At 46.4% G+C, this 288,358-nt stretch overlaps 1 protein-coding gene across 1 annotated transcript; it reads right to left on the bottom strand.

Annotated features, from left to right (window-relative positions):
• Positions 1 to 270: 270 nt before the first annotated feature.
• On the bottom strand, positions 271 to 121,414 carry TRAPPC14 (trafficking protein particle complex subunit 14). The gene is made up of 11 exons (XM_069646409.1): positions 120,999 to 121,414; positions 60,554 to 60,649; positions 50,734 to 50,863; positions 48,611 to 48,697; positions 45,825 to 45,945; positions 25,772 to 25,919; positions 25,482 to 25,564; positions 20,812 to 20,975; positions 19,547 to 19,701; positions 19,261 to 19,454; positions 271 to 6,696 (listed from the first exon to the last, which is right to left on the bottom strand). The coding sequence occupies exons 1-11, from the start codon at positions 121,341 to 121,343 to the stop codon at positions 6,543 to 6,545; spliced, it is 1,677 nt and encodes a 558-aa protein (XP_069502510.1). The 5' UTR covers positions 121,344 to 121,414; the 3' UTR covers positions 271 to 6,542.
• Positions 121,415 to 288,358: the final 166,944 nt, after the last annotated feature.

Here is a 288,358-nt window from a genome sequence, read left to right on the forward strand (position 1 = left end):
CATCTACATTAGAGGAAACCAATTGATCATGTGTCAATCCTGTGAGTACGTACAGCCTAAATAGTGATAGTCTCTGGAAAGCATTGATTTAGGCAGGATTGGCTCTGTGGCAAGGATCAGTGTTATCAGATGTCCCCTTCAAGCCCATTCATTATGTACTTAGAGGACATTGAGATGTACAGATCCATGGGATCCAAGAAGGCTCCAGGTGTGGGTGAATTTGGCAGAGTTTTGGATACAGAAATGCAAAAAAATGGACGCCAGACCAAGAACTCTTAAAGACTGTTTAATCACAAGACATGCTCGCTTTCAGCCAGAAATCCCCTTTCCAGCCTGTAGAAACAAGTTATAAATAAATTAACGATAAAACTTAAAGTGCATTAACTCAACTTCAAGGTCTAAAACAAAACACTAAAACACAGTACGCATGTCCCAAACGCCTGGCACAATGGTCCGTGGCGCTTCATACAGTGGATGCCTCCAGTGTAGGGCAAAACACACATTTCCAGTGGTTGACAGATCCTGCTGTCCACCACAGACCGGTTCTTCAGTATAAATTAGCGGTATGTATTTGTGAAGAAGGCTACTCCTACCCACAGAGAGATGAGCCGATCAGAGTAAAAACCAGATCCAAGGAGATTGGAGGCAGGGCTAACTTCTCCATCTCCCTGAATTGAATGAAACATGCAAGACTTTTTGCAGTACCAGAGGGTGGAAATGAACATAGCAAAGGTCTCCTCGATCATTCAGGAATGTATTAAGACATTTATCCAGACCAGGCGCCTTGCCTGGCAATACACAGGCATCATGGGCCAGGTTTCTCATGTAGGCCACAGCTTATTTGACTTCCAGGGCACCAGATGATGTAGAAAATACATGAACGATTGCAGCACATGGGGGAGTTGCTTATGTGGATGCACACCTGGAAATCACAGACATTTTAATGTGCAATTGCATATACATCATTACTCAAATGAGTTGCCCAACAGCATGGAGAGAATTTTGCATCTGGTTGAAAGAAAGACATGTATCCACTCAGGGCGCAGAACCATGAAGCTCACCTTCAACAAGTCCCATTTTTGTCTCTGGCCAGACTGATGATCTGCCACTACTTTTTCAATATGGACCCAATTCCCTGCAGGTGAACAGATACTTGGTTGTTCTTTTGGACCCTCCAGTCTGTCCCAACCCACTCACTGCAAGGAAGTGGAGGTCTTGGGGCAGTGGCACAAATCGGATGGAAAGAACACCTCTTGCTAAACAGGAAGTTTTGCAGATCCCTTTCTATGTCGCTCGTTACAGTTTCAGCAGAAACACAATGAATATTCCCTTTGTTAAGATGAGAGAAAATGGAGCAAGGGTTTGGGGGGCCTGAATGGCATCTTCAATCAGGTTAGGCATAAACGCAACTGCTTAAAAAACCTCTACCGTACCCTCAGTGCCGGGTGTTTTTATCAGTATTCCTGCTGCCCTCAAACTACCCGACCATTGGGTCTATGAAAGAGGTCATTTGTAAGGAATCAGATAATTTGTTAAGACTGTTGGCCACTTCTTGGCCAGAGCACACTCAATCGAAGACCGTGTGTCTTTCGGGAAACATTTTAACGTAACCATTTACTTGATAATTGGGAGGGTGGAGTTGGTCGCCCCAGAACACCACTCTCAGAGGAACTCTTGGTTAAAAAAAAAATATATATTTATTCAAAAACATACGTGCTGCCATCAAAGTGTTATCTCTAACTTAGTCCTCAATTCATCAACTATGCCACCTATTGTATGTTATAAGCCTTAATAGTCTTGCGCTCTGTACTGGAAAAGGCAAAGGAGAAGGATTTGCCGGAGTTGCATTGCCTTGCAACTAGTACCCGACCCATAGTTTTGCGAACAAAGAGCAAACACTACTAGTATTGGGATCTGCATTCCCGGGAAGAATACACTTTAGAGATTGCAAACCAAAGACCCATCCATGATGACAGTCTTTCCCAAATTCACTTTTTTTCTGGTGCTATTCTATCCAGACAAGCGGATAAGAGTGGCCAAATACTTTAAGGGAGAAGAGCGCATGAAATCAATCCTCAAGTCCTCCTTATCCAGGTCATCTGCTCAGTTGATCAGAGACACTCAAAAGCTAGAGGTGACAGCCTTCCCCAGTTGTTATCCAGCCCTCCTGCTCTCAAAAGCATCACCCCTTGTGCAGGAGATGTCTAGGTTTTTTCTCTGTCCACATGGCAGCTAGGTGAATCCGACACTTTGTAGGCTATCAAGGAAAGCGTCAACACATTGCCAAAAGTCCCACCTGCCCTTCTGTGTGGCGCAATATCGACTCACTGGCTAAATTATTCAATGAAGAAGTTGTCTCTTCAGTCTAATCCGTCTAATTCTAGAAGACAAAGCAATTGTAATTTTGATCCAAAAGTCCTCTGGAGATTCACTGTTGGGGATTGATCTTAAACGGATCAATCAGGTATCACTACATATTATCCCTGCCAAAATGATCACCGTATATATGGTCGTCTGGAACGCCTATAGGCGATATTTTGGGGTGGATAATTCTGGGGGTTTTTGGGAGTGGGAGTTGCAGGGGTGTCCGCCGTTCATTTAAAAATAATGCATGGGTTGCAGGGGTGTCCCCCACAGGTTCCATGCCTCGATATCGCCGCAAAAATATGGCGATATTTATTGTATGGTGATATTTCTGCTGGGATATTAACACATGGAACCATCAATCACCTCGTTAGTAAAGTGCACTCGTACAGAGACCCTTCAAGCCATTTTACCCATGGGTCTCCATGGTACTTTGGGTGCTTCACGGATCTTCTGGACACCTGCATTTGGGGTTCCATTTTAACCAGCACAAGTTTTAAAGGTTAGCAGTGGGTGACTGATTTCCACTTCATAGTACTCTTATTCTGGATCAAATCAGCACTTAGGGTTTCCACTAAGATTATAACAAATCTCAGAGCAAAGCTATATGAGAAGGTTTCTTAAACCCGCCCCCCTCACCCCAATCCCTAAATGACAAGTTAATTCATGCATCTTCTTTCTCACATATAACATAGCCTGCGAGAGTCAACAGTTTGATTTCTTGCTGAACCGAGGCTGTCTGCTAACCCAACATCAACATACATTGAGTTTTCTCCCCAAAGAAAGGACAGCAACGTCCTCTGTTCACCCATCATCTCTCCTACAGTTTGCACCTTTGTGAGAGTGCAGAGGGAAATAGCGACAAGAGTCTTAATCATCCCCTGAGCAAGACCACATCTACTTCTACTGGTAGCCCACATTCTTGTCTTGTGGTCATCGGTCTCGCTCAACCTTTGAGACAGTCCTTCCTCTCCTCGTTCATGAAATTCAGGCTCCTGCTCTATCTCACCTATAGCGAGGACATTTCTCTCTACCCTTCCTATCTTGGTTCTCACCACCAATGCCAACCAAGTAGAGTGGGGCAGGTTTCTGGGCTCTCCATCCCTTCAAGAAAAATAATCAATGCAGGCAGTGAACCACTTCTCTAATTTGAGAAAACTCAGACATTCGATTAGACCTTCAGGCCTTGGTCTTTGCCTTGAAGGAAAAGGGCATGTGACCAGTTGGCGCATGTTACAAACAACTCCCCACTCTCACCCTGCAGATAGGGATCTGGTTCTCCAGTCCAGATCAGAATACATGTTTGCAAACATTCATTCTTCTCTACAGTCAAGAAAATTACCATGATGCGTGCATTATACCTCAAGATGTCTTTTGTCCTCCACATGAAAATAATGGTCAGCTTCGTACATCCACATTCATGTAATGACTGCAGAGAAAGAATACAATGCCCCAATTAATCTGCATTACTCCCTTATCTTGCCCAAGTCCCCATTCCTGCTCCTACAAACTTGCACATTTTGATGTGAGGGTTCTTCTGCTTTGGGAAATTACAGGAGTTGTTGAAGCTGAGCCCTGGGGTTACACATCCTGAGCCAGGAGAAGGTTTCTAAGGTGTAAGGTCTTAAGCCTGTCTCCAGGTGCTCAGGAACCTCATTCGTGTTTAGGAATAATGACTTTTTTAGAACGTAACCAAAGCATCACTCATTTGCATTAAAACGTAAGACGCCATAGCTGTCCCTAAATTGTGATTGTGTGCTGCTGAAAGGTCAGGCTTCCCGAATTCCAAGGGGAAGGACATAGGACACGGTACCCATCTTATGCTTTCATAAACAAGACCAATTTTCAGATCACAATATACAAAAGGTCTCCCAAGACAAAAACTGTGAATACCTGCGATGGACCTTATTTAAATGCCACAGGTAGCAACCAATTTTGTAAACCTCAGAAATGCACACATAAATAAGAACTCTTAAAGGATAAGCAGTCATCGAGAGTGCAAGAAAGATTCCTTGTGGTCCACTGCTGAGAACAAAAATAAAAAGGCAACAGAACATAAAAGAATTCAAGAAATATGGCCTACATCTCTATATTAAAAACAAAAAAAAAATACTTAACTCTGTTAAGTTTGTAAACATGGGAACGTACTGAAGAGTGTGGACAATATTGTTCGCAAAGGATGTGCCTGTTTGCCTCAGAGTGGAATCCCCTATTGGATGTCACAATGTTCCATAGCTCACTGGCTCTGCCAGATGCTACAGATGTGCTTTCCCAGCATCTGTAGCCAAACCCGTATGCAGCCCAGTCTATTGTGGTTTCTGAGTTGACTGGGTGGCAGGCAAAAGCTCTCGTTTTAGCTAGTCCTCAGACCAGCAGTTTTCAGGCAACAGACAGGAGTTGGAAGAGAGGGCCCATGGTCAGATCACGCACACGATGCCCTCGGGCGACCGTGCGCTTTATAAGACTCACTAACATAACATAACATAGATGAAAGTGAAATGCCTCATGGCTAGAGTCTCCTCTTTGCCCCAGGGTCCCTTACACATAGCACACTTTCTCGGACACATGGTTCCCCCAAGAGATGAACAAGGCTAACCTCTCCAGCATGGCGACTCTAAGGCAGGACCACAGTGTAGGTAGAGGAGTGTCCATGCAGTGACGCGAGGTCGCAGTGGGCAGACTTACTGCCTTCTGCATTCTCGCACCACAGTGATGGGCGGGCAGGGGTGGGAGGGCGTTTCAAGTGCAGATATTTAAAATGTTCTCACATGGCTCACTCCAGGTCCTGAGTGTCTTGCTGTAGTGGGCTGGTCTGAGCCAGTGTTACTAACCCACTCGGACTAAGTGCAAAGCTAAAATCTGCTGCGATAGGCTCCCCATGCCAGATCTCTGGGCATCACCTGCGGCAGACCAGCCATGAGTGGGCAACACTTCTGTATTATTGGAATGACCACATTTTGGATACTCTGACTACTTTCAGGAAATTAGTGCAAAAATAAACAAGTAAAATGAAGTACAATTTTGGAATACGTTGGCCCACAGAACCTGGAGGGAACTGTATTTGCTTAAAGAAGGGAGGAAGGGTGCAGCTTACCAGACACTATCCTAGAGGAATTCCAATAGACCACCATGCCCTGGCAGCTCAAAGGGGATTAGGGTGCCTCATTCCACACTGACTAAATGTGTCTCTACTGCCACCAGGCGGGCATCAGAAGCCCTTATTACACCAGGCATTCAGTACCCCTATAACACACCACCTCAGTAGATCTCCATACTAAACAATCACACCATGGAATGCATTGGGGAGTCCAGATACCTTCCTTCTGCAACAGGTGCTCTGCATTCAGCATGCCATGTGGGAGGGTGCCACCCCCCATCACAGTAGCTCTGCATCCGAACTACCCACATTGTATATGGGGGCACAACAATTAGGTTCTTTTCTCAAATTTCTGAACTCAGAATGCCCATGTGGAGCATCCCATTTCATCGTGCCTTTATGATGCATTTTCTCCAGACTGCCTTGGGGGGGGGGGGGGGGGTCAAACCTGTCCCAACCACCCTATCCTAAAAGCTCGGTCTACAGAGTATTGCCTTGGTATAGGGCATCATGGAGCATTAGCCTGTCCAATTGACCAGTTAAGGATTACTCCAAACCCCCAACCAATGAAACTTCCACATGTCTCAATTTATGTTTGACATTCCCCTACGAAATGAAAAACAACCAGTGTTCCATAATGCAGTACCATTCGACTGGTCCGTATTGTTGACTATATGTCCTTGGTCCATATTCAGAATCCACATCTTAGATGCTCTTGGTCCTTTTGTAAATACTTGGCCAAGATCCCAGCTCCTCCAACACTGGCTCAAACGTCTGCAGCATGTCAACATACTGAAGGCATGGTCATGGGGCCTTCGTACTTGCATTGGTGGCAGTGGAAATTGCTTTAAAAAAATAAAAGCAAAATATTCAACAGAATACGAACGATAACTTGTCCCATCAGGTCTCTGCTTGTACCATTGGGCATTACACCTGTTCCTAACACGAGTTTGTACAGCTGCTGGCAGCATGTGCAGTCCAGCCTTGTGATTAGTACCACATGACAGGATAGTAGTCATTGCAGACATGGGCCACATACAGACCAAGTCAGAGTTGGGGAAAGCTTCCAGGACAACGGGTGTTACTTCACTGGATCCACCACAAGCACCTTACATTCCCGCTTGGCAATCTTATCCAGGGATAGCACGGCCCTCTCTGGTGGTAGATACAATGGTCGTCCCACAGGGGATCCTACAGGAGGGGTGATCGCTCGCCGTTCCATCACACTGCCAGTCCTATAGAAAAGGGGGAAAGAAAGCATAGAGTTGGAACACTAGAGAATGTACTTGCTTAATTGGTATACATTTACAATGCACTGTCCAATTTGTTCTCATCTCCCCATTAGCCAGTAATCAACATAATATATACTCAGCAGCACTTTTCCATCCCTCAAGACCATATAGACCTCTGCGTCTATCCCATCAATCACCCCCCCCCCCTATAGGGATTAATTATGTGAATATAGAGTGCTTTCATGCTAGATTCCTCCTTCTTTAAGTGTTCTATTAAGAGGTGATTATTACTTGTTTTAATGGTGATCCATTTATTGATCTTGGAAGGATGAAGGCCTAAATTGTCACAGTTGGAATTCAAACCTATTGCACACAGCTCATTAAGCATTTGCATTAGATATCTAGCTTATATCCATAATTCATTCCCTTCACCCGTCCACCTGGAGAAGTGTCAAGCACGGTACCAATGTGTCATTCACCAAGTTGGAAGCGGTTTTCCAAAATGGATGCTAGTCTGCCTTCTAATTGGGAGCGAGCCAATAGCCATATTGGCATCCGGGACAGGGTAAACCAACCAATCAGACTGCAGGCTGGATCCCACGTTCCAAGCAACCTTATGCCTGGTTCCACCACCCTGCCATTTACCCGCCCCAACCTCCCTCCGCCCTTGTTTTACGTCCCTCCCATCCCTGCTTACCTGATGCCTTCAGCAGTAGTAGCGCACCCACTGCTGCCGCTCAGTCTCCCTGCTGGTCACCATGGAAATGGAAGAGAAGCGCCGCTTGGAGCCAGTCTTCCAGCTCCATGGTGGCCATCTCGTGTAGGTATTTTGTATGAAAGAAAGGGACACTGCGATGCTTCCCGTACTTTCATACAAATAAATTACTATCAGCACACTGGGTTTCTGGACTGCAAACCCGCTAATAGCCATAAGCACCTTTTCCACAGGCTGCAACGGGTGGTATCAGCCTTGGGCCCATGTTAATAGAGTTGAGAGCTATGGCTTAATTGAAATCAAATCTTCCTTCAAAAAATTCAAAAAGGGGGTGTGGTAGATACACCTTTCGATTCACAGACAGACTAACCATCATAAACATTGGGAAAAAATATCCTCCTCCAAATTAGAATCTATTCTGACCACAATTTGGAAGGAACAAGTTACTTTCCTGTAATTCTTGTTCTCCAGCGTGGGTCTTGCATGGATTCACATGGCATGAATATTCCCCATCGTCAGGCTGGTAATCCATAAAACAGTTTAGCTTGAAGCTAAAAACGGCATTGTCACTTCTACAGCCTATTGCGGTCACTTTCGGTCATACTGCCCCAACCAATGATATTTTTCCTCCTTAGCCCCTCCCCTGGTGGCCATCTTCAGATTTGGTCGTGCCCGTAAAGTGGCATTAGGAACCAATAAGAGCCATAGAGGGGAAGGAGGAAGGGTTTGCATGTTAAGACACACGCTGGAGAACAAGAGTTACAGGTAAGTAACTTGTTCCATCTCCAGCTTCGGGTCATACATGGATTCACATGCTATGAATACAATTATACAGCAGTACATTTAACCCCGTGAGGTTGTTGCAAGGCTCAAAGGAAACAATACAGTTATCCCTGGAACAGACTCGACTCATGCAAACAGGTTGCAAAGCACCATCTGACACAAGACCCCTCCCTGGATTTCCTGTCAACACAGTAGAATCTTGTGAAGGTGTGAGTAGATCTCCACGTAGCAGCCATGCAACTATCCAGCAAGGGAACACCAGAGTGGAATGCTGTTGTAGATGCAATTACTCTGGTTTAATGGGCCCTAGGTCTGCCTGACAACAGCCTGTTGCACAGCTGATGGCAATGCCGATGCAGCCGGAGAGCCATTTTTGAGATGGACACCTTGGATAGGGAGCCTTTCCATGTCCCACATGTTCAAAGTTTTACGAAAAGCAGAGAAGTCTTTTCAAAGCCCTTTGTGCGTGCAACAGATTTTCAAGGGATGTACTACATCCAGCGAACGCAAAGATCTTTCCACAGCAGACGAAAGGTTTGCAAAGAAAACTGGCAGCACCAAAGGCTTGTTTAAATGAAAGTCTGACGGAACCTTCAGCATAAGGATAGGATAGTCCTTTATTTCACCAACCCTCCTGGCAGAGGTGATGGTTTTCCAAGAAAGAAACTTCGAAGGAGCCCGATGCATAGGTTCAAACGGCAGCCCCAGCGTATCACATTAAGCTCCCACGCCGGAGCAAGTGCCTTCACTGGTGGAAAAGTCTTTGACGAGTCTATGCGACCAAAGGGAGTGTTTGCCTGGAGTTCAGATGTACTTCAAGATTGCAGCCAGGTGTACCTGGATTGATGCATGGGCAAGGCCATCCCTGGCAAGCAAGAGAAAATATGTAGGAAGCTGTGGTGCCCTAACACACCATGGAGAAATCTTTTTGACTGGCACCACACTGTACAACACATCAACTTGTTTTTGTAAAAGGTCAGTGTAGATGGAGCCCTGGCCTTAGCCAGAATTTTTTTGCATTCCAAGGGCAACGAGTAGTGTCTAAACTCTAGGACTGCAGGTGCCAGGCAGCTAGGTTCAGAGACACTGGATTATTGGGTAGGATTGACACTCCTTCCCTGGAGACTAGGTCTGGGGGAGGGGGCAGACTGAAGGCTGGAGCAATTGAAAGTTAAAGGAGAGTTGGGTACTAAATCTGCCTGGGCCACGCCGGTGCAATGAGGATCATCTTGCAGCGGGATAGTTGGGAGTGTGTGGATTGCATGTAGCAGCAATGGTATTGGTGGGAATGTGTACAGGAATCAGCCTTCCCAAGGGATCGAGACAGCATCCCCCACACTCCTTGCTTGAGGGAACCTGCTGGCACTTGGTGTTGGTCGCTGTTGCAAACAGGTCGATCTGAGGCTGGCCCCATTTGCTGAAGATCCAAGATACCCGAGCTTGCCACTGGTGGCAGCACCCAAGAGGAACGTGACTAGAAATATCTGTTGAGCAATGGCCCAGCACCATAGTTTTTGCGTTCAGGGAGAGGATGGGAGATCTCGTTCCACCCGGCGTCTTTAATACATGGTGGCCATGTTGTCTGTAAAGATCCGGACCACCTTTCCCAAAAGTGGAGGCTTCAGATCCCAGAGAACCGCCTCGAGCTCCAGGATATTGATATGTAACATCTTCTCTTGCGAGAGCCATAGCCCCCTGGCTTATGGTTAGCCTGTGTGGGCACCTCAACCCTCCAGAGAGGCATCAGTAGTGACCATTTTCCTGATGTGCCGGGGTCCTGAACGGAGCCCGCTGCAAGATGTGAAGGCGACCACCACCCCAGGGCTTTCCTCAACACTTGATTGAGGACTATCTTGTCGTACCGAACCAGAGATCTGCTTCCACCTGGCATCCAGGAACTCCTGAAGAGGGGTCATGTGAAACCCGCAATAAAGGGAGCAAGTGAATGCAGGCAAACATCATCCCCAACAGGGATTTGATGGACCGCACTAATGCCACTTTGGCAGAGGATAGCCTTTAGTATCCTGGGATGGTACTTATCCTTTCTTCTGATGGGACCAGCAGGCACGAGAATGTGTTGAGTCGGGCTCCCAGGAACAGTGCATCTTGGGATGGCACCATGCAGGATTTGGGAACGTTTATGGAGAATCCCAGAGGTTAGAGTCTGGACCATCTCTGCTGTACGTTGCACTGCCTGGGCATGAGAACGAGACCAGAGCAGCCAATCGTCCAGGTAAGGGTAGACATACACTCCCTTCCGATGAAGGAATGCTGCAGCTGGGACTAGGCTACCCTGTTGCCCATTTGCCGGTAACCGGAGTTGGCAATGCCCAGGGCCATCATGATTGCATGGTCAGATGCTGCCTCCCCCTCATGAAAGATGGCCATGGCCTCTGCTTTTTTGTTGTCCTCTGGCAGGAAATCGAGAATGGGTCCCAACTTGTACCACAGTTCTCGGTCATAGCATGCAAGGATGGCTGGGGAGTTGGCAGCCTTGACTGTAGACATTGCAGTGGTAGTTATGCGCTCTCCAGCTACATCCAGCTACATCCAGCTACACTCCCTCCTGGTGGGACTGAGCAAGAGGATGATGGGTTAGATCACTTTCTCACAGCAGCCAAGACTACAGAGGCATTGGATGGACTCCGAGGCATTTAGGAGCTGTATCCGGGACCCTATACTTAGTCTCCTGCCTCTCCTCCCTAGTTGGTGCGGGAAAGGGTTTCTGCATCACCACCAGCCCGTCCTCAGAGATATCCTCCAGAAGCGGGACAGAGACCACAGTCTTTCTGTAGGATTCACAATGCTGGAAAAAGAAATCCGTCCTTTTCTACCGGGACTAGGTTGAAAAGCTTGGCTGCCTGGGAAATCATTGCCTGGAAAGATCCCAATTCATCCGGGGTGTGGGGGGAGGGGAAGGAGTCTCTCTAGATGGTAGCTATAGGTCTGGTGGCTCACCGTTTTCAGGAATGTAGTCTTAAATACCCTGTGTATCACCTGTATCCGGGTTGGTGTCTTTATTAGTGACTTTTCCTGTCAGGCCTAACTCCTCTACAAGAGGGGACCTTGAAAAAGGTGGTGGCTGTGGGATCGCAGGCACTGGAGGAGGTGGTGCCAGGCGTGGCCGAGACGGTCTTGGTGGACTGGCCACAGGAGGCCTGGAACAGCAGGACCACCAGAGGGCCACAGGTGGTAGGTGCTGCTGAATCGCCATGATCAGTGTGTGGAGGGTTGACAAAATGTCCAAAGAGACCTCTCTTGGAGCCTGAGGCGTCAAGATGATGCATGAGGCCAGTGGCTCGTAGGGCAAGTAGGCTGTAGAGCCTGCACGGGCCGATAAGCTGGCTGTGGCAGTAGGCCAATACCACGCTCCATAGGGTATGGGCTGACGTCTTCCAAAACGACTAATTCCCCTTCAACTGGAGGATGGAAGTGACAGTGACAGGGGCTTGAGACACTACTCTGGGAGGCCTCACAGGGGATGAGCCAGGCGGCTGGGGGGCCCTTGTGGGCTTTGCCAGAATAAGAGCACTGGTGGTACCTCCTCCTCTCTGCTGGAACTTCTCTGGAAGGAGCCTAACAGGCGCATCTGGAAAAGGTAGTGCAGACGGCAACGGGACGGACGGAGGTCTTGAAGGCAACGCTACCCTTTAGATGCCTGTCTTCGCTGTAGAGATTGTGACTGCAGTAGTTGACAAGCCTGTAGACGTGACAAAAACCTGTACCGCTGGCCTGGTGGACAAGGTCATCAACGGAGTCTTAATTGATGAGGACAATGAACGATGCTTCGCCGAATGGGTGGTGTGGTTGACGGTGAAGGAGTGGATGATCTCTGGCCCTCTGAAGCTGGGGTCCCCCATGCGGCCATCGCCGATCCAGTTGACAGAGGCTGCAGCGTTCATCGACGAGGAAGTCGGAGAGTGCGACAACTTCGCCTTTTTAGGTACCTTGCTCTTGGAAGCGTCCTCAAAGGATCTGGACCTCTGGCCAGAGGGAGTACGCTCTTTAAGCCTTCAAGCCCTGGCAGAGGCCTGACCTTCGTCCAACCATGGCACCAAACTCTAATGGCGATCTTTTCTCGTCTTAGTGGAGAAAGACTGGCAGATGAGGTATGCCTCCACATCGTGGTCCGGGTGCAGGCAAAAAATACACTTGTGGTGTTGGTTTTCAATCAAGACATTCTTCTGAACGTATCTGGAGCAGACCTGAAGAGGCTCTTCTCTCCGTCTCCGACATGTCATGTTCACTAGGCCCAAAACTCAGTTACCAGCCTCACACAATGTAGCGATCCAACATAAGGTGGGATCGAGACCAGCAACGAATTCCTGCTGCCGACAAGTCAAAACTGTGACGGAGTTAAGAAAAGAATTCTAACAAATATCAAAAATAGGCAAAAATACTTGAAAGCCGAGGAGCGAAACTCAAGAACTCCCAACACAATAACAGCAGGGCAACACAGGGATCGCAAATACTCTTAAATCGTGACCCAGAGGAGCTAGGACTACGAGATTTGGTAGGAGAGGGAGCAGGACCACAAGCTGGCGATTAAGTCTCGAGTGTCAAATCGGGATGGTGGCGCACCTATGCGATACCCCAGGTTCACTGGATGGCTCAGGAACACTTTCAATGAGGCTCTTTGGGAGGGTGATCTGGAGCAGATGAGAGATGTAGCCACTACGCCAAAGGGTCAAAGCGCCTTGCAGGCCTACAGTTATCAATGCAAAAATAGGGGTCCAACGGGACAACAGCAGGCTCAGGGTGCAAAACCTTCCAGCAAGTCCCCGGCAGTTCCACGGGTCTGCTTTAGCATTTCAAGATACTTGACTCCTGTAGTTTGGAGTGAACTTCAGGTGATCGACCTGGAATGGATGTAGAGCCCCTCCTGTTCTCGAAGAATCGCATTGCGCTCAAATCTGGGATAACCAATCGAAGATCAACTCGCATGCATGCAAGCCAGACTTGGACCAATCACGGTCCACAGTGGTGCCAGTCATTCAAACATACTGGCACCAGAAGTATTTGTTTATTTATAAAGCGCAGCCAGGCCCAGGGGCGTATGGGTGCGTCAGTTTAAAATCAGGTTGCAGAACGTTACAGTTACATACAGATAAGGAGATACATTATTTATTTATATATTTATAACGCGCCAGAGCTCGCGAGCATCAGGGCACGACAAAAACACGATGGCTTAAGAAATCACGGGACTACATAAAACAGAGAAGAGATGGACTCAATAGGAGTCCGGAGCTGAATATGTAACAGATTACCGAAAGAGTAATGTTTTCAGCTGCTTTCTGGAGGAAAGGAATTTACTTTCCAGCCTAAGATTGCCGGGAAGCTCATTCCAGAGAGCAATGGCTTTGGTGGGAAAAGCCCTCCCAGGTCCAGTGGTTTTTACTCTGGCACGGCCGTATTTGAGTAGCCCTTGTTTAGCTGATAACATCGGCTTGGTTCATACCATTTGAATTCCTTTTTAAGATATGATGGAGCCGTGCCATATAGGCAGCAGTGGACCAACGTCAAGGATTTGAATTTAATGCGCTCCTCTATGGCGAGCCAATGAAGGCCAATTCTGTCTTGGCTTATATGGTCGCGCTTGGGTTTCCCGGTGATGGATCTAACTGCATTATTTTGGATTATTTGGCATTGTTTAATGCAGTTGTTGCTAGACCCTAGCATCAATGCATTCCCATAATCGAGTCGAGACAGGATGGTGGCGCTATTTTTGGCGTTAAGGAATGGCATAATGCGGCGTAGTAATCTCTGATAGTACTGGCAATTTCTTTTTAGGTACGAAACCTGTGCCTCTGCTCCTAGGGAAGATTGCAGGTATATGCCGAGTGTTTTAACTTTATTTGAGACTGTGATGTTGGAGTCTTATGTTGAATGTGGAATAGGCTGGGCCTAGATTTGGTAAGGCTTTTGTGGAACCAAATGTCTAAGATCAGGGAAGTGTGGATTGGGACCAAATAATCCCAATCCTCTTCTGTTAGGGAGAATTTTCAGTTTAGTGATAAATTCCACCCACCTTAGAGACCCCCCAGCTCTTTTGCTGAACAATGGGACTTTGTATTTTTAATTCTATATGTTTTCTATGTTTCTTTTAACTTTGGAATCTGACAAACTCCCTAGGCATCATCTTTTACATTGTGACACAATGAACCTTCAGTGGCACCGGGAAGTCTTAGATTTCCCAATATTTCCCAAAGGTTTAAATACCTTCTCTTGGATAAACTACTGTTTCCAAGAGCAGTGAAGTGAAGTTGACTTTACTTAAAATTGTAACTTTCTAGACCCAGCACACACCATTTTACCATAGGGTGCTGGAGGGGTTACTTGGCATCCCCTTTGTCTAGTTTCTCATGTAACATTTCTAGATTATCCCTTCTACAATTCATAGCTGGTGGCAGTGGTTTACGTTTTACTACCGTTGTGTGTTTTTATGACGGGCTGTGCTGGCCGCTGCAGTAAAGCACCCATGGGTGCCCATTTCATCAAAATGGCCCGGTCTTCTTTTTTTGCCATTTCTTGTTGGAAAGGTCCTTCTTGAGATTTACTCTGCATGCCAAACTAGGATTGGTCCCTTTGTTCGTTTTGTCTTTGGCAGGATTCACAGGTGAAGCCCACCTCTGGCTCCAGTAGGTCTGGCAGGGGCAGAAAATGAAGCAGAAGAGGAGGCAGGTGCCCGAAACTCCCTGTGCTTAATCCCCTTGGGAATGCACCCCAAAGGTGATTGGCCGGCAAGAACGGCCACCCTGCAGTGTGATTGACAGCTAGGCTGGAATAAATGGGAGAAACCTGCATTTAAAAAAAAAAAAAAAAATTAAAATTAAAAAAAAGGAGGCTTTTTACCTTGGAAAGCAGCGTCGACCACTGGACGAAGGAATCTGAAGAAGAACTTGGAAGAGATGCCTGCTGCAACTCCTGGACTGTTGGTTTGCCCGTTGAAGCCCTGCTGCTGTGAATTTGCCTCAAGGCAACTTCTCCCTTTGAGTTGGTGGGAACAACCAACTCCAATGTAAGCCCGTCTGGACATCCTCTCAAAGCTGGCTGTACTTCCACTGCTGCTGGAACCAAAGTGCCAGGGAACGGAACACCAGATTGATTGCATTGCCTTTAAGTCAGACCGGAGCCCCAGGAAGAACCTCTGGTCTTCCCTGAAGCAGGACTGACCAAGCCTGAGCCACCTCAGAGTGCTGGACCCTGGCTGCGAGGAAAGTCCAGAATGGTATCCGAGAACCGTGGTGTTGCTATTTGCTGTCAGATGCGAGGAGCAGAAACACTGAAGAACCACTGAATTGAAGTTTGCCCATTGCTGCCGCTGACTTTCCCATTGCAGAGCAGGAGTCTCCAGACATCTTCTCTCCTGTCCCCACGACTGAGGCTCAGGAACAACAGGGTCTGCAGAGCTGTACAGGAACAGTAGCCAGCTGGAAACATTTCTTCTAACCAGAGGTACTGCAAAGTCTAAGAACTCATCTCTTGTTGTGTAGCCTTGCATGCTCTCAGTTGAGACCTGTCTTGGTTGCCTTGCAGAGTTGCTAACGCTTTGCCTCTTCACAACCCTCCCAGCTTGTGGCCCTTCACGTGTTATATTTTCTACAAACATTTCTAAAAACATTGTGCAAGAGATATTCAGCTCCCCTGGACATTGTGCAATTAACATTGGCTGTCCTGTCTCCCCGAGTGACTCCGCTTTACCTCTGACTTTGTGCTTTGGCCTTTCCCCCAGGAAAGGGTTAATTCTACTCTGCATTGGATGGTTTTAAAAAGTACTTACCGGTTTGTGAATTATTTGTTAAACCGTTGTTTTATTCCTCTCTTCTATCTTCTATCTTTTATCCAATTTAGTATTGCTCTAAATGTACCAGCGATAAATCAATGTCCACAGTGTCCTAGCTATTTAAGTCACTGGTGGGTGTAGGAAGTGTCTGTGCGCCATCCCCAATGGGCATCTGATTTAGGGAAACAGAGTGTGTTATGAAGTCCATTATAAGGGTTACATATATTGCTCCCTTCTGAAGAAGGCTTATACAACTGACTGTGAAATAAATTAATAATTGTTTTATCAAGAAACCTTGAGTATGTTTATTTGAATAACTGCTACTGTGAAACTATGTCACAAAGAAAGCTTTGACACTAAAATAGTGCAAGCCAAACCAGGAACTAAGGAGCTCTTTACAATCCTAAAGGAACTGGAGAACCCTATCCCGGTACCTGATAACTATGTCAAAAACAAGGTATGGTGTTCTGACATACAGAAAGCCCTGGGCGACACAATTGCCACCCTCCAAGCTAAAATTGATAAGAAAAAAACTAAACCTACCTCGCACAACTACCCAAACTAACATACGTTGTACTACGGCCAAACCTGAATTAAGATAAGATTCAACTTCACCAAACTGTCCATAGTGGAGGTTGAAAAAATAATCTGATCACTTAAACCATCAAACTGTCGAGGCGATAACTGCCCGGCGCAAACAATAAAAGATGCTGCTAGAGACCCATCACCATTTATCTCAAAACTCATCAACTCCTCATTCTCATCAGCTATTATACCATGCAATCTTAAGGAATCTTGGGTCCTCCCCTTCTCAAGAAGCAATCACTAGACCCGGCCATACCCACAAACTATAGGCCCATCACCACAGTGCCATTCTTACTAAAGATTTTAGAGTGGCCTACTTACAGATCCAGAAATTCTTGGAACTGCACTAGCTCCTAGGTTCGCGGCAATCAGTTTTCCGACCACAGCACGGAACCGAAACTGCACTTATTGATCTTAAGACACAGGTTGACAAGCTGAGAGACCAAGGAAAAACTGCCCTGCTTCTCCTTCTGGATCTCTCTGCAGCTTTCAACCTGGTGGATCATAAAGTGCCTGCAACCACCTAGAGTCTGCAGCACATTTCTCACCTCAGGCTATAGCATGGATCAAATCTTTAAGTGAAAGGACCATGAGGGTCTTCTCCACCTCAGCTGCTGCAGACCCTGCTCCTATTACGTGTGGTGTACCCCAGGGATCATGTGTCTCCCCTACCACATTTTTACTAAGCCCCCGTTTGATGATTTGGACCTTCTAGGTGTCACCTACACTAACTATGCAGATGACACCCAGGTTCTCATCCCACTTCCTGGGGATTACAAACAGGATTTGGCCTTGGTGAATAAGATATACCTCATCATCCAGGCATGGATGGCACGGCATGGTCTATGCCTGAAAGACGACAAAACGGAACTCATCATTATGGGGACTACACAACTTTTGTCATAGACGGCCATAAAGTTTCCAAGGAGGTAAAAACACTTGGTTTTTACCTCAACTCCCGTCTCACCTTGGCCTTGCAAGTAAACGCCATTGCATCCTCCACAGCCTATACTTGTAAATTGATCAGATCAGCTAGACCTTACCTCTCTACAAATAATTGCACCACGTTGGCAAGAGCACTCGTGCTGTCCAAACTGAATTATTGAAACGCCCTCTATTTCGGGTCTAATAAATACATCACGCAAAAAATCCAAATACTGCAAAACAATGCCCTTAGAGCGGCACTAGGAATCTCCAAGAGAGCTCAGATATCGATGACTAGAAGACAATCTAACTTGCTCTCCACAGTCGACAAAATTAAACTCAAAACTGCTTCTCTAACATTCAAGTGTCTCAACAACCTAGCAGCAAGCTACCATACAGAGAGATTTGAAAGAAGAGTTTCATCTAAACCCACGAGAGCTGCCTATACGAACTGCCCATCAGTTCCCCCGTTCAAAATGACCACAACTGGTGGAAATAGTTTCCCCATCAAAGCCACCCAATTGTGGAACTCCCTCCCACCCACATTAAGGACGGACCAATCATACCCACATTTTAGAACAAATGTGATTAAGTGGCTTAAAGAAAATGACCTATAGTCCAGCCACACGACCTGTTGACCTAACAAACAAATTGGGCTTTTGAACTTTTGCGCGACCCGCACTTGCACTGCATTTTGGACTACCTACTTTATTGAATCCTCATTTGTAATGCCTATGTATTACCTGTTGTATTCATATCCATCTGCATTTTGTCTATATAACCTGTAACTTATAAGCAACTTGTAAGCCTAAAACATTCTTGTTCCCATGCCCTGATACCTTCGGGTCTGGTGCGCGCTACAAATAAATAAACAAACAACATTACTGCTCACATTGACCCCTCTTGAGATGAGCCTGGCTGCTCAGCGACACTACCAACCTGTGTAGTTTCAGACTTATACCAAAGGTTGGGTCCCTATTGCCAGGAGGCCAGGGTTATTGTAGTGCATTCAAAATGGTACTGCATACAATATTGCCCAACATCTTCCTGGGTACATGCAGGAGCCTGCAAAGGTTGCGGTTTTTGGAGAGGCTGCATGCCCAAATATGGAATTCCCCGAGTCTGCTCGACCCAGAGGAAGGCAAAGGGACAAAATGGCCAAAGGGCAGACCAAAGAACTTCCTCGGCACATCCAGTTTCGAAACTGGTAACAGTCTTGCGGTAAACGGGATATGATTTATTAAAAAGAAGTACAAATACTAGAACAGTAACAGTCTGAAGGGCATGTCGGTTTCCCCATAACAGATGAGCGCAGCTGAAGGCTGTGCTCCACTGGAAAAAGTCAAGTTAGGTTTAGCTGAACAAAAGCAAAATGTCTGGGGGGCCCATAAATGGAGGAAAAAATGCACTTAAAATCTTTCCTAGCACTGGAGCATCAAATAAACTCCTTTGTTTATTCAACGCATTGAACTCAAATGGATTTATCTTTCTTGGTGGTCTATCTAAGTGTTACCTCTGCGCCCTATGTTACAATATGGCTACAAGAATTATTATTCTACATCTTGAGAACAGGCATGCTATCTACTTCATCTGAGGACTAGTGGATTCAAGAAAAGGTCTGGCCTTACCTTCTAAGGTCAATGCAAGTTGAAAAACAGGCATGCTCACAATCTCACAAGGTGCCTGAGAGTATGCAGTCTGTCATGCTCGCTGCATTAGGTGACTAGATGGGGCATCAGTAATCATGGCAGGTAATGAAGACAGTAGTGCTCCCTACCTCATTAGGTGACTGCGTGATGGCTGCTGGTGGGAGAAGGACTGGGAGCGCCCCAAGTTGGCTTGGTTTCTTTCCACTAGATCGCGCATGGCTGGACTGCTGGGGCTACTCTTGCGGGACAACGGCCTGGCATCTGGTGGTGGATTGGAGACACTGGCAGTAAACTGGAGCTTAAGCTTCATGTGCTGACTCAGCTGGAGAACCAGGTAGAAAAATGGAGATTGTGGAAATTAAAGAAAATGGGAGAACTGCAATTGGTGAATCCCTCAGACCTCACACCTCCTACCTCAAAGAGCCCAGCTCGCAGGATCTGGAAGCCCACATCGAAGGTTCGTGAGCTCCCTTTGCGGCAGAAGCCTAGGTTGTTAAGTGGAGTGTGGCACACAACTGAGTCCAGGGCCGCCTGCATGGCCCGCTTCTCTTCTTCCGAGAGTTTCTTACCTGCAAACAGATGGAATAGGATGAGTGTTATTGCTATAAAAATGGAACAGGGTCAGGGAATAAACAGAAATCCAAATCAGAAAAACTTTCCCGGCAAAGATCCTCCATCCCGGAACCTCAGCATTTAACCACTTATTTAGATGCAAGAGATTCCCCTACCTCCCCTACCTGGGACTCAACCCGCTCTCCCCCTTTTCCACCTAAATGCCTTATAGTAGGGGTGCTGTGCATCACTTCTTAGCCTTGCTTTAGTACGTTTTATAAAGATCTTTCTGCAAGCACTTGTGTCCCTTCAGCGAAAGGGCCACTTCACCCCTGCCACAAATTCTCCACTGTTGGTCATCAGGTGCCGACAGATAAAGACCTGTCTCCCTTTAGACCGCAGCACCCTCTGCACCTCATGACATAAGTGCACCAAAAAGCCTTAACCCTTGCAAATAATAAGATGTCCATGTTAACTTTCTTTCTCAAAAGAAGATCTTCTATGGTAGTGTCTACGGAACAGCCTTCCCTCTTTGACCTAGGGATCAAATAGAAGCTATCCTGGCACCCAGCGTACAAAAAGAACTTGCATCACTCATACCTTTACTACCAATGACAGATGGCAGGAATTCCTGCAGCAATGGGGGTCCTCCTTTATTGAGAGTGAGCCCAGCCACAATTCTGATGCATAGGACACATGTTAATTTACTATACAGAAGTAAAATAAGATGGGACTTGGAAGAAAGGTTACAAAAATAGGGTGTGGGTGGGGAATCGCATGTTCCAGAGCTATGATGCCTGGTTCATAGCACAATGATGGAATGGACACACACATTGGAGGAGAAAAAGGCACATCACCCACATATTTTCTACTGTGCCTTCAGTGGCCCACCTAACGAATACACACCCACACCTATACAAACCCTTCAGAGGGAGCTTGCATTAAAGCCTAGGATTCCAGCCTGTGTTCTCCAACCTCGGGACCTACTCACAGATCTCCTTGCCACCCAAGCACCACTGGCATGTTGACTCTGCTGCATTTTCTAGAGTCCTTCTGGTACCCCTCCGCTCTCCTATCCAACAACACCACTTTCCCCTCTAAAGCCACTGTGGTTTCTTCACACCCACCTGCCCCAGCATTCTCCGGGGTCCACACTAGCCGCACGGCCAAGAAGTCCTGCAGGTCATTCAGAAGAGTGTATGTCACGTTAAAGCGCTTGTGCACTTGAACGGGTGACTCGCACGAGGCAGTCATGACGAAGCGAGGCCGGTCCAGTCGAATGTTTGGCAATCTGTATCAGGTAAGGGAAATATAGCATTAGTGTCAATGGCACAAATGTTTGATGCAGGTAGCAGCGCAAGTATATAATCTCTCTTCCCTCCTCCCCCTTTCCTAGAAGTGGTTCCCTGGTGGTCTAACTCTGCCTATGGCCCCAGAGTCTGCTTGGAACTGTGGACCCACACGGCACAGAACCCAGAACATGTGCACTGTCAGTTGGAGTCCCACACACAGGCCCCAGAGGATGTTCACTGCTGGCCCAACGGATCTAGGCTTTTTGCCCCACCCTAAATTAACTTGAGCCATAATTTCGATACCAACCTAGATGAAGACATTCAATAATTCACAGCAAAAATATGAATTTTCACCTTTAAATAAAACACAAACTGATACTTATTAATTTGAAAAGGGAATAACAAAACCAACATACTCAAAAACGCATATTACTAGCTTCGGGAAGCAACAGAGCACTTCACAATTATAGGGGAAAGAACACAGTCAGGGGAGTAGAGAAAAAGGCAACAGGGATCAACAGGCAACCAGGGGAGGAAAAAGGGAGAAGATCACCGAATGTTAGGTAGGGTGGGGATTGCAGGGTGTGTGGATCTAGTTAGGGTTATATTGTATTTTAATATTAGCTGCAGATTTTTTTTAATTTGTTCAAGAGCATTAAAATGTGTGTAGGTTATAACAAAAGTTAGGAATGTCAACTTTAAACTCACTTTATTAATATGAATTGTAACAGCTAAAGAACACACATTTAAAATAATTTAGATTTATAGAGAAACGTGTACTACAATTTTAATAATTTAGATTCAACAGCACACAATGAAATATTCCTACTATTCTGGACTCATTGGTATGATAAGTCATGTATAATGTGCCTTTACACAAGTGTTTCTAGGCGCTACAAGACAAGGGAGGAAAGACAGAGAGACAAGACAAACGATCTTACTAGGCCTTGTATTATTCAGATCGTGCAAGTGTGAGAAGCGCAAGGGGAAAGGGAGGAGGGTTAAAGGGGTAGGGGAAAACAGGGCAGCAATGCTCCGAGTAAGTGCAGCGCGGCACTGGGTAGTGCAAGGAATTGTAGGGTTACAGTTTCATCCCCCAAGTGTGTGGTAGGCCTGGAGGCAGTATGAGGGTGACTGATCAGGAAATAGCCTGGCACCCAGTGAGACTCTGAGGTTAGCCAAGTGTTAGGGGAGTTTTCCTAAAGTACTACTGGCAGCAAAACTTTAGTAAGCTATCCCAGTAGTTTTTAAGATTCCCTACTCTTAGTATCAGTCTGTACTAACTCAGGACCTTGGTAGAATGGCAGAGCAGTCAGGCTTATCTTAGGAAGATGTGAGCTGTGTGTAAGTACACAATCTAGTTAGACAGGCACAGCAAAGACGTACTTACGAGTTATATGAAAAGTATATATTTATTATATTTACACCAGAATCACTTTAAATACTTCAGATGTTTGTACTAGAACACTTAGGAATACTCGATTATACACTTCAAAGGACACTTTCACTGTTGTGTTTGTTCGCGGTTACATTTGTAGCAACGTTAGAGGGAAAATACAAGGTTATCGTATTATCGGCTATTGGCTATTACTCGTTGCGGTTTTCAACAGTTTATACAATAATGCTTTTACTCTGCAAATACATTTAGTAAAGTCACTTAAAGGGCGGAACATGCTTAGTGTGACATGAGCTTGGTTCAAAGTTCTAGAGAGGTTTTCTTCGCATATTAAGTCCTTTAAGTCCCAAAACACAACCCTAGCTAAAGGCAGTTCGGAGAGGGCTTGTAGTCTTGACAAGCAGCTAATTATGAAGAGTTCCTGTGGATTTCTTCCAGTGTCTAGTGTTATTGAAGCAGCAAATTAACAACAAACAAGGGAGACCTTAAAAACGGACTTGTGGAAGAGACACAAGCCGTGGCTTGGGTCTGAGGTACGGGTTGCCCTGGACACCTCTATGTGCATTCCACACTCTGGAGCGACTTTTTGGAATCCGGTAAGCGATACCTTTTCCAAACAGTACCTTAGGTTAGAGTTAGTTAGGTTAGAGAAAATGTTTGTGCTGGATGCTCCGCAATGTTGCTACTCTGGACTCGACCTCTGGATTCCTTGGTCCGATGACTGAAGCCAGCACAATGGATGGGATCTCTTACCACTCTCGAGGGAGGACCTGTAGCACGACTTCCAGCAACTTCTTGGCTCGCACTGCGGTTTTGGTGCCTTTTCTGCAGAACCAACAAAGGACACGGATTGCCCGGCAATCTTCTTTGCTTCCTGCAGTCGCCCCGCCCCTCTTTTGCTCCCCCTCACAGAATGGTAGATGAAGGGCTAACAAAGAATAACCACGCTAGTAATGGCGAAAAAATGAGAGTCTCAAGTTGTTAGTTGGGTGCTCTTATTGCGCACCACTGAGGTTATAGACATAGCCTGCGGTACCAGAAAATACACAATGGTTGGTAGCACACACCCACTGCAACCAGCCATAACTAGGTGATTGTCTATGGGAGCAGAGAAAAGGTGGTACTAGGTATCCATTTGGCACTCTACTGAAGGTGGTGTGAGACAATCTCTCAGACTATTGAGTTTTTGGGGGGATACTAAGTATCTCACTATCACCGAGAACTGTATTTACTTGGGGATATTAGAAAATAATCTTAAAGGGAGATCCTGAGGGTCCCCAGCAACACTGCCCATACGGAGAGCTGTGTGCTGCAGTAGTAAAAAACAGATGCCTTTAGGAGCTATGGAGCATACCGACTCCTTAGAATAGGTAGAATACAAAGAATGGAGTTCTAAAAGACAGAGCTTTAAGAATGAATGAGTGGAAAAAGGTTCCACTCATTGAGCATTAAAAGAAAAAGGTCCAGAAGTCCCGAAAAAAGTGCCAGGGTTCTCCCTAGGAGAGGTGATGAAGCATAATAATGCTACATCTCCCAAACACCAAGCAACCAGAAAATACAGCAGCCAGGCAGGTCAGTAGGGGAGGGAGAGAGAGAAAGCAGAGGAGAAGAGGAAAGTTGAGCGGCTTCTGGAACATCAGGTAGGCTGGCTCAAGTTTGAGAGAGCAAGCCGGCCATTCCAGAGGGAGGCCCCTGCAGAGGGAGATATCTACCCCCAACTCTCTGCCTGGAGAAGCATCTAAACCTTCAAGAGTTGGACATAGCTAAGCAAAGGGCTCGAGAAGGAAGGTATTTTGGAAGAGAATGTTGGATGAAGTGTGGGCACCGGCCCCAGAAAGCCTTGTGGATAATGCAAAGCGTCTTGCATCGATGGATTCAATTGTACGTCTATCCTATTTATTTCAATATTTTGGTATGGTGGATCGATGTGGAATTCGGGGAAAAATAGGTATAGGAAAACCGCTGAGTCAAACTGAATTCTAGTTCAACCTTCTCATACAGGACCTTGTATGTAATTCTCTTCCTTGAGAACTCTGCAGATTCTCATTTTTAATCCATATTTACACATTACAAAAATAAATAAATTATGTTATCCAAGCTCATTGTACTGAAACTAAAGGTTGTACAGCAAGGGACCCACTGCTGATCCCGACCGCAGAAGCTGGTCTTGTCTTCGATAGTTCAAAACCCTCACAAACAACCAAATAACAGCATAAAGATGTTTGGAACTGCAGACACCCCCTCACCAACCCACTTGTGCAGCAGCTGCTAAATAATAAAACACCAGATAGGCCCGGAAACTAGATACTAATGGTCCATGTACGGCAACAAAGGAGGGTTGGTGATGTTCCAGCCACTTTTGCAGACCCTGGAGAAAGAAAATGCTTAGTGATGGTCCAACAACTTGGGTATACCTCAGAAGCTGCTCAAGGATGGTCTACCCTATTGTGCAGATTCAATGAGCTATACTGTAATGGGTTGACCATATATTCAGACTCCAGAACCTGTGGAGGATCCAACCAGGTGCATAACACCTCTGAAGGTGCTTAATCATATGCACAAGCTAGGGAAGGGCAAACTCACCAGAGTCAAAGCAAAATTGAGAAACTTGACTCTCGTTTGACTTCTGACATAAAAATTCTATGCGCCATTAAGCTTAGCGAAGCAGAAGGAACAGCAAGCGCTTCGTGCGCCCGTGCATATATTTTGCGGAGTGGACTGAAAAAACAAAGGCTGATTTCCCGCCATCCACATTTTTTTTGTTGCGATTTCGCCCAGTCTTAGTCCAGACAAACAGCATTTTGATTGTGTTTTTATTTGTACTGACTCAGACTGTTGATCATAAAGTCTAAGCCAGAGAGAGCAAGATCAACGACCAGTGTAGCCCCCCAGAAGCATTTCAGAGATAGTCAACACACGAAGAGATTTTACAATTAGTTCAATGAGGGCCCTCTCCCTGAAGCACTCTTCAGTGGGGTGGAATCCCCTCACAGACCTGGAAAACTGTACGGCTATTGCTCAACTCTAGGCACAGAGCATGTACCCAGTTAGTGATGCTGTGACTCAATAGGAACATCCTGAAGCTGCCAGGCTCAGGGAACGGCCTCACCTGTAATGAGTGTAAATGCTGGAAGTGAACGGTAGCTTCGGCGTTGACCACTGGACTATGGCAACTAATGGCACCTCCAGACCCTGTAAAAGGAATGAAAGACGCTGAGCAGAAGAAATGTATAAGCATCATCTTTAATAGCTGGCCGGCCGTTTGCATATAGTTTGAAAGGGTGTTCATTGTCCTCCAGAGTAAAGGCTTCTTGACAGTGAGCTCTGTCAGCGACATGAGGTATGCTGCCTATGGGCCAAACAGGGCTTTCCCATTCCTGGATTATGGCTGCCTCTCACCTCTTTGGTGTCCTCCTGGGGTCGTTCAACCACCTGCAGCTGGAACAGGTAGTTCTGTTCTTCTAGGGCACTGAGCATGCTGGGGAGGCAGGATGATACACTGTCCACACGGTAGAAGGACGCCATGGATACATCGCCGGACTGGTGGCTGCGAGATGAAAACAAAGACTTATGAGATGGGACTAGTAGAGAAATCAGTCCCAGAACCTTGCCACAGAGCCAGCATTATGCAGTATGTCTGGTTACACCCAGATACCTGCAGGTTTTCCACCCTTACCAAGGTTGCCACTGGTGTGCCTGGTTGGGTCACAGCAGAGAGCATTGGATCAGGAACTTAGCAATGTTTACCTGGGCTCAGGTACTTTCTGTCGTACATTGATGGAGACAGAGTGTAAGCATTCACTAAGGGTTCTTGGTGGCTGATGCCTCTCCCCTTCCTCCCTCTGCCTGTCTCCCCCCCCCCATGTCGCCCATCTTTCCCTCCCGCTCCAGTGCGACTTTGTAGGTTTGCATATGACATCATTGGCCATGGTTTGCGATTTTTCTCTCTTATGCAGCTGGCTATTGGCAGAGGCATCACTTCCTGTTCTTTAAGTTAACCTGCTCGTCAGATTCTGAGTGAGGAGAAACTGAGGAAAAACAACTTCACCCTCCCCCTTCTGTAAGATAATTAAGAGGCATTTTAGTGAAAATTGGTTCGTGCAATGAGGAGGACATGGGCATTCAACAAGAAACACATACATATGTACATAGAGGAGCTAGGGCAATCCGCGAGCGGGGGGCCTTGTAATCATGTTTTGCTATGGAAACAGACCGGGTGATAATAGGCGAGGTAGAACATGAACCAGGCACAATACAAATAGACATAGGCCATGCAAGTGATATTTACAGAGGGATGGTCAGGGTATGCATAATGGTGACAGGGAAGAAGGGACAATATTCTGGCATAGCCTGAGGAACGGTCTGTGTGAAGGAATGGGGGCTGGAGGGATTTCTTGACTACGTGATTGTTGGTGGCGTTTTGGATCTCTGGGATTAGGGAGTTGCAGTGGTGGGTGGATGAGGCAGGATGAGGCACGGGGGAACTGAGAAATATGCTGGAAAGGAGGATGCCAGGTAGTGGGTGATAGTAGCACCCAGGCCAGGGGTGCTAGACCATGAACGGAACTTTAAGACCAGTACGAGAAATGCGTAGGGCTTCTGGATGTGCATTGCCAGCAGCATGGCGACAGTAGAGAGTTGGATGAAGTACGTGTGAGGATGTAGGGAAGAGGAGTAAGAATGTTGAACATTTTATCAGTGGGTTCAAAAGAAGCAGGTCACATTAGGCGAGTAACAGCTCAGAGAGTGTTACATTGACTCATGTTTCATACTCTCTGCATTGCACACTCTTTCTTGTATGGCAAGAGTACGTCCTACCTGGCAGCACGGTTGAAATAGCTCCCGGACAGGCGCAGCCGGAGATCTAACAACACTGGTCTACTTTTACAGCAAAGGCTAAATTGGTGTTGGTACAAAATTGATGTTTTCCAGTCTCGATCCCTCATCTGTAGAATAAGCTTCCGCTTGACCTGAGGCTGTGCTCCAATCTTCCTAGCTTCAAACGTAACCTGAAAACCTTTCTTTGTGAATAAAAATTCTCCTCGGCCTTGTTCCGTTTTTCTCAGTCTCCCCCTGCCCCACGTTCTTCTCTGCTGTACATGCTTTGTGTGTCTGTGTCAGCGCTCTTATGCCTTCGAGCCCCTGTTCAAGCACTTTAGAAATAAAAATAAATAAAATAAAAAGGGCAAATCTCCCCGATATTCAGCAGGTTAATGAGAGCAGCAATAGAGGTGATGAATTGTTGGAGCTTCGGATCACGGTGAAAGAGGATCTCAAGATTGCAGGCCATGGGGTGAGGTGGGGCCTTCTGGGCACTGGCAGAGGGTCTTTGAGGAATTAAGTATATGATAGTGATCTTCCATCCAGTGGTAGAACCCGTCCCGCATGGCAATGAATTTTGAAAAACGCTTTAATCTGGGAAGATTTACAGCTTTTTGATTGGTTCATTGCAGTAGCCCGATTTTCGCTGCGCTCTCTGAGCCCCTTATGTTTGATGCTAGTAGCATTAGTTTAAGACCTTTAGAGCGAGCCCAGGCTGGACTAAGATTGGTATCATCTGGCCTGCCTTGCATGAGAGCAAAGACATTGACACCAGGGATATTATTGGTGCCTGGCAAGTTGAAGAAAATCCTTGAAAAGCCTACACGCTCTTTTGACTTTTCAATGGTGAATCCCAGTAGATTGAGAACGGGGCCATCTGGTGCAAAGTAAATTGGATTCAATTATCTGACACTGTGTTTTATGGGTGCCCTTCGCTTTGGGAGTTCTGGAGTAGGGATTGTATGTTAGCTGGCCTCAATCCATTTAGAATTGAAGTCTGCGAGTACAAGCCTGGACCATTGATAGGGTGACAGTTATTTGGGCTATGAAGTAAATCCCGACCTTTTCCCCCAGAAGATGCTTGCCCGCATTTGTGCTTCTCAACAGGGTTGTTGATTTGGAGAGATGTTTCAGCCCTTCCTTGTACATGGCACATGGGGTGAGGCACTGGCCACTTCCCCAAGTCATCATGGGCTACCAGTAATCCTCAGAGTGGTAACACTTGTTAAGAATGAACCCCTCTTCCCCACAGTGACAGTAATGCGTCGTATGCACCAATTTCACATTTAGAGAACTTCTCACCTTGCACGAGTAGTTCCCCCTTCAGTCGAAAGTTCATTTTAAATTTTCCAGTATGGCTACCGATTCGGGTCGGGAGAGATTTTAGAAAGCCAGCATGTCCTGGTATAGAACCAGAAGTTAGTGAGCACGAGGTCCGTGTTGGGCCCTGAGCGACTGCGATACAGGAGTGGGCATCTTGTATGCCATCCTGCATGGAGGCCAAGGCACATTTGAGCTCGTTTCGCTGCAAGGTCGGGTCACTCAGGAGTGGCACTCTTGACAGTCAATTCGCCCATTTTTTCATCCAGACCAGGGTGTATGTGGATCTTGAAAAAGAACTCCTATAGCATTGCAGCTATTCCCGCTAATCTTACTTCTGGGGGCAGCTCGGAAACTAGACTGTGGATCGGGGGGCTTGGGGTAATTGCTGAACAAACTTCCTACTCTATATGCAAGTAATGCTCAGTGGCTCATGCACACGCCAGCAGTTTGTACTCAATCACAGAGTAGTTCTTCTCAGGGTCTGTAGGTGAGCAAGAGGCAAATGCAACAATGTGTTTTTCCACCCTGTCCTTCTGCACCCTCACAGCAACGAGCCCATAGGCATTGTCACCGACTGCTATGATGGTGGAGGCATCCGGTTGGAAAGGACACGGCACAGGGAATTGAGAACGTCCAATTTTATGTCCAGAAAACCCACTTGTGCGGCTGCAGACTATTTGAACACAGTTCTTAGGAGTGTGAACCTTCAGTTTTCGTGGTGAAACGCTCAAACATCTTTAGCAAAGTACTCATTTTACCCCCAAATATGAGTGAAGCGGATCCTTCTTTTGGGGAATAAGATATTCTTGATGGCCTGGACTAGTGCCACCTTGGCCAACACTCCTTTGGAGGACAGTTCGTAGCCATGGTATTCAACTTCTTCCTGCAGGAATTAGCACTTTACACCCCAAGCGTCAGACTGCTGGATTGGAGTATTTGGAGGACCAAGTCAAGAGAGGCATGGTGCCTCTCCTCCGAGTGACTGTATGAAAGGGTATTACTTTGTACCCCTGCTAGCAGATGAGTGATGAAGCTCTGAAAAACGGAAGTAGCCGATGGTCGACCAAATTTGGGAAGCAGAAAACGGTCAGGGACAACATTGTTTTTTAGGCTGTGGAGGTCAATGCAAAGGAGTGGCGAACCCAAGCCTCCAGATAAGTGATGTACCAGGACTTCTTATGCATTACAATCTTGTAAATATGACTGCATTTATTTTTCCATTCATATCATTTATGCACGATTTGGGTGCAGAAGGCAGTGCAAACAGCAGGTTACTTGACGGAAACCAGAGCACTTCTTTTGATTTTCAGCATCATGGATGAAAGTGCAGGCACCGGAGAAGCCTCTGAAAACAGACATGTTTTCCTCTGGGCTGTGTGCCCAGAGGCTTTCAGAAAGAGAAACCAACATCACAGGGAGATAAAGAAAGGTTTCTTTCAGTTCAAAATCTGTTGTGTTCTGTGTTTGTAGATGCTCATGGAGCAAACAGAAGCATTATGCATATTTATTTTCCTAGAATTTCAGGATCTTAACATGAATAAGATGGAAAACTGAGCTACAATTGGGAGTAGCGTTTGTAAGATTTTTTTTTTTTTCTGTGAAAGTAATCCTGTTTTGCACAAAGGTTCATGTGTTGTGCCTTTATCATCAAGTTGCATCTACATTGCTTGAAGCCATACATCGTTGCTACACAAATCTGTTTGGTTTGTATTGAGTCCTATTCATTTTCAAATACGGTCATGTTTTGGTTGCCCGTCGCATACCTTTCACACGCTTTTGGAGGCAAACTATTATTACTCTTAGAATTAAATTTACACTCAAATTATAAAAACGGTGGATAAAATATTCCCACGTCAAAACCTTATCTGGGGCACGGATGAGTATGCTATGTCCTTTTTACACATCCATTCAGCCTCAACTTGCAGTCAAATTGGTAACTGGTATTATAAATGGCCAGTGGCAGCAGAGCCCTTGCTCAAGGGTGCCATTCCGCCACTCAGAGGGGCCACCCCTCTTCTCTAATCTCCAAGACTGCAATGAAAACTAGTGCAAGTGCTGTTCCTGAGGTAATTAACTTCCTCTTCTATGTGGGTGGTGCACTGCTAGGCCTGTTGGACTGCCAAGGCCTTGGATGTTCCAGTTCTATGCGAGTGTGGCTTGCGTTGCTGAGGCCCATTGTTGACCTCTTCAGTGGGGGGGGGCATGCTTGCATTGCTGCATCCCATGCAGTTCCTGCTCTATGCAAATGCAGCGTATACTGCAGTGACCCACAACGTATCTGTTCTATATGTGGTAATCTTGCATCGCTGAGCCCCTCAGCATTCCTGTTCTCCGCAAGGAGCGCATGATATGACGTCCGTGGTATACCTTTTCTAGATTAGGAGGGCAGTGTGCACTCCTGAATCAGTTCTCAGTGTGGGAATCTAACTGTGCACCTGTTCTGCTTGTTTGAGGGAAGCCTGAATGGCCACTACGCAAGCTGACTTGTTCTGTGTGAGCAAAGCATTTAACATCTTATGCTGCTCTTGTACCTATTCTTTGCATGCAGGGGGGCGCTCACAATGTTAGTGCTCCTCTATCCCATTGGGGGTGGGGCGCTGGTCCACACTGTGCTTTATCTGGTAATTGTAAGGTAAGCCTGCTTTTCTGTCTCAATGCCGCCATCTGCTGCAGGATAACGATTTCCATACAGTTTAACTTTTTGCATGTGTTTGTTGGATGTCACTGTTACAGAGGCATAGCCAGGATAGTCTACTAGTGGGGCCAGCAACTAATCTAGTTGGGCCCACCGCTGCGATTTTAACATCTGTAAATGCCCACACAGCGCTGCCAAGTGGGCATTTACAGTTTTTGGGTGGGCCTTGCTTGCTCAGGCCCTACCCTGTCTACACCTTTTACTCTCGCGAAGGAGGAAAGCAATTTGTACTCCCTTGAAATCTCATTTGTCAGGCGAACCACCAGACTGAGCCTCTCTCTGGTCTTGGGAGGATAGCTCAGGGGCAGCGTGCTCGCCTTGGAAGCAAGACGACATTGAGCAACACGTGTTCAATCCCCGGGTCTGTGCTTAGAAACCTCTAGGTATTAAGCGTTATAAATAACCCATCATATCTCTGTAGCTTTCACCAACTTGATGCTTAAATACTTCTATTGCTTTCAGCAGGCCTGTAAAATCCTCTGCATAGTCACGTGCACCAGGTAGTATATTCCCTTTGTGGATTGCTCCCGGCCCCAGCACTTCAGTGCACACTTTCTTTCTTTAATGGAGTACATGGCTGCTCACAAATCATTGATACATACGTCTGGAGCAGGTCCTTACAAGAGAACAACTCGCAGTAAGACCTGGCTTGGGAGCACACGAACGAACTTTCCGCAGCCGTTTCTCATCCCAGCACAAGATACACCGTTTTCTTTTTAATACATAGATCTTGCCAGTGGCCTTTCTGTCCTTGAAAATGTCGGCTTCAAGTACGTTTTTTGTGCCCTTCGTGCCAGGATAAACTTCAGGTGAGGGTAGTTCCTCGCCTTCGTGAGGGCTCAGTTCTCGAATCACGTCTTCTGGTAGGATTGTGTAGTCTGACCCAAAGTGAGCCAGCTTTTTTGCCTCGTTGGCTAAAACCATACAAATTGGCTTTCCCCTTTTGTAGCTCTATGCCCGGTTCTTACGTTAAACACCGATTAGCTCATCACATCTCCTAGTTTTTTATCAAAATAGTTCCAAGCGCTGGATTGTCCAACTGTAGGCCTCGAGGGCCGGAATCCTGACGGGTTTTAAGATATCTCTCGGTAATTAATTTTGAGCAAAAATGTGCATACATTAATCATTGTATGCAAATTTATCTCAAGAATATTAATGAGCGGTAGCCTGAAACCACGCCATGGATCCGGCCCTCAAGGTCTGGCGAGGGACAATCTAGCGCATCTACTGCCCTGGAGTGTATGGCATAGCGCTCTTCAAGCAAGTGCCCTATCATTTCGCCATAGGATATGCGAACCTCCACCAACATGGTTTCTTTTTTTCTTGGTCACCTGCATGTGTTGCCTTGAACACCAGAGTAGGTTTCTGGCGGCCTTTCTCCACTCCCGTGCCATTTGGTAGAGTGACGTTTCTTTACTGTGCATACCCCTTCCTTGGCTTCTAAACTGCCAGTCGCCTTCAGGCTTCATGCATCGCAGTGAATGGTTTATCGTTCAAGCCACCGTAACGGTCCCCTCCATGGTAATGGTCTTTGTGCATCCAAAGCGCGTACTGAACTCTGGGGTCATGACTTTGCAAAATAAGCTATTCTCTGATGAGTTCATGATCGATTGCCCTGAAGGCGAGTGTTTGTGGCTGGAGAGTTTGTGAGGGCGATTGACAACAGCAGCCTAGTGTGGCACTTCCTGTTCGCTAAAGAAATTCTGATTCGTTTTGCAATGGTGGTGGTCCAATCAGGCCAGGCTTTGTTGAATGCGTCATCAGAAGTGGAGCCATTAGCTTGCTTGGGTGACTCTCTGCGCCCCAAGGTATGTGGCAAAAAACGATTTCCACTGCTGCCAGGAACAGGTTGAGTACCCAGACACTGACTGTGGGTGGAGTTAACCCCTTCACGCCGTGGCACGTGCAGGGTGGATCGAGTGCGCCTGACGCTGAACAGGCTCTGTGGTGAATCGTTGCCAGTAAGAACAAGGTTCTTGGGTTTGAGCTAGTTGCCTCTTTGATGCGAGCTGTCTCCAATGGCTGGAGCTGAGGTGCCGCAGCAGTGTGCGGTCAGGTGGGCGGCGAAGAGCCCGATGCTGCGCAAGGCAATTCCATCACGACTTGCGCACGTGAGAGGGGAGGGGTTCTGTGTGGACTGTTCTCTACACTGCATTCTGCATTTTGAGATTCTAAGACTTTTACAATTCCCTCCCACCCCCATGCTGTGTTTTAGTAGTGGGATGGCTAATTTTTGTCCAGCAAGTTGGCTGAACTTTCCGGTTTCCCATTAATCTGGATCAGCATTGCATATTTTTGTATTGATTAGCTTTCGTCTTTCTCGCACTTTCTTTGTTGTCTATAGTTCATCATTTTCTTAAATTGTACCAACTCATGAAGTAAATGTTACAGAAATAAAGTTGCGGGGGAAAGAGGAGGGGGCAGTGCAATACATAAGATAACAGTAAAATAAATAAAGACAATAAATAAAAAGAAAATAAATAATAAATAAAGGTGGGCCAGCTGGTGGCAAGTCCACGGGTAAGTGCAGACATCATGTGTCAAGTGCTAGTAGGGGCTGTAGGGATACAGAACAGTCCCCGAGGGCAAGGGTTGCCAGGGGGGCAGTGTAGGTGTGCAACTGGTGGGGAATGGACCTGGGTCAGAGATCAGAGGGTAGCCAGGTAACCAGTGTAGTGCAGTTCAGATTCAGCAAGGAGATCAGCAGGGGAGAGGAGGAGAGAAAGCAGAAGCAAAGAGGAAGGTCTTGAGGTGCTTCCGGAACCAGAGAGGGTTCTCCTCAAGTTTCAGAGAGGCAGGGAGGCTGTTCTAGAGGGAGGCCCCAGCAGAAGAAAGATCTACCACCAAGTTGCTGCTTGGAAAAGCGACTGACCCCGAAGGAGTTGGTGACGGATGATTGAAGAGCTTGGGAAGGAAGATATTTAGGAGGAGAGAGTTGAAGGTATTGAGGCCCCAGAATGCCTTGTGGACAATGTAGAGGGTTTTAAACATAATCCTTGCCGTCAGTGGGAGCCAGTGCAGAGATTTCAGTCCTGGAGTAATACGATTCCTGGGCTTAAGGCCAAGGACAAGTATCGCAGTCCTGTTTTGGATGAGTGGCAGAGAGTAGAGGTAGGTAGCTTAAGAAAGAGGCTATTGCAGTAGTCCAGCCTAGAGAGAACTAGAGCTCTGGAGACAGTGAACTTCTGGGGAAAAGAGAGGAAAGGAAGAATACCTCTGAGAAGGTGCAGCTGGTAGTGCGACTTCTTAGAGACGCCACAGATGTGAAGAGAGAAGGAAAGTATGGAATCGAAGATGACCCCAAGCTTTTTAGCCTCACAGGTGGGAGAAGGAAGAGGGCCAAAATAGAGACAGGAAAGGAGGGAGCAGGTGTGCCGATGAGGAAAATCTCAGTCTTACTGGCATTAAGGCAGAGATCATTGGTGGCACACCACTCATGGATGGCAGACAGACAATCAGAAGGAGAAGAGGTGGCAGAAGGGAGCCTGAAAATGAGTTTAGTGTCATCCGCATAGCACTGAAAGTTGGGACAGAGAGTGGCAATGCGGTGGGCAAGGAGTGCCTGGTATTGGTTGAACAGCCAGGGAGAGAGGTTAGACCCCTGGGGAACATCACAGGTAAAGATAGAGGAGAGGAAGGACACATGTTGGACATGGGAGGGTCGATTGGAGAGGAAGGAGGTCAGCCAAGCCAGGGCCTGACCAGTGATACCCAGGTTATCACGGAGACAGTTGAGCAGGATGGCATGGTTGACCGTATCAAAGGCAGAAGAGAGATCAAATAAGATGAGGACACAGGCAGTGTTGGAATCAAGGTTGGAGAGCAGGTCTTCATGGATGTTCAGGAGAGAAGTTTCCGTGCTTCTGGTGGCTCTGAAGCCAGACTGATGATCATGGAGACAACCAACAGATTCAGTGTGAAGATTGAGCTGGGAGATGGCCAGCATTTCCAGGTGTTTGCCCAGGAAAGGAGTGATGGAGATTGGACGATAGTTAGCCGGGCAGCAATGGTCGGCAGAGGGTTTCTTAAGAAGAGGGTGCACAAGGGAGTGCTTCAGGGGGGGGAGGGGAAGACTCCAGTAGCAAATGAGTGGTTGCAGAAATCAGCAGGAGCCAGGATGTCAATGTGGTCCTTGATGGTTTTGGAAGAACAGGGATGAACCAGTTTTGACAAGACTTTCATAGATCAGACTTGTCTAGAAACATCGTCTGAGGAGAACAGGAGAAAGGCAGAGAAGGAGGGAGGAGAGGTGGCTGAAGAAGGACCAGAAGAAGAGCAGGGAGCAGAGGGAGGAGGGGGAGACAAAGAGAGAGGGGACATGGCATCCTGAGTTTTGGAGATGAAATGAGAAGCCAGGGCCATGCAGAGGGCCTAGGAGGGGACAGGAGAGGTAGAGACTGCAGCAGGATTGCAGATTTTAAAGAGTTCGGCTGAATTGTTAGATGCCGCAGAGACGCAGGCTTGGATGTGTCCTTTCTTCTTGGTGCGGAAGGAGAGCCGGTATTACCTTTGGAGCAGGCGGCAGGCTAGTTTGTCAGAGGATGTACCGGAAGCCCGCCATTTCCTCAGCCAACCTGCACTTGCGTTTAAGGATGAGGAGGTCAGAGTTGTACCAGGAGTTGCACTTGGCTTTGGGCTTCAAGCGGATCCTCATGACAGGGGCAAGAACATCGAGAGTATCAGATATAGCAGAATGGAGCATGGAAAGGGCTGTGTCAGGGTGTGAGTCGGTCAAGAGAGTCGGTCAAGAGTGGACGGGGGGGGCGAGAATGTGGTGGTTAAAGCCTCAACTGATGCACGCTTCATGGGTTGGATAACCTAGAAGGTAGGTGGTAGTGCTGGAGTTGGCTTAGGCTGAGGGGTAGAGAGGATGAGATGGGAGGAAAGGAGAAAATGATCACTCCAGGAGAGAGGAGTGGTGAGAGGGATCGAAAGGGGAAGGTCTGAAGAGATCAGAACACCCAGAGTGTGCCCTGCAGAGTTGAGTCGGGCCAGAGGGCAGAATAGAGAGAGAGTCTCAGAGGTCATGAAAGAGTCCAGTGGAATGACAGGAAGCATCCAAGTGGATGTTGCAGTCTCCAAGAAGGAGGAGTTCAGTGGTTGAGACCAGGAGGGAAGAGGAGAGGTCTGCCCACTCAGTGAGGAAGTGGGAGATCTGACCAGGTGGCCGATAGATGGGAGCCACAGTAGGGAATGGCCAGGAGAGAGAGAGCCTGTAGACGAGGCATTTGAAAGAGGAGTAGGCCTGCATAGTAATGACTGAGCCAGGAATCCTCTCAGGGAAGATCAAGGCTACACCCCCACTGGAACCATTGTATCTGGGTGCAGAGAGGATCTTGTACCCATCAGGGAGGAGAGTGTCAAAGCTTGTGACAGAGCTGGCCGTGAACCATGTCTCGGTGAGACCGAGGACATCGAGGTCAAGTTGCTCCAGGAGGCGGCAGATGTCAGAGGAGTGCGACAGCTGAGCGAGACTTTAGAGTGGCAATATGGAGAAGGTTGCCGTCCTTGAAAGACTTCCGGGGAAGGCTACAAATAAGAGGTATGCCCTGCAAAGGTGTAGAATTAGCCCAAAGGGGGGCAGAAGAGCAAGGAGGAGAGGGCAAGGTAGCCAAGGAGGAGACAGCACCGGTAGTCGAGGAAGCTGTGCAGGGGAGAGCAGGAGAAGAAAGGAAATTGATGTCGCATGGGAAGCATCAAAGAGGAGAAGGTTGGCTTTAGGGCCTTGGACCAAGACGGTACCATTCAAGTAAACATTAATGATGACCTTAGTGGAGTGGAAGGAGGCCAAGAGAGCCTCCCATCGGGTGCCACCATTTATGGGAGAGGAAGAGAAGGGAGAGAGCACAGAGACCATTTGTAGAGTTCATAGGTCTGGCGAGGGAATGACAAAGGATGACGGTAGGTTTGCCTGGCGAAGGCACTGGTATAGGTGTCAGTGATAGGGAGGAAGCAGGATAGTCTATAGAGAAGGAGTTGGAAAAGATAGGAGAGACAGAGCACCATAGAGTAGGTAGGGAGAGAAGAGGAATGGAGTGGGAATGGGAGAACACTAGGGAGGGACACAGGGCAGGGAGCAAGCAGACGAGACAGAGATGTGACAAGTTGACAAGACGACAGGCGCTTAGATAGTGGTAGAAAGGTTTGCTAGATGAGTGCTTTGCTAGGAGGCAAGCCACAGAGCAGCACTACTTTCATAATGCAACAGCAGAGTCTGCTATACTGACAGGTTTGCCGGGTAAAGGGAGGTTATATACCTAACCCAGGCCACTCCTACCTTACTTAGGCGATGCTGGTTGACGGCTGGCAACTGGCTTCCCCTGTGGACACCTGCAGACACAAGCTGGAGCCGCCCTTTGCCTAGGAGCCCTTTGCCACAGGGGCTGCTAGGAAGAGGGCTGCCCTGGGAGGGTCAGTGATGACCAGTAGAACCACCAATCAGGGAAGGAGTGCTGAGAGGCAGGAGGGAACAGAACCAGGAAATGGATCTCAGGGAGGGAAGGAGAGAGGACAACGGCGCTGAAAACGCTGCAGGGCAGACTGCTGAAAACAAAAGGGAGGCCCTGCAGGGTCTCAGGCTCACATGCTCACCTGGTGGGAAATATGTCACTTCTTTCGCCGCCTTGTCTGCAGCATTATTTCCGCGAGCTATTGAATTAGTGTTGTTGGTGTGGGCAGCGCACTTCACTAGACTCATCTCTGCTGGCAAGGTCAACACTTCAATCATCCGGGATAGCAGTGCAGTATTCTGGACAGGGGACCCCGCCAGACCTCCTAAAGCCTCTTCCCCCGCCAAACCTCCTAAAGCCTCTTCCCCCGCCATCTCGATAACCCAGAGTGGACGGTGGAGGTGACGTACACAGTCAGAATAAACAGTGACTGCCTTCCGCTTGCATAGTTCCAGTGCCACCAGTTCCCCTACTTTTGCACAGTACTGAGAAGGAAACCATTTCTTCAATCTGACCCTGTGGTCCCCATCCACAAGACTCAACAGCCGCACCTGTATGCCTCTCTCCCTTATTTTGGACTAACGATGTTTTGCTGGTTCAGGAACGCTTGTATCACCTTACTGGTTGAATGGCAAAATAGAAAGAATGGCTTCTTGTAAATTGGGGTTGCCAGGACTGGAGCATAGATGATAGTAGACTTGAGTTCCCAAATGCAAGTCCCCATTCTCTTGGACCACTCCATACTTTTCGCCTTCTGTGCTTCCTTTAGACCCTGCAATAAGGGACTTGCATAACTAGAGTAATAAAAAATCCATGATATATAATAGTTACAGAGCCCCAAAAACTACTGCATTTGTTTCACTGAAACTGGTTGAGGCGTATTTTGAACTGCGGTGGCTCTCTGGCATTAGCTTCCTTCCTGCGGTCGACATTACATGCCCCAAATAAAATACCTCTGTTTGACAGTATTACAATGTGTCTTTATCCACTTTATACCCTTTCCCCGCAAGCAGGGTGAGGAGCGTTATGGAGCCTGGACACTGCTCTCTCAAGTGCTGCAGACTAATACATCATCCACATACTGAATTACGGTACTGGACTTGTAAATTCCCCAAATCCATCTGAACCAGCCTGTTAAAAATACTCTGAGGTTTGCAGTACACCTGGGGCAATCTTGTGTGTTCGAATCTCTGACCACGATACATAAACTGTGTGAGGTACTAAGGATCGGGGTGTAAAGGAACAGATAATAATGCTTTTTAAAAAAAAAAAAAAATCATTCACCGTGAAGTATGTCGTGCCAGTAGGAAAGAGAATGGCAGTAGTATTCGGTACCACCAGGAATTCCGCCTCAACATTATTATGGAGGGGGCTCAAATCCTGGACCATCCTCCAACTGGATCTCTTTGCCTTCCTCACAGGCTAGATAGCCGTATTGTAGGGGGGGACACAGGGTTGCATTATGCCTTGCTTTAACACCACCATAATGGTCTCATAAATCCCGTCTGCCTTCCTAGACATGGGGTACTACTTAACCCGTGGTAATATTGCACTGGGTATCAATTTTATCATCACTGCTCTAACACTTTTTAGCAGCCCCACATGAGGATTGCTGGTCTACAAATGACCCAGCACTTTTCCCAAATCCTCCTTTCAAAATGATGAAGTATTCTTAACGATGAGCACGGTCTGTGATACTTCCCTTTGCTCCATCACTATCTGGTAAGGCACACCAATTTCAAAGACCACCTCTCCGGTGTCTTCAGTGTCTGAACAATTGCTCATCAGGTGCATCCCTTAGCAATAAGGTTGGATCGATGCACAGAACTTTCTGTCACTCGCCTCCATCATCTGTGCCCGAGAACCACCCTGTTCTTCCTAATTACTACAACCTCCAAGAGAATTGTAACAATGGTGCCTGGCATTACATCTGCGGCACATCAGGTTCGAAATAAAATGGTACTTGCCAGGCCCGATTTCTGACCCCCGGGACCAAACTCAACAAAACCATCACCTCAGAGAAACAATGCTGTATGCATGGGAACCCCCCTGATCGCACCGTCGCTACAATAAGTCTGAAAACATGCTGCTTCTCTTACCGGATACAACCCTGCGGTGGAGCATACAATACCTTCCTCTGTAAAAGCAATCGTCATCAACGACTAACTCTGGATGTCCCTTCCAAAAAGATTTACTGGGGTATCCATACAATAATGGGGCTGATAAATTTTGATTGCCCACCCTGATATGAAGATCTTCAGTATATGGAACAGACAGGACAGGCCCAGAGAATCCCTGTGGGCCCATCATTTCACCTGACAAAGGGAACTCACCTTTCTTAATACAACACTTGGTAGCTCCTGTATCAACCATAATGAAAACATTTGGTCACATACCTGCACACCTCTTCCAGATCAGTGATAATGGACAGGACTGGACACATCAGAGATCCCTGTGGGCTGTCCTACCCCTGGTACATATCACCTGGGAGAGAAAAAGGATTTCCCCCGAAAACACTTGCTCCAGTGTAATCTGAAACTGTCTCTTGTGGTAAAGGATTCTTATCCTATGTCTGCACTGATGTTTGTGCTGGCATGGTCCATGAGTTCCCAAAGGTCTGTGCAGCCCCAGTTGCTGGGTTATGTTCAACCTGTGCCTGCTGCAGTTGTACAGAACCTGGGACATATGGCAAGGTCAGGCCTGCATCTGTTGACCTCCCATGTTAAAGTATTGTGGCCGTTCACAACAATCCTGCGATACGTGACCCAACTTTCCACAAGACAACACTGAATCCTATAAAAATCTCCATAATTATTTCCTGTTCGCACATAAAACCGGGGAGCCATTGCACCGAAGCCTGACAAGAACCCACTTTCCCGTGGAAATCCTTCTCTGCCCCATCAGAAATCCTTTCATTGGCCTTAGACCGCAAACATACCCCATCCATCCAACACCGAGTCATACCAGGTTCACCGTTTCCCAGTTGCCCCGGTTGCCCCTGCTGTCCCACCATAGAATTTGTAATTTCTGCCACTTCTAAACAAATCTTTGCCAATTTCTTTGGAACAAGCTTAGCCTCTGCTTTTTCTGCCTGCTGTACATTTTCCCTCTCTTCTTTCGCAATAATGCACAATGGGTTCCTGAATTTCTGGCCAACTCTTGGTCTCCATCCCTACTACTTTATCTAACTCATGCTGGACTTCTCAAAGAAGTCCCTTCTTCAGCATGTGGAAAAGAAATCGCCAGATTCTTTTTCGTGCTTCTCCCATTAATGTCCTCCACATCTCATGAATTTATTGGATGTGCACGGCAGGATCATCATCCAATTTCATAGTTTTAGCTAAAATCGAATGGATATCATGTGCATCAGGATACATAATCTGCAAGACCCCCCCATACCTGTGCCCCAAGATTATTAAAAACTGCTCCATCATGGGTATTTGTATCCAACTAAACTACTGGATACCCAGATCTTTTCCAAAGTTAGTCTGACCGCTCCCCCATTAGGGCGTGATTTAAGCTATTTGTGTCCCCTATGGCCAACATGACACCAGCAGTATGCTCCTCCAATGCATAAATCCACTTCCCCGCCCCTGCAGTGGGCAAAGGGGGTGTCTTCAAGTTATTCTGGTACATGTGTGACAACAGGACATTATATGCCCCTTCCTAGACCCTTCTGGTGCAACAGAAGATATACCTGTTTTTTCTGGGGCTTCCCCATCTCTGCCCAACCCCTTACTACAGCCATGCAAATACCCTGGTGTGTCCTATAGTTCCATGGTGTGTTTTCTATTGCTACTACTGGAGTGGAAGGTGTCAACACCCTGCTCTCTTTGTGCGACATCCCATTCATCTTCTTTGTCGTCTACTCCGACTGCTACACCCCCTACCCCTTCTACAGGCATGAAAGCATCCTCCCAGCTTAGCCTCCGTACCCCTGGAAGCATCCCTGCTCTCCATGTCCACCTCAACCATTCTGATAACCAAGTTGTCCAATCTAACAAGAACCTACCCAGATCTTTACCTTTCTCCTTCTACATCCCTTACCAGTCTTCTCACTTCATCTCTCTGCTGCCGTAACAGCATTACCACTTCCTCCGCTAGCCATAGCTCTGCATTCATCTTTTCCCATTCTTGTGCATCTACCATTCTTTGCAATCTGTCCTCGCAGGAGGCCTAACCTTTCTCTTTCATTTCCAATCCTTCCTCTGCGCTTCCATCAGTCTTACTCTTTCTTGCTCTTCCACCCTTAATCTAATCACTGATCTAGAAGTTGGGGGAGTTATCCCTTCCTCACTCTCTATTTTCAACCTCTCTGCAGCCCCAACCATTGAAGGAGTTACCCTTCCACTTTCCTCAGAATCCCAGTTCTTAGAAATCGTAGCTGATGGAGGCATTACCTGTGTTCGTCTTGCAACCACTGGAACAGCTGCTGGGGAAAATGGTGGTACAAACTCGAGGTCTGTGTACCCCTTTACCGGCGATAAAGGATAGCAGCCATACTGGGGGTGGGGAGTGTGCAAAAGAAATACCTACACCCTCCTTTTTCAGCCCTTCCCCCACAATGTCAACATTATGGCCCTTCCTTCTTTTTTCATACATCCTCCATAATTCCAAGAAGTTTAACAATTTTTCTAACTTTGCGTCCTTGTGCTTTGTAGTTAAAAAGGTATGCATGTTCTCCAATATCCCTGTATCATAGGATCCCTCAGTAGGCCAAGAATGTATAATTTTCACCTTACTCTCCCGCAACCCTTCCCTATGATATTTAAACATGTTCGACTTATAGCCAGGCTGAGTCACCTTACTCCAATCCAATGCATTAAAAAAAAAAAAAATATTCAAAAGATCTGGTACTTAGCCGAACCTGCGGCATGAAAAAATGTTCACTCAAGCACTCCCTTCACACTCATTCACTGTACTAGCCTATACCACAATTACTGCACTTCACCATTTGCTTAAATTCTACTTCTCACTCATCCACAGAAGACGGCAGCTTATCAAAAACACTTGCCGGACAATATTTCCGAGATATCCCCATCACTCAAGCATAAGAGAGGCGCAATGCTTTCCACTACAGAAATTCTGCTCTCATTCTCTCTTTTTTTACTAGTGCGGCCTTCTCTACTACAAGAGAGTCTTTTCCTGACTACAGGAAGTTTCCCTTCACTACTTCGACTAACCAAGAAAAATCAAGGTGAGGGGCTCTGTCCAAACGGCAAATACAAAAGAATGTCTCGGGCTTCTTCAGAAATGTATTTACGATTGGGCTTGCCCTAGGATACCACCCCACATTAAAGGGAGGGCTCCACCTAACCAGATAAGCAAATTGTAGCGGTAGACCTTTAATCACCTTAACCCAAGACAGACCAACCACTTAAGAAGAGAGTACATGGTTGTACATAAGGCAAAAGCTACGGAGAGCTGTTAGGAGGTGTTGCAGGACCAAACTTACCCACGTCTCAAAAATACAGCATCAGTTGGTAGTTTATATACTTTTTGCAACAATTTAAAACACTCTAAGATACATGTATTACCCTCCACCCCCCAAAAAGATTGGACAAAACCTCTTCAAAGAAATCCCATCTTCCCCCAATTCATTCATTTTCAATGGTAAAGCTTATATTCATTATTATCTTCAGATCATATTCAAAGCACACCTCTTCTTAGGATTCATTATAGTAGGTCCCAACGTCGAAACATTGCTAGGAATAACTGACCTAAAACTTTTAACTATGATTGCGCCTGGTTCTACTGACGTATTTTGCCAAATAGAGAGCAGTCTGCTTAAACAGGATTTGTCTTTGAACCACAGATAGCCATCGCCATTCCACAGACTCCTGGCGCTTTAATGTAATGTATACTGCCACATGCACCCGCTGATGACCTGGAAAAATAGCCATCGGACCATGGCCTCGGGCCTTAGATTTAGTGCCTTCGACCAAATGACTAATCCCCCTCTGAAGATTTTAATACAAAAGGGCTACATAACATCGGTTCCCTTGTATGGACTGTGACCCTGCCCTGTTCGTACGACCTTATTACTAAGTAACTAATTCTCTTTCCTGTCACAAATGTCCCTGCCACTTTAGAATGCCTGTATAAAAAAGCACCCCCCTGTAGGAGTTTGTGTTGCATTTGCAGTTTTAATATTGCATCTTCCTACGAGATTCATATGGATTTGGGACACACTCCCAGTTTTGCAGTCATCCCCCCCTCCTGCCATCAGTATGGTGTGCTGGACCCTCCGTGACCACCCCGACATGTGCGTAATTTGGGGTGTGGAGGACTGTGGAAGGGGAACTAAGAGCAGGGGATGCCATCAAAGGACACTTTGTCTGAGGAATCAAAAATCCTTGCACCAGCCCAGAGTTCTGCTGCTATTTTAAATAGTGCTGTGGTGGTTTTACTTTGTTTCTGTCCCGGCCCCAGGTCTGCTGGTGCCCTGTGCGAAAGAATCGGTGCAACCCCCACCCCATTTAGGTATGAAGCAGCAGGAGGCTCAGTTCTTTTGTTCGCGTATACCTGTTCTTGATACTAACAGCTGAACAACAGAACTGAGACCCCTGCTGTTGTTGTAATGTTTAAGGGCGGAGCGTGATTCTTTAATAGGCTCTGGGCCAGACTGATGAAGTTTATATGACACTGAGCTGCAGCCGTCAACTCAGTGTTATGTAAACTGGAGGCAAGGCGCCCTTTATTTGCTGCGCCAGGGAGGCGCCCTTGCGCGGCCGCACCCCGAGTGCGCCTTGAGCCGGCGCTGCTCCGTTTCTACTAACTGCTACCCAGTAGCTTCTTTGCGTAACCATTGTAAAATGTGCCACATGGCAGAGCTGTTAAGCGAGAGGATCTCGCACCAACCAGGCACAATAAGGTTAACTGAAAAATAAAAAATAAAACAGGACACACACACACACCAGGCAGCACTGATTTCTTTCAGCAATAGATCCCCCGCCACAGAGGCTGCAAAGATCATTATTGACCGGTTATTTTTGGGCCTAAGTGTGTTATTGGAAAGGCTTCAAGGGCACTGGTAGAAAGCGTTCTCTCCCTGTACTGAATAGCAGATGGCGTTCAAGGGTACGTTTGAGGTGCACTGACAGAGCAGGGGGGGTGGTGCGGATCAAGGCTCAGTAGCAAGGTTAATGTTGGCCGCAGTACTGGAAATGCTGCAGGACAGGATTGAGGTGCACCGACAGAGCCGTCTGCATAGGTGGGTCAAAATCCTTAAATCTCAGGTAAGTCATCAAGCAGGATCCAAGCACGCGGGCAGAGCTGTGTGCATGCCACACTACTGGAACAGTATGGGGTGCTGTAGGAGGGTAGCTACACAACAAGAGTGAGGTGCACGCACATAAAGGTTGTGCTTACAAGCAGGGCTTTAAGTGGGCCAGGGCGGAGCCGTCCCCTGCTAACCCCAGCCCACTAGAAGCCAATACCCCCTGCATCGCACACCTTTCATTAGAAATACAGGGATCATTATCCTCACGTGCTAGGGTGATCAATGCAAAGTTGTGCCTGCTGGGTGTCTGGGGAGGGGGTCTGTGCTGCAATTAGGCGGCAACACTTACCTGATTTGAATGCCTCCTGTTAGGCCGGGCTTTGGCATTCAGCTGAGGCAAGTGTTGCCTCTAATCGTCGCCGTCCCCTTCCAGGCCACGCCCCTGAAGTGCTAGAATGGTAGGGTGTGGCAAAATGCAGGGATTTGGTATACTGGCGGGATTGTATGTGGGTCCCAGTCCTGGAGCAGAAGTGGGCGACGCTGCAGGTCAGAATATTTTGCTGGTAGACTGTGCAGGAACCAGTATGGTAAGGCTGGCCATCCTAGCTCGCCCACAAAGACGTACAAATTGGAAGGCAACAACATTGAGGCAATTCAAAGGCCACGGTTTACAATTTTAAAAGCGATTTTAGAACAAAAACACGAGAAACACAGAAAATACACCAATTCACAATTTCAATGGGGATTTCCACGTGTTTGATGAAAATAACAGAATCTCCTTTTTTAAATCCCATTTTCCTCTGCATGCAAAAGGGAGTTTGAACCGAAATAAGCAAAACATTAGGTAGAACCTTCAATCAAGCTGCGATTTAGAATTGTGTCCCGCTTGGAGTCCACCCCTATGTATTTTCATATTCCCCCCCGCCCCCTTAGGTCACTCACCAGACATTATCGACCAGCAGCACAGAGCCATCGGGCATCATGGGGAGGTAACTGGCGTTGAAGTTTGGCAGAATGCGAATGTCCCAGATGGAAATCTCCTCCTGGGACGAACTGTTTAACACTGCAAGGAAAAGAGGCAAAGTATTCAGAGTGGAGCCTGAGACCGGGCACACAGGACACCCCAGAATCCTGCAGAGCTGGCCCTGGGCATAGCTGGACCCCAGTGTCTATAGACCATTGCAGAGCTCCTACTGCTTTAACAAAGCACTAATAACACACAGTGCCAGCCCTCCCCAATCAGCCTGTGCCCCCTTCACAGACTTCACCCCTGCTGCCAGCCCAACTTCCTCTCAAAACCACCAGCAACAAACAACATCAATGTGCCTAGCCCTTGAAATCGGCGAGTATGGGACGTAAAAAGCCCAAACTTGGCTAAGAAGCAACTTGATGATGTACATAAGTGACAGGAACATTTGGTTACGGATAGGGTGCGGTGGTAGCAGGGATAAGCGGGGGATGAGGGATCCAGACAGTGAGAAGTAGGGATCAGCAATTGGAGAGATATTCCGCCACCATACACGATTGGGCATGGCAGCCAGCGGCCAAAAGGACCTGCCTCACCATGTGTCCCCCTCCGGTTCGACCACCACCACCCTACCAGAAATCTCATCTCTAGCAGATTAACTACGATTGTGGAGGGATTGAGGCCACCAGCTCAGGTTTCGCATGGCCAACTCTAGAAAAAGAAAAGAAAAAAGAAAACACAAACACCCCCACCCCACATTGTTCAGGTAGACAATAAATACACTACAATTTGGTTTAGGACTAAATGGCCGCCACCAGCCTATTGCTGGCAGACAAATTAGGGCCAACCTTATGGGGAAATACCCCTATGAGGAAAAGGCCCGATTTTACCCCGCAGCAAGATGGTGCTATACCTCGAGGGACGCCAATAGGGGCAACACCAACCCAACTACTGCTCAGGACATGCCTATGGTACATTTCATTAGTGTGTTCAGGGTTTGTTCTATGGGCAAATCCCTCGTAAACGACCAAACTAGAGCTTACCCAACTCCAGGAAGTTGTTCCACCAGGTGCCTAGAATGATGCTGCCTGTACCCGTATCCATTTATGTTGAGGTGAAAACGGCCGCCAGGTGGCGACATTTCCCTAAACCTCCCACCCCCCCAAACTGTATCTCATTGAAAGGAAAGTGGGTGGCTACCACACTTGCCACCGAAATGCCGGATGGCGTGCAGTGGCAACATCATGACACCCTCTCTCGGTGCAGCTCCCCATTAGGTGCGCTGTGTGGGATGCAGCCAGTTGGGCGCAGGGGCCCATCAGCGCCTGAATATACGTTTTCCTTAAATATACGGTCACGCGAAGCACTAATACAAGCAGTGCCTTTGGGCAGCAGTTATTTATGGTGAGCACTTCACAAGCAGTACATGGAGCGGTCCATGTACACATGGGTTGCTTGTTCTCACATACATGACATGCGGGACAAAGCAAGTACCTCCTGCACTGGTTACCCAGATGCTCACGCGCCACTATTCCTTCCTCTCACTTTAGTTGTTGGGAACAACAAATGTTTTTGAAGATATGAAATGTTATTTTTTGTTTGCCTTGAATCCACACTAGCATCTTCTGCCATCTCCATCTAGTCTGAATTAGGGCCTCGCTACTTCTTCCCCACAAAAGCCACACTTGGACCCTCGTCCTGTCCAGTGCTCATCTTTCCTCCCCACTTGATTGTCAGGACCTGGATAGAAGCTCCTAGGCATAGCTGGGAAAATCCTCCTGCTCTCCCTTCATTCCCTTCTGGGTGTCCTCTCTCCCCTTCTTCAGTCAGGACCATTAATCCAGCCCCTAGCCTTAGCTGTGAAATCCTCCTGCTCTTCCTTCATTCCCTTCTGGGTGTCTTCTCTTCCCCTTCATCAGTCAGGACCATGAATGCAGCCTCTAGGCTTAGCTGTGAAATCCGCCTGCTCTCCCTCTAGTCCCTTCTGGGTGTCCTTCTCTCTCCCTTCCTTCAGTCAGGACCATAAATGCAGCCTCTAGCCTTAGCTGTGAAATCCTCCTGCTCTCCCTTTAGTCCCTTCTGGGTGTCCTCTCTCCCCTTCTTCAGTCAGGACCATGAATGCAGCCTCTAGGCTTAGCTGTAAAATCCTCCTGCTCTCCCTTCATTCCCTTCTGGGTGTCCTCTCTCCCCTTCAGTCAGGACCATGAATCCAGCCTCTAGGCTTAGCTGTGAAATCCTCCTGCTCTCCCTGTAGTCCCTTCTGGGTGTCCTCTCTCCCCTTCTTCAGTCAGGACCATGAATGCAGCCTCTAGCCTTAGCTGTGAAATCCTCCTGCTCTCCCTTCATCCCTTCTGGGTGTCGTTACCCCCCCCCCCCCTCTTCAGTCAGGACCAGGAATGCACCTAGGCTTAGCTGTGAAATCCTCCTGCTATCCCTTCATTCCCTTCTGGGTGTCCTCTCTCCCCTTCTTCAGTCAGGATCATGAATCCAGCCCCTAGGCTTAGCTGTGAAATCCTCCTGCTCTCCCCTTAGTCCCTTCCGGGTTTCTATCTTCCTTCCGCCAGAACCTGGAATGCAGCTTCAAGGCTTAGCTGTGAAATCCTCATTTTGATTCTTGGTGTACCCCCCAAAACCATAATCACAACTGCAATGTAGTGAATTATAAAACACCCAAAACACAGACATGGAGACGCTTGCATCATATAACCTGGGGCACAAAGCGAACCACCAGTGCTGGGTTTAGAGGTCACCGCACACTTACCTTTTAAGGCTGTGAGGTACTTTCCAGAGACATTAATCTGGCGGCATTTCAGGGCGGGTGGAGGAAGAACGGTTAGCAGGGTGCTCACTGAGGAGAGAGAAAGCAGGTACAAGTTAGACCACCAGAGTGAGGTGCCACCAGGACACCCTGGGCACCGCTGGGTGTTTCACAGCACGGGTATCACCAGGATACTATTTTCACAGCTCACCCCCTCACAGAACAGGCATCACCACTTCACAATGGGGAAATAAATAATCAGGTTTTCACGTTTATTTAATGTCTGTATTGGATTTTATTCTCTCCAAAAACATACCTCTTGCTGTTACGCTGCCCCCCCCACCCCATTACTCCTTAGATTGCCATCTCCCATTCCTTCACTAGGTCACTTGCGCCCCTCTGCCCTTCCTGCTCTTTTTAGGGACTTACAAAATGCTTTTTGCGTCATTCAGGGAGCTTGTGCTCAACATACCCCCACATGGGGACCGGTCAATCTGTCAGGCGCCAGTTCAGTTGCAGAGAGTGTAGAATCACCCGAGTATCATATGCTGGCGTCGCACACTAGCAGCCGGGCACATGCCCGCTTCGTCAGACACAGGGTGGGTATCAACATACCAGTGCTCCCGCCTTCTCGTCTCTAGACTCGCTCATCCAAACACCACAATGCACACCCAATCCCTACCAAGCACATCATCTTGGGAGGATAGCTCAGGAGCAACGTGCTCGCCTTGGAAGAAAGACGACACGGAGCACCACAGGTTCGATCCCCGGCCTGTGCTTAGAAACCTCTGGGTATTAAACGCGTTATAAATATCATATCATTATTCTTTACACTAACATGAATAGAGACATTTGCCACTCGAAGTGGATGCCCCACTACTGCTTTACCCATGGCAGTTAGCACTCTACACACCCAGCACAGCAGGCACCCACCCCTCTGCACCAGCGTATGAAGCGGCATAGGGAACAGATGTTGGGGGGCAAAGCAGGATGATCTACTCTGGAGACCATTTCCCAGTTTGGAGAGGACTTGATTCGCAAGACGTTGCCACATCCCCAAGGCCCATGTCGATAACCAGTCTAAAACTGGGATCCACTCCATATCCACCACCCCAGGGGACAGGAGATCCCAATGCGATTTGATCCACCGCGCAGGAATTCCATTAAAGGGAAGATCTAACTCAAGCTCTTATAAAAGGGGTTTATTTCACAGCTTTCTCTGTAAATCTTCCTGGGATCAAGAGCAAAATATCTCTTGAAATTCAGAGTATGCTTTACAAAGTGGGGGTCGGGAGACACGGCACTCTGTTTTAACGCATTGAAGGCTAAACAGCAACCTCCGAGTTCTAATGCTCAACTCTTTAGACCAGGTGAGACTCACTCGACGACTCCTGCGATGGCGGTCCCCGTCAACCCAATGACTTTAGCATCGGATGGGAGCTGGTCACCGCATCCTCACACCCCCATGTCGTGCCATAGCCCTACACTCACAACTAAAAACAAATAATAGCTATCGAAAACAAGCAGGAATCGAAAAGGTACGAAACATCAGCACCATCGCCCGAAGATCCAGGATTGCGTTACCAGGATTGCAACAGAGTCATTGCACACTGTTTCCAATGGTATCGAGGCAATGACGAGAAACATGAAAAGAATGCATTTTATTCTGCTGTATTCATAAGGAAATGGAGGTTTCGTTGTAAGAGCATTTGGCGGTCTGACCTGCATTCAGAGCAGTCCTGATGTCGACACTGAAAATACACGCAGAGGGGTCAACTATGGTGCAAATTCTGAAACTGATTTGATTCTAGGTCGAGTGTAAAGATGTGGTCTGAGATGCTATTCCTGGAACGACCGCATAGGCCATGGGTTGTTAGCTCAGCTTTTTTGAGCAACATTGGGGACATATCTATATGCAGCATTTGTGCCATTGGACCGTAGAGTGAAGCTTCATGTGTCAGACACAAGTGAGTAATCATGGTGACAGAGTAAACACATAGTTGCAGACCAAGAAGGTTCGGGTCTATGGTGGGACTGGCGTCACTAGCCAAGGCCATTTTTGATGTACATGCCTAGATGCTTTGCTTTCCCCATTGCCCTCTTGTTCCTCCCACTGCCACACTTACCCTGGGCTTTGAAGGAGCTCTGCTCCTCCCGGAAAATCTGTGAAGGGGAGCGGTTCTGGAGGATTGCAAGGTAGCCGCACTCGCGTACTTCCGCCTTCTCGCAATCTCGCTTCCAGACAGTGACTATGATCTGCAGAGAGAAATAGGATCCACGTCAGCGGAAGGGAGAAGGCTGGCAGCGGAATAGGAGGTGTCAGCTCTGGGTGGTGGTCCCTGTTCAGATGCGTTTCCTTTGGGAGGCCAAACTATTATGATGAACCAGCAACACACTGAAGTCCAGCCAAACCCAATCAGGGTAAGGTAGCAGAGCAGCGAGGATTAGGCTCAGGAGGGCTGTGAGAAAGGCCAATGGCTACATCGAGTCCACACAGAACACCACCAATGATTCCAGTTAGACAGGCATGTACAAAATATACACAATTATTTATTAGGCCTTTAAAAATGCACACTATGCAAATGAAACAATGTAAATATGATCACACATTTAACTATAAAACATTGACCAGTGCAGAACAGCTAATTAGTCAGATGCATAGTAGCACTTAGTTTCCTAACCCTTAGCAAATCCAGCCCAATGATTGTTTGCTGGCTTGTGCCCTAAAGTTATCACTTCCAAAGTTAAACCTTTCAGGAATGTTTACCATGTGATTGTATCATAACCACTGGCATTGTCCAAAGTTCAAAAAGGTAGATAAAGTTCATGTAAGTAAACAAACTCAATCCCATGAACAGGTAAATTAACTTTAAACCCCTGCCCGCCCTTCAAGCTGGGAGAGCCAGGGATCTCTTGGCTAAGGGCTCTGGCCTGGCTCTCAGGGCCAAACGCGAGCTGACCCAGGGGAAATGGGAATGCAGAACTGGGGGACGGGGGTAGAGGAATGGCCTGTTGCAGGGGCTGGGAGGTGTAGAAAAGAGGCTTGGGTGTAGAAAAGGGGCCGATTGGGGGCAGGAAAACGGGTGAGAGAGCAGAGTAAAGGGGTTGAGGGGAGTTGGGGGGCTGGGAAAAGGGATAGGAGGGGGGCTGGGAAAAGAGATGGGGTGTGGGGTGAGAATAGGGGTGCGAGGTGGGGGTTGAGAAAAGGGGTGGGAGAGGCTAGGAGCAAAAAAGAGATGTGAAGGGGCTGGGGTCCAAGTAATGGGGTTGGAGTTGAGAAAAGGGGTGCGAGGGGGCTAGCAGGTGAAGAAAAGGGAGTGTGAGGAAGTTAAGGGGTGAGAAAAGAGTTGTAAGACCTGGTGGTGAGAAAAGGGGTGTGGGGGCTAGGGGGTCAAGAAAAAGGGTACGAGGGGGCTGGGATAAGAGGTATATGGAGGTTGGGTGAGAAAATAGGAGTGAGGGGGCTAGGGGAAAGAAGAGGCGGCTGGTATGAGAAAAGGATTTGAGGGGGTGAGAAAATGGGTGTGAGGAAGAGAGGGGGGATAGGGGCGAGAAAAGACGCGAGGGGTGTCATGGGTCAGAAATGTGAGGCAGACAACGCTGTGAAGTTTTTTTTTTAAACAAATGCAATTTCTTTTATATTCAAAAAGGTTGGATGACCACCTCAGCATCCCCACACGGATGAGGATTTCCCTGCCTAATATAAAGGAAACACTCTAGCAAAGGATATCTGTCCCTCACACTTCTACATATAACAAATAAATAAGGAAATGCATGGCAGTTCAAGACAACACTAATTTAATTCACAATGTAATCACAGTCTCCCTTCACAACCTGGCCGTATTTCCATTTCACAGATTTAAACTTGATCCTGTGCCTCAGTTCAACAAAAAGACAGGGAAATCCTAGTTCTCAACAAGTGTGCCAACACTGTATTATGCCACTTCAACTTGTCAGCAAAAAGTTCCAAGAGAGAAAGTATAAGGCTTCTCTTCCTCCTTGAACACGTTCTCAGTTCATCAATAGCAACAATAATTGTCTTGGTCAGGATGATTTGCCGCAACAAATAAGTTCCAAATAAATATAGTTCCTTTGCAATAGCTTTACTCTGCTTTACTTTTAGCACCACAAAAAACATAAATTGTCTCTGTCAGAACCACTTTGTAGCACTTCAACTTCTAACTAGTTTACTCCCATGCCAGGCCTAGCTCTCCAAAGGCTTGTCATCCGGGTATACTCCCCTGCCTGAACAACGTTTCACATCAACAGTGCTTTTGTGGTTGAGAACAATTGACAAGAGGTTCACAACAACTGGAAAGTATTCAACATATTTCAGCTTCAGCACTTACAACTCTTCAGGGAAAACAAGAATCACATTGGTGCACTTTAATATTCTTCTACAAATTATGCTCCTCGCCTTCTGGGTAGCCTTTCCCCAGAAGGGCAGCCTTTTGCCACTCTTGTTTCCCCACTACACCAGTAACCAATGACTGCCTATGATGGGGTTTCCTTCTGCCTCTCCCATGGCAATGTAGGTTTATACCAGCTTTCACCATATGTTGGACAAAGTATGGGCAATATATCTCTCCCAACTTGTGTATCTATCATTACCCCCCCCCCTTCTGCTGTTGGCAATATTGACTAAATTGTGCTTGCCTAGGTTTTATTCTCTTTTGGCTTGGACAATGTTTGTAGGTATTAGCTTTTACCAATATCACCCCCCCCCCCTTGGTTTGCAGGGCTTTCCGTAGACTCTCACTTAACAGTAATTAGCCTCGGTTACAATTTGTTGCTTTTCGAAGTCACATCACTTTCCCCTTGCCGCTCGCAGGACTTCTTCTGTGGCTCCTCGCTTCCCAGAAAACTGCTTCCTTTAGTCCGCCTTTGCCGCACCACCTGTATTTGGAGCGCCCCTTGCTCCGGAGGTCTTCTGATGCACGCCAGCCACCAGAAACCTCCTCGAGGCCAACAGGTGCACACAAGCCACATGAGACGGCCTCTGGGGAAGGAAAACGTCCCTTGCCTTCCCTTCCCGCTGCGCAGCCTCTGCAAAACTGGTCTTGAACAGGCAAGCTTCTCTCCTGCGCGCCTCCCGCTGCACGACTTCTGCCCTTCAGACCCTGGGAGGCACAGACCCTCTCAGAACCAGCAGCAGCAATCTGCCACACAAGTGTCCCGGCATCGTCTTCTTTCCTCCAGCTTCAGTCTGGGCTGCCTACACGAGTCATCCTTTTGCTGATGCTTCTTACTGCGACTGTCCTTTTCCTGCTCTCCCTTGGCCTGAACCTGAGGGGGCTTTTTAAGCCTCTCCCTCAGGTGTGGGTCATTTGCATTAATGATTTACACATGGGGCAAGAGTGTGAGATGGGGTGTGTGAGGAGGCTAGAGGTGTGAAGAGGGGGTGGGGTGAAAAAAGGGATACGAGGGGGGCTAGGGGAGAGACAAATGGTCTGAGGGGGCTAGGGGTGACAAAAGGGAGGGGGCTGAGTAAAGGGGTTGAGGGGAGCTGGGGGGGAGGGATAGAAGGGGAGCTGGGACGAGTGATATGAGGGCAACTTGTGGCCAGGAAAAGGAATAGGAGAGTGGATTGGGGGGGAGAAAAGGGGTGCGAGGGAGCTAGGGGTATGAGCTGGCTAGGGGGTGAGAAAAGGGGCGTGGGTGCTAGGGTGTGAGGCAGCTAGGGGTCGGAAAAGGGATGTGATGGGGCTAGGAGGCAAGAAGGGGGCTAGGAGGCAAGAGGGGGGCTAGGTGAGGGGAAAATGGGTGTGAGGGGGTGAGAGGGATAGGAGCAGAAAAGAAGAGTGAGGGGTAGGGCGAGAAAAGGGTTGTGAGGAGTCTAGGGGTGCAAAAAGGGTGCGAGGAGGGTAGGGGCGAGAAAAGGGGTGCAAGTAGGCCAGAGGGCAGGAAAAGGGGTGCCAGGGGACTAGAGGGCAGGAAAAGGAGTCCAAGGTGGCTAGAGGGGTGCAAGGGGGCATGATAAAGGGTGTGAAGGAGCAAGGGGGTGTGAAAAGGAGTGCAAGCAGGTTAGGGGTGAGAAAAGGGGTGCAAGTGGGCTAGGGTATGAGAAAGAAAATGGGTGCAAGTGGGTTAGGGAGTGAGAAAAGGGGTGTAAGGAGATTAGGGGTGTAAGGCGGCCAGGGGTAGGGTCGAGAAGAGGTGAGAGGGCTTTGGGGGGAGTAACGGGGCAGAGTGCGGCTGGGGCCAGGAAAAGAGGTAAGAGGCTAGGGGGTGAGAAAAGGAGGGTTGGGGCTGGGAAAACGGTATGAGTGGGGTTGGGGACGAGAAACGTGGTGTGAGGGGCTAAGGGTGAGAAAAGGGGTTTGAGGGGGCAGGAAAAACAGTGTGGGGATATGGGTGGGAAAAGGGGTTTGAGGGGGCTAGGGAGTGAGAAGTGCGGGTATGAGGAGAAAAAAGATATGAAGGGGGGCTTGGGGCCGAGTAAAGGGGTTGAGGGGTTCTGGGGGAAGGCAAATGCATAGGATGGCTTGTGGGGTTGTAACCGGGGTGTGAGGAGGCTAGGGGGTGAGACAATGGGTTTGTGAGGGGGCTAAGGGTGAGAAGGGGCTGGGGCCCAGAAAAAAGGGTATGAGGGGAATGGGGGAAAGAGCTATATGGGGGTGGGGCGAGAAAAGGGGTGCGAGGTGGCCATGGAGTGAGACAAGGGGTGTGAAGTGATTAGGGGTGGGAAGGGGGGCACGATAAGAGGTGTGAGAAAAGAGGTGAGGAGGTTGGGAGTGGAGTAAAGGGGTTGAGGGGGTCTGGGGACCAGGAAAAGGTATACGAGGGCAGGTGAGGGTGACAAAAGTAGTGCGAGGGGTTTAGGGGGGTTGAGGGGGGATGTGGAGAATATGGGTGCGTGGGGGCTAGAGGGTTAAGAAAGGGGTGCGAGGGAGTTATGGGGTGAGAAAAGGGGTGTGAGGGGGGTGGGGCAATACAAGGGGTGTGAGGAGGCTAGGGCCGAGAAGAGGGAGAGGGGTGAGAAAAGAGGTGTGAGGGGGCCAAGTAACAGGGTTGAGGTGGGCAGTGAAAAGGGTATGAGGGGGCTAGGAAAAAGGGTATATTGGGGTTGGGGGTGAGAAAAGGGGTGTGCAGTGCTAGGAGTGAGAGAAGGTTTGGGAGGAGCCTAGGGGTGTGAAAAGGCAATAGGTGCGAAAAAAGTAAGGGGCCGAGTAAAGGGGCTGAAGGGGTATGGGGGCTAGGGCTGATTAAAAGGGTGCGAGGAAGTGAAAAAAGGATTGTGAGGGAGCTAGAGGCCAATAAAAACAGTGTGGCTGGGCAGAGAAAAGGCAAGATACGAGGCTCAGGGGGTGGACTGGGTGTTGGTGCAGGTAAAAGGGCTGGGGCAGGGAAAGGAGCATGATAGAAGGTGGAGTGGGACTTACCTTTACATTTCCCACTGGAAAAGAAGAGTATGCTTACCCGACTTCCTCTCCCAGCCGCCTGACTTCCTGTCCTGTCCCATGGCAGGACAGGACGTCAGGCAGCCCGGGATAGAAGGTCAGGCAAGCACGCTCCTGTTTTGCTGTTGGCACATCAGGTGCATGATTTTTATTTTATTTTTTACTGACCATGAAGCTGGAGGGGCTTGTGGCCAGCCCCTGCTATTGGCAGGCACTGACCCGAGATGTGGGTCATACCAGAGTCCGAGTTTTGAACCAGGCCAGCCCGGGGACACGCCTGGCCTCTGGTTACTCACGACCACTGGTGAGGTCCCAGATTCCGTTGAGGACACAATGTTCTGTGCCGGTCGAGGTATGCCCAGGGGTTGTGGGTGTAGAGGTCACTTTCAGACATGCTGACAGTGCTTGGGGCGCAGTTCCAGGCACCTTCTAGCTGATCCCCCTGCAGAGCACGCGGACACCTCCAGGGTGTGAAGAAGATAGATTCAAATGGGAGTCACCATGATCAGACAGACGGGTGATCTTCAAAGGACAAACAAAGGAGCAGCCACTGTCTGGCTTCTGTTAATGCATGAAGGCTGAAAACGCAGGAGCAGGTGACTTGTAGTACAAGCTGACGATCCTGCAAGTTCCAAGGATGCGCCAAGTACGGCGACTGCTACAGCGCGGTAGCTTGTCAGTCCACCTGTTGATCCAGGGACACTTCCAAAAGCTTAGAAGACACGGATCCTCGAGCAGGGATCAAAACTGGTTGTTCTCACTGGTTCTGGGGTAGAAGCATCAAGGCTGGTCTTCTTGCGATCAGGCAGAGAAAGAGCTTCACCAGGACTTTACTGAAGATGGTGCTGGTCAGTTGCAGGAGTCTTCCACAGGTCGGGCTGAACTGGAATTGCACAACTACCAGCCATCTTCAAAGGGTCTTGCCCCGACGATCTGTAGAATAGCTGCTGCAGGAGTACTCCTTTTATCCAAGATTCAGACTGAAAGCTCTACCTACCAGTGGTAAGGATCTACACCATTCAAATTTGGCAGTGGCTATCCAATCACTCCAAAACATCTTCCCCAGCCACAGACATTCAGGCACCAGGATGTGTACTGGGACTAGACAGTCTCAGCCTCCACATCCGGGTCCATACACAAACCGCCTCTTTCCCCAAAAAAACAGCAGCTTTTCCCTGTAAACGTTTTCCCATATATGGCAGTTCCGGATCAGAGAGGGCAGAAAGAAGGTCAAGGAACAATATGGTCAAAGGTTAGCCAAACGCCTCATTGCAGGGCCGGCTAAGATCTCTAGCTACACTTCGCATCCATTTGCAAAGGTGCATTAGTAAAAAGCACAGGAGAAAAATATCGTCTGCCACCAGCTCATTCTAGGCACATTGTAAAAGTAGTCAAAACGACATTGTAGAAAGAATTAGTAGGACACAGCGTATCCTAACCCCCACGTCACTTTAAGGTGATGTGTACAATTGTAACAATACAAAGAATTCACAGAGACAGTATCTCTAAACTGATAGTCTTATGGACTAATGAGTTTCCCCATAGAAATTAGCAAAAAGACAAGGGAAGTAAAGCAGAAGGCTTTGCTTTCCATAAAGTCAGGAGAGGTGTCTAAACAAAGCAAAAAGAAATAGACTCCCGTAGACGTCTATCGGAGCAAAGCAGCAAAATGAAAATATTTCCCCAATACTTCCTAAATGGATAGAATTGCAAATACAGGCAGCTATGCAAGCATTCAAAGCAGCACTCCTTTTATTGAAAAGGACACACTTTTGAATGTGTGCTTCCAGTCCTCTACCTGTCCATGGTTAGGGACTGACAGGCCTTCCTCCAGTGGCTAGGTGTAGTAGTCTTGCTCTGGAGGTGCAAGTGCTACGCATGGAGAATGTAGTGAGGTGCATTGGAATGTGGTGAGGACATGGTGGAATGTTGTGTGTGGGTGACTGCTGGGGATTCTATGTGTGGCCGTTACATCTTGGAGCTGGAAGGTGTGGATGTGCCAGTGTCTTATATCCAGGAACCTACTTATGGGACTTGCCTGATATGTCCCTGTGAAGAAGGCGGCTACCAAGAACAGCTAGGAATCATTCTGATTCGGTTGAAATGAGTATGCAATTGCCGCTGAAACGTAAACTCTCTGCAAGGGGGGGAATACCAAGTTCAAAATTAAGGATTATAGACTGACATTTCTAATGTGATCTATATTTACCTGTTGGTCGTACTAGAATCCTACCCCCTGCAACGTTGGTATGTGTTCATCAGAATTTTCACTGAAAAAGATATTTGGCATCTGTCTATGGCATACGCATTTTAGAAGTTTCTATGCACAAGACACTTGGCATCTGTTTTCCTAAATGTTGGCATCTGTTTATTAGAATCTTTACTGCCACAGATATGTCATCTGTCTATCAGAATGTTGGTATATGTTTCATAGAATTTCCACTGCAATAGAAACTTGGCATCTGTTTATTAGAATTTTCATGGCAATAGACACATTGGGTGCGATTTATGTGGCACAACTTTCTCAAAATATAGGTTTTTAATTTACCAGGAATATATAGGTATATCCAATGTTCTTGTGTTCTGCCCCTTTTTGGTTTCCATTTGGTTACACTAGAGAACTATATCAGTTTAGGGACCAGTGTATTTTCTATGTTTCTCCGTTTATGACAACAATACATTCTCCTGTTTCAAGCAAAACATTGTTATATGTGCAAGTGTATGTAAAAGAACCCTTCTTTCCTTTTATTCATTACAATTAATTATATTCCCTATGCAGCCCCTCTACGTGTGTGTCTTTCTGGACAGTACTATGGGCTATATACTTTGGGATGTGTACCACTAGTAATTAAAAAGGGTTTCCCAAATTAAAAAATACTCCCACAGAACATTATGTGTATGGGAAGAACCCCTGTGTAGCAGTACTCCCTCTCTTTGGTTTATACCTATGATTGCCCAAGTCTGCTACTAGTCACTATGGGGAAACCAAACTTTTGTTGTTGACCAATAAACTTACCTTAAAAAGCCTGGACTTCAGTGACTTCATAGCCAACAAACCCAGAACATTTTGGCGACAATGTGGTCTTTAAAAATGAGCAGGAGTCAGGTACCACAGCTCTGGCGGAGCGAGCAGCAAGGGGACAGCTACTGCCCGCCACAATGTCAGCAGTTGGTTCGGGGTAACGGTTGCAGTGCGGTGCTGTGCCGTTAACCGGTTTTTGCAGCAAGGTGCTGCAGGGGTTGATCAATCGTGTTGTTGCCGCTTATGTGATTTTAGGGGTTTTCTGCAGTTGCATTTCGCCCCGTTTGCTGCGCTGTAGGGTTTGGTCCACTTTATGTTGTATGTTCTATGCTGTACAGTTATTTTTTATTTTGTTGCCCCGTGGGTTTAGCAGGGCTCCTCCTGGTCGCAGTTGTGGGTCCACCCCTCTTGTTCTTTTACCTATTGTTGGTTCTTTCATTGGGTGTGCGCGGTGGCCACAGGTCTTTCGTTGTTTATGCTCTTACAGTTTTGGTTGTGTAACGGAAAGAGGTGTGTAGTAGTCTTGCGCTGGAGGTGCAAGTACTATGCATGCTGAATCTAGTGCGGTTGTGTGTGTGTGACTGCTAGGGATTGTGGGTGGCCGTTACATCTTGGAGCTGGAAGGTGTGGATGTGCCAGTGTCTGATGTCCAGGAACCTACTTATGTGACTTAACCGATGTTTACCTGTGGACCAACAAACATATCTTAAAGGGCCTGGGCTTCAGTGACTTCATATCCAACGAACCCACAGCAAAGTGCCAGGAGGACACCACAAATTTTTTTGTTAAATTGCTTTTTGTCATGCGCCCAAGTGGAGGCTCAACCTTACATTGCCGTCTACACCTCCCCACACTGTTTTCAGGAATGATGTCCAGGTAGGTTGTGACGTCAGCTTGCCCTTGGCTACTGGCACAATGAGCCTCTTTCTTTAGGCATGCCAGGTGGATGAGGCACGAGAGCCAAATTAAGGCATTTTATCTGGGCGGCATACTGCCGCTGAGCAGTGCGGCAAGCCGACTCATACATCTTCATGCTCAAAGTGCAACGTTGCAAGGTTTTGCAGCCATATAATTATCTTATACTGCAAAACACTAATCACATGGCTGGAGACGAGACCTTTAGAGCGACACACGTATTAAACAAGAACCAATTTTAAAAAGAGGAGTCAGCATCTGCATGGAGATCACAGAGGAAACTGAGACAATTACAGAAAAATGCTGGAGGCACAAACACCGTGAGGCCCCACAGATATTCTAGATTTACCGGTCTGGATCCCTTATGATGAACGCAGTTCCATTCCCCTGCAAGGAAAGGAATGTCCCTTTCAATGCCAAGTTTTAGATCTGTGGTGTGCCTGCTCTTCAAAGCAGGTTCAGTGCTCACAAGACTGGAAAAGCTACCAGCCATCTTCAGACCCTGGGAAGATCACTGAGGAAGGGCCGACAGGATGCGAAACATAGCTTAGCACAAGAGCGTAACATTGCCTGGGTTCCCCAGTTTACCCTCCACCCCCCAATGCTCACCTTCGCTTTGAGGGTTCCCGGGGGTAGCCTGTCCAGGGAGATGGTTAACGGGAAAATGACCTCGTCGCTTGAGACAATCGGATCCTCGTCAGAAGTCTGTGGGAGAGAAAGCGAGAGTAATTATAGCCAAGGATGGGTTTAGCTTTTCCAGATGATTACTGAAACATGTAAGAAGCCCACCAAATATGTACTAGGTTATATACAAGAAGTTGCTAGAGGGGATTTTTTTGGAACAATGTAAATGAAATTGTCAATGGTCTCAGGGGGATAGCTCAAGGGCAACGTGCTCGCATTGGAAGCAAGACGGCACGGAGCAACACCGGTTGGACCGCGCTTAGAAACCTCTGGTTATTAAGCACGTTATAAATAACCTATGACATCATAATAGACTAAAACATACATAAAAACGTGTAATTTAAATTAATATGTAAAATGTAAATGTTGAATGGTCTACTTCACCAAAATTCTAAAGCGAAAAACGTTTAAATCTGGCTGTTTTAGGTTCAAATTGTATAAGAAGTATATATCATCAAACAAATGGAATAAGGCCAGTAATTGAGATTTCGAACATATACAAAAAGTGCCATTGAAGGTCAGGCTGGCGACCCATTTCATCGCTTTCATGGCTTCCGTTGTGCAATGGTGGAGATCTTCTGGACTGTACGAGTTCGCCACTGCGATGGTCTCTCAGCGCCGAGGCTTGTCTGTGTGTTGGCATACTGTGTGCCCAACCTGGGAATCCAGTCTGTGGTCTTCAGAGGAAAGGAGTAGAGTTGGAGGAGTGGGTACAGGTTGGGGGAATAGCTGGATCTGACCAAAAGTTGGAGAAGGGTAGAGCGATGGGTATATGGCTTCTGTGGTAGTTTTAATGCACGTTGATCAAAGTGAGCTAGACCACAGAGCTGGGGTGCAGATTTTTGGAAGATAACATCATATTGCGTATAGCTTCTAAGCCTTGTAAGATTTTAAGTTGAAAGTGGCTTTGAGCCTTAGGGGGTTGGGGGGGCAGCACCTGCCCCCATGTTGCCAGACAGCAGGCTTGTAACACAGCAATATATTACTTTCGTTCTGGGGCTTTACATGGGTATTTTGCAGGGATACCCTTTAAAAGAAGTTTTCTGGAGCCCCATTACCCACCTCACTGTTTTCTTTTGACCGACAGATTTTCGGACCTTAAGGCAAGGGGGGCTAACGAACATCTTGTAGAAATATGCCCCCACCAGCCCATACAAGTCTTCAGCCGTCCTGCCATGTGTACCACGCAGGCATGGTTGAGCCCGGTTCTTGGAAGGGGGGGTGGGGAGGGTCCCACAAGCATTCCGTTGAAATGGGCTCCCGCTCACCTTCAGCTGGCCCTGGCCTGAATGGCTACCACCCTCTTTCAGCCAGATGTTTCACTACTCTCCTCCCCGGTGCTTTAAGTGGAGTGGTAAACTGAGGGGGCATGTCCCCCAACATATGCCCCTCCCCCCAGGTCGTGCATTCCAGGAGCTGAGGTTCAAGAATTGCCTGCGGGGGTCGTTGACCCTCCCAGAAAACCCTTTAACCACACAGCTCCTTGAATGCAAATGGGCTGCCTGCTGCTGGCCAGCCTCTCCTTTTGTTTCCGAGTAAAGAGCTAACACGCAGTGGAATCCCTTCAACCAAGCATGGTTAATGGGCTTCCTGCTGCTTGTTAGCTCTTTACTCAGAAACAAAAGAAGAGGCTGGCCAACCCATCCCTCCTCCTGTTTCAGAATTAAGAGACATCACGCAGCAGGTTTAGCCGAAGCGTTGCTCGGTTATACGGCTGTCTCCAGGTGCCAGCATTTTGGATTAGAACAAAGAAAAGGCAAAGCGTTTTCTTTTTTTATATCCAAAATGGTGACACCTGCAGACAGCCGTGTAAACGTCCAGCGCTCGGCTAAACAGCTGCCTGAGAGGCGGCATGGCTGGGGCTAGGCTGCTTTGCTGTTGTGTTTAGAAACAGACTTTACACTGGTATAGTCCTGACCAAAAGAGGGGTGGCGGGAGGATACAAAATATGATGTTTGATCTGATGAATGTACCAGCCCGCTAGCCTTCTAGATCATAGCGCCGCAACTGCTTTATGGGCATAGCACCACAGAGTCAGCATGTTCCCCACTGTGGAGGCAAGACACAGACAACAGATTCAAAGTTCAAAACAAAATAAGGTATTAACTCAAACGTCAGGATTGTTGAAGGACAAACTTGCCCTATTCTAAGGTGAGATTTCCCTAAACTGAACGAAACTAAGCAAATTCCAAGTCAAAGAGTTCAACTTAAAAGTCTGTGTGTCCAAAACCTATACTTGCCCTCACAGCTAAAGCTAAACAATGTGTAGGGTTACCAATAATAAAAGAGAAGGTGTTCAAAGTATTGAGATGCTTTCAGCCACCCTTCCCCAATTTCAAGAAAGTTCCCCGAAAAGGTCTATGGATTACCTTCTCAAGTGCAAACCAGTTCCACAGATCTTCGGGGTTCCGTCCTCAAGACAGCATTGAAGTTCATCAAATCTCAGGGTTCCCTTCCCCAAGACTTCAATGTAGCAACTTATACTTTGTTTCAGCCTTTCAAAGTTCAACATAACTCCAGGTCAACTTCACACTCCTTCTGGATTGTATTAACAGTTCACTGCTCCTTCTTGATTTGTTTCACAATGTCTTTGGCATTCACAATTGAGGGTTCCCTGGTCTAGGCGTAGTTGTTGGACCACCCGGTCCACCCATCACAGGTCGCGCAGTTAGGAACACTAGGCTCTTCAGCCCACACAGATTCTTCTGTATTTACCCCTGGGTAATGATTCGCATTCACTTCTCCTGGCTTTTATGCAAGTTCACACTCACTTGTCTTTGCCATAATGGGTTACATATCTTCTGCCAGTCGTTGACCTTGCCGCACTAGATTCATGCAAAGAATTCACTGTGTGGTGGTTTTACTTCCTCCCCATCTTTCTTTCATGTTCTCTCGCAAACTTTCCCATTTATCTTTTATGAGACCATAGCTTTGCCCAGAAGGTTTTTTATTATGTTCGATATTCAATATTCACCTAAAATTTATGCTCGGTATTCTTTACTTACTTGGCTTTAAATTGTATTCATAAAAGGTGGTTGTCGGGATTCGTTCAGTAATGAAAAGTATTCAAAGCATTATTCAGGACTATGTCCAATTACTGCCAGTTCACTCAGCATTTACAGATTACTTGCTTCAGTTCCTTTGGCCTTCTTAGAAATGTGGCAGTATTAGCAGGACGCCTCAGGTAGAGTGTTCCCTTAATTGCACTCACCGGCTGTGCGCAACCGCTCTGTAATGCTTTGCGGGTTCTCAGTTTGATCCCCTGGATCCAGGAGCTTTGCCTCTCTTGCGGCTGCCACCAAGCGGTTCTCTCACTCTCCAGCTTGCTACGGCGGCTGTGGGCTTTGGGCGGAGTACAGCTTCCCGCTGTAGTTTCGACAACCAGAGCTCAGCTGGACCATTAGACACCCCCCACCGCCTCTTGGCCCGCCTGGGTGTCTCTCTCCTTCTCCGGACTCGCACAGCTACCTCTGGTTTCTACAAAATGCTTCTCTCCCGTTCTGTTCCCTGCTGCTCGCCCCTTTTCCTGTGTGTAGGACTGCCTCTTATACTACCCTACGAGTATTAATGGTCCACATGTGTCGGTGCGTATGTTCAATAGCCTGACATCTAGGCAGTTTATTTGTGGGGCATGCCCGACTTCCCCAATGGTACTCTTCTTTAGTCTTCTTTGTCTCAGTACTAGAGTGGTGAAATACCTACCGGTGTGCTCTACTCCTAGTCGCCTCTTCCTTGTCCCAGTACTGTAGTGGGTAGAATGGCGAAAATTCAGGGGAGCTAGTTTACAGTAGCCCATAAAGGTCAGGGGAGGCTAAGGCTGGTTCTCAGAAGGAAAAGAGGGATACCATGTCTCACCTCTCCTTTCCTTATACCTTCTTTTTTTTAACCCTCTTTCTAGATGGGTAGTATTTTCTGGCATTTTTTTCGTCAATGGGATATGGGTAGCAAGACCCCATATCTGCATCCGGGATAGAGGGTTCCTCCTGAACTGGAAATGCTGGAAGCTGTCTCCCCTAAGGACACCTCATCTCCAATCCCCATGGACCCTCCACCCAGGTGATCCTCACTCGCTTCTCCTCCTGCAGGGTCAGGATCCAAAAGCAAGGGCCTTTCCCTGGCCACCTGAGAAGAGGACCTAAGGGGAGTAGATGTGAGGACACCCTCAGGTGTTTCACACCACCCATCACGTCCAGGGAAGTTAAAGTTGGGAGGTTTGCAGGCCTTTCACCAGGTTTGTACTTCTTCCAACAAGCCTAAGTAACGGTGTAACTTCCTTGTTCAGTATTGCCCCAAGTACCTGGCTTAGTACATGCTGAAATGCCTACAATGTTTTTCCCCCACTAAACAGTGTTCCCCTCGGAAGGAGTGGGGGGGGGGGGGGGAATAGCGAGGGGTAACCCTGCAATATTGCTTTTATGCCAACTGCGAAGAAGCTGTAATTCCAAAGTCCACTATATTCCCCCTAATACTTGCCTCCGCCACCAAAGATTTTATGTGCCTTGTCTGATCTGTACATGTATTTTTCCAGTGTGCTTTTCGTACTGTACACATTCAACTTGGTTGACTTCTCAGCAACCAGATTTAAATCAAAATTGGTGCACTCGCCCTTTCCGAATAGGAAACGGTGTGCTGTGCGAAAGCGGAGAACAAGTTAATTTCCACGCATGGCTAGTGGCTTGCAACCTGGCGTTTTTACTTCGGCTTGGTTAGCTACGTATATCCATGGCGAGTACTTGACTTGCTGGGCCATCTAAGGAGGAAGGGCAGCTCAGGGGCAACGAGTTTGTCTTGGAAGCAAGACATCGCAGCACAGGTTTGAATCCTGATCCTGCGCTTAGAAACCGCTCGCCAGGGTTATAAATTAACAATAATAAAAAAAAAATTTTAAAAATAGAAAAAATTTAATGCAGCAGAGCAGTGCCTTTATCCCGGTTAAAAGGGTGGAATGGGGCCAGGAGGGGGCAAATAGAAACTAAAGTTAAATCTGCACAATACCCTCCAAAAAAAAGGGGCTCAGATGATGAGACATTGAACCAGATTTAATTTCTGCGGCGAGTTTGGCCTCCGTCACCGTTGAGCAATTTGGGGTCGTGGTGAGCATAGAACCTGCTTGTAGTCAGACACAGGGAGCTGTCTAAGCCTGCATGGAAGATCGTTCAAGAAGCTCTTAGATTTATTTAAAAAACGCCTACAAAAGTGAACACAACCATCAACCATATTTGATGAGCAGTGGCAAAGCCGACAGTTTTGGCAATTTTTTTTAATTTTATTGACAAATGTTTTGTCTGCATATACGGTCTACCGGGTCCCTGAAAGAGAAAACAAGGAGGCTGCCAACTTTCCCGAAAGATGTTACCGCTTTATCAAAGATTGCCGTCAAATGCCAGGAGCTTGGTTAATTGCTAAGGATGGCCATTAGATGGTTAGAAACCTGCCACATTGCCGAAAAGTGCTAACACCTGCAGTTATTTGCCCTGTTTTCATGAATCACCATCAAAAGCCCAATTACCAAATATAACCACTGCCAAGGAGTAATGTCAAGTGCCCAGGTATTTATCCAATACCATGAAAGGCCCAATGCTCGTCCAATTGTCAAGAATTGCAATGAAATGCCAAGGTTTTAGCCTTTGCCAATGATGGCAATAAACTGTCCAGGACAATACCCTGTGATATGATAGGACATTTATAATGCGCATGTACACAAGTGTTTCTAGGCGCGACAAGCCAAGGAAAGGAAAAAAAGGGAAGATAAAAACAATGATCTTGATAGGCCTTGAGTGACACAGATCGCGCAAGTGCGGGGAAGGGGGAGAGGAGAAGTGGAGGTAACTCAATAAGTGCAGCCAGCGGGTGGCTCATAAGCGCAGTGAGAAGGGAATGTAGGGTTGCAGGTACAGACCCTTAAGTGCACGGGGAGCCCGGAGGCAGTGCGAGGGCAATTGGACATGCAGGAGCCTCGGCCCAAGTTCAGAGGCTAGCCAGGTGACCAGTGTGCAGAGCAGTCAGGGACATCAGTAGAGGAGAGGAAGATAAAAGGTGAAAAGGACAGTCTTAAGTTGCTTCCGGAAACTGAGGTGGTTCTGCTCAAGTTTGAGAGAGACAGGGAGGCTGTTCCAGGAGGATGCCCGAGCAGAGGAGCGAGATATGCCCCCCACTCTCTGCTTGTGAAAGCGCCTGATGTGGATGAGTGGAGAGCTCGAGAAGGAAGATGTTTAGCAAGAGAAAGTTGGAGGTAGTGCGGTCACAGGCCCCAGAAAACCTTGTTGACAATGCAAAGGGCCTTGAACTTGATCCTTGCAGCCACAGGGTGCCAGTGGAGAGAAACGATCCCTGGGCTTGAGGCCAAGGGCAAGTCTCATAGTCCTGTTCTGGATAAGTTGTAAAGGTCGAAGAGTAGAGGCAGGCAGATTTAGAAAGAGGCTGTTGCAGTAGTCCAGCCTAGAGAGGACCAAAGAGAGAGAGAGAGAGAAAAGGAGGCAGCAGGTGTATCGATGAAGAGGATGTCAGTCCTATTGGCACTAAGGCAGAGACCATTGGCAGCACACCATTCCTGAATTGCAGCCAGACAGTCTGGTATGAGAGAAGGAGCCGAGGTGGCTGAGGGGAGCCTGAAAGAGAGCTGGGTGTCATCTGCATAACACTGAAAATTGGAGCAGAAAGTAGCGATGCGTTGGGCAATAGGGGTGCCAAGTAGTGGTTGAAAAGCCAAGGAGAAAGTTTAGACCCCTGGGGAACACCACACGTAGAGAAAGAGATAGAAGAGAGGAAAGACCCCAGTTGGACCTGAGAGGGTCGGTCTGTGAGAAAGGTCAACCAAGCCAGAGCCTGATCAGCGATAGCCAGGTTATCACGGTGGTGATTGAGCATGATGGCATAGCCGTATCAAAAGCAGAGGATAGATCGAGGCGAATGAGGACAGAAGGAAGATTAGAGAGCACGTCTTCACTGGTCTTAGTGAGAGCAGTTTCCGTGCTTTTGGTAGCTCTCAAACCAGACTGGTGGTCTTGGAGACAACCAACAGATTTAGTATGCAGATTAAGCTGGGAGATGGCCAGCTTTACAAGTAGTTTGCCCATGAAAGGAGTAATGGAGATCGGGGGATAGCTAGTCGGAGAGGAAGGATCAGCAGAGGGCTTCTTAAGAAGGGGGTGCGTGAGAGGGTGTGCTTGAGGGGGAGACAGGGGGGAGTTCCAGTGTCAAAGGAGTGATTGCAGAAATCGGCCAAAGCTGGAGCAAGGGTGTCGATGTGCTCCTTGATGGTTCTGGATCAGCAGGGGAGAACCTGCTTTGACCAGACTTTCATAGATCGGCCATGTCTAGAAACATTGTCAGGGGTGAACAAGGGAAAGGAGGAGAAAGGAGGAGAGAAAGCCAAAGACGGGCCAGGAGTGGAGGAGGACAAAGAGGAGGTAGAGCGAGAGAGGGTGGACAGGATGTCCTAAGTTTTGTAGTTAAAGGAGAGGCCAAGGCCGTGCAGAGGGCCTGGGAGGGAACAGGAGAGGTAGAGACAGCAGCAGATTGGCAGTTCCTTGCAGATTTTGAGAAGTTGAGCCGAGTTGTTAGATGCTGCTTAGATGCAGGCTTGGATGTAGGCTCTCTTCTTAGGGAGGAGAGAGAGTCTGTATTGCCTTTGGAGCAGGCGACAGACCAGTTTGTCAGGGGGTGTGCCTGATGCCCTCCACTTTCTCTCAGCCAGTCTACACTTGCGTTTAAGGGTGGCAGGTCGGAGTCATACCAAGAGTTGCACTTGGATTTGGGCTTCAAGCGGATCCTCATGACAGGCATCCAGAGTGTTATTGAGAGATGAGGGTTAGAGAGGGCTGTGTCAGCCAAAGGTGCAGGAGGAGGAGAGAAAGTGGTGGCAAAAGCCTCAACTTGCACACGCTTCATGGGTCGGAGGACCGAGAAGGTAGGTGGCAGTGCTGGAGTCAGCTTAACCCGAGGGGTAGAGAGAGGTGGGAGGAAAGGAAAAGGTGGTCACTCCAAGAGAGGAGTGGTGAGAGGGTTAGAGAGGGGGAGGTCTGAGGAGATCAGAACATCGAGGGTGTGCCCTGCAGAGATGGAGAGAGTCACAGAGGTTGCGAAAGAGTTCCAAAGTAGGTCTAGTAGCATCCAGGAGGATGTTCAGGTCTCCAAGGAGGACAAGTTAAGAGCTAGAGGCAAGGAGGGAGGAGGAGAGGTCAGCCCATTCAGAGAGGTTTGCCAATAAGTAACTACCTCACAGTCAAGGATTACAATCAGAAATATTCAGTCTGTGTTTATCAGGGTTTTCCAGATTGTCCCGTTCAAAAGTCACAGATAACGGTTTTCATTGCGTGCACGAGTAGGGTATCTCGCAGATATGCCCTCCTCCTGACCCAAGGACCTGCGCCTCACAAGCCAAATTCAAACATGGATTAAAGGCAGTTTTATTCATCTTATTCCCATCTGGTTTGTACCTGTGCACTTGCCTTGTTAGGTTTATGTTGTCTATGTATATCCGTTAGTGCTACTATGGCTGCGGGCCTGTTTTCAGCACTATACAAATTAATAAAGTAAAAGTCAGAGCAAGATGTTGATAAATGCATGTGTACGAGCGCGATTCAAATAAAATATCAATATGAATATCAACACTTTCTGGAGAGTAAAGAAGAATGTGTTCATCCTGTAATGGCAAACATTTCTACAAGTCAAAATTATTGTAGTAAATCATGCACTACTTTTTCAGGGACTCTTTGCCCATCCTTGCCCTTTCTTTTCTGCCCATAAAGACTTTGATTTGTGAAAACGACCTCTCCACATTGGCACTGACAAGGCCAAAACATGCAACACCCAAACTGATAAATCTCGCCACTGTTGATGCTGTTCTTTGAAGAGCGAGGGTGGGGAGTGAGAACAGACCACACTTTGTGGCAGTTATATTCTCATATCATCTTTGGAGTCTGACCTTGGGAACATTGGGCCTCATTACGGGACGGGCGGTCCGGAATTAACAGTGGCGGTAAACCCGCCGCCACTGTTAATTCCTGACCGCCCGATCCCGAGTCCTGCAGGCGGCAGGTGATCTTCCCACCAGGTCAGACCTGGCAGGTTGAACACCTCCCGCCTGCAGGCGGACGTGGAAACACCAGCACCATCACGAGATGGTGCCAGTGTTTCCACTTCCCCATTGAGTCCTACGTGACTCAATGGAGATTAACACCATTCCGCCTCCGTGACTCCCGGGACACCAGGGCTGTAATGTCCAGGAGTCACGGAGGCGGAATGGTAATACAAGTCCAGCAGTAACCCGGCAGTTTTTCTGCCGTGGTTACCGCCGGACTCGTAATGAGGCCCATTGCTTTGCTGAAACACCTCAGTGTTTCCAACCCAAATTTCAGTTTAACGGTTTTTGTTAAGTCATTGCCTTGCAATTTGATTCCGTTAGCCTAATGCAACCATCGCTCAAAGACATTCATCAATCACATACTGATTTTAACCTGTTTTGACACTGGTATTATTATGTATAAAGATGGCAGGCATTGAGAACTCAGATTTATTTTAGGAAACGAGCAGCAAGATTACTTTATTTGCCTAGGATCACACTCTTTGGTTAAGCAGCTTGCTACAGGCCTCTTGTTTTATGGCTGGTCCCTTGATGACTGTTGTAATACATCATAGGACCCAAAGTAACCACATTTAAGAGAACAGAAAAGGGAAAGAAAATGACTGGCTGCAAAAGCAGCTGAGAAGTTGTGACTGTAGATGTGTTAGTCACGTGGTTGTTTATTTTCTGTACGGGTGAGTAAATTATAAATAAATTCCTAGTGAGCAGTAGCTGATTAGCTCAAAGTCACAAGGTCGGTTTTAGAGGAAAACCAGAGCCTTTCAGGCAGGGAGAGGTATGGGAGGCTGCAAGCAAAGTATTTAGATGTGCCGCATGTTCTAAATTAGGTGCTGGGAGTTTTTAGTTGCACCAGTACTGTAGGCCTATAAGTATCAGCATTCAATGTCTCGACAGAGGGATATATCTGCACCCCTGCACAAAGTCAAAATGACCCCCGAAAACTCTTTGGTGCCCCTTCTACGACCGTACCTCACCACATGCATGCACTTCTCACTTGTCATGTGTGTTCAGGATACCCAAGAAATTACTATATACAATAAGCAATTTCAAGGTGAATTAGTGTTCACAGGCAAAGCCGGCCTTCACGTTTTTGGTCCCATCCCATGCCGGCACTTGTGAACTTACCATGAACGTGCACATTTACCCACTAGGCTACCCTCTGCACAAATATGATAAAGGCTTCCGAAGAATACTGCAAGTCATACTGCACAGTTGGCTATTCCAACACTCACACTCCCTGCAACTTGGGACGCAGACACATGACAAGAGCTTTTCTTCAATAAGATTTTATTTCATGGGTTGCCTACTTGGCAGGGCAGGCGCTGCCCGTCACTGAGCATTTCCTGCAGGGAGTAATGCTGCCTTGCGGGTAAGTAACGCTCACTAGTCACACTATACATATTGCCCCTTTGTACTATCCAGTGCCCGTTGCGCTCACTTTACCAGATACAACTACCAGCATGACATGTACTGCCTGAACTCGCTGTAAATGCAGCACAGTTATTAACACATTGTAAGCTGTTTTACAGAGGGAACACTTTGTGATTTTCCACATATTCAGTACTGTATGCAACCACCCACACACACTGCTGCAGGCATGCCTGGGATTGGATAGGCACCAGTGTATAGAGTACATGTGATATTACCCCGTGATGAAGCCCTCCTGTGCCTGGAGTGGCCGTGCTGGCGCCACCTGAGGGAGCGGGTGTTGGCAAATGCATAGGTTAAGCACAAAAGGTAAAACCAGTGTTTTCCAGATTCCTCCGAGGAAGGAAAGAACAATCTCGGGGGACTTTTTCCAGTTTATTTCAGATTTTACAGAAAACTGGAAACCCTATGTAAGTACTAGTAGAGGCGTGGATGCGCGAGGACAGTTTGCTGCACCTAGGTATTGAAGAGGAGTCAGTCGCAGAAGTAAAATGAAGTGTCGCTGGGCACTTCTACCACACACCAGCATTGAAGAAGAGCTAGCCTTGAGACAGAGTGCAGCCTTGCTGCACTGATCTGGTATCACGCACCCACCTTCCTATTCCTACTGCCATTGGCAGCAAGTTCAGAAACTAGCGAGCCCAGTGATTAAAAGGCAACAAGGTGATACCGCGAGGAACGTGACGGCCAAAGGCTGCAATGTGTGAGCCCTGCAAGTTTAATGTCCGGAATTAAATTAATACGTTCCTAGAGTCTCTGCCTCTTTAACAAGCACAGGTTTCATTTTTTTGCTGACGTGTTCAGTTTATTGATCAAAAGCATATTTGGACATCTCAAGTTACACCCCATGGCATTTGTGTAATGCACATCCATGCCTGGCATCGCACCCTCCTTGGTTTCTGCACTTGGTATTAGTAAGAAAATTGTTGCCAACAGCCCAGTCTGTCCTTTTCAGCCAGTAGTACATTGTATTTATGGTTTTGTGGCGCACACCTTTTAGAAAAGCAAAACTACAAGTCCGAGAATGCAAACAGATGTTGACTGAAAAGCCAGGGCTGAATGGAGTGGGCACAGGGCCACTAAGCGACACCAAAAGCCTGGTTGGAATTTAGCACAAGCTCTGCAGATCTTTCACTGTATCACCAGTACTGGGCCCCAGGCCCACATCACTTTGCAAACCAGCTACTTGTAGTCTGGCATCTGCAGTGAGAACATTACACTCAATATTCTGAAAACACCAACACTGGCAGAACATCTCCGATATTACACAGGACAAAACATGCGCCATGTTTCCAGATAGTTGTGATTCATGAGTTTTACTGAAGGAATTATGTTAGATACCAAGTGTGGCTGCAGCTTGTTAACATTATGGACCTTAAAATATGTTCTTATTTCACATGCAGATTGCATGCACCACTGGCTAAGATACGCCCCCCCATAGTAGCTTTTGACCCTCTAGACCTTTCAGTGTTCTCCCATGAACTGATGGTGTTTGATCTAGTGGGTGGTAGTTTAAGCAAAGTGCCTTTTGCAGGCATACCGTACCAGAATGTGTTTCCATTATAAGCCGGTGGCAGGTTTGTCACTGTTTCATGAATATACATTATTATTAGACAAAAAGCTAATCATTTCATTTTCCTCAAATGATAAAGCATCATGCCAGCCATCATACAATGAGAGCACATCTCCTTCCAGCAGGCGTTCAGCACACTGAGCTATGTAATGATTGTCTTGCAACATTCTTGACCAGGTTCAGGGGGGTCTTTAGAAAGCAGCACTGCGACTGGCTAAATCTCTTTCAGACAAGAACTTGGCTCGACCTCCCTTTCATCAAGATTCCATTGGCGGCTATTAATCAACTTAGCCAAAATGTTATATCTATCATCAAACTCCCTATGTGAAGACTTGGGGCGAATGATTTTAGAGAGAAACCCAAATTTAGTGGTAAAGTATTTTAATTCCATGTTAGATCTGTTAAATGAAACTGGGCTTACCACAGGTGATCTTGAATTTCGATTACCTTATGTAAAAAAAAAAATATGTGCCTATGTGAGAACGACTGGTGTAAAAGTTTAAATTCAATCGCGTTATTTAAATTATACAATGAAGCTGCAAGGTTTTTGACAAATCGTATGCCCCGTATGATGTACATTGTACAATTTCCCTGTAACAAACTGCGGGACGTATATTTACGTTTTAAGTTAAATCAGATGTATACATTGGAACGCACTATGAACTGTGGCACAGAATCTGGAGTCAATGCTAATATGGGGTTACGATTGTGTAATAAGGTAAATGAGAAAGAGACGCTGAAACATCTTGTAGTTTTATTGTGATTTATTTGCGCAGAGGCGTACAACCACCTTGGGGCTTGACAAATTAGGCATGACATTGTTAGCCAGAGAATGGTTTTGGAAGGCATGCTTGTGGGGAACTTCAATAAAGCTATTACTGTCCTTATCAAATTTCTTGTAATGATTAATGAAGAATTGGAAAAGAAATGTCACAAATGTGAAGCGTAGGATGCATTTTATGTAAATGCTGGAAGAGCTATTTAATGTCGCACTTTGATGCAACAGACTAATTATTAGCTCTCATTAATGGGAGTTGGATGAAATGTGTATATTTGTTAGAGGTAGTGGTATGTATATGCTGGGCATACACCACCGATGTATGATTTAAAAAGTACATGTGGCTGAGTAACTGCAATAAGTATGAATATGTATAGGAATGAAGATTTGGAATGGGTTTATAAAAAGGGACTTTTTTTCCTTCGACCTTTGTTACCACAGAAAAATACTCTTCCTATTTTATCATGCAATATTGTGACAAGAACTTTTAATGTTGCTTATTTAATCAAGTGTCGGTTTTTGTAATGTTAAAGTGGTAAAAGTTTGTTGAACAAACTAATAAAACTTTTTTTTTTTTAAATTGCCCTGCATGTTGGGGTTTATGCTCACATATGCGCAACGACTCACAATCATATTTGGAAGCATTTATTTTTTATTTTACCAAGTACGTCACTTTCTCAATGAGTTGCTTGTGGTTAAACAAGTGGAGTTCACACATACATACACATTTTGGAAAACTTCACACACTGTTGTTTTAAAGTCTCATACTGCAGAGTATCCTGGTAATAGTCAGACTGAAGGATACTGGTTTTGCCTAATGTGCTCCTTGAAACAATCGCTATATATTATCAGGTTGATTTACCATGTGGTCTGGCGCTGTTCAAGCTTCTTTTTCTTTTTTTTTTATTTTAATGATTTTTATTGTTAAAATATTGATCATGATACAGATAAACAGGTTACAGACTTTGAATAAAACATGAACCACAAAGAAATGACATAGTAAATGATTTTGGTCTCTTGTAATAGTATTTCTATAAGGCTGAGTCATTTGTTAAAATCACTTACGAATATAATATGAACTATAGTAGATATAAACCGCATTAATATAACAAGTAGTATAAAATTAATAATAGCACAAGTCTGCAAAGAGTGATTTATATGTAGTGAAAATAGAGATTAGGGGGGAGACGTACAGGGAGACAGACTAGAGACATATAAGGATAAGGAGGGTAGAGGATAGGGGGGGAGAATGGGTATATTGGATTATTTCATCAAAAAAAAGCATCTTTTTCTAAGCACAGATTACTGGTTTCGTTTTTGAAAGAATTGCGCATACCGTTTTGTACAGCAAGAGACATCACTGACCCTGCGGGCATCATCCCGAGTGGGATGGGTACGAGCACATGTCTATGGACCCATATTACACCGCACGGACCAGGTCCAATAGGGGCAAAACCTATCTGGAGCTGTGCAGACGACACGTGACCTAGCATTTCGGACTGGGCTCCCCTTTTTTAGGGTGAGGCCCAGTTGACATGTAGTCTTTCCTCTTCTGTAAAGGCATGGGAAGCTGAAGCGCAGTGAGCAGGAGGGTTGCCAATAGCATTGTCAGAGGTTAGTATTAATTCAAAGCCTTTTTGGCAATCGCTTTTGTGTTGCCTTGTGACTACGAGTTTCTTCAACTGCTTCCCAAGGGTCTCACAAATATTTAAATTATATGGTGCCCCATCTTGCTGCCTACAACTGGAACACAATGTATTATTTATTTGTTTTAGACGCAGGTGGGCAGCAGCACTGGAAATAGAAAAATATTGTTTCCCATTTCTAGCACGGTCGGGCACTTGAAATCGGAAAAGTGTTTCCACTTCAGTGCAAGTTTCCCTCTTTTTTTCAACTTTTCTAAGTCGAGTATAAAGCACAATCTGTGAAAGAACACACTTCGTATTCTCTTGCCAGCACAGAAAAGCCTGCTCGAACTACAGAAAAAGACACATGGATAGGTTAGGTTTATAGCCCTTCCACCAAAGTGCTGAACATTTACATACAATCGTCGCCCGATCAAAATTGGCGCTCATTTAGCAACCTTGGCAGTATGAGTATACACTGTGCTGGCCTTACCGGGATGGCGACCTGCAGATCACCGCGGCCGGCACTCACCCCACCGAGCTATCTTAAACTAGGGGTCAACTTCTCAAGTGAACAGATAATGGAGCTTGAAGGGGAACATAAACAAGGCCGTGCAGCTGCAGGGAACAGCAGCAAGCCCTCCTATTCCCCTTTCTTGCCATTTTTGGCCACATATTACTAAAAAAATGTAAAAAAATTGGGAAATTCTGAATCCTCGAACTGGCTAGAAATGTGGGTGAATCACATTTATGAGCAGTGATGCCACCTGCTAAAGTAGGGCGATACAATGGAAGACGTCGATTCTTCGAAGAACATGCGAGTGGGCCGATTATTTAGGACTCCCCATTTATTGGAGTGCTCCCATCTCAATCGCAATCTTTCCCAAAATACTTCGAATTAAATTACTCTCATGGGAAAATCATGGATAGGAGCAGGAATATGCGATTATAGAGTTAGCAGCGGGCGGTCAATGGAGGATCGGCGGGGGACGCCCCTTTTACTAGGGAGGGGAACAATATTTGTAAGAACAGAAGTGGAATACTCATAAACCAGGGACAACGTCGACATTGGGAAACCTATCGAGCCGGCAAAACCACGCACACCACTCAAAACATGACATATGTTTAGGAAGTTACTCAGCGATTCGTTTTTTGGGTTACACATCTGGCCAGCTTTCATCAAGTGCAGGTTTTTATGGGCAACCACCAGGGCACAGACTACTGATTAGGTCCTCTGCCACATAACACAATGCCACGTTTCTCTATTACCCAGGGACGTCATTTCACCGAACTGCCTGGGGCGGCGGAAGTGACATCACACGCCCCTAGGACCTCTGATGACATCACAGGAAGTCTTGTCGTTTGACCCCGAACCCGAAGTGACATCACGGAAAGCATGGAAAACTACCATTCACTCCATGATAAAACAGGAAATTGCACCAAACAGCATCGTTCCCAATTACACTACCAAAAATATAGGGTTTAGATATCAGTGTAATGTGATATTCTTTTCATACAAGAATGGATCACCATATGTATCATTAATATCAGTGCGTAAAGGGCCATATTACCAAATTACCGTGAATGCAAGCAGACGCCCAAGGGCAAATGATGAGGAGTTATTATATAGCACTTACTCACTTTATATAGAACAAATAAACATACAATATCACCCAATGTCTTCATTTATTAACCTCAGAAGGATGAAAGGCTGAGATGACCTTGACAGGATTCGAACCTGCAACCTGCCAAAGACACACTGCATCACTTCAGCAAGCGCTCATCCCACTGAGCTATCTCACCAGCTATAGCCATCTTACCGGCTATGGTAACATTAGCAATTACATGTCTGAATGTTCTAAAAGTCAGAAAACAAATTACACTCTGTAGTGGATACCATTAAACTGATAATAGTTAATCTGCAGATCTGGTGCAAATTTGGCCAACATGTCAAGCCTGTGTGGATCTACTTTCAAGCTTCGGAGGTTGGCCTCATACTCTGGGCACTAGTTACCTCATACATGCAAACAAGCATCCTGCACAGCATGCCATGCAGATAGGGGGAAACAAGGAATTCATTGTGGACAATGAAATCAAGGGCCACTTTATGGTCTGTGGTCAAAAATGTCTACACTGTACACAAGCTTTTAGGCACAAGGATGTTGTCAAGTGACCAAGAACACGAGATGGAATATCTTGTGATGATCAGAACAGAGACAACAGGAAAAAACATGCTATAACTGCAACTTGCAAAAACCAATATAAATAGTGTGAAATGGATGCCAATTCTACTCTAAATGCTTTTCAAAGTTTTTGTCTGCGTTGTGAATTTGAGATGTTCAAAAGAACAGACTAAATCAGTGACTCATTTCTCCCTCACCTTCCCCACACCCCCGATTTTTCCCTGAAATAAACCTTTATAGAGTCTAGTAATAGTAGAAAATTCCAGAAAGACAAATTATTTGTTATTCCTATTCTTTCTGATTTAGGGTAACCGCTCAAAATGCTACACTTATGGAGATCCCCGATTTTTGAAGAGCCCTGACCCCTGATTTTTGAAGAGGCCTGAACAAGAAAGCCAACCACTCCAGAAGCAAAGAGCCACATGGTGCTGGCCCCAGCCCAGGAGCTTCCATTTATAAAAATAAAACCACCTTTTAGGGGGAGCAAGGAGAACTCCCTGTATGTGGTACACCACTTTTTGGCGACGCTGATTGAGCGCTGGCCGGTTTGGCGCGACTGCTTGGCACGGCAGCCAGTTCGGCGCGTCCATTTTGGCGCAGAAGCCTTTCTGCCTCCGCCGATTTGGCGCGAGGGACTTTAAGACGTGGCCGACATTGCAGCCACGTTTAAACGCCCTCCTGCCAAATGGAGGTTAATGCGCCTGCCTGAGGTGGAAATCTACTTCGCAGGTTAGAATCCTAGCACATTCGTTCGGCTCATTAGCACTGACTGGCCTTTATTGAAACCTGGAGATTGCGTGACCAAGCCAAGGCATTGGAAACGCTGGCAGGGTTGGGGCAGTGTCAGCTACTGATGCTGCCCACTCATTCCATTTGGTTTCCGAGCTAGCTCTAGGACCCCTAATAGGTCAGTTCCCCTCTTGAGCTTTTCATGCGCAATAAAATGGGTAACATCACATCGAGTATTGCTGAATTTTCTTTAAAGCTCTGCAAACCAGCGACATTGGTTTCAAGCGCTATAGGACACAGGCTATTATTAGCATGCGAGTGTACACTGCAGCCTTCTTGCAGGGTGCTCTTTAGTTCACCTGTAAAACCTTTGACCTCTGACCCCAGCCGCCTCCTGCAAAATATTTTGGATGGGCATTTTGGTCTCTCGTGAAACAAACGCCAGAATGTCACTTGGAAAGGGAGGCTGACCCGCATATAGCGCTGAAGCAACTTCATACATTAGCCCATAAGCATTAGCATCAACCAAAGTAAAACACTGCTCTTTTGCGGCTTTCCTTTTGCTTCTTTTCCGTTTCTTTTCTGGAGGATGGTTTTCGCTGTTTGGGATATTTTATTGCACCTCGACTGATGCATTGCAGGCGTGATGGCTCTGCGATTCAAGGTGCTGTCTGTGTCCCCCGAAAGTCGCCTGTTCGATATTGTGCAGGTTTGGCGTAGATTAAAAAAAAAAATAATAATAATGCAGCATTCTTTGCGCCAAAAGTTCCCTGCGGCGAAACGTCCCAGCGCCGAACTGGGCGTGCCAAAATGGGTACGCCCAAATGTCTTCTGCGCCGAAGAAGTCGTGGCGAATCGGCCCGCGCCGACCTGGCCTCGCCAAATCTGCCTGCTGCGCCTTTATTAGACCCATGCGAGCGCCATTTTGTAACCTCTTGTCAGTCTCCTGCATTAGCTCCAAGCAGGGGTTGCAGCTGAGTTTCTTGGGGCCGGCTGTGCACCCCAGCTCAGGCAAGGCTCGGGCAGACAGGCACTGGATGCAGTTCTGCCGTCATGCTGGTCTTGGCTCTCCTGTAGATTATAAACTTCTAGGAGTTGGCTGTACAGAAATCAGTAATTCTACCGGATAAAGTCAGAGAGTTGTAGAGAAACAGAGGGTGGGTGAGGCACGCACTCCAATTACCAGTGTTGAATACCTGTTGCATTTCAGGTTGCTGTTCTCCTCCATGCGTTTTCATGTCTCTAACAATCTCATCCATCCTTTTTCTAAACTCTGCACTACAACGCCGGCACCACCGCTCACGATTTTGTCAATGCTTCCTCCAACTCCATCACAACCTGCCATAAAACAGCCACGGTCCCCACCCTCATCAAGAAACCATCCTTTTACCCGACAATTCCCAGCAAGTACCGACCCATTACCACAGTTCCCTTCCACCTCAAATTCCTTGATAGGGTCGCATATTCCCAAATACAAAACCACCTCGAGCAAAATCAACTACTTGGTGCCAGTCAGGATTGACACCAAAACATAGCACAGAGACGGCTCTCTGGGATCTTAAAATCCAACTCGACCACACACGTGACTCAGGCAGCGGCATTTGACCTTGTTGACCATGACATCCTCTGCGAGCACATCCTTTCCAACTTCAATTTCTCCCACCAGGCAGTCAAATCCTTCTTTAGTGAGCATCCAAGTTCTTCATAAGGGACCACTCTGCCTACGTTATCGCCATCCCCTTTGGAGTCCCACAACGCTCATGTATCTCATCTGCGCTCTATAACACCTACAGCAAACCTTGGTTTGACCACCTTGATGCCCTGGGGATTCCCCACACCAACTTTGCAGACGACACTCAAGTCCTCCTCCCCATCTCAGGTGACTAGGCCAAGGTGATCAACCAGACAGTGTCATACAGAACTGGATAGCAGCTCACAACCTCTGTCTTAATGACGAAAAGACAGAGCTACTATTGTGGGCTTCCCACACCACCTTAACTCCCTGGGCCCCTCCTATTCCTCATCGATGGACAACTATCCGGGTCTCCAAATCTCTGAAAACGCTAGGCATCTATCGTGACGCCAAAATGAACATGGCCCGCCAAATCAACGCGCTCGCTTCTTCCACAGGCAAACTCATCGCGGAGCAGAAAATTCCTCTCACCGTACAAATGTCTCCCCCGAGCTCGGGCCATATTGGCAGCAAATTTGACTGTTGCAATGTCCTCTACTCCGGAAATTCGACCAAAAACCTGGACTGACTAAACTGCAGCTCCTACAAAACAAAGCACTAAGGGCAACCCTGGGCCTGAATCGCACTGACCAGATCACTGCAGCCAGAAGTGATGTGCATTGGCTTCCCATAAGAGCCTGAATTGACTTCAAAATACTAGTCCCGGCCCACCGCTGCCTCCACTTCAACACCCCCCCTCCTACCTCATCCCCACTTTGCTGCTAAATCTCAGATTCAATTCCTTCGCTAGTCAACCAGCCATGCACTACTCATACCCAGATACCAGCACAAGAGAGGAGGTGCCCGTTTCTGCGTGACCGCACCTACCCTGTGGCACACTCTCCCTGAGCACATCAAACATACTATCCCTCAGTTTTTCCAAAAATCTCTGAAAACATTTAAGACAAATATGTATAACCATCTGCTTCGACACACTATTACTGTTCTTCATGCAATAACCATGTATAAGCGCTGTGATACCACCGGGACTGGGTGCTATACAAATAAATAAATACCACTACGGCTGTGCCTGGCAGATGCCATTCCCATGCCAACACAAAAACCAAACTGTTGCCATTGCCAATGCTGGTTTTATTATCAATCTATTGCACTAAAGCGGTTTAGGTTGCTACTGTTATCAACTCAGATCCCGGCTGAAAATTTAGCTTGCGCTACTAAATTGAGGCAACAGTGGTATACCTTTTTGGATGAGCCGGTTTCACCTTTATGGTATGGTATTGTTTATTTACATAGCGCCTATACACAGGCAAGTGTTTCAAAGCGCTCAAGCGCCCTTATGACTGGGTTTAGTGTAGCGTGTGGCTGGATAGGCGGCTTAACCAGTATTCACTCCTGTCCTCCAGCAGAGGAGGAGTCACTGAATTACATACAGGCTAAAAAGAATAGCTGCATCAGAAGTGCATCAATATTAAAGCAGGGATGGGGAGCCAAGAAAGAATTCATCAAGGGAAGTAATGTCATCTGTGTCATGCATGCCTGTAACCCTCTGTATTCTCTCATTCTCCCTACCCTTCTAGGAATAGAATAGCACCCATGTTTGTAGAATATCCCTGCGTCACGTGGGGGTTCAGCCCCGTCCACTCAGTTTGCGCTACAGAACAACCACCACATACAATACTCCCGACCAAACCAAAACACAGGAGCCTTTGCCAGGGGGATATTTTCCAACCCCCTGAATTGGCCAGCAATACACAACAGCAGTCTTTTTTGCTACACTGAGTCATCTGAGTGCCCTCGTCAGCTGATCTATGTTGGCATCTCAAGGAGTACATTTTGGGAACACAGGTTCCGAGCATTAAATTGTATTGCTAGAAATGAGATCAGTGAGCTTCTTAAACACAACTGCACTGAGAACCATTTATGTATTGGGGAAGGGCAATTATCACAAGTGATAATGACCGCTCCCGAGGCCGGTCTAGAAATAAGCAAGGCGTCAGCCACTTTCACTGCCCAAAACAGGCAGACCCTCCCAGCAGAAATACATAGGGAGGTAAACGACTCCAAACGAAAACAAGAAACCCCCCCGCCCTCCCTCTGGCCCCCACCAACCCCCTATATATCCTTCCACAGAGCTGCACAGATCAGTGGTTCCGTAGGTCAGTGCCCCAGAGAGATGCTTCACCCATCATGGTCATATTTGGCGAGAAATTTTAAAGGTCAAAATGCATCTTCATTTCCTTGCATTTCTGGTTACAGCTAAGAATGGACTACAAAACGTTATCGGTTTCAAGGTTAAGATCTAATTTCACTTGCCTATAAAATCCCCCTCTTGGGAATAGGAACTAGCTTTCTACTCAATAAAAGAATAATTGTTCTAACTGCGAAAAATATAGAGTGAAATACTTCCACTTCAATATCTTATCTGGGGCCCTGTCTACGGGATGCGCGTGGCTGCCCAAATGACCCGTCGCCATCCATTTCACACACAGTTACAAAAGATCACCACTCTCACAGATTTTAATCATCACCTACTTACAATCGCCACTCTCACAGATTCTAATCACCTCCTTACAAACAGATTGTAATCATCACCTACTTTACAATGGTTGCCTTACTGACCAGAACCATTTCCGGCTACAAATAAAGCAGACAGCATCGAGAAGGCCGGCAAACCACTGAGAGATCCAGCGAACTACCGCCCCATCAGCCTGCTCTCTGGATTATCGAAGCTCCTGGAGAAGGTCCTCCTCGCCCGACTCAGCGACTTCACCTCCGAAAGAAATCTACTAGCAAAGGAACAGTTTGGATTTCGAAAGGAGCATGCAACGACTCATCAGCTACTGAGAGTGGTGGACACCATCAGCCACGGATTCAACATCAAGAAGTCCACAGGAATCGTCTTCCTGGATGTCGCCAAAGCATTCGACCGAGTCTGGCACAAGGGACTTCTGCACAAGATGATTGGCCTGGGATTTCCAAACTACCTGGTGAAGATGATTGCCAGCTACCTGGGTGGCGCACCTTCCATGTCGCCATGCGGTCTGAGATGTCCTCATCACATCCCATCCAAGCAGGCGTGCCACAGGGATCGAACCTAGGACCCTTCCTGTTCAACCTCTTCACCAACGACATCCCGACAGATCTCCACAAGACCGACCTGGCGCTGTTTGCAGACGATGTTGCAGTCATCTCCCAGTCATTCAGCGAAAAACAAGTGGCGAAGAACCTGCAAGCTTCATTGGATACCATTGCGAAGAGGTACAGCGACTAGAGGATAGAACTCAACGCCAGCAAGACAACCGCAGCGCTGTTCACCAGAAAGAAGATCAAGGAGCACCCACACATCAGCCTCAATGGGGAGACCATCAAATGGGAGAGCAGCAGCCGCTACCTCGGTGTGACCCTGGACAGCAAACTCAACTGGGAAAGCCACATCGAGAATACTCAGGAGAAGGCAACAGGAAAGATGGCAGCGCTGTACCCACTCCTGAAGAGCAAGTCCATGCCTCTCTGGACAAAGATCAACGTCTACAAGGCGATCATCAGACCAACCCTGACGTATGCCTCCCCAGCATGGATGACCTGCCATGAGTGACACCGGAAGAATCTTCAGATAGTCCAGAACAAGGCCTTGCAGATATCGTCTGGAGCACCAATCTTCACAAGGATAGCAGACCTTCACAGAGACCTGGATATCGAGATGTTAGATGAACATCTAGCGAAGCTGAGTAAGAACTTCTGCCAAGGACTGGATCAGAACCCGAACCCTCTGATCAGAAGACTCACTATCAACACTGCAAACCCCTTCGACCGCTACCCGCGGCCCATCACTGCGAAGAACCTGTGAAACCAGCCCTACTGTGACAAGACCACAGACCAAGAAGAATACAAACCCACGACTACATACTCAACCCGAGAAGATGGAAAATGACTCACCCTACTCAGACGCACACCCATGATCATAATCGCCAATTCAACTTCCATAGAGTTTCTACCAAAGAGGTAGAAAAGGTAATTCTCTCTCTCAACCCATCGAACTGCCATGGGGACATATGTCCTGCACAATTGATTAAGGATGCAGCTCGTGATCTATCACCATTTATTACCAAATAAATGCGTCATTCATATCATCACCGTACCCAACAATCTGAAACAATCATGGGTCCTCCCCTTGCTCAAAAAACCGAATCTTGACCCTTCCACTCCTACTAATTACCGCCCCATCACCACAGTACCGTTCCTTCTTAAAATCATAGACAAAGTAGCATACCAACAAATCCAACACCACCTCGAGCACTTCCAGCTCTTAGCAGTCAGACATTGGGGCTTCAGGCCTCAACATGGCACCGAAACTGCACTCATAGACCTTAAGGCACAGATAGATGAACTGAGACCTATCAGCTGCCTTCGACCTGGTCGACCACAAGATCTTATGTGATCACCTTCAAAAAGCAGCCCATTTCTCTCAAGAGGCTACTGACTGGATCCAATCCTTTCTAAACAACCGCACAATGAGAGTCTTCTCACCTCTAGCAGCAGCCGCCCCTACACCCATCACCTGTGGCGTGCCCCAGGGTTCATGCGTTTCCCCGACACTGTACAACATATTCATGACACCCCTTTTTGATGATCTAGATGGCCTGGGTATCACCTATACCAATTATGCCAATGATACCCAGATCCTCATCCCGCTGACAGGGGATTATGATAAGGATTTGGCCTTCGTCAATGGAGTGTACCTCATCATTCAGACATGGATGGCCTCACACGGTCTATGCCTGAATGATGACAAAACAGAACTCATTCTGGGATCGCCACATAACCTTAGCAAATTGGACCAAAATTACTCCTCCTTTGCAATTGACAATAACAAGATCACGGTAGCTAAGGAGGTCAAAACCTTCGGCTTCTACCTAGATTCTACTCTCACCCTCAAAAAACAAGTTAATGCCATGGCCTCCGCCACAGCGTATACTTGCAAACTCTTCAGAGCAGTCAAACCTTTTCTCTCCCCTTCCAACTGCATCACACTAGCCAGGGTGTTGATCCTGTCCAAGCTGGACTATTGCAACGCACTTTATGTAGGCTGCAACAAATATATCACCAACAAAATACAGATCCTTCAAAATAATGCCCTAAGAGCAGCCCTCAGCATCCCAAAGAAAGCCCATATTTCTGACTCTAGAAGATCCGTCAATTGGCTATCCACTAAAGACAAAATATTCCTCAAATCAGTGTCCCTGACTCATAAATGCCTCCATCAAGCAGCCCCTCAATACCTTATCACCAGATTCACCAGACCTACTTCCTATCGCCCCTCCAGGAGGGAGTGGGTGTGCCGATTCTACTCATCGGCACACCCACTCCCTCCTTCCCTGCAGCGCTCTGGCCAGCCTCTCTTGGCCCGCTTCCTGCTCCTACTTGCAAGGCAAAAAACCTCGGGGTCATCTTCGACTCCACACTCTACTTCTCTCCTCATATCTGACGTCTCTAAGAAGTCACACTACCAGCTGCACCTCCTCAGAGGTTTTCTTCCCTTCCTCTCCTTCCCCCAGAAGCTCACGGTCTCCAGAGCCCTGGTTCTCTCGAAGCTGGACTAACAGCCTCTATCTTAATCTGCCTGCCTCCACTCTCCGCCCTCTACAACTCATCCAGAACAGGACTGCGAGACTTGTCCTTGGCCTCAAGCCCAGGGACCATATCTCTTCAGGACTGAAATTTCTACACTGGCTCCCTGTGGCTGCGAGGATTAAGTTCAAAACCCTCTGCATTGTCCACAAGGCCTTCTGGGGCCTGGGGCCTAAATACCTTCAACTCTCTCTTCCTAAATATCTTCCTTCCCGAGCCCTTCGCTCATCTGTCTCCAACTCCCTCAGGGTCAGCCGCTTCTCGAAGCAACAAGCTGGGGGAAGATCTCTCTCTGCAGCAGGGCCCTCCCTCTGGAACAGCCTTCCTGCCTCCCTGAAACTTGCGGAGAACCATCTTCGGTTCCGGAAGCACCTCAAAACCTTCCTCTTTGCTTCTGCTTTCTCTCTCCCTCTCCCCAGCTAAATTCTTCATTGAAACTGCACTGAACCTGAACCTGGGCCACTCTTACCGACCTCGGTCCTTGGCCCAGCCACTCTCCACTTGCACTGCCTCCCTGGCAACCCCTGCACTGCGGGACTGTCTCTGCATCCCTACAGCCCCCCCTCCCAGCACTTGTCTACACTTACCTTGCACTTGCCACCAGCTGGCCCTATTTATTTATTTATTTTTTATTCTACTTACCCTGTTCAGCACTTCCCCCTCTCCCCTTCCCCTTGCACTTTTTCCCCTTCCCACTACCCCTGCACTTGCGCGTTCTGAATGACACCTGGCCTAGTAGGATCGTTGTCTGTCTTTCACCCCTGCTCCCCCCTCCATGCCTCGTCGCGCCTTGAAACACTTGTGTATAGGCGCGTTACAAATGCCATATCATATCAGGACGGCCAACTCTAATCTCCTTCTGGTGCCTAGGTTTAAACGTACTATGTCAGGAGGAAATAGCTTTCCGGTAAAAGCAGCACAATTATGGAACTCCCTCCCTCCCACCTGTAGGGAGGAGCTTCCCTACCGCCAATTTAGATCCAAAACCATCCATTCGCTCAAGACTCACAACATAAACGACCACCTGCTCTCTTGCTGCCCTGATGCTCCAGACTACTATGTTTGTAAATATGTACAATTAGGTTGCCACCTGCTTTGACGTAGACATCGGTCATGTGACAACCTGCTCCTTATATATAATATTGCCTATATTGTTTTTCTTTGTAAGTTATGCGTCCTCGGCATGCATTGTTTCCATTTTTACACGTCCAGCACTGTAACCACAGCCGGACCGCGTACCTTGTATGTAACCAAGCCTTGCAAACCTCTTGTTCCTTCTGCGCCTTGCTACCTCCCGGTTAGGTGCGCAATATAAATAAATAAAATACAAATAATAAGGCTCAAGCCTTGGTATCCAAAAATCACCACTGATGGATAAAAATCTATCAGCAAGAAGAAGAACAAGATGAAGAGGGAGAAGCGAGTGGTTGGGAGACTGCTAGGGGGGACGAATTGGTAGTTTATTAGAAGTCGGTGCTATAGAGACATACACTGACAGCAAGAGAAGAGGCCTACACTGAGCACAGGGAGACATACACTGATAGCAGTAAAGGCGGCCTTCCCACTGCCGACCACAGAGAGACATGTACACGGACAGCAAAAAGGGGTGTGGAATTCGTCTTACAAATCTACTTATCAAAAGGGACAACAGGTTCAAGAAATCTTCTTGCCCCATAAACAAATCTACGTGTCACATCTTGCAAAACCGAAACAGGCATGATTTGGCCGCCTGCCGCCCAACCTCCTTTCCTGTGAAAAACGTATAAATGCAGAAATTACTAGTGGGAACTAGAGATGGAGTCTCCATTAAGCAAGAATTAGTCGAGAGCTTAAACGCAAAAAGATTTTGAATGACCCGGAAGGGAAAATGCAGAGCATGCCAATGCCACTTGGCATTGTACATGGCATAGACCAACCTGGCAATCTTGAGTCACACAATCAGAAATAGCATCTTGGAATCTTAAAGTTTCCACATGAAAAGAAAAAATGAGCAGTAGAGCAGCCAATATGAGGTTGCTGTGTAATTGCTAGTTGAGTGCCAACGCGAGCTCTACCCTCAAGTGAGTTTACTGAAACATGGGTCTGAGAACCAAAGTAACTCCCATTGGAGCAGTTGGGATCATATTTATTCCCATTTCATTATAAGGGGGGCAGCACCCAGGCAGTCATCTAAACATGTGAGATAGTAGACTGCAATCACAGGGGGTCAACTGGTAGTGGAGGAAGTTACAGACCATACTTGTGGACATCCAACCCTATATCTTTGCATTTATTCTAATTTACTTACAAATGCCCAAAGTGAGTGTGGCCAAGAAGAAATCTGGAGAAAAAAAAAAAGGTTACTTCTAAATTTTCCTAAAAAAAAAAATAGAGTGAAATTCTCCCACTTATCAGGAGCCCTACCTTCATAATTATTGGTCTGCAATTAAATTCGACTGAAGGAAAAATAGTAAAAGGCCTGTATAATATCCCAAAGGGTCCCTTTTGTTTCACCGAGTAAACATAGAATCCCCTTTATGGCAGCCACACTGCGTTGAAGGCGCTTTTATGAAGGGCGTTAAACCTTCTCCATGAGAATGCGTTGCTCTGGTAGTGGGCTAAGAAATATTACAAGTATGCTGCCTAAACAAACCCATGTGGGGTCTCATGAGCGCGTTTGCTGTGCGGGCCACAAAAAAAAGCAGTACACGAATTTCCACCGCAAAAAGAGCGCACAAACGGAAGGAGCGACAAGAGAGGAACAGGCAAGCGGGTCAGGCAGGGACTGTAGGGAGAAGAGCCAGAAGAAAAAAAATTAATATGAATGCTATGGTCAGGTAGGAGACAGGGGCATCGGGTAGAGGTGGATCCGTCGGGCAGGCATGGTGTGGCAGGACTGCGGCAAGGAGTATGGGGAGTGAAGGTGGTGGAATCTCCCAGTGAGGATAGGGTGCGGCAGGACTGCGGCAAGGAGTATGGGGAGTGAAGGTGGTGGAACCTCCCAGTGAGGATAGGGTGCGGCAGGACTGCGGCAAGGAGTATGGGGAGTGAAGGTGGTGGAACCTCCCAGTGAGGATAGGGTGCGGCAGGACTGCGGCAAGGAGTATGGGGAGTGAAGGTGGTGGAATCTCCCAGTGAGGATACGGTGCGGCAGGACTGCGGCAAGGAATATGGGGAGTGAAGGTGGTGGAACCTCCTGATGAGGATAGGGTGTTGATTGGTTCAGTGTAAGAGGCCACTTCGAAAGAAGAACAGCATAAAAAAAGCGCTTTTATTTCTGAGCAATGCTTAGCGGACAACCAACAGACCTAGACCAAGCAAACCTTCAGACGGGCTCCACCATCTGCATGCGCATATGTTAAATGCACACTTCCTACAAGAAATATACAGCCTCACATCATGTTACAGGGGGCTACATCAGGCAGCATATGAGTCAAATGGGTACAATTACGACTGGCAAAGCCACGCCTTAAGGAATGAGGGACACCGTCAATCAAGCAGCCACACAGTAAGGGCTCCGTGGGTAAGGAAGTACCAAGTAGTGAGCATGGTGGGAAGGTATCACCCACATGAAGGGAACTCAAAGGTACTCTAAAGCACACAAACGAAAATGGCTGCACAGGTGTGAAAGTACCATAATTTGAATTTTTAAACAAGGCATTCTGAAGCACAACAACGAAAATGGCCGCCCCAGTGTGAAGGCACCTAGATGTGATCTTTTAACAAAGGCACTTAAGGCATGCATAAAATGGTGGTGATGTTGTTGCTGGTTGACGGGAAGCTATAGAGGGGCAGAGGCGAAAAAGGCATGCAGCTCTAAAAACAGGGTTAGTGTCAGAGAATGGAGGATGGAACATTGTGCCTCAAGGCTGCTTACCAAGGTGAGTGGAAGTTATATGGATCCATCCATTTTGATAGTCTGGGGAAACGTTGTATGGGGCAATGTTCCCTCTAAGCTGGGCGCATGTGCACTTGCCCAGCTTCCTTCTGGGTGCCGCTCAGGTTTTTAGCAGCACACACAAACAATTCTCACCTATTCAAAAAGATTTAATAAGGCACATGCCACAGCAATTACTTGACATTTTCTCTCTCTTAAAATAAGCAACTAGTCTTGATAGTCTGCTAATTTGCATTACACTACTGCACCTAAAATCCCTAACAGAAAAATTTAACACAAGAGGTTAAAAACTAATATGTAAAACAGGGTCTATGAACAGAAGAAACTAACCAAGATATGCCTGCACACATTAACCAAAAATGTAAAATGTTCCCTCCCCACATACAACTCCTAAACCTCACTACCACACTTTTGCTGTATGACTAACTTCTGCCCCCGAGTACATGAAGATACTAACGGACATCCTTGACTCTTACTCTCTTGGCTCTACGAAAGGTTAGCAGACGTGTACCTACATCCACTTATTTTAGGTTTGTTGTAGCATGAATAACGTATACACGCCAGAATTTCTGTTACTCATTGTGCCTTACCAAAAGCGGCGCCCACACTATATATACAAAAAAACCAGCTCAAATATCGAATACTGACTGTAACTAAGCAGGCTACTTGGATGTGTAACCAAATCCTATACTTCCTCTTCTTTGTACATATGTCATGCAAGTGCTTTGAAGTGCCCCTCTTGTAAGTTAACGCGCTGTAAAACTCAAATAGTAATTCGCCCTCTAAAGATTTTGAAAAGACAAATGTGATGCTCAGCGTCTCCTACTTTAGCATTACTAACATTACCCTAGAAGTAGAGAGCAACATTTCAATATAATTTACTTAGCCTACAAGAGATAATGGGTATGAACTATGCCTGGGATTACTCGTCCATAGCATCAGGGCACTGGATATTCAGGCAGGAAAATGCTTTTCACATAATCTGCATCTTTTCCAAGTGTTCAGAGATCCTTTTGGCATATACCTTCACACATTATATGGTAACTTGCTTCTATACAAAAACAGTTTCACTGAGCACGTGTGTAATCCTACACAATGATATATGGGTGGGATATGTTGCAAACAATTTTGTAAGCAGTGCAAAAGAATTGTTTACATGCAGAGTCATGACTTTCTTAAAATGCACATCATATGTTAAGGCATTTAAATATGCCTTGCTTGCAAAGTATTGTGGGTCTGCAAATATCCCAGTGAGTGTCGACTGCTACAATCCCTCACTTTTTACAGTGCACTATGAACTAGTATTGGAGGCAAGCACAGGGGCCGGGGTAGGGTATGGGTGGTAGCATCACTCCTTGCAGTGATGAACAAAGCAGCACATTTCAAAGACCAAGGCCAACGTTTCGGCAGTACACTGAAGAAAATTCCTTTTGAGATCGGGCAGTAATATTATTAGAGTTCCTTCCTTCCTATGCCACTGCTCTACTGGTCAAAAATATCAGCGGCTCATTGTGGGTAACAATGAGCAATGATATGTTCATTTTTCATTGTTTTTGTTAGGCACATAATCCTTTTTTAGAGAGTAAACATGCATGGTGCATATGTCTCTAAGGCTGGCGTTATCACTACCCACAGGAGAACATAATGTGGATAGTAAGCAGAGGCACAGGAATTTTGGATCATCATATTTTAAGGTACAGATATTCTAATGGAATTATCATCCTTATGCAAATGATTAGAAGCATGTTCTCCTGGCCCTTGAATTACTTCATTAAAGTGGCCCCTGAACTCCTTTCAGCATGTTTTTGACACATTGCTTTTAATTGCAATTAATATTAATTCATCTGCAAATGTATTCTGTCTGAGTTTCTTGACAGCCACATCAGTTATGACAAGAGATATTTGTGTTTTGTAATACAAATGAGTGATTTTCCAGTGGCATAAAACATACAGGGCCTCATTAAGACTTGGGACGGTATCCGGGTGTAAATCTGCCAGAATACTGCCAAAAACAAATTACTGTTACCGCCACTTGGCCCAGAGAAATTTCCGCCAGATTACAACTGGTGGTGGCGGTGTAATTCCCCCTTCATATTGAGTCCATATTGAGTCCATTGGACTAAATGTGGATTTTTTGGTGGAATTAGTGCAGCAGAAATTCCGATGATTTCGGAGTGGAGTTGGAGGATTTACCTTCAGGATTTTTGTTGAGGCAAATCCACGACTCCAGGCCCAAAATCACAAATTGGTGTAAAGATAAAGTTGGCGGTAATGGAGTTACCGCCAATGTTACCACTTACCGCCAAACTCGTAATGAGGCCGCCATTTTTCTTTGTGCAGAAGTATGTTTGCAAAGTACTGTGGCAGAAATGTTTAGCCTATGTGTTTTGAAAAAGTGTTGCATAATATTTAAAGAATTGTAGTGGCTGGGAAGAGGAGATTCCTCTCCAAACTCTTTTACGACGGTAGCTCACAAAGTGGCTTACCTCATTAGTCTGTTGCGCACATGGAAAATAATGTGCACACAACAGCCAAATGGTTCTGCACATAGAGAAAAATAATTAGAGGGAACATTGATGGAGTGGTGCTCCGACAGGCTCAGACAGGGGCCTTGTTGCTGGGGGCTGGCTTCCTCGGCTAGAATTTCCTTTGTGATCGTAGTAGGTAGGCATATCTGCCCCCACATGTGTGTGCACCTACGCAGACCTTTGACACAGTCCCATATATAGGGTTGCAACAGGCAGCACTGCTAAACTGTGACCGCAGGAACATGTGTCACATTAGTAATGTTAAATAAAGCAAATGTAATGTTAAACAGAACGTGAACCACAGTGTAAACAATTGATCCCTACTCTCTTTCTGAAAAAACACTACCACTTGATGGACACCTGAACAAATAAAATGTACTGACACGATAGCCTAGTTTTCCAGTGGACAAAATGGCCTGAAAATCATGTCCGACAATAAACGTCTTGTCCCAGGTGTTGGGTGGTATGATTTCCACACCCCTTCAGCAAAAGAGGGTACAGACAACAGAGAGATAACAATGAGAGCAAGAGAGGAGCGCTGCATGAACCAGAAAGATACAGTTACAGCAGGAAAGGTGTCTCCCACTGATCAGATGGACAAACTCATAGTAGCAAAGGCACCCCCACTCACTCCCCTCCCAACCATAGGGATGTATACACCGACATCAAAAAAGGCATCTCCGGATCATAGAAACACAACACCAACCAAGAAGCGAGTCACTTGAGATGGAGACACATTGGTACGTCAGTGACCAGAGAGGCATATGCACTGACTGCAAGAGAGGTACTTCTGACCTATTAGAGGTGGACCCACCAACAGTGAGAGAGATGCTTCTAGCCTGCAGTTTCTCTACAGAACTTAACGAGTTGATTCACTGCTCAAATGATGCCATTTTCTGGGAGTGGAGGGGGCTGAGGGGTGCACAGCGTCTAGTGATCAGCTCAGGATCACTTAATGTGGGAATGTTTTGGATCCCAGTTTCCTGGTTCCAGAAGTTATAATTTGAACAGAACAGTAGACGGTCCCAGCTTCAGTTTTGAGACCAAAACACCTAGCTATATATTTGTCTCTTACTCACAGAGGGCTATCTTTAACAAATCTGACTTATGCAGCAAATCACGTGAACAATTAAGCTGATCGTATATAATCGTGATAGAAACAGGTTTGCTAAAAAACGAGCACAATTCCCTTTCTTTGGAATAAAAAAATATATATATACATACTGAGTGAGCCCCACGAGGATTAAAACTGCTGCAGCACTACACAGGTTACTTCCAATCTCATCAACAGTCACACAACTCGCTGAGCTACCTAATATTCAAACACAAGAGGAACTCTCACTAAAAAGGGCAGATGGCCGCACAGCAATAGCTTTATTGTCGGGTATCCATAGAAATAACCAAATGCAAAATAGAGGAAGGAGAAATGACCAAAGGTTTTATACTTTTTAATTAAAAAATAAGTAGGGAAAGGGTATAAATTATGGGCAGGGGGGCGTGGCCTGGAGCTCATGGTGATAGGAGGCTAAGACGCCGAGCTCCGGCCGAGACGCCGCGTTACGATCCTCGTCGGACCGCTTGCAGCTCGCCTCCGAACCACAAACTCGGACAAAACACAGCGGAAACCGCCGCCGAGCGGCGACAACAATCCCGAAAAGAATCGGAGCCGGGGAACCTCAATTCTGCCCTCCACAAACCCTCCCCCCCGCCTGCACTCAAGATGGCGGCTCCCGCGCTGTCCTAACGCTGCCGAGGAGCGCCGTCGTTGAGAAATCCAGCACACGGAGGTGCAGTTCATCGGCGGACAAGACCCTGGGGAACATACTCCCACACAGCCCCGAACCCACGCGCTGAACACCCGTGGCCCCTCCGACACGCGGGGCGCTGTGAGCCGCGCGTGAACCGCGGCCATTAACTACTGGACCAGCTCCTGCAGACCGGGCGACAGCATCGTCCCCCAGGAACATCCTGGCCGCCGTCGGAAGCAGCGTTGACGCGCCGGCAGTGGTGACCACCACCCAGGAGGTGAGGAGATAAGGGGGGCCCCGCTTGACGTTCGACTCCACAGCGGCTCCAGCGTCCGCCGCTCTGAGCCCAGAGCCCAACATCGCCCACCCCCCCCTCATCCTCACACAGAACCATTAACTCCATTAACCCACCCCACGCTGCCTGGTGGATCGAAACACCCCCGCAATACTCGAGGGAGGGCACCCAGCCCACAGGCACGCCATGTCTGCTAGAGGCAGATCAAAACCTCCTACGATGGACAGTTATGTCTCCACAGCCCTGATCCCCCAAAACCGAAAAATGCAGAACCCACCGAGAGCCAAACACAAGTGCTGGAGGCCATAGCATCCCTGCGCACTTTCATTGATACCAAAATCGACGAATTTAGATCAGACATTCAGCTAGTGAGACAGGATGCCAGGAATTTAACGGAAAGGGTCTCCGCCTCCGAGGCGACCATCAAAGAGACCATGGAAAACACTATGGAGCTGAGGGCTAAGGTGACGGACCTCGAAAAGAAGGTGGCTTTCCTCGAGGCGAGGGCTGAGGATGCCGAGGGACGTGCCAGAAGGGGCAACATCAGGATACTCGGAATCCCCGAGGGTGACGAGGGCCCGAACCCGACTGCATACATAGAGGCTCTACTACAACAAGAGGTGGGCGCAGGCAAACTCACGCAAGCCTTCGCTGTCGAGAGGGCACACAGGTCCCTCCAAAGGAAACCCCCTCCGGGCTCGCACCCTCGCCCAATAATAGCTAAAATACTTAACTTCCAGGACAGAGAAGTCATCCTCAGACACTCCAGGGAGACTGGCCCACTTGTACGCGGCAACACAAAAATATCCGTCTACCCAGATTACACCCCAAAAGTACAAAGAGAGAGAAATTCATTTGTTCCAATCAAAGCAAGGCTGCGACTCCTAAACTTAAAGTATATGCTGCTTTATCCTTCCAGACTAAAAGTTATCTACAAGGGCCGCTCGATCTTCCTGGAGACCCCAGAGGCAGCCAACATGTGGATGGAGGACAACAACTTAGCCCAAGGCGCAGACACCCACCCCAGAGACTAAGGATTGAAACTAAGCACCTGGTCGCATGCCCAATCGCCGACGCAAGATCCCGCGGTAAACACATGCACTCTGCAGTGCGGAAGCAATCAACACTACAGTTCGCTAAACTAACGCGGCTCTCACTTGGCCCCACACCGGACCCAGGACTTCGCCCCCGCGAACAGACCAGGACAGGCCAGTTGCCTGACCGACCCCACTCGAGCCTGACGCCCGGATGGGTCCCGACGGTGCGAGAGCGCCTGAGTGCAGCAAAATGAATGCAGCCGCTAGGCGCACCAGTTACAGTTATGTTACCTGTTACGTTATAAGCACAGTCTCCACATCTACACACTTGGCCGGACAACAGAAGACGCTGATACAGCACTTAAACTCAGGCAGGAACGAGGGCCGACTGCTGAACCGCATTATCACGAACCCAAACCTTCTGGGCAGACCCTCTGAAGAGGGGATAAAAAAGAGCACCCACACATCCAGATGACATTACAACTAAAGATACTGACGTGGAATGTGTGCGGGATGAACACCTACCTAAGAAGAAATCGTATTCATTCCTACCTCCGCAGACAGGTCTCCATAGCTATGCTCCAGGAAACCCACCTGACGGCGGAATCCTCCTCCAAACTAGCAGAGAGATGGGGTGGCACTGGAAAAGGAGCAGCATACTCCAAATACGCACAGGGAGTCTTCACTTGGGTGAACCCAAGCGTTCCGTTTCGCCTACAGGGGTCGGAAGCTGACAAAGAGGGCAGATATCTGATACTTTGGGGGACCATTGAAAATACCGCAATTTGCCTGGTCAACTCCTACTTCCCGCAACACGGGATACCATCGCACATCGCAATGCTATGCCCCAAAATAGCCCACCACAGGGAGGGCACCTTCATTTGGGGAGGCGACTTCAATTGCACCAGTAATGGCGAGATGGACAGGTCGGTGCCCCTACAACAACCACGAAACGCCGCCGCCATGGCCCTCAATAACGCTCTGGAACACTTAGAACTGGTGGACATATGGAGAGCGCAACACCTAGATGAAAGGAGCTACTCCTACTACTCTGCCCCCCACAAGGTCCACACGAGGATCGACTATCTCTTCATCGACAGGGAACAGGCTGCCATGGTAGTCGATGCCACATACCTAGGCAGATCGATATCTGACCATTCGCCGCTGGTCATGCAGTGGAGATTGAATGGCCCCAGGCCCCCGATCCCGACATGGAGACTGTCCCCCATGGCACTCACTGATCAAGAGTTTAAGGAAGACCGTGGCACTAAACTCGAAGACTACATAGACAATAACAAAGGCTCAGTATCGAGTTGGAGCACGCTATGGGAGGCGATGAAAGTGGTAACACGGGGCGAAGCCATTTCTGGAGCGGGAGGTATTCGCAGACGCCTGAAGGAAACACTAGAAGAACACGAAGCGGAAATAACACGCCTCGAATCCCAATTGTACACCAACACTGAAGGGGAAGAGACCCTGCGGGGACTCCGAAACGACTGCCGAATGGCATGGGACAGACTGGCGAAATTCGACTTTGCAACTAACACCACCAAGACACACAAAGAGGCCGACAAACCAGGCAGACTACTAGCATGGCTGTGCAAACGAGAACACCCGAGGCATTACATCACCGAGATCCAGGATGAACGTGGAATCACGCACAAATCACAACTTGACATCAACACCGCTTTTGCAGAATTCTTCTCTGAGCTTTACTCCCACGAAACGCAAGTACCCACAGAAGACATCAAAGCCACCCTAGAAGAGATCGAACTCCCTAAACTAACCGAAGAGCAGCGCGCAGCACTGGACACTGAGATCACCGCCGACGACATCAAGGACGCGATCAGATCTCTAGCTACCAGCAAATCCCCAGGGAGCGATGGACTCCCCCCAGAGTTCTACAAAACCTATGAAGACATCATTACTCAAATACTATTGGGAGTCTACACGGAAGCATACGAAGAAGGAATTCTCCCCAGCACCATGAAGGAAACCATTATAATCCCCATGCTCAAACCAAACAAGCCGCCCGAACGTTGCGATTCCTATCGCCCGTTAGCGATGCTGAATTACGACGCCAAGATCTTAACCACCATTCTGGCTAAGAGGCTCGCAAGGGTGATTGGGACCATTGTACATGAGGACCAAAATGGGTTCATCCCGGGACGCAATACCACAGCCAACCTGAGGAGGCTACAACATGTTATAGCCGAAACCCATGAAAGCGCTGAGGATCTGGCGGTGCTATCACTAGACGCCGTTAAGGCCTTCGACTCCATCTTTTGGGAGTGGCTAATTGAGGTGCTGAACGAGTTTGGGTTTGGAGAAGGCTTTGTGAAATGGGTCAGGGTCCTCTATAACTCACCCAGGGCCAGAGTGAAGACCGGACGAATAATATCAGAAGCCTGGGCGATACAAAGAGGCACCAGGCAGGGCTGTCCGCTGTCACCCATGTTGTACGTCTTAGGACTGGAGCCGATCGCCATCTACTGCAGGAGACAGTTCTTTGATGCAGGTATAAAACTGGGCAACAGACACTTCATAATTTCCCTATATGCGGACGACGTACTCTTATACGTAAAGGACCCACAAGTGAATGCGCAAGTTCTACTCGATGTCCTGGACAACTATGCCTGCTATTCCGGAATCAAATTTAGCAGATCTAAATCCTGTGCATTCCCACTAGCCAAACTCAACAAGATAAGCATGGAACAACTACCAGAGGTGGGGATAGAGTGGCAATCAGGAATGTTCCGCTACCTAGGAATCAACATAACACATACCCCAGAACTCACCCACGAACACAACACTGAAAAAGCAACAAAAGCACTTCGCAACTCCATGAAGTTCTGGTCTAAGCTGCCACTTGCCATGATGGGTAGAGCAGCAATTGTGAAAATGATTATCCTACCGAGATTCCTCTACTACTTCACGAATGTCTGCCACTATATCCCTATATCCTTCTTTAAGAAACTGGATTCGCTAATCAGAGACTTCCTGTGGGGCCCAGCCAGACATAAGCTACCCCTGAAGATCCTCACGCTGCGACATAAACAGGGGGGGATACAACTCCCGGACCTACACACGTATTACTTGGCAGCCCAACTCAGCCACGTCACAAAGTGGCTCCAAGACGACCCAAATGCTGAATCAGGACTACTAAGGCTAACATCTTCCAATCTGTTTCCCAAAGAATCACTCTGGAACCCACTTAAACAAACACTAGAAGTCCCTATGATTGTACAGCTGGGTAGACAAATTTGGACTAGAACCTGCTCTATCCAGCAAATCACTCACCCGTACTCTCCTGACACCCCCATCCTTGTGGACGCATGCCAATCCATAACAGACCTCAAAGTGGCAAGAAAATGGGAGAGCGCTGGGATTTACACTTGGGGCGACATGTACGAAGACGCCAAATTCAGAGAATTCGAAACGATCCTGGAATCAGTGGAACTAAACAGAGGCCAATTCCTGTGGTACCATCGTCTCAGACAGATTGCAAAGTCAAAATGGCCTGAATGGCCAGAAGAACCCAACCCTAACCCCCTCCTTAACGAGATGCATGAACTCTCAGACGGCTGGAAACCAATAACCCGCCTCTACGGCCGACTAATAGACAGGCCCAACCCTAAAAGTGCAGCACTAAAAGAAAGATGGGAACTCGACCTCCAGGTCACGCTCACGGACACTGAATGGGAGAGAGTGCTACTTTACTCCAAGGAGGTCTCCAGGAACACCAGATTCCGACAAATCCAACTCAATGTTCTCTACAGAACATACATGACCCCGAAGAGGGTCGCCAGTTTTAACAAAAAGACAACATCAAACTGCCCCTGGTGCGACACCACCCCAGCAGACCTACTGCACATGTTCTGGTCTTGTAACAGGGTGTCACAATTCTGGTCTAAAATAAAGCAAACTTGCACGGAAGCTGGCATTACCAGATACAACTGGGTCCCCCAGGAATGCCTCCTCGGAGCATACCCCAGACTGAACAAGATCAAACACGTAGTCAAGCTGATGGACATTTCCTGCATCCTAGCCAAAAGAACCATAGCTATGGCCTGGAAATCTAAACCAGGCCCGAGATACCAACACTGGCTCAGAGAATTAGAGCGTTGGACCGCAGCTGAGACCAGGGCCTGGCAGGATGGAGCTACCACTGGAACAGCCGACGTGAACAACACCCTTGAGGCGTGGAAAGCCCTCCTTCGCGACATACCCTTCTCTGCTGACTACAAGCCCCCCTGAGGTGCCTGCCCACCCTAACATCAAACAACTACAGAACCACCTAGTACCTGAACCTCGAACATTCATACGCCCCGGAACCCTGCCTTCGCACTCCTTCCCTCCGGAACACCATCTGAACACAGACATCCTCGCAAGAGACTGTGCATGTTTGTTGTTATTTCTTGTTGTTACCTGTTTCTTTTTCACCCTGTTTGGCTAATGAACACCTTCACTGAACGCAATCCCGATATGTAAACTTACCTAAATGCCAATAAAAAGTGTTTTTTAAAAAAAATAAATTATGGGCAGGTGAGACTTTGTGGTTCTCTCAACCCCCAAAAATTCGGTCTTTTCTCATTTGTTATTTTATTTTCTGTTATTTCATGGGCAACCTTAATGTCACACTGGGCATTCAGCCTTTGTGCTGTCCAAGTAGGCAGCAGAGCAGTGCTCTTTGCCTCTCCGTAGTGGGGCCGGCTGGGCCACCTGAAACATGTATGCCTCCATAGCCGCCTGTGTCCCTGCTGCATGTACATGTCTAATGACTGAAAAAAGCAAAGGGTGTAGGATAAGGATCTGTTTGATGCAGGCTTCTGCTTGCCCTGTTGATATCTACATACCCAATGACTGGTTTGCCAGACACTGGCATCCGAGTGTTTTTATAACCAGCAGCAATTCCTTTCCTGCTGTCGGTGCATACGTCTCAAGCACTTTATTTGCATCCACAAGCTATGTACACATCTTATTTTCAGGTCTTTTAACTTTTATATACACTGGTGTGTTGTTGCTATTGCTCGCTATAAGTGATCGTCTACTTCTTCCTGTGGCCCACTTTGTACCCCTGCAAATATAATTCCTAGAGATGCCACGGATAATAGGTGCCTTCGAGCAGAAGCATAAAACGGACAGCGTAGTGGTGCTTTAAAATGAAAAACAAGCCCCGGCCCACTTAAGTCCTGCCGTGTAGCGGGCCTGCAAGTATTCATATAAGCGTATCACAGCGGTAGAAGAAGCAGTGTGCAAGTAACAATGCCTTCAGTGTGTTGACGGCCACCTGCCCAGGTCATAGCATAGCAAGAGCCTCTAATGCAAGCCACTACCATCCGAGTACACTCCGCCACTGATGACATTAGTACCTATGGCACGTTTTTTGATTCATGATAAAAATGTGTAGATCACGTATTCTTTAATAAACTGAATAAGGTAAAAAATACAAAAGGATGAAAACACTCAAGCAAGTTATATTTGAAGAACTGCTCGCATCTCTGGACTCTGAAAGGTAGCCCATACTTGTACTGCTTAAATATATTGGGGGTACCACCTGATTCTGCTCACACCAGGTTAAATGCACCCCTCTAGGGAATTAAGGCCATGAGTCTATCTTGCAAGAAATATCAAACTTTAATCTTTACAAAGATGAGGATTGGGGTGGGGGGTGTGGTAGAGGACTAAGCCATTCCGAGCAGCAGTCCGTCTTCCTTAGCTGGCTCCTGCAGACTAATTGCCAGCAGGCATCTTAATGCTTTCAACTTGGTCATTGGATACCAGCAGAGCTCGTTCAAAACTGTTCTTCTTGCCATACAAGGGATGCTGTAGCTTCCAGTGTTGCATGGCCAGGTTTACATTTAGACCAATCCTGCTGAACATACTGCTGCCTCTGCAGGAATACATTGTAGCCCTTTCTTAGCACCATTTGCTATGTTATATTCATACATAAACACATCTTCCCGCCATAATCTTACACTTCACTCAATAAAATAATATTTTATCTGGTCCAGTAATTTCTACAAATAAACCCTGTTTTCCCTTAGTACTCGCTTGTGCATTGAATCTTTTTTTTAGTCTCCACTGGCTTGTGATGGACAGGGAACAGCTGCTGAGTTACCTTGTGTACTCTGCCAGCCTGCCTGTAGTCTACTTTTAGCACAGTCTGCATTCTTTTTTGGCACAGAGGATTCTGCCGTTTACCGTGCTTTGAGAAAAGCTAACTACCCTTTAACAGTTTTACAAATATATTCAGCTAAATAATTATTTGTGCCTTATATTTAAATCCCACCTATCTTTATTTTGTGACCCTCCTCCCCCCCCTGGACACTTGTACTGCTTAGAAAACAGTTAACAGAAGTCTTGCCTAATTCTAAAGCGCTTGCTAAACTTGAGAATGATGAAAAGCACTAGGCTGCTACCCAACAACTCTCGCTCTCCAGCTGTCCTCATTCTACTCAATCTCTCCTCTGCCTTTGACACGGTCAACCACTCCGTCCTCATAAAACGGCTCCATGACACCCTGGGTATCTCGGAGCAGGCACTTGTCTGGCTGACTTCCTTCCTAACAGGCCCTTTGTCCCAGGTTATTCTGGGCATCTTCTCCTCACCTAGCTCTTTCTCCACCTGTGGGTTCCCCAAGGGCTCCAGCCTCTCCCCCTGGCTCTTTAACACTTGCTCAGCTGGCACTCATTTCCTCCTTCTCCCCCCCCCCCCCCAACTCCAGTGATACGCAGATGGCACACAGCTCTTTTTCAAACTTCCTGCAGACCCTCTGGCATCTTCCATCACCCCGGACTGCCTATCTGCCATTCAGTATTGGTGCACTTCCAACGATCTCTGCCTCAATGCTAGCAAGACTGATATCCTTCCAATTGGGACCGATTCTCCCTCTTTCTTCCCCTCACACTGGCCATCCATCCTCTATGGGCTCTCCCTCCTCTGAAGCCAGACCTTGAAGCCATCTTCGACCCCTCCCTTTCCTTCCTCCATCACATTCAGGACAATGCCAAGAAATCCAACTTTCAACTCTTCCTTCTCAAAGGAAGGGCAGCAACACTTATCCTTGGCCTCAGGTCCAGGGACCGCATCTCTCTTGCCCTAAAATCTCTTCATTGGTTGCTGCAAGGATCAAGTTCTAATCCCTCTGCATCCTCCATAAGGCTGTCTGGGGCCAGGAACCATGCTATCTGCAAACTACTCTTATTAAGTACTCTCCCTCTAGACCTCTACGTTCCTCGGGTATCAACTTTCTGTGCGTCAAGCGTTTCGCTAAACATAGGACCGGAGGCTAGTCTCTTTCCTCAGCTGGCTCCCTCTTATGGAACAGCCTGCCCCTTCGTCTTGAGCCAGAACTCCTCAAATTCCAGAAGCTCCTCAAGACTTCACTTTTCACCCCTCCCCACCCTTCTTCCCTCCTCTGCTAATCTCACGGTCTCTGTGATTGGTGATCAGGGCCCTCATGTATCCTTCGGGGCCCTGGCTTCCCACACACTATCGCCTTCTGCCTCCGCCTACACAAAGCACTTGCCTTGGCACTTACTGGCCTTTGCCACTGTAGGCCTGCACTTCGTTTTTCTTTTTTTAAAGATTAAAGTTCCCTAGCACTTCCTAATCTGGGCACTTGCACCTGCTGCTCACTTACTAACATGGGCACTCCAGCACGTATCCCTCTCTGCGCTTGCACGCTTCGAATGCCTACAAGGCCTATTAGGGTCATCGTTATCCTCCGGTGTATTCATTGTTTTCTATCCCATGTTCCCTCTCTGTTGCCTTGTGGTCGCTTTAAAACACAATGTACTTGCTGTAGAAGCACCCCAATAATTAAATAATCAGGGACAGGAGAGGACATGGTGGGAAGCCCGGTGCGGTCAGACAGCCTAGAACACATATTTTGAACAGTACAGAAAGCCGTGTTCTAAGCTCCCAGCACACTGGTAGGGTGCTAATGGTGCACGCTTAACCTGCAAGAGGTGCCTCTTACTTGCTGTTGAAAGCAGATGCCGCGAGACTGAAAGATGTCTGGGGTTGCTTATGGTCTTGAGAGGCAAGAAGGGGACCTTTCAGGCTGACTGCCCCTTTTGGGGTTCCCCAGAGATTAATATATAGCGTTTCCCCACTCCATAGTTGAGCAGGAGGCTCAAAACCAATGCATAAGAAAGGCTGGTGATGATTAATTCAAGGTCTTGTAACCATCACACTTAGTGTCGCAAAGTCTCGGCAGGATAGCTCAGCGGCAACGTGCTCGCCTTGGTAGCAAGCCGACACTGAGCAACACAGGTTCGATTCCCGGGTCCGCTCAGAATCCTCTGGGTATTAAGCGCGTTAAATCACCCATCATAACAAAGTCACCGTAAAGTGGGCACAGACGTGGCTCTTGCATACAGGTCCCAAGCGACACCTCACCTAGGAATGGTTCAAAGCTTTTCCAGTAATCACTCCTCAGTCTTTCAGATTAACGTATGGCCAGTTAACCACGGTGAAACTAGAATCTATGTGCCCAGGTAGAAATCTATGTGCCCAGGTAGATGCCTGTATGCCCTTTTAGCGAGGCACGGCTGTGGTGCCAGCACAAGGTCTACCCCACAGGTGTCTGCAAGAATACATGCCAGTTAATAATGCCCGGCTCGTGCTCCCGATTCACGTATACACACGCAGGCATCTTCAGGACAAGGAGCCATTGTCCCGGGTGGATAGCTCAGTGGCAGCGTGCGCATCTTGGAAGCAAGACGACACGAAGCAACGATCCCCGGGTCCGCGCTTAAAAACCTCTGGGTGTTTAAGCGCATTATAAATACGTAACTAAAACAAAATAAAAAACACAATTACGCAACTAAAAAAAAAACAATTCCTGTAACAGCGCCTCGATGCCTGCGGGCTGTGTGAGCGCTTTATAAATGTAAACTAACAATAATAACAATGGTACACTGCGTGCACCTACACAGAAGCAGGGAGAAGGAAGGGATGCTCTGCCCATGGCGTGCTACAGGTAGAGGCAGAGGATTGGCATCAGGGCATGCATGCCCTCCTGCGGGCTATGTCCTTGCCCCATCCACCCTACCGCTTTTGGTGGCGGAGGCGGGGCAGATGGCGAGTGCCACAAGCAGAAAGCAGGAAGGAGCAAGGGCCCCGCCCCCACCCATACAGCTTTCTGCGAGAGGGACATGGCCCCCCCCTGTCTAGCGCTGTATGACCACAGTGGAACTCACTTTGGCACCATTATCCGTGAGTCAAAATGCCCTCTATTTATGCAGACCCTCCAAATGATCACACACAGAACAGTTTGTCTTTGTAACAAAAGAGCCTATACTAGCCAGAACTGGAACAGCGCCAGCCACGCGCTAGCCAGGACAGCAACAGGGCCAGCCACGCGCTTGAAATCTCTGAAATGAAAACTTTAAAACAAAAAAAAAAAAAGCCAACCACTTTAACTGCATCACACTCACACATAATTGGTCTGCTATTTGGAATCAGGAATGGGAAGTGAACAATGGCTTCACAGTTGCAGAGGAGGACCTTACAGACTACCGTACACATTAACAAAAAAGGTTAATGTTAAAACCCATATTTTGTTAAGTTGCTGCAGCATGCTCCATGTGCAATGCTATCCCAGCAGCATAGCCCACTTTGGTCCATTTCGCCGTCAGTGCACAGCTAGAGGCCACCTTGCTGCCAGTGTACAGACCTCTATGTTCCAGCATAGGCTGCCTTGCTATTATTTAATAGGCATGTTGTCTAGGAGAGGCGCCCTTGCTGCCAGTGTAGAGACCGCTATGTTCTAGGAGAAGCGCCCTTGCTATCAGTGTATAGGCCTGTGGTCTAGGAGATGCTCCTTTGCCATCAGTGTACAGACCCCTATGTTCTAGGAGAGGCGCCCTTGCTGCCAGTGTACAGACCCCTATGTTCTAGGAGAGGCGCCCTTGCTGCCAGTTTATAGACCCCTATGTTCTAGGAGAGGCGCCCTTGCTATCAGTGTACAGGCCTGTGGTCTAGGAGAGGAGCCCTTGCTGCCAGTGTACAGACCCCTGTGTTCTAGCATAGGCTGCCTTGCTATCAGTGTATAGGCCTGTGGTCTGCGAGAGGCTGCCTTGCTATCAGTGTATAGGCCTGTGGTCTAGGAGAGGCGCCCTTGCTATCAGTGTATAGGCCTGTGGTCTAGGAGAAGCTCCCTTGTAGCGTATGAGACAGTTTGGTCAGTGAGGGGTAAACCCAGCCCTATAGATTGAATCAGCCACTTTTACTCCCTAAAAATAGGCAAATACTCTCTTAAAGAGTAAAAAATGCTCCCAATAAAAGGAATCGGAAACAGGCACATAGCAGCCCCCCCTGCTTTCATCCACAAAGCTCCATGGGTGCGTTTGGACCATGAGCACATGCAACGTCACAGGAAGAAACGCTTATTTCTTTATGATGGGATCAGGGAAACACTCCTTTGAAATGTGCATGAAAGTGGGTGCAACGAAATATTTCTTACTAAACACTTCTGTTACAGCCAAAACATAATTTTACTTGCTTATGAAGGAATTTGACCCACCTTTTCACTCCCCAAAATATTTTACTCCGAATTTAAAAAGTAATTCTGCAGTAAAATACTCCCACTTCAAAATCATTTTAACTGGAGCAGTGGGTACCACTCTTGGTTTGCATTCTGACTGGTCTGGTTTCAGAGTCTGCTCTTTTGTTAGTGAGACCCCCACCCCCACCTCGTTACCAGAGCTCTGTGTGCTTAGATAGGTGCACTGCAAGAGGTGTTGTGCAATTTTCTCTACAGTTTGTGGTTTAACACATTCTGTCCCAACACTTACATTAACAGTTAGGCTTGTTTATCAGCTACCAGTGGCTGAAATGGGCATGACTCCAGCCCAGCGGTAGCCCCAGTAAGAAGCTGTTGGTTCCTCTTTGGGCTCTCACCCCATCTCTAGTGAGGAAGTCTGTTGTACATCTCTGCTCTGGCCAAAGCCGGCCCCATCATACACAAAGACAAAATGCCAACAGTTTGGGCTTTTGTGTAGGCATGGAAAAAAGGCACTTGCCAGGCATAGCTGAAGTGGTATTAACTGGCCATTGATGGTAGTAAGTGCAAAATGGTGCGAGTACCTGGCCATCTAATAGCAGGTGCTTGAAACGTATGCCCTGGCTAAAAAGATGTTGGCTTTGCCAATGCTCATTGTAAACAGACTTCAGCGAAGGACACACATAGTGCTTATAAATAGAGTGGCTGACGGCAGGCCTGGTAAGACATTTATATTAAACCAGTAGTGTGTTTACAACTTCAATTAAGCGATTAACTCCCAGAAGACTGATTCGAACAAACACTGGCAGGCACATTGAACGCAAAGCCTGATGGTAAAGCATGATTAAAAGGCGAGCTCAAAGAGTTCCAATGAGGAGGTGGTTTGGGCGGGCAGAGGCAGGAATGGGTGAGAATGGTCCTAGGGATTAGCATGGCCATGGGCAGAAAGTGGGTGGGCACATAACCAAACAACACCTATAGTCTACAGACTGTGTCCCTCCTCATATGCAATTCCTCCCCATCTGCACTCCGATGCAATGGATTTGGCTTGTAGGTGACGCAAATGACACCTAATAGCCGAAACTAAAAATTGCAGACTAGCTATGTGACATCCTAAGCCCCTCTATTTACCTGCACTGAACGCAAATTATAGCAGCAGTGATGAGATGTGCGATTTCTGAACCATCAAACATTTACCCTGCGGAAAGCCAAGTCATTTCTGCTATAATTCAAAACCTTTTATCTCCATCTTAAACACAGATCACTGCATGCAGATGCATAAGCACATCGAGCTACTGACAGGTTTGGAACTTGCAAGTGAAACATTGATCTGTGTGACAGGTGTAACAACCCACTGAACTAAGTACCCCGATTATATGGTTGGGGTATCAGCAGTCTCATGCATGGCTTACCTGACCTAACTGGCTCATCCCAAGCTCCATGCCTCCTTCAATGAACTATCCCACACATGAAGCAGGAGGTGTATAGAGGTACTAGAGATTTGGCAGACATGGGAGAATCTGAAGTTAGGAAACGCGCAATAAAAAGAGCAGGATGGCTTGAACCCTACCAAAGCAATGCACTTCTTCCTCACACTGTCCACAAGTGTGCATACTACCACCTCACGAGAATAGAGGGGAGAGCTTAGAGACTGTTTTTCTTCAATGCTTTGGCTACATACGGAAACTGCAAACAAATGTTGGTACTGCGTCATTACAAAGCCACTGTTGAAATATGCAGGTTACCTTTCCAAAGCATAGCAGTCCTGCTAGGAAATCTGGGGATGTCGCTAAAAGTGCTTGAGCCCTGCTGTGTATAGTTCATTGTCCCATATAACTGCTCAGCTGAGCAGCTAGAGTACTGTGCTTAAATATATAGCAGAGCTGCTGAGAAGTACTAGTACAGTCAACCCTATTAAAAACGTATACAACAATGTTGGAAAGTGTTTACCTGGTCTCATTAAAAAAGAAAAGAAAAAAAAATACCTATCATAACGGGTGAAGGACTTTTAAAAATCACAAAAAAGTCCATCAAAGAATTGCTGGTAGATTTTCACCCTCCCTATCTGTATGAATTATACCTGCTCAGGGGGACCGTGGAGTAGTAAAAGTAACATTCAGACCACGCATACAGCCGTTCCTTGCTCTCTCTGCTGTGACTAACAAGTGAATGTGCCCTTTCATGCATGCACACACACACACACACACGTATATTAACTATACCAAACATATCTACTAATTTAACATCAAAAGCCTTCTGTAATAATAAGAACTGCCAAACAGCTGCTTGCTCAGAGGTGCTCATAAAATAAACGCATCTGAAACCTCAAGCCATTAAATGTCATTGTTGTGCTTTTGAGGTAAAGAGAAAACATAGTATGAAATGCCTATGCAAATCACTAGTAAACTTGAGGGGGTGGGGGGGGGGGGGGAGAAAGATATTGTACATCGGCAGAGCAGCCTCTATTAAAAGCAATGAAAACACTGGCGATAAACAAAACAACAATGCAGCCCTTGCTAGAAAAGACTTTTACACTTACTACACAATCTTCAAAATTGGGTGCAATAAGAACGCCAATCCTAATGAAACTTTCTAAAGTCTCAAAGCAATATGCAAGGCACATTAGTGATGCAAAATTCTTAAATAACATTGCAACACAGAAATTCTAAGCATTTGAACAAAAGTGAAAACACACACTAATTTATTTTCAGGTTTTACACTTTACAAACTCAAAGTATTTGCTAGATGAAATATCCAACACAGGAAAGGGTTCAATAAACAGATCATGACTCAGTTTATGGAGGTGCTTCCAAGAATAGCAAAAAGAATGGTACAGTCACAAGAATTTCAGTGTGTAAAAAGGCGAGATATGCACCTGTAAGAGGATTCGATTCAACACTACAGCTAAGTCAACGCCTAGTCTATAATACTGAATGAAAACCCTTATTGATATATCTTTATGTCCAGTTCATGCGTTCTGGATGACTACCCCTATATAACACCCCTCTCTCAGAATCCCCCTGACCCCACTGAGCCAAGAAGTAGTTCTGTTTTGCAAGTTAAAAGGTTTATTTGAGAAATAAAGCAATATATATCTATCACACTTTTTAATAATTAATAATTGAATATCACACTTAATCTGATATGATAAAGATTAACAACGGAGAATCTGGCACTGGCACACTTCTTTATAATCAATGATGAGTGGTTATAGGATGGATAAGATAGCAACAATACTTTTATGGTTTCCAATGGATGCAATGTGGAATGAAATGCAGTACAGAAAATAACTTGATAGGATTTCAGCAAAAGACAATGTAATCACTTTCTTGGACAATTCACCCCCCCTTTTATGCAATGCAAGGAAATGGAAGGAAGGCACACAGTTCTCAGAAATGCAATTAAATGTGATTCAGTTCACCCCAGCAAGCTTAGACTACAGAAGTTGGAAACACAGGCCCAAAATGCTTTTATATGTGCTGCATATGAAGTGAAAAATATACTAAAATGCTTTTAATTCCCTCTAGGAGGTTCAGGGTGAGTGAAATCAAGTTAATATTAGTCCAGGCTCACTTTAGCAAGGATCTAGGAGTAATTGGTAGGTTAAACGAATTTTTGGCAAATGAAAGCAAGAAAACTGCCGTTTTCACACGTTGAGAAATTTGCAAATCGCGGCAAAATTCGCGAGTGCGTCTTTCGCGATTACGGCAAAACTATAGGGGGTAGGAATGCGGTTCTAGGTTCGTAGGAAAGCCACGATTCTAAGCTTTCTGAGGAAAGTTACTGCAAGTCTCTAGACAAGTGCAGCTTGCAACTAGAAAATGACAAGTGACAGCTTTACAAATGACAGGTGACAGTTAGGAGACAGTTCTACTTAGATTAAAATAGGATTGAATTATATTATTTTAACTAGGAGATTGTGAGTACCTAGCAGACTGTGCAGAACCAATCTATTTTTGAAATAGCTGGGCCTCGCCACGGATCTGGTCAGGTTTTGGACTGGACTCCGGTCTGGTCTGGGTCTCTTCACAGTGATCTGGGTCAGCTCTGCTCTGCTGGTCTGGGTTTCTGGTTCTGGATATTGATAGATTTGAAGTCTGGATCTTTCTGCACAGCTTTCTCTAGAGATTGATGGAGGTAAAGTATGGATTTTCCAGCAGAGCGTCCCGCAGCAAATGGATTTGAAGGTCCCTATCTGTCCTGTCTGTCTGCTTTTATGTGTTTTTAAAATGGGTGTGTGTGCAGCATCACTAGACCCTACCCCTCTCCACTTATCATTGGCCAAGCTTTCATTTCTCCCCTGATTGGGGGAGCTAAGTTGTGTCAGAGTGATGTCATTTTACAGCCTGCAGAAAGTCCACTTCTCCTGTCAACTTGCACACAAATCTAGATTTGAACCAAATGCATATTTTCAGAGGTACATATTGTTTTAAAATTACACGCACCCATCACATATCACAGGAGGTATACCCTGTCCAAATCTGCTCTTCCTGGGGGCTTGCATTCAGAAATGGCAACATTTGCACTTTTTAACTGATTTTGCAATTTCGGACATTAACCCAAATTTACACACATGTGCGCAAGGAGTATGGACATTAGTTGATGAAGTGTCAGATTTTTCACATGCACACATTTAGCGGAAAAGAGGATATTACTCAAAAACCCCCCTGAATATACCACCGGGTCCTAACACGTCTTAAAATGTGGGCAGAAAAATCACAAGAATTATGGTGTCATTTAAATAATTTTCACAAGTCCGTACTATGAGTTATTCATCTTTTTAGAGTTATGTTCTGGCCCCAAAGGGGTGTGGTTTCCCCCCAGCACAAGGTTGAATTTCTGGTTTTTCCAGTTCTGCCAAGCCAGCTTGCTCTCACAGGCAGTGCCCCTCCCCTGTCCTTCCAGGAGGAAGCTCCTTTTACGACTCCCGCCAATAAAACATTTGCCTGAGTCAGGACAGGGCTTTGTTCAGAGCTCCTGTATTCTGTGGGGGCTCCCCTTAATTCAATTATCAGAGAGATGGCATATCCTTAGTGTGGCCAGCAAAAGGCAGATAGGCCTGGGAACACAGCTGTGACTCAAGTTTCACTCCTGATGGGGGGGTAGTTGCCAGGCAAAATTGGAATCTCTTTAAGCCAGTTTTTAGCTACATGTCATTTCTGTTCCCCAGTTTTCTGCATTCAAATAAAACTAAACATTTTTACATATGCAGCTAGAATGCTGATTCTAAGTTTAAAACTATGACATTTAAACAATTGAAACCTATGTGACACTCAAAAGTAGGTCACTCAGTCAATTTAAACATTTAGATTTTTAGTGTCTTTCAGTCCAAATTTACTTAAACTGCTGAAATCCACAGCTCAGCCAGTCTTGTTATAAACCTTCAAGTCACTTCAGAATATAACTTTACATTGGATCCACCTCTCAGTAAGTCTTTCTTTGGCCTGCTTTGGGTTCATTTATTCAGTTTTATACAAAAAGTAAAATCTGGTGTTGTTTTAAAACGCCGGCTTTTGGATAGTGGTGAGTACTGGTACTGCACCCCTTTTTGGGATTTAAGAAAATGAATTCCCAACAGTTATGGGTTTGCTTTTGGCAATCAGCATTGCCACTCCCAATGGTTTCAGACTACTGTGTGGGTAGTCCAATGGTGGTTTTAGGCAGTGTCCTTCTGTGCCCATAACATCGGCAAAAATGAGTGGCAGCCTATTCTTCATGCATTTCCCTGTGCATTTTCTGGGAAGCTCTGGCCATCATGATGTTTTCCATGTCAGTACTGCACAGTTTTGAGGTAGGGCTTGGATGCGTGGATAAAAACATCCCACACACCTTATCTGAAGGGCTGCACCTTCTTACAACCCCAACATTGCAACAAAAATAGCGGACAAGGCCGCCATGCCATCAACCCACCACGACAACCTAGTGATACTGGGAGATTTCCACATATGGTTCGAAAAAGAAAAACTAGTCGAGAGCAAACTCACTCTGCGCACTCATAGAAAATGTGCATTTCAAGCAAATAGTAAATTGATCCAGCCACGACTCCGGGCACACCCTGGACACAATTTTCTGCAGGGAAAGACTATGCACATCTGCGCCACCTACACCAATGGTATGGAGAGACCACTTAATACCATTCTACATCATATCCCAAACCCAGATACTGTCTGGGACAAATATATACTCCATACCAGCAAGAAAAGAAACTAGAAGAAACTGGATCCAGAGGCCCTAACAAACCTTCTAGACTTAACCGTCCCATGTGAAAGAGAACCCCCCCAAAACAGGCATAGACACAGCAGAAGATGCACTTAACAATTGGATCACCAAGGCCCTTGACCAATTAGCATCATCTAAAACATTCAAAGCATCACCACAAAAACTGCCAGCAAAATGGTTCACAAAAGAAAAACAACCGCAAAATTAATTAAAAAAAATATACATATATAATGTTTCAAAAAATTGAGAGAATAATACACCCGATTGAGACAACATAAAAAACCAATGTCAATTCAGACTATGCAAATCAACAGTCCTCAAAGCAAAACAGTCCTACTATGCCACAATAACAGAATCGGCAAACAATCCAAAGAAAGAATTCTTCAAAATCAAAGATTTTTTTTTAAACCTTCTTCCTGCAAGAACTCCATCACCTAAGCACTTTGTGAAAACATGATCAACCACCCGAGAGCAAAAATGGACACAATCCAGGAGACCATCAACCTAGCCCGAGCAAATACAACCATGACTGCCGGATAACAGACACTGGGCAAATCACAGACGACAGCAAAACTCACCTGCCTGGAGCCAATCACAGAAGAAACCTTCACCACAATGATCAGGGACACCAACGATGCAGGATCTCCAAGGGACCCCTGTCCCCTGGACATCTTCAAAGGCATCCTCAACCACAGAACTCTTGCGATACACTTCAGGAACCTAATGAATCTATCACTCAAAAGAGGAATAGTATCGTCCACCATCAAATCAGCATACATTAAACCGCTGATAAAAAAGGAATCCGAACCTGAGCAACTACAGACAGATATTCAACCTGCCCTAACCAGAAAAGTTTCTGGAGAAGCACATGTACACAATCCTTCTTGATGAAAAATCATTCTGTGGGTTGCATTCAAAGGGCCAAACAGAAGTCCCTTTCACATGAGATCAGGATTTTCAACAATGACACAAAATCTGTTTTGCTTGTGGATGCAATAACTGAAGGTCACTTTCACCTGAAAAGCAGGAATTTTAAACACTGACCCCAAAAATGGTTTTGCAGTTAAATGTGAAATAGTACCACTGCTAACAGAAAATGTCAGGGAAAAGACATGGTGCATGTGGACAAAAAGTGATGTATATTATGTTTCACATACAAAATACCAGTGACATTTGAAAAGCCACTTTGTTTTCATGAAAGTGTCTCTAGGCAAACCCTTTTGCTGGTTGTTGGACATATGAACACCAAAAACTGATATGCTGCAAGAAAAACTGTACTCCCACCCTATGAGTTATGCTAAATGGGTAGAGTCTCTTATCACGGAGCTTGACTCAATCAAATCTCGGTTGCTATTATTAAATGTATGATTTGGGCAAAGAAAACAACAACACACATGTCGTGACGTTTAAAAAGTGTTATTATTGTGATTGTTATTCAATTGTGAACAATGAGCAATATATTTACATTTCAATTAGACCAAATAAAGTGGTACAGAAACTTTTTTGAGTTGAGGTGGAGTCAGATTGCCTCACAGTTTTCCTTAAATCGCATATAAAAAGAAAAGTAAAGAGAGGAGATAGTAATGTAGAGTGAGCAGAAACCGAGTGTGAAGGGAATAGGAAAAGAAAGTCTTTCAGATTAGTAAAGATAAAAAATGCTGATGTTTAACACAGAAGGTATTTCAATAACATTTGAACAGTTCAATACAAAGGAACGAATCAAATAAAGTTATTTACTTCGAACTCAAATTTATATAAATCACACTGCCCTTGCCTAAGATCATGACTGGGCTTTCTCTGAATAGTGTAGTGCAAAACAAAAACAAACAGGTTTTCAATCTACCCGACATCTATAGTGGCAAATGTTATTTGAAGTCGTTAAAAAACGTTTTGTAATATTTACTGCTATGTCTTATTTGTGAAATCTGAGTGGTCCAATTAGTAGATTGGAGGAAAACCCTCATAGGGTCTGTCGGGTCTGCCAACGCATCCAGGGGGTAGAAATTGTTTCAGCTTTGTTGACTGTCCAACCCGGGATCCGGGCTAGTCCCCTTGCTGTGATCCGCATCTCGGTGGTGAAAGGAAAAGGGACCTTACTGTAAGACCACCTTCATCAGGGCCAAATCAGAAGACCCTTGGGGGGTTTTGCCAATCTGTAACAACTCCAGATAGACGCTGCATGTCAGAGCCGGCGGGTTAGAACGCGGCCACTGCTGCACGTGTCCCAAACACAATGCAGGAATGGGTTACAATTCCTGGCGAAATGCGAGGTTTTTCATGAGTAATCGCATGGTCCCGGTTGTTCGATGAGGACTCCAGCTTTCATCGGTCGCCGGCACCGCTTCCGTCGCCATCGATCGGATTAATTCATCACGCCGGCTCACAGGTACCTGGCAAGAGTCTCAAATCAGATGTCTCTGCACTCAAGATAATTCCTCATGTTGCATGCCACAGTTTCTAACGGAGTCTTTCCCTGCCGCCAATCCGATTCCATTTCCACATGGCTACCGAAACTCCTTGTAAACAATTCCTTTCAATGACCGAACGCTGCACATAATTAGTATATAACCGCACATAACAGAGGTTGTTGGACACATGTCACCACAAACTCCCCCACTGGAAAGTGACATCCCCCATCTAACTGCAACTGCAATAAAGTGTGTGCTGCTAGAGGTGTGGAAAACCAGTCTTCCCCAGGCCTTCTGGCTCTGATGGTAATGATAGCAGGATAGTTCCCCTTGGCTGAAGCATGATTAAAAAGGTGTTAAGGCTGGGGGGCTACATTTTCAGAGAGCAAACTACCAAATTCAAAGAGACTCAAAAATCCTCTGGTCACAGGCTGGCCTAGGGAGACAGATGGCTGTGCTGGATGAAGCAGGTCTCCCCTTTGCTGAAAATATAGATTTACAATTAACTTAAAAGGACAACCATAACCAGCAACCATAAGGCAGATTTTCTTCATTCATGTATCATTTTTAAAGGTAATTTCCAGGTGATTTTGGAGATATAAAATTCCTGCACCTATGATTTAGCGAACTGTAATGGTATTGTTTATTTGTAAAGCGCCTATAAACAAAGCAAGTGTTTCAAAGTGCTCAAGGAAGGAGAGAACAAGGGAAAAAAACAGTCATTCAGAGCCCTTGAATTTCTGAATGATGACTAGTCTGCACGGGCAGAGTGGGTGCATGGGCATATAATACAATTAGCACTGTAGATAACAGCAAATAGGTCTGATGATGATGCTTCTGTTTTTCCAAGTGCATTGGGGCGCCACCATGCAAGGAGGAGACACAAGGGAAAAACAGACTATCTTCAAGGCATGGTGCATTCAGATTGTGCAATGGCATGGTGCATTCAGATTGTGCAATGGCATGGTGCATTCAGATTGTGCAAATGTGCAGACAGGTGCGGGGGGGGGGACCAAGTGCGCCCAGTCAGTCAGAGGCTGGGGTAAGGGCTGAGAGATGCCACTCTCATGGGTCATTGACCAAAAGCAGTAACGATTAGGCAAGTGCAAGGCCCAGAGGCAAGTGTAAGAGGACTGGTGAGGGTGCCAGGGACATGTGAGACTCTGGGGTACACCAGGCGGCCAGTCAGCAGGCTGCACGGAAAAGGAGGGAGAGAAGGGTAGAGCCGAGAGAAAGGTTAGTAGGGTAGATGGAGAAAGAAGGAAGAGGAATGTCTTAAGGAGTTTCCAGAACTTAATGAGATTAGTTTCAAAATGGAGTGCAGCAGGGAGGCTACTCCAGAGGGAGGCCCCAGCAGAGGATAAAGATCTCCCTCTGAATCTCTGCTTGGGGAACCAGTTCACTCACAGAAGGTTGTAGGTAGATGAGGAGTGCTTGGGAAGGACAGTATTTAGGTAGGCAACGTTGCAGATAGTTGTGGACAATGCAGATGGTCTTGAATCTTGATCCTTTAAGCCACAGGGAGCCAGTGGAGGGATTTCAGCGCCAGAGAGATGCAGTCCCTGGCCTTCAGTCCAACAATAGGTCTTGCAGTTCTGTTCTGGATGAGTTGAAGAGTACGCAGAGCAGAGGCAGGTAGGTTAAGAAAGAGGCTGTTGCAATAGTCCTGGCTTGAGAGAACACGGGCTCTAGAGACAGTGAGCCACTGGGGGAAGGTGAGAAAAGGAAAAGTATCTCTGAGGAGGTGTATCTGGTAGTTGGACTTTTTAGGGATGTCCGAAATGGGAGTGGAGAAGGAGAGAATGGAGTCGAACATAACCAAGGTTTTTTGCCTCGCAGGTGGGTACGGGCACAGGACAAAGGGAGGCCAGCCAGAGAGAGAGTGGGAAAGCGGGAGCAGGAGCCCCAATACGAACGATCTCAGTCTTACTGCTATTGAGGCAGATGTCATTTGCAGCATACCATTACTGAATTGCGGACATTCAGATATGAGCAAGATAGAGGAGGTGGCTAAGGGTAGCCTGAAGGAGAGTTGCCTGTCATCACATTAACACTGGAAGTTAGGGATGAAAGTGGCAATAACACATGCAAGGGTAGCCATGTAGACATTGAAGAACTAGGGATAGGTTACAACCCTGGGGAACCTCACAAGTTGAAAGAGTGATAGTAGAGAGAAAGGACCGAAGTTCCACCTGGGATGGGTGCTCGGAAAGGAAGGAGGTTAACCAGGCCAGAGTCTGACCTGGGATTTCCAAGGTGTCATGCAGACGTGCAATCAGGATGTTGTGGTTTACCATGTCAAAGGCAGAGGAGGGGTCAAGAAGACTGAGGACAGAGGCAGTGTTAGTGTCAAGGTTTGAGAGCAGGTCTTCATGGGTGTTAAGAAGAGCAGACCCGTGCCACTAGATGCTCTAAAGCCAGGCTGATGGTTGTGGAAGCAACCAGCAGTTTCCATGTGGACGGTGAGCAGAGATATAGCCAGCTTCTCCAGGAGTTTGCAAAGGAAAGGGGTGATAGAAATAGATCAGTAGTTTTCTGGAATGGAGGGGTCGGCAGAGGGTTTCTTAAGTAGCGGATGCACAAGGGAGTGCTTAAGAGAAGTTGGGAAAACTCCAGTGGAAAAAGAGAGATTGCAGAGATCAACCAAGGTTGGAGCTAGAGAGTCAATGTTGTCCTTAATGGTTTTGGAGGGGCAGGGGTCCACCTGTTTGGATGAAACCTTCATAGACCGGACTTGTCTGGCGACCTCATTAGGTGTGATGGAAGTAAGAGGAGAAGTGGTGGAGAGGCCAAGGGAGGCGCCGGAGGTATTGGTGAATGAGGTGGTGTGGAGGAGAGAGAGGAAAGTATGTCTTGGGTTTTTGCAGTGAAGTGTGCAGCCAGGGTCGAGCCAAGGTCCTGGGTGGGTGTGACAGAAGAGGAGGCCGCTGCAGGATTGGCCAGTTCCTTACAGACTTTGAAAAGTTAGGTGGTTTTTGATGCTGCGTAGACACGGGCTTGAATAAAGACTCTTTTCTTGGTGTGGATGCAGAGTCAATATTGCCTTTGCGTTTAAGGGCAGCCAGATCGGAGTTGTACCAAGAGTTGCACTTTTTTGGAAGGCTTTGGTCTGCCAGTTAAACTAGGTTTCTGGCTGATCTGAAAATGTTCCATATGTGAGAGTTGGTTAACTGGTGGAAGGTGTAATTAGGAATATGGGTAATAAAGGTACATATGTTCACTTTTTGTGAAAAGGGCAGAAAAGTTTGGTCCTGGCTGTCATCTTATTTAATTCTCCATGATTAGCAGAATCTGAAAATATGAGTATTATGGCAGTTATTAGTAAAATTATAACGTTTTGCCAAATAACTAGATCTTTGATCAAATTTGACATGAGAAAAATAATGGGGCTTGTAAATTAAGCTGCCATATGTCTGCTCCAGACCCCTAAACCAACCCTGACTGAGAGGCTGGGTTTGGGATGCTGAGAGAAGGGCAACTGTCCAATCCTAGTTGTGTGACCTCTTGCAGGGTACTCCCAAGATTGTAAAATTGGTGGGGTCATTGCTGCTATATAGGGTGGACTGTACTAGGAGGAAGGGACAGAGCGGAAAAGTACCATCAGGAGAGCTGCTGAAACTGCATGGAAACACCAGAGGAGATTGCTGAGAGTGTATCCGGGTGGCTCCGTCTATTGCTAGGAAGGCCTAAAGGCTGACGTGGTCCAATGGTGGAGAGCAGGAGGCCATCCTTGAAAGTGAAGTGACCAGACCCCTATCAGATCTATCCAGAGTGACCTGAAATGACTTTAAACATAGGCTATGTAAGTAGAAATGAGCCCTGGAAAATTAAAAGGTGTGGGGGTGTAAGGAGGAAATCTGCTTGACTTAAATCCTTTCCCCTCCTAGTGGGCAGTGGGGGAAAGACTATGTAGATCATTAGCCTACTTAACTAAAAAGATGAATTTAATCATTTCCCCATTTGGTGGAACACTACAGGGTGAATTTTGTTAAAATTCCAAATTAACAAAGCTTAGGTCCCAGTGTGCGCTGAAAAACTATAGCCTATAATTTAATTTGGTAATCCTTTTTGTCCCGTTGACCCTGACTTCTTTAAGGAAGAGGGGGTCTTTGTTCTTAAATCAGACCAATCTTTTTGTCCAACTTTCCCCTAACACCGGCATTTCAGTGGAGGGGTCTGAAATCCCAAATTCCACAAATCATTAAAAAATGTCTGTCTGACTTCCCCAACCCAGACCAAAGTAGGGGGTCTAAAAAACAAATCTAAAATCACCCTGTTTATTTTAAACCAAAAGCGTGGGTGAAATCATAATTGCCATATGTATTTGTACCAATCTTGAAACCCTACTGCTAGCCTTTTAAGCCCACAGAAAATCAAAATTTCACATCACTACATTTATAATTGTTCTGGTTATTGGTCAGTAATTATTTCTTGAAGTGAAATTTGTATAAAGTAAAGAATTGTGATTCGTGTTATTTTCAACATTCATGTTGAGAGAAGTTTTTTGTGTTTGGCCACGGATAAAGTGGTGCTTGACATTTCCGTGTGATTTCTATTACTTTAATTTAAATAAATACAAATATGTTCCCTGTACACCGGCCTGGTTCTTAGCTCATTGGCAGCTCAGGGGGGAGGAGGGACTCAAAGGGCACAAGTAGGGCTAAATAAAATAAATCTGCCAGTTTGTTTGGTCTCACCTTGAGGGGAGGGAAGGCTTCTCAATAAACTGTTGCAATTCGACCCCACTGACTTACTGTCACACACAGGAACACAACAACAGCCTCAACAACTGCCTCACAGACATCTAGAACTGGATGACAACGACCAACCTTAAACTGAGCCCGGCAAAAACAGGAATAATGCTCTCACCTGCAGCATTTGATGGAGGGTACCCACCACTGGACTGGCCGATTGGCATGAGTACGCAACCCGAGTCTACAAATGTAGTAAATAACCTTGGAATACTCATGGACAACGGAATATCACTGGAACCGCAAGTCAACACAATCACCAGAAAATGCTTCTTCCTCCTACAACTGCTCAGAGGATCCAATACCTCTCCTTCCCCCATAGAACCCACACAATCATATCCCTGATACTTACACAAGAATTTACTACACAAACAGCCTCTACCTAGGAATGCCGGAAAGACTTATCAAGAAACTCCAAAAGGATGCAAAATACAGCAGCCATGATCGTATTAAGACTAAACATAAGAGGTCACATCACTCCAGCACTGAAAATCCTACACTGGTTACTAGTAAAAAAGCACATTAAATTCAAAGTACTCTGCATAGCCCACAAAGCCTTGCACAGACAAGACAAGGAGTGGAATTCATCCAAGACAAGATTATCCGATATCGCCTAGGAAGGGAACTAAGATCAAGCAATGACCTACAAATAGAGGCAAAACACTATGAAAAAAGGAAATTCGGAGGAACAGCGCTCTCACATCTAATTGCTAACATCTGGAACAACATGCCCAAAGAAATTAAAACCACAGAAGATCACATCACCTTCAGGAAACTGCCCAAAACCAGCAGACAATGACAGCCTCGAAGGGACACCAGCAACAACAGCACCACCACAAACTAAAGAGGAGATGAGATGGGCCAAAAGAACCACAAACAAGAACTTGGCTAGATACCGTCAAGCGGCATCTAAAGGGCCACGCCAGAGACTCCAACAAACTGACTGACCTAACTAACAGTTTCCCTTCCTGCTCCTCCTACATAACTGATGCCACCACACCAGACCTTGAACTAGCCAAACAAACAGAGAACCATTACTATGTCCACACCTAGAGTGAAGCACCCACATAGTCCATAAAACCATCAACGCAACTACACACCAAGATACCAGATTATTTTACAGCTACGACCACCTGTGACTCTGATTCCCTTATGGACACTATCTAACCAGTGCACACGACCAACCCATCATAACCTACACAACACACTAACACCAAAGCAAAACACTACTGAGGCACTGAATCTTATCCATACGGTTACAATGCCTGAGGCCTCTCACACAAACATGCAAAGGAACACTCACAGATGCCAGTTCCTCCAGGTTGTGAATCTATCCTCTCACCCTATCCCCACTAACCCCTACCCACCTCTCTTGCAGAGCCACTAGAGCGCCTGGAGACTGCCCCTGGGTGGGTAGCGGTGCACAGTACAAAATCAACATAACACCCTGGCCGCTGTGCCCTCTGTCCTCCCAATCTTAATACGGTGGCCCGACTGTCCTGGTCCTTATACGCTCCCAAACCTGATCTGGGTGGGCATTCTCCTATACATTTGTCCTATGCTCCCCCCACTCCTCTTCCCCCTCCACCACACACAATCTAGCCATTTGATCCCCCCTCCTATCCTTCATCTCTATGTTCTCCGCATCTTTGTCCCCCCAATCCTCCAAATCCTTTGGTCCCATACACCTTAGTCCTTGACCTCCCCTCCTCTACACCATCCTAACCTCCACCCGCCGCCCACCCCATTATCCAACCCTGTAGCCCGTTGTCCTTGTATCAGGACCCCAGTGCGCGCCCAGTCGGATCCCTGCCCCCACCCACTGTGCATCTTCTTGCTCAATGCTTCTCGGCTCGCTCGTGTGGCTCCATGGGCGGGGGGAGGGTAGTGCTGGTTTCGAGGGGGCTTTATATTCTCAAAGGCAAGCACTACAAGCCGTTTACGGGAATGTAATCAGTTTTTTTGTTAATGTTCCTGCAGAAAGAGCAAGCTGTCTCAAAACAAAACGAGTAGCTCATGCTGGTTTTTTCCTCGCGATCTCAAGTCAGGTGCGAGCAGCTCACCTAGATCCCCCACCTCCCCCTTTGCATGCTGGTTCGTGTACGCCGGCATTTAAATGGAAATGCAAACGTGTACATTCCCTACTCCGCAGCCATGCAATCTGTTCTGACGCTGGTGGTTGCATGCGACTCGCCCCTCTATGCAGCCACCACCAGCAGCAGCACAAGTAGTCATTCTTACTCCCATGCACCTGCATCATGCCGAGACCTACCTCCGCGCCAGGCGCCGCGCCACTCCCGGGGGCGCGGTGGTGGGTCAGCAGCGGGCGGCACTCCCGGTAGCCCGCCGGTGCAGGGCTCTCCGGCTCCTCCGCCGCGGGCTCTTCCTCCGGTCCCCCGGCGCTGACACTGGCTCGTGCACACAGTGCATCGCCCAGCGCCCCCCAGCCGCCCTCGCCAGAGCCCACCCGCAGCACCAGCAGGAAGCGCACCGTCTCGCCCAGGTAGAGGTGGTTGCGGCGCGGTAGTGCCCGGTACCGGCCAGGTGCCTGCGCCAGCTCCCTCCGTACGAAGGGCACGGCAGGGAAGTACATGGAGTACTCGCACTGAGCCTCCATGGCTGGCTGGGGAGATAATCCATCTCAGAGCTGCCGAGCGCAGGCACGCTAGCTGAGCCCAGACAAAGAGTGGCTTTTTTTTCAATTTTATTGAACAAGCTAACAAACAACTATCATATCACAATACGGGATGCTATGTTCCATTATGCTACATTAAGCAGAGCTCTCAAATGTCCCTATATCATGCGTGAGAACGGATCAAGCCCTGGGTTCTCTTCTTCTTGGCATTCTGGGACTTGTAGTACTACATTTAAAATGGAAAAGCAAAATGACAAGCGCCAGAATTCAAAGAAAAAACAGGACATTGTGACCTTGCTCTTTTCAGGGGTACAGTCAATAGTTCTGCATTACATTAGGATGCTTTACATTATTTTTTGTTGCATATTGTTACAGTGCCAGCCAGGGGAGTTGCTAGGTCTGGAAAAGACCCGGGGCTACGCTGATGTCGGAACTGTTGGGACTGGGGGCTAGCTAGTCTTTTGGCTGTAGCACCTGATATTCTATCCAGGGCTACAACCAAAAGATCAGGGGCTATAGCCCCCTTAACCCCCCCCCGAGCAACGGCCCTGGTGCCAGCTCTCCTACTGCCTGGGCACCGTGGACAGACCTGGGTCGCTACGCTGCACGCGCAGTAATTTATTACCATTTGAGGCGTCCTGCCTCAAACACGTCACTTCCCTTCAACCGCCCCCCACTCTAGACCCACCTCCACATAACCATGTGGCGTCTCGAACATGACCACCTTGCCCCTTTTTAACTGAACAGTCAACAAGCTAACCCATTTTTTCAATGAGTCTTATGGGTTTAGTCTAGGCCCTGACAGGCTGCTCTTCCTTAGAAGGGTCTGGACTGCAGCGGGGAGAGTGGTTTGGTGCCTCCCTACATTCGTCCTCCGAGTCTTCTCCATCTCCCATGTATGAGTCCTTCGAGTCCTCTCCGGACCAGAGGTCGTCAGGATCGACCCAGGGAACCTCCCAGGAATGCACCTCGCCTCGACACTCTTTGAAGTGCGACACGTTCCGATTTATCTCATGTTCTTCATTGTCCGCTGCAGTGATCATGGTACCCTTTATTCCTGTGATGGTGAGGGACTCTGGCGCAAACCTGGGGTCTTCTTTCCTTCGTTGGATCTGGCGTACCACTACTTGATCACCCTCTACGAAATTAGTTTCTCGAGCGCTCCTTCGCTCGTCAGCTATTCTTTTCATTTTGTGTTTCCCTTCCGCTTCTTTGGCCCAGACCTCTTGGTCTTCTGGTGTGGAACCACCCTCTGGGGCCCTTGTGGCAGCCGTATCCGTAGTCTTCAACCAAACAAGAGGTCAGCAGGGCATTTGCCTGTAGTGCTGTGAGGTGTGTGACGGTAGTCTCTTAGCAGTTGGTACAGTGATTGTTCATAAAGTTTATGGGACAACTGGGCAACTTGGAGTGCTCTCTTGAGGTTTCCAAAAAAAACGCTCGGCCATACCATTGGCTTGAGATAAAAGGAGCTTGATCTTTTGGTGTTTCAACCCCATGCATTGTGCAAAGTTTGCAAAATCTGCACTGGTGAAATGGAGCCCGTTATCTGACTTGATCACTTGTGGGACGCCATATGCGGTAAGTATACGTTCCAGAGCTGGAATGACAGACGTCGCCGCCGTGGACGGTACAATATGCACCTCCTGATATCTCGAGTATTCATCATTCACAACCACAGCGTAGGTGCTGCCGCGAAGAGGCTCAAAGAAATCAACCACTAGTTCTTCCCACACACCCCCTGGGAGCGGGACATCAGCAGGGGGTTCGGTCTCGGGCAGTGCTACCACTCAGCAGATGGCGCAGTTCTTTAATGTGTCCTCTACTTGCTTGTCCAGCCCTGGAAACCAAATCTTCTGCCGCAGCAGCTTTTTCGGGTGGCTGCAATGAAGTGTCTGGGTTGTAGGGGTTCTGTCGGGTGGGGTGACAGGTAATCGGCCGGGTTTTTGTCCTTGCCTGGTCTGTGTTGGATGGTGAATTTAGAGGCCTGAATGCGCAGCCCGACATCTTTCAAATTAGGGCGACATTCGGGCTTGCAGGTTTTCGTAGATGAGGAGGGCGTGGTGGTCCGTTACCACTGTGAAGGCCTTGCCGAACAGGAAACATGTGAAAATGTTCGCTGGCCCAGACAATCGCCAGGCTCTCCTTTTCAGCCTGCAAATATTTCTGCTCTGTTGCTCTCAGACTGTGGCTGGCGTATGAGATGACTTCCTTGATGTGGGGGTCCTGCAGTCGTACTGAGCTAGTATCGCGCCAAGTCCTACTGGGCTGGTATCGACCGTCACTTCGGTGTCTTTGATGGAGCTGAAGTAGGCCATGTGCGTTGCCGATGCTATGCACGCTCTAATGTTTTCGGAGCTGCCTTCACATTCAGGGGTCCAGACGAAATCCTGATTGTCTCTGGTCAATTCTCTGAGTGGGGCACTCATTTTTGCAAAGTTTTCTAGGTAGCATGAACAATAGCTTGCCAGCCCCAGGAAAGATCTGAGTTCTGATACGTTTGCTGGGTGAGGGGCTTTTTGCAGTTCCGCGACTTTGTCTGGGTCAGGGTGCAACCCTTGGTCAGAGAATTTGTGTCAAATAATTTAAGAGTCTTTTTTCCAAATTCACATTTGTCTTTGTTCAGTGTTACGCAGGCCGCTTCCAAAGCCATGCAGACCTTGTGCAGTGTGTCACCGTGTTACTGATGAGTTTTTCTGAATACTAAAATGTCATCAATGTAATTTAGACAGCTCGGGATGTGTTTGATCACTTGATGAATCTCTTCCTGGAAGATTTCAGCCGCTGAGGAAGGTTAGCCGTTTGTAGCGATATAGCCCCATGTGGGTCGCAAAGTTGCTGATGTAGCATGACTCCTCTTCTAGCTCCAGCTGGTGGTAGCCCTTGTTAAGGCGAATACGGTCGCTCCATTGAGGAGGTGAATCATGTCCGTTATTCTCGTAGCTTGATAACGTTCTCGCTGTATGGCCATGTTCGGGCAGTGCATGTCTGCGCATAAGCGGATGGATCCTTCCGCCGATTTCTTCAGGACCAGTACAATCAGAGAGACCCATGGATGGGTTATACTGCTGGATCAGTGATGTTGAGATCTAATAAACGTATTATCTCCTTCTCCACCTGTTTTTGTATGTTAATTGTGATTCCCCAGTAGTGTTGTGCTACTTGCTTGACTGTCGGGTCAATATGGACTTTGCAGTTTCTCAGCTTGCCCAGGCCTTTGAAGAGGTTTGAGAATTCCTTTGTGATGCCCCATTTTAGAATAGGTTTTGGTGAGGCATCATATGGTATAATATAGGAACGAGTCCCACGTCGATGGGCGTTTTGAAACTTCGAATGCATCCGCTGTAGGCCTCTGTGGAGAGTACATGTATTTGGAAGCGGGCTGTGTGTGATTGGTGGGCACAGATAGTCATGAAGGTTCCCTTGCACGGCAGGGGCTTGTTGTAGACGTACAGGAATATGTCCACCACCGAGCGTCTTCGTTTTGGCAGGTGCGGGAGCCGGTTGTATGTCTCTTAGCACATGACATTGACCGTTGCTCCTGTGTCAATTAGGAACTCTGTCGGCACGTTGTGGACTTTAAGGGTCTATGTGGGGCTGTGCTCTTTTGCAGTTTCCTTCCCCAGCGCCCACACGTAGCCACATTTCCTCTGGCCATCTTGGGACGATGACAACTCATTGGCCGAGGGCAAGCGGACTTCCACATATCGCACACTCCGTCGTGGTCTGTATGTGTTTTTCATGTATTGGGACCTGTGTGATCTCCGGGATTGTTGCCTTCCACGTTCACCCTCAGCTGGGCGATATCTCCTGTATTCTTTACTGGTCTTCCTGTCATCTGGGCAATAGTTGGGAAGTCGCCTGTTGCTCCCCGGGGAGCTGTCGTGGGTGGCAGGTGCTGGTGTGTTCCTGCGCGTGCCCCTGAAGTGGTCATCTCCTCCGCAGACTGCACATTTCTGTCCCAGGGCGAGGCGTGTGCTCTCATGTGGGAACTCACAGCCACATCTAAAACACGTTTTGTTGAAATTGAAAATGAATTGATGGCATAGCTGGTCTTGTCGGTTGGTGTTGGAGTTAGTTTCTTGATTGCCTCCTGATCCCTGGGATTTGAGGATATCTTCACCCGACCTAGGTTGACCACCTGTTGCGATATTGCTTTGTCGGTACGCGCCATGACCTTTGTTTCTGGAGTAGCTTCTTTTTGAATTCTGGGGACTCACATCTGGCGATGACTTAGGAGTGCAGTTCGTCCTCATTTTAGTAATGATGAAAAGCAAAATGTTTTATGCATATGCAAAGCCTCATAACATAGTTGTCTAAGGCCTCATCCCTCTCCTGCATGGTGGTGTGAAAGATGTGCCTTTCATAGTCTACATTGGTGTGTGGGGTGAAGTATGTGGCGAGGCCTCCTGGATCTCTAGAAAAGTTGCTTTTTCTTTGTCAACTAGTTCATATAGTATGTGTGTGTGTTGTAAAGTGCTTGCAATGTGTGTATGATGAGCCGAAAGAATGTTGGTGTGCTATGATAGAATGTTTAGGTGTGAATGCTGTGTCAAGGTTCAAGGATTGGTCAGTTGGTGGAAGTCAGCCTGGGTGATGGGAACCACAGGGTCACCATAACAGCTTGTGAAGTAACTTACAATAAAGCCTAACTGAAGGAACCTACCAGAGTGTCCAAGGAGGCTACTTTGTAACACTGTCTTACTGGTGCCCCCACTGCCAGGGTCAGGACATTCTGTTTCTATTCCTCATCAATGGAGCCCATTACCCCCACATATACTCTGAAGTCTTTTGCCCACCAAATCCATCAGAGTCCAAGGTTCCCAGTGTCGGTGAGGTCGAGTGCTGGGCATAAGTGCCATGTCGAGATGTCACCTTGTATTGGCTGAAAGCTGTCTGAGGACTGGGCCGAGACTGTGGCTGGGATGTCTTCTCCAGACATGTTGGCCCTGTACTGGCTTCTGCTTGTATTAGGCGAGGCTCTTCTTTCTGTGTGTCCCCTCCTCACTTTGTTTCCAGGAGATAGTGTAGCTGTTTGCCTCTGCTGACAGTGCTTGTATTTCTGTGCCAGGCTCAGTGTTCCTGTGTCTGGTGTGGGCTCCTGGGATGCCGGGGAGTCACAAATGCGGGACATGTCCTCCACTTCACCAACGCCGCTCGGGCGTGAATGGTGCCTGTGCACCACTTCTTACGCCACTACATGTTTGGGCCCAGGCACTCTGCCCTCTGCCTTGATTAGCTCACTGCTGCTGCCCAGATCGCTGTTATGATGCAGCCCTGTGTTGAGGGCCAGGCACTTAGCCTTGATCGGCGCACCGCCACTGCCCAGATCAGTTCACCCTGGCAGCCCGGCTCATGCATGCGGTCCGCCTTGAGAATGGAGGGTGAGTGCTTCGGGACCCCCTGTGGTTCAATCCAATTGTCGCCAATGTTACGGTGCCAGCACTCCTACTAGCAAGCAATGTGGACAGACCTTGGTCGCTGTGCTGCGCGCACAGTAATCAGGGAGGCCCACACAGGTATTACCGGTTTGAACTCCACTTTATTACCCACTGAGGCTTCCTGCCTCAAACACATCACTTCCATTCAACCGCCCCCACCCTAGCCCCAGGGATGTCATTTAGGGGTCACCAGAGGTCGCAACTGCGACCTCTGTGGTCTCCCTTGCGACGTCTAAAAAAAAAAAAGAGGGTTTTTTTTTCTTTTTTCTTTGGTAATGCAAGCTCCTGGGCTGTGGCCAGCACCATGTGGCTCTTTACTTCTGGAGTGGCTGGTTTTCTTGTTCAGGCTCCTTGAAAAAAGAAGAAAAATAAGAACAGGAGTGCCACAAGTCTAACACTTTCAGCTCTGACCCTAAATAAGAAAGAATAGGAATACCAAATGATGTGTCTTTCTGGAATTCTATACAATAATTGCTAGACTCATTAAAGGTTTATTTCAGGCACACTTCAGGGGGTGAGTCACTGATTTAGTCTGTTCTTAAATGCCTCAACTCAGCCTTTCATCATTCTGAGGTCGATAAATGAGTACCAACACAGGTTGGGTGATATTGGGTGTATATTTTTTCTATATAAAGCGCTTAAGCGTAAGTGCTATATAATAACACATCATTATCATTTGGTCATGGACGTCTGATTGCATTCACAGTAATTTGGTAATATGGGCCTATACACACTGATCTTAACTATACATATGGCGATCCATTCTTGTATGAAATGTACATCACATTATAGTGATATCGTAACCATATTTTTCGTAGTGTAAAATGCTATGTGATGCCACTTCCTGTTTTGTCAACGGGTGAAAGGTTGTGTTCCATCGCTTCCCGCAATATCACTTTGGGGTGGGGTCAAATGACATCATTTCCTGTGATGTCATCAGGGGGTCGTGTGATGTCACTTCCTCTACCTCTGGCATTTTGGTGAAATGACGACCCTGCCTAGCCCCGCCTCCACATGATGTGAAGTCTCCAACATGACACACATATTTATTTGCTGTGCATCCTGAACATATATTTTCTACCGATGTTGCATCAAAAAGTGAAAGGGGACAGCAAGGGGGAATCTCACATGCTCTGTCAGTATCTCTGTGGACTAATGCATCGCCTAAAGGGACCTTTCTTCACACATGGTCACAGATTCACATCCTTGAAGACCCGCTCCACCCTTCATCCTTCTGAGGTTGTTAAAATGAATACCATTGTGCTAATATCAGTAAAATGAGCACCATTGAGCTTGTTAATGTTAGGAAGGCATGGTATCAAACAATAAGACAGACACTAGTGACCACAGTTCATGGGTGTTTATTGAACTTCAATTGTGTTTGAAAAACGCCTATCTAATCCTAAATCTAAAGACGGGAGCAAACTATGACCATCAAATAATAACGCAGTCACAGTCCAGTGAGTCATAATAAAATGGCCTATACTAATAAACCTATTGCCCAGTCTTGATTCTAAATACAAATAGGGTGGGAAGCAATGCTAAACAAAAGAAAAGTGTTCAAGAAATTATATGTCAGGATATTCATGCCGTTGGCTTCCCTTCCCCGTGTTTTCCACATGGGACAAGGCGGTACACTCGAGCTTAACACACATTCTGGCTTCTCTAGCACAAGGATGCAGTTCAAAACCTCGACATCAGGGCCTTCTGTACCAAAGTCTCTTTGCCATTCAAAGTCTCTTATTCAGAGGGCCTGATGCAACATGACAAACATTAAAGTTCCTTTCGTCTTAGGATTTCACATATGCAACTTCTGGGTGATTTACTGTTGACCCTGGGTCCACCTCTGCTGGGCTCAGACCCCTTTAACACAAAACGTTCAATTGATCTCCCTCCACCTGGCCCGGACCAACTTTATCTACTTCATCAAAATTGAAGACTTTCAGCTGTGCGCAGGATCACTTCGATTTACAATTACTCGTTCTCTTCTTGATACAACCTTTTTCTAATTTTCACTTTTGCCGCGTCTCAGCTGGATACCTTACAGAGACCTTTGATTGAGCACTCAGGCAGTACCGGACCACTCTGTCAAAGATACTGAAGCTTACTTTTAAAGTTCAGTCACTCATCAGCTGTTCAACTTTACTTGTCTCTTATCACACACGATTTAAAAATGATAGTTACAGCGCCATAAAATGTTGCCGCTTGCCACCTTGGCTTCAACACAGACCGTTCTTGTACCGGGCTCTCCAACTCACGCGCTGTGTTGGTTTCACTGACCGTGTTTTGTTCTTGGAGCCAAGGACGGTACCACGGTGGCTGGTGCTTCTCCCCGCCTTGTTTTTTGTTGCGGGAGGGACCCAGGTTTGTCCGACACACAATGCAGGATTCTTCAGCCTGGTTTCCTGGTCTTACGCGTTCTATTCTAGAGGTTTCTCGAAAGTAACAGTCCCTTGCGGAAAAGGTCAAGGGAAATTCCTCTATGCGATTCCCTTCTGGTTTGCCGTCTTTCTTCTCTTGTTCACCTGCCATCTCGGAACTGCTGTTTCCTCATGGGATTTGCCTAACTCAGACTGTGCTCCCGTGCTAAAACGTTTATCCATGTGGGGAAGCTTAATGAAAGTCTTGTGTATGTGATGGTCAGTAATTGCATGACCGCGCCTAACCATTGTATTGGGATACGTCAGGTATACTTCTCGGGGGGTTTGTCTGTTTTCTCTCATAGCAGACTGTCCGTGTGAAAGTGTTCGTGTTGTAAAAGGGGGCAGGGTAGAGTTCCTAAATATCCTACCTGGTAGGATGAGGTAAAGGTGTTACAGGGTAGGGGATACCACGTTCTCACCATCCAGTGTCCCACTCCCCGAAGAACCCTCACCCAGATGATCCTCCCACACTGGTCCACTCTCAGGAACTGGATCCAAAAGCGATGGCTGTGTCCTGGCCACCTGAATGACAAATCCCCGGGGACTAGTCGGTGAGACACCTTCTCGTTTCTCACAGTAAGCATAAACTTCTGTTACCCTTTTGTAGCACTAAAATGGACACTTTAGGCAAAGTTGTGCTTTACAGGTGCCCCTGTTATATAATAAAAGAGCTGTTCTTAGGAGGAGGGTGGTGAGTATTGTAATTGTAAGGAACTCATTGTGGCAACAGTAAAGACAGACACAAGTGATCCAGTCCAAGGGTGTTTATTAAACTTTAGAATGGATGAGAAAACACCTAATCTAAATCTAAATCTAAGATGGAAGCAAGCATCGACCATCAAATGAAAAATAAGGCAGTCCTAGTGGCGTTGTGTCAAAATAAAAGGGCCTATACTAAGAAAATTCCATTGCCAATTCCTTACAACTAATTAAAGATAGAGTGTGGGATAAGATGTCAATAAAGAAAATAAGTGTTCCAAATAATAAGTCAGGATATGATTGCCAGGGGTCTTACTTCCCTACATTTTCAGCACGGGACAAGGTGGGACCTTGGAGCACAGCACATGCTAGAGCCTTATGATATGATCTGATATGATATGTTATTTGTAACGCGCCTATACACAAGTGTTTCAAGGCACGACGAGGCAGGGGGAGGGACCAAGGGAAGACAGACAACGATCCTACTAGGCCAAGTGTCATTCAGATCACGCAGCCTTCCCAGTACGAGCTGACAGTCTGGTTCCAGCTGTCAGGTTCTTCAATGGTAAAGTCACATTTCAATAAAAGTCTCTTTCCCTCAAGGGCGTGATGTTTTCCACAACAAACAAACATAACATTTTGCTTCACATATACTTTGGGTGATGCTTCACCACTGGGTCCCCTTCTTTTGGGCGCAAACCCCTCAGTAGTTGTATTCAACAAATTCATAATACAGTTTCTTTCTCACTTAACCTTGGGTGACAGCTTTCCACCCCAGGATCTGCCTCCACTGGGCTCCGATCATTTCCCTCCTCTTGCCTGCAACATTTCTTGCTTTCACAAATCTTAATGTTCTTTTAAACAGGTTTTGAGGCTTTGCCCTTCGCTACTGGTTTCCCTCTGCTGGGTACACTCTCGCCACCTTTTGATTGTCGGTTTTCCTCTGCCGGGTTCACTCTCACTGATGTTTGGTTACAGACAGTTCATCATAGGACTTTAGACTTCGCCCCTTACCATCAGCATCCATCTGCCGGGTTCACTCTTGCTAATCTTAATGAAACACAGTTCATTTATTAATGTTCACCATGCAGGATTCACTTCCCTAGCTTTCTCAATCATCTGCTGGTCAAAGACTTTAGACGGTACAGAGGATTTTACAAGACCCCTGGATGACCACTTTGACCTCTTTTCCTTTCTTCCCAATGGCTTCTGGTTACAGTAGTCTTTCTACCATCGGGTAATTGCCCAGAGTTCCCTGCTTGAGCACACATGTGGTGCCGGCCTCCTCTGTTGCTGGGTTTCCCCGTCGTTTCACAATGGTATCATTAAAAGTTCAAATTAGCCGTTGGCTACTTTTCGATCAACACAGTTCGGTTTCTTATCGATTCTCCCCTCGACTCACCAGCTGTGATGAACTGCTTGCCATTATTTATCATTGATGTCAAGGTGGGTACCTCCGAGACCAGTGTCCTTCTCCGGCTTGGTTATCAGCGGAGGAGGGTCTCGTGTAACGTAGACATCTCCTGCAACACACGCTGGTTATTGTTCACAGTCTTATATTTTCTGCAGACGTTTCACGGTCCTTAGTCGGAAAGGGCAAGGTCGCTTTTCTCCTTGTCACCCTCTCTGTCTGCGCTGTTTTTCTCCTCCTTTTGAACTGCCATGCTGATTTAGCTCTCATGTCGTGCAGCCTGCCTGCTCACCCTGTTCCTTGTGCTTTCGTGCTCCACCTTTCATCCCTGTTGGGAAGGGAAACGGCCATCGGGTGTGTGTGATTCTGGTCAATTGCCTGACTTTGCCTGACCCTTGTATTGGGACATGTCGGGTAAACGGCTTTGGAGTTAGTCCGTTGTCTTCCGTGTTGTGCAAAAGTGTTTGTGTCGGGCAGGGGGGTGGGGCAGTGTTTTGGAATATCCTACATGGTAGGATGGGGAAAAGGTGTAGAAAGAATATGATTCTGCGTCTCACCCGTCGGTATCCCACTCCTACTCCCCAAGCACCCCTCATCTAGGTGATCCACCCTCACTAGTCCACCCCCAGAAACTGGATCCAATAGCGATGACCATGTTCTGGCCACCTGGAGGACAGATCCCCGGGGATTAGCCAGGGAGACACCTTCAGGTTAATCACACATCCTTCCCCTATGCGAGGTGGATATACCTGTTTTTTGGTTGGATTTACTGTTAAGGTTGGCCAAAGAACAGGGGTGAGAGATGTCCGGGCACTCTCGCATATTCCACTGATTGATTTTAATAGGTTGAGGTGAAGGAATGTTATCTGCCTCTCTACAATAACCTACAAATTGGCTTTTCGAAGGTTACCTTGGGTTTCATGGGTTCTGAGCTTTCCGAATCCCATATAGGAGAATTCTGGGAATCATGACTTTCCTGCCAGGATCTTTGGGGCAGAAATTCTCTGAAAAGGGGGTGGAGATTCCTGTAACAGAGTAGAGAAGATGAGGAAGTCTTGCCCAGACTAATCTCCTCCTGGAATGATGGCAGATGGTATTTCACAGGTTTTGCGCCGGATCTCTGTGTACGGGTATTTTAGGATCGATTTCATTGTCTCCATGTACAAAAGTTACTTGGACTAGGGTTGCATGGTTTTGACCTTGGTGTAACTAAATCGACCCGTATAGTGGTCTGCTTACTACCTGAGTCAATAGACCATTGACCTGTTTCCCATTCACCAAAGCCTTTTCATAGGTGAACTCGGTAGGTGTTTGACATAAGCAGATGCTAAAGGTCTCTAACATTTCCTCTGCTTCTTCCCATTCTTCACCCTTCAAGCAGCCTACTTCCATAGGTTTGTCCTTTATATTCTTTAGACAGTGTCTAGTGTAAGGAACTCATGGGGGAAACAAGTAAAACAGACACAAGTGATCACAGTTCAAGAGTGTTTGTTGAACAATGAACGCTGTAAGCAGGTTGGAAAAACACCTGATCTAAACCTAAATCTAAGATGGGAGCAAGCGTCAACCATCAAATGAAAAATAAGGCAGTCCTAGTGATGTTGTGTCAAATAAAAGGGCCTATACTAAGAAACCTATTGCCAAACCTTACAAAGAATACAAAAAAGGATGTGGGATCGTTTTCAAGAAAAGAAAGAAGTGTTCTCAAATAATACGTCCCGATGCAGTACCCTGAGTCTCCGTTCCCACATTTTGAGCATGGGGTAAGGTGGGATCGTGGAGCACAGCACACTCTTGCGCTTTCCCAGCACGACATGACAGTTCAGTTTCAGCTATCAGGGCCGTCGATGGCCAAGTCTAATTTCACTTGAAAAATCTCTTGCCTTTGAGGACCTGATGCCTACAAAATAATACAACTAATGTTCCTTCAATCAAATGACTGTTCTTTAGGTTTATAATGGTTCACCACTGGGTGCCCCTCTTCTGGGCGCTGACCCCTTCTCAATTGCTAATCAAAGTTCATGTAGGGTGATGGCTTCACTGCTCTCCCTCTTCTGGGCGCTGACCCCTCACGCATCGTATTCCAGAATTAGATATATCAGTTCTCTTCTCAATGAAATTTGGATGATAGCTTCACTCCTGGATCTCCTTCGGTCAGGCTCGGACCCCTCTTCACTGCCAGTACTTGGGTGATGACTTCACCCCTGTATCTCCCTTGGTCGGGCTTGGATCCCTCTTGACTGCCAATACTCACAGCATCAACTTGTTCTTTGACATCACAAGTATTGGCCACAAGCGTCTTGTAGAAGGAGGAGTTTCTGGTGATGGTATGACCAGGACTCTCTGCCGAAACCATGGATCCTTGAACTGTTGTTACAGTCAATGGCTTAGGATCAAATACTGACACCCCTTTATGCCCTTGAGTTTGACATACTAGCACTGAGTCACCCACTTGTATGTTTGACTCTTTGGGTCTTCTCTTCATATCTGCATACCTCTTCATCCTGGTCTTGCTTGCATAATCCTTTAAGTGAAGCTTTTAAATTTAAGTCTGGATCAATCACTGACCTTGCAATCTATGGCAGTCTTGTTCGCAACACTCTGGCAAACATCAACTATGAAGGACAGATCCCTGTTGAGCTGTGTGGGGTGTTTTGATAATCTCGTAGCAGTGTGCAAATAGCTTGCATGAATGACCCTCGTGTGATGGGGGACGTTCAACAGTATCATTAGCCCAAGGCCACAGGGAAGTGACCTTTCGATGTTGATATCCTAAATGTTCTGCAAACATTGCAGACCCATGCCTGCTGAACCGCGGGCCGTTGTCAGATTTGACTGTTGATGGGATGCCATAGTTTACAAATATTTTGTCAAGAGCTGGAATGACAGCATGGGCAGCCATTGATGAAACCAATTGTACCTCTGGAAAACGGGACATCTCATCCATAACTACTAGTACGTGTCTGCCATTTGCTAATGGCCCAAACATATCAACTGCCACTTCATCCCACACCTTCAATAGCAGCAGTGTTCTCTTCAGAGTTTCTGTGACCACTGATGTAGGGCAACCGATTTGCAAATAACACAAGTTTCAAGTGTGTTCAGTATCTTGGTGTCCATTTGCGGAAACCACACTTTTGTTCGAAGTTGTTGACTGGTAGACACAATCCCCCTGTGTCCTATGTGCGCCAGACTAATCACTCGATCTTGTAGGGATTCAGGGATGACAATTCTGTTTTCCTTCAGCAATAGTCCTTGCGGAGTGACTGACAGCACACCCTTTACTAAATGAAATGTCTTTAGCAGGTTCCTCTCGCCCTCAGAAAGGTTTGCATCGCCACTGCGAGATTCACACCAGCTTTTTTTTACATCATTCTGGCCTTGAGCACTCTCTGTTGATGTAACACCTTTTATAATTTCTCTAATGGTCGAAGACTTTGGGAGTGCATTTTCTACAATGTAGTTGATGTATTGGTCTGCCTTGGACGATTGTGCCTCTTCCTTCGCAAGCAAAGGATATGTAGAAGATAGTCTGCTCGGTTATTGCTTTTTCCAGGTCAGTTAATGTGTTTGTATTTTGTATTTTATTTGTATTTTATAATGCGCCTAAAGTCACATTAACAATGATGGAGAAGTTAGGACTTCAATGACTTACGAAATAAAGAATAAAGAGAAATAGAACAAAGTGAAAGTGGAAGAGTATTCCAATGTGGAGGAGCTAAGAGAGCAAAGGACCGAAAGCGGGACTCGGCACAGGGAGGACGAGCCACGAGAAGAAAACGAGAAGAAAAACAAAGAGATCGAGAGGGGCTATAGAAAGAAACAAGAAAAGATAGGTGCAAGACCATAAAGTGACTTAGAAATCAGACATAAAAAGTTCAATTTAAGCTGACAATGAAAAGATAGCTAACCAAGAGTAGAACGTGAAGAAGAAATAGAGTCACGAAAAGAAAGAAGACAAAGAAGACAGAGGGAAGCATTGAAAAAAGATCTTAAAGGGGTCAAACGAGTAAGTGGAATAGCAAAAAGAACAGTAGAACAATAAAAAAGACAAGAACAAATGAGAGAAGATATCAACAGTTTTGTAGCGTGAAAGGTCTGAAAAGGACGGGCCTTACAAATATTACATAGGTGAAAGCCACTGGCGTGTGAAGACAGAGAGAAGTGATGAGCGAACGATAAGGCAGAATGAAATTGAAACCCCAGATTATGGGCAGTAAGATAAATAGGGAGCTGGGATGGGGAAAACTAAACAAAGGAAGGAGCAATAGGAGATGGAAGAGTGATTGCAGGAAAGGAAAGAACCTCTGTTTTAGCAGTGTTAAGCATGAGATAGTGATTAGATATTCAAGATTTAATTACAATTTAACAAGCAGAGAGTTTGAAGTGCATGTTAGACGAGAAGGAAGAGAAAGTCAAAAAGAGCTGAGTGTCATCTGCATTAAAATGATATGATAGGCCAAATGAAGAAATGAGTGCAGCAAGAGAAGAAGTGTAAAGCAAGACCTGAAAAGGGCCTAGAACAGACCCTTGTGGAACACCTTGATCAAGAGACGAGGTGTCAGACGTTATACCGGCCGAATAAAACAGAAAAAGGTCTTTGGGACAGGTATGACTGAAACAAAGAAAGGACAGAGCCAGAAAGAACAAAAGGAAGCTAGAGAAGCCAAAAGAAGAGAGTGATCAACTGTGTCAAATGCAGCCGAAAGATCCAAAGGAATGAGAAGAGAGGAGTGCTTACAGTAGCGTTCAGTAAGTAATGAGTTCAATACAGAAATAAAAGCAGATTGAGTGGAATAGCAAGGACAAAAACCGGACTGAAATTGTGGGAGAATAGAAGAGTTGGAATCAAAGGTAGAGACTTGGGAATACACTAACTGTTCGACTAGTTTAGGAAGGTAGGGGACAGTAAAGAAATAGGACGAATGTTAGAGACGAGCACAGGGTCAGATGTGGGTTTCTTTAATTGGAACAATAAAAGCGTGCTTGAAAGATAGAGGAAGAGTTGATGTCAAGAGACAGATGTTGAAAGAGGAAGTGAGAAAGGAGACAAGAGATGGGTAAACCTTCGGAATAAGTACTGAGGGAATAGGATCAATGGGGGAAGCAGTGGGATGAGCTTTAGTCAATTGAAGAGAGGGTTCCTCGTTAGTAATAGATTTGAAACAAGAAATAGAAAGGATAAGATAGGAGAAATAGGAGGTGTGAAAGAAATGGATGCCTCAATATCAGAACGAAGAGAGGCCACCTTTGAAGAAAAAAATGATGTCAAAACAATATTCTTGCAACCGAAGCCCCCATCGTGCAATCCACAGAGGCATTTTTGTATTGCACTTGCCCATTTGTGTTAGTGAGCCACATCTTGCATTGAGCCCATCTGTGTTAGTTAGCCTTATCTCGCATTTAGCCCTTCTGTGTTAGTGAGCAGTATCTTGCATTTAGCCTATTTGCGTTAGTGAGCCAATCTTTTACTTATCCCATTTATGTTGGTGAGTGAAATCTTGCATTTAGACCATCTGTGTTAGGGAGCAATATCTCGCACGGACGGACCGCGGTGCACAGGGAACACATCACCCCTGGAGGAACCCGGGGAGGTGGTAATTGCTGGACACCAGAATGTATGACAGGTGAAGGGATATGGGCCACAGTTAGTCAGAACACGGGGTTAGGGGTAAGAAAGGGTACTCCCACTAATTAACACTACTAAAATCTCACCCTTTTGCATACACTTCCTCAAACTCTGAACTAAACATAACCATACCTCTACAGCACAACTAACCATACACACTTCACAATACCACAACAACAAAAAAACTACACAGCCTCAATCCAACAGCAGAGGTTGTCTACCAACTGAAAAACACACATATGCTGAGTGAGCAGCGTCAACCAAACAGAAGCTTCCAACAGCACATCACATCTCTTTTGCTCTTTTCTCCCTCCCACTAAGCCGTAGTAACTTACCCACCTCCTCCCTTACTTTACGGATCTGACAAAGCGCCAAGAGACCAGGCAGGTGGGCTACAAGCAGGTGCTTAATAGCACCCATCTCTCCTCAAAATCGATTTGCACTTTGTCTGGCATGCTGATCCAAAGTGTTTTGAGTGAATACCGTTTTGAGTTTTCCTGTAGGTGTGTTCATTGTTACCTGTTTGTCCTTGATCTTCCAGGTAGATTTTCTCACTTGTTGGACCAGGTCATCGTGCAGGATGTTTGAATAGGTGACTTCTAGTTTTGGGGAATTTGCCATCCACCACAAATACGGCATGCACAGTTTTAATTTATTTAACAAAGTTATTTTTATGACCTTGGGACATGCCAGTTTAACAGTATTGATTCCTAAAAGCCTCCCCCGTGTTTAGAGGCAATAAAAACACAGGATTGCACAGAAGGTCTATTCATGAAAATAGAAATAATCAAACCAATTTAAAATGAAAATACATTGTACATCTTTTCCATTCTGTATGAAATCTCGATGCCAATGATTACTACAATGGTCATACGCGGATTCATTGAATTGTCAAAGCTGCCTTTAACTTTAAAGCAGACTTTTTAAAGCATCCACATCACTATATGTACAAGTGTTGGGGCATTAGGGGTTTGAATCTACTTGCTCTACACTAGGGTACTTCCTGATGTATTTATTTGAAAGCATTGATTTTGTATTTTTGCTGCAAAATCATGGGTTGTGGAGGTGTTGCCCACACCTTTGTATGTGATATAGTTTGTTCCAATACCGGGTGCATCGAAATAAGAAAGGAGGAATGCTTATTCCTGCCACAAACGCCAGCAGCGCCACCTGGACGTTTATTCAAAAGACCTCGAGGCCACAGGGCCAGACCCATGTCCGTCGGGGTAATACTTGTCTCAGCTCATCAGGATTTGAGGTGAAGGACATCCACTACAGCAAACCATTGTGAATCACCACACCACTCGGTCCATGAACTTTAGCGCATCGCCTTGCTAAAGACCCTGAGAGGTCGAAAACACGTGTCAGCTGACCACCTAGATCATCACATCAATAATAAAAAAACATAAATTACAAATTATAATATAAGGAATAAGCATTCCTCCCTTCTTATTTCCATTTGCGAGATATCCGGTAACAGATAAAAACCCACTATATGTTCATTTTATGTTATTTGATAGAGCATTCCTGCCTATCTAAATCTCTCTATGTTTCATTAAGAAAAAAAACCTAATTTGTTTTGACAATGATATGATATGATGTGGCATTTATAACGCAGCTGTACACACGTGTTTCTAGATAAGTCACAACTATAGATAGGTCAGTATTTCAAGCAGCACTTTAGAACACACAATTTAAAAGTCAGGCTTCTTGACATTCCTGCATGTCAATCCTTTGTAAAAAGAAACATGTCTCTTTAATGTTTGTTTGCTAGATTCCCATCAATTGTGTTTCTATTGCACTGCTGTGTAGAAAGCTGCGCAGTTGTCTTTTTTCAATGGGCAGTTTAAAGTGGTAAAAACGGGTGACAGTTAAAAACCATTTCCCTTTCTCCTTGAATGGTTCACAGCTAGTAACCGGACCCTGCTCTGTGATCTAACCAGGGAATGACTTTGATTACATTATTTTACAAGGCATGTGCAAAGTGAGATATTATATGACTCCAAGTCTGTACTCGCCCATTGTTTTTGGTAACAAAGAGAACATTTGTCCCGTTGGTGAATTCAGACAGTGGCATAAAGATGATGGCCCTGCTTCAAAGGCCTTGGTTTCAATTCTTCTGGGACAACGTCTCCTCAGAGGTTTTGCTGGGGTAGGTGAAAATGCAATGTTGCTTTCTAGCCCATGTTGCTGTCTCATTTCCAAAGTAACCCCGGAAGTTACTTTCTTTTCCACTTCAAGCATTGCTTTTTAAGCAGGGGCATTATAACAACTTTTTTTCCAATCAGGCTCCTCAGTTACATGTTGTAGATGGGCTGCTGGCATCACAATCTTTCTTGCATGTGTTTCTTTCAAATGATGTGCCTAGGATGTAGTGTAGGGAAGGCATGATATCACAAGTATTGACATGGACACAATGGATACAATTTGTAAAACCTTTATTGAAAATGTTGGGGTTGTAGAAACTTCTATTTTGCCCTACAACTAAGATGGGAGTAGTCTCAACCATCAAATGATAAACAAAACAGTCCTGGTGAAGTCTGTCAAAGCAAAATGGCCTATGCTAACAAAACCTAATGCCCGCCCTATCTCTTGTACAAAAGTGTAAAAAGAAGAAATGTATTATACCCGTAGGCCCTTTAAGCGAGGTAACGCTCTATGGGATGAATGGGGATGCAGATCTTACTCTTACACCAATAATAAGACTAAAACATAACTGTTTTTAATTGCAATTGTTTAAAACAGCGAGTACAACGGGCGTCAACAGACGTTTTACTGCATAAGTCTCAACGCATATCATAAAAAACATTACTTTTATAGCAAATATTTGTCAAACGTGATGTCATACTACGTGGGAAATAAGGAAAACCTACTAAGGGTCGGGATTGGCTTAAGGGAATCATCTAAGTATACTTTCTTTATAGGGACGGGTTGTGATTGGGTCTCTAAGGTCAGGTGGACAGCTATGCCCACCCCTAGTGCAAGTTATCTTCGCTGTCATGAAATACACAACATTCCATTGGCTTTCAAACTATAGGGCTCTTTGCTACGTGGCCCTCTACAATTGGTTGGCATGCTTGTACCCTTCTGGAATATTACACTTGCTAGCAGCACGCAAGCTGGTACCCCAGGTGCTGGAGGGTTGGACTTGACCATGCCTCCCACCCAATTAGCCCATCGTCCATCATTATTCCTACTGTCTGCCATTCAATTAGTCTTTGAACTCGACCTTGCAAGTATTATTGCACCTGAGATTAGAAGGGAGTGTGAGCACAGTCTTATCTTCAAGTGTCGGTGTTGCTTGCCTAAAGTCTATTTTCAACTTGACCATGTGACAAGACACTGTGTTTTGAGCTCCTTCATTGCATTTAACACTGTTAAATGAATAAAACCTGGCACATATAGTGTTTTTTCATTACACCTCTACAGGATCTTGCCTCGCTTCTCACGTTCATTGTATCTTCTAGAATAAATAACCAGTTTCTTGGCAGCCCCAACTCTTGACACTGAGCCAGACAACCTTTCTTGAATTTTCCCTTGTTGTCAACTGTTTTCTTCAACTGCGCCACACTTTCAGCCCTTCTGTTCATGGGGTCCTAGTTTGCTAAAATACGCTGTGGAACATCCAAATTCTATACACATATATATAATGACGGCACCGCCTGCAGTGTATTCACCACATAAAGCCAGCCTTATGATTACTTAGTCAACTTGCGTTTCAGCATCTGTACAATTATAAAGCACCTTTGCATTTTCTTCAATGCTTTCTGCACGTGTAATTTTCATTCCGCACATGAAATGTCACTCAATTCTTTACTTTGCTATCAGATTCTATAAAGTCTATATACTCTCTTCATTAGCATCTCTTCTGTGTGCACATTTCTGCTTTGTCTGATGTCACCAGTCTTCTCTTTCACTCACCTTCACACTTCTTCCAGAATGTCCTTTAAAAGACTGTCATTTCTCAGCGGGTACATTATATAGGGCTTTCTCAATGGACACCTTGTTTTGAGAACTCTTCGCAGCATAGGGACCGTTATCGGAGTTGTGCATGGTGCATTTTCCACTTACCAAAATATAGGCAATATGGGCCGGGGCTTTCGTTAGCCCCTTTCGGGGCTAACGAAAGCCCCGGCCCATATTGCCTATATTTTGGCTCCTCCTCTACACTCCCCCCTCTGATTGATTCATCGACCACTCCCCCATCAGTCTTCACGTCTAGACATCCTTGTCTCAAAAAGTGCTTTTTCGGAGTCCATATCTTCATTACTCCTTTCAGAGATCCTGCTGATTTTACAAGTTCATCAACACTCCAGGTCATGAGACTTCATTGTCCATTCGGGCTGCAGTAGATCTATCTTCCCACATACCTCTTGTGGTTTCTTGGATACAGGAACTTTGTTCCCTCAGGTGCTAGAATACTTGTTTCTATATTTTTTCTGATTTCTTCATCTGTCAACTCTTTGTGTCCAAACCCTGACTCGACATCGATCATAATCTTCATTCCTACTGCTTTCTTTGCCCTCTTCTTGCACTACGTGATTATTCTGATCACACAGAATCTAAACATGATCATCACCAACAATGCTCCAAGGAACTTGAAGATATTCGCCATCCATTGTGGAACCCATGAGAAGATCGATGCAAACCAGCTGTCATCTGCAATATCTTCTGCTTCATCCTCCATCTTGATGTGCAAGTACGTCAGCATCGTTATGGCTTCTGCCAAGGTCCCATTCTCTTCATCGTGAGAAGGTATGAATGTGAAACATGATTCTCCAATTTTGGCACAAACACCTCCATCCATAGCTGTAATTATGTCCAGGACATATCTATTCTGAAGAGTCATCAGTTTTATGGCTCTCAAATCTTCTTTAATAGCATTGAATCCCTTTATGGTAGTGTTGATCGTCTGCAGGAGCTCCCATCTGGTAATCTGTAACCACTTCACATTCAACATCGTCTCGATCCCTGGCATGAAGATTGTCTCGAATACTGCTGAAGTCTGACTGAACAACTTGTGTTCATACGGAATAGAGTCAAAGGCTTCCATTGATTAAGCTGAAAAGTAATTCTCCCTCTTTGTTCGATTAAGAAATTCAACTGATCTCCTCTTTCTTAGGTGAGCATCTGCTTTTGGAAACTACCCAATGTTCAAGTCACTCTTCGGAATCACCAATGCTGGAACATGGACGATCACTGTAGAACACAGCCCTGCCCTGTCCCTGGGCAACTTAATGTAATATCTGAATCCATAGGCCCAATAGTGATCCATTATCCCTACTGTTCCATCGTTCATTCCTAAATTGGGAATTCGACGGCACTGCTGATTCATTCCAACCTTTCTTATGCTGTTCTTTCTGAAACATAGTTCTGCGCTGGCTAGAGGCACTATCTGCAGCGGGTCTCCTTTATCATCAACCCATGTCAGCAATTTTGCAATCTTTGGCCAATGCTGTTTGCATTCTTTCTCTGCAGTGTTTATAGCTGACTCATAGTATCCTGTAAGTGCTAATGCCCTACATATGATCAGCCCTTCCTCCTATCCATCTGGAGAAAGTACTGTTCCCTTTATTTGCAGCTGCCCTCTCTCCCTGCATCTTCGTATTTCTTCCTCATCTTTTCCTTGACAATTGAGCTTTCTGTTTATTTCCCATCTGATTCCTGCTCCCTTCATTCCAGGCTGATCATATCTTATCACTTGATCTCTGTTGTGTGCTCTCGCTCTTGTCTTCAAATCTTGCACATAATCATCTTCTTCTGGAGCTGTCCACTTGGTTACCCATACCAAGGATGCTGTTCGACCCTGGAACTGACCTCTCGTATGGCAGAGTGTAAGGTGCGTCAGGCAACAAGCTTTCTGGGCTTCTTCCTCTATAGCTAGGAATATTTTAGAATTGCACATTGCATAAGGTAGGAGAGCACAAACATAGCAACTCTCCTTGGATGCCCACTTTCCCACCTCTTTCATGTGTCGATACCACATGCTATTCCCCAAATGTGCTGTACTGTCTATATAATTATTTAACTCATAATCATCTTCACTTGTGCTTCTCATGTGTCTCCCTCTTGCAAGGAGGGTGTGTGCATAATGCTCATGAAGTACATCATTAAGGGTCCTTCCTGCAGTTGGATTCATAGGAACACTTGTCAGAGAAATGGGTAACCTTAAATGTGTCACTGGTGAGGGGATAATCACAAATGTCCTTGGTCTCTTTGCAACAGGTACTTCTGCATAAGTCACTGGAGTGGGAAGAATCAAAGGGATTCCTACCTTTCTTGGACCAATGAAGTAGACAGTATGGATTAGCAAAATCAGAAAAACAATAATAAATGCTCAGCACACATATATTATGCACCAATACATTAGTCCCCACCATTTGCGATTCTCCATACGTCATTGAGTTTGCTCACTTTCTGAAACTGTACCACTTCCAACATTCCTCATCGTGCCTGTGTACTGCTTTAAGGAAGGAAAAATCCTTTTTAATCAGGCAACTCTGTTAGATGGTCAGGTAACTGCAGGATCTGTTCAACTATTGCCATAAGCAGCCTCCTGATTGCAGGGCCATTTTTAAGATTGTGCAGAAAAACACATATATTAGTACTGCACCCAACAAGAGCAGGTTAAGCTCGCAAAATAAAAACAAAAACAGCGAGAAGGAGCCTATGGACATCGACATCAGATAGGACCATGGGATTAACCAAAGAGAGACTCAGTGAGGAATGAATCAGGAAACTGCTCCCTTTTGCAGGCGTCAAACTCGAATTCTAGATTTGGTTTATTCAGCACTTCAACACTTTCTAAAGTCCAATTCAAAGATTCCTGTGACTCGAGAACTTTGCTTAGCACTCCTGCTATAATATCTATAAAGACTGTCCGGGATGAGCCACAGTCCAAATACACACTTGTATTTATTTAATCAGCAACCTTAGCATCCTTCCTCCTTGTCATCGATCGAGTCTGCACATGCTGAACTTCTTCTTCTTGTCTTGCTTCCGAATCAATGGTTGTGGGTGCATCAGTCTCACCAGCATAAGGTTTTACGTTGCCCAAGTGTATCCATGCGTGTCTTTCATGGACTTTTACTGCTGAGGGATGAACGTTCTCCACAATAAATGGACCACTAAAACAGAGTTTGTGCCACTTCCTTGTGAAGTTACACACTAGGACTAAATCTCCCACAAACAATCTAGGTACAGGAAATTGTTCTTGAAGTCTGGTTGCTGAATGGTCTTCATATGTGTCCTGCGACCGACACCCCTTTGCGCTTGAGTTGATCTGAAATGACAGAGATACTAGCCGTCATACATTTCAATTAAGTACGTAACTCATTTCCTAACAATTCTGCAGTCTTCTGGGCATCACTTCTGTTCCTCGATGTAGGAGACAGAGGAGTTCTCAATCGCTTCACTGTAACTAGCTCATGGGGTGTGAGGTGGTGGTCCAGCCCAGACTGATTCCTTAATGCAAATAATTCTAGGGGCAGGCAATAGAGTCATCCCTTCTTCAGTGACAATTTGAGTTTAGCAATTCTCTCTTTGAGAAAACCGCTGAGTCTCTTACATACCCTGTTCGATTGCGGGTGATAAGTAGAAGAAAACTTGTGTTTAATACTAAACAATAGGGTAATCTGTTCAAATACTTCATCAACAAACTGGGGTCCATTGTCGAATCTCAGCACCTCACACACTCCCCATCTGGGAAAGACTTCCAGACTAAAAACATTGCTGCGCAAGTAGCATCAGGGTGTGTACAAGGACCTGTTTTGATCCACCTAGAAAAGGAACACACCTCCACTGTCAGAAACCTGAAACCACTACATACTTAGTGGTCAATATGTCAACATAGTCAATGTGTAAATGCTGAAAAGGACTGTTCGGTTGAGGAATCACTCCTTTGATCATTCGCAGTGTGTGCCCAGCTGTAAACTTTTGACATACAATGTAATTTACTACATAAAATGCAACGTGTTCTAACAGGTTCGGTACGAACCAGTCCTCCGCAATAGCTGCTGCAGGGCTTTCACTAGTTACATGCGGATGGTAGTGCAGCTGTTCAAGCGCTACCCTTAACAAGGTTATAGGCATCACTGGCTTTCGAGTGCTGTCCTGTCGCCACAATGCTTCAGAGGGGGATAAAGAACACCCCCTTCATTTCCACAATGCTTGCTCTTCCTGTGTTACACTGCCTTGAACCTTCATCAACTGTGTTCTTGATAAATGATTAAACCCTTCCTTTACAACCATAATTGGGACTACTTTCTCCTTTACATCTGGAGCATCAAAACTTGAAATATCTCATGAATATGCAACCCTTTTGACCTCTTCATCTGCGGCTTCGTTCTTGCAAGAGATAAAGCCCGTTTGCTTAGTATGTGCTTGCATTTAACTATTGCGTTGGCTAATGGGAGTTGTAGTGCCTTGATAAACCTGTTCAATAATGCTGTGTGTTTCACTGGAGTGCCGTCCTCTCGGAGGTAGCCCCTCCTTTTCCAACATGATAGCCCTGCATGCATGGTTAACGTCACATAGGCAGAGTCACAATACACCACCACTTCCTGCCCTGTATGTTTCTCGAGTGCGTCAATTAATGCCACTAATTCTGCTGCTTGTGCCGAAAAGTGAGATGGTATTCTTGCACTTGCTACAACCTCAAAATCTCAATTTTCTCTGTGTCTTACCACAGCTGAACCTGAATGCCTTTCCCCATCAGTTTGATACATTCTCCTTTACTCGTGGGATGTCATTATAGAATTCCTTGTAGTTAGCGCAATCATGCGCATGCACGTGATCTGATCACCCTTGTGAACACCTCTGGAAATTCCCTGGACCATCTGTCATTTACTTCAGCTATGGTGATAGGAGTCAACGCACTAGCTTGAATTCTCACTCCCAGTTTGCTTTGCTCCTCCCATCCTAAAATTGAGGTACCCTTCTTTGCAACTAGAATGTCAGCCATGCACTCCCTTCCTTTGTAGCACACGTAACCCTGGAATCCACCTAACATGTCTATAGCTGTCTTCCCACATCCACAGGGTTGAATTTTAGCTGGTGATAAATCTTGCACATTCCTGTATAACGTATGCTTGAGAGTGTCTTCAGATACGATGGTCCATGGGGATGCGGAATCAACTTTAATTTTTAAACTGCACCCATCCACCATGAAAATGTCTACGGGAAAACTTGTCTCACCCGACAAAGCAGACATCTCAAAAACATGGCGTGGCTTGCTCTCTTGATTGGGTGTAGCAGACACACTTGAGGACGAAGAAATTGATGGATCACCATTGTAATATCTCTGGTCCACCATATTAATGGACGCTTCCTTACACATGTGTGCAAAATGACCCTTGCGCCTGCACTTGAAACATTCTGCAGTTTTGGCAGGACAGAATGCACTGTTTGCAGTGTGTCTTGGGATACCATACTTAATGCACTTCTGTCCCAACCATTCTTTCCTTGAGCCCAGGCCAGGTAACCTATTCTTCGGAGCAACTGCACAAACCTCCTGTGCCACCTGATTTCCCACCTTCATCTCCTTCATGTACTGCAATGTCTGCTCGATGCTACGTGCTCCAACGACATGTCCTTGGCCAACAGCTTTTCCTGAACTCTCGGGTTGTTGGTGCATCCGACCAGCTGGTCCCTAATCAAAGAGTCAGTCAGGTCCCCAAACTCACAGGTTGATTCAATGTCCTTACGGAGGCTACGTAGGTCTCCACAGACTCTGCGCTATCTTGACTTCGCTGAAAGAATCGGTGACTCTCAAAAGTGATATTTTTCTTGGGCTCGAAGTGCTCCTCTATCTTTTTGACTGCCACTGCATACTCCTCGAGGTCTCCTGCCCCCTTCTTCCAGTCGACTCGCAAGGCCATCGAATATGAAACGACCTTCGGGACCCAGATTATGGAGCAATAGGGCCTTCCTCCTGGTTGCACTAAATCTTTCGCCTCCTGTGGCCACCAAGTAATTTTCAAACATCCTCCTCCACCTTTCCCACCTGATAGGAGGAGTACCAGGCTCTGCAAGGAAAGGCGGGGGTGGCAGAATGGCAGCAGCCATTTCCTCTGTCTCTTGATCAACAACTGATGCGTTGGCAATTGTTGATAATAGCTGTTCTTAAGTTGAGCTAAGTCTTGGAGCTCTCCTTGGCTACTAGTACTGCAGTGTGTGCATGTCTGTATTAATAAAGTGCTCCTTCCATGTTATCTCGTGTGTCTTTTAAATGTACAATTTGTCTGTCTTAATAAAGTGTTCCTTCTGTGTTATCTCGTGTGTCTGTTAAATGCACAATACTCAAAAACTGCTCCTGTGCTTGCAAGCACCTTAATTTATAGGCCCCTTTGTTCTGCAGGCACCGTAATCTTTCTCTGTCGAGCTCTGCTTCCGCTCTATGCAGCTCTGCCCAGCTGGCCTCCGCAACGTGCTACATTGCTAGGCAACGCGTCACAATGGAGGAACACAGGGATGTGCGCGCCTCACAGCTGCCGTGTCACTACGCTGCGTAGAGCTTGTGCACGCATTCGAGCACAGGGCCAAGTTTGGTATATTCTGGCTCCTGCCCCCTTCCACCACGCAGCGCTCCCGCTCTGACCTGGGTGTGGTGGGCGGCTGCCGTGCCTGTTGCTCTGCTCCCCAGCCTTCCGCTCCACAATAGGGACTCCTCACGCACCAGGAAGGTGCTCACTTACCTGTGTCCGGCTGAGTACATGGTACTTTATTAAGTTAGGTACAGAGCGAGCAACAGGCACACAGCCCGGCTCAGCTCCAACAACTGAAAGGAACAACTGAAATGGTTCCAGAACTTGAAACAGTTCTGGGACACAATCAAATGCAAACAAGGATATCGAAACACAACAGTAGTGCTTTATTGGATGGATGGGGATACAGATCTTACTCTTACACCAATAATAAGACCGACTCAGGAAGTTGGCAAAACATAACTGTTTTTCATTGTAATTGTCTAAAAAAGAGAGTCAAACGGGCATCAACTGACAACCCACAGCGTAAGTCTCAATGCATTTAATAAAAAACATTACTTTTATAGCAACAATTCTTCATATGTGACGTCATACTACGTGGCAAATAAGGGTCGGGATTGGCGTAAGGGAATCATCTAAGTATACTTTCTATTTAGAGACGGATTGTGATTTGGTCTCTAAGGTCAGGTGGACAGCTATGCCCACCCCCAGTGCAAGTCATCTTCGCTGTCATGAAATTCACAACGTTTCATTGGCTTTCAAAGTATAGGGCTCTTTGCTACATGGCCCTCTGCAATTGGTTGGCACGCTTGTACCCTCCTGGAATATTCCACTTGCTAGCAGCATGCAAGCTGGTACCCCAGGTGCTGGAGGGTTGGACTTGACCATGCATCCCCACCCAATTAGCCCATCATCCATCATCACTCCTGCTGTCTGCCATTCAATTAGTCTTTGAACTCGGCCTTGCAAGTATCACTGCACCTGAGAATAGAAGGGAGTGTGAGCATGGTCTTATCTTTAAGTCTCGGTGTAGCTTGCCCAAAGTCTATTTTCATCTTGACCATGTGACAAGAGATCGTGTTTTGAGCTCCTTCTTCGCATTTAACACTATTAAATGAATAAAACCTGACACCTCTAGTGTTTTCCCATTACACCTCAACAGGAACTTGCCTCGCTTCTCACGTTCATTTTATCTTCTCGAATAGATAACCAATTTCTTGGCTGCCCCAACTCTTGACACTGGGCCATGCAACCTTTCTCGAATCGTCCCTTGTTGTCAGCTGTTTTAATCAACTGCGCCACACCTTCAGCCCTTCTGTTCATGGGGTCCCAGTTTGCTAAAACATGTCATGGAACATCCAGATTCTATTCACATATATATAATGGCGGCACAGCCTGCAGTCTATTCACTACGTATAGCCATTATTATGATTACTTAGGGCCTCATTACACAGAAGGCGGTAAGGGTTAACAGTCACTGGTAATGGTACCGGTGACCGTTAACCCTTAACCCTTAACCCTTAACCTTACCGCCTTACTACGAGGTCCCTTTGTGGGTTGGTACTTTAACTACTGCTTTTTAGCAGGCGTTAAAAACCAACCCGCAAAGGGACCAGGGTGCTAATTACGGTACCGCAATTTGCGGTACCGTAATTAGCACGTTCCCCATTCCCATTATGCCCTATGGGGCAAAAATGGGAATGGGGAAGGGCAATGGGGGAAGGGGGAATTACCGCCCCGCCAACCTTGGAATAGGGCGGTAATTCCCCTTTCCTCCAAGGTGGTGCCGGTATTTTACCGGCATGGACCAAGGTGCTAATAGCACCTTGGTCCACCGCCTACCGTGTAATGAGGCCCCTAGTCTACTTGCTTTTTAGCATCTGTACAATTATAAAATGACTTTGCATTTTCTTCAGTGCTTTCCACACGTGCAATCTTCAATCCGCACATAAAATGTTGCTAAATGTTTTACTTCGCCATCAGATTCTATAAGGTCTACATACTCTCTTCATTAGCATCTCTTCTGTGTGCGTCATTTCTGCTTCGTGTGACAACACCAGTCTTCACTTTCACTCATCTTCACACTTTATCTGGAAACTCCTTTAAAAGACTGTCATTTCTCCGCCGATACATCATATAGGGCTTTCTCAAAGATACCTTGTTCCGAGGACTCTTCGCGGTACAGGGACCATTATTGGAGTTGTGTATGTCGCATTTTCCGGTTTCCAACATATAGGCAATATGGGGGCAGGACTTCCAGTAGAGGCACCTGGCTCCTCCTCTACAGTATGCAAAAGGAAAAATCAGTGTTCAAATGATAATGTGGCTGAACCAGCTCTCTTCCCCACGTTAGGCATCACGGGGTAAGGTGATCCTTGTGGGCAGGATGACACACTCTGGCGGAGATTTGCACACAGTAGAAAGTTCAAAACCGTGGTTCGAGGCTTGCCTGCCCTTCCATGTTAAAGTCTCCTTCTCTGACTTCAAAATGTATGTTTCAACCTAAACATTCACAAAGGTATCCCTCTGATGGGCTCAGACCTTTCACCACACAGTTCTCGTAGGACCCCCTCTATCGGGCTTAGACCTTTCACCGCAAAGTTCTCATAGGTCCCCCTCTGTCAGATTCAAACCTCTCAGAAAAAAGTTCCACACAAAGTTGCAAGCAGTGGCTCCCTTCCCCAAGCATAGTATACTTCGGGTCTCCCTCAATCAGGCTCGTACCCCTTTTTAGTATGTCGAAGTCTTTTGAATGTGCTTGGTTTTCTTACAGACCACCGTAGGACCACTTCGACTCAACGTTCACTATTTCACTTTCACTTTTGCCGTTTATTCGCCTTTTAGCTTCAAACAATGTACCTTTTATGGAGACTTGGGCTACTTTCTTTCACCGGACCACTGCGTTACGTAGTGTTGCTGACCTCGCAGCTGCATTTTACTTTAAAGTTCATTCACAGGTCTGCCTTTCTTCCCGTCTCATCCACATGTGGGCAATCTTCACTTGTGATATGAGGTTGCTACTTCATTCATCATGACAAACATCAGTCTCTCAGGTAGCTTGCCAACTCACTGGCCGCGTGCGCTTCTTTTTTGTTTTGTGGTTTTCCAATTTTTAAATCAGGATTAGTAACACAGGCTTGACCTCACCTCCCCAACTCTGCCGTTCACTCGGGAGGGTCTCTGGCATCATTGAAACAGAATGCAATATTCACTTATGGGATCTGGCCTTCTCCACGTGTCTTTCCCAATCTTTCAGAGGCAACGACCTCCAGTAGGGAAGCCTTGGCGTTTTAGGCCTGCTGCTTTCGTCCTTGGTCCATTGCTCTGCTCCTGTAGCTGTGCCTTCGTCCTGGAAGTTCTGCTCAGTCTCGTGTTCCCCGTTGCTCAGAGTGTGTCTTTTGGTTGTCTTTTATTCATGTGAGGAGAGCTAACTGGTATCAGGTGTATGCACTTAGGATAAAGTGCCTGACTTTGCCTGACCCGATTAACGGGACATGTCTTGTACGATGTGAGAGAGTTAGTCTAGTTACTCTTAGTCACCCTTTCCTGAGCCCAGTGTTTGTGAAAAAGGGGGGGGGGGTTGGGACTTCGGTAAATCATTATAAATAGTATGGGGTAGATGAACAAAAAAGGGGGGAATACTGTGTCTCACCATCGGCTATCTCACCCCCACTCCCTGAAGAGCCCTCACCCAGGTGATTCTGTACTGGTCCACCCCTAGGAACTGGATCCAAAAGCGATGGCCGTGTCCTGGCCACTTGGTTGTCAAGTCCCAGAGGACTAGCTGGTGAGATACTCTTTGGTTTCTCACATACCCTTCCCCTATGCGAGGTGGAAAGGTTTGTTCTTCTCCAAAGTCTCTAGTCTGAGGACTTTGAAGAGGACAAGTGGAAACCTAATCCTGGGACTCTTGCACATCTACATAATTTCTCTTTGGCTGTGCTGGTATAGTCTGGATGTTAACCTTAGTTCCCTGTAACTAGCCCATGAACTGCGATTGAGGAGTTTTGATATAACTAATTTCTCTGTGAGGCTCTGTTTCTGTCCATTCCCATACTGGGGAGGTCTGGGAATAGTAATCAGACTCCCATTGATCTTGTGGTGTACATTCTCTGGGTGAGGGAGGAGGCTCTTGAAGAAGGGAAGAGAATTCTGGAAAATCTCTTCCTATTATAACCTCTTCCAGAAGTCCAGGGATAATGGCTGATAATACTAGCCAGGGATTCCCCCTGTTATTAATGTACACCGGTACTCTGGGATAGATCTTGTTAATTCTGTGTACACAGGTGACTCTAACTATGGTTGCATGTCCTAAATCTGCTGACGAGACCAAATCAGGTCTTATGGCTGTTTGTTTACTGCCAGAATCAACTAATGATTTTACTATCATCACATTCACTAAAGCTTTTTCATACGTAAAATCCACTGAGGATCAGCATAAACATATGCTAACGGTTTCTAGATCCTCCTCCTGTTCTTCCCATTCCTCTCCTCTTAAACAACCTATTTCCTTAGGCTCCCTCTTCTGATTATTGGGATAATGCTGAGCTAAATAATGTGTTTCTCTACATGTGAAACAGATGGGAGGTGTTGGTTTAATCCCTCTGGGTTCCTCTCTCCTTAATTCTTTTTTAATCCTAGTATCAGGTTTTTTTATTTCTACCCTTTCTCTCAGGGCCCACTCTCGGGTCTTAGAGAGTCCTCCTCGTTCTAACGCCAGGTTTTGAGAGTGTCAGGGTGGTTTTTGTTCTTTTCTATCTTCATTTTTAGGGAAGGAACGGAAATGTGTTACTGCATTTGAATGCTTTTGGCCAGTTTAAATAGCCAGGTTGAGAGTGTGTTACGCTCACCTGGTATCCACAGGGATGCCACCCAGCCGGGTTACTCGCTGGTATGCTTCTCAGCTTTGCCCTGATGTGGTCTGCGGGGAAGGTTCTGCCTGAAAATACAGGAGGACTGTGTTCAAGACTGACCGACTGGGGTAAGTACCCTCCCTCCATCCCTGTATGATTTCAGTCCCTCTGGTGCCCTCTCCTCACCTTGTGGTAGAATTAGGCGTGCTCTCCGTCCTGCCTTCTTTGCAGGGGTGCGTTGTCTTTCATGGGCGAGTGCGGTCCAGTTACTTCACTGACGCCGGCCCGTTTGATATTGTTCAGGTCGGTCTTATTGCTGTTCTTTAGTTTTGTTGCTATCCTGTATGCCTCTCTTTGTTTAAAATGTCTCTTTTTTCTCCCTTAGGTATGCAGCGCTTCAGCGCGGCAAACTGGCTTGGTTGAGCCCCGCTGGTAAATTATGGCACATTAAGAGCGTTATGATGCGGTAAGTAAGCGCTATGCGCAGCGCTGCGAAGTCTTGCCTTTGCTAACCTGTGTTTTCCTTCCTTGTAGGTCGCGGTGTTCTTCAGCGCGAGTGGAATGTCCGGAGTGATGCCAGCCAAGAAGCGACCAGCCAGGTAAGCCTTTTGAGCAGTTCGTAATTTGTAAATGTCTCTACTGCTTTCTTTAATGTTGCCTCTATCTTCCTCTTTCAGGTCGTTCTGTCTGGGAGGCATGCAGATTCGAGGAAGCTGTTCTCAGTAGCTGCAAGTGTTTAAAGATGAAGACTGCAGGTAAGATGCTGCTGCTAATGATGTTCCTTTGGTCTCCGAGGTTCGAGGGAATAGCTGGACATGGTGAGCGTCACGTTGCAAGCTGCAAAGTAACGCAAAGCGTGTTGTCTTGCTCGGGTGTGGTTTAAATAGCCCCAACAAAATAGTCCAGGTAAAATAGTCCCTAGGCTACCACACCAAAAACACTAGACCGCATAGCTTGGTTCTTAGGAACCAAGCTATGTGGATGCCTCCATGTTGGCTGACAATACAATAAAGTAGTTCCCAAGCACGTTGTTTTTCATGGTGTATGAGCCTGGCCCCATGAGGGCTTTTGAAGAGGATGCGAGGCTCTAGAGGCCCGAGTCCTGACTCCACCTGGCCAATGGGTTTGCCAGAGGGGCTTTTGGGCAAGGGTCGTGACAGCACTCCCCCCTAAGGCCCCTCCCATGGTGTTCCTTCTGTTTGGCCCAGGTTTAGTTGGGAAGTTCCGATGGAATTTCCTGATTAGACACTGTGCATGGATATTCTCACTGGGCTCCCACGATCTATTTTGTGGTCCAAATCCTTTCCAATCAACGAGATAATATATCTTGGTCCTAGAGTATTTAGAGACCAAGATATCTTTGACTTGGAATTCTGGTTCTCCGCCAACAAGTATGGGCTTAGGTGGTGTCCCAATCTGTGTGCCGGGTTGCATTGGTTTCAGGAGGGACACATGGAATACCTGGTGGATGTGTAGATTAGGTGGTAAATCCAGTTTCACGGCTGCTGGGTTGATAATTGCTTTAAAGGTATAGGGTCCTAAGAATCTGGGATGAAAGGTCCGGGTTCCCTTGATGGGTACGAATTTAGCGGCTAACCAAACTTTGTCTCCTACTTGATAAACAGGGGCCTTTTCCCGGTGAATCTCTTTTGTTTTTCTTTGGCATGAATAAGGTGTTCCTTTGCCCTTTTGAAAGCCTGAGTAATGGTTGTGTGTAGAGTCTTTACCTCTGGCATTTCCAAGCTGGCTGGAAGGTCTAGTTCAGAGGTACGTGGATGTCTGCCATAAAGGGTATAGAAGGGCGTTTGTCCCGTGCTTGAATGCAAAGAATTGTTATATGCATATTCGGCTATCCATGGTAGGTCTTCCCAATTCCTTTGTTCGTGGTGCAGCATGCACCGTAAATATTGCTCGAGTGTCTGATTGATTCTCTCGGTTTGGCCGTCCGTTTGGGGATGGTGACTGGTAGATAGCCGAACGTCGATCTGCGCCATTGCACAACATTTTTTCCAGATCTGGCATAGCTTGGTTCTTAGGAACCAAGCTATGTGGATGCCTCCATGTTGGCTGAAAATACAATAAAGTAGTTCCCAAGCACATTTCTTTTCATGATGTGTGAGCCTGGCGCCATAGGCGCCAGGACTGGCCCTAGGAGGGCTTTTGAAGAGGATACCAGGCTCTAGAGGCCCGAGTCCTGACTCCACCTGGCCAATGGGTTTGCCAGAGGGGGTTTTGTGCGAGGGACGTGACAGAGTGGGACGGTTTAATTGTAATACGGCTTTCTGAAGAAAAGGAGGTATTGAGTTGATAAACTGTTCCAAAATTATAATTTCTACCAACTCTTCCAGTGTTTTATTACCGACCCATAAGGCGATGGTGTTTTTAATTCGTTCTACTACTTCCAGAGGGGTTTCATCGGCGTTTAATCTGGACCTTCGTTTTTGTCGATAACAATTACTGTTCAGACCTGCTCTTTTAAGAAGCCCTTCCTTTATGGACGTGAAGGTAGCTACCAAGGTTAGATTAAGCAACTGATAGGTGGTTTGTAACCCACCTTTTAACAGGGGTAGCAAGTAGCATTTTTTCAGGTTTTCCACCCATCCTTGTTATTCAGCCGATCGTTCGAAATGCCCCAAAAAATTCCCTAAGTGTTCTCCTTCCTGTTAGGGTTGTAATATCCCTTGAAGTAATAGGGGTCTTGCTTGTAATTCGTCTAATCTCATCAAATTTTCTTGAAAGCGAGCCGCAACCTGAATTTGATGGGCAGCCAGTTGGGCTATGACTGCTACAATATCAGCCATATTTTCAGAAGGGATAAGGGTTCCTGCTGTCAGGCTTTCAGACTCAGTGAAGAAAAGGGTCTCAACCTCTTTAGAGAAGGTTTTGAAGTCACCTGATCCTTCCGAACTTGACTTCGATGAAGGTAGTTTGACACCAAAAACAAAAGGTTCGGGAAAAGGTAGGTTTAAGGTGCTAGGTCTAATAAATATATGGGAGGGTCTGACTCTTAAGACTATTTGGTCCCACTGTTGTAGTTGATAATGGGCTATCGGAAGGGTGTCTAATAGTACCTGGGTTTTGAAAAACAAATCCTGTTGGTTAAATGGGACTTGCAGTTTGGAGAATAAGATCTCCTTAATAGTAGATATTCGGTCAGAATCAAGGACTTCAATAATCCTAGTCTCGCCTTCTGGTGGGATAACAATTACCAGCATGGGTTCTCAATTTTTATCAATTGAGTGAGATCCCACTTCTGACACCATATGTAGGGAAGGCATGGTATCAGGAGTATTGACACTGACACAAGGGATCCAATTTGTAAAACCTTTTTTTTAAATGTTGGGGTTTGAGAAACTCCTATTTTGCCCTACAACTAAGATTGGAGTAGTCTCGACCATCAAAAGATAAACAAAACAGTCCTAGTGAAGTCAGTCAAATCAAAATGGCCTATGCTAACAAAACCTAATGCCTGTCCTATCTCTTGTGCAAAAGTGTAAAAAGGAGAACTGTATGAAAAAGGAAAAATCATTCTTGAATGATAATGTCGCTGAACCAGCTCTCCTCCCCCCGTTAGGCCTCACAGGGTAAGGCAATCCTTGTAGGCAGGGTGACACACTCTGGCACGGTTTTCCACACAGTACATAGTTCAAAACCATGGATCAACGCTCGCTTGGCCTTCCACGTTAAAGTCTCTTTCTCTGACTTCAAAATTGATGTTTCAACCAAAATGTTCACAAGGAGACGGACCTTTGTGAAAGTTTTGGATGAAACATTAATTTTGAAGTCAGAGAACGAGACTTTGACCCTGAGAAACAGAGATATTATCATCCCAGACATACTGGGAAGAGGAGAAGAAATATTAGAAATAAAGTCCCTGGGGAAAATACACAATATCCCCCTTAGCTTTGTGACAATCAGAATAACCCTCCCCAAACTTTATGGGCTATTATTATTGTTGTTCCTTTGATCCCTGCAACACCCATTTTGGCACAGGGAGAAGAAGAAGAGGCACCTAGATGTAATGCAGATTACCCAATGTAAAACACCCTTTGGTACTAGGACGAGGTAGGTCCCTTTAATAAGGACAGGGAAGGTCAGGCAATAAAGAATAATTTGTACCTCCTGCAGACCCTTAATAATCAGAGAGTGTATAAAAAGTGTGAGTGGCATGGCCACAGGCCCCAGTACACAAAAATCACACCATCTAATGATGGGGGCAATGGGTCACTTGACTCACTTATGTCCCTTTGGGACCCATAAACACAGGGGCCCTGGCTGGACTCAGTCCTGGCACCTTTGACACCAGGCTCATATAGCGATGTGAGCAGGAACACTTTATTTCAGTGCAGGAGTGCTTTTACTTTATTTCAGTGCAGGAGTGCTTTTATTTTACAAGACCTTTCCAGGAGCTGAAAGCCTTTATTCCAGAGAACATCCTCATGTGCTGACTCATCGGGTGTAGCTCCCTAGGCCTGGTCTTCATGTGCTGACTCATCGGGTGTGGCAGGGCGTAGCAGGCAAGTTGAACCTGGTGGGTGTGGCTTTAGAAGCGCAGCTATATAAGCTGCTCCATCCTTAAGGCCGGTGCTTCGCGTTACTGTGCACTCGCGTGCAACGTGACGTTCATCGCCTCTTGGACCAGTTTACTTACCTTTGAAACCAGGCGTTCTCCTGCATACTCACCTCCAGGAAACCGGTGCTTCATCGCTTCATCTGCAGACTCATCTCCTGACATCCAGTGATCTTGATCCCGACGCTGCAGCACCGCACTCCGCATCCACAAACTCAGACCCTGTGAAGAATAAGAAAGACAAGGTTAGAACATCCATCCTAGGGCTGCGCCGCATTTGAACCCTGCGCACCCCCTAGTTAACAACTTACCAGCTACTGTACCACTGCAGCTTCGTTCCTCATTCCCTCCAGCTGCCATATCGAGCTCCGCAGCTTCTGCCGGGCCGGCAACATCGCCTGCAAGGGAAGAAAGCAAAAGAGCAAAAATCAAAGGTGGAACGGACAGCAATACAAGACAACAAACTTTACAATACAACAAAAACAGACGAGGAAAGACAAAGGCAAACAGGAACACTTACCTGAAGTATAGTGGCTTAGTCTCAGCAGGACTGGACTACCACGTGCAAGGGACCAGTGAAGGAACTCAGTCCAGATCATACAAGGGCCCCTGCCAGAAGCAGCAGGATGGAGTGCTCGACAAAGCTAATCAACAGGTGAGCTTTCCAGGGACAGCGCATACCACGGTTTGGGAGAAGGAGTCTGGAAGGGGATCAGGCGCACAAGCTGGCATAATCACGCCCCCTATTCTCCTCGCAGGAGCAGTCCTGAGCAGCATCACCTATTACCACCAGTCACTACATAAGCACAGAGGGTGAAATCGGACCCGAGCGACCTCACCCCTGGGAGGGCTGCAACCATGCCCCAACGTTTCCGCAGAGACCAGGTGAGCGTAACTGTGAGCAGAAGCAGCATTATGAGGAGCAGCAGGAGATGTTTCTGCGGGAGACTCAGTGGTGGAGGCAGTCGTGGTGGTTTAGGAGCTGTCCCACCTCTGGAGAGAGAGAGAGGATGAAGCCACGAGATCCACAGGAGCACACTGAAAGGTAACAGGAGGGTCAGAGCAATGCTCTGAACTAATGAACTGTAGCAAACTACTGAGAAAGTATAAAGCGAATACCGAAGTAAAGGAAATCACTTTATTGAATGGAATGACCACAATTGAACCTTTATTGAATACCAAACTAAGTAGAAGTAATACATTTAAATCGAAAGTGAAGTAAATCACTGTATTGAATGGAATAACCACAATTGAACATTTATTGAAAACCGAATTAAGCAATACATTCAACCCGTTATGATAAATCTGGAATAATGAGCCACTACTTGGAAGCCTGAAGGATAAATTAGAAGAGGAGCCTGAATATTTGACTTTAAGCTTGACTGGACTGTGGCAACAGGGCTGGCAAGCCCATTCAGTGAAACTTTAATAAGCTTTGGCAAGAAGGGCTGGCGTAGCCCATTTAATTAAAACTATATGCTGCTGTTTTCTTGCCAAAAGGAAAACTTCAAGAAACCTTTGAATTCATAAGCCATTGAAACAACAGCTGGGACAAACATGTGGTTGCGTGACCTGTGATGGTTGGACCATGTGGTCTGACAACTGCACCTTGACCATTGGGTTCCCATATGTCAACTTTGCTACTATCAAGAGCTAATTCGCAAGTAAGACTGCTGGCTTCTGGTTGCGTGCCCTGTGATGGGTGGGCTGTGCAGTCCAATAACTGCACCTTGACCAGAGGTCATAAATGGGCTGACAAGTGTCAGGAGGTGTTATAATAATTGAAGGAGGGGTCAAGTGGACCCTATGTTTTTTTAATAACTGTTCAATCAACTATTGAAAGAGTGACTCTTGGGGAAGGGAACCCTGAGAGGCAAAGTTTGGAGACATTTTGTCTTGGAGAAGGGATGTCCTGGCTGAGAAGAGGCTATATTGGAACTGTGTTGTGCTTTTATTGGAGAACTTTGACTTCATGGAGATTTGAATGAACACTCGTTGAACATTTTTGTTTTGGAACGCCGATTTTGGTTGAGAACATTCCCCCATTAGTTTGTTGTAGTGAGGACAGCATAATGTTTTTTGACACAGTCAGAGGTTTTGCTTTTGGACTTCCTGACACAGAATTTCCATAGTTAAAGTTAGGCAGGGAAATCCGGTCATAGCATAGGATTAGTTCCGCGTTATACCAACCTGAATATAAATAAAGTTGTTGAATTACAGTTCTGTTGTCTGTGTCATCTCTCTTGATACGATATCCGTCTCACAACCTCTTGACCACCTTTTGTGATCCTGGGCATACTACTTCATTTTTAAATTATTACAATTTCCCTCCACACAGGTGCACATCGAATAACTGTTAATTATTGAAACTGTGGAAGGTGGCCTGGTGCCACACAAGAGATGTAAATGCACAGTATAAGGTATGTGAATATTTGAATAGAGTGGAGAAAAGACTAGGAACAGCCCTGAAATATTTCTGAAAATTCCCAAATATAAATCTTTTTAGAGAGTCTGCTTTAATGTCATTCATACACGTGAAATTGTAGGTGAAGTAAAAGTATAAACGTTAGAGAGGAATGATATTGCGGCTCATGGGTCGCATTACAAATTCGGGGGGGGCGGGAAAATAATTGGTAGTAATTCCATTGCCTTAACCTTTCCTGCACCGCCCATACTTTTTGGCAGATTTAGCCTTGGTGGAATTACTGCACAGTAAATCCGCTGATTTTCAGATGAAAAGTGGCAGATTAACCCCCAGCTTGTTGCTGGAGATAATTCTGCCAGCTGTAAATTTGCGAAAAATCCCCATGGAGTAATATGGGCTCACACCGCCCTATCACACCTTGTAATCCCACGGTAACTCCACAGGACCAAGTGGCGGTAACAGTCATTCTGTGTGACAGTGTTTGGGTAGATTCATGATGAGGCCCAAAGTGCCAAAGTATTACAGTACATCATAATCTGTTAGGCACCATTGTGTAGCATAGTGTGATATTACACAATTTTACAATTCATTATATTATACTGCATTGTTTTGTGCTGTAACATGTCACATTATGCTACACTCAATCACGTTGCAGTCTGTGACATCCTGCCATGGTAACATCAATTACATTACATAAATAATGTTAGCCAGTGAGATAGCTCAATGAGTTGAGCACTCTGTGAGCAGCCTGCAGGATGTAGGTTTGAATCCCAGTGGCTGACACCACCCTTTATCCCTCTGAGGTTCATCTATTAAGTTCCTTTTGATCATAACACCACCTTTTATTAGAGCCTTTAGAAGGGCTGGTGCACTATGATGTGCTACTAAAACAGTTACACAAATCCCAAACTCCTAGGCCCAAAAACGTAAATATATAGAAGCTCACAGACATCTACCATTTCATAAACCACTGAGCGTCAATTCACTTTGTGTAGTTAGTGTTGCCCCCCCACACCCCTCCTCACCCCCAGTTTAAAGAGCCTAGACCAGTGGTATTCAGACATTTTTCTTACGGAGCCCCCCCTGAGTAAAAATATTGTTTCTAGGCCCCCCCCACCTAGGGGTTGGCCCTCCTAGGGCACCAAAATGATATACAGGGGAGCTCCAGGCTCTTTATTATAGTCACCATAATCATTACAAACAGTCATCTTAATCCCTTTTCATAGACTCTGGGGACCCCCTGGACATCTAGTTTGAAGACCACTGGCCTAGACAGGTGCAGGTGGCAGCGCTAAATGTTTTACAAAAATCTTTATAGCTTTATAGTAGGACCCTCAGCCCTGAAGGACCCGGAGTGCTTCTGTGGTGACTAGATAAAAGCAATGCCTGTGTTACACTGCAGGTTGTAAACTGCTTTCAAAGCTCTCCAGTGTACGCGTGGTCGGCTGTGAGTAGCCCATGCAGCCCTTGTGTTTGCTTTGCATTCAGAAAAACTCCCTCCTTTCCTTTTCCACATACTGCTCATATATTTGGCTAGCATGGCCTCTGCTTCTTCAAAGTAGTACATCCTTCCCGTTAGGTTAGGTCAAAGGCTTTTGGCAACTATGACCCAAAAGGTCATTAATAATAGTATCATGGGAAGGGTAGAACAAGGCTTCCATGTTGCTATGATTTGGGGGGCTGCGGCAAGCTGTCATGCTGAACGGGTTGGGAAGGGGCTACTACAGGGTGAATGTGACACATTGGGCCTCATTACGAGGCAGGCGGCCACGGAATGAACGGTGGCGGTAAGGGACCGGCACCGTTCATTCCGGCCGCCCTATTATGAGGTCTGCAGTGGGTCCCGCTCTGGAACGCCTGGTCAGACCAGGCGTCCTTAGCGAGACCCGCTAGCAGACCAGGATGCTAAACACGGACCCGTCATTAACAGGCCCGTTGTTAGCATCCTCTCCATTCCCATTGAGCCCTTTCGGGGCTCAATGGGAATGGGGATGTACCGGGTCCGGCGAAAGTAATTTACCGGTCCCACCAAGGTTGGAATGGCCCAGTAAGTCCCATTTTACGGGACCCGGACCTGGTACCCGGTATGGGGGTAGCCATGCCGCTAAAATCAGCATGGCTACCTCCATACTCGTAATGAGGCCCATTATATCAATATAGTGGCCCTCATTAGGACTCTGGCGCTAAACCATGGTGCTATTAGCACCATGGTCCATGCCGGAGTCCGCCATGGAGAAAGGGGGAATTACCACCCCATTCCAAGTTTGGCGGGGCGGTAATTCCCCCTTTCTCCATGGCCCTTCCCCATTCCCATTTTTGCCCCATAGGGCTCAATGGGAATGGGGAAGGCGGCAATTACGGTACCGCAAATTGCGGTACCGTAAATGCCATCAAGGTCCCTTTTCGGGTCCCTACTTTAACGGCTGGTCCAGACCAACCGTTCAGGTCGGGTCCCACAAAGGGACCTCGTAGTAAGGTGCTAAGGGGTTAATGGCGCTGCAGCCTTTTACGGCGCCGTTAACCCCTTAGCGCCAGGGTCGTAATGACCCCCAGTGTCTTCATGGATAAGTGTGCTGATAGCACAGGGGTTCTTCAGGAATCCTTCGAGTTCCCAGTCCACCCAGGAGACGTGTGGTGTCTAACCTCCTTGGTTGGCCAATTGTACAGATTTTGAGGCAAAATAATATTTGAGACCCTGGAGTTGTGGGGGTATTCTCTGGAGAGGGTAGTGTGATGAATTCTGTGGAATCATCACTAAAGCCAAGCCTAAAGTCTCCTCTCATGTGGCCTGGGAAAGGCAGCCGCTACCTGATTCTAACCGCGGGGGTAGTATCAGGTGGAAGGATCACATGGGAGGAGAAGGTTAACAAGGGGAAGGGATGACTCCACTAGGAGAGATGCAGTATTCATCTATCTCTGAGGATGAAGATTAAGTAATTCCCAGATATTTAATGACATACTATCAATGTACCAATCCCTCTAATGTGAAATTGCAGATTCTTTCCACAAGCTCAAGTCCCCTTACTTTAGTAACCCTCAGTATATAGAACAATCTGATGTAATTAGAAATCACACAGAAAAACTAAATATTACACCTTTTTCTGTGGACTTCAATTCCCACAATTTTAAAAGTACTGGGACGAAGAAGAGGAACTTAGAGACAATGAGGACTCAGAATGGTGAATACTCAAAGGTACGGTCTAGTCGTTGCCAATTGAAACACCTGAGTGGGATGAGAAACCCAGCTGGGGAGTGAGAAGAATGATGGTGATGGTGAAGCAGAGGAAGAAGGTCATGGAGCAGTTGATGGCTGTACGGGAAGCGTAGCTGGGCCAGCTTCCATCATCCAAGCTGCAGAGGCAGCCGAAGTGAGAAGCTCGCTTGCAGGAGCCACCACAATGAAGGAAAACAAAGAAGACTGCAGAGTATGCGCAGCAGAAGAAAGCGTACTAAAAGGAAGCTCAGGTGAGAAGACGGCTTTCCGAACAGCGTGCGGCAGACAGGCATCGCAGCGGAAGATCAATGGAGCGGTCGTCGGTCCCAAAGACTGCCGCATCACTCACCAGAGACCCGCAGAGGTGTAGAGGAAAGCTGACCAGAATCAAGAGAACTTCTGCGAAGTTGAAGAGCCAGCTGGAGCTGCCGCAGGGAACCAGTGAGTTGGCAGAGAGGTAATGCTAACACTGGGGCGCTCCATGCTTTAAGACTGTCACAGAAACAGAGTTTTGAATACCGAACTATTGATAAAATGAAGCAGCACTTATTTGATGAATATCGAACAGTTAAAGAAGATGAAACAAAGTGGCAAAGAGGAAAGTTTCAAAAACAAAGATGTGATGGCTGGAAGGTTTAGAATTTATCTTAACCACTGGCATTGCTCTGGGCAACACTCCAGACCTGTGTTCTTCACCTGCCAAGCCATTACAGAAGGGGTAAGACCATATGCAAATCAGGCTTGGTCCCACCCCAAAAGGGACAGTCCAGCCCGAACTGCTAGGTCACATCCCTTCTGCACAAGACCACATGCATCCCCAAACATGTTTTGGCCTTGTTGGGCCTCATCAGTGAGGAGTAGTTTGGGTCTCTGGGCCCAGCAGGCATGGGACCCATGTCTGGGCATTCCCGTCCCACTCGGGGTGACAAAGCAAAAACAAAGAGGTGATGGCTGGAAGGTTTAGAATTAATGTTAAATGTTAACCACTGGCATTGCTCTGGGCAACCCTCCAGACCATAGTTCTTTACCTGCCAAGCCATTACATAAAGGGAAAGACCATATGCAAATCAGGCTTGGTCCAACCCGAACTGCTAGGTCACATCTCTTCTACACAAGACCACAAGCATCCCCAAACATGTTTCAGCCTTGTTGGGCCTCATCAGTGAGGAGTAGCTTGGGTCTCACAAAAGTTTCCTCATAAAGGAATGCAAGAGGGGAAAGTTTGTGAACAGCATTACCCACAGCCAAGAGGCTGTCAAAAGACTCTGGGTAGAATACCAATGAAGGAAGCCTCAAACCAATATTACCTACAGCCAAGAGGCTATGAGAAATATGTACACGACAAACACTCGGAAAAGTTCACAACCAGCATTTCCATCAGCCAAGACGTTGTGAAAAATCCTTAAGACAGCAATTGAAGTATAAACATCCTTTTGAGAGGTATACTCTTGGAAAAACCTATATCTTACCCTGTCAACAGCCAAGTGATTGTGAAATTAGACTAAGGCAACACAGGAGCGCCTCTTCCTTTTTGGTATTTAAGTTGGAGGAATCTTGTAACCCAAACTGTTGTCAATCCAAAGGGTGTCAGGAAGCCATTGAGAAACCTTTTATGAATACTTCTTGCACATGATGTTCCCAGTTTAGGGAAAATTGGAACGCCAGGTGTCGAGAGCTAAAAGAGTATAAGAAGAGACAATTGTTGGTTAAACCTCCTTCCAAGAGGGATTGGTGTGGAGAATATTGATACCAATCATCCCATCAAGTTTGAAGTTAGTTGTAGGACATTTCCTTCTGGCAGGCTAGTATACCAGGAAATAGCTTATGGTAGTTAGTCCTGGCAGGCGAGTGGACCAGGAAAGAAGATGATGGTTTGCAATAATTGTGGTAGAAAAATATGTGGGAGAACTTTTTTTGACTGAAGAGAATTGATGTACGCTACCATTTACTGAAAAGCAGTACAGTTAACAAAGACAATTTGCTTTTTGCTGTCCTGACAAAAGTGATTTATTTTATGAAGAAGTATTGAAAAAGAATATTGTACTATCTTGAAAAGAAGAAGTTTTCTTTTGAAGAATGAGTCATGCCATAACAGATCAATTGCATTTGGTTTTGGAACCTGTGTTTTGGTGAGGGGAGAAAGTTAATTTTTCCTTTGCAAGAGGGTCAATGGGCCTCATTATGACTGTGCCGGTCCGGTAACAATGGTGCTGGTAAGCCTACCAGCCCCGTATTTACCGGACCGGCACAGTAAGACTCTGCAGGCTGGTGATGTCCCGCACGCCAGGGTTAGACCTGGCAGGCGGAATGGCACCCGCCTGCTGAGTTTCACGGAAGCACCGGAACCGTTATTAACGGTGCCGGTGCTTCCGTGGTCCCCATTCCCATTGAGTCCTATGGGACTGAAGTCAGAATGGGGATTTACAATTTACCGGCCCCTGACTTCCCACAATGCCGGGCTTGTAATCCCCCAGTGTTACCGGCAAGCCAGGCGCAGGTAAATCTTGCAAGTCTGGCAGCAACCTGCCAGTAGCACTGGCACAGTGACCGCCAGACTTGTAATGTGGCCCATTGTTTTGTTTGGACTGTCAACTATCTATGATGAAAAGAACATTTGTTGTTTCTCTAAGAAAGACCTTGTGGGTGAAAACATTTTTTTAATTCTTCAAACTGAACTTTGTTGAACCAGAACTATAAATGGAGTAATCCTGAATTGATCCAGGTGAAAGGAGCACAACCCTGATCGCAAAGAACACTTCCAAGAACATTTGAGTTTGAATTACAAAACTGTTTTGTTGAACCAAAAGTCGGCCATATTTTCCTTGTATATTTGATTGTGTATATTAGTGTATTAGTGTGAGGGCCAGAGGTATTTTGGCCCTAGGTCATCTTTCTTTAGTTTTAGTTTGCTGGGCAGGGACCTCTGTTGGGTTAGGGAAAATTAGGCCTTCATCAAAACAGTTTTTACTTTGAATAAATGGCAAACTTTGAAGAAACTTTACCTTTGTGTCCGTCTCACATTTCTGACCCCTTATAGTAAGTTGTCAGATGGATGCAGAACCATCCAAGGTCTAGCAGGTCTAGGGACATTATATTTTCCAGGAGGAAATGGTGATCGATTACTATTTGGCTCTGTGCATTCTAGAGGGCCTGGGCCAGGCTCAGGCTGGTCCTGAGCATGGCACATGGGCTTATCTGGACTACTCAGTAGGGGAAAGTGTGTTGATTTTTAGGGACAATATGGGACATGTTTGTCACTGGGCAGTAAATAGGCGTCCCAAGGTCATCAGAAATAAGAGACATTATCAGGATGGCAACTGTGTGCAGATTGCCTACTGAAGAATACCAGTTGGCTCCATTCTTTCAACCCAGTAGTCGGCAGTAAGAGAGATGAAGAGGGCGTAGTTCTGGATAAGCTCTCCAGGCAGAAATAAACGAGGAACCAGTGTTGGTTTGTACAGTGTGAATGGGCAGCAACTTACAAACCTTGTGAGTTGTCAAGCAGGCTACAGAATATGGTAAACATGCTTAGATCTGCGGCCCTTCTGCTATGCTCCTGTCCTATGGAGTGGGCAGGTGTGAGATTATTCTCTCTAAATCTGACTAACATCTTGGGCGAAAGTAAGGGGCTCCACCCTTCTCGCTGTAATTTAGCCTAAGACATGTTAGAGGAGTTGGCAGACGCCGGTCCCCCGTATCAGGTCTTTTCTTCTTCGAGCCACATACTGTTCCATGGTTTCGGCTCTGATGCCCTGACTCACTTTTCCAGGGAGTTGCAAGCCAGGCTGTGTGGCTGTAGTATGAGGTGTTTGCTTGTTCTGCTCGGTCCTTGGTTCACAAGGGAATAGTGGTGGGACATGATCTTCATATTCCCGTAATGGTGAGGGATGACTTTTGTCTCGATGGAAGAGGATGCGGTCCCTCCAGTTGGGCACATACTAGCGGTGTGGTTTCTCCTGCAACATTATCCCGGATCCTGAGCGAGGGGAGTTTGGTGGAGCCTGTGTGGCAAAGAGGGTGCACTATGGATAGAACAGTTCTTGAGACTGTAATGGTCAAGTTGTCTGATGTTGACAATTGATCCCCATATCTCCTCAATGGCCTTTGGTTGATAATGAAGTACTCTTCCTACTTGCACTTCTTGTCTTTGGCTTCCAGGGGCCTTTATGGCAGTTGCAGCTATTCCTAGGTGAAACTGGATTTCAATGAGGATGGCCCCATATTTTATGGTTTCCAGGCATCTTAGTTTTGGCCTGTGTCCTGTCAGTCCTTCTTAGTGATCTCTGTATTCCCCAATGCTAGCTCCAAAATTCCTTTGGGTTATTGGCAGGCTTCCTCTCCTGAGGGGTTATTGGGATACAGAATGGATGTCAGAGGTCAGTATTATTGAAGCTACAATGGGTATGTTCAGTGTGTCTAAAACCACACAAGATGATCTAGTGGGTGATCAGAAAAAATGCTGTAACTGTGATGAATCCCGAGATGTTGTTACTTCTGCCTGAACGGGAGTACATTCCCATGAGGCCAGGGTGGTGAATCTGATATCTGATAGTGCACCTTGGGGTGGTACTCAGAGGGAGGATCTCATGAGGAGAGACCTCCTCTTTGAAGACAAAGGAGAACATCTCTGGAGAATGCAGTATGACAACCCACCACACGCACCTTTATACACCTTCCTATCCACTAGAACCAACTCCATAGGCTATACTTCCATGTATGTCTGCAAGTCTGAAAACGTAATAACTACTCAGACGAGGACGAGCAGGGACTACCTTATGGAGACCTACTTAACAAGTACTGGGAGGAGGAGGAGGTGTCGAACAAGGACGAGTAGTGGTGAGTATTTGAATGATGAGCCTAGTCTTATATGACTGCTTGCGATAAAAACTAAAGAAGGACTTGCTATTTTGTCAAGTCAGCTCCTGAGCAAGAGCAGGCGTAGAAGCTGTGAGGTGCAGAAGCAGAGAGAGGGTGGAGACCGGAGAGCAGAAGATGCCAGTGAGTTGCAGAATGCGGCTCTCCAGGACCGGATGTCAGTCGGTATTTTGACCATGAGAGCAGGCAGAGGTAAAGGATTCATAAGAAGGTGGACCGTGGGGTCCTAGAGCGATACTAATATTTTTGGTAGTTACCAGTCACAGAAACGGACGACCACGCAGGAGGAACCGACAGCCCACTCCAGTCCCCAGACAAGCCAACGCTGTGTGCAGGAGTCCCTAAAGGTAATGTGGACGATGGTCGGACCAGCTGGGAAGTGGGCAGGATAGTGGGACCCAATCCATATGCTGCAATGATCGTGAGGCCTAGGAAGAGGCCCAGAAGGGTCTGGGACCCAACAAGAAGTTGTGAAAGTTACACACACAATCCCGGAGAGGGGAAAAACAGGGTCATGGGAACCTGAAGAGAGAATTGTGATGATTGTAAGGAATCTCCCTCTGGTGGTCGAGAAAAGCCACTGACCACCAGGGAAGGGTCGAGGAACAAGAGAACAGCACCAGTCATCTTCTTTGTGACAGTACTTGGAAAACAAGGGCTCCAGGTACCCAAATATAAAGAAGAAGAGAAATATAGGACTGGGACCGCACCCACAAAAGAAGATCCCTGCAAGTCATTTTCTTCGTGGCAGTAGCTGGCAGGAGAGCCAACCAGGTCTGCCAAATTAAAGCAGCAGAGAAATATGGGTTTGCGACCCGCAACCACAAGAGAAGAGTACAAATCATCTTGCTCTTGGAAATATTTGGCAGGGGAGTGAATCAAGTCTGCCCAAGTCTGGAGACTGGGAAGCCAGGACCCTCAAAGTGAATGGTTGAAAGTGTTGAACTGTGAAAGCAAAGTGAAAGAGGAGCCAGGGGAAGGGGGTCATTCCCCCTGGTTGTAGTGAACTATAAAATGCAGATACGAGAAGGGAGTAATTCTCCTGGTAACCAGAGCTGAAAAGAATTTCTGATACAAAGTGTTAAAAGATAAGCAGTGTGCCTGACAGAGAGAAATGCTGGAACTACGCCTTTTGTGTTGGAGGCCAATTTTGGTCCGGGGAAGGGATTCTCCCTGGTTGTAGCAAACTCTGAAGTCAAGATACCAGGAGAAGGGAGACATTCTCCTGGTAACCAAGGCCAGGGAAAGTGAGTCATTCACCCTGGTTGATTTGAACTATAAAGTCCAGATACGAGGAGAAGGGAGTCATTCTCATGCTAACGAGAGCTGAAAATATGCTCTGATACAAAGTGTTAAAAGATAAGCAGTGTGCCTGACAGAGAGAAATGCTGGAACATTGTCTTTTGTGTTGGAGGACAATTTTGACCCAGGGAGGGGAGTCATTACCCTAAGAAGAAACTGAAACTTGGACGCAAACCTTTATCCCCAGTATAGAAGAAGGGAGTCATTCTTCTGGACCAAAAAGGTCTACTTTATCTCTAGTTTATTTTTTTTGAGTAAGGGACAGAAGTAGTGTTTTTGACACAGGATGGTGGACTATTGATTTACACGGACAGAACCTTTAGTGGTTTAGTTGAGGCAGGGAACCCCTTCTTAGAGATAGTGAAAGTTAGGTTTTCTCTTTATTTTCTGGCCTAATAAAAGTCTATAGCAATCACTATGCCACCTGTGTGTCAGTCTCCTCCTTCTGCACACTTAAATAGCATTCACAGTAACATTTAACACTGATAGCAATGCCACAATCGGTTGAGTACAGGATAAAATGGCATATCAATGCATCAAAGAATTATTATGTGACATAGCATTAATCCACAAAAAAAACATACAGGAGTGGTAACAGAGTAAACAAGTAGATACTGATTACATTGGAAAAGTCTGATACCGTAAGCACAGATTCTGCCTACAGACAATAATGTCTATCATACAAGACTTGGCATGGGGATCCAAAGCATGGTAATTCGCACATTTTAGGTAAGTTTGGAATGTGGCAACTCTCATATCATAATATACCACCTCTGTGTATGTGCTGAATAATTCTTTGATTTATTGTACTTAACCAATTGTGGAATTGTTATCAGTGTTAGGTTTTAATGCAAATGCATGTATTTAAATGTATTTTACTGGCTTTGTTACTTTATTTAGCAGAAACTTTGCACCAATAGGGAGCATTTTTTCTGATTATCCGCAAGATGCCCTTGTGTGGTTTCAGATGATTTGTTCAGTGCAGTCATCTTGCATGTTTTCCTAAAACTTTGATAGGAACATCTGGACACTTATGCATAGAACTACCACTGTGTTTATATATTCAGTGTGTACCTTTTGAGGCATAAAGAAGGCTTTGGTATTCTTCAGTAGATGGGTCTGCATTTTCGAGCAGCATGTAGGCATGTCCGGAGATCTGACTGCCCCCAGTAGTAGGGCAGGTGGTGCAATGCCTTACAACGGGCATAACAGCCTCACGGGTAGATGTATAGGGAGTGCCGTGAAGATGCTTGCAGTGCAAGGAATTAGGAGGACACATTTCCACATTCACGGTTGGGCGTTGATGGCGAGAGGAGTGATTACTTTGGCGCAAGTATTATCGTGTGTATTCACTGAAGGGGTGCATTAAGATGGTCTGTAAAACACCAGTTTAACAGAAATGATAGGCTGGGAAATCTCACACTCAATAATGGAGAGTCAAAGTGCAAGGCAAAACCTGCTTTATTAACAATCCAACATAAACCAGAGACAGCATACAAGCATTGAATCTTGGGACTCTCCTATAAAAGAAGGGGTTATAAACCAAAAACACATCACTACTGATGTCATACTGTAATCTTAGTTACAAAAACCTACGGGGTGAAGGGATTGGTTAAGGGAATGAACTATATATGCATTATATATGGGTTTGTCTTCTGATTGGACATTACTTATCAGATAGCTCCACCCCCATGAGACCACCTCTAAATTGGTAACAGGGAATACATATTAGTTCTACAATATATGATTGGTTAATGCAACATATGCTGGGCGGCATAACATTGAAGGCTTTCATTGGTTGGCATCTTGCTGACCAACCTTGGACAACTGACAGGTCGTCAACACATGAGACAGAATGGGTGTAGTGGGAGAGAGGCCCACTAACTGATTTCCATTCAATTTAAACGGATACTTTAACTTTTCCCTTATTCCTAGGCAATGTGCCAGGGGGTGACTCCTTTGCAGTTAACATTGTAAGGTGCCTCGTGTCTGCGAATATGTGTTTGTAGTCGAGGCAGGTGTCCTCTCTGTGTCTGTGGCTGATGAATGGACGTTGTTCTTCAATTTGGGTCACGTGTGATGAGACTATGTTTTGAATTATTTCCCCCTGCATTTATTGGGAATTTAGCTACTATAAGCGCAAGCGATATTACTTTCTCTACTTGCTTGATCCGTTGCTCATGAAGTTCTGGGCTCGTAATTATCCTGCCCCAGGGTTTCAAAGTTGGTTGCTCTTTAATTAATCTTAGCGAAATATGTCTTGTGCCTTGGGAATTATTATCTTGTGTTCTCTCTGAGCTGTCCCAACCCTCCTTAGTTTCTCTGTAACTTTGTCTTGGGTGCCTGGCTTCTGTCTGTGCCCTGCACGGGTATGTATTTGAATAAATTCTGCAGATTATGTTTTTGTGAAACCTCAAGGCCTTTCATTCATTTGAATTTGTACTGCGGGTTCCATTTATGAAAAGATTGCTGCCCATTACGTTTCTTTGTTAGTGAGCGATATACGTGTAGTGTTCATGTTGCAATCAGCTTATGCATTGCTTGGGTTAATATTCTTCATGTTTAAATGGATGCAATCGATATTCTTTGTGTATAAATGCATATTTGACCTAGTGTTTGTTCTTCATGTTGAGTGCATTTTCGCTTCGTGTCTATTGCATGCGCATATGTTATTTTATAGTAATGTATGTAAATGTGCCCTATGTAAAGCGCTTTAGATTAAAGCGCTATATAAAAACGAAATTATTATTATAACTAATTATTATACTGTGAGTTTGTTCTCACCATCTTTAATTACATTATTTGCATTTACGGCTGTACCTGCCCTTGATAAGGGTGGTAAGGTCGTCTTAGTGAGTAACGTTTTTCACCTGTGCTATATTGGGGTGGGGGAGGTGCATTAGCTATGAATGACATATTCATCCACCTGTCAACAGGTGAATTCTGTTGTGCGAGGGACTTGCATGTTTATAGTGTGTGGTGGCAGCATACTGGTGTTATCAAAGGCCCATCCATCAATGTCTTTGGCATTCCTCCGAAGTACTGGGACTAGGAAGCGGGATGTGGAGGTAATGCAGTGATTATTTACTGTAATCTCTATTACTCCTAATCCTGCCCCTCCTCGTCACAGTAGGTACCACCTGCCTCTCACAACCTCAGAAGTACTGTGATGAGAAAGAGTAGGACTAGGATTAATGAAGATCAATGGTAAGTAACAAGGGCATTATTAATGCCACACTATTGCAGTGCGCTTCCTGTCTTTGACAATAGCATTGGGCGCCACACCTCTGTATGGGCAGTGCCATAGAATACCTTTCTGTGCAATACTATCCTCTGTTAGTGAGTCTTCCATGAAAGTTAATCAACACCTACTCTCCACAATGTAATCGTGTGAAGTGTTTAAACATTAGTGGGCCCGCCCAGGCAACATCACGTGACTTGCACGGTGACGTTCTACTCGGAGCATGTGCATGTCATGCTCTATTCTATGCAGTGAATGGAAGTCATTGATCTTTTTTTTTTTTTTAAACCAACCGCTGCTGAATCACACATACAGCTTCTTCCGTGGATGTAAAGCAGATTTTCTGCAATCGGTTGCAGGAAATTCTCAACTTGAATGATCCATTCATCAGTGGGTTTTGAACCAGGAGAGAATTTGTGATTTAACAGTGAAGTGGTGGGGAGGGGATGATTACAGTTTTCGGTTTCTGGCTGTATATCACAAATGACACTGTTGGTAGTGTAGCTCTTCTATAACAAAAAAACAGAGTTCTCATGATTCCCGTGGACATGCGTGAGAACGCTATTCAGTCTTATGTTTACTTGGAATTCTGGGACTTGTAGTTTTCCCCAAATTTCAAATGAGAAAGATAATATACAAGTCCCCGAATCCAGAGGAAAATACCCGGGTTTGGATGGCCTTCTCACGCATGGCTACAGGAAACATAAGAACTCTGAAAAAAATGGATGGGAGGAAGGTTTTGAATTGATCTCTGGCCTAACAGGTCGCACTGGACTGCTCTGATTGGTGGCAGGACCAAGACGGATTTGCATATGACTGGTCCCATTCTTCAATGGTGCAGACGGCTAAAGATTGATGGTGTGCAAGGTAGCCCGGAGCAATCCCACTAGTCGTTCTTAATAGTCCACTGATCACATGTTTCGATTGGAGGTAGTATAGATGTTGCCAGAGGGGAAGGAAATATGCTTTCACGTTTATTTAATTTTCAAGTAAAGAAGCTAAGCAGGTTGAGTGACTGTTGCTGGGATCTCTGTGTGATATATCCAATGTGGATTTGCTTAACGGTGGAGTGATGAGTTGTGAGGAAAATGCTTGAGAAGGGCCTGTAAATCCTATCCCTTTTCGCACTCTCTTCTGAATAAAGTGCTATAAAGTACATGTTATGCACATTATTTAAAAATATTTCCTGGGAGAGAATTGCTCCTGACACTGAGCCTTGCGGGGAGAGGTACCTTGCTTCACTCCTTTGCTTATGCCGGAGGGGGGATGGGTGATTTCTGCCCCACTTGATGAAAATAAAAACCTGGCCCCCATTCTGGATAAAGCTATGGCGATTAGGTTTTGGCAGCTACAGTAACTGTTCCTAGGTTTGGGCAGGGCTGTGTGGTAGAGTCTAGGAGGCACTGTGGGGGGTTAGACTGGTGGGAACTCCAGGTGTGGGGTCTGTGGGCTATCGGGATTGGGTATGACGATGGTGACTGGGGGATGGTGACTGGATGTGTAGAGTGGGGGCTATGGTGATTGGGTCTGGGAATATGGGGATGAGGCCTGGTGGGGGCAATGGGGACTGGGTCTGGATTGGGGATTGCGTTTGTGGACTATGGTGATTGCGCTTGGGGCTTGTGGCAATGATCATTTGCATCTGGGGGTTATGGTACTGGGGTCTATGGTGGGCTTTGGTAATTTGGTCTGGGGTTTTAGGGAGTCGGGGGATTGGGTCTCAAAGGAGCTATGGGGATTGGTTCAAGTTGGAGCTATCAGGATTGGATTTGGAGATGGCTAAGGAGGATGTGAAGGGGATGAGATATGGGGACGGTGTCTAGGGTTGGGGCTATATGTGGCTTGAGTCTGGGGGCTATGTGGTTTGGGTCTGTGGTGGCCTATTGGTTCTGGGGCTGTGGGGATCAGAGGTATTATGTTTGGGGGCAGGGCGATGGTGACTGGGTCTAGGAATGGTGGTGCAGTAATTACGTCTCAGGAAATGTGGATTTTGGTGATTGGGTCCGGGGGCCCGTATTCATTGTGTCTAAGGAGCTGTCATGATTGGGGCTACAGGGCAATGGTAAAATAATGTACAGGGCTGTGGTGATTGAATCTAGAGGGGACTATTGTGGTTGGTTCTAAGGGCGCTATGGTGATTGGATTGGGAGGTGTATGTGCATAGTGACTGGACTGGAGGTTTGGAGGCTTCTGTGGTTCGGTCTGGGGGTATGGTGACTGGGTCTGGGGGTATAATGATTGGGTCTGGGGGTTGAGAGTTGTGGGGACTGGGATAGCTTCCATATTACTTCAAGCAAATTGGTAATTGTATTTTAATACAAATTCAATAATGCTGAATCTGGTTACAATTTCCAAATGTCGATCATTACATATTCCTGGGTTGTGTTCACCCCTTTATCAAAGGACGTATGTACAGGATGTTGAATCCTTTCCACTTAATATTGAAAATCAAAAATGTGTGATAAATTCACTCATATTAAGCTTTTGCTGCCAATGTAGGTAGGAATCCTAGGTGGAAAGGCCTCCTGTGGCGACTATTTGACTTCTACTGCCCCACTTTTCAGGTCTTGATAATACTGAAAGTATCCCTGTTCATACATCCTGCAACATCTGTTATCTTAAAATAGCATCTTGGAATATGGCTGGACTTGGTAAACATCTAGATAAATAAGACAGTGTTTATTTTATCTGGACCCTAAATAGAGTATGCCTCTAATAAGCATGGGCCTATAGAGCTTGAAGACTGGAAGGCTACAGGGTGCGCCTATGCACAGGAATCAAAATACAAAACAAAGAGGTGATGGCTGGAAGGTTTAGAATTAATCTTAAACCTCTAGCAATTGCTCTGGGCAATCCTCCAAACCATTGTTCTTCACCTGCCAAGGCATTGCAGAAAGGGGAAAGACCATATGCAAATCAGGCTTGGTCCCACCCCCAAAGAGGCAGCCCAGCCGGAACATGAGTAAAGACAAACAATTCCAAGATTAAATCTCTGGACACAAACTCCCCCAAATTTTGACTAAAGACCGGATGGTTGGATTATGCTTTCTCTTTCATTTTAATACTCAAGCAGCAATAAACAATCCAATAATATGTTAGTGACAAAGATAAAACTATAACTATAACTCCCTGTTTTGAGTTATTGGTAGTCCCAATATTATTGGTCTCTGAACTGACCACGTTACAAACATAACCAATCATTACTGTCCATGTCCATAAACACACTGTACATCCGCCATTACTTTCTCATTCTTTGCTGCTCGGCAGCAGGTTAAGTACACTTATATGTTTTCATATCTTGAATGTGGGAAACTGTGATTACTGTTAAGGTAGCACACGCCCAGCATAGGCCTATCTGGCGGAGCATATCCACGAGGAGTTTTGGCAGTTTTGTTGTGGCCGCGACGTAGCTGGGACTCCCACGACTGCAGCGACGTTGGGTAGCCACAGAGTGCAGCACAGTCACGGGAAGAGGGAACGGTGGCGGGACCGCCTAGCTCCGCTGCTTCACTCTTCTTCGGTGACCGTGTCGGTTGAACCATCAGTCATAACGGAGAGAAATTAGAAGCATAAACTCCTTTCCTTGACCATCGATCAACTTGATTGTGAGATACGCATGCAAGATCAAGTGCTTTGACACACTTCCATCGACACAATCGCTAGATCGTGAGGGTGAGAACAGCACCCCTGCCGGCCACACGACCCACTGCAGCTCATTATTGTGACAGGCACAGTCCCATGTAAAACCTGATATATACACATAAACCTGGCTGACCTGGAACAAGGTCATAAATATATACATTCTTGATGGGTGACAGACCCAAGCATCCTCTTTGAGACAAGATATAATCCCCTGTAGCTTGTGCTAATCATGAGCTCCTCCAGTGATGAGGGAAAGGCTAGTATTAGCCAAAAGAGAAGCCACTCAGACATGACACATGTGCTACAGAAGGCTCTGGGGGCCCCGTTGGGGCAGGGCCCTAAACAAATTGCTCTGAGGGAGGATTGGCTTATGTTTTCAGGGGCTAGAAGAGCTGAAGAGAATTAAAGCACAGGGGAGAGTGAAAGGGGGCAGAATAACAGCCCGTAGGGCAGATGAGGCCCATACCCCTCTGGGCACTCCACCAAAAAAGAAGGGTGTTAAGAGAAGGAAGGTGCGAGCCAGAGCAAGACCCAGCAGGTGGCAAGATGGATCCTCTGATACCTCTGACGAGGAGTAGGATGGCTGGGACAATGATTATTCTAAGGAGGAGGTATTCTCAATATCATCCTCAGATGAGGAAGGCCGAAAAGCACCAAAGAAGAAGAGGATTGATGACGAAGAGGATGGTGGGGGTGATGTCTTTGACTCTGAAGCATTGATACAACCCCGGTCTTCTGAATGCGAACCACCAAAAAAGATAGCAGCCTATCTTAAAAAACGGCAGAGGGCATCTCTGGCGAAAGAGGTCAGAAGCAAAGTGAGGGCGGAATTACCGAGACCACACCTCCCTGAAGGAGCCACAGATACTCCCAAGATAGACAAGGACATGGTCAACTTTATGGGGAAAAATGTGATGGACTTGAGGAAAGGCTTGGATAGGTCCTGGCGCTCCTGCCAGCACAAGATGTTGGATATAGTATGCCCACTCACTAAGATCTTACAAATGGGAAAAGGGGCCAGAGAAAAGAACAAGGTGGTGGACCCAATGGTACTTATTGGTTGAGCTCAGAGGGCCATTTGTATGTTGAGTAACGCCAATTGTGCTATTACCAAAGAAAGGAGGAGGTCACTATTACTCAAAATAGACCCCAAACTGAGGTATTTAGCCTGGTCGGAGGCAGCGACCGTAATGAAGGGGAAACTCTTGAGGGATACATTCATCAAGGAACCAACCAAATTTGCGAATTCCTACGCGTCCCTTGATAAAGCACAAGCTTTGCTCAAGAGAGTATTCGGGAGACACATTTTTGGGAAGGCTGGCAGAAGAAGGGGGTCGCTCTTCCAGCCGCTTCTCATACACCAAGCTCTACAGCGATAGAACACACTGGAGAGAACAGGAAGATCAGAGACAGACCATCCAGGGGTAGAAGAAGGTGCAGAGGCTGGCGACAATGACATTGTCAACATAATTCCACAGGTGAGGGCAAGCGAGCTCCAGTGCACCTTAAACATAATTACCCCAGCAGTAGGAGGAAGATTAGCAGAGAATATAGAATGCTGGCGTGACATATCCAAAGATACTTGGATCCTGGAAATAGTTCAGGGCTTCCAATGAGACTTTTACACGACCCCTTGGAAAGCGAACTTCCCAAGGCGCATATGTCTAAACTTAGAGGACCTATAGTTGTTAGAGAAAGAGCTGAAGGAATTAAAGCGAAAATGGCTATAAAGCAGGTGACGGCATCCGCAGTGGGGTTCATACGCAACATGTTCCTAGTGAAAGTGAAACACTAATTAAAACTGATCATCAATATGAAGGGGTTGAACGAATTTGTGATATACAGACACTTCAAAATGGAAGTGATTCACCTTCTAAGGAATATATTATTACAGGACCATTGGCTTGCCAGGATAGACCTGAAGGACGCATATCTGAAGTACCCCATAGCGGCAGAGCACCAGAGGTTTCTGAATGTATCTGGGGAGAGACAACATGTGAATTCCGTTGCCTGTCTTTCGGACTGGCATCTGCACCCTGGTGTTTTACCAAGGTAATGAAACCAGTGGTGACTCATCTGAGGGGACAGGGCATCCGTCTCATAATCTACCTGGATGATATATGCATAATGTGCCAGGACAGGGAGATCTTCCAGATACAAGTGCAGACGATGGTAGAACTACTTCAGAAACTGGGTTCTGATAGATTGGGAGGAATCCAAGGTTCTACCAGAACAAACCGTGGAATTCCTGGGTTTTGTGATGGACACAATCCAGGGATCTCTCAGCCTGCCAATAGCCAAAGTGAACGACATAAAAAAACAAATAAGACATACTTTGTTGAGGAGAGCGATGTCGCTGAGGGACATTGCGAGTTTCGTAGGACGTTTAGCGTTGTTGATTAAAGCCATATTCCCGGGACCTCTACATTACAGGTCCCTACTGAGGTTAACAATCCAACACCTCAGAAGGGGCGCATCTTGCGAATCAAGCAGCGCAATTTCCAAGAAGGTAAAAGAGGAGTTGGAATGGTGGCTACATCACTTGGATGCTTGGAATGGGGGAGCTATATTTGGCTCATCCCTGGATCTAATCATAGAATCTGATGCCAGCATATGTGGCTGGGGAGCCTGATGCGGGACCTATCGACAGGGGGCAGGTGGTCGGAGCAAGATACATCCCTACACATCAATTGTCTGGAACTGCTAGCAGGGTAATTTGTGGTGAGATGCAGGACTCCAGAGAGAGCTCAATGTTGTGTTCTACTACAGGATGGACAACGTGTCAGCAGTCAGATACATAAAAATGCTGGGGGGCATGAGATCCAAGTTGTTGGCAGAAATGGCAAAGGAATTCTGGAAACTTTGACAGGTCTCGGTGACAGCAGAGTACCTACCGGGCCGCCAGAACGAGATGGCCGACTGGAACTCCCGATCTCTCAGAGATGCCAATGATTTCAATCTGGATAAGGAAGTATTTTGAGATGCGATGATTAGGTGGGGAACATGCCAAATCGATCTTTTTGCATCGAAACTGAACAACCAACTGCATCAAGACTGAACAACCAACTACTGAGGCCAGATCTGGAAACGGAAGCAACAAATGCATTCCTCCAGACATGGGGTCAGGAAATAAACTATGCTTTTCCCCCCTTCTCAATGATTGCGAGGACGCTAGCCCTAGTGAGGAGGAGGAAAGCATCCATAGTTTTGATTACTACAGACTGGAGGGGTCAGTTGTGGATCCCCACTCTCTTGGAACTATAATTTCACAATCCAGTGGCTCTCCCCAAACACAAGCTCATTGTACGGGATCCCAGAGGATTCAGCCATCAACTATTGAGGACAGGTAAACTCAACCTGATCGTGTGGGTGATTTCAGGGGAGCTTTGTTTAGGCCAGGCCTATCGAATGAAGCTGAGCTCATTATTAATGAATCCTGGGCACCAGAAAAACACAGGGCTTACAAATCTGCATGGGCTAACTGGAATATGGAGAGGAACATTCATCCCAATGGAACAGATGTGGTCCATATAGCCAATTTCTTGGCCCAGATGGCAGCCCAAGGGAAGGTGTATGGGACCATCAATATGCCCAGATCTGCGATATCTGTGGGTCATTCCAGGATTGAGGGGGTCGCTATAGGTGAACACCCCTTGATTTGCAGACTTCTAAAAGGAGTGAAAATGTCCAGGGCTCCCAGGGAGAAGTATTCTCAGCTGTGGGATGTAGACACAGTATTGAAACTGTTTTTTATCATGGCTGGACAACCCTGACTTATCTAGGAAGGCCATATCGACCAATCTTTCTATGCTTCTATGTCTGTTATCATGTAAAAGAACTTCTGACATTAGAGCATTGGAGATCAACAAGGAAAGCATATTGCCGAATGGGGTGACATTATTTATTTCGAGAAGGCCTAAGACAGAATTGAATTCTATATCATGATTCCTTTCTCGATCAGCCCAAACTGTGCCCGCTCAGATGTTTTGCGGCATGCAAACATATTACGAGGGAAGTTAGACCCCCAGGGATATCTCAGTTATTCATAGCCTTATGCAAGTCATATAGGGCTGTGACACCGGAGGCAATAGCCAGATGGTTGAGATGGGTGATGTACAAGCAGGCATTGACGTAGTCAATTACGGCACCCACTCTGTGGGGGGAGCGATGGCCACCAAGACTTTTAATATAGGTGCTAGGCTGGAAGACATCATGAGATAAGCAGATTGGAATCTACCTTAAGACCTTCTATTTTAAACCATTGGACAGTACGGCATCGTTGGTGGTGAGTGGTCAATAATGATTTGTATATTGGGACTACCAAAGACTCTTATCAAAACTGGGAGTTGTAGTTTGATCTTTGTTACTATTATATTATTGCACGGTAATATTACGAGGCACTGGGGATTTACCCATGATAAAGAAGCCCACACCCACTGAGGTTTATATAGAGGAATTACACTTTACCTGAATATGATTGAGAAGCGATACTGTCAGATGGGCATTCTTCCTTACATCTATATATAGATGGCTTGAGGAATTGCGCACATAGAAATCGATATTTCAAGCGCATGAACCTTATCCTTGAGGAAGACCTATGGTTGAAACATGTGTCGACTGCATTAAGACACACACTAGATGACTTGAATAAATCACTTTGTTGTGAAAAAAGAAAAGGAGTGGTTGTTGGACGAATCGAAACAGTGAATAAGGACAATTTTAACTCTATAGCACAATGACTGTGTTTGTCCTGCGCGAATCGTCACCCCTACACTAATTAACACTATCATATTATTGATTTGTTCATTGCTGTTTGAGTAGTAAAATGAAAGAGAAAGCGTAATTCAATGCCTCTGTGTCTTTAATAGAAAAATGACTTTCTGTAACGAATGTGTTGAAAATCTGAATTTGAAAGGGCTTCTTATAGAACTACCAAATAACACCATAGTTTTCATTTGAAATATTTATAATCAACCCTTATGGCCCAGTTCCTGTGGATACCCTAAATACGATAGAAGGGCTAGTGGAGAAGTGGGTTCATCAATGAAACAAAACCCCAATTCTGTTTATGCGTGGGGATATGAACCAACGAATTGAGCCACTGAGCAAAAATTAAGGATCTAGTGGAGGGAGAAGAAAAAATATGGAATATCCCACATCTCTCTGGACATTAACCAAACAAAATATAAATATGCTTTACCGTCTGCTGAGTTGTATGTCAAACTAGCTACATGCCTATGCAATGGATGGTTGCAGCCACATATACTTCCAGCGCCAACATTTTTCATGGTGGGCAAAACTTTACATATTGATTATATACTAATGGATCTGGCAAGCTGGAAAAAGGCAATGGGCCTCATTACACGGTAGGCGGTAAGGGTTTACCGGTACCAGTATTTTACCGGTACCGGTAAATCCTTACCGCCTTACTACGAGGTCCCTTTGCGGGTTGGGGTATTTAACGCCTGCTTTTTGCAGGCGTTAAAAACCAACCCGCAAAGGGACCCAGGGAGCTAAGTACGGTACCGCAATTTGCGGTACCGTAATTAGCGCCTTCCCCATTCCCATTATGCCCTATGGGGCAAAAATGGGAATGGGGAAGGGCAATGGTGGAAGGGGGAATTACCGCCCCGCCAACCTTGGAATGGGGCGGTAATTCCCCTTTCTACCAAGGCGGTGCTGGTATTTTACCAGCATGAACCATGGCGCTAATAGCGCCATGGTTCTCCGCCTACCGTGTAATGAGGCCCAATGTCTCTGGAAGTCATAACAAAAAGTGAAAGCGAACATGAAGCAGTATGTTTGTCATTTATTACACAATCTAGAGGTAATACTCCAACTAATGCTAATCGTGTCATACACCGTACTAATAACAGGAAGACTGGGCTAACATGCGAGGATCCCGACCTAATCAAAACCTGTCAAAAGCATATCATGAAATTAGCCCATTATTGAAAGCAGTATTTCACCCATACATCGTGGATGATCAGATTATCCTAAATTCAGCCACCTCCATTTCGGTAGCATAATACCTTATTAATCCTACCTATGAAAGTTGTGGCAAAGTTGTGGCAAATCACCAGGTTGTGAGAGACACTTGGCATGACAGGGAATGTAGAGCTGCGAAGGCCAAGTTATTGAAGGCCGTCAAATCCAATACAGTAGAGGTAAATGAAGAAGTTGCAAGGTATAGGAAAGATTATACGATTCTCCATAATAAGAAGAAAAAGCTAAGTCGCTCGAGACTTGGGAAGCCCTCAACAAGGCAGTTAAGGAGAAAAACGCCAAATAACTCGGGAGGTTCATTGCTGAAGGAAATCAAACTAAGAAGACTCCTGTCCAGTCAGCCATTCCAGAGAACATTTGATTAGAGCACTTTTTGGGGCTGTATGCAGAAAAATAGAGCAGACTTCCAATCAGATCATCAGAATATACTGAACATGTGTGATCCTCATTTAGACATAGCCCCACTAGAATTGACACTGCAGGAAGTACTGGTAGACATTGCTATGCACTCACGAGGTAAGCCCTCTGGTCCAGATTCTACCAGTAGACCTCTATATGAGTCAACCTGGGTTATGGGCTCCATATATCCAACTCCTTTTTAATTTCATTTTAAAGATGGATAAAAAACCCACCTTCCTGGCATGTAGCGGAGATGGTCCCAATCTTCAAAAAAGGGGGACTCTTCAACATCAAAACAATTATAGGCCTATCTCACTTCTTAATGGGAATGGCAAAATCCTCCAAGTCAACCCGGAAGATTGAGTTGTAGGAATCAGTGCCCCAAGTCACTTACAGGCAGTGTTTACCAAAGCGGTGAGCACTATAGAGCAGGTATTTAGATTATTATGATCCTGGACGAATATATTAACATTAAGGGTGGCAATGTGTATCTTAGTTGTAGACCTAAAGGCTGCATTTGACAACATACTTAGATCTTCACTATGGCAAGCACTCTACAATGAAAAAAGTTCCCTGTCACTGCTCAATGCAAGTTTGTTGCTATATGAGAAGACGTCTGCCAGACTAAGATGGGGACTAGCGGGAGAGGGCACCAAACCATCCCTGTTAGCAAAGGGGTAAGAAAATGTTGTTTTAACTTATTTTTGAGGGGGTATAGAATTAGCATGATATTATTTGCTGAGGATGTGGTAATCATGTCTCATACACCAATGGGCCTTGTTAAATGGGTGGATCATTTTGTCAAATTCTGCAAGGGCCAAGGTCTGGACATCAACCCAAGCAAAACAAAAATGATGAGTTCTGAAAAACACGGTTGTCCCCGTACAAGAATAGACATTATTATCGGTGACCAGAAAATAGAACAGGGACCTTATTTCGACTACCTGGGTGTCAGAATTTCACGAGACGGGCTTTGGAGGGAACACATCAATAAGGCCAATCTGACATTAGGTAGGACGTTTAACAGTATAATAGGTTTCTCCAAAACCTGTTAGCCCCAGTTCTAGAAATGTCTAGAGGTCAGGCCATGGCAGACACTACTTATGGAGCGCAATTGCGGGGACGCCAAAAGGCCCCGGCTATTGCAGTGACAGACAATCATTTTTTTTAAAGTTTCGAATGGGTCTCGAAAAATACCCCTAACATACCGTTATATGTGAAACTTGCCCTGACATGTATCAGTGACCAGATAGCTATCAAACCTGTATTATTTTGGATATGCATCTAGTCCTGTAACTCTATCAAAATGTAGGGATGTTCCAAAATATATCATTCCTTATCAGAATGCTCTCTCCCTTAAATGGTTTAGACACATGCAAAAGTATTTCCACTTGCTTAAACTAGAACACCTCTGGAATTTACCAGAGAGTATCAATGGCAATACCAGACACATTATTATCGATGCACGTAGGGACTTCCCAACAGGCCAATACGTGACCAAACGTTTGGATCTGTGCCTGGGCTATGTATATCAGTCTCAAAAAGAAACCCATGCGATAGAGGATTACCTGTGTCTCGTTGAGACCCCGCCGATGAGAGCTTTGGTTTTAAAAATTGCACTTAGATGTATATTACCTTTAGCCAAAACCAAAGCCAGGTGGAACACGAAACTGGTAGATACATGTCCTTTCTGTCCCGGCAAAGCGTAAGCAACGCAAGACTTTCTCTTCCTATGTCCACAGTCCAGAGACATTAGACAAAGAAATTTGAAGCATTGCCTATTATTCCTTACCTTTTGGAAGGGTAAAAAAAAGTGATATCATCTTTGCTGTCTCTGATTATCTGGACATGGCTAGGAGGAGGAGAGAAAGACTAGCAGCTATTAGTTACTAACATTGTGCTGAGGATGTCAACGGCTGTAGATGATGGCGTTTTTACGGTACTCTTTTTAGCCATAGCTAATAATGTAATCATTTTTGTATTTAAGAAAAGAATTCACTATAAATGTAATTTAATATTCCTATTAATTGATGTAAGTTGAATGTTATTTTAATGACTAAATTTGTATTGTAAAAGATATGCCAATTGTATTCTTTTTTTCTTTTTTTAATGTATTCAGCCTTTGGCCATCAAAGTACATCCTAATATAATACAGGACTAGAAACATCATTTCAGGCAGAGGCGTTGATAGGAGGTATCTGAGGGGGCTATAGCCCCAGATAGAAGCTGAGGGGCTACATCCAAAAGACTAGCTAGCCCCGAGTCCCGATAGACCCCACATTAGCCTAGCCCCCGATCATTTCCAGAGCTAGCAACACCCCTGATTTCAGGGAAACACAAGGCCCCCTCTTCAAAAGAGGCTCAAACAGTGAGAAACACTCAAATTATTTGGCAAGTTAATAGCCCATGGGATTAAACTGGCACCCGAGAGAACAGCGTTGTGGAGGTTTCTTCCCGGGATAAGATTATTATAATAGGCAGGTATAGAGCTGACGGAAAGTTTATTGCGAATGAAGTCCACACTGCTCTTCAATACCCCTTTTGCCATTCCCCAGTCCTTGAATTCCGATTTCACAGTGTCACTAAGGGGATCACCCTCATGGGGCACTCTATGACAGCCAATGTTCCCTCTAATTATTTTTCTCTATGTGCAGAACCATTTGGCTGTTGTGCGCACATTATTTTCCATGTGTGCAACCGACTAATGAGGTAAGCCACTTTGTGAGCTGCCGTCGTAAAAGAGTTTGGAGAGGAATTTCCTCTTCCCAGCCACTGCAATTCTTTAAATATCTCACAACACTTTTTCAAAACACATAGGCTAAACATTTCTGCCACAGTACCTTGCAAACATACTTCTGCACAAATTAAAATGGCGGCCTCATTACGAGTTTGGCGGTAAGTGGTAACATTGGCGGTAACTCCATTACCGCCAACTTTATCATTACACCAATTTGCGATTTTGGGCCTGGAGTGGTGGATTTGCCTCAACAAAAATCCTGAAGGTAAATCCTGCAACCCCACGCCGAAATCATCGAATTTCTGCTACACTAATTCCACCAAAAAATCCACATTTAGTCCAATAGACTCAATATGGACTCAATATGAATGGGGAATTACACCGCCACCACCAGTTGTAATCTGGCGGAAATTCCTCTGGGACAAGTGGCGGTAACAGTAATTTGTTTTTGGCGGTATTCTGGCAGATTTACACCCGGATACCGCCCCAAGTCTTAATGAGGCCCTGTATGTTTTATGCCACTGGAAAATCACTCATTTGTATTACAAAACACAAATATCTCTTGTCATAACTGATGTGGCTGTCAAGAAACTCAGACAGAATACATTTGCAGATGGATTAATATTAATTGCAATTAAAAGCAATGTGTCAAAAACATGCTGAAAGGAGTTCAGGGGCCACTTTAATGAAGTCATTCAAGGGCCAGGAGAACATGCTTCTAATCATTTTGTATAAGAATGATAATTCCATCAGAATAACTGTACCTTAAAATATGATGATCCAAAATCCCTGTGCCTCTGCTTACTATCCACATTATGTTCTCCTGTGGGTAGTGATAACACCAGCCTTAGAGACATATGCACCATGCATGTTTACTCTCTAAAAAAGGATTATGTGCCTAACAAAAACAATGAAAAATGAACATATCGTTGCTCATTGTTACCCACAATGCTCCGCTGATATTTTTGACCAGTAGAGCAGTGGCATAGGAAGGAAGGAACTCTAAGAATATTACTGTCCGATCTCAATAGGAATTTTCTTCAGTGTACTGCCGAAACGTTGGACTTGGTCTTTGAAATGTGCTGCTTTGTTCATCACTGCAAGGAGTGATGCTACCACCCATACCCTACCCCGGCCCCTGTGCTTGCCTCCAATACTAGTTCATAGAGCACTGTAAAAAGTGAGGGATTGTAGCAGTAGACACTCACTGGGATATTTGCAGACCCACAATACTTTGCAAGCAAGGCATATTTAAATGCCTTAACATATGATGTGCATTTTAAGAAAGTCATGACTCTGCATGTAAACAATTCTTTTGCAGTGCTTACAAGATTGTTTGCAACATATCCCACCCCTATATCATTGTGTAGGATTACACAAGGGCTCAGTGAAACTGTTTTTGTATAGAAGCAAGTTACCATATAATGTGTGAAGGTATATGCCAAAAGGATCTCTGAACACTTGGAAAAGATGCAGATTATGTGAAAAGCATTTTCCTGCCTGAATATCCAGTGCCCTGATGCTATGGACGAGTAATCCCAGGCATAGTTCATGCCCATTATCTCTTGTAGGCTAAGTAAATGATATTGAAATGTTGCTCTCTACTTGTAGGGTAATGTTAGTAATGCTAAAGTAGGAGATGCTGAGCATCACATTTGTCTTTTCAAAATCTTTAGAGGGCGAATTAATATTTGAGTTTTATAGCGCGTTAACTTACAAGGGGGGCACTTCAAAGCACTTGCATGACATATGTACAAAGAAGAGGAAGTATGGGATTTGGTTATACATCCAAGTAGCCTGCTTAATTACAGTCAGTATTCGATATTTGCGCTTGTTTTTCGTATATATAGTGTGGGTGACGCTATTGGTAAGGCACAATGAGTAACAGAAATTCTGCCGCGTGTACGTTATTCATGCTACAACAAACATAAAACAAGTGGATGTAGGTACACGTCTGCTAACCGTACGTAGAGCCAAGAGAGTAAGAGGCAAGGTTGTCCGTTAGTATCTTAATGTACTCAGGGGCAGAAGTTAGTCATACAGCAAAAGTGTGGTAGTCAGGTTTAGGAGTCGTATGTGGGGAGGGAACATTTTACATTTTTGGTTAATGTGTGCAGGCATATCTTGGTTAGTTTCTTCTGTTCATAGACCCTGTTTTTCATATTAGTTTTTAACCTCTTGTGTTGTATTTTTCTGTTAGGGATTTTAGGTGCATAGTAGTATAATGCAAATTAGCAGACTATCAAGATTAGTTGCTTATTTTAAGAGAAAGAAAATTTCAAGTAATTGCTGTGGCTTGTGCCTTATTAAATCTTTTTGAATCAGTGAGAATTGTTTGTGTGCGCTGCTAAAAACCTTCTGAGCGGCACCCAGAAGGAAGCTGGGCAAGCGCACATGCGCCCAGCTTATTAGGGAACATTGATGACAGCTCATTATGGCCTCTCGTGTTACAAATGAGCAACCTCTCGTATGGAGCCAGTGTATGCATTTATTCAAAGGTGCATCCCTCACTTGTTAGGGTGCACATTAGGTACCCACTGCAGGAATATGGTGGCCCTCCCTTGCCTCCCAGTATTGCTGTTGTTGTTAGAGGGACCGGCCCGGTGTCCCAAACAAGGAGCTTCTTACTCTGGTTCGTGCCCTATGGGACTTGAGCACTTGTTGTACATTCGACTTTGGAGGCTCGTTGATTTCCTTTGGATCCGGCTGCCTCACCAGTTGCTCCCTCGGGTTCTTTGGTTATGGAGTTATTACGTGTGGCTCGCAGTCAGTGATGCCCTAGAAAGCACATCTGTTCGCGAGAGAATGAGGGCCAGTTTTGTTGTCAGTATTGCAGGGGGGGATCCATGCTAGACCATATTTCAGGTTCCACGTTGGGATTTCAGAGACCTGCATCTGAAGGTGTTCCAGTGCCAGGGATTGCGCCTCCCGTTCTTCCCCTGTCCCTTATTCCTCCCGATTAAATCAGCGGTAATACGAGTCCTTTTATAACTGCAAGCTCGGCCAGGATTTGCTTGCAGCTGCAGCCATGGGCCCCGTCTGGGTCCTTGGAAGGGGAGGTACAAGAAGAAAATTGTTTGACCGGCGGAAGGCAAAGGGTAGCTTGTTACTGTGCTTAAATCCATCAAGTCCGCCTGGTTCTCACCCCAAAGCCTATCTACGTTACCATCAGCACATCCTGCCATCGCCACAACCTCGGCCACAATCACAGGTCCCAATAGCTCCATGGATTCTGGGACTACATTATAGACTGTAGGAGAAGGGACTTTTATGATTACCTGGGCAGGCAGCTCCCCTCCTAAAATCCCAGGTAGAAGTACAGGTCTATGTGGACTGTCATCTGTAGTGCCCTGTTGATAGAGGGCAGCGGGCTTAGAGATTACACCACCTTCAGGGCTACCGATGTCAGACACTGGGGGGCACAATGTGCCGTGAGTCTCTCCGGGATCTAGCACTGCGATGGAGATGGGGATAGGGATGGTAGCTGGGGCATCACAGCTGAGGATGCAATGATCAAAGCCATTTGGTCAGAACCTACTGTGACTGACTTACCCCTGCCCATCCTTCCTTTGGCAGGCAGATCCAGCAAGGGTCCTTCACCAATAGCGCTATCGACAGCAGTGCCTGGGCCAAGCAGCCCACTATTCCCGTCCTTCTCACCAACAGGTGCCATCCACTCATAAAACCCTGCTTCATTACTACTAGAACACGGGGGTGGGGAAGGTGGGGTGGTGAAGGTGAAGAAGGGAGCATAGGTTTTCCCCCAGTGTCTAGTGCGCTGCTCAGGAAGTTGCTAATTTCATTAATCAGTTTGTATGCTTCACCTGTAATCATGCGAGGTGGGCTTTGTGGGTGCGTCTTACTCTTACTGGGTGTTATAGCCAGGTTGAGTGTGCACAATGGCCCTTTTATAAGCTTACACTTAAGTGAGAGGATTTTCCTCCTGTGTTCCGCCGGCTGTGACTCGGGTTTGGGTCCCAGGGAGGTTTCCGAAAATGGAAAAGGCGAAATGGGGGAGGGGCGACCCTCTCCAAAGCATATGTGTTTTCCATCTTCCTGAGGCCTCTAGCTGTCGCTGGATAGCACAGGTGTGCCGTGGAATTACTGTTCAAGAGGGAGGTGGGAGGCGGGGCAGTCAGCTACTAGGGACTGCAGAGTGCCAAAAGACCATAACGGAAGCAGAGCAACCCTGGAAGTCTGGTGCACACAGCTCAGTTGGTTGGTTAACCCACCCCACCCCCACCCATTATGGCTCCTCACCCGGTCATGATAGATTGGGTGCAAGGTTGGCTACATTAATTCCGCCAGCTATAGACCTTAGGTGACAAAACGTTTGCAGACTGACATTAGGTAGGACGTTTAACAGTATAATAGGTTTCTCCAAAACCTGTTAGCCCCAGTTCTAGAAATGTCTAGAGGTCAGGCCATGGCAGACACTACTTATGGAGCGCAATTGCGGGGACGCCAAAAGGCCCCGGCTATTGCAGTGACAGACAATCATTTTTTTTAAAGTTTCGAATGGGTCTCGAAAAATACCCCTAACATACCGTTATATGTGAAACTTGCCCTGACATGTATCAGTGACCAGATAGCTATCAAACCTGTATTATTTTGGATATGCATCTAGTCCTGTAACTCTATCAAAATGTAGGGATGTTCCAAAATATATCATTCCTTATCAGAATGCTCTCTCCCTTAAATGGTTTAGACACATGCAAAAGTATTTCCACTTGCTTAAACTAGAACACCTCTGGAATTTACCAGAGAGTATCAATGGCAATACCAGACACATTATTATCGATGCACGTAGGGACTTCCCAACAGGCCAATACGTGACCAAACGTTTGGATCTGTGCCTGGGCTATGTATATCAGTCTCAAAAAGAAACCCATGCGATAGAGGATTACCTGTGTCTCGTTGAGACCCCGCCGATGAGAGCTTTGGTTTTAAAAATTGCACTTAGATGTATATTACCTTTAGCCAAAACCAAAGCCAGGTGGAACACGAAACTGGTAGATACATGTCCTTTCTGTCCCGGCAAAGCGTAAGCAACGCAAGACTTTCTCTTCCTATGTCCACAGTCCAGAGACATTAGACAAAGAAATTTGAAGCATTGCCTATTATTCCTTACCTTTTGGAAGGGTAAAAAAAAGTGATATCATCTTTGCTGTCTCTGATTATCTGGACATGGCTAGGAGGAGGAGAGAAAGACTAGCAGCTATTAGTTACTAACATTGTGCTGAGGATGTCAACGGCTGTAGATGATGGCGTTTTTACGGTACTCTTTTTAGCCATAGCTAATAATGTAATCATTTTTGTATTTAAGAAAAGAATTCACTATAAATGTAATTTAATATTCCTATTAATTGATGTAAGTTGAATGTTATTTTAATGACTAAATTTGTATTGTAAAAGATATGCCAATTGTATTCTTTTTTTCTTTTTTTAATGTATTCAGCCTTTGGCCATCAAAGTACATCCTAATATAATACAGGACTAGAAACATCATTTCAGGCAGAGGCGTTGATAGGAGGTATCTGAGGGGGCTATAGCCCCAGATAGAAGCTGAGGGGCTACATCCAAAAGACTAGCTAGCCCCGAGTCCCGATAGACCCCACATTAGCCTAGCCCCCGATCATTTCCAGAGCTAGCAACACCCCTGATTTCAGGGAAACACAAGGCCCCCTCTTCAAAAGAGGCTCAAACAGTGAGAAACACTCAAATTATTTGGCAAGTTAATAGCCCATGGGATTAAACTGGCACCCGAGAGAACAGCGTTGTGGAGGTTTCTTCCCGGGATAAGATTATTATAATAGGCAGGTATAGAGCTGACGGAAAGTTTATTGCGAATGAAGTCCACACTGCTCTTCAATACCCCTTTTGCCATTCCCCAGTCCTTGAATTCCGATTTCACAGTGTCACTAAGGGGATCACCCTCATGGGGCACTCTATGACAGCCAATGTTCCCTCTAATTATTTTTCTCTATGTGCAGAACCATTTGGCTGTTGTGCGCACATTATTTTCCATGTGTGCAACCGACTAATGAGGTAAGCCACTTTGTGAGCTGCCGTCGTAAAAGAGTTTGGAGAGGAATTTCCTCTTCCCAGCCACTGCAATTCTTTAAATATCTCACAACACTTTTTCAAAACACATAGGCTAAACATTTCTGCCACAGTACCTTGCAAACATACTTCTGCACAAATTAAAATGGCGGCCTCATTACGAGTTTGGCGGTAAGTGGTAACATTGGCGGTAACTCCATTACCGCCAACTTTATCATTACACCAATTTGCGATTTTGGGCCTGGAGTGGTGGATTTGCCTCAACAAAAATCCTGAAGGTAAATCCTGCAACCCCACGCCGAAATCATCGAATTTCTGCTACACTAATTCCACCAAAAAATCCACATTTAGTCCAATAGACTCAATATGGACTCAATATGAATGGGGAATTACACCGCCACCACCAGTTGTAATCTGGCGGAAATTCCTCTGGGACAAGTGGCGGTAACAGTAATTTGTTTTTGGCGGTATTCTGGCAGATTTACACCCGGATACCGCCCCAAGTCTTAATGAGGCCCTGTATGTTTTATGCCACTGGAAAATCACTCATTTGTATTACAAAACACAAATATCTCTTGTCATAACTGATGTGGCTGTCAAGAAACTCAGACAGAATACATTTGCAGATGGATTAATATTAATTGCAATTAAAAGCAATGTGTCAAAAACATGCTGAAAGGAGTTCAGGGGCCACTTTAATGAAGTCATTCAAGGGCCAGGAGAACATGCTTCTAATCATTTTGTATAAGAATGATAATTCCATCAGAATAACTGTACCTTAAAATATGATGATCCAAAATCCCTGTGCCTCTGCTTACTATCCACATTATGTTCTCCTGTGGGTAGTGATAACACCAGCCTTAGAGACATATGCACCATGCATGTTTACTCTCTAAAAAAGGATTATGTGCCTAACAAAAACAATGAAAAATGAACATATCGTTGCTCATTGTTACCCACAATGCTCCGCTGATATTTTTGACCAGTAGAGCAGTGGCATAGGAAGGAAGGAACTCTAAGAATATTACTGTCCGATCTCAATAGGAATTTTCTTCAGTGTACTGCCGAAACGTTGGACTTGGTCTTTGAAATGTGCTGCTTTGTTCATCACTGCAAGGAGTGATGCTACCACCCATACCCTACCCCGGCCCCTGTGCTTGCCTCCAATACTAGTTCATAGAGCACTGTAAAAAGTGAGGGATTGTAGCAGTAGACACTCACTGGGATATTTGCAGACCCACAATACTTTGCAAGCAAGGCATATTTAAATGCCTTAACATATGATGTGCATTTTAAGAAAGTCATGACTCTGCATGTAAACAATTCTTTTGCAGTGCTTACAAGATTGTTTGCAACATATCCCACCCCTATATCATTGTGTAGGATTACACAAGGGCTCAGTGAAACTGTTTTTGTATAGAAGCAAGTTACCATATAATGTGTGAAGGTATATGCCAAAAGGATCTCTGAACACTTGGAAAAGATGCAGATTATGTGAAAAGCATTTTCCTGCCTGAATATCCAGTGCCCTGATGCTATGGACGAGTAATCCCAGGCATAGTTCATGCCCATTATCTCTTGTAGGCTAAGTAAATGATATTGAAATGTTGCTCTCTACTTGTAGGGTAATGTTAGTAATGCTAAAGTAGGAGATGCTGAGCATCACATTTGTCTTTTCAAAATCTTTAGAGGGCGAATTAATATTTGAGTTTTATAGCGCGTTAACTTACAAGGGGGGCACTTCAAAGCACTTGCATGACATATGTACAAAGAAGAGGAAGTATGGGATTTGGTTATACATCCAAGTAGCCTGCTTAATTACAGTCAGTATTCGATATTTGCGCTTGTTTTTCGTATATATAGTGTGGGTGACGCTATTGGTAAGGCACAATGAGTAACAGAAATTCTGCCGCGTGTACGTTATTCATGCTACAACAAACATAAAACAAGTGGATGTAGGTACACGTCTGCTAACCGTACGTAGAGCCAAGAGAGTAAGAGGCAAGGTTGTCCGTTAGTATCTTAATGTACTCAGGGGCAGAAGTTAGTCATACAGCAAAAGTGTGGTAGTCAGGTTTAGGAGTCGTATGTGGGGAGGGAACATTTTACATTTTTGGTTAATGTGTGCAGGCATATCTTGGTTAGTTTCTTCTGTTCATAGACCCTGTTTTTCATATTAGTTTTTAACCTCTTGTGTTGTATTTTTCTGTTAGGGATTTTAGGTGCATAGTAGTATAATGCAAATTAGCAGACTATCAAGATTAGTTGCTTATTTTAAGAGAAAGAAAATTTCAAGTAATTGCTGTGGCTTGTGCCTTATTAAATCTTTTTGAATCAGTGAGAATTGTTTGTGTGCGCTGCTAAAAACCTTCTGAGCGGCACCCAGAAGGAAGCTGGGCAAGCGCACATGCGCCCAGCTTATTAGGGAACATTGATGACAGCTCATTATGGCCTCTCGTGTTACAAATGAGCAACCTCTCGTATGGAGCCAGTGTATGCATTTATTCAAAGGTGCATCCCTCACTTGTTAGGGTGCACATTAGGTACCCACTGCAGGAATATGGTGGCCCTCCCTTGCCTCCCAGTATTGCTGTTGTTGTTAGAGGGACCGGCCCGGTGTCCCAAACAAGGAGCTTCTTACTCTGGTTCGTGCCCTATGGGACTTGAGCACTTGTTGTACATTCGACTTTGGAGGCTCGTTGATTTCCTTTGGATCCGGCTGCCTCACCAGTTGCTCCCTCGGGTTCTTTGGTTATGGAGTTATTACGTGTGGCTCGCAGTCAGTGATGCCCTAGAAAGCACATCTGTTCGCGAGAGAATGAGGGCCAGTTTTGTTGTCAGTATTGCAGGGGGGGATCCATGCTAGACCATATTTCAGGTTCCACGTTGGGATTTCAGAGACCTGCATCTGAAGGTGTTCCAGTGCCAGGGATTGCGCCTCCCGTTCTTCCCCTGTCCCTTATTCCTCCCGATTAAATCAGCGGTAATACGAGTCCTTTTATAACTGCAAGCTCGGCCAGGATTTGCTTGCAGCTGCAGCCATGGGCCCCGTCTGGGTCCTTGGAAGGGGAGGTACAAGAAGAAAATTGTTTGACCGGCGGAAGGCAAAGGGTGGCTTGTTACTGTGCTTAAATCCATCAAGTCCGCCTGGTTCTCACCCCAAAGCCTATCTACGTTACCATCAGCACATCCTGCCATCGCCACAACCTCGGCCACAATCACAGGTCCCAATAGCTCCATGGATTCTGGGACTACATTATAGACTGTAGGAGAAGGGACTTTTATGATTACCTGGGCAGGCAGCTCCCCTCCTAAAATCCCAGGTAGAAGTACAGGTCTATGTGGACTGTCATCTGTAGTGCCCTGTTGATAGAGGGCAGCGGGCTTAGAGATTACACCACCTTCAGGGCTACCGATGTCAGACACTGGGGGGCACAATGTGCCGTGAGTCTCTCCGGGATCTAGCACTGCGATGGAGATGGGGATAGGGATGGTAGCTGGGGCATCACAGCTGAGGATGCAATGATCAAAGCCATTTGGTCAGAACCTACTGTGACTGACTTACCCCTGCCCATCCTTCCTTTGGCAGGCAGATCCAGCAAGGGTCCTTCACCAATAGCGCTATCGACAGCAGTGCCTGGGCCAAGCAGCCCACTATTCCCGTCCTTCTCACCAACAGGTGCCATCCACTCATAAAACCCTGCTTCATTACTACTAGAACACGGGGGTGGGGAAGGTGGGGTGGTGAAGGTGAAGAAGGGAGCATAGGTTTTCCCCCAGTGTCTAGTGCGCTGCTCAGGAAGTTGCTAATTTCATTAATCAGTTTGTATGCTTCACCTGTAATCATGCGAGGTGGGCTTTGTGGGTGCGTCTTACTCTTACTGGGTGTTATAGCCAGGTTGAGTGTGCACAATGGCCCTTTTATAAGCTTACACTTAAGTGAGAGGATTTTCCTCCTGTGTTCCGCCGGCTGTGACTCGGGTTTGGGTCCCAGGGAGGTTTCCGAAAATGGAAAAGGCGAAATGGGGGAGGGGCGACCCTCTCCAAAGCATATGTGTTTTCCATCTTCCTGAGGCCTCTAGCTGTCGCTGGATAGCACAGGTGTGCCGTGGAATTACTGTTCAAGAGGGAGGTGGGAGGCGGGGCAGTCAGCTACTAGGGACTGCAGAGTGCCAAAAGACCATAACGGAAGCAGAGCAACCCTGGAAGTCTGGTGCACACAGCTCAGTTGGTTGGTTAACCCACCCCACCCCCACCCATTATGGCTCCTCACCCGGTCATGATAGATTGGGTGCAAGGTTGGCTACATTAATTCCGCCAGCTATAGACCTTAGGTGACAAAACGTTTGCAGACTCTGTCCTCCGGAGGTGCCTAACACCCCAAGCGCCCTTGTCCAGCTGGCTTTTCTTCATTGTTTTGTGCACTTTTAAGGATTCAGAGATTGTTTTAATGGTTTTATTCTCTGCACATCTTTTTTTATGTACTTTTATGGTTAAATAACCGAAATAAAGTAAATATGAGAGAATAAGCTTCATACTTAACAGTGTGCTTCTAAGCAATTCATTTTTGCGATAAAGAAACATGTAATCATGAAGGTTTTCCTCAGTCTTTATGGGACGAAACATCAATACAGCAGTTCCCGGTGTTTCAAGCGAAATAATTATTGCACGAAGTGATGATGTCATACACAGCTTAACATACTTTATCAGTTATATAAAAACAGTAAATGGGTTCATTGTAAATAAGGTATATACTTTGCTAGAGACAGAGCATGAAGATATAATCATATATATGGACTAATGGCAAGAAAAGTACCCCAAACCAATGGCAGGAAAAGACAGAAGCTCCTCTGGCCTTGAGCTGAGGGAGCCCTCTGGCCTTTTTGGACCTCGCCAGTTTGGTGGTACTCCTGTGGTCACAAAATAGCAACCCTTCCAAGGCTCCAGCCAGTGTGGACGTCCACTTCTTTGTCACTGATGCCTAGACAACCACTTTCCACAGTGAGTCATACTAGAAATGACCTCGGGTACTTGCAGAGACTAGGTTTACTATACACAATGAGAAAATGACAGTGCTGATCACGAGAAAATAAAAATAAACACACCTTATTCTATGACAAGACTGGAGGTGAGCATTATGTTTCAACTTCTTTTATTACTACTCCTCAGCAGTTTCAACAATCCAATAAAAAATACTGTAAAAAATGTCCCAATGTGACTTTTTCCTTTCTGAACTACAATCCCCATAGTTTCTGTAGTCCATCTCCATCCTTGCTCAGCTATGACCACATCCTGTCCCTGAGCTCCTCCTCTTCTTTTACTGCTCTTCATGCAGATAAGTACCTTTTCTACTCAGCTCCCTTTACAGCATGTTTAGGAGTTATAGATAATGGGAATACAGACATTATGTGGACATTTATAGCTATATTAGGATAATACACATGAAGCGCGTAGTAACATGATAAGTAATAAGTAATACCTCGTAAAGTTGTAGACTGCACGCGTAATTTGCCCGCGCGACCTAACGGTTTATTGCGCAGTATTTATTAATTAATTTAAGTAGGGCCCGCAACGCTTTCGCCCTGTGCTGCATCACCGGCACATCGGGAGTGTGCTCACCGCGTCTGCAGGGTCCGCTGAGCTTCATTAGGAGCAGGAGTCCGCCGAGCCGCTCCAACCCCCTCCTTTGGGGAGACGGGGCCAGAGCTCCAGAGCGCCTGCGTTGCATTCTCTTTGCGGAGCAGAATGTAGCGGACCTGGGCACGGCGGTGAACGGTGCCACAACACATTCTAACCTTAGTCGGAGGAAATATAATTCTGATCATGCGCACACTAACACCCGCAGCAGCGTAGCACGAGCGAGGAGCGGAGAAGCTCCACAAGGCACACGCTCGACACACGCTCGGAGCAGACAAGCTTCAGAGATACCCACAAGCACAGAAGCTCGAAGAATTTGGCCCACCAAGGTCCTATTGAAGCAAAATCACCATCCCTGGCGTTTAGAACATTATACATCCGGTGCAGCCACAAAGAAGTGAAAAAAAAAGAAAATAATAATAAGTATGAGAGTAACACAGATAGAGTTACTGAGAAGAAATATATACATGCCAGCAAGTGAGGTGGGTGTGCTCAGACACCTGTCTCAGGTACTTCAGGCACACAGCAGCCTCCCAGAATGTCAGAATTCAAATGGGTGAAGCGGAGGAGTCTTTGGACTTAGCTGCCAACTTCAAGGAGGTGCTGGGTAACTCACTAGTGGAGGCCGTGGCACTAGGGGTAAAACCCCTACAGGAAAGGCTGGAAACCTTGGAAGCAATCCTACACCAGACAAAGGATAGCACTGGCATAGCAGATCGCACGCCCACAGAGCCCTCTACAGCAGGGACTATGGGGAGTACCCAGGCCTGTAAGAGGAAAGCCTCTTGTGACCCCCCAGGGCCCTTCGGATGGGGCAAAACCAAAGGCCTCGGAGGTAGTCGACGCCTTTGCAAAGCTCGGAGAAGTATATTTGCGGCGACAGACGGTGCCAGACCTCACAATCCCCACTCCCGGGGAAAAAGTTGATAGGGAGGATGACCCAGGCTCGGAAGAGGAGCCAGCGGAAGGTGACCTACCCTCCCAGGACGAAGAGGAGATAGTGGAGGAGGAAGAGGTCAAGCCCAGCAGAGGCAAAAGAGCCCGCAAGGAGAAACACCTCAAAGAGGTGGAAGAGGATATGTTCGACCCGGACAGTATCAGGAACCCAAGGTCATCAGACTGGCATCCATCACCAAGAGTTGCGCAATACATGACCATGAGACTAAGGAAAGCGCTTGACAGAAAAGAGGTTCGACAGCACCTGCGTGCAGAATGCCCAAGACCAGACCTCCCGTGTAAAGTAGCCGAAACTCCACAGCTGGATCCCAAGATGCTTACTTTCGTATCTAAGAACATCAAGGACCCTCGTAAGGGCATCGACAGTTCTTGGAAGAGTTGCCAAGAAAAGGTACTGGACCTTGCAGGCCAACTGGCAAAGATCATGGACCTGGCCGCGAGAGCCAGAGATACAGGGGAAGAAGTAGACCCCGAGGGTCTGGCAGGCTGAGCACAGAGAGCTGTGTGTTTACTAGGCAATGACAGCTGCGCTAACGCCTCGGAATGGAGGAGAGGCTTATTGCTAAAGATTGATCCCAGACTCAGTGACCTCGCATCATACGAAGCGGGAGAAGCAGCACAAGGGCTCCTATTCGGAGAAACATTTGGGAAAGAGATGGGCCGATTCATCGGCACCTATACATCTCTAGAGACGGCTCAAGCTTCGATTTGAAATAAATTCCCTAACCGAGTTTTTACTGGGACCGGCCCCTACAGGGGTCACGCGGCTCGTCGAAACCAAGGAGGAAGACGACCCCCGGATCTCAGAGCCCAATACTGGGAGAACAGGCAGCAAGATTCCTTCTTCCCGGCTAGAGGACGCTTCCCGAGGGGACGTAGAGGGAGAGGAACCGGCCGTGGACAAGGATTCACACAAGGTGAGAGTGGCACATTATCCTCCAGTTGGGGGGAGAACTGGTATGTTCTGGAGAAACTGGCACATGCTTTCCAGCGATGCTTGGGTATTGCAAACCGTATTGGGTCTGCATCCGCCCATCCAAGAGCGCAACACCACCAGCAATTAGTGCGCACCGAGCAGCGCCTTCTAGATCAGAAGCTATTGCAGCTCGCCCAGAAAAACGCCAGAGAGAGATGCTTGAGGACGCCCAGTTTCGTGAGCAACATGTTCCTAGTACACAGGAAAGAGAAAGAGAGGCCAGTAATAAACCTGAAGGAACTTAACAGATGGGTAGTTTACCAGCATTTCAAGATGGAGGGCATCCACCAGCTCCAAGACTCCCTGAAGGACGCCTACCTGACGGTCCCAGTATTAGAGGAATTCAGGAGCTTCCTAGCTTTTCGCTGGAGAGGACGGTTCTGGCAATTGAAGACCATGCCTTTCGGGCTTGCATCAGCTCCATGGGCTTTTACCAAACTGATGAAGCCAGTGGTCGCAGCAATACAAGAGAAGGGCATCAGGTTGATCATATACCTAGACGATCTCCTGCTACTGGCCGAGGACTGAGAGGCACTGGTGTACCAGACGAAATGGGTATAGAGCCTGCTACTATCCTTAGGATTTCTAGTCAATGTGGAGAAGTCGGATACCACACCGGCACAGAGACTAGACTTCCTGGGATTTATCCTAGACACCAAGAGAGCCACTCTAGAGCTTCCAGCTTGGAAGATGTGAAACATCAAAAGAGAGATAAGCAAGTGGTGTCGCTCAGGATGTTAGCAAGAATAGTTGGGCTGCTGGCAGCCTCCATTCAAGCCATATTTCCCGGGCCCTTACACTATCGAGCGCTGCAGAAACTAAAGATAAGACACTTGCAGCAGGGCTTGAGGTATCATCAATTAGTACCTTTGGATCAAGAGTCGGTAAGCGAACTGGAATGGTGGTTGAAGGATATGGACACCTGGAATGGGCAAGCCATTTTTGGAGACTGACCAGACCTGATCATAGAATCCGACGCAAGCCGATTGGGCTGGGGAGCCCGATGCAGGAACCTGCAGACAGAAGGGAAATGGAGCGAAGAAGAGCTTTGTCTTCACATAAACTGCCTAGAGCAGCAGCTCTAGGCAGTTTATCTGAATAAACTGCAGGATCCTTATCCTTATTAATAAGCAGGATCCTTCACGATCAAGGCCTTCACGAAGGGGAAGATGAAATCCTGCGTACTGCTGAAGATGGACAACATCTCAGCAGTCCGATATATAAACCACCTGGGAGGCACCAAGTCCAGGATGTTAGCAGAGCTAGCGAAGGATTTTTGGCACTTTTGCCTTCAGTAAGAGACGTCAGTGACGGCGGAATACCTGCCCGAAGCGCTGAACTGATTGGCGGATCGGAATTCTCGATACCTCACGGACTCCAGCGATTGGAAGCTGGATCCGACAGTATTTCAGAGGATGAATTGGAAGTGGGGTCCGCTTCACATAGACCTCTTTGCATCCCGGATGAACACACAGACAGCCGATTACTTCAGCTGGAAACTAGACCCAGGTGATCCAGGAACTGATGTATTCCTACAAGAATGGAGCGGAGGCCCACACTACGCTTTTCCCCATTCATGATGCTGAGCAGAGCTCTAGCGAAACGTCGGAGGGAGAGAACAGAACTGCTGTTAGTAGCACCACTGTGGAAATCACAAGTGTGGTTTTCGACGCTAATGGAACTAGCGGTAGACCCACCGAGAGTGCTGCCGGGAAGAGAGCAACTGCTCACTGACCCAGTTGGGTCATTTCATCCTCTGAGAGTGAGAGGAACACTCCCGCTCATCGCGTGGAGGATATCAGGAGACATTGGGCATTGCCAGGCATTTCGGTGCAGGCTGAAGAGCTTATCGCTGAATCCTGGGCTCCATCCACCAGAAGGAGCTACGACGCGGCTTGGGCCAAGTGGGTTAGCTGGTGCAAAAGGAGCAAGACGGAAAAGCGTTCCGCACAATAGGAGTACACAGATCAGCAATATCAGCAGGACACCTGCCAATGGAGGGGGTACTGTTACGCTCACCTGATATCCCCAGGGGCATCTGGAAGGCTCTGAGATCTGGAACCCTAGATGCGTAGTTGCCCAGTGCTGAATAATGAATCTGTAATTACAGAAGGGAGGATTTGTGATAACTGTCTCTAATGGGTGAATCTCCCACCTAACTCTGACTGATTCCCTTCCCACTGGGTTCTTTTCTCACCTTAGTTATTTGTAGGGTGAACTATCCGTCCTGCGTTTCTTCTGCAGGGCGCTTGATGTTTGTTGGCGAGCTGCCCGAGTTGCTTCACAGGTGCAGTATGCCTTCCTTGGGCCCAGGCCTGCTGTGACCCCAAATCTGCTGGTAGGTTTGTTAATTGTAAGTCTTTGTTCTGTTCATGGTCGGAATTTGTTAATGTCTTTATCTCCTTCTTTTCAGGTGCGAAGTTCTTGATGCTGGCGTGCCGGATGGAGAGGCATGTTTTCTAGGTAAGAGAAAGTGCGAAGCGCAGCGCATTTATTGTCTTTTAAAGCTAACCTGTGTTTTCTTCTTCTTCTCCTCACAGGCCGCTGTGGTGCTGCGAGTGGATGAGAGCGCGATGAAAAACAGGCCCCCGTAATCCGTTAAGGTAAGTACAGCGCTGTGCGGTTCTTTAATATTGAAAGCGAACCTGAATATGTCTCTTTTCCTTTGCAGATGTTGCTGTGGTGCTCCAGATGGAAACGTGGCGTAGCGCGATGGAATTCAGATAAGACTGATGGAATTCAATGTTTTGGAAGCGCGCGTTCTAATATTGTTTTTCCCTTTCTCGTTATTGCAGGTCGCAATGTTTGAACAGCAGCTGTGGTAGTGGTTCGCCCGAAGTCCTTAAGCAAGTACTCGAGGAGGCCACCAGGGGGCGCGCAGGCAATGGCTGCCTGATCGTACTGCTCCTGCTGAAGCCGGGCAGAACAAGGGGATTGAGCCCCCCCGAACCCCACCAGGTGGACCCAGCATGACGGCGCTGTGTGGCGACACCCCCGGGCACCTAGTGAGCAAAAAAGCAATGCTCGAGGTCCCCGGGAAGCCCGAGAACGGGACCTGTGACGTCGGCCCGGGACGTACCCGTGCAGGGCTTCAGCAGCCGCGGCACGGGAGAGTGGAGAGGAGTCCTGCGGATGCCTCACCCGATTGATCCCCGATCCTGCTGCACGGTCGGCCCCGAGACTGTGGAACGGATCCTCGCCCCTCCCCTGAGCCTCCGCGGAGCAGCGGGCCGCGGGCCTAGCCCGGCGGGCGGAGAAAATACATAGAGGAGCAGAAACCCAGCGCACCTCAGAGCTAGTCCCGAGACACTTTGAGGATCGCCAGGCAGGGGGCCCCCAACAAGGCAGTAGGACCTGCATCACGGCAAGGGGGGCCCAGGCCAGGCAAGGAGCCAGACTTTGTCCGTCACGGAGGCGGAGGGTTACGGGTGGGGAAAACGAGTCGGGCCCGTGCCGCTCCCCCTCCCCACGAGGAAAGCATCAACAGTCCTGTGCGGACTCCGGGTGCGAGGCCCCCGCCGGGCGTTGGTGGGGCGTGTGCGCTCCCGGAGGTGGCCTTGGTCCCCCCCCTGGAGATCAGAGAGCGGAGGATTGGGGGGCAGGGACCATGGTCCCAGTTGCCCACATAGATACAACTGGACAGACCAGTGACAACTTAAGCAGGCCGCGGCGACCCTGGTCCGGGTGAGAGGCCCCCACTTGGACGGTGGGGCGTGTGCCCGCCCAATAAAGACCCCCCTGCAACGGCATATTACAGCTAGGTGGGGGTGTGCCCTGTTCCGGGCCCCCCCAATTTTTCACGGCCCCCCACTGAGAGCCCCAGGAAGGAAACCACTGGCTGATCCAGAAGGGGGTGGGCAGATGAACTGGCAGAAAACCTTACAGGAATTTCGCTTTCAGGAGATGGCGAGCGGCAAGAGATCCCAAGCCCCACTAATGGATGGCCCAGTCGGAGGCCCCGGTACCCTCCACGACGGCCATGGAAAGAGGTTTTGCCTCAATATTACAGGAAATCAGGGACATGCGGTCTGACATTGCCCAGAAATTTGAGAAAATTTATCAAAGGGTGGACAAGGTCAAGAATAGACAGTTGCAGGTGGAGACCAATCAAACATCATCAGCGTCCCTAGAGTTGGATGTAGGGCTGAGGGTAGCGGCCCTGGAGAAAAGGGATGAGGAGAGGTCCAGGCAGATGGACGACTTTGAAAACAGAGAAAGGAGGAACAACCTCAGAATTTTTGGGGTACCCGAAGTAGAAGGGAAAACGGAGAGAGATATTATCCGAACGGTGAGAGACATCATCACCCTCCTATTCGCTGAATAAATGACTACGGAGCTCACATTTGATAGGGTGCATAGGGCCGGAGGTAGGGCGGGGGGCCCCCGATCTATTCTGGTCCGGTTTCACTACTATTCGGAAAAAACAAAGGTGTTGGCGGAAGCCAGGAAGGCGCGGGAGATCACTTACAACAATGCCCAGATCGCAATCTACCAAGATCTCTCCGCCTACACTCTGGCCAAACGCAGGATGTGTCGCCCCCTAACTCTGCTGCTTAAGGAAAAGGGGGTCCGCTATCGGTGGGGCTATCCATTCTCCCTGACTTTCGAGTATATGGGCCAGCAGTCAACTCTGTTCACGGAAGACGACATACGAGGACCCATCCAGGACTACGTAGTGGTCTCGAATCCCCGGAGGGGCCCGTCAGGGCCGGAGAGGGATACTCCGGGGGGCCCAGGCCCATCGAAAGACAGGAGAAGAAAAGCGGGCGCGAGGAAATATAAGAAAATGAATACTCCGTCGCCAGTGAAGGAGGTAGAGCGGAACGACTCTGAGGACTGAGGACTGGGGAAACCCACCGAAACCCACCGAATCTCACAATGTGAAGTAAAAAATCAGTGGATCTACCATTATCATAATGGCTGACAGTCTACCGTCCCTGGGAGTGGGCTCCCTAAACGTCCGGGGTCTGAACACTCCTACAAAGAGGTCCCTGGTTTGCAGGGAATTTAGAAGGGCTAACCTTGACCTTCTTTTCGTGCAAGAGACTCACTGGGCCCGGGGGAAGGAGCCCAAAATGCGGGGTGGTGGAATTGGTGAGGTCTTCTGTGCATCCCATAAGGGCAAGAAAAGAGGAGTGGCCATGTTAATATCAAGGAATGTGGGTTTCGAGAAAGAGGCCATATTGAAAGATGCAGAAGGCCGTTACTTGTTGGTTCGGGGGTCCCTGCAGGGTGCACCACTAACCCTAACGGTAGTATACGGGCCGAATGAAGGTCAAACTCAATTCTGGGAAGAGGTGAGGGATAAACTTAAGCTCTTCGTCCAGGGTCCGATGGTGGAAGGTGGGGATTTCAATATGGTTCTAGACCCGTCCAGAGATAGGAAACGGGTGGGCCCCCAGATTTCCAGGGTGGCAGACGAGATCATGGCAAGAAATTTCCAGAGAGTCAACTCAGAACTAGGCCTGGTGGACACGATCCCCACCCCCGGGTCGGGCACCCCCCTCTTCACATTCTATTCAGCCATCCACACTTTCTTTTCCAGAATAGACTACATCCTAGTGGATGAGACCCTACGTCCATTTGTCACTGGCCATAGGGTGGACCCTGTCCCCTGGTCGGACCACGATCTGGTACGAGTCACCATAGCAAGGGGATGGTCCGTCGACCGCAGGGGTAGATGGAAATGCAACGACTCCTTGCTGAAAGACGAGGTCCACGCGCAGGAGGTGCTAGACGCCATAACATACTTCTTTGAGATCAATGACAACGGGGAGGTTGGCCCGCACACCCTATGGGATGCTTTCAAGGCAACCCTAAGGGGGGTTCTCATTAAGAAGGGAGCCCAGAATAAAAGAGTGAGGGATGCCCAAGAAAGGTCCCTGAGGGGAAAAATAGCCCATCTCCAGCCAGAGGGCTCCCCAACGGTGCCCTTAGACCGCGAACAGGTAATCACCCTGGACGACTACAGGCTCCAGTTGAAGGACCTCCTCCTCCACAAAACAGAAAGGAGTCTCCAGCTGGTTAAGCAGAAATACTATGAAAAGGGGGACAGGGCAGATAAGATCCTAGCCTGGAAACTGAGGGAGGTGCAAAGAAGTAGAATGGTGAAAGCCGTGAAGAACGATGTGGGGTCAATACAACATGAAGCATCCCATAAAAGAGAGGCCTTCCGCCGATACTATGAACAATTATACTCATCTGAATATACTGGGGGCGAGACCGAGATAGAAAGGTTTTTCAATTCCATACAAGTCCCGGTCCTGACTAGGGAAATGACTGACAGGTTGGAGGGTCCAGTGCAGGAAGACGAAGTCGAACTGGTGATTAGTGGGATGAGGGCGGGCACTTCCCTGGGTGAGGATGGCTTCTCAGTATACTTTTACAAAAGGTTTCGCTCGACCCTGGCCCCACATTTAGTAAAGGTGTTCAATGCAGTCCTAGAGGGAGGAACTCTTCCGGACTTTATGATGGACGCCATAATCGTAGTATTACCCAAGGAAGACAAGGACCCCACGGAGTGCTCCTCCTACCGGCCAATATCCCTACTAAATATCGATGTCAAGATCCTAGCCAAGGTAATTGGGAGGCGGATGGAGGAGATACTACCAAAACTGGTCCATGGAGACCAGGTAGGATTCATAAGAGGCAGACAGGGCTCGGATAATATCCACAAAACCATAGATCAATTCCACTATGCCCAGGGATCGGATCTCGACGCGAGTGTCCTCTCTCTGGACTCGGAAAAGGCATTCGACAGGGTTGAGTGGAGATACATGAAACTCCTCCTCCAGAAAATGGGCTTTTGGGGTACACATCAGGGAATGGGTGGCAGCACTGTACAGAGCCCCGCGGGCAAGAGTCCAAGTGAATGGCAGGCTGTCGGAATCATTCTCCCTCTCCTGGGGAACGAGACAGGGATGCCCGCTTTCTCCCCTGATATACGTCCTAACAATGGAGCCCCTGGCCCTAGCATTAAGAACACACTCGGACATCTGGGGGATTAGGAGAGGAGAAGTAGAATTCAAACTGTCCCTGTTTGCGGACGATATTCTGGCCTATCTGGTGGACCCGAGCTCCTCGCTCCCCCCTCTCCTGTCTCTGATATCCGCTTTCGGGCGCTTCTCGGGATTGAAGATCAACACTTCCAAATCAGTTCTACTCCCCATGAGGGTACGTGACCCGGCTCTGGACAATTTGGACAGACTCAATGGAATAACAGAAGGGAACGCCTCTATCCGATAACTGGGCGTCCTCCTTACCAGGGACCTATCCAACCTCACCCCCGCCAATTATGATCCTGTTATGGCGGGAATCTCCGCTGACCTCAGGAGATGGGGCTTAATGGTCCTGTCCTGGTACGGCCGCATGACGGCGGTAAAAATGAACATACTACCGTGCTTACTTTATCTCTTTACTGCTCTCCCTACTACCATCCCAGACCACACATTTAGGACGTTACAGAATGCGGTGAGAGAGTTTGTATGGCAGGGCAAGACCCCGAGGACCGCGAAGGCGGTCCTGACCTTACCGAGAGAGGAGGGAGGGTTCGGGTTCCCAGACTTCCAATTGTACTTTCGTGCAGCCTAATTGCGCGTCCTACTGGAGCACATGAAAGAGGGGATGGGAACTTACTGGTCTTACCTGGAAGACATGGATGCTCACCCCATGAAAGTTCGAGACCTCCTGTGGGCCCCACATAGGTCGATCCCGAGTAGATTTAAATCCCACCCTACATTGGCGGTCCTCTGGGCAATCTGGAAAGAGGGCCCCAGACTGCACATTTGACATCATGGCTGTCCCCGATGTCCTCACTCTGGGGCCACCCCCTCAAACTGGGGAGCAGGGGGTTCCAAAAGGCTCAGACCTGGTCCGACTTGGGAATGGAATGGGCGGGCCAACTATTTACAGAAGGGGAATTCCTATCATATGAGGAGTTAAGAGGCGCTCTGGGACAGGGGTCTCTTTCCATATTTGAATATCTCCGCCTGAAAGGTATCCTCTGTGATCAGTCATGGGCTCAGAACTTAAAAAGGCAGCTGACCCCTTTTGAGAAATTTCTTGATTCAGCAACCTCAAGGAAGGGGGCAGTGTCTGAGATATACAAGTTTCTTAACACCATTAATTTGGCAGAGAGGAGGGGGTTCCGTCCATTCTGGAATGATCTGGCAGGGGAGGTGATCTCAGAGTACGCCTGCTCGAGGATATTTAAAATTGCATTCCACGGAAACTTGTTCACGGCAGATATGGAGCATAACTTTAAAATTTTACAGGGGTGGCACAGAGACCCGGTGAGGCTGTCAAAAATGTTTTCAGGAGTGTCCCCCGAATGCCCTAGGGGTTGCGGTCAGGTCGGATCGAGGGGCCACATGTGGTGGCATTGCCCGAAGGTACAGGCATACTGGGAGAGGGTAAGGGGTTGGATCACGGAAGTCTCAGGGGAACTGCTCCCCCAAAACCCCCTGACGGTGCTGCTGGGTCTCCCCCCAGAAGACACGGACACATATAGATACCCCAGAATGTGGGAAACAATGCTAAGGGCGGGGAGGGTTTCCTTGGCCCAGAAATGGAAGAGTCCGGAGACCCCCTCAAAGGAGGACTGGCTAAAGAAGGTGAAGCAGATGTCCTTGATGGACAAATTGACAGCAATGGTAAACAATGACTCTGGCTCATTCCAAGCGAACTGGTATAGGGTGCAGGAGTCCTGGGGATGGGATGTTCATTGAAGCCCGGTGGGGGGTGGGGGTGAGGGGAACGGCCAGGAGCTCGGAGGAGGGCGGATGCCCACAGCCCGGGGAACGGTGATCGAACAACAGTCAAGGAATACTTCAGCGAACACAGTCACTTCCAAGCTTTGGTTACATATGTGCACTCAAGTGTCTCCCAGTTATTTTGCACTAGTTGAAATGTGCTTTTGTTTTTTCCCCTCTTTGTTTCTTTTTTCTTCTTATTTTCATTTTGGGAGGGGGGAAGGAGGGGCTGGGGTTGCAGGGCGTACCGATTGTCTATTCTTTGATCATGCTTTGACCCTGTTTGTTATACAATGAAAATGTTAATAAAACCAATGTTTAGAAGAAAAAAGCAAGTACTCACAGGTGAGTGATGTTTCTTCTTCTCTCAGTTTCCACAGATTGCAGCCCAGTTGAGATGCTGAGTGCTGGATGGTGTTTTATCAGGTAAGGCAGAATAATCTTGTTCTTGTTCTTGCAGGATTACAGGAAGATGCTGAAGACCAGGATCTGGACACGACGAGCGTCACAATGCGGGTTGCAGAATAACTCGAAGCGTGTTCTGCAGTCAGGGTGTGGTTTATATAGCCCAGGTAAAGTAGTACCAGGGAAAGTAGTTCCAGGCCTGCCACACCCAAAACACTAGACCGCATGGCTTGGTTCTTAGAACTAGACTGTGTGGGTGCTTCCATCTTGGATTTATAGGCCCATGTACATAAATGGGACCTAGTTTGAACAGCCCTTCCTTCCTACATATGAGCCCGGTGCCAAAGGCGCCAGGACTGGCTCCAGGAGCCCTTTTGCAGTGGTTTTAAGGCCCTCCAGGTTCTGGTGGGAGCCTGCTTGTGGCACAACTTGTGCTCCCTCACAGTGGTCATGACAGCACTCCCCCCCCCCCAAGGCCCCTCTCATGGTATCCTTCCTGTCCGGGTTTGGTGGGGTTATTCAGGTGAAATCTCTTAATCAGACGTGGTGTGTGAATATATTCACTTGCTTCCCAAGTTCAGTCGTGAGGCCCGTACCCTTTCCAGTCTACTAAATAGTATAGCTTAGATCTGGTACATTTTGAATCCAGTATGTTTTTAACTTCAAATTCAGGGTCTCCATCAACTAGCACAGGTTTTGGTGGGGTTAAGACTTGGGTTCGTGGTTGTACAGGATTTACAAGTGACACATGGAACACCGGATGAATTTGCATGCTTGGTGGTAAGGCTAACTTGACGGCCACCGGATTTATCACCGATTCGATGGTATAGGGTCTTAGATATCTTGGACAAAAGGTTCGGGTACCTTTTATGGGCACATGTTTTGATGCCAACCAGACTTCGTCTCCAACTTGGTAATCGGGAGCTTTCTTTCGATGCCGGTCTGAGAATTTTTTTTGTCTGTTGTTGGCTTGCAGTAAATGTTCATTTGCCGTTTTGAAGGCTTGGGTTATGCCTGTGTGTAGAGTCTTTACTGCTGGCATTTCCAAGGTCGTGGGGGAGTCTAGTTCAGAGGTACGTGGATTTCTTCCGTATATTGTGTAGAACGGGCCTTGACCCGTGCTGGTGTGTATGGAGTTATTGTATGCGTATTCCGCTATCCATAACAAGTGTTTCCAATTCTCTTCCACTTGATGCAGCATGCAACGTAGATACTTTTCTAATGTCTGGTTTGTTCTTTCTGTTTGTCCATCCGTTTGGGGGTGATGGCTAGTGGATAATTGAACATCGATTTGTGCCATGGTACAACATTTCCTCCAGAAGTTGGATACAAATTGGCTTCCATGATCTGAGATTAGGACTGAGGGGAAACCTTGCAGTTTTATAATCTGTTCAAGAAATGCTTTTGCCAGACCGGTAGAGTTAGGAAGTCCTTTGAATGGAATGAAATGTGCCATTTTAGAGAACAGGTCTACAACCGCCAGAATGGTATTAAAACCTTGACAGGGAGGTAAATCCGTAATAAAATCAAGAGAAAGAGTATGGCAGGGAGCTGGTGGAATATCCAGTGGTTGTAGGAGGCTAGCTGGTTTCTGTTTTTGTGATTTATTCTGTGCACATATCCCACAGGACAGAACAAAACGAGCAATGTCCTTACACTAGGTTGGCCACCAATAATTCCGTTTAACCTTGGCTAGAGTCTTAGCAATTCCGGGATGGCCTTCGATCAGGGAATCGTGATAACCAGACATGACCAATTCTTGCAGATCTTTACTTGTGTCATATCGCGGCAGGAATGGCGGGTGTGGAATCGCTGGCGCGGAATCGCTGGCATTATAGTCCGCCATTGCGCTTCCCGGCACGGCTTCTCGCTGCACCGTTCTAGATGTTGCACGCATACGTAGCCGGAAGTATAAATTCCATCACTTCCTGGTTACATACGCATTGCAACGTTTCCGGGTTTCTTCCTGTGTTGCTGCCGCTCCCACTGTGCTCTCGCTTCCTCTCCATGTTTGCTCGTTGCTACCCCATTTCTTGGGTGTTCTGTATCCTTGCTCTTGCTAGCCCCTTGTATTTTCTGCCTTTCTCTCTCCTCCCTGCTTTCTCTCCTCTCTCTCTTCTCCTTTTTCTCCCTCTTTCTTCTCGTTCGGTCCCATCTTTTCTCTTCTCGTCTTCTTCCCTTTATCCTTCTTTGTTTTCTTCTTCCCTGTTTACATTTGGATCCGCTTGTACCCGACCTTGGCCTGCTGTTTGGACTACCTTTGTCTTGCCTCCGTACCTTTTTGATCTGCTGTGTACCCGACCTTGGCCTGCTGTTTGCACTGCCTTCGTCTTGCCTCCTTACCTGTTGGATCTGCTGTGTACCCCGATCCTTGCCTGTTTCCTGGATTGCCTTTGCCTTTTCCTCTAACCTCCTGGACTTTGTTGTTACACTCTACTGCCTACTCCTGGAGTGACTTCGTCCAGCCCTTGTGCCTTCTTAACCAGCCTACCTCGCCTCATCTATCTGAAGGAAGTCTCTTAGGGGTTTTTGTGCCTCTGGCTTTTTCCCCTTGTTGGCGCTCCCGGTGGGGTTTCCCCCGTTGCCCCTATTTTAGTGGCACAGTGGTATCCTATCGAGGGCGTACTTACCTTCATTAAAAAAAAGAGAGACCTTCAAGACACAAGGAAGGAAAACCTAAGAAGAAAGTGGAAGGTGAGGGTTGGGGGAATGGGGAGAGTCTACTTTATCGTCTGAAGAAGAGGACATTACCGACGTTTGTGACAGTTTGCAACGCCACAAGAAAAAGATATGGCATCTCCCCAGCAAGTACAGGAACTTGTAGCTGCCGTTCAAAGCCTTAACCTGGGGGTCCAGAACCTCAAGGCTGCCAACACAGCACTACAACAGCGAATGATGGAAAGAGAACGACCCTCTGCAGACCTACCCTCTCTCCCTTTGGTATCAGGCGAATTTGATGGCTCATCTAAGCGAGTGAAGGAGTTCCTAGATTCGTGCAATCTCCACTTTTCATTCCGCCCACAGATTTTCGCTTCGGATCACGCCAAAGTAGGCTTTATGATTACCCACATGACGGGTAATGCCCTGGCTTGGGCCACCCCTCTGGTCAATCAACCTGATCCTGTTTTACAAGATTATGATGCTTTCAAGACTCTACTACAGCAGACTTTTCTGCGCACGGAAAGTACTTTTCTTGCATCCGAGGATCTCTTGGACATCAGTCTGGGAAATTCTGACTTACTGACCTACATCATCTCCTTCAAACAGATAGCCGCAGAAGCTGGCTGGCAGGAACAGGGTCAATATGCCATTTTTTGTCGAGGGTTGAGAGAGGATCTCAAGGACGAGTTAGCACGTATAGCCCGTCCGACATGTTTTTTGGGTCTCATCACTGCCACTCTTCGGATTGATTTCTGACTATCGGAACAACGGTTCCGAAAGAAAGAAGACCAAGTTCTACAGTATACCTCCACCAGAGACTCAGCCACCTTACTCTTTACCGTCCTCACGCCAAGCCAAAGACGAACCGATGCAGATTGGTACGGCTCGAGCCCCGCTCACCCCGGAGGAACGTAAGAGACGACGAGATGGCAGTTTGTGTATGCACTGTGGAGCCTCTACCCATTTGCTACGTGACTGTCCAGATGTCCCTCGTAGACATTCGGGAAACGAGCGCCCTCGGTAAGTGTTAGGACGCACTCCCGAGGGGTCATCCCACATCCTTATGCAACTCTTTCGGTGTCTTCCTCTGAGACACCAGAGGATTCCAGGCTGATGGTTCTTACTGTTACCCTAATGCTGGGCAACACAGAAATCATAACTCAGGCTTTGCTCGACTGTGGTGCTGCCGGCAACTTCATAGACACCTTGTGGGCAGAACAAAAGGGTAGAAACCGAGTGGCTAAACAAGAGGACCAGAAGGTAGAAGGAGTTGATGGAGAGCCTTTGAGTTCTGGCATGATCACCCACACCACTGAAGATCTGAACCTACGCATACAGCAGCATTCTGCAAGGATCTCATTTGATATATTTCGAGCAGCTCACTTCCCCATCATACTGGGGATAGGGTGGCTTAAAAGACGTAACCCTCACATAGACTGGGCTAAGAACATACTAAGCTTTCAATCCGCTTTTTGTAAGGCAGAATGTCTTCCGGAGCCAAGGTTCGAGACAGTCCAGACCACCTGTATCTACGAGTCCAGACTCATTCACTGTCTTCCTCACCACCTCCAGGAATACGCTGAGGTAGTGGCAGAGAAATCTCCTAGTGATCTGCCTCCCCACAGACCGGAAGATTGCTGCATAGACCTTGTTCCAGGAGCATTAGTACCTTTTTGTAGGATGTTTCCTCTATCGCTCAAGGAGAGACACTTCCTCTGGGAATACCTGGATAACAACTTGGCCAATGGGCTAATCAGACCTTCGAAATCTCCGGCTGGTGCTTCCCTGTTTTTCATCCCCAAAAAGGAGTCACGGGAGTTGAGACCCTGCATAGATTACAGGGGATTGAACAAAGTGACCATTAAGGATCGATACCCAATGCCACTTATTAGAGAAATCATTCAAGCCGTCCAGGGTGCCATGGTTTTTACCAAATTGGGTCTTCGGAATGCTTATCACCTACTCCGGATTCAAAAGGGGGATGAGTGGAAAACAGCTTTGAGGACTCCATATGGGTTATATGAATACCAGGTGATGCCCTTTGGGTTAGTTAATGCCACTTCGATATTTCAGCGCTTTATGGACAGGCTGTTTGCTGTGTCAGACCACCATAGTATATCTCGACGACATCCTGGTGTACTCAAGAACTACGGAAGAACATGAAGGACACGTCAAATAAGTTTTCCAGAGATTAAGGGACAATCATCTCTCGGTCAAACTTGACAAATGTGTATTTTCTGCAACCTCCATTCCATATCTGGGATTCATTCTATCAAATCAGGGTATCGCCATGGACCCTCGCAAGGTATCTGCCATCCTAGAGTGGCCTTCTCCAAAATCCATCAAGGACGTACAAAGATTCCTAGGATTGGCACACTTCTATCGGAAATTCATCTCCAACTTCTCCCACAGGATAGTACCCATTACCACCTTGCTCAAGAAATCATCCAACCCGTTTTCATGGTCCAACTAAGCAGAAGACAGCTTTCGCAATCTCAAAGAAGCCTTTTGTACTGCTCCCATTTTCCAACAGCCGGATCAAAGCCGACCCTTCATTGTCGAGACAGATGCCTCCTCATCTGCCATTGGGGCGGTCTTACTGCAAAAACACCAAGGAGTGGAACACCCGATTTCCTATTTTTCTAAAACCCTCAATGCCAGCCAAAAGAACTATTCAGTCATTGAGCGCGAACTGTTAGCTATGAAGTCAGCCTGTTTGGAGTGGCGACATTTGCTACAGGGAGGTAAACACCCTTTTACCATCAGAACAGATCATAAGAACCTACAAGTACTATGACAATGTGAGTGCTACAATACACGTCAAGCACACTGGGCCCACTTCTTTGCCCAGTTTGATTTCGATATCACCTACATTCCTGGGCATCAAAACCTAGTTGCAGACTCTCTATCTCGCCGAGGAGACTATATGTCAGGATCGGATTGTGCTCATGACCTGATGTTTCCTCTTCCCAAGCGGATCAGAGTACTATCCACATTTTTTCAACAGGTGAGAGAAGCTTCTGTAGGCAAATTTGAGTTGAAGAAACATCCCAGGAACATCCTATATGACATCAAGGAAGGTCTCTACCTTGTGGAAGGTAAATTATATTTACCTACACCTGCTTTTCGGAAGTTGGCTTTAAATTGGTGTCACAATTCCAAGATGGCTGGTCATAGAGGCACCAAGGGCACTTTGGACAATCTGCAAAGACATTTCTACTGGCCAGATATGAAAAAATATGTGGTTCGTTACGTCCAATCCTGTATGACATGTCTTCGCAGCAAGGGTACCCGCCAAAGACCTGTGGGAATTTTGGAACCCAATGCCGTTCCTGAAGGGCCTTGGAACATCATTTCAACTGATTTCATTGTTGACTTGCCTCCATCTCAGGGGTGTACTTGCATTATGGTGGTGATCGATTTCTTCACTAAGACGGCCCACTTCTCCCCATTACCAGAGGTCCCGACAGCGGCTGGTATGGTCGAGATATTTATCAAAGATATCTTCCATCTCCATGGGGTACCTAAGAAGATCATCTCCGATCGGGGAAGTCAATTTACTTCCCGATTCTGGAAGGACCTATGCGACCGATTAGGCATTGAGAAAGCCTTGACGTCCGGATTCCATCCTCAATCCATTGGGCAGGCGGAACATCTCAATGGCACCTTGGAACAATACCTAAGATGCTATGTTAACCTCCAACAGGACAATTGGGTCTCTCTACTACCTCTAGCAGAATTCTCCTACAATAATTCTTTCCACTCTACTCTCGGTCTAACCACTTTTTTCTGTAACTATGGTTATCACCCACGGTCAGTATTGCCCGTCTCTGACATACCTACCAGCTTACCCACTGTGGATTCCACTCTAACCATTCTGCGGAACATCCACCTACAGGCTAAACGGAATCTTAGTGAAGCCCAAGAACGATACAAGATGCAGGCCGACAAACACCGTTATCCTGTCCCTGGATGGGGGGTGGGTTCTCGTGTCATGTTGTCCACTAGATACTTACCACGATGGGCACACCCCTCCAAGCTTTCCCCTAGATATTTAGGTCCTTACGAGATCACACAGGTTATCAACCCGGTGGCTTTCAGATTAAAACTCCCCAAAGGCCTACATAGGGTTCACCCAGTGTTTCATGCTTCTCAACTGAACATTTTTCACGAAGACACTTGGGCTCGTCACCCCAAAAGAGCCCCATTGCCCACTGATACTACCCAGGAGGAATTTGAGGTTGCCCAGATCTGTGATTCCCGATACCGCAGGGGTAGATTGGAGTATCTGGTACGATGGAAAGGTTATCACTGGTCGGAAAACTCATGGGAACCAGCCTCTCACGTCCATGCTCCACTTCTAGTCCGCAGATTCCATTTCCTGCATCCTGGCAAACCTGGAGGTGGCCTCCTTAGGAGGGGGCATACTGTCATATCGCGGCAGGGATGGCGGGTGTGGAATCACTGGCGCAGAATCGCTGGCGTTATAGTCCGCCATTGCGCTTGCTGGCACGGCTTCTCTCTGCACCGTTCTAGATGTTGCACGCGTACGTAGCCGGAAGTATACATTCCAGAACTTCCTGGCTACATACGCGTTGCAACGTTTCCGGGTTTCTTACTGTGTTGCTGCCGCTCACACTGTGTTCTCACTTCCTCTCTGTGTTTGCTCGTTGCTACCCCGTTTCTTGGGTGTTCTGTATCCTTGCTCTCGCTAGCCCCTTGTATTTTCTGCCTTTCTCTCTCCTCCCTGCTTTCTCTCCTTCTCTCTCTCTTCTCCTTTTTTCTTCCTCTTTCTTCTCGTTCGGTCCCATCTTTTCTCTTCTCGTCTTCTTCCCTTTATCCTTCTTTGTTTTCTTCTTCCCTGTTTACATTTGGATCCGCTTGTACCCGACCTTGTCCTGCTGTTTGGACTGCCTTCGTCTTCCTCCTTACCTGTTGGATCTGCTGTGTACCCCTATCCTTGCCTGTTTCCTGGATTGCCTTTGCATTTTCCTCTAACCTCCTGGACTTTGTTGTTACACTCTACTGCCTACTCCTGGAGTGACTTCGTCCAACCCTTGTGCCTTCTTAACCAGCCTACCTCGCCTCATCTATCTGAAGGAAGTCTCTTAGGGGATTTTTTTGTGCCTCCGGCTTTTTCCCCTTGTTGGCGCTCCCGGTGGGGTTACCCCCGTTGCCCCTATTTTAGTGGCATCCTATCGAGGGCGTCCTTACCTTCATAAAAAAAAGAGAGACCTTCAAGACACAAGGAAGGAAAACCTAAGAATAAAGTGGAAGGTGAGGAGTTGGGGGAAAGGGGAGAGTCTACTTTATCGTCTTAAGAAGAGGACATTACCGATGTTTGTGACAACTTGGTAGATATAGTCGTTCCCTGAAGTAGGGTAATCCGTCCAGAACCGTGTGATGTTCATTTTGGAAATTCCATTTCTGCAAGATCTCGGGGTTCATTAAGGTTCGAATCTTATCTTGAAGTTCACTCAGAGTCAATGTGGTGGTGAGTCCCAGTAGTTTATCACTTGGGATGATGGCAACAGGGTCCAGGGTACTGTTTGTTTTCTCTTCAACACCCATACGAGACAAGGCATCGGCCTTCCCATTCCGAACTCCCGGTCGGTATGTTATTATGTAATCGTATTCTGCGAAGAATAGAGCCCAACGCAACTGTCGTGACAATTGGGCTTTTGCTGACTTTAGGTATTGAACGTTTCGGTGATCTGTGATTACTGTGATGGTATGTCTGGCACCTAATAGATACTGCCGCCAGGCTTTGAAGGCTGATTTTATTGCCAACAATTCTTTGTCTGTAATTGCATAGTTAATTTCTGGTGGCGAGAATTTACATGACCAAAAGGCCACGGGATGTAATAAGCCTGTCTCTGGATCTCTTTGAGAGAGAACTGCTCCCATAGCTAGGCTGGAAGCATCAGTTTCCACTACATAGGGGAGATCAGGGTGAGGATGTTGTAAAATTGGCGCGGAGGTGAATCTTTTCTTGAGTTCTTGAAAGGCCTGTTCCGCCTCTTCAGTCCATTGGAATATTTTGTTGTTTTTTTCTCAGTAACAATGTGATTGGGTGGACTATCCGTGAGAAATCTGGAATAAATCGGCGATAAACATTCGCAAAGCCGAGCATGCTTTGGGTTCCTTTAAGTAAAGAAGGTGACAGCCAATTAAGGATGGCATCTACTTTGCGTAAATCCATCTTGACTCCCTTTGGCGAGAGAACAAAACTGAGGAATTCAACTTTGGTGACATGGAAGGAGCATTTCTCGAGTTTAGCGTACAGTTTGTGCTGGCGATGTTTTGCAAGGACTGAGTGAATATGTTCCACATGATCTCTTTCAGAGGGAGAATACACCAGGGTGTCGTCAATATAGACCAGGGCACAGACATCGATTAATTCCCATAATACATCATTCATGAAGTATTGGAATGCTGCGGGAGCGTTGCAAAGCCCAAAAGGCATTACCTGATATTCGTACAGGCCATACTTGGTGCTAAACACGGTTTTCCATTCATCCCCTTTCTTAAAACGTACAAGGTGGTATGCTCCTCTGAGGTCTAGTTTGGTGTAGATTCGGGCATCCTTGACTTGGCCCAACAATTCCGGGATAAGGGGCAAAGGGTAGCAGTTTTTTACTGTGATTTGATTAAGTGAGCGGTAATTGATGCAAGTCCTCAAATCTCCTTCCTTCTTGGGTACGAAGAATAAGGGAGAGTCTGCCGGTGACTTTGACGGGCGGATAAACCCATTAGCCAGGTATTGATACATATAGGACTTCAAGTGGAGATTTTCGGTTTCCGTAAGTGCATAAATTCGACCACAAGAAACCTGTGCGCCAGGTGTCAGGTTGATCTGACAGTCATAGGGCCTATGTGGCGGTAATGTGTTAGCCTGTTCCTTCTGAAAAACATTTTGATAATCCTGATATTCTTTTGGTAAGGTGTCCATTGGTTCAGCGATCCCCGATGCTATTCCTTGAACAGATTTCAGGTTTGGCTGTGGTATTGATTTTGGGTAGCAAGCGTGGGTGCATTCGTCAGAAAAGGTCCGTTTCTTTGCAGCCAGTCTATGTGGGGATTGTGAGTTACTAACCATGGCATCCCTAAGATCAACCGGAACTGAGGAGCTTTGATGAGGTGAAACGTGATTGCTTCTTGATGTCCATCCTGACACAGAAGGGTTAATTCTAATGTGCATTGGGTTACTGGTCCTGAAGCAATTTCTGTACCGTCAACAGTAATTACCTTTTCAGTTGCTGGTTTTGTGCATAAGGGAAGTCCCATTTCTGTTGCCAGATCTCGATCTATGTAATTACCAACTGCACCGCTGTCTATATATGCCTCTATGGCATGCATCCGTGATGGTCGTTGGTGATTGATCAAGGTTACTGGTAGGACGAAATGTGATGTCTGTGACTCATCCTTTTTGCTCAACAAGTGGACATCTACGCTTGCCAGGCCTGGTAGTTTTGCGATTCCTTTCCATCATCTTCTTTCTCTGTAGCGCCTACCACCTTCCTTGGCGGTTTTACTGGGCATTCTTTGAGCTAGTGACCCGATTTACCACAGTATAGGCATAACTGTATTTGTCTCCTCTTGTCTCTTTCACCCTTGGTTAAAGGGGGTCATACTCCTCCAATCTACATAGGTTCTGTGGTATTTTCTGATGGACATTGAACATTATCTTTTGAACATACGTAAATGGCATGATTTTCGAGTCTACTTCGGTCTGTTCTTCGATCCTGTAATCTGTGGTCCTACTGAACTACTAGGTTGATAAACTCTGCACAGTCTTTAGGTGGGTCTACCACTTGAGCAAGGACATACTTCAGGTCCCTTTGTAGGCCCCGTTGAAACAACATGGTTCTTTTATCTTCTGGCCACCCTGCTTCTACAACCAGTCTATTAAAGGTGGCAATATAAGTCAGCAAATCTTGATTCCGTTGGCGGAGGGACAGGAGTTGGTTATCAAGAGCTTGTCCATGCAAGTGTCAAGCAAATAACTTTTCCATCTCCGGTTGAAAACCCCTGAAGTTCTGCAGTAATGGTTCATCCCGGCTCACTAAGGGTACCGACCAGTCTGCGGCACTTCCACTCAAATATGATAACATGAAGGCCACCCTTGCCTGGTCGTTTGGGAAAGCCCTAGGCCTCAAAGGAAATGGAGGCAACACTGGTTCATGAATGTTGCATACCTTCTGGGGTCTCCATTAAACCGTTCTGGTGGTGCCAGGGGTACTGCTCCCGGCACATTATCTGTACTGGATTGACTGATGATGGTGTAGCGACGGATGGGGCGAATCCGGGCAATGGAGCCTGCCCCGCCTGTGTTTGTAGTAGCTGTTTGCTTAGTTCATCAGTACGGTCTTTTGTGACTATTAACTCTCGTCTTAAGGCATTGGTTTCCTGCCGGGCTGCTTGCACCTCGGCGCGTAATTGGCCCAAAAGCTGGGCTAACTGATCAGTTTCAGATGTCTCCATGACACCCAGGTGGATAAAGTTTAAAGCTTCGAGTTCTGTTACGCTCACCTGCCCCGGAGGCGTCTGGAAGGCTCTGAGATCTGGAACCCTGGATGCGTAGTTGCCCAGTGCTGAATAATGAATCTGCAATTACAGAAGGGAGGATTTGTGATAACTGTCTCTAATGGGTGAATCTCCCACCTCCCTCTGACCGTTTCCCTTCCCACTGGGTTCTTTTCTCACCTTAGTTATTTGTAGGGCAAGTTGCTTCACTGGTACAGTACGCCTTCCTTGGGCCCAGGTCTGCTGTGACCCTGAATCTGCTGGTAGGCAGGTAGGTTTGTTAATTGTAAGTCTTTGTTCTGTTTATGGTGGGAATTTGTTAATGTCTTTATCTCCTTCTTTTCAGGTGCGAAGGTCTTGATGCTGGCGTGCCGGATGGAGAGGCATGTTTACTAGGTAAGAGAAAGTGCGAAGCGCAGCGCCTTTATTGTCTTTTAAAGCTAACATGTGTTTTCCTCTTCTTCTCCTCACAGGCCGCTGTGGTGCTACGAGTGGATGAGAGCGCAATGAAAAACAGGCCCCCGGAATCCGTTAAGGTAAGTAAAGCGCTGTGCGGTTCTTTAATATTGAAAGCGAACCTGAATATGTCTATTTTCCTTTGCAGATGTTGCTGCAGTGCTCCGGATGGAAGCGTGGCGTAGCGCGATGGAATTCAGGTAAGACTTTTGGAATTCGATGTTTTGGAAGCGCGCGTTCTAATATTGTTTTTCCCTTTCTCCTTATTGCAGATCGCAATGTTCGAACAGCAGCTGTGGTAGCGGTTCGCCAGAAGTCCTTAAGCTAGTACTCACAGGTGAGTGATGTTTCTTCTTCTCTCGGTTTCCACAGATTGCAGCCCAGTTGAGATGCTGAGTGCTGGATGTTGTTTTCTCAGGTAAGGCAGAATAAGCTTGTTCTTGCAGGAATACAGGAAGATGTTGAAGCCCAGGAGCTGGACACAGTGAGCGTCACGCTGCGGGTTGCAGAATAACTCAAAGCATGTTCTGCAGTCAGGGTGTGGTTTATATAGCCCAGGTAAAGTAGTACCAGGGAAAGTAGTTCCAGGCCTGCCACACCCAAAACACTAGACCGCATGGCTTGGTTCTTAGAACTAGACTGTGTGGGTGCTTCCATGTTGGATTTAAAGGCCCATGTACATAAATGGGACCTAGTTTGAACAGCCCTTCCTTCCTACATATGAGCCCGATGCCAAAGGCGCCAGGACTGGCTCCAGGAGTCCTTTTGCAGTGGTTTTAAGGCCCTCCGGGTTCTGGTGGGAGCCTGCTTGTGGCACAACTTGTGCCCACTCACAGTGGTCATGACAGGTACCGGCGGGTGAACACCCAGCGGTAGTGAGATTGATACGAGGGGCTAAATTTAAGCTTCCCCGAGAGCCTCGTTATCATACGATGTTGGACGTATCAGCAGTCCTTCAGCTCCTAGAGAGTTGGCCAGCAAACAGGTATCTGTCGCTTAAGCACCTGTCAGGGAAGCTAGCAATGCTCCTATGTCTAGTCTCCTGTAAATGTGTATCAGATGTACGTGCGCTAGAGATAAATAGAAGGCCCTTCGGACCGGAAGGAGTCACCTTCTCGGTGGTAAAGAGAACTAAAACAAGGACCTCCTCGGTCCATTATCCTTATTTTTTTCGATTAGATCCTAGCTGTGTGTAGCGAACTGTATCAAAGAATATGTAAACAGGACAGCAGAGCATAGAGCAGCAAGTACCACGCAATTGCTCTTAGCGCGTAGGAAGCCTTTTCGGGGGTAGCTACAGCGACCATTGTTAGATGGGTGAACAAAATTATGCAAGCAGCTAACATAGATTTGAGGAAGTATGAAGCTCACTCAGTGCGGGGCGCTATAGCATCTAAAGCATTCACAACAGCAGTGTCCTTGAGAGACATTATGCTAGCAGCAGACTGGGCTAATAATCGCACTTTTAAGGAGTTTTACTTTAAGCCAACAGAAAGCCTAGCAGCTGCTGTAGTGGGAAGCTTTGAACAAGCATAATGCTCGCCTCCAGTCTTGCCATAGAATAAAGATTACCCCTGCTTTCTGCGCAGGGAGTATTAATTCTATTAAAGACTAGGAGATGAGCATTAAATTCCCTCCCATTCAAGTATTAATTATGACGATGTTGTAATAGACTATTGGCATTATTTAATGATGATATTTTCGCAGGTTGGTTGCAATACATGGACGCCACCCTGATTATTTTGCTTTGTAATATCTCCTAGGGGAAGAGCCAAAGAACCATTGAAAGGACAGACTAGCAACAGTAGTCAGTTGAAGTCGAGGAGGATTGACGCTCCAGTTTGAAGTGGTTAAAGTCTTTGCTCTGGTGGCAGGACATAGTGTGGAGTTTAAGTGACAGTTCACAGCATGTAAAAGAGAGGAGGAGCTCGGGGACAGGATGTGGTCATAGCTGAGCAAGGATGGAGATGGACTACAGAGACTATGGGAATTGTAGTTCAGAAAGGAAAAAGTCACTTTGGGACATTTTTTACAGTATTTGCTATTGATTTGTTGAAACTGCTGAAGAGTAGTAATAAAAGAAGTTGACGCATACTGCTTGCCTCCTAGTCTTGAATAGAATTAATACTCCCTGCGCAGGGGTAATCTTTATTCTCACGCCCCTCTGAACGCTGGGGGAACATTTTGTTTTGAGAGCAGGTCACATTGGCAGATCTGCAAAGGGTGCAGGAGGAAGATCCTCCACACGTTCAGGGCAACTTTAAAAAACAAAATAGGGATTAGCCTTTGTCATCTCGCAAACTTCATAGCCTCACAGATGTGGCTCAATGCCAGGGTCGGATTGGCCACTCGGCCTTTCGGCCCGTGGACGGCATGAAATCGTCCGTGGGGAGAGGGGGCCGGTTTCTGGCCATGTCTGGGCCGGATTGAAAGAAAGAAAAAGGAAAAAAATATATATACTTTTCAAATGTTTCTTTTTTTTTTTCAAAAAGCCTTTCATCCTTCTTAGGTCGATAAGTGAGTACCAACATAGGTTGGGTGATATTGTATGCATATTTGTTCTATAAAAAAAGATCTTAACCGTAAGTGCTATACAATAACATATTATCATATTCGCATCGACTTCTGCTTGGATTCACAGTACTCGGGGACAATGCTATTTGATGCCACTTCCTGTTTTGTCAAGGGGTGAAAGGTCATGTTTTATCGCTTCCCAGGATGTCACTTTGGGGTGGGGTCAAATTACATCACTTCTGGTGATGTCATCAGAGGTCAAGGGTCGTGAGGCGAGGGGTGGGGCACTTTTATTTTGGGTGACCGGGCCTAATTCTTGTCCCAGTCCGACCCTGCTCAATGCTAGAACAGCCTGCCCCTGCTACACAGGTGCAAGCCATACACCCAAGTGCCACACAAGGTGAGGAGGGAACAGGCTATAAAAACCACCATCCAACACAGTCCGTCAGGGTCAACCCTTGAGAGAGCAGGAAGGAGGAGAGCAGCAGCCCCTTTCTTACTGATGATCTCTAGACCCCAAATGAGGTGAGCACAACTGTAGAGACAAAGAAGGCGTAGATACGGGTGACTGGTGAGGTGAGAGGAACATGGCGTAGAAGGGAGGGAGAGATTAGCCCAGAGAAAGCAGTGTTTGGGTTAAAGGAGAGGAACAGAAATACTGGGAAGCATGACGAAGGTCATGGCTGATTTGAAATGGAGAGAGGGACTGTTCCAGAACCAGAACAAGAACTTGGCATAGAAAGTGAGTGGTACCCCCTGGAAAGAGGAGGAAATAATATTTTGTAGAAGCAATGTATTGTCTGGAGGGAGGCAGCGTAGCATATTGTGTTATTTAAGGCGAAAGGAATAGAAGCAGGGAGATACTGTAAGAGAGATGAAGGAGGGAGATGCCATCCGGGAGAAGGATGAGGACGTTATTGACTGTGCGGGTATGAGGGTATGAGGCAAAGACGTGCGATATCACTTTACAGAAGCGAGGATAGTAGGAGACAAGATTGGGAATTTGTCTTCAGGCGGAGGAAACGAGTCAAGATCCAGAAGGTGTGTATTGGCGTGGAGAGGAGAGTGGAGAATATTGGGACGATAGTGAGAAGAGGTAATACCATCAAGAGAGAGGGAGCATTGTGAGCAGGAGGTGGACAATGGATGCCGTCAAGAAAGAGAAAGTAACTGGGAGAGAGTGGTGTTGCAGCAAAATATCGAGAGAAAAATGATGAATGCGCTTTTACTGCACATTCGGCACAAACGAAAATGCTGAAACCCATAATACTGAACGGTGGATCCCCACTCCCCATGTTTGGTACTATGCATTCGTGGGCTGCAGGGGTGTCCACCGTTTTCAATGGAAGTAGTGCGTCACCACCAATCAATAAAGGGAAAAAAAGACAGAATTCCCTACCCACTTTAGAAGTAGGTGACTACGTCGCAGGGAGACGGGTGAGTGGAGGTTCAGTCCGGATTGAAGGTAAATAGGGAGCGGGGGTCACAGGTAGGGGAAAAAAGCACAGTGTGATCTATATGCTCACTGCGCGCCTCTGTTTTCGGGTTCAGTATTTTCATATTCGACATAACGGGGCACGCAGTGATCATGTAGATGCGATAGTTAGGCCATCATAGTCCGACGAGAGAAGGAGAGACCATTCACTTAGGTAGTGAAGATAGAGGGGTTCCAGAGGACCGCATTGATTCAGGGGGAGTGTAAAGGCGGATGGAGGACCAAGATGTTGCTAGTATTCCGGGAAGCATGGGTCACAGCCTAGAGTGAGACAGGGCAGAGAAGGGCAGAGAAAGAACATAGAGATGAGCAGTGGCAGTGGGTGTAAAGTGAGAATAGTGCCAAGCTTCTCCATCACACCCGACCAGAGCTCATCAGACAATCTTGGAAGCGTCGACCTTGCACCCAGCCTGGCAGGTAGATCCTATGGTTGGGTTGGAGAGAACTCCAAGGAGAACGCCGTGATGGCAGCAGTCAGGGAGAGATCAGAATCACATAGGATCCATGAGAGATGTTGCAGGCATGATTCGTCAGGTCCACCATTCACGTGGCTTCATTGTCATGACTAGTTCCCTCCATACCCTCCTCTTTTATGGGACAAATGAAGACACGCCCCTGCACGCTCACGCCAGAAAAAATACAACCCGCTAGGGAAAAAGGCCCAAGTCACCGCTTGCAAGAATAACAAGTATTTATTTCTACAAAATACAAATGCATCAGCAAAGAACACTGCTGCTGCCAAACATTTGCCAAATTGAGAATGTGCAGCAAGCTAAAAGGATGCCAGGCGTCATCAACATCATCAATACAAACAGTAAAAACCTGCAAGGCTGGTTGGAGCGACCCTATACATGGTCGGCCCACACCATAGGGTATACTGGAACATTAGTTCCAGCCTTCTTGTCCGTCTCTGTCCATGTGGGTGCTGCTTTGATTGATATTTTATTTATATTGCGCTCATACACAAGTGTTTCAGAGCGCGACTAGTCAAGGGAGGGGAAACAAGGGAGAACAAAAACAACGATCTCACTAGGCCAAGTGACATTGAGAACGTGCAAGTGCATGGGAGAGGGAGAGGGTAAAAGTGCATGCGGGGGAGAAGTGGAAAGGGCGGAGAAAAGGAGAAAATAGATAAATAAAAATAAATAAATAAAGGACAACAAACAGTCGTAGTGCAGGTATGTCTGATAAGTGCAGGAAGAAAAAGGGAGGACTGTATGGGCAAAGATACAGACCACAGTGCAAGGGGTAGCCCGGAGGCAATGCGGGAGGATGGCAAGGTGAGCAGGTAGCAGGGCAAGGAAGACAGAGGGTAGACAAGGTGCACAGGGCCCAGAGCGAACAGATCAGCAGGGGAGAGCGGGGGCGAAGTAAGAAGCAACGAGGAAGGTCTTGAGGTGCTTCTGGAACCAGAGATGGTTCTCCTCAGGTTTCAGATTGGCAGGGAGACTGTTCCAGAGGGAGGCCCGAGCAAAAGACAGAGATCTAGCCCCAGCTTGTTTCTTTGAAAAACGACTGATGCTGAGGGAGTTTGGGGTAGAGGAGTGAAGAGCTCGAGGAGAGAGGTATTTGCGGGGGGATAGCTGAAGGTATTTTGGACCCAGGCCCCAGAAAGCCATGTGGACATGAGGTTTGAAATTTAATCCCTGCATCCACTGGGAGCCAATGGAGAGATTTCACAGCTGGAGAGATACGATCACAGGGCTTGAGGCCAAGGACAAGTCTTGCAGTCCTGTCCTGGATTAGTTGCAGAGTGCAGAGAGTAGAGGCAAGTAGATTTAGAAAGAGGCTGTTACAATAGTACAACCTAGAGAGAACCAGTGCTTGAGAGACAGTGAGCTTCTGGGGGAAGGAGAAGAAAGTCAGAGTACCTCTGAGGAGGTGCAGTAGGAAGTTAGATTTTTTTGAGACATCAGAGATGTGGGCGGAGAAGGAGAGTGTGGAGTCAAAGATGACGCCGAGGTTCTTAGCCTTGGAGGTGGGAGTAGGAGGAGGGCCAAGGCAGGCCGGCCAGAGAGTAAGGGGAAAGGAGGGAGAAGGTGTTCCAATGAGGAGGATCTCTGTCTTGCTGGCATTCAGACAAAGATCGTTGGCGGCACACCAATCTTGAATGGCAGTTAAGCAATCAGAGATGAGAGAAGGAGAGGAGGTGGCAGAGGGCAGGCTGAAAATGAGTTGAGTGTCGTCTGCATAGCACTGGAAATTGGAGCAGAAAATGACAATGCAGTGGGCAGGAGTTGCCACGCATTGGTTAAAAAGCCAGGACGAGAGATTAGACCCCTGGGGAACACCACAGGTAGAGAGGGAGATAGATGAGCTCGTTATCCACGATAAAACAGGGCCTAACAAGCAATTACTTATTCTGATGGCAATGCTACTCTATCCCAGGTGGAGAGCCAAGGTCATACCAACTTGCATACTTCATTCATTCCCAGATGCGCCAAAAGCCTCCAAGGTCCCCCACTCTCGTTTAGAGCTATAATTTCAGCCCTCCCTCGCACCACATCATGTGACCAAGTGTGAAGGCAAGATAGCCTTGCTTTCTGATCGATCAGGGTTCTTACAGCTTTATGGTCGGTGGTCTTGGTGTGGCTGGCACCGTGGTATGTGGGGGTCTTGCGATCAAAGCATAGGAGGGCTGTAATTCTAATGTGTGGGGTGTTGGCGCAGAGGGGTCATGCTATCTGTATCGTGTAATAGTAACTGCCAAGAGGTGCTCTGCTCCCTTCTCGTGGTCTTGCAGAGCACATTCTTTCTGGGGCACAGAGGCCTACAGCCTCTCAGACAATGGAAGGCTTGTAACTTGCTGAAGCTTACTCGTGGTGGGGGTTATGCCTGTGTGGGCCATGCAAATCTACTACTAACACGTTTGGTGCTTTTTGCCACGCTTGGGCCTACGTTAAAAAATGTCTGCCAACAACTAAGATGGCATTTACAGTTGCCTCTACTATATAGCTCCTCATGCATGCAGTACGCAATCATAAACTCCCCTCCCCTCTGCTTCCTTGATGTGCACTTTACAGTTTGTTTCTCATTCGGAATTGCTCAGGGGGGTGGGAGGACCCTCTCTCCTTCCCAACATTCCCCCTTTGGTTAATTCTACATTAACAAATTCCCCTGTGTTGTTGCACTCTTTTAACCCCCAATAATTGGTCTCTTCCAATATTTGTGCATTGTTCAGCTTCCAAATATGGTGGCGATTCCTTCTTAGGAACCCATGCTCTACACACACACTACACAAATTTGCTCCAGACTGGATATACTCTTAACGTGTGTAAGTCATATATATACACACCACATCCCCAGCTAAATCAACCTAATGTTCAGTGTAGTTTTCAGGATCTGGTGGGGGCGTAGTAATAGTAATAAATGCATCGGATACCCCAAAAACTACCATTATCCTAGCGCTACTAGGCACTGCTTTGGCACAGCATCTGAGGCCCAATAGGGAGGTGCAAAAGATGACCAGGGCAAACACGACCACGGGCACCAACATATTTACTACTGCGCCCAGCCAGGAAGGGGCCCAAACCAGTTCTCACTCTGTATTTCAGCTTCTTTTTTCATGCACGCTCAAAGGGTGTGCACAGCTCCTATTATTTGCATGAGGGAGCCATTCTCTGCATCATTAGGAGGTGTGAATGTGCAACAGGAATCTCTGATAGTTTTGCAGACGCCTCCTTCCATCGCCATGAGGTCAAGAAAATAGCGGTTCTGCATCATCATCAATCTTAAGGCCTGCAACTCTATTTTTATGCCGTTGAACCCTTGTTCTGTGTCATTTGCCAGCTGTATCAGTTCCCAGTGTACTATTTGAAGCCATTTGGGGTTAGTAGCTGCTTGAACACCAGGCAGTAACAGTGACGGGAAGAAAGTCTCCATGCCACCTAATAGCCTTTTCTTGTTTTGTAACTCGCTGAGAAGTTCGGATGAATTGCAAGATAGATAGTTAGAGCTTTTATTTCCTGCAACTGGTCTTTTTTATCAGAAGTGGGAACCGCCATTGGTGGGTATGAGTCCACCGGCCCCTTGAAAATACTCTTCTGGCATTATAAGCAGTGCTCAGTGCAGGGTAGCAACCAAACAGTAGCCACTCCATGATGGTGGGAAGTGCAAGTACGTCTGCTCACCACACCCCCAGTAGTAGTCCATCACTGCGGCTCTTAAGGACTTGAATGAGCAAGGTCTAGTTACAACGTTAATTGGCCCCCACGGAAACAGTCCATTGTAAAAGCAAAGTCCATATTTCTCTTCTCTGTGCACTTTTACAGGTTTCTCCATTGCCTATGTCCATGTCAGTTTTGCAATATGGTCTATCCAGAATGGTGCACATGCGGCATTCACTCGGCCCAGGACCCTGTCTTCAAACCCTAACAGTCCTCTCGTCATGCAACTCAGCATTGTTTCTTGCCACTTGTTTGCCGCATATTTGAGTCCTTGTACCACCAGATGTGGCCTTGGCAAACACTAAATATTTTTAGGATTGTTGTTGCACTGCAGTTCGTCTGGATTTGATCATTCGAGCCTTACACTGTGTTCATGGAAAGTGCCTTGTATCCTACATAGCGCTAGATGTATTAGGCATCTATCCTCTCGAATGGGTATACACATCCCCAGCCCCCCTTTTTATATGTGAACCCCATATAAAACCAGCTTCTAAATAAATACCTAATGCAAACATAAAAATTGCAAACAAGCCTGCCATATAATGCAGGGCACATACAAGTATGAAAATCTAGACAGAGTATGATAATTAACATGTTTCTTGATGTTTAGGGAATCATTTGAGAGCACTGGTACCATCTTCTGCTGTTTCTGAAAAGAAATAATATTATTTAAAGACAGATATGATCAATGAGAAAATGAAACAGAGAGGGACTGAGAGAGAGAGAGAGAGAGAGAGAGAGAGGGGGAGAGAGAGACAGAGAGACAGAGAGAATTTGGGAGGGTGCAAGAGAGCACCCTCTGTGCAAAAGTGCCGTTTAGTGGAGGTGTGTTGTGTCCAAACAGGAGGTAGTGAATATGTCCCAGTAAACAAATCTAGTCGGTGCTGTTGGGCATAGGAAGTCACTATGGTGTGCTCAGGGATGCTCTCCAGACATCCGATAGGTGGATTCAGTGTTGCAACATCAGAGCGCACTCTCATAGGCAAAGTTGGTACACACAAGTTACAATGCAGAACACCTTATCATCATCCTGAAGAGGTGGACAGAGGGCTGAGAACCGAATCAAGTACCAGGACTGGGGAGATCAGCCCTAACCAATCACAGCATCGAACTTCAGGGGTGGGTGACAAGGGGTAAGAACCAATGGTAAGCCCATTACTCTGCAACAATGTAATAGATAGTTTCTTGGGGACGGCACAGGCCAGCCACCTGACATGCAAGGACCATTAGAATAACCTTTATAGGGGACGGCCATAGCTGTTATTACTCTCGATACCCAAACCTCTGTGATAATAGGTTTTTGGGGAAGGGCTCAGGTGATGATGCCATACTTGTACAAAACCGTATCCCACACCATGGAAAGCTGAGAAGTACTGGGGAATCCTGATTGTTTTGTATGATCCCTGTTGCTTTTTGCAATAAACTGCAGTTCTAACTTGCTGTTGACTGAGTCCTCTGTTATTCTGGAGAAGGGAGTTGGGCCTTTGAGAGTCAGGCAGTCACCCAGACGACCCAGGGGTATACCCGGGAAAACCGACCCCAACACTACGGATGATGTTCTGCATGTAGATTAGGTTGCGTTGGGTTGAGTAGTTGAGTAATATGATGTTGCAGCAGCTGCAGTGCCTGGTGTTTCCTCTGATCGCGGTGGTGCAATCTGTCAAGAGACAGGTTTAATGGCCTGTGTTAGGGTGGTCAAGTAGCTGCCCTGTCTGGGTCTGTTGCTCTTCTAGCAGGAAACAGGGGTGTATGCATGAGACGGCCAGTGACCACCTCATGGGGTGACAAATAGTGGTCTTTGCAGGGTTATGTGCGCAAGCTAAAAAAAGGGCTAGCGGCAAGCAGTGCACCTAATTTTTCTTTAACGTGGTGCAAAGCTTGGAAAATGTACTCATGAGCAGGCCGTTGATCCTCTCGAAACCTCAGTGTTGATCCTTTCGAAAACTCAGTTTGTCTGGGGGTGGTAAATTGTGCACATTCAATGTTTAACGCCCAGCAATGTTGAAAATTCTTTGAATAAGTCATTAAGAAGGTGCGTGCCATTATCTGACCTTAATATATCATACACATGCCATTGAGGGAAAAGCTCATGCACTGAATATTTAGCTGCGCATTTGGCATCTGGATGTGCACGAGATCCCGCCTTCACCCATCGGGACAGGGGGCAGATGACAACAATTAAATATGGGGAACCATTGCACCTATCACCCATATCCATGTAATTGATATGTACCTCACGGAATGGCCCAGTCGGGCCGGGCAATGTGCCACTTATTGTTCACAATGTCATCACTGTGCTGTAACTCTGACATGCGATGCAGCGGATAACGAAACTGGTCAAGTGCTCCTGGACATTTGGGACAAACCAGTCTTCTTGTATGTCTGCAGTGATGTTCTGCTTAGAAATATGCAACCGATGATGAAGCTGGTCAAACGCTACTATTAGTAACTTGTGTGATATGACTGCTTTTCTTGTTGTTTCCTGTCTCTATAATAAGTCAGTAGGGGAATGTTTGCACCCGCTTTTTAACCACAGTTGCTTTTCCTCCTCAAGGCCTGTCCTTGTAACTCAATTATTTGTGCAGTTGGTAGAGCACTGTAAGGGACAAGGGGCTGTTGGATGTTGGACGTTAGCACATGGTATTCTGCTGGTTGAGGCACTGCAATATATGCAGCTATTTTGGCTGCTGCATCTGTGGCAGCGTTACCTAGAGAGAGCATGTCTGTGTTGTTGGTGTGGGTGATGCATTTTATGACCGCCACTGCAGAGGGTTGTGAGAAGGCAAAAATTAGCCTGTTGAGTAATGTGGCATGTTAAACTGGGGCTCCGTCAGCCCGCCTGAACCCACTCCTTTTCCAATGCGCAAGACAGGCATGCACTGTTGTAGTGATGTAGGCCAGATTGGAATAGATGGTCACGTGGCACCCTTGCAGTGCTTGAAGTGCTTCTATGAGTGCTATAAGTTCCGCTGCCTGAGCTGAAAAATGCATTGACAATCATTTCTGCACTAATGTCTCATATTCACCATCTACCAGGCACACCACAGCCGCTCCAGTGTGTCTCAAGCCAGTGTTCTGGTCAATTGTTGCTGACCCGTCAACAAAGAGGATGCCCCCCCTCAAGTGGGCTGTCTTTTAATTTGGGAATGCCTTTCTCCTCCCCTCATATGATACAGAATCCTCTCGGGCCATGTCTTCATCGGTGCAATTTTCAGTCACAAATGTAGCCAGATTTACTGTTTTGCATCTTGCAATGTGTATGTTTGGGCTGAACAAGATGAACTCATAGGCAATGCTCATTGTGTATTCAGAGTGGATTTTAATCTTTTTAGGATAGCAAACACTGCATGCTCCACGAATAAAGTGATGGCACACCCCATTCCTATGATGGAGCTTTTTCAATCACAAACTCTGCAGCAGCAAGTGCCTGCTCGCATGCAAATTGTCCTTGCATTACTGAGTCTAACGTGCCACTGTAGTAGGCCAGTGGCTTGTGGCCCACCCTGCTCTTTTGCGTCAGTACAGCAGTCATAAGTTGACCATTGGCATGAGAAAATAAGTAGAATTCCTGAGTGTAGTCTGGTGTCGCGAACACTAGGCTGTTGATATTACTACTTTAAGGGCTTTGAACTCAGTGAGCATGTCCTCTGTCCATACAATCTTATTGTGAGCCTTTTGGTCCTCTTTGTAGACCTGCAGAAATGGTCTAGTGTATGCTGCTGATATGCTCACCTGATATCCCCGGGGGCGTCTGGAGGCTCTGAGATCTGGAACCCTGGATGCGTAGTTGCCCAGTGCTGAATAATGAATCTGCAATTACAGAAGGGAGGCTTTGTGATAACTGTCTCTAATGGGTGAATCTTCTACCTCCCTCTGACGATTCCCTTCCCACTGGGTTCTTTTTTCACCTTAGTTATTTGTAGGGTGAGCTATCCGTCCTGCGTTTCTTGTGCCGGGACGCTTGATGTTTGTTGGCAAGTGCTGGAGTTGCTTCACTGGTTCAGTACGCCTTACTTGGGCCCAGGCCTGCTGTGCCCCCAAATCTGCTGGTAGGCAGGTAGGTTTGTTAATTGTAAGTCTTTGTTCTGTTTATGGTGAGAATTCGTTAATGTCTTTATCTCCTTCTTTTAAGGTGCGAAGATCTTGATGCTGCGTGCCGGATGGAGAGGCACATTTTCTAGGTAAGAGAAAGTGTGAAGCGCAGCACCTTTATTTTCTTTTAAAGCTAACCTGTGTTTTCTTCTTCTTCTCCTCACAGGCCACTGTGGTGCTGTGAGTGGATGAGAGAGCGATGAAAAACAGGCCCCCGGAATCCATTAAGGTAAGTACAGCGCTGTGCGGTTGTTTAATATTGAAAGCAAACCTGAATATGTCTCTTTTCCTTTGCAGATGTTGCTGTGGTGCTTTGGATGGAAGTGTGGTGTAGCGTGATGGAATTCAGGTAAGACTGATGGAATTCGAATTCGGCACAATCAGGTATTATTCTTTTTCTGTTCACAAATATGAATTGCCCCAAGTACTATACTTCCTGCAGGCAATACTGTAATTTGGCCTTGTCAATCTTGTACCCCTTGAGGGCCAAGAGTTGTAAAAGTGTTATTGAATCTTTCCTGCACTGGTGTTCGCTGTCACTGCCCACTAGCAGATCGTCCATGTATTGGATAAAGGTGCTAGGCACCTGGATCTTTACAAAGTCTGCAGGCAGTACTCTGTTAAAAATACTTGGGGACTCACAGTACCCTTGATTTAATTTAGTGTGTTTGAACCTCATCCCCCCATGTGTAACCGTAGTGAGGTATTATGAGTCAGGGTGCAATGGAATGGAGAAAAAAAAGTGTTTTTGAGGTCCACCACATTAAAATGGGTCTCCTCCTTGGGGATGTTACAAAGTATTGTTGCAGTGATTGGAGCCACGGGAAATTCTTGCAGTACAATTTCATTTAGGAGGTGCAAATCCTGGCACTATTATCTCCCGGTTTAATAGTGCAGTGATGGTGTCCCTAAGCCCTTCCTCTGCCTCCCTTGATAGGGGATACTGTCGCATTTGGGGCAGAACGGCACCCAGTTTCAGTGTGATTCACATCGGGTTCAGTCTTTGTAACAACCCTACATCATGAGCGTTTGTGGTCCAAAGCCTTTCGGTTACTTGCTCTAAGTCTCTGTCAATGAAGTGGGGTGGGCTGCAAGGGCCATGAGGGGACATTGTACTTTCCGGTATTGCACCATACTTTCATTGGGTATACAAATAGCCAATTCAATCTCACTATTGTCTGGTTATTCCCTAAACAACTCTGCATCCATTACAGCCCTCTGGGGTACCGTGGGATCAATACAAAACACTTTGCTCCACTCACACCCATCAGGGTCAGTCCCTAAGACAAAAGTGTGTTTAGCTGAAATCACCAGACCTTGCAAATCTAGTATCGTTCCTGCCACCAACTCCTGGACACCACAGGATGAAGAATGAAATCGGCCGGCACTCACCAGCAACCTTTCCCATTCTGGGGTATAGCCTCAAGAAACACAGTGATCCTGTACATTAACATGTCTGAACCCACGAGAATCCCATGAAACCCCCCACCTTGTGCACATATGATCACCATCGCCTCATGGTGCACATTCCTGGGGTGGCACATACTATCTCACTGTCTGTAAAGGAGATAATCATGTTGAGCTGGCTAAGCAAGTCGGGGCCCAGCAAAAGTATTGGGAAACTTTAGGAGTATAACAGGGGGGCCTGCATTACTTTCCCCCCTATTGTAATGTCAAGCTCATTGGTATATGGAACCGTGATGACAGCCCCAGGGAATCCCTGTGTGTCAAGAGTTTCACCAGATAGCAGGAAAGTTCCCTCACTGATGCATGATTTAGGGACATCTGTGTCAACCATGAAGATGAAGTGTTTGTATTGGAAGGATACTGGGAAATTGTCTTTTCCTGTCTATCTGCACAAGTTTGACCCATTCAACTGCATTGAAGAAAAATTCCCATTTAACATCAAAGTGGACCATAGGAGCCATTAGCTATTGATCATTTGGACTGATGGATTGGAAGTGCCATCAAAAGGCTGTATCTAGCAATCAAAATGATGGTGCAAACTGGATCCTATTCGGCACACATGGCCCTATCATTGTTGATCAATTTCCATTCTTTGTATAGGGCCAACTGTTAGAATCTGATGTACTAGCATTATTGGAGATCATGGAAAGACAAGTCAAGTATCTAACTATCGGGTGTTTGGTGACATTATTTGCCAGTCAGAGTTTGGTGACCCTATTTGCCAATGCATTAGGTTTCAGTGCAATTTGAGCCCTATTGGTATCCATTTGTTTGTGTTTTTATTAGGACCCTTTGTCGTCTTTACTTTCCACCTTTACTCCCCCTTATTAAAAAAAAACCTAAACAAGTATTCCATCTTGTTTATCCTTTGTGTTGCATCATGAAGGTTCAAGCATAAAAAAAGCCCTCTTCCCATCACTATTCATAGTCCCATTTGGCTCTGTGTTTGACCTACCTCGACTTGTGTTATTTCTTCCCATTTATTTCCTTTTACCCTGCATTTAGTGCCAAAAAATGAACACTATTCTCTTTTGTTTCTCCTGGTTGTTTGTGACACCTAGAAACTCTTTACATGTGTGTGTGAACCAGAGAATCCATCCTCTGCTAAGTTACGTTCTTGTGTGTGCGGGAAGTGCATGGGAATCGCTTTGTTGTTTTTTCTAATGATCTTCTTAAGAAAGGTAATGAAAGCATGAAGATGGGCAACTATTTATATTTGGAAGTCAAAGAGTTGTAGGAGGGAGTGGTGCGTTGACATCTTGGGGAATGTGGATATAAATTGCCAGGTGGAGGTCTCAGAGGGGAATGGTGTGCCTCTTGAGCTTGTGAGCCTGGTACGTGCCAGATGACCATACCAACAGCAAATGTTTCCGGAAGTGGAATAGTTATTGAGGTATTGCTTAGCAAGAGGAGAGGAGACAGGGGTGAATTTAGTGTGTGCCATAATGCTATTATTCCAGAAGGTGGCAGAGTTTGTGGTGGCAGAAGGAGACGTGCTAAGGGAAGGAGGAGGCAGAGGCATCGCCATTGCAGGGACTCCTTGTGTAAGATGGGGTGGCTATTTCTGGGGAGGACTGGGTGGTGACAAGTGACTTAATTGAGTAGGAAGACATTGTATGTCTTGCGGATAGACTAGACTTGTTGGTGGACAATGCTTTAATCATCTTAAAATTTGAGGAGGGTATGGTAGGGCGATGATGCAGCAGATGTCTTGGGCCACCCAGAAACCAGTGAGAGGGTGAGTGTTTCTGGAGCAGGAAGAGAACAAACCCTCTGTGCCTCTGTCTGCTCTTGCAGAGGTGGAGAGACTGGCACAGGCATTCTTTGTCAAATTGTAGGTTGGACAGGGGACATCCTGACCCCAGGCCAAACACTGGCCACCTCTTCATACACCTTCGGCCTCTTTTGCTTGCTGACAGGGAGGGGAGACTGTGTGAGGCAAAACGGCACTGTGATATGCAAAATCCCAGTGAAGAGAGGTACAGCAAAGAAGGGTAGATCTTTAGGGACCATATCAATGCACACGCACAACAAATGGAAGCTTGGTCTAACTAGACCTACTGCACACATGTTAATTCCAGTGACAACTCTGCCACAGCACCCTCACGCGGTGAGTACTGAAATTAAGGATTAGCTGTGGAGTTTTCAGTTAACCTACTTGCCCGAGGTCAGCCACACTGATGCAAGAAGTCCTCCTACCCTTAAGCCTGCCATATCACCTCTTCCACCCCTGCATACTACTCCAGCGCTATTTGGGCAGGGATAGAGGCACCAAATGATATGTCATGCAAGTACACACTGCCTATATTGCCAGATAACCCTCAGCCAGGTGGTAGTGATAACTGCATCAGTGGAGAATTCCATGGAGGGTCATGTGCTCCAGAACCACGCTATCCTCTTGTAGGTCACTGATTGAGCATTGACCAAGATATTAGGAATATGTCAGGTAGGGAGACTGCCATTGGAAATGGATCGGTAAGAATAGTCCCCAAATACTGCACGATTGGCTTTCCAGTTGCATGAGAGGGTCTCAATGAGTTTCTGCAGAAGCCGCTTTGTTGTATCACTTGCCACTGATTTGAAAAGGAACGAGAAAAGTTCAGAAATAAGTTAAATGGAGTTAAAGGAGCTACTACAGATCTGAATCAAAAGAATGGACCACATATTGCCATTTGATAACACATGATGGTGATTGCCAAACTTCAGACACTGATACTACCTAAGTGGCAGCAGTGTGTGGTAGAAGACCAAATAACATAACATAACATAACATAATATAACATAACTAAAATAAATTCCTCTAACAGCAGAAATCCAATGAATGATATACCATCTGTTCTCAATGTACTGTAATTGCAGTTTTCATCCACAACATGCAAAACACTGACAGCTAGGAATGGTGCTTTGCAGTTCTTCAATCATCTGTCATGTATATAAGAAACAACAGTATATACTTAACAAAGTGGAAATGTATGGAAAATGCATCGAGCTGCCATCACATTCATTGTCCAAACCACCTAGGTTTAATAAAGTAGAAGCCAAAAATATAAGAGTTTAAAGAGAATAATATGAGCCGTTATTACACAACAAATACGCTAGCAAGACTTATTGATCATCATACTTCAGAAAATATGCCATGTTGTCATCAATGGCCAAGAGCTGATGGTGTATTTGCTATAGGAGCTGTTTAGATGCAACACTGATAAAGCACACGAAAGTAGTTGATGGGATGACAAAGAACATGAATATGCACCACAACAAATTTCAGTCGCATGCTCTCCTGTGGCAGGGACAGGAGTAGGCAAATATGTTCCATTTTGCAGCCATTGGTTCACAGAGAGAAGTGAAAACACGGGAATACTACTGCATTTGCAATACAGCAAGTGAGTAGCAGGAATCTAATTGTCCATGCGCACAACCATAAAAAAAGATGTTTTCTAATGTGTTTAAATGCATCATACAATCCACTAGAAATACATGTTGTGATTTCAAATGTACTCTTGTAATTATCTAGTTGTGTGGATAGTAGTGGGCATTTAAAGAGAAAAATAAAACAATAAAAAATTCAGTTTTATCAAATATAATTTTTAGATTGTTCAATCCTCATAAACCTCAGTAAATTGTACCAAAGAAATGGCAAGTAAACGTGCCTTACTCTTTTCGGGCTAAAAGGGTCTTCCGGGCAGTGGTATCTACCCCCTGCCCCTCTCCTGTATCACTGGTTGGCAAGATTATGTTGTGTGGCCTGGGCTCAGGTTAGTCTCCATCTTTACCTTGGTCACCATGTTCATCATCAGTGTCTTCAGACTCATCCTCAGTAGATGCGGATGCTGGTGGTGGAGACCAGATAATGTACATCCTACACCTCTCCACATGTTTCGTCCCCCGGATGTCTCCCTCTCCCCTGGCATATTTGGATGCTTTGGACATGTTGGCACGCACATTCCTTGCTTCTCTGTAGTAACAAGAAATGGCACATTGCATATTCTGTTCGAGCCGCTGAATGCACTCTCTTGTCAAAGTCACTGAATGAGCTGTCTTGAAAAAAAAAGGATTCTAAGATTTGTCATCTGCAATGTCTCAAGTAACAAATATATGGTATGGCCACAAAAAGATGGTACCCTTATGCATACAGCCACTAAATGTAATGTTCTTCCTGCCTTCAAACAATTCAATAATTCTGTGAAATTATACTCCTTATGCCGACCAGAAATGCCACGCCATGAAGTGTTGGCACTGGGATAAAGTATAATCAGTAGTTGTGGCAAAATGATAGCCTATCAAATTTCAATGTTCTAACTTTTAATATGCTAAATCCTATTTAAATGTTCTACCTCTCCCTCAACTAAAGCCGATTCCCTATCCCATTCCCTAAACTGCTCAAGCAACCTCCTGCCTCTGCCTAGTAAGAATAATCCTGAAATTGAACCAGGCATGCCCTATTCATATTATTTTATCCCGAACCATAATGATCGGAACAGAAATATTCTCAAAAAATGCCCAATATTCAGGCATTTCACATTATGGATAAAGGGGTTCACCCAGGTTTACTAGCTGATCATGCCCATTCTAGACATTCACCTGATGTTTTTTGGTTTTCCGTTGACTCCGTAAGGCTTCAATTCTGACCTCATCCATTCAGATTTGCTTTGGCACATTGGGTGTTCACAGTGAGTCTGTCCATGTTGGTCAGTCAAATCTACATGCTGGGACTATTTGCCAAACATATCTGATGACTTGCTGGTATGAGCTCCGTCCTAGAAAGAGGTCATCTTGCCGATGGATTTGGTGTTGATTCCGTTTCAGGACGTCTCAGCTGTTTTTCAGCATTAATATCCAAAGTGACCTGGGCAGGTCCCAGCTACCAGTAGAGTTTGGAAAATGTCAGCGCTGTCTGAGCCAGTTCCTCCAATCAGACTCTGATACAATGTGACCCTGGATACGGGTAGAGGGGTGTGTGCACCGCAACAAAGGCATGATCTCGTCTCCACATGCATTTATGTAGGAAGTATGTCAGTGGCAATTGTCTCCACCTTTGGGGATTTCGGAGGAGGACATTGCATCGGTACCCCACTTGAATACAGATCTGCCTTGCTGGATGGAAGATAAGTATCTTCCTGTGAGAGTGGAATCTGCTCCCACGTACCTGATAGTGATCACAATGGACACCAGCATGAACGGGTTGTGTGGGCGTTGGTGGAGGATAACATTGAACTGGTCAATGATCACGCATCCAAGCCATTGTCTTCAAACACAGAAGCGTTCATTGTTATACATACCATTCCAACTTTTATCCTGACCAAGAGTGCTTATTGATATAGACACTCAAGCAACCAGAGTCCCCCAAATCCCAAGATGAGCATTTCAGCATCTATAGATGACTGGTTGAAGACTGATTTGTGGGCCCTTAATGATCTGTGGATGTTGAAGAAAAGGAGCCTTTTTAGTGGCTATTACATTGTCTGAGGAATCTGAGAAATTGCTCAGAAATTGATGGGGTTAGAACCATATTTAGAACGTTTACCTGACATTGCCCTCTGACAATCCTTCCCAGGCACTTAATTCCCTGAAGAGATTTGCTCAATTCTGTGGATCTGGCAAGGGGCGTGTAGACCTCTAAGGAACAAAACAAGGTCCTTCAGAAATACTGACCTCTTTGTCTCCCTACGGGGGAAACTGCAAAAGAAAAAAACCATAGCAATGTATGCTCATGGGCAAGGGCATCGGAGGGTGCATGTGTCAGATATTTGCAATGCAGCCATATCGGCCTTATCTAATTGTATTGTATTTTATTACAAACTGTCAATTGGCGGATCCCTTTCCTTAGAATTTGGAACACGACTACTTCTATGGCATTAACACCCGATCTGGCGGGCTGGTTCGGGTGTTATCAGTCCGAGTAAAAAGCCTGAGTGGAGCAAGGGCCTTTAAAGAGGAATCCAGGGCAGATAACACAGGGTGTGGCCCACCGGAGAGGGTGTTTACGTTATTAGCACCTTTGGTTTATGATCCGGAAACCTGGGGTGTTAAGAAAAATGTATTTTCGTTCAAGGAACAGGACACCGCACGCATCTCATGCCTTGAATGAAAATACTACCTCAAGATTGCCGCCATTGATCTGGAAGGCAGAGCTCCATAAGCAGGGCTTAATTTGTATCAGTGTTTGGCGGTGGCCAACACCAGCACTCTTTTTTGGGCACGGGAACATGATTGGGCTGGCTGGCCACGTGTAATTGCTTTGTCGTTTAAACTTTCCTGCAAGCTTCCATCATAAATAATTCATTGGAGTCACTGTGTCTGCTCTGCTTACAGGGCCTGGCCGTGCCTGGGAGTTCACAACAAGGACAACCAATGAAAACCAACATTCTGTTGTTACTATGCAGTGTTTGATACATTCTGTATGGTAACACAGAATGCATAGTTTTCATTGGCTGTTCTTGTGAGCCAGCGAGTGAAATGACATGGTGACGTGGGGTGGGGCCACATGGGTCTGTTGGTGAGCGGTGCCTGCCATCACTTCACTTCTTAAGGCATGGCTGCACTTGTGAGAGCAGAGCCTGAGCCTCCCTGCCTGCACGTGTGGTCCTGTCACGCGCATTGCGGCCTAGCTGAAGAAGTTCTAGAAGTTGCGTCATTTTTAATTTCCTCAGGGCAGGCACTCTAAGTAAGTTAACTCTTTCTGTCCGGAGTCGAGGCGGACCGCATCCGCGTGTGTGAAAATAATGATGCAATTTTATATTTTGTAAAATCATGTTGGCTTCCGCTGGGCCTACTTACATTATTATTGCGGCCGCCGCTATCGATATGGTGGCCCACCGGCGCCGCAATAATAATGTATGTAAGCAAAGTAAGCAGCCGATCATGATACGAGCCTTGCTACAGCAAGACTTGCTCACCCCTGGCTGGCTGTGGCTGCTGCTGCCCCCCTCCCCCCACTCCCCACCTTTGACCGTGGCAAGGTCGGTGATCCGAGTTGATGGTGTTGCCCCAATCAATGCCTACATTATAATTGCAGCGGCCACTGTGGATTCCGTGGCCCACCACCCGCCGCAATAATAATGTAAGCAGACGGATCATAGAAGAGCCTTGCTTGCTCTTCCCCTGGCTGGCTGCCGCCTGTCCCCCTCCATCCCCCCCGGTCTGCAGTCACACTTCACGGTGTAGTCGAGACCGCCCGGACAGTCCATTGCATGATGTGCCCTGCCCAGCTCCCCCTCCCTGCTGCGGCCGCCGCAGGTCAGGATCATGGCCCGAGCGAGCTGGCAGCAGCAGGCCGCACAAGGTGGCCTTGCCTTATTGCCAATGCACCGCCCATGACTGCCTACATTATTATTGCGGCGGCCATCGTGGATATGGTGGGCAGCGGCAATAATAATGTAAGGTGGATCATAGAAGAGCCTTGCTCTTCCCCTGGCTGGCTGCCCCCCTGCCCCCCCCTTTGACCATCCGCAGCAAGGTGAACCAAGTTCCCCCGGCCTCCAAGGCCTGTGCCATTATTATTGCGGCGGCCGCCGTGGATATGGTGGCCCACCGCAATAATAATGTAACCGGGAGAGGCGGATCATAGAAGAGCCTTGCCTTGCTCTTCTTCCCCTGGCTGGCTGCCCACCCCCCTGCCCCCACCCCTCCACTTTGACCGTCCGCTGCGACTGCGAGGTGAACCAAGTTGCCGCTGCCCCCAAGGCCTGTGCCTACATTATTATTGCAGCGGCCGCCGTGGATATGGTGGCCCACCGCAATAATAATGTAAACGGGGGGGGTGGATGATAGAAGAGCCTTGCTCTTCCCCTGGCTGGTTGCACCCCTGCTCCCCCTTGACTGCGGTCACACACCTCACGGTGTCCAGACCGGACAGTCCATTTCGTCCTGCCTGTGCCCACCCTCCCTGCTGCAGCCGCCTCAGGCCGGGGTCATGGCCCGAGCGAGCTGGCAGCAGCACTGAAGGCCGCGCAAGGTGGCCTTGCTTATTTGCCAAAGTGCCATGACTGCACTGCCTACATTATTACTGTGCCGGCCGCCGTGGATATGGTGGCCCGCCCCTGTCCCCTGCCCCCCAAACAGGACAACATTTTGTGTTTTTGGTTCTGCCCTGGGCTAATTTTGCCCTATAGTAGGCCAGTCCGAGGCTAGTGCGGCTCCCCTTTCCTCTGCCCTGTTGATATCTTTTCACCCAACTTACCCTGCTTGATAGCATATATATATATATATATATACCAAAGAAAAACGTCATTAGCTTGCTCTAACAGAAGGCTTAGGTGGGCGTAATGCGAGGGCTCGCAGGGGAGAGTGAGAGTCAGTGTGACCTCATTGCAGGCACTTTGTGCTGTTTGTTTCACTCACAGCAGCTCAGGATGGATTGGAAGAAATTCGGCTGCCACTTCTGTCTACTACTCCTGTCCCAGCAGCATCTAGAAGTGCCTGATTTGCATTAGCTGCTTTTATTACTGCTGCATGTATTGGTTTCTGATTTGACAGTTGAGCCCTGCATCTTCTTCAGCAAGACAGCTCTGATCTGATTAATGAGGTTGGGTAACATGCAAGATCAGTTTTATTACTGACTTACAAGAGTCTTCGTTTGCAATGTCTCTATATTTTGCTATAGGCTAGTGTAATGTAATGGAAATCATGGCTCACCTTTTAAGCCTCACAATAGCTGTCCTCATTCCCTTATCGAGTGAAGGATTTGAAATAACATTGTAAGTATCTTTATAGTTTTCAAAAATTAGAAATCTCTTCCTTGTCGCAGAATCAAATAAAAAATGTTTAATCTGGTATATCATTTTTACACCATGGGGCAATTGGACAAGCAATACAAATGCTGGCTGCAGTAAAACAAAAACGGAAATAGCGACTCACCATATTGCCATTTCCAAGGTGTTTCTTGTACATGCCCTTGTGTGCTAAAGCTATGGTTTGATAAGTCAGAGCAGCATTTCTTTGTGCCGATTTTTTTATAACACACCTAATACCACCAGAGTTCGGTTTCTAAGCGCGGACCTGGGATTCAAACCTCTGTTGCTTTGCGTGGTCTTGTTTCCAAGACCAGCACTTTGTAATCATGTTTTAGGGTAATTTCCTAACTCGCTCTAGTTTTCTCAATTGACAGCATTATTATGTGTAAAGCTTTTAAGTATATTTATGAAGCATTAGTAGCACCCTGGGAGGTGCCTGCTGTTCAGCATAAGTGTGTGATCCCGGGAAAATAATGTAATCTCACCTGACTTCAACTGCAAAGGTTCACTCAACCCCCTTCTTCCCCTCTGAATTGTTGAAGGCAAGTCAAACATATGTCTACTCTGCGGGTGCTGTGATAGTGGTCAGTAAAATATTGTGCAGTGTAACGTCCTGTCATGTTAAGTCCAACCTTTGCCCCGTTAGTAAAATGTCTCACTTGCAATACCTACAGATTTGGCCCACTGTGTCCTATGCGGCTTTCTTTTTCCTACCCTCACGTTTGGTGCATACAGTTCAGGGGGCAATGGCCATGCCTTTTGTGTGAACCCTAATATCTAACAAGTTAGGTCTAGAACTTAGAAGTGTGTTCAAATGCACTCTTTTGCCTCTGGGGTTGCCGGAATGCTGGAACGACACCTACCATAACAAGCGTTTTCCAACTTTAAAGCATTATACTTTCTCAAACCATGTGTGCCCTTCCCCATCCATCCCACCACTAGCCTGTGCCAGCAGTTGCTGGCAACACCAAACATGTGACATGGAGCAGCAGCAGTGTGATGGGTTGGTGGTGGGCCGATCGAGGTCTAGCACTGAACTGGCGCAGGTGGCGTTGCACTGCGGGCGGCGCCACGTCCGGCATTATGGGGCCAATATTTTTGGGGCACTGGCACTCATTTTTTTACAAATTAAGCACTGTCCATAAGGAGCCCTTCTTCCATTTCCATGGCGACCTGCAAAGGGAGACGGAGTGAAGCTGCGGCGGTGGGCGTTGCCGCCTCACAATCAGTTAAGTGTGGGTGGGGAGAGGGGTTGGGGTTTCCAAAAAATAAATAAAGGGAACAGGAGGATGGGAAGAAGATGGCACTGTGGGGTGGGGGAAGCAGCCATCGGGTTCCATGGAGCGTGGGCTGAGATCAGCAGTTTCAGCCCACGATCCAAGGAACCTGATTGGCTGCACCCCCCGCCTTGGGTGCTAATTCCTCTTACCGTGAATCTTCCTAAGTTAATTAACGTATCTGAATGCCAGCTATTTGGATTTACAAGGCTGTATGTTACCTCTAGGTACCTCTTCGCTTTGTTAGGATTGTGCTGTGAGTTAGGATGGGAGTGAATCTTTAATTATATCAAGTTCTCTGCATTCCTCCATGTCCCTTCCTGGCAGGAAGGAGTACAGTTTTGCTGAGGTGATAAAGTACAGGAGAGGATTATGGGAGGAACGCCTTAATATGGAATCTTAGAGACCGAGAAGTATTGTTGCAGTAGGAACCGTGGGGAATTTTGATAAGTGGAGAGAGACCACCTTTAAATTTTGCAGTGATTAGATTTTTGAAACAATTGAATTTATAAATTTAAAGGTGATTTTTTTAATGGGAGGTTTTATATGATGAAAATGTTTTATATTACTGATGAACTGATTTTATGTATGTTATTAATTAACAATGGTGTGATTGGATTCTGAAATGCGTAATATTTTCTTTTGTTTTACTTAGCAAAAGATTTGCATAATGCAAGTCATAATGCTTAATAATTAATGAATACATTCATCAATAAGTCATTTTTCGTTTTTAGCTGTACTTAAGGTGTCTGTCTCATGGGAGGTGCAGCCTTGACTTTGATAGGACTGTGACGAGTTGGAATGGCTACAGAGTAATGCGTGTTTAGGTATAAAAATCGAATTTAATTTTTTAGAAAAAAAAGGTTGATTTAGAAAACACTGCATGAGTGTGCGCTGGGGCTGATGGGCGCAGCCGGAAGACAGAAGTCACGGGAGCGTAAGGTAAGTGTAGTGCAGATTACAATGCGCACATTGTGCATAGTCGAGCCTAGCCAGCCACCTAAGTCCTAGACCGGTGAAAATGCACACACGCATCTCCAAACCTAAAACCCGTAGAAACTCCAGCACATATGCCCAGTGTCTCTGAGCGCCCCTCAGTACACATCGGAAGTCTTTTCTAAAGAGTCTCTGCTGTGAATGCATCTGTCCGAGGGTGTCTGGAACTTTCAGTCATCAACTAAAAACCCAGTGAATATCTGAGGAATGCTGCCGTGGTCTACGCATCTTGTACAGCCGGTCTACACAGTCCAGACTACCCACACGTGGGCGAGCATAGCAACAGGGACGTCACTTCACCAAAATGCCAGGGGTAGCGGAAGTGACATCACACGACCCTTGACCCCTGATGACATCACAGGAAGTAATGTAATTTGACCCCACCCCGAAGTGATATCGCAGGTAGCGATGGAACACGACATTTCACCCGTTGACAAAACAGGAAGTGGCATCACATATCATTGTACACTACGAAAAATATAGTTACGATATCACTATGTGATGTACATTTCATACAAGAATGGATCACCATATGTATCATTAAGATCAGTGTGTGTAGCGGCATATTAACAAATTACTGTGTAGGCAAGCAGGCGTCCATGACCAAATGATAATGATGTGTTATTATATAGAACTTACGTTTAAGCACTTTATATAGACACAATTTACACCCAATATCACCCAACCTGTGTTGGTACTCATTTATCGACCACAGAAGGATGAAAGGCTGAGTGAGGCGTTTAAGAACAGACTAAATCAGTGACTCACCCCCTGAAGTGTGCCTGAAATAAACCTTTAATGAGCCTAGCAACTATTGTATAGAATTCCAGAAGGACACATTATTTGGTATTCCTATTCTTTCTTATTTAGGGTGAGTGCTGAGTGCTGAAAGTGTTAGACTTGTGGCGCTCCTGTTCTTATTTTTCTTCTTTTTTTTAAGGGGCCTGAACAAGATCCCTAAATGACGTCCCTGCATAGCAACCCGCAAGGCTTCTCACAGCTATACTATAGCTCTACACAGCTTCGGCAACCATTTTTCAGAGCTCAAAGTTGGCCTATGGTTTTTGGTGGGTTGTGGGGACCTTTAATTGTAAACCAAATGAGGACATCTGTTTCATGTACAAAAAATGTATTACCGGGGACACCATTTAATAAACTTCTCCATTCGTGAGGCTACAGTAATTTGGTAAATCTAATGGAATGGTGTGGGCCACATTTATTGTCTAAACAAGAACTGTCCAGTGAATAACAAGCAATTTTGAGCGATTGAGCAAAGTTCATCCTGAGTAATGGAGAGTACAATCAGCACTGACTGATGACAGAGCAGAAGTACAGAAATGCAAGACACGTGGAAACACACAGAAATATATCATGCAAGGTTCGAAATTAAGATTCAATGAGCAGGCGCGAAAACCGGCTTCTGGGTGTCAGGCTTCACCCAATAGGCAGGAAGTACCGCTGGGGAGCCAGGAGCGAGCACCCAGCGCACCGCAAATCTCACTACTACATGAGATGCACACTTTAACCTTTAACTTTATGCCCATTTTGTATAATTCATTATGTTTAAATGTGCCCTTATTCTTCTTCATAAGCATTCTCAAATACTCAAAGTTAATGTCACATGTGCATGTTTGTAAGGCACCGACTGGCCTGGGGAGCCAAAGGTAGCTCCTGGTAGCTGTTGGTTTTAAGGTAACCAGGCTCTCCTTGGGTGGAAGCAGGAGCTAAATAGCCCCCCTCAATTTCGAACTTGATGTGTTTCCTGTTGTCTCTGGGTAAACTCGCCACAGGGTAGTTGGAAGGCATCTGCAAGTGCTACAATTTCTGTGTAAGATTTTTAAAAGATTTCTTTGCGGTGGATCCTCTGGAAATACCACAACAGTGTAATACCCTTATCACATGCAGTAAGCATGCGCTAACTTTATGGGTCCACATGATTCCAAGTCACTAAAGTTATTCCCTATTTTGGAGACCTATCAGACTCCATGTTTTTTTTTATTACCGCATGTGGTAATTAAAACATGCAGTGATGCTTCTGTATGGATTTAAATGCCGCCACACAAAAGCAGGTGGAGAGAAAGAGTTTCAAGTTTGACGAAGAGGTGAAGAATGCAGTATTCATAAATACTCTAGGTTTTACCACTACTATCAAACGTGCAACCAGTCCCTAAGATGTGCACGATAACCGACACAATGGCTCCCCATACTACACTTCTGCCCTGAAATGTTCAGTGGCATGTGCCATTGCACACAGAAGAGGATACGAAGGCGCCCGCTGCAGCCTTGGCACGTTCGGGCATCCATGCTTCATCAAGGATATGCCCTCGAAATGTTTCTGGCTAAACAGTAATTTAAAACCTGTTTATCTTGCATGCCCTCATCAGATCAGAGAACACAACAGCAGCGCCCTCATGTGTGGCATGGGTGAACACTCAGCACGCCACCAGTTACTCCCAGTTCTCTCGTTTTTTGCAGTATTTGCTAAACATTGTGCAGTAAAACAGGTGCGTTGCTTCTCTGGAGGCCCGATGGACACAGCTGACAAACTCCCCTATTTAAGAGCTGCTTCCAGGTCAGTGGGTAGTGATGGCTGGCTCCCCTCTAAGACCCTCTCAGAGCTGCTTCCATGGTGCCCTGGTAAATAGTAGACAATGTGCACTATTTGACCTCTGTCCTGGTAAATAGTAGAGGTTCTGCACTGTTTGACCTCTGTCCTGTTAGATAGTCACAACTCATCATTATTTACCAGGTCAGCAGGTAGTGATCGCTGGCTCCCCTCTAAGACCCTCTCAGAGCTGCTTCCATGGTGCCCTGGTAAATAGTAGACGATGTGCACTATTATACCTCTGTCCTGGTAAATAGTAGAGGTTCTGCACTGTTTGCCCTCTGTCTTGTTAAACAGTGACAACACATCATTATTTACCAGGTCAGCAGGTAGTGATGGCTGGCTCCGCTCTAAGACCCTCTCAGAGCTGCTTCCATGAGCTGCTTCCATGGTGCCCTGGTACATAGTAGACAATGTGAACTCTTTGACCTCTGTCCTGGTAAATAGTAGAGGTTCTGCACTGTTTGACCTCTGTCCTGTAAAACAGTGACAACACACCATTATTTACCATGTCAGCAGGTAGTGATGGCTGGCTCCCCTCTAAGAACCTCTCAGAGCTGCTTCCATGGTGCCCTGGTACATAGTAGACAATGTGAACTCTTTGACCTCTGTCCTGGTAAATAGTAGAGGTTCTGCACTGTTTGACCTCTGTCCTGTAAAACAGTGACAACACACCATTATTTACCATGTCAGCAGGTAGTGATGGCTGGCTCCCCTCTAAGAACCTCTCAGAGCTGCTTCCATGGTGCCCTGGTAAATAGTAGACAATGTGCACTTTTGACCTCTGTCCTGGTAAATCGTAGAGGTACTGCACTGTTTGACCTATGTCCTGTTAAACAGTGACAACACTTCATTATTTACCAGGTCAGCAGGTAGTGATGGCTGGCTCCCCTCTAAGAACCTCTCAGAGCTGCTTGAATGGTGCCCTGGTAAATAGTAGACAATGTGCATTTTTGACCTCTGTCCTGGTAAATCATAGAGGTGCTGCACTGTTTGACCTCTGTCCTGTTAAACATTGACAACACATCATTATTTACCAGGTCAGCAGGTAGTGATGGCTGGCTCCCCTCTAAGATCTTCTCAGAGCTGCTTCCATGGTTCCCTTGTAAATAGTAGCCGATGTGCGCTATTTGACCCCTGTCCTGGCAAATAGAGCATCCACACTGTTTGACCTCTGTCCTGTAAAACAGTGACAACACATCATATTTTACCAGGTCAGCCGGTAGTGATGGCTGGCTCCCCTCTAAGACCCTCTCAGAGCTGCTTCCATGGTGCCCTGGTAAACAGTAGACGATGTGCACTATTTTACCTCAGTCCTGGTAAATAGTAGAGGTTCTGCACTGTTTGACCTCTGTCCTGTTATAAACAGTGACAACACATCATTATTTACCAGGTCAGCAGGTAATGATGGCTGGCTCCCCTCTAAGACCCTCTGAGAGCTGCTTCCATGGCGCCCTGGTAAATAGTAGACAATGGGCCTCATTCCGAATAGGGCGGTAAGGGATACCGGGCATCGTTAAGGAGACTGGTGCCAGTAATACTTACCGCCCTACTACGAGGTCCCTTAGCGGGTCCCTCCTTCAACGCCTGGTTTTACCAGGCGTTATGGACGGGACCCGCTAAGGGACTTCAGAGCTAATAACGGTTCCGCAAATTACAGTACCGTTATTAGCTACTTCCCCATTCCCATTGAGCCCTATGGGGTGGCTGGCTCTCCTCTAAGACTCTCTCGGAGCTGCTTCGATGACGTCCTGGTAGCTAGTAAACAATGTGCCCAATTTACCCGGCATCCTGGTAAATAGCAGAGGTTCTGCACTATTGAGCCTTCGTCCTGGTAAATTGTAACACAACTGCACTATTTACCAGAACATTGGGTACTGCTGACTTGCTCCCGTCTAACATTGATCTGTCATAATGGCTTCCACAACAGTCGCTAAATAGCAGACAATGGGCACTATTTACACTTCACCCTGGTAAATAGTAGACATTCTGCATTATGTGCCCTCCGTCCTCATACATTCTAGACATTCTGCGCTATTTATCCATTGCCCTTGTGAATGGAGACTACGAAAATAAAAAAAGACTGCAGATGATGATTGCTGACGTCTTGCTAAGTAAATTACACATTGATGTATATACCTAAAGGAAGAGCACAGTGGGAATGAATGCTCGTTGTGCGTTACTAGCCTCCATCTTGGATAAGGAACTGGCCTTTTGTTCTGTTTGTTCAAAGCTCTTTATTAAAACCTTGTCATCCACACAGGGTTGAACAGGAAAGCGCTGCATCAGCAGAATGCAACAGCATTGCAGTAGATATCCAAAGTCTTGGGATGGGAAGTGGGAGGAGCTTGTATAGTGAAGTCTTTTTTACTTTTCATTCTGGTTCGTGCAGTTTAAGATAGCCAAATACTACAAGAACCAGAATGCAAGCAAACGAGCAGAACTGAACAAATTACTCTTTCGATGCTCATCCAGTCCTGTCTTTACTTTGTATGACTTGTAGACAAAAACAGGACAAGTCCCAGAATGCATAGGATAAGAAGAAGACTGGGGCAGCAACTCCCCAATGACCTGGCTCATTTTGATGCAGATGGTCATATATACAGTGGCCCAATGAACCTGTATCACTGGGAAGTGGCTTTTCCTGTAGTGACCTTTTTTTGCTGAAGGGTTGGCTGCTAAGTCTTAAGTCCATTTTCTATCCCAGACCACAACTCCCAGAATGCAGTCATTTATAAAAATGGATCTCCTCAGTTGGCATAGTAGTGTCACACTGGCATGGAGTCAAGTGGTCACCCTATACAAGTGAGAATGATTGACCTATTTTGGAGCGGTCACTTTACAAATGTGTCTGGAATGGTCCTCGGTGTTGCCAGGGAAACATGGGTCTTTAACACCTAGTATTGGAAGAGGAAACCTGGGGACCCCTCATGGAGTGATTGCACAATGTGTGCTAATGAATAGGGGGTTCCAGCTATCCTGGCAGGATGGAGGCGCCGTGGGAGCTAGGAGCACCTTCAGATGTGTACCAACATGGGGGTATGGGAAGGAGAACTTGCAAGCCGCTCTCTGTGCCCTGCATGTGCCGCCCCCAGGGCGAGGCTGAAGGGGGAGCCTCCTATGCATGTTGTGTGACACCATGACCCCCGGGCTGGCAAAAAGATCCGGCACCCAACCCTTGAGTGCCAAGGTTTCTAGAGCCTTCTGACCTCTCCGCTGCTCAGGACAGTGTAGGAAGCAACCACTCCAGGGAGGGTGGCTACCCGATCCCCATTTATCATCCACGGTTACCTCTATGTAGTTATTAAATGTTTACTCTTTGCAACTGTCTTGAAAAGGTACTATTGTTGGGTGGGTTCCCTTGCAGGAGTAGGCGAGCTGTGGCGCCACGCCAGATGAGTCGGGTTCCTGAACATGTGATGTAGGGTCGCGAATCTACGCCACCCATAGACATATACAGGTCTGTGGCTCCTTACAGGCAGGGCTCCATCTGTGCTGCAGGTGCTGCAGGGTGTTACCACCCTGTTCTTGCAGATTACTCACAGCTCTCTGCAGAAGGCACATTCACCCCTTGAAGTATCTAAACTGCAGGGCACAGGCGTATCTCTGCAGCAGGCACCGAACTATCTTACAGGGTTTGCAACTTGCACTGAACTTTTGTGATTTGAGACAGTGATGTGAGAGGGGACCCCTGTCAAAATGTGCCGAGGAGCAAGTAGCGTTGCTTGCCAATGTTGTGTAGTGAACCCTCCTGTGTGTGTTGCCCCTTTAAGGGGATGTGTCCCTCCCCCCCCTTGTACTCCCCTTTTAAAATAAAAGGGAGCCCTGCAGGCACGTGCGACAGAACGGCTGCAGACTCCATAAGGGAACCATCTGAGTGTGTCTCTCTAATTGGCCTGCAGGCCAGGGTGCCATGGGTCCCCAGCTTGGAGAGCAGCCGGGATGCCGGTGGCCTTCGTGATACTGGTGTCCCAGAGTATCACATGGGGGAGCTGGTTCGATGTCCATGACCAGCCCCCCCACGCCCCTAAGACGCGAAGCTGGATGCAGAAGATTGATCGATCAGCAGCCAAAAGCTATGTGGAGAAAATGTGGGTTACAAGCCATGGAATGTATGCACGATTCTGCTGGGGACCATAATAGATGCCAGGTCCCCAACACATACATATGAGTATTGCGTTACGCCTTTTCATGCTGGCTGTGCCCAGAGGAAATCAAAGGACCCTGCTGTAACAATGCATACCAACATTGCCACAGTAAACACAGTTTCATATTCTTTACTCGAAAAGAAAATTATGAGACAGATCTCAAGAATATATAGTAGGTAAGCTCTATTTTCATATTGGTTGTGCCCAAACAAAATCATGCAGGCAGTCTTAACAATATATGACAGTGTTGCCCCTATTTCATGCGGTTTGTGCCCAAAGAAAATCACGAGGCGCGTCTCATCAACTTATGATTGTATAGGATCAATGCAAAACAATCCTTTTGAAAACTCCCATTGGTTGTAGACCTTTGGACAACAGAAGCTTAAAAATAATCTCCATCACTCCATGTCCTGTAGTACACCTCCCCTTTGTCCTCTCTCTCTAGGGGACACACGCCCAAATCCTCTGCCCCTGGTGGAAGAGATTTCCCTTCACCTCCACCAACTCCTCCCTCAGCTCCCCTCTGTTATTACCCGGGAGAAATCCCCTGAAAACCTCTCTGCTCCCTGCTCCTACTCCCTCTTGTCCCTTCCCCCAAGTCCTTCCACTCCTCACTCTGCTTGGCCCCATCCCTCCCCTTTGCACTTCCCTATTACTGCTCCTCCACTGCCGCCTTTTTCTTCCTGGATCACATGATAGTTGATATTTTCCATTGATGTATGTGTGCAACATCCATTTTACACTCCAGGAAGTACACCCAATCTATGGTGGCATGCCACTGTAAAAAAGCATTTTCACAATCTTTGTAAAAATCTGGAGGTCAGCTCAACCATATATGCCAGCTTTGCCAATGTACAATTCATTTTTATTTTGTTTATTCTAAAGAAATCATGTGTCCTGTCTAAATAATGCATGCACTATGCGTCCCTTTCATGCAAACTGTGCCCAAAGAAAATCAAGAGGCTTGCCTCGACAATTTATGCGAGTGTTGCTACTGCAGAACACATTTCCATGCTGCTAATACCTACAAGAATCAAGAGGCATATTTTATATATACATCAGGATTGCAAATGGAAACCACATTTTAGGCTGCAGTGACAAAAGTAAATAATTAATCGTGTGGCCTGCCTCAGCAATATATACCAGAATGTCCACTGTAAAACACCATTGCATGACGATTTTGGCCAAAAATAATCATGACACATTTCTCAATTCTTAATGCCAGCATTGCTACTGTAAAATATATATTCAAGCAGCTTGTTGCCCCATTTGTGTCCTATGTCACATCTACTGCCGTAGTCCTATTTTACTGCTACAGTTCTACTGCAATATCTCTCTCAGTGGCTACGTTCTGTACTATGTGGCTCTCACTGACAGAGCTCTGACCAAATATCATTCACAGTGCCAGGTTCTGCCCCAGTGTTGATCTCTGTGAGTAAATCTGCCCCAATGTTGCTCCCAGTGCCCAGGATCTGCTCCAATGTCAGTCGGTGCCCAAGTTCTGATCTATATGGCTCGCAGTGGTCAGTTCTGCCTCAATGTCACTCTCATTTCATAGGTTTTGTCTCAATGTTGCACTCTCAGTCCCCAAGTTCTGAACCAATGTTGCTTTCTCAATGGCTCTCAGTGCTAGGTTCTGCCCCAGTGCTACTCTCAGGACCTCGTTCTGCCCCATTGTTGCTTTTAATTCCCACGATCTGCCCCAGTGTGACTCTCTCAGTTCCCAGGCTCTTCCCCAATGTCAATCTCAGTACCCAGGTTCTGCCCGATGCTGAACTCTAGGTGCCCACGTTCTGCCCCGCATTGCCCTTGGTGCCCAGTTTTCCCCACTGTCACTTCTAAAATCCAATTCGAGCCTAATGACACGTTTGCTGCCAATTCTTCCCTGTCCGGCTCTTTCTGTGCCCAGGTTCTTCCCCGATGGCTCTCGCTGCCCAGTTCTGCAACTGTGAAGCTTTACGCGGCCAGTGCTGCCTCAAAGTGCCAGGTTCTGCCTCAACACCACTCTAAGGGCCCAGTTCTGCTACAGTGTTACTCTTAAGTGCCTCACTCTACCACATTGTCTTGCTTGCAGCCCAGGTTCTGCCCCAGTTGACTCTCAGTAGCCCCTCGCCAGCACCACAACATCTCACGCACACTACCACATCCATGCACACGTGTTTGGCACAAACACCTGCCTCAATCTGCCCCCATGCAAAACAAAGGGGGGGTCTGGGAGTCTCTCTACCAGCACAAACACAGCCCAATGACCTGTTCTTGGGTGGGTAGCCCCTGGGAGAGACTCTACCAAGTCTTTGGCTCACTGTTCTTTTCACAGAGAAAAATATCCCTGCATATTTGTCTTTGTCCTGCCCAGGGGCAGTCCAGCACCGAAATACTATGCAATTCTCCTCTGAACAAGAGTACCAACAGCAACCCCATACATGTGTTTCAGCCTTGTTGGACATCATCAGTGAGGTGAAGCTGTGCCTCTCTAAGAACAGTGAGCCTCTCTAAGAACAGTGAGCAAGGGGTCTACGTCTGGATCACCCTGGTAACTTAGGGTGAGACCCAAAGTTAATCTATGCAAAACAAAGGGGGGTCTGGGAGTCTCTCTACCAGCACAAACCACAAACACAGCCCAATGACCTGTTCTTGGGTGGATAGCCCCTGGGAGAGACTCTAACAAGTCTTTAGCTGACCCTACCCTAACCTGTCTCACTGACAGGCTCACACTACCATTTGGGCACAGCCTTTACGGGCCAGGAAACAACTCTACTGCGCATGTGCGAGCGGGTGGCTCAGATAGGGATCCCCATTTCACATCCACAGTACGAGGCGCTGTCCATGAATCGAGGGAAGATGCAGAATGCCAAATTCCATTCCGGAGATGCTTGTCCAGTCCAGCATTCTGGGATTAGAAGTCCTGTATTTATAATGAAGAAATCGAGAGAAAAAAACAGGATTTGGCTAGCATCTACTGAATGGAACAGGACATGTTGGCATTTATATAATATTTTGCCCATCATTCACGGACATTGCCAGTCGCCAAGTGGCGGTGGCATCTGCCAAACAGCACTGTACGAAACAGGTTAGTTGCACAAATGGTTCAGGCCAGGGTTGCCCAACTCCATGCCTCGAGGGCATATTCATGCAATAAATTTGCATATGATGATTCTAAATGAATGCAAATGCCTTCTCATGAGATATGATGAAAACCTGTCAAGGTCCAAGAGGCCTGGGGTTACTGATCACTCTGCCCATTTGCTGGAGATCCCACGAGAATTGCCTACAAATGGGAATATTAGCGGGGAAATGAAACCACCAACAAATTACCTCACCTTAAAAACCGGGAAAAGAATATTATTTCCTGTCAAGTTAGACGCTAGGGTTTTGCATGAAGCGGTAGCAGCGGTTGAGGTTGCCTTTTACATACTTGCCCGCCTTTTTCAGCTGTCCGCGAACAGGGCAGCTTTTTCCTGCGACCGACTTGGGACTCGGTGGAATAAGCAGATACTGATACAAAGGGCCCAAGAATGTGGCGCACGGTGATGACGATAATAGGGCGCAGCTCTCTGGGAGCTCTTGTGTGTGAGGGTGGCCAGGCGGAAGTGTATTCTCCCCTGCAACTGATGGCGAATAGGTGTGGCGTGCATTCACAGGGGCATTAGAGAAATATTCGGAGCAAAGAACCACAAGCAATGCTGATTGTGAGTCGACCACACAGGAAGGGCACCGCGTGGCAAGGTGCGCCAAAAAGGGTGCAACTAAACCACACAGTTTGCTATGTTCATTACTTTCAGCTGGTCGCCTTGCGCCACATTCAAGCGGCATTGGCATGGTGACATGTTACCAGGCAATGCCAGCTGCTATAATGCACCTGCACCACAGTGGAGCCTAGAGGTGAGTCATTGCTGATTGCCTCACCTTGGCAGCACTGCATTGGAGCTGCCAAGTTCTTCTGGTGAATTGATGAACTAGTGTGAAAAGGGAGCTTGCCAACTGCCAGATTCATTGCAACCTCCCAGCGGCTGCCGCTTATCTCCAGTTACCTTGTGCCCGCCTCACTGGCACGCCGTATTCCCTGCTGGCCCTACTTGCACTTTGCACCTTGCACTCTACCCTGCGGCGGATAGAAGAAAGGTAAAAGGCAGGTAATGCAGCCAGCAAAATGGCGGCACTTTTATTTTTTCATCGAAGACTGATAACTTGTTTTACTCATTTGTACAGGGGAGGGGCAAGAGGTGCCCAGTCTTGGAGTCCAGAGGTTTGGACTGATTCCGAATCTAGCAAAGTGCAAATTGTGCACCCTGCCCTCAGGTTGAGAGAAGAAAAGTGATCGCTGGTTGGTTTGGCCAGTAAGGTTGACAAATAAATAGGACTAGTGATTCTGGATGGATTCATAATGGGGAAAACGCGGGATAAAAATCCCAGAATGCAAAGAATAAAACAGGCCTGGAAAAGCCCCTCCCGAATGGAATGGGTCCAGCTGCGTGTGCGCAATTTCCTCCTTTCTATTGCGTTCGTTTTATTGACTGTCTGGGACTGTCCCTTATTTTATTCATTCAGACTCGCTATGAACCTTGCTGAGATTAGTTGTTCTTTATGGCGAGGGCTCATCAATGATTCTCAACCAAGCCTATAGTGTGATTTAAAACAAACAAAATGATTCTTCCTAACAAAGTAAATTATGTTTCCAAGTGCATGGCAGGAATTTTATGAGTCAGGTGAAATAATTTGATAGCTCATTTGTGCCGACTCATACACTCATTTCTTGTTGGACCCACCAACCGAATCCATCGATCAATATTGGGTTGCCCCCCTCTACTTTATATGAGTAATGAGTATTATCCACAAGTTAGGCAGTGCTTAGCTCGGGTAAAATGAGGGGAAAAGTTGGGCAACTATCAAATCCTGAGGGGAAAGGTGCTCATTTTGTATTGGCTGGAAACGCCATTCAGGGCACCACCAACACTATCACTCATGTGCTGTAGGGTCCTTGGCGTGCAATGCTCATCTTTTGCAAGGCACAGGGAAAAAGGACAGAGTGACTCCAGGCAGGGCCGGTTTTACAACAGATTGCACCCCAGGCGGGAAGCATCGTTGGCGCCCCCTCCCCCGACCTGTGATCTCATGCATGTGTCATGGGCTGAGCAGCGGGAGTGGGGACTATGAGTTAACAAAATCGTCAATGCTGGCATCTGCTGAATTTCATGAACCTCAGAAAACAGCAGTAAGAGGGTCACACCCGAACAGTCCTGGTTATGTTAGTCTGCTTTTGCTCTTCATTTTTACTAACAATGACCAATTTGCTGCTGTGACTCAGGTCAGAGAATCGACAATTTCAGATCAACACTAATGTCATTCGTATGACCTCAAACATTTAACCACTCTTTAAAGGTGATGAACTGGTCTTGAACAGTGTTACTCAAACCTCCAAGAACAAGCACCAGCAAAATACCCACCGATAGCTGTACATGCCTGTCTATCTCAGCATTAAAATACATGCATTTATGCAATGTGTATTGCATCAAATATTTCACTGGACGTTAAATATATTTAGAAGGGACACACGTAAACAATATCACTACTCCATGTGAGTGGTGAAGTCTACTTTAAACATATGCAGAGAGTTAACATGCATGTACAATTCAACATAGCTCCCAATGTTAATGTTGGAGAGGTGGCGTTCATAAATTATGACATTACAATGTGGACTTTACATTGGAACACACTGCAGTGCATTACCGTGGCAGAGAAATGGCAGTTCGAGTATTGGGGGTTGTTTCGCTCATGCTTTTGAACTCTCAAAATTCTTAAATGTTTCCTTCGTGATCACTCATTTTAGCTCCCGACAGCACAATGAAACTGTAAAATCGCAAAGAAAAATGCTGTCTACCATCCCAACATAAAAACAAAAACAATCAAATTCTTAAAGGGTGGAAGATGACCTTTTCTTGGGACTCGTTAAGTTTACTTTTTGCAAATTACTAGTTGCGTGCTGCTTGAATAACTGCGGCCCTTGCACATTGTGCAGTGTATAGACGAATTTCATTTCAAGGGACTTGGAGTACTGCGGGTATCAGGGGAAGCATCTCCAGTGTACCCCAAGCGTAGTGTGCTTTGCCCTCCACCCTCGCCCCCCAGCCTTGCAGCCCTGCGCTTTTTCACAATCTCCATTATGGTAAAGAACATTTTCCTGAGCTTGGGAGAGAAATGGTCTATGCAGAAGGAGCTGCCTCCCCAGGGTGTGTTTAGCTGCTGGTGTATCAAATGCAGAAATGGGTCGCATCAAGAGCCCCACGCTCTGAAACATCTTTTGCACACTGGTTGGTCACACGACAGAAAGTGTGAGCAGGTGATTCCCCAATCCTTGAACCATTCTTTAGAGACCTGGCTTTAATTAATGTGGCGTTAGCTAGTCATTGCCATTTCCCAGCGTTTGTGTTAAAGGAGATCGGAAGCTGCACCGTGCAGGGTATTTTAAAGGCCATGAATTGATGCTACAGCATGTCGCCCCCAATGGAACAAAGAAAGTGAAGCATGCATCCTGCAAGTCTGGGTATTTGCATTATACAGAAGACGGACCAACTGTCCACGGAGACGGTTTCTACTGTAGTTGCCGAGTCGCTTTCCCAAACCAGCTGCTGTGCAGACTTCGCTCAGCTTTTGGTCCAGCCCCTGCATCCATCCTTCACACCATCATTCACAAGGCACGTTCGTGTAGGTGTTTGTTTTCTTGTTCTTGTTAGACTAGCGTGATTGCTATTCCAAACAAAAGAAGCACAACGACAAAGAAGAGTATAAGACAAGTCTGAGCGAACAGTGAAATGTATGAAACTCTTCCACTCAAATAAAGTCAGCATTGCATGCCCAGGAAAGAGGGATTCCGGTACAATATGCTCGGGAGCGGGAGCTAGGGGGGCGTAGTAATCCCCAAACCGGCCCAAGCATGGTACCAGTTCCCAGGGCCTCGCCCTCAAAGTGATTTTGGCCCAGCCAACGGACTGACCAATCCAACCCCGCTGGAACGTGCAACTGTCTAAGATCTGCTGACGGTGACACTCTGCCCAGGTCTTCCGAGAACCAGCCTTTTGATCTCCTCAGGAGAGTCCACCACCAGTGCTCGCTTCCTTTTTCATGACTACTTGAGCCTTGACAAAAGTGTCTAGCTTTGTGGCCTCCAGAGGCTGTTCTTGGATGGCCCAGTCATCTCCGCAATACCATTTTAAAATAAATGAAATGCCTATTCAGCAATCGCCTCACCTACAAGGACGGGACCAGGAGGAAAGAAGTGTGCTTGCCTCGACAGGCTGTAGTTACTACCGGGTTTCCTGAAACAAGGCAAATCAGCGAGGGCAGGATGCAGCAACTGTTTGTATTTGCTAATTCTGCTGCTGCCTGGCAGTGTGTGCTTGTGATGGGAACAACTTTAGGATTCAGTGACCCACTCGCTCCTCTTTTCTATAATGGCCGGAGCCGACAACACCAGCCAGCCCCAATCGATCCACACTTCAGTGTCAGTGCGCGCCCATAGCCTGGAGGAGGGCACACCGCACGGGCGCCCATGGGCCTGGCTGGCGCCAGCAGCGCCGGTGCCACCCGGGGCCAGGGGAAGGTAATAAAGCAACAAATGTTGCTAATTTATTTTCCAATTGCCCTACCCTGTCTGAGGGCCGAGGCCAGGCCCGTTTCTTGGCCCGGAAGAGACGGGCAACTGCCCGGGGCGCAATAGCCCCGGGGGGCGCAATTGCCCCGGTCCCTGGAGCCTCTGGAGGGGATGGAATTCCCCAGTTTGTGGGGCGGCGCATTGACGTGGGGAAAGTTCCACAGGTCAGGCGCTGGCGCTGCCCCTTCCGACTGTAATGTCACGTAGTACAAAAGTACTACGTGACATTACAGAAGTCAGAGGCTCCCTTTGACCACTTTCGCGCCATTTGGGGTGGGGGGCATAAACAGACCAATAAAAACACTTTAGGTCCCCCTGCAGCTAAAACCAGCCACTTGCCTCACAATGCCGACAGGAAACTGCTAATGGTGGCCCATTAGCCTCTAAATGGTTTCGTTTGATTAAATTCCAACAAATTGGGTAATCAATACCGAACATGGGGAGGAGAGGTTGCGGGGGTGTTCCCCACCCCCCATGTTCGATAGTGATTGCCTTGGGGGTGGCAGGGGTGGCCCCTGTGACCTGAGGACTGTAGGTGGGGGACAAAAAAAATGCAAAGCGTACCTTGCGGCATTGGACCCAAACTGTGTTAGAGGGACGGTACCGACACTGCAGGGTCAGAAGGAAACGAAGAAGCAAAAGGTAAGTGTGGGGTGGGTGTACTGGGGGTTTGGGGTGTCATGGTTTTGAAGGATTTGGTCGCGGCAAAATTGGATTCACATTGAAATTGACACCGCCGCAAACAATTCTGCCATGGTCAAATCTATATAGGTCATAAAAGCTAAAAGTACAGTGCACACATAGGGCTGAGAGAGGGGGAGGCTGTTTGTCACTGGGATATAAACCTAAGATTAGGCTGAAGAAAATAGTTTTGGTCAATTTGTGGGGAGAGAGGAGATCAGCGGGAAGGGAGACCTTGGGCAGCAGCCGACAGTATCAGTTGTAAAGAGAGGCAAGCCAGATGGCTCCCGTGTCTCCTCCTGGTTTTAGCAAAAATAAGTGTGGTCATGGTATGGGGGAGGGGGTGTCCCCCAAGGCCTGAAAATACATGAGACCTGTAGAGATCCTATTTGTTATCTAAGGCCCAATTGGATTCGATTGATTCTGAGGGCTCGGCTGACGGGTATTGCCTTGAAGAAATAATTGAAATAAGTTGTCACAGTCCACCTGTATTATACGGCCATCTGGGCTGTTGGTATAAAAAACAATAAAGAGAGTTAATCAGGACTGAGCGAGAGAGGAGAGGAGGCAGAGGGAGCGGAAGGAGAACTGAGTGGCATCTGCATAACACTGGAAGTTAGAGGAGAAGGTAGAGATGATGTGGGCCAAAGGGGCCATGTAGACGTTGAAAAGATAGGATGAAAGGTTAGAGCCCTTGGGAACACCACATGTGGAGAGAGAGGTGGTGGAGAGAAAGGACCTCCGTTGGACCGAGAGGGGGGGTCCAGGAGGAAGGAGGTAAACCATGCTAGGGCCTGATCTGTGATGCCCAGGTTCTCACAGAGACAATTGATTAGGATGGCATGATTGACCATATCTAAATCAGAGGAAAGATCAAGGAGGATGAAGACAGAAGGAAAGATAGAGTCGAGATTAGTGAGCAGATCTTCATGAGTGTTCAGGAGAGCAGTTTCCATACCTCTGGCTGCTCTGAAGCCAGACTGATGGTCATTGAGACAACCAACAGTTTCAGTGTGGAGAGTAAGCTGGGAGATGGCCAGCTTTTCCAATAGTTTACAGAGGAAAGGAGTGATAGAGATCGGGTGATAGTTTTCCGGGCAGGAAGGATCGGTAGAAGGTTTCTTCAGGAGGGGGTACACAAGGAAGTTGTTATGTTTATATCTTAAACAGATACTCAAGCCGCACGTAGATTAAACAGGATACATCAATCAGGATACATAGCTCAGCAGATGACTTGTGCTACATAAGGGACATAGGAAGTAACAGAGGGGAGCCCACTGGCTCCCACCACCCAGGCTACATGGCTACCAACTGCCTGGGTGGAACATTCACTCAAACCCAAGTATTCCACACACACAGAAAACCAGTCATAACATACCTCCCCTCCTTCCACACAACCAGACACATTCCCACAACAGGAAAACACATCACTCATCATCACTGCACACCAGAAAAACACACGCATCCCATTCCGCAGACTCTGAATGGCTATCCAAACAAGCATAACTGACACACTGGGAACTGGACCACACCAACAATACCACCAACCAAACCATCAAGACAAACGAGAAACTTCCGCCCACCGCTTCGACTGGACAGCCTCAAATCTGCCACATTTGAGCACTACTTTTCCCACCTTGGACACACAAACCACACACACCTGACAACCAAAACAAAACACCTTATATCCACAGCTGCCACTCGTGGATCTTGGGGCTGCCACCCCCAAGCGCATACTGTCCCTATGTGGAGGCACATGGCCCCAATGCACCAGGAAGAAGTCGTAACTAACCTTCACCTATAGACCATTCAACGCAGGTATGACACAGAGCATGGGATGACTACATGCACACCACAATCATGCACTCAGCACACACCATGGAAACAACCAAGCACGTTGGCATTTCACACAAGTAAACCTTCAACAATCCCAGTTTGTTAGCCAGACAAACTGAGCCTTCAGATGTGTCCAATTCCTAAGAGAGGACACAACAGCAAAATACATGAAACACTGCCGGTAAAGTGTTAAAGAGCTGCCACATCCTCCCGAACGTCAAAGGGTTTCTAAGGTGTTTGAGAAAGAATTGGGAGAAAATTAATACGCTATTACATGTGATGAACGGGGCGTAACTCTCTCACCGAAATCCTGAAAACCTTCACACAAGAAGGAAAGCCCCCTACCACTAAACACCGTCTAGACATGAATGTTCTGGAATGTCTCCATCCAAAGCAACTACCCTTGCACCTGGATACTTAAGTCAACCCCAAGGAGACACTCTCATCCAGCAAACCAATGCAGCAGTCTTTTCCCACTTGACACGGCTAACTCCACACAAAAAGTGCCTATACGCAGAACAAACTACATCCTCACTGCATCCAGCAAGTGCTGCAGCTGCCTTTTTTCCACTGGACTCTCTAGGTGTGGAGGTGTCCAAAGCCACACCAAACTCAACAAGCGGAATGTGTGCAGGGACCTATCCACACCAGATAAACAACATCATACACTGATAGACCACAGACACAGCACATCATTAAAAGATAACTGCACTGAAATCCAAAATACAAGTTGCAATTCATTACATCTAAACGTGCAGATGACACCTAATATTGTGCTGCAAGTCCATGGTGCATGTCTGAGCAACGTAAAAGTTGTAAATTCCCCAAGAAATTATTTCTATAATGTTCTACCTAGCCATGTAACAAGGGCACACACCATTCTGATCTAGTCGATGGTGGTCAGTCATAATCTCGAAAAAAAAATGTCGAATGACAAAAATATCGAAAAAAAAAGTTGAAAAAAAATGTCGAATTACGTTTTTTTTAATTATATATTTATTTTGCGGTCCGGGAGTAAAAAAAAAAAAGGGGTAAAACAAAAAAAAAAATCAAAAAAGGGGGTTTGGGGCGGAACCCTCCCATTTAGAAAAAAAACGTATTGAAAAAAAAATTCAACATTTTTTTCGACTTATTTTTCTAAATAATGACTTTCGACATTTTTGTTTTCGACATTATCACTATAAACCCTAGTCGATGTACCAACAACCTCACCTTTAGGTGCAATAACAGACAATGCAATGATAAGTAAGTATCCATGTTGAAATTCTGAACCTGCAAAGTCTCCAAAAAGGTTAGGAAACGAATGTACATTCTAATAGTGCACATAGATGAGACCCCAAAGTGCTTGAAATTACCTCTTCCTCAGTAAATACATAAGGAGAAATAAGATATAAAATCACAATACTTCTACACATTGCAGTGACACCATTCACATCTTTGAACCACTGATACACAAATCCACACAGATGTCATCATCAGCGTAGACCTTAGAATCTACACTATGGGCCTCATTATGAGTTTGGAGGTAGCCATGGTGCTATTAGCGCCATGGCTTCCTCCAGAATCGTGTCCGGGTCCGGGTTCCCTGAATGAGGAATAACGGGGTCATTCCAACCTTGGAGGACCCGGTAATTCCTCATTCAAAAAACCCATCCCCATTCCCATTTGAGACCCCATAGGGCTAAATAGGAATGGGGATGGAGCTAATAACGGGCCCGTTAATAATGGGCCCGTTATTAGCTCCCTGGTCCCTTTGCAGGACCTGCAAAGGAAGTCTGGTCTGACCAGACGTTCTGAGCGGGTCCTGCAAGGGAACCTCGTAATAGGGCGGTATGGGTTTACCGGCGCCGGCACTATTACCAGTGCCGGTAAACCCATTCCGCCCACCTCGTAATGAGGCCCATATGTATTGCTGGCCCAGACCTAATGTAATCCAAATATAACAAATGTTGAAATAAAAATGTATCATACATCACTTTGCACAAGAAACAAAACTGTGATATAAGGCAATTACACCATGTGCACATCACTATATGAACACGAACCGTTGCAAGATAAACAAAAGATAACATTGGTTAATCATTTGTTCCTCTTCATGGCAGCCATGAATAATGTATATTATTTAATGCAGCTCTGTATTGGCATCATCTCGGTCATAAAGCAAAGTGAGTCACACTCCTGGGAAAGAAGAACTTCAAACGATTTTCCCAGCGCCGCCTCGCATGAAAAAAGCTGCCTGCAAGCATAGTGCCAGTGTGTGAGATGAAAGATTCACGCAGGCTTCCAAGCCTTTAACCGCTCACCCGGATGCAGCCACACGGATGCAGTTCCAAACATATCCGTCCTACCGAAAGCTGAAGCAGGCACTTCCTGACGCTGAAGTGTCAATACACTTGACAGTGCGAGGAACGCTACGGCCATTCCTCTAATCATAAACCCACCGGCAACTCCCATAACCAACTAATACCGGTGGATGAGGGCTCGCAAGGGTCGCCAGCACCCTCGTCACACGGATGACATCATCATTAGCATCTTACCTAGCATGGGGAGCGGAGGTGCGCAAAACCAACCGCTGCCCGGCTGGCTGCCAAGGACTACAGCATGCTCTGGGTCATCAAACCCAACTTTCACCATAAGGTAAGAGTTTCACTCACAGCGCAAATGTCTCTTCCCCACTCAGTGCATCAGATAACAAATTAATGAAGCCACGTCTCCCTGCAAGTGTAACCTGCTTACCCGGCACCACCAAACAAAGCAGGAAGGCACATAGTAGGGTGCCCAGCTCTCTCAGGAGGTGGTCCTCGGTCAAAGGTGGCACAGGCCCAGGTTACTCTGGGCAAAGCTTTTACTGGGGCCACAAATCTCTGCTGAAGACAGTCTCAAAACTTGCTCGGGTGCCTCATTGGAGACCATCTCTGACACACTCACTTGCCATGGGTGGTGGGACCGTATCAGTGAGGGGCAGTAGGTCCCAATTTTTCTCTCTCCAAGTCTGTTACTTCCTTCTGCACCCCCGCAGCATTCCTACATATATCTCCCATCTCTCACTCGCAAAGGTACCTTGTCTCTTCTTCGTTTACCTTCTTGGCCTGGGTCCTCACCAAAGTCTTGTCACCAGTTGTTATGTTTATCTTAAACAGATACTCAGGCAGCAAGTAGATTACACAGGATACTTTAATCAGGATATGTAGCTCATCAGATGACATCAGGTACATAAGGGAGATAGGAAGTAACAGAGGGGAACCCACTGGCTACCACCACCCATGGCTACCAACTGCCTGGGTGGGACGTTCACTCAAACCCAAGTATTCCAGACACACACAGAACATTCTATTCATGACCTCACTCACCATGCATTCAGGAAGAATGGTGCAAACCGGAAAACCAGTCATAACAGGAGTGCTTAAGGGGAGAGGGGAAAGTTTCAGTGGCAAAGAGTGATTGCAGAAATCGGCCATGGCTGGAGCGAGGGTGTCGATGTGGTCCTTGATGGTACTGGAGGATCAGGGAAGCACCTGTTGGATGACACTTTCATAGATTGGACTTGTCTAGAAATGTCATCAGGAGTGATCACAGAAAAAGAGGAGAAAGGAGGAGGAGCGGGAGAGGCAGCCACAAGGGGGACATGAGAGGTAGAGGAAGGGGAAAGATAGGAGGAGAGAGAGGACAGGATGTCCTGAGTGTTAGAGGTGAAGTGAGAAGCAAGAGCTGTACAAGGGGCCTGGGAGGGAACAGGAGAGGTGGAGACAGAATTGGCCAGCTCCTTGCAGATTTTGAAGAGTTTGGCTGTGTTGTTAGAGACACAGGCTTGGATATGGGCTCTCTTCCTAGACAGGACAGACTTTGGAGCAGGCAACAGGCCAGGTTGTCAGAGGATGTGCCCGATGCCCTTCACTTCCTCTCAGCCACCCTACACTTGCGTTTTAGACTGGCCATCTAAAATAGGTTTCTGGATGATCTGAACATGTTCGAAATGTGAGAGTTGGTGTACGTGTGGAGGTTTACAATTAGGAACATGGGTAATACATTCCATGAGCCTAACTATTATGCTTTCTGTGAAAACGGCGGATAAGTGCAAAAGGGCCGTGCAACATGGTACAGACCTGGCTGTATTTTATTCAATTCCCCATGATTAACTGAAAAGGAAAATATATATGTTATGGCAGTTGCTGGTAAAATTATGAGGTTTTGCTACATAACTGTTTTTTGCCAAAAACCTGACAGGAGAACAAATGAGGATTGCAAATGGGGCTGCCATATGTCTGCTCCAGATTCTTTAACCAATCCATTGAGGAGACTGAATTTGGGAGGAGAGAGAAGGGTAACTGTCCAATCCTACTTGTGAGAACTCTTGCAGGGTACTTCCCCAAGACTGTAAAATTGGTGGTGTCATTACTGCTATATAAGGGGAATGCACTAGGAGGAAGGGACAGAGATGCTGTAATTTTCCATCAAGAAAAGTGCTCCTGCAATTTACCATCTGACAGCTGCAAGGAAATACCAGTGCATCTGGGTGGAGCTGTGTATTTCTAGGAAGGCCTAAAAGCTGACTGGGGCCTATGGTGGAGAACGGGTGGCCATCCTTTAGAGTGGAGTGACCAGACCACTGCCCTATCTTTCCAGAGTGTCCTCAAACGCAGCTGGCTTTCCCCAATTTTAAACAGAGGCTTTCTATGTAGGTACAACTGTGCCCTGGGAAATCAAAAGTTGGGGGAATCTGCTTGCCTTAAATTCTTTCCCTTTATAGTGTGTGAGGGGGGCAAAACTGTGTAGATCTTTAGCCTACGTACTTAAAAGATTGATTTAATTAATTCCCCATTTGGTGAAACACTACAGGGTGATTTTTGTAAGAATTCGAAATGAACAAAACTCACTTCCCTGTGTGCACTGAAAAACTATAGCCTATAATTTAATTGGGTAATACATTTTGTCCTGTGGACCCAGACCTCTTTAATGAAAAGGGGTGTCTTTGCTCTGAAATCATCCCAATTATTAAAATCCAGCTTCCCCAACACAGACCTTTAGTGTAGGGGTGCCTGAAATTCAAAATACCCCAAATCATTCAAATTTTTCTGTCCGACTTCCTCAGCACAGACCAAAGTAGGGGGGTGTTGTTCTGCAAAACAAACTGCTAAACCACCCTGTGTTTTTTTAAAACCAAAATTGTAGATGAAATCATAATTGCCATATGTATTTGTACCAATCTTGAAACCCTAGTGCTAGCCATTTAAGCCCGCAGGAAAATCAAATTGCACAGCACTACATGTATAATTGTTTTGGTTATTGATCAGTTTAATTATTTCTTGAATTGACATTTGTAGAAAGTAAAGAATTGTGATTTGTGTTTTTTTTTATAACTAATTTGTGTAATAGATTTGAGTAACAAGAAGTTCATGGTAAGCCACAAACAAGGTGACACGTGTGATTTCTATTACTTTTAATTTAAATAAATACAATATTTCATGTACACCGGCCTGGTTCTTGGCTCATTGTTAGCTATGGGGGGGATCCAAGGTGTGGGGTGCATTTAAAGAGACAAACATAAGTCCCTTTCACATGAATACATGAATAGCGGGCATTTAAACCTTGCAACATAAATGGCCTGTCTTTTGCTTTTGTGTTCACATGAATGGAAGGCATTTGAACACTGCAACAAAAACGGCCTGGCTTTTGATTTTGTTTCATGTAAAGTTAAAGAGCCATGTGGAAAGGGGTCTACCTATCATTATAAATCAGCAGTTAATTTACAAAAGATGGAGGAATCAAAGAATCCTGCAACATGGAAAAAAGGATTTTTCAACATTGAACGCAAAAACGACCTGCACATGTGTTTGCAAATAAAAACGGCTTTAAAAAGCCAAAATGGGAAATAATTCACTGCTCACAGAAAAAGTCAGGAAAGCAAAACATGATGTCTGGGTTGACCAAAGCATTGTATATTATGTTTCACCCACAAAACTCCAGTGACATTTGAAGAGACACTTTAGTCTTCAGGAAAATCCTGTTCTGACTGAGGGCAAAACTTCACAAAAGAAAACTCCACTTCCAGCTGTATGTCACATCTCACATTTAATAACCCCACAATAAAACTTGGTGCTGATAAAGGCATCAAAATTCAGTATCTTACAGACCTGCTGACTAGGAAAGCAGAGACTTCAAGAGAAAGCTATGCTTGGATGGAGCATAACTAAAAGGTGTGCATCCTTGTTGCATACTCTTCAAAGAGCACACTGAACCCATGTAACTGACACACAAGGCCCTTTAAGATGAGGCAGCAATACTTTGAGATAGAGGGGATACAGAATATACTCAAACATCAATAATCAGACTGATTCAGGAAGTTGGCAAAGTAAGTCTGTTTTAATATAAATTATCTAAAACAGGGAGTAGAACGAATATCAATAAACATCCGCTCGATCTTCTCACTCAGCGAGTTTCATAAAAAAAGCAGGTTATATAGTAACAACTCATCATCATTGACGTCAATCTACGTGACAAACTACAAAAACCTACTTGGGAAAGTGATTGGCTCCGTTCCACACTTGTCTAGGAAAGAGATTAGGTCTCTAGCATCAGGTGGGGCAACTAAGCCCTCTTCTAGTGCAAGTCACTACATATGTCATCAAATACATAACATCCTATTGGTTATACAAACTATAGGGCTCTCTATTACGTGTCCCTATGGAATTGGTTGGCACCCTTGTGCCCCTCTGTACTATTCCACACACTAGCAGCATGCAGGCTGGCTTCCAGGTGCTGGTGGGATGGTCATAACCATAGCTTCCCACCAATTAGCCTGCCATCTATCATCACTCTTGCAGTCTGCCAGTCAATTAGCCCTTTGATCATGGACCTTGGAAATGTTCCGTCTGCCTGACAATAGAGGGGAGTACAGGCATACTTCTCTTGTTTTCGATACAGCTCAACCCAGTATATATTTTCATCGACCATGTGACTGCAGACCATGTTCCTGTATTTGAAATACTATTAAATGATGAACCTCTGACGTCTTTAATGTTCCTGCTCCTCACCTTAGACGGGAGTTTGTTCTTTTCACACGTTTTGTAACTACTGTATGAACATTCAGGCTCACAGTGGCCTTGACTTCCTGGTGCGGTGCCAGCCAAGCCTTTCTTGAATTCATCTCCATGTTTAAGATTTCAATTTCTAACTGCGATACACTGAAAAAGCCTTTCTATTTACTGGGTCTAGCTTTGCTAAAGTGCATTGTGGAATCATCCATAGTCCATAACTTCCTATGCATAGACATTGGTGCATCGCCACATTCTATTTACTACATAGCTAGCCTTTAAGAATAATTTGTCTACTTGCGTTACTGAATCTGTGCAATTGTAAAATTACTTGACGTTTTCTTCATCGTTTCTGTAGCATGAGCATCTTCATCTGAAACCCAAAATGTTGATCATCTCTAACACCTCCTCCTTGGATCTTTATAGAATGCTTATGTTCTCTCGCCTTTGCATCTCTTCTGGGTGCATCAGCCCTGCTTTGCATGACATAACCAATTTTCTCTTTTGCTCAGTTTTCACACTTCTTCTGGGGTTTGATTCAAATCGCCATCATATTGTCGTGAGTGCATATATGGTTGCCTCAATGGGTACCTTATTTCCAAGATTCTTCTTGGTATTGGTATTTTCACTGGTTCTGCTCTTGTCTCACATTCTGGCTCCCAACATATAGGCAGCATGGGGACGGAGCTTTAAGTGGGGGTACTTGGCTCCACCTCTACACTCCTCTCTCTGGGTGATTCATCGACCACTCTCCCATCAGTCTTCACATCTGGACATCTTCATATGAAGAAATGCTTCTTTGTAATCCATATTTTTTATGACTCTGTTCAAGCAGACAGCTGATTTCAGATGCTCATCTTTATTCCAGGACATAAGCATGCATTGTCCATTTGGAATGCAGTAAATCCATCTCTCCACATACTTCTTGTGGTTCTTTGGGTACAGGAAATTAATTCCCTCAGGTGCATGAATGCTGGCCTTCACGTAGTCTCTGATTTCTTCATCTGTCAGCTCTTTAGTTTTCCATCCTGATTCGACACCAATCATGATGTTCATTCCTACAGCCTTTTTTGCAGTCTTCTTGCATTGTGAGATTATTATCCTGATCACACAGAATCCAAGTAAAATCATTACTATCAGGGCTCCAAGGAACTTGAACATGTCTGCCATCCATTGTGGAACCCATGAGAAGTCTGATCCAAACCAACTGTCATCAGCAATATCCTCCACTTCGTCTATCATCTGGACGTGTAATTTCGTCAGTAATGTTATGGCCTCTATCAAGGTGCCATTCTTGTCAACATGAGCAGGTATGAACGTGCAACATGATTCTCCAATTTTGGCACAAACACCTCCATCCATAGCTGTGATCATGTCCAGGACGTATCTATTCTGAAGATTCATCAGTCGTATGGCTCTCAACTCCTCCTTAATGGCATTGAATCCTTTTATGGTAGTGTTAATCGTCTGCAACAATTCCCACCTGATTATCTGCTACCACTTGGTATTTGCTGCTGTCTGGATCCTTGGCATGAAGATTATCATGGATATAGATGAGGTCTGACTGATTAATCATTGTTCATATGGAATGAAATCAAAAGCTTCTATTGACTTGGCTGAGAAATAGTTCTCCCTCTTCATTTGATTTATCAGCTCAACAGATCTCTTCTTCTTCAGGTGAGCATCTGCTTTTGGAAAGTCACCAATGTTCAAGTCCCTCTTAGGAATCACCAACGCTGGAACATGGACGTTCACTGCAGAACACCGTCCTCCCCAATCTTTGGGCAGCTTCATGTAAGCTCTGGATCCACAAGCCAAGTAGTGATCCATTATCACTGCTGTTCCAGTGCTCATTCCTGAAACGTCAAAAACTCGACCACAAATTTGATTCTCTCCAACTTTTCTTGTGCCATTGTTTCTGAAACATAACTTTACACTGTCCAAAGGCACTATCTGTAAAGGCCCTCCTTTCTGTTCGACCCATGTCAGTAGTTTCGCAAGTCTTGACCATAAAGGTTTGCCTCCATTTTCCATAATGTCAATGGTTGGTTTGTAACAGCCAATTACTAGCCATGCTCTGCAGATGACCACACTTTCCTCCCATCCATCTGGAGAAAGTACTGATCCCCAAATCTGCATTTGGCATTCCATCTTCGGATTTCTTCTGCAGATTTACCTGGACTTTCAAGTCTTCTGTTCAATTCCCATCTGACCCCATCTCCTTTCACTCCAGGCTGTTCATACCTTATTGCTTATGCTCTTGTTTTTGTGTCTTGAACATAATCATCTTCATATGGAGTTGACGATTCTATTGCCCATACCAAAGATGCTGTTTGGCCCATGAACTGACCTCTTGCTCGGCAGAGTGCAATATGTGATAGGCAATGTGCTGTCTGAACATTGCTTTCAACGGCTATGAATATCTTAGACTTTCCCACAGTGTAAGGTAGGAGTGCACCTACATAGCATTCCTCCTTGAGGTCTCCTTCCCAATTCTTTCATGTGCTGATACCACATGTTATTCCCCAAATGTGCTCTGCTGTCTAGGTAATCATTCAGCTCATGATCATCCTCCATTGCACTTCTCTTAGGTCTCTTTCTTGCCTCATGAGCTTTTATGATCATCTCATGAGGTATATCAGCATAATTCCTTCTTACTGGAGGAACCATAGGAACACTTGTCAGTAAAGGCGGTGTCTCTACATGTGCTACTGGTGGAGGAATGATTACATAGGGCCTTGGCTGTTGTACAATTGCTATATCTGCACCTTCCTTCTGCATAGGAAGATATACAGGAACTACTGCTCTCTTGGACCAACATAGTAAATGGTATGTATCATGAGAACCAGAATAATGACGATGAATATAATACATGTGTAAATTATATACCAGTACATCCACCCCCAGCAACTGTGGCTCCTTGCACGTCGATGTGATCTCTCGTTGTTTACCATATTATTATTATTGCTATCAATGTTACCATTTTTTACCTGTGATTACTTTTAAGGAAGGAAAATCCAATTTTGAAACAGTCAATCTCATGAAGTAATTCTGGCAGCCGTTAAATCTGTTCCACAAGTTCCACAAGCAACTGTCTGATTGTAGGACGATTAATAGGATTTTGAATGAACACAAAGGAGTTGTCTTTACACCAAACTAAACGAGGATGAGCTTCGAGCAAATAGTAAAAGATCAAGGCCAGTAAATTATTAATTTCATCACTCGATAGACCCATCCATGCGTTCAAGAAGATGTGTGAGGCAGTAGATGAATCTGCTTGCAAATCCCATGTATCAGCCAATTGATAAATTCCCATGTATCTCTTATAAATACCTAAGTGCTGGTATGTTTTCCAACAAGATAAGGATGTTCATGAAGCAGAAAATCTGTTCCACAAGTTCCACAAGCAACTGTCTGATTGTAGGACGATTAATAGGATTTTGAATGAACACAAAGGAGTTGTCTTTACACCAAACTAAACGAGGATGAGCTTCGAGCAAATAGCAAAAGATCAAGGCCAGTAAATTATTAATTTCATCACTCGATAGACCCATCCATGCGTTCAAGAAGATGTGTGAGGCAGTAGATGAATCTGCTTGCAAATCCCATGTATCAGCCAATTGATAAATTCCCATGTATCTCTTATAAATACCTAAGTGCTGGTATGTTTTCCAACAAGATAAGGATGTTCATGAAGCAGAAAATAAAAAAAAACATTCCAAGCAGTTTGTGGGCATCTTCATCAGATAGGACCATCTGTACTTTCTGTACAGAACTCAGGCAGCTGAAGGATCTGCTCTATAATGGCTGCGAGCAGTCTCCTCATGATTGGACCATTTTTAGGATCTTGCAGAAACAGGTGAATGTTAGTAGTTCTCCCAACCAGCTCAGGATATGCATGACGAATGAAGAGGAAAACAGCAAAAATGATTGGATGAATGTGGCCATTAGACACCACCATGGGAATCTCCAAAGAGAAACTCGGTAAGAAAGAAGTCGGGAAACTGCTCCCTCTTCCAGTCATCAAAGATGAACTCGAGGTCTGGCATTTCTTTTTCTTTCAAGTCTTCAATACATTTCAGTCCAATGTTAAGAAACTCCTGTGGCTCAAGAACAATAGCTTTTTCACTCCTTGCTTAGCAGCTACAAAGAATGTCTCGAAAGAACCACAGTCCATGTGCATAACTTTTCCTCTGTTTACTGGACAGTCTCTGTGTCCTTCTTCCTTGTCATCAATCTAGTCTGCACATACTGAACTTCTTCTCCGTGGTTTGCTTCCAAATGGGGGAGGGGTGGGTGCAGTGGCCTCTCCGGCATAGACTTTTACGTCTCCCTGGTGTAACCAAGCGCGTCTTCTCAAGAACTTTACTGCCAATGGGGTAACGTCCTCTACTATGAAAGGAGCATAAAATCTGGGCTTGTGCCATTTGCGGATAAAGTTCTTCATCAGAACCTTGTCTCCGGGAAACTCCGGGAAACAATTTTGGCAATAATAGTTCCTTAGATTCGGTTGCTATATGGTCTTTGTGTTCTGAGACCGGCACCCTGTCCGCTTCACTTGGTCAGAAATGACAGAGATACTTGTAGTCATACATGTTAAGTAGGCACGCAGCTCATTTCCTAACAATTCTGCTGTTGTCTGGGCATCATTTCTATTCCTTGATGGAGGAGTGAGAGGCGTTCTCATTCACCGCCTCGTTACTAGTTCATGGGGCGTAAGGTGATGGTCAGAGCCTGGTTGATTCCTCAATGCATATATTACAAGGGGCAGGCAATGCAGCCATTCTTTTTTCAACATTAGCTGCAGCTTGGCTATCCTTTCCTTGAGCAGACCGTTGACTCTCTCACATATCCCGTTTGCTTGCAGGTGATAAGCAGAAGAAAACTATGTTTTATGCTGAGCAGTAAACTAATCTGTGCAAAAACTTCATTCACAAAATGTGGGCCATTATCTGATCTTAATACTACACATATTCCCTATCTAGGAAACACTTCTCTGACTAAATATTTTGCAGCACAAGTGGCATCTGGGTGTGGCCATAGACGGGCCTCGATCCACCTAAAAAAGGGGCACACGACCACTATCATATATCTATATCCATTACAGATCTGCAGCATGTCAACATAGCCAATATGTAAATGCTGAAAAGGACCATTAGGTCAAGGGATAACTCCTATGACTGTTCACAGTGTGTGCCCAGTAGTAAACTTTTGACATACGATGCAATTTACTACATAAAAAGCAACGCGTTCTAATAGATTTGGTGCAAACCAATACTCCACAATAGTTGCTGCGAGGCTTTCTCTAGTGTCATGCTCAGGGTAGTGTAGCTGTTCCAATGCCACCCTTAATAAGGCTACAGGCATCACTGGTTTACCAGTGCTTTCCTGTCACCATAATGCCTTTGAAGAGGGTAAACAACACCCCCTCCACACCCACAGGTCTTTCTCATCCTGTGGTGATCCACTTTGTACTTCCATCAATTGTGCCCCCTTTAATAGGCCTACATCGTAGGGGCTTGTAGTCCATAATGAAACTGGCACTTTAGCCATATCTTCGTCAAAAAATGCAGGACGCTGTCGCACTATCATAATTTTCTGTTGAACCTCACGTCTTTCTGCCCAATATGTGATACTCTTTTCAAACACTACTACGTCATCTGACGGGTGGTCTCTAAACAAGCCGCTCAATGGCGAAGGCCTCTGGATAAGGCCTTCGTCACTCTCTGCAGCTCTGCTGCGAGAGCTTGCACCGAAGCACCAGCGACGCCAGGAAAGCACAAAAAGGATCGAGCCCCCTGCCGCCATCACCATGCACGCAGCCCACGTGGCCCGATTATCACTAAGCGACCAGGAGAAGCGTTGCCCCTCCCGCTACACCAGTAGCGGCTCAGCTGTGCAGCTAACAGCTGATTGGGCTCCCGCCCCTGCCAGGCCCTCCTCTCCCGCTTTAAAGGGAGAGGAGGCCAACTGGCAGGCAAAGCCGCTCAATGGTGAAGGCCTCTGGATAAGGCTTTCATCACTTTCTGCAGCTCTCCTCTGCTCGACGGCGTGCAAGGCGCCAGTATGCTGCTCAAAGCAAGGTAAGGCCAGCCCGCTATTCCCAACATCTCCTTGAGGAAGGCCCATGTCGCTACCACGCGCCCATCCTCTTGCAGCCTTAGGAACGCACCCACCCCACTACCTCCATCACTTACACTCCAAGTACGGCAGACCGCAACATGAGGGTAGGCCTCAGATGTCTGCCACCCTAATGCAGGTGCAACACCACTATGACCTACCTTGCTGGTTTTACTGTGCTCCCCATGCCTGCTTCCCCTAAGGCACCATTGCCCACTGAAGCCAATCCTCCTCATTTTGTTAACATCTTCAACACCAACCCTGCTCCTACGCCCTTGACATTCGAAATTCCCAAGACCAACACTGACTCTGCATTGTCCTCTATGCCTATGCCTAGTGATGCCTCCATAACAAATGCTGTGATTGTTGCCCCATGACCAAAGTTAATTCTGCACTGCCTTCTATGCCTATGCCTAGTGATGACCCCATGCCAAATGCTGTGATTGTTGCCCCCATGACCAAAGTTGATTCTGCACTGCCCTATATGCCTATGCCTAGTGATGCCCCCATGCCAAATGCTGATTGCTGCCCACATGACCAAAGTTGATTCTGCACTGCCCTCTATGCCTATGCCTAGTGATGCCCTCATGCCAAATGCTGTGATTGTTGCTCCCATGACCAGAGTTGATTCTGCACTGCCTTCTATGACCATGCCTAGTGATGCTCCCATGCCAAATGCTGTGATTGTTGCCCCCATGACCAAAAATGATTCTGCACTGCCTTGTATGCCTGGCCCCCTGAAACGCCCATAATGCACCATCCAACTGTAATAATATCTCCATGCCTGAGTCACCCACCGCACCCACCAGGCCACCCACCTCTACACTTTCAATGGTTCACATGCTCAGCTGCGCCCTGCTCAACGCTCGCTCCGTACCTGCCCATGCCCTTGACATCAATGACCTTATCATAAAGGACAACCTTGATCTCTTAATTCTTACAGAAACCTGGCTTAACAAAAGCTCAGACCTGGCAATATCTCTTGCCATTCCATCTGGGTACTCTATCTTTAGAAAAGACTGCACCTCCCAAGAGGTGGGGGCGTGGCCCTCATCACCAGGGAAACCTTTGTCATCAGAGAAGTGGCAGGTCAATTTGACCACAATAGTGACTACCTCCCATTAAAAATGTATGTTTCCCATAACTGCACCATAACCATGCACATTGTCTACAGACCTCCTGGACCCTGCACTGACTTCCATGACACCCTCATCCTCTCACTGTCCGACAACATCAGAAAGACGTCCCAGGTCATACTCTTGGGCGATCTCAACCTAGGGCTCAATGACCCTAAGGACTCCCATGCCAAATCCCTCAAGAAAGCCCTATCCAACCTGGGCTTCTAGCAATCTATCTCTGACCCTACCCACCTCAAAGGGCGCACACTCGACTAGATCAGCCACCAGAACTACTCCATACAAATCACCGCCAACACTCCCATCCCATGGTCTGACCACCATTACATTCAATTCAACCTCAACACTAATAGAGGGCCCCTTATACCTCCCTCCCCATGTCCAGCAACCTTCGCCAGGAGTTCATGCCAACTGACAGTTGAGAACATAGCACCTTACTTTCTCAACCCGGCCCCGCAGGCCCCATTCTCCAACAACCCAGAAACCTTAGCTAACACGTTCAAAGATATCGTCACCCAAGCAGTTGACGCCATTGCGCCACTGACCCTCAAAAAAGCCAAACATTCCAACTCATGGTTCTCCAAAGAACTCCTTGACCAACGCGCTCAGAAGAGGATTGCCCTTTCCGCATGGAAAGCCAACCCATCTGAAGCCACCAAAAATGCGTTCAAAGCCATTTCCAAATCTTACAAAACCAACATCACCCTAGCCAAAGCTGCTTCCTTCAACTTCAGGATATATGACACCAAATCTGGGTCTAAAGAAATCTTCACCATCTTTAGGGAATTGGTAAAATACCATCCTCTCCTCCTCCTTCTCTCATCAAAGATGATAACTGGTGCAATAGTATTCAATCTGCCATGCTAGACAAGCTAAAGTCTCTTCAAACCAAAATTCGTGGCCATCAAAAAGTCCTCTCCCGCCTCATAGCTAACCTGCACAGTAAACCCACTACGCACAAGACCAACTCCTCCACACTATTTGACTTCAAAGATATTACTGAGTTGGAGGTCATCGCCTTGCTCAAATCCATCAATCCCTCTAACTGTAAGGGAGATGACTGTCCAACATAACTTATCAAAGACTCGGCACATATCCTAGCTCCCTTCCTAACAGCATTTATCAACTCATCCTTCCAGTCGGGCCATGTTCCAACTGGACATGAGTACGCCCACTCCTCAAAAAACCCTCCATGGACCCAACGGTCCCGGGAAACTATAGGCCCATCACCACTGTACCTTTCTTACTTAAAATTTGGACAAAGAAGCCTACCTGCAAGTCCAAAAGTTCCTGGAAGAAAACCGTCTCCTCGGCCTGCGGCGATCTGGCTTCCGCCCACGACATGGTACCGAAACGGCTCTCCTGGACATAAAGAACCAAATGGACGATATAAGAGACGCAGGGAACCCTGCTCTCCTTCTGCTCCTGGATCTATCCGCTGCCTTTGACCTGGTGGACCACAACACCCTGTGCCACCATCTAGCCACCCAAGCTCACTTCTCCACCAAAGCATGTGAATGGATTACCTAATTTCTCCAAGAGAGAGCCATGAAAGTCTTTTCTGACACAGCATGTGCCACCCCTAGCCACATCACATGCGGTGTTCCACAGGGCTCATGTACCGCGCCCACGCTCTACAACCTCTTCACGACGCCTCTGTGCAGCATCCTTGACTCCCTGTGCATCTCATATACCACCTATGCGGATGACACACAGGTGACTACCTAGCGGATACTAATACACTCACTGACAATTACTCAACTATCTAGTCCTGGATGGCAGATAACTGGCTCTGTCTCAACAGTGTAAAAACCAAACTCCTACTCATAGGGTCACCCTCTACCCTGGGTAACCTCGGTGAACAGTACGCTTCATTCACTATTGACAATATTCCCATCAAGGTCTCCAACAACGTGAAGACACTCGGAGTCTATCTGGACTCCGATCTGTCCATGGATAGACAGGTCAATGCCATCGCCTCCTCCTCAGCCTACTATTCTAAAGTCCTAAACGCGGCCAGACTCTTCCTGTCACGCCAGAACTGTCTCACCATTGCCAGGGCAGTAAATGGATCAAGGCTGGACTACTGTAATGCCCTACTCGCTGGGACCTCCAATAAAAAGCTTTCCAAACTCCAGCTAGTCCAAAATAACGCACTAAGGGTGGCCAAGAAAAGATCACATCTCTGAAGTTAGAAGACATGCCCACTGGCTCCCGGTCATAGAGAGAATTGTCTTCAAAACACTCGTCCTCATCCACAAATGTCTCCATGAACTTGCTCCACCCTACCTGACCCAAAGAATCCCCAAGCATACTGCCACAAGACCCTTAAGGAAGTGCTATTCCAACATGATTGTCACGCCTAAAACGCACAAGGTGCGTGCCGGTGGCTCCAATTTTCTCACCCAGGCCGCCACCCACTGGAACGCACTGCCACCTCACCTATGAATGATTGAGTCCCACCAAGCTTTCCGCAAAGCCATTAAAACCAAGCTTTTTGTATGAAATGTACATGATATCAGTTTGTAACTGTAAAACGCATATCATGCATCTAACTATACTTGTATCTGTGTAATTAAGAGACCTCTGGTCACCTGTCGAACCCCTGAATCAAAAGTCCAACAAATTCTTGTAACAGCGCCTCGATGCCCCTGGGCTGCATGTGCGCTATACAAATGCAAATAAATAAATAAATAAATTCTCATCAGTGATGTCAGTCAATCTGTAACCCTCTCCAATAGCAATCACTGTACTCCATGATCTGACGTTATCATCAACCCCTGTAAGCATAGCTAACTCTCCTTGCACTATAGCCGCCTGTTGTTCCGAGGGGAAGACTTGTCCCCCCTCTTCGTCCATAGGTATCTGCTGCCTGCACAACAATTCATCAGGTATTCTCACATTTGTGCCCACTAAACCAGGTAGCCATGTTAACAAAATGCGTACCCCATAGTGAAAGACTTCTGGTTCTAATGGTACTCCTCGTATGGCTATTTGTCCTGTAAATGCCATGATAAATTTGCTCACATTTAAATAATGTATTCCTGGCGTTGAACACACTATGCCTTCATCAGTAAAAGAAATCATCAGTATATTAACTGGTGTCGGTTTTGAATACAATAATACAATAATTTATATATTTATTTTTTGGATTTGTAAAGCGCACTGCAGCCCTCTAGGCAACGAGGCGCTAAAAGTAGACTTAAGGAGGCTTGCTTGTGGGTTACATTAAGCGGCCCAATGTGTGAAGCTTAACAACATACAGTTATTTATTCAGTTGAGTTACTGAGTACAATGTTCTACAATACAGAGTATGTCGAGTTCAGGTTAAAGCAAGAGTAGAGACATTATACATAAGGAATAGACTCTTTAGACAAAGAGCCTTGTTTTTAGGGCCTTGCGGAAGGCGGCATAGGACTCGATAGATCTAATCTGGTCTGGGAGTTTGTTCCAGAGAGTGGCGGCCATAGTTGGGAAGCTAGATCCTCCAGCACGCACTCTGCGTGAGGTACTATGATGCGGTTGGCATAGGCAGCTTTGGCGGGTCTGGAGGCTGTTTGGAGATCCTTTGCGTAAGGTAGCTGGGGGCGAGGCCGTGAATACATTTGTGGGTTAGGGCTAGTGTTTTGAAGATGATCCTTTCCTTGATAGGTAGCCAATGTGCCTGTCTTCTGATCGTGGGACAGACATATCACATTCTCCTATAGAGACGATTTCTCAGTAAAAGGAACTCTACTTTTAGCTCCCGAGAAACCTTGAGCATTCATGGCATTTCCTGATAATAAAAATGTTCCTTCCCTTATACATGAGTGTGTTGTACCTGTGTTTGCCAAAAAAGAAAAAGATTTGCCTCCTATAGTGACGTCACCCCTTGGTTCCTCTTGAGGATTGGGAGTCACAGATAGTACTGAACACATCAAGTCACCCAGTGAGCTGTCATATTGTGGGTACATACTTATTCATGTGCTCATAAAAGGATTCCCACCCTCAATAGTGACACCCCCTATCCTAGGAGTAAGTAACTGTCCTGTGTTTGAGCTCTGCTGTATCTGCAGGGGTGCGTTCTGTGACTGCTCCTGTGGCGGATTCAATGGTGATTGCTGTGGTTGCAAAGCTTGTTGCATTCTCGGCGCTTGTGCTTGATGTACAGTCTGATCTTGGGCAAAGCCGTCCCTACTTTGTAAGCTGTATGCAGGCGGATAAGTGGTCCCCCCTCTTGAGAACTGCCCATTCTGCACATACCCTTAGCTCCCACATGTTCGCACAATATGCCCTGTCATTCCACACGTCCAACATACAGGAATGAGCCTTCTGATTTGTCCTCCCTACATGCCTTGATTATCTTTCTGCATATGCTGAAAACCTCCTTGGTTATTTTGAAAGTTTCTGTGATTATTCTGGAAGCACCTTCTGTGGAATCCTCCCCTACCTCTTGGTAGGAATCCATTATTTCCATGGACAAACTGACAATGTTTATTCACCTGTGGCATTCCTGCTGCTTGCTGTGATCCTGGCCTTTCTCTGCTAGTTAACATCGCCCCTTCTATGGCATATTTTGACAATTTCTTCTGTCCTAACTTAGCTTCCTCAACCTTCATAGCATCATATTTCTTTCGATCCCTCTCCTGCAACAGTCTGCAATGATGCACAATGGTCAGCTGTATTTCTGGCCACTGTTTTGCCTCCATACCCACCAGCTTCTTGAGCTGTCTCTGCACTTGGTCTGGCAGACCCTGAAATAATATATGATGGAATACAGGTACACATTTCCCCCATGGGTCCCTTCTTTCCAAAGACCACTCCTCTTGAAAATCCTGAATATAAGCAAGATGATCCTCCCCTTCCTGCATCTTTCGTGCCATTATAGCTCCCATATCTGACGTATCTGCATATTGCACTCATAGCGCTTTCCAGACTGCTGCTCTACGATTATTAAATGGCGCTCCCTCGTGCGCTGTGTTCTGTGCAGTGACACTTGTGTACCCTGCTCTTCACCAAATGTCATCAGCCCTCTCCCCAAGTATAGACCTTTAATGTCTCCTTTGGCTAACGTGTTTCTTCCTGTCATTTTCTCTAGTTCATGTATCCACTTCCCAGCACCACCAGAAGTTAAACTGGGGAGTTTACATCTTAAATTATCCTTATCCATCTGTGGCCAAGGTATATACTGTGGTCTGGGTCCTCCTTTCTCTAACAAGGGAAACTGTGAAACCCCAAAATCACATTCATCCCCCATAGCCTGCCTGTCCATAGCAGGGACAATGGATCCACACCACCTTCTTCCTGGTAGTGACCTTAGTTTGCTCACATAAGGTGGCAAATCACCCCTCACACTATGGGATCGCCCTTTAGGTCGATCTGGCCGCACCAGGGACTCTGGCATCCTCGATTTAGGTAGGTCCAGATCAGAGCATCTTACTTCCCTATCTGTTGGAGAACACCCCTTAGGACCGTATGCACTAGATCCCTTCTCCCCACTGAAGGTTTCTCTCTCTTCGTCGGACATATCTTGTCCCCAACTAGTGTGGCTGCCCTCTTTCTCATCTCTGTTTAACGTTAGTTTGTCCAAAGACAAAGCTCTCTGCTCGAGGCTGAACAAGCCTTTTTCTTTGCCTTGAAATTGAGTTCCCGCAGAAAATCGATCATCCTTTCCTTTATTTTTTTATTCATTTTTTGCTCTCCATCTCCTGATACGCCTTTTGACCTTATCTCCAATAGCTCCTATATCAAAATGATCTTCTAAGTCTATCCTTGATGGTTCTGCTATTGGTTCTTGTGTTGGGAAGAACTCTTCTATGTCCTCCCATGCCACTACTGGATTAGGTTCTATTAATTCTTTCTCCTCGAGACCAATGTCGCATTCTCTTTCTTTCCATTTCTTCATCAAGCGCTCTTCGTTTCTTTGCTTCCTCCATAACCCTTTCTTCTTCCTGTCTTTTCACTTCTCTTCTTTCATTTGCCCAACGCACTTCTTCGTCTCTGTGTCTTTGCATTCTTTTATTTATTAATTTCTGTTCTTCCTCTTCTTCTCTGTTTTTGTCTAGCCTGCCTTGTTCTTCGATTGCTTTTTGTTTGTTGTCATACTTTCTCTGCTCCTCTGCTCTCTCCTGTTTTTTCAACTGTTCATCTTGATACAGCTGTTCACATCTCTGTCTACTCTTTCTTTTAACCTCACCTTCTTTCAATCATTTTTCTCATTCTCTGTCCTTTTTATCTTGTTCTTCCTGATCTTCCTTTTGCCTTACTCCCTCTATGCTCTTTCCATCTAGTTTGAGCAATACCACCCATTCATTCCTTCTGTATGAGCGCCACCTCGTCAACTTTATCTTTCGCTCGTTTCCAACTCTTTACTTCCTGCCCTATATCTAGAGACGTGCTTGGTCGCTCACTTCTCTCCTTGTCCTGTGGGACTTTAGGGATCACATCCCTTTCTGGAGTTTTTTCTGGTTCTCGTCGCTGCTACATGCAGTCGGCTCATATGCCGCATTACTGCAAGTATGCCGTCATGTGTTGCAAAGCTGCTTTGGACAGTGATCCCCTTGTGGCCACGGCATGATAATTTTATCTGCCGTGCCCATAACCCATTCTGCACTGTACTGTTTGAGATTGGATGCATGGTTTTGGCAACTGTCTGCATAAGTGTATATACTTACTGTTATTTTAAACTTTACAAATACTTTTCAGAAAAATACTATAATATGAGCGTGCACCAATTGTCACAGCTCCAAACCTCTACATTTCACTTTACTTCAATCTACCGATTCACTGAACATCATCAGTCAACTAAAAAAATAAATATTTAAAGTTCAAATCTCAGTGTTTCCGCCAAAATCTATTTCTTCCTTGTTTCTTCAATATTTCACTTCTTTACCACATACACATTATACCATATACAAACAGACTGGCCTGCCCCCATATATCTCCGTCAACTCTCCTCGTGACTTACTCTTGCCCCTAATAATGAATCAGATTGGAGTATGAATTTTCCTCTTTAACAATCCTTGATTGTTCGCAGCCTAGATTCATCCACTTGGACTCTAGAACAATTCCTTCTAAATGTCCTTGACGTAGAATTCCGAGCTTATCATATAGATCGCTCCTCATCTATATACCTTAAATTATGACGCTCCTCGTGGTTAAGCTAAACATACCCAAACCAACCCTCCTTTATTATTTCCCCGTTATCCCGTTATCACTTTACCCACTCAGTGCCTATTCATATTTTCCCCTCTCTCTCAGTCTACTCACCATTTGCGTTTTTGACTTCTGACCCTCGTGATCGTCTGCCTCCTCCTCTTAGCTGCTCAGCTTTCCGTAGAAACCAGAAAGGGATTCTGTGAAAGAGGGTCCCGCCCCACCTATCTCTTTAGTGACTTGCACGTTTTTTACTAATGGCCGGCTATCTATGTTCCTTCATGGAGCTTCATGTTCCTCCAGCTAAATGGCGGAGGACATTCGATATTTACAAGACCCTCAAAGCCTACTTGGTAGATGGATCTGAACCATCATCTCTGCTACCACGTGAACCTGTGTAACTGACACACTCGGCCCTTTAAGAGGAGGCAGCAATACTTTGAGACAGATGGGGATGCAGAATATATTCAAACATCAATAATCAGACTGGCTCAGGAAGTTGGCAAAGTAAGTCTGTTTTAATATCAATTGTTTAAAACAGGGAGTGCAACGAACATCTTCTCACTCAGCGTGTTTCATTAAAGAAAAACAGGTTATATAGTAAAAACTGGTCAACATTGACGTCAATTTACGTGACAAACTATAAAAATCTACTTGGGAAAGTGATTGGCTTAAAGGGAACATCTAGGTATACGTTCCATACTTGTCTAGGAAAGTGATTGGGTCTCTAACATCAGGTGGGCAAACTAAGCCCTCCTCTAGTGCAAGTCACTACATACGTCATCAAATACACAGCGTCCTATTGGTTATACAAACTATAGGGCTCTCTTTTATGTGTCCCTCTGCAATTGGTTGGCACCCTTGTACCCCTCTGTACTATTCCACACGCTATCAGCATGCAGGCTTGCTTCCAGGTGCTGGTGGGCTGGTCATAACCATAGCTTCCCACCAATTAGCCTGCCATCTATCATCACTCTTGCAGTCTGCCAGCCAATTAGCACTTTGATCATTGCCCTTGGAAATGTTCCTTGTGCCTGAGAATAGAGGGGAGTACAGGCATACTTGTCTCTTGGTTTTGATACAGCGCAACCCAGTATCTATTTTCATCCAACCATGTGACGGCAGATCATGTTTCAGACCTTTTCTGTATTTGAAATATTATTAAATGATGAACCTCTGACGTCTTTAATGTTCCTGCTCCTCAGCTTAGACAGGAGTTTGTTATTTTCACATGTTTTGTAACTACTGCATGAACATTTAGACTCACAGTGGCCTTGACTTTCTAGTGCTTGGCCAGCCAAGCCTTTCTCGAATTCACCTCCATGATTACATTTTTGATTTCTAACTGCGACACACTGAAAAAGCCTATTTACTGGGTTCAGCTTTGCTAAAGTACGGTGTGGAATCATCCATAGTCCATACATGCCTACGCATATACGTTGGCGCATCACCACAATTTATTCACTATGTAGCTAGCCTTTAAGAATACTTTGTCCACTTGCGTTACTGCATCTGTACAATTGTAAAATGACTTGATGTTTTCTTCATCGTTTCTGTAGCATGAGCATCTTCTTCTCAAGCCCGAAATGTTGCTCGTCTCTAACACCTCCTCCTTGCATCTATATAGAATGGTTATGTTCGCTCACCTCTGCATCTCTTCTGGGTGCATCAGCCCTGCTTTTCATGACGTCACCAATCTTCTCTTTTGCTCAGTTTTCACACTTCGTCCGGGATTTCATTCAAATGGCCATCATATTGTCATGAGTGCTTTTATGACTTTCTCAATGGGTACCTTACTTCCAAGATTGTTCTCTGTATTGGTATTTTCACTGGTACTGCTCTTGTCTCACATTATGGCTCCCAACATATAGGCAGCATGGGGGCAGAGCTTTGAGTGGGGGTACTTGGCTCCAACTCTACAACACACTAACTTCAAACAGACAAACCTCTGATCACAGGCAGGCTCCGGGAGACAGATGGCAGTGTTGGATGAAACAGCCCTCCCATTTGCTGAACAGGAACAATCACAATTCATTTAAAAGACTATTTTCATTTTAGGCATTTTGCGCAGCAACCATACTGTGGATTGAGTTCATTTTTATACAATTTTTCATGTAATTTCCAGGCGGGTTTGGGGATATAAGATGCATCTACCTGTGACTCTGAGAACTGTAATGGCCTCTTATACTAGGTTTTGGGCTGATCTGAACATGTAATAAATTTGGGAGTTGGGGAAAAGATGTAAAATGAAATCAGGGATATGCTTAATAACTAACTTCTTCATAACTGTTGTGAATTTTATGGAAACAACAAAAATGTGACACATGGCCCTGCTACATTGTACGTATTTGGTGGTCGGCTTATCTAATTCCCCATGATCAGCTAAAACAAAAAATATGTTTACTATGGCAGTTGCTAGTACAATTATGAAGTTGTGATACACAAATAGTTTTTGCGTAAAAATTGAAAGGATCCCAAAGGATTATGACAAATGGGAAAAGACAGATGTTGCTTCAAACCCCTAAACCAATCCTGATTGAGGGCGTAGAGAGAGAGGGTAACTGCCCAATCCTAGTGGCAGGCATTATTGCAGGGTACTTCCACTAGACTGCAAAATTGGTGATGTAATTTCTGCTATATAAGGGGGACTGGGACACACAAAAACCAGGGAGACAGAAAAAGGAGGACGGAGGGAAGGCTGCTGAAACTTACCATTTTAGAGAGTGGAGTGACCAGGCCCCTGCCCTATCTTTCCAGAGTGTCCTGGGATGCACCTGGCTTTCCTGACCCTTAAACAAAGGCTTGCTATGTAAGTAGCAATAATCCCAGCCCTAAATTGCATAAGCCCTTTATTCTTGTAGCAGTGCATCCAATATTTCCCCATTGAAAACCGCAATTGCCAGTGCATTTCAGTCATCTCCCGATAGAAGAATCTTTTGTTTGCCCATGAAGTTCAGTCATCTCCCCATAGAAGAATCTCTTGTTTGCCTGTGGATGTTAGCATATCCCCCTTGAAAAACCCCTCATTTGTCCGTGTACATATCTGGTGTATTTTTGCAAGTAAATCAGTTAATTCCCCCATTGAATTTCACGGGATCAGGATTGGTGGAATTTGAAACCAGCAATCTTTTTCCCAGTGTTTTTGTTAATTGATATATGATATGATAGGTTATTTATAACGCGCTTAATACCCAGAGGTTTCCAAACGTGGAGCCGTGGCGCTCCATGTTGTCTTGCTTCCATGGCAAGCACGTTGCCCCTGAACTATACTCCCGCGCCCGATAGTTATAAAGTGTAGCCCAAAACAATTAATCCCATTGTGATCTGAGAAACGGATTTGTCCCTAATTAAATTTAAAATTAGTTAAAATTGAGCCCGGCTAAACGATTTTCCATTTTACACTGTATTTTCCCTTTGCATCTGCTGTCCTAACCCAAAACCAATTTCCCTGTTGTGAGCTAACCCCTTTCCCAGAACCTACCTGTCATTTGCAGCCTCAGTAAAAAACAAATTCCATTTGTATTTTATTTTCCATTGAAACTGAGCTTAACATCCCAAAAACCGATTTCCCTCTTCTGTTCCTCTTTCCCTATTGCGTGGTCAAAACGAATTTTCATGTGCATTCTCTTTCCATTGCCCATTTGTTGTATATTCTAAAAATCGATTTTCTCCTTGTGTGCTGACTAGTATTCCCTAGAAATCCTGCCTGTCTTACTACATATAAGCAAGAGAATTCCCTGTTTTCCATCTCTTTCCCATAGCAGTTGTGAGAAAGAATAAAAAAAACATTCTTCCATTGGTGCTCCAAAAACGGATTTACCCCTGCTTTGCTGGCTCCCCATATTGATTCTGTGGCCCCACACCAAAACTGATTTTCCCCCTGTATTCTTACTCCCTGCCACTGCCTTCCATTTAAAGGAATCAAGTCCAATTGAGGTTTGGGGGGGTTGAGTGTTGCAGGGGAGTGCTTAACGCTAGTGCTATCCTTGTGTGGCAAATTGTTCTTTTTCTGTTCTGCTATTAGAAAAAGAAGCAACTGTGATAGTATATCTTAACCTAGTTGTTTTGTAAAGATTTTTGTATTTTGTGTTGCCACAAAATTGGTGGCTGTTGTAATTGGTCGATTTTCCTTTGACATAAATAATAAATTAATAAATATCTTATTAATACACACCGGCCTGGTTCCTAGTCCACTGTGACACAGGGTGTTTGTGGAGGTTGGGTGCTAGACAGATTGGAGGCCTACTCAAAAAGAATCTGTAGTAAACTAAAAAAATAAAAAGTGTGTTCTTGTGCGCCACATTCATTGTAGGGGAAGGAGTTCCTTTGCTTGCGTGTGCTGTGTATTAATAAACTGTGACAAAGGGGTATGATATGTGTCTGAAGTAGGGCTAAAGAAATAATCCATTAAACAGTTTGTTGCGTAACGACTTGAGTGGGACGGGAAGGAACTCCCCGTGTTGAGGGTGGCCTGTCAATAAACCGTTACAGTGAGGGAGACATGGAAAAAACTGGGGGAGTGAGAGCCAAATGGGGCTTAACTGGGGTAGTAGGAGACAAATAGGGAAGAACTGAGGCAGTGAGAGCCGCATGTCGTACCGGGCTAACTATCGCCCGATCTCCATCACTCCTTTCCTGGGCAAACTCCTGGAAAAGCTGGCCATCTCCCAGCTTAATCCTCACACTGAATCTGTTGGTTGTGTCCATGAGCATCAGTCTGGCTTCAGAGCAGCCAGAAGCACAGAATACGCTCTCCTGAACATCCGTGAAGACCTGCTCTCTAATCTTGATTCCAATCTCCCCTCTGTCCTCATCATACTCGATCTCTCTTCTGCCTTTGACACGGTTAACCATGCCATCTGTCGTCTCCGTGATAACCTGGGTATCACTGATCAGGACCTGGTCTGGCTGACCTTGTTCCTCTCTGATTGACCCACTCCTCCCCAGGTCCAACTTGGGTCCTTCCTTTCCTCTACTTCATTCTCTACCTGTGGTGTTCCCCAGGAGTCTACCTCTTCCCCTGGCTGTTCAACCAATACCCGGCACCTCTCGCCCACCGCATTGCTGCTCTCTGCTCCAATTTACAGTACTATGTGGATGACAGCTCATTTTCAGGCTCCCCTCTGCCACCTCTTCACCTTCTCTCATCACTGACTGTCTGCTATCCAGGAGTGGTGTGCCGCTAATGATCTCTGTATTAATACCAGTAAGATGGAGATTCTCCTCATCGGCACACCTGCACCCTCCTTTCCTGTCACTCTCTGGCCGGCCTCCTATGGCCCTCTTCCTGCTCCCACCTGTGAGGCTAAGAACCTCAGGGTCATCTTCGACTCCACATTCTCCTTTTCTCCTCACATCTCTGACGTCTCTAAGAAGTCAAACTACCAACTGCACCTCCTCAGAGGTATTCTTCCTTTCCACTCCTTCCCCCAGAAGCTCACTGTCTCTAGAGCTCTGTTTTCTCTAGGCTGGAATACTGCAACAGCCTCTTTCTAAATCTGCCTGCTTCCACTCTCTGCCCTCTGCAACTAATCCAGAACAGGACTGCGAGACTTGTCCTTGGCCTCAAGCCCAGGGATCGTACATCTCCAGCACTGCAATGATTAAGTACAAGACCCTCTGCATTGTCCACTAGGCCTTCTGAAGCCCGGGTCCTCAATAACTCCAACTCTCTCTTTGCAAATACCTTAGTAATCAAGCTCTTTGCTCCTCCACCTCCAACACCCGCAGGGTCAGTCGCTTCTCCAAGCAACGAGTTGGTGGTATATCTCTTGCTTCGGCTGGCGCCTTCCTCTGGAACAGCCTCCCTGAAACTTGAGGAGAACCATCTCTGGTTCCGCAAGCACCCTAAGACCTTCATCTTTGCTTCTGCCTTCTCTCTTCCTCTCCCATGCTGATTTCCTGTCTGATACTGCACTGGTCACCTGGCTACGCTCTGATTCGGGCCCAGGTCCCTGCCCGCCCAGTTGCACACCTGCACTGCCTCCCAGAAATCCTTGCACTTGGGACTATATCTGTAATCCTACAGTCCCCATACCTTCACTTTTGGACAACTGCTGTCTGCACTTACCCTTGCACCTGTCACCTGCTGGCCGCACTTCCTGTTATTGTTTTGATCCAATGTACAGCACTGTCCCCCT

The sequence above is a fragment of the Ambystoma mexicanum genome, chromosome 1p (genome assembly GCF_040938575.1).
Source record: "Ambystoma mexicanum isolate Mex_15411 chromosome 1p, UKY_AmexF1_1, whole genome shotgun sequence".
NCBI lineage: Eukaryota > Metazoa > Chordata > Amphibia > Caudata > Ambystomatidae > Ambystoma > Ambystoma mexicanum.

Coding starts and splice junctions, on each gene's coding strand:
- TRAPPC14 (XM_069646409.1), bottom strand. CDS start 121,343: ATGGAGGCTCAGTGCGAGTACTCCATGTACTTCCCTGCCGTGCCCTTC. Junction 20,976..25,481: donor AGCATTTACACTCATTACAG/GTGAGGCCGTTC, acceptor TACCTGATACAG/ATTGCCAAACATTCGACTGG. Junction 6,697..19,260: donor TCACGCAGTCACCTAATGAG/GTAGGGAGCACT, acceptor CCTTTTCTATAG/GACTGGCAGTGTGATGGAAC.